The following is a 288,358-nucleotide window of genomic DNA, read 5'->3' on the forward strand; positions in this document are numbered from 1 at the left end:
TCAGTTAACAAACTTTTTAAAGAGCTTACTGTCCAAAAGCCAAGCACTGGCTAAATACAGGGGTTACAAAGAAAGGCAAAAACTTTCCCGAAAAGAACTTTTAAGACATGTCCTCAATGACAGCATGGAAACAAGGCCGTGGAAACAAGATATATGCAGGATAAAATGGAGATAATATCAGAGGGAGGACACTAGCATTAGGTGGGATCACAAAAGCCTTCTTGTAGAAGGTTGGATGGTTGGATTTTAGCTGCAGCTTGAAACAGGGAAGTTACTAGGCAGAGATGAGGAAGGAGGGAATTCCCAGCATGAATGACAGTCACTGAAAATGAATCAAGATAGAATATAGTGTCTTAAGTGAGGAATAACAACAGTCCAGTGTTACTGGAGTGAAGAAAGGATATAGTGTCTTAAGTGAGGAATAACAACAGTCCAGTGTTACTGAAGTGTTATTATTAACCCCATTTTACAGATGAAGAAACTGAGGCTGACAGAATTTAAATGGCTTGTCCATATTTCACATAGCTAAAAATGATAGGCAAACAATTATATAATGGTTACTATGTGCCAAGCCCTGTAGTAAATGCTTTATCATTATTTCATTTAATCTTCATCACAATCCTGGAAGATAGATTTCTTACTATCTCCATTTTACAGATAAGGAAACTGAGGTGGAGTTTAAGTGGCTTGCTCAGAGTTCACACAGCTAGTAAGGATCTGGGACAAGATTTGCATTCAGGTATTCTGGACTTTCAGCATAGTGCCTTGCACACAGTAAGTGCTTGGTAAATGCTTGTTGAATTGAATTGATTTAACTCCAGATCCATTCTACCCACTATGCCACCTGTCATGAAATTTAAAAAGCCAAACATATGTGTGTGTATGTCATAATATAATCAACATGGAAGGCCAAACTACATATATGTAAATATGTAATATATAGTGTATTAGTGAGGCAATTGGGGTTAAGTGACTTGCCCAGGGTCACACAGCCAGGAAGTGTTAAGTGTCTGAGGTCGGATTTGAGCTCAGGTCTTCCTGACTCCGGGGTCAGTGATACTCTGGCCACTGTGCCACCTAGCTGCTCCCAAGCTATATTTTTCCACCACTGATACATGAGAATATAGCAGCTTCACCCACATAAGAGTGTCGTTTTTCAATAGTGCCACAAGGGTGAAAAAAGAGGTCCTTAATGTATCTGTCTACACATACAGATATGACTCAGAGGTCACTAGATCCAGACAGGCAGGGGAGAGCGACATTGACAGGGACAATGGCCATCTCCATTCTCCACTGGGCTCCTTTCTCCTGCTCTGAACCATCATAGATCACTTAGGAAAAATGGAGGGTATCTATAGGGACTCTAACTTTCCTAAAGACTGGACTCCGGTAGGCAGGGCTTTCCCCCTGCATAATGACATCATTTGTTTGGGGCTGAGTCTTCCAGGAGCGCTTATATAAAAACAGCCCTAAGAGAGTTGAGAGCCTGAAGATCAATCCCGCTCGCCACAGTGCTCCTGCTGGGAGCACGTGGTATCTATCCCTCGGCTTGTTCCAGGAGAGGCTCTTCCACTGAGTGAGAAAAAAGGAAAATCCTGTGAACCCGGAGACAGAGCTTTCCCGATCATGCCAGCCCAGAGCTTTAGTGCAGCTGGGGCCACCGTGCTTATCCTTTTCTTAAAGGTGCAAACCTCTGTACCAGCACCACTTAATGGTAAAGTTTCTGCCTTTCTTTTTTTGTCTTTATTAACCTTCCTGAGCTCTTAGATTTTGTGCATAGAATCACCGATTAGATGAATTACTTGATGTCCTATTAAATAGTCCGGTGAGCTCTTAGTCTCACCTAATGCGGGTGGAGAATAGTAATGTATAACCTAGAACAGCAAATAATGAAGTTATTTTGAGTTTTCCTTAGAATGTACTACTTGGGATGGTCAGAAGAAGAGGTCAAGGCAGAAAGCAAATTTACTAATTATATTTTAATCATCCGTAATGTTAGTATTAGTAATCCTTCCCTGGATTGTACACTGAACAAAAAAGTAACTTGGGAATGTGCTGACTAGTAGGGAGAAATTGCTATGAGACTTAAAATAGGTTATTCACGATCCACCTGCAGACAATAAAGAATTGACTGATATTTTATGATGTTCTGAATACCAGAAGCAGGAAAATTGCATATTGGTTTGGGAGATCTCTGGGACGAGATTCATTCCCTTAGGGGAAGGATTTTCAAGCCACAAACTTCATTTAAAGATTGAGAGATGATGTATATTTGCCTCAATCGTTATCTTCTCTGAAAAGGGTCAACCCTCCCCAAACATGCACCGTGTTTTGTTTTGTTTTTTTCTCCTGAGTTTAATCAGTGTTATAAGTTTTAAAAGTTAAGACCTGAAGCTTAAGTCGTGAGCTCCAGGTATGGGTCAGTGCATTTTTGCTGAACTGCCACATTATGTGGGGGAGGAGAAGTGGGGGGTGGGGGGAGAGAGGAAGGGTGTTAGCGGTGGCGATGGCACAAGTTTTAAGTTATTTTTGGAAGAAGAGACAAAATGCCAAACTTTGCCTGCTGGAGAGTGTGCAAGGTGCGGTGGGAGGTGGGGGTTCTCTTAAATGCCTGGGATTAAGTGCCTTTCTGGAGGAGAAGACTGACACTTATGGATAGCTCATGGATAATTCATGGGTATTTCATGGATAATTCATGATGGTTCATACCCAGTGTGGGGTATACTCTGAGACCGTAAACCCGGGTCATTTGTGGGAGTTACAAATCCAGAGGATTTACGCCTGCTCCCGGTTAAGACATGCGGGATGTTTTGCTGGCTTGGCAGGGGAGCTAAAAATCACTTCAATTCCTGACCAGAAAGCATACCTCCTTTCCCTCCTATCCATAGTTAACTTTGAGATTGCCCTTGATGAAATTAAGGCATTGAATGCTTCATATTATCTTACGGTAAGAAAGAAACGGCAAGGAAGGAAAGAAATAATACAGAAGTTTAAATGAAAAGTGGCAGAAGTTTAAATATATTGTGAGCGTTGGAATCTTGTTAACCCTTTCCCTCCTGCCTCAAAAAAACAGGAATAAACTAGATCTATATTCAGTTTAGGGACCTCCCCCCCCTTCTCTAACCCACTCAGGACAAGAGAGACAACTAGCTATTCATCAGTTCTTTTTATTCTCCCAACACCCTTGAAAGAAGGACCTTTACTCCTACAGAGGCAGTTACCTCCCATTGCCCCTTTCAGCAACAAAAACCACTTTCCAAAGACTTTGAATGAGTGGGGGTCTGGGGGAGGAGGAAAAGTAGCCCAGGGGAAAGAGCTCTTCATCTCACACTCTAGTTAGCTGACTTTGATACTCATTCCCATTCATGAAACATATTTTTATATAGTTGCATCCTTCTCTCTCCCCCAGGCTTCTCAACTCTTTTAAAACTTCAGGGCGTAAGTTCCAACACACTGGCTTTTCCCTCCCTTTCTCCCAAATACCAATCCCACCTGTAGTATAAAACTAGACCATGGGGGTGGAGATGGGGAAATAGAGGTTAGTATAAACTATGGTTTGTTCTCTAGACTTCACAGTTTCTGATTTTTCCAACTGCTAGAATTGGTGAATGTCAAAGAAAAATGCGTGGGGGATGGTGTGAGTGAGAAAGCAGTGAATAAAAGGTGAAATGTGAAGTCCTGGGCAGAGAAAGCCTTGTATTATGGCTTTATATGGCTGGGGCAAGTTTTTAATGAATTCTGCAGAGCCAAATCTTGTCTAGCCTAAACCAGTTTGTACTGTGTTTCAATGTGAGGAATTGAGTTTGCAGCTGGGCTGCTCTGTCTCAGCATAGGGTTACATCGAGAAAGTTCCTACAGTGGGTACAAGGAGCTCCAAATGCTTTAAACCCTGTGACCTGGATCTTTACAAATCAGGTTTGTTTGTTTTTTTTGGTTGTTGTTTTTTTTTTTTTTCTCAAAACACACCCAGGACATTTTCCCTGCCCAGTCTGTATTGAGTTTGCAGGTTCAAACAAGCATTCAAGGTTGAGTTACTCAAGCCTTCCTAAATCACTCAGATGACCTTCTTTAAGATGGAAAAAATTCTTCCACACAGAAGTACCTACTAGTCTCAAGGAGCTAGCGTGCTACTGAGATGAGAAATTTACCTCACCTGTTTTGTGGAGCTTCAGCCCTGTCCTTAGGCATGAGTTTCCCTGACAATCCAGATTGATTCTTCCACATCTTATTTTCAGGGAGGAGGAGCAACAGCCCCTTTAAGGTTCTTTCAATAAGGACCTTAACAGTCTATTTCAACAGTACAGGTGTGTGTCAATTCTAGGACTGGTATATCACCTCAGAAAGCTAACTAGGTGCATATGGCATTGATTTGCATCTGTAAAAGTAGGCAAACCTAAACCCTGCTGACTCAGTCCTTATTAACTTTGATTTTTCATTAGGCTGACTGTGCTTCCTTTTCTGTACCCCACCCACTCCCAAATCTATCCAGGAACTGACAGTTATTCCTCCCCCACCACACCCTATTCACCCTCTTCCCCACCCCACACACCCCAAGAGGGTAAGAATCCCAAGGCTCAGAGAGAAGACAACTCAAGAGGGTTGAGGGAATAGTTCAAACGTTATCTTCTTTGTGAAGTTTTCTTTACCCTCACTTGATTGAAAGGGTATAAGGATGGATTTTTAGGAGAAGTGGTTGTGGAGGAAAGGGAGAAGGTGGTTGTTGGTTTATTATGCCGCTCTCTTCCAGTAGCCAATTCCCAGCTTATCTCAGTTAATAAGCTGATTCCTATCCCTGACTTAAGATGAGGTAAGAGCTCTCACTGAGGTGTTTTCAGACACTTTGCAGATGCTTTTATTTCTATTAAGAGCCATTAAAAAAAGACTCAGCCTGGGAAACTTCTACAGTTAGCTGCAAAGATGTTAAGTAACAATCTTCTTGTTGGCAGTTATTTAGTGTGGGGCAGGTGCAATTTAAATACCCAGCTGGACTAGTTGGGGAAAATTGGCTGTTTACTTGGTGGTCTAGGGCAGGTAACTGGCACTTACTGTCCAGGAGAGAAGTGGGACAGAAATACCTTGCCATTAGTGGAAACTTAGACTCGAGACTTCACTTGATAAGAATTTTGAATAGCTTTGTGGAAGTTGCTGCCATATATTTCTGCAAACTACCATTATATTTAGTAAGACAAGCGAACAAAGATTTAGGAAATAAGACAGGACGATAAAGGGGATCTCCTGTTGTTTATCCCTTGAAAGTCCTCTTCTCTTTTTCCTTCCACCCTATTTCTGCTGAGAGAACTTGTAGTTAGTAAACCACAGGAGCTCACTTGAAAAGTTTCGCTGCCCCAGAATTTCAACCACTTCTTTCATGACAGTGGGAAGCTAAAACAGTTAATCTGTCCGGAATAAAGTCAGTAGAATGAGGGAGCAGTAGATACAAAAAGACTTAGGTTCAAGATCTACCTCTGATACATATTACCTGTGTGATCCTAGAGGAAGTCTTTTTAACCTCTCAAAGTCCCCAGAAAACTCTCCATAACAAGCTGTAGAGAAAGTGCAGATCTTCATTGGTATAGGTAGTTTCTTACTTGGGATTTCTATTTGCTGATAATCACACATCCAATCTCATTCCATCATCCCCAAAGTCTGCAGAACCACTCTTAGAGAAATTCATTTTGATTCCTAATTCACATAGAAGATTCAGCCAAACACTGTTCATCTAAATTCACAGTAACACACAGGCCATTCCAAAATCTGTCCCAGAGAGGAAAAGAAACCTTGTTTTCCTGGTTGATGACTGCCTTTCCAGGAACACTATTTCAGGAAATCCCAGACCAAGCTACACTTTAATCTCCCTGTCTCTTACCACCTTCTCCCTTTCCTCTACAACCACTTCTCCTAAAATCCATCCTTATATCCTTTCAATCAAGTGAGGGTAAAGAAAGTTTCACAAAGAAGATAACATTTAAATTATTCCCTCAAGCATGACTAAGTTTTCAATAAATGGAGATGGAGTAGGCAGAGATAAAAGTAGTCTAGATATTGAGAAAGGTGTTGAGGTATTAAGAAAGTATATGCTGTGTTTGGGGTAATGCTAATTTAATTTTCTGGGATGCAATTGTATTATGGGACAATATTGGGAATTAGGGGTGGAAGAATAAGTTGGAACTAAATTATGGAAGGCCTTGAATGTTTTACTAAAGAGTATAGACTTTAATTGGTCAATCGTGGGGAGACAGGAAAGGTCTTTGAGCAAGACAGTCATGGGAACCTAAAATATGTCTCCAAGAAAAGCAACCGAGTAATTAAATAACATCCTAATCATGTAGAATGATTTGGAGGTGGGAGAAATTAGGACAGAGAGATGAGTTGGGAGGTTGTTTAAAACATCGAGGCAAGAAATGCAGAGGATTTAAAAAAAAAGATGGCAGTGAGAAAAAGGAAGAAGAAGAGGCTTTAGGGAATGTGATCAGGGACAACAGCATATTAATATAAAACAGAAAAAGGGCAAGATCCAAGGTAATCCCAAAAGGCTCAATAGAAAATGCCAACTGCATCCAGAAAAAAAAAAAAAAGGAAATTGAATGTAAATCAACACATGCTATGTTCACTTCTTTTTTCTTTTTTTTTCTTCCCTCCCATGATTTTTACCTTTTGTTTTGATTTTTCCCTCCCAACATGATTCATAAAGCAATAGATATTAAAAGTAAATAAATAAACAAAGAATAGTTGTGGGGAGGATCTTTGTTGTAGACTACAAATACTTTTTGGGACTGGATGTTGCATTTAGTTATATTCGTATAACAGAAAGGGAAGTTAGAGATCATCAAATCCAAAAGTCTCAAACATGTGACCCCAAAACACCCCTGAATGCAGCCAAAAACTATTTTAAAATATAATTGATAAATATTTAATAAAATAAAAAATTAAATGAAACATCGGAAACACTACTTTTTAAAACGAGGTCAATATGTGGCTCACAGGAATCCTTATATATAGATTAGAGGTCCCCTTAACTATTTGAGTTTGACACCACTGATCTTGCCCCATTTCATTTTATATCTGAGGAAATGGAGGCTCATAGGAGTAAATTGACTTTGCTAAGGTATATGTGATGGAACTAAAAGTCTACTATCCCTGGAAAATTCTTGAAGGGAAGGATAACCAGAAAGTGAAGACTTCCCACTTAAACAATTCTTTGAAATGGCTCTTGGGGCTGCTACTATTCACAAGTCAAGACAAAAACAACCAAACAGATGCAGGGTTCCTATTTAGGAGTCCAGGAAAAGCAGACCTTTTAATTCAAAATAGCTGATTTGCCAAAGAGGCCCACAAACTGTGCTACACCTGAGCATCATCCTTCATCTTAATTTAATGTATTTTAAAATTAAGTTGGTCCTGTTTAGTTTTCTCTCTTGATTATCTAATCAGCTCTCATAGGTTTAATGATCATCATTATGTAGATGACTCCCAAGGTCTCTTTATCCAGCTGTAAGCTCTGTCCTTGGCCACAAGCATTTATTAAGTATTTACTACGTATCAGGCCCATATCCAGCACTGGAGATTCAAAGAAAGGCCAAATCAGCTTCAGCCCTCAAGGAACTTACATGCCAATAAGGGAGACAATATGGAAATAAATTATCTGCATGCTAGAAATCTCCACCTGAATGCCTTAAAGACAACTAAACTTGCCAAGATTCAAGGTGGAATTGTGTTAGTGATTCGATATTTTTCCCAAATCCATTCTTCTTCCAAACTTCCGTTGATGATACCATCATCTTTTTAGGCTCCCAGTTTTACAGTCTTGGAGACATGCCCATCTCTTTCATCTCTTTCAGTCTTTATTTCCAAACAGTTACCAGATCTTGTTGATCTTACCTCTATACTATCTCTCCTCTTCATTCACCCAGGTCCTACTCTTATTCAAGCCCTCATCATGACTTGACTATTGCAATAATAGAATCCTGTTTGATCTCGGCCTCCAGTCCATCTCTTTCTTTCCCCAATCTATCCTCTCTTAGGATAGGGATTAGACCTGTGATTTCTTTAGAACTCCCAGATAAGAAACCTGCTTCTGCCAAGGCAAATTGATACCTTCTATATAATTTATAGACTCAAAGTGCTGCTCGAAATTAAATGACTTCCCTTATCATCAGTGAGATCTTCCTGGCTTAGAGGTCAGTTCTCAGTCAACTATACCATATTGCCAATCTCTTCCTTATAGCTGCCAAAGTGATATTCCTAAAACATGGATCTAAATCTGTATTCACTCTACTTCAGAATCATTAATGATTCACTCTTGCCTTGGTTCCTACATACTTTTCTGGTCTCATTCCATATTATTTCCCTTCATACACTTAATATTCTAGTCAAATTTTGCCTGACAGGTCTTCACATACTGTGTTCCATCTTCTTTTCAGAAATTGTCTTCCAAGTATGGAATATATTCTTTCCTCACCATGTCATAAAATCATTGGCTTTCTTCAAACTGTAGCTGAGGGGTCGTCTCCTAAATAAGGTCTTTTCTGATTCCTCCTCATTCCTCCTGATGTTAACATTCCCCACTCTCAAAATTATTGTGAATTATTCTGCATATACAGTTTTATTCATGTTGTATCACTCTGTCCTCCTCTCTTCCATTAAAATATAAGGTGAAGATAGACTTGTTATTTTTGTCTTCTATATTACTAGAGCCTTCAAAGCACTGGGATAGAATGGATAGAGAGTGTTGAAATCTGAATTTGAGTTTTGTTCCTGACACGTATCAGATTGTAATGAGAAAGGAATAAGACTAATTGTAAGGTGCTTTGCACAACTTTAAGGGATACATAAAAGTAAGTTGTTAGTAGTAGTAGCATTTCTTCCTAAACAAGTAGCCATTCTACTTTGTATCACTGTTTTTCCATTGTTAGGAAATTTTCCTTCACTTTGAGCCTAAAGCTATCTCTGCGAAACTTCCAATTGTTTTTAGTTCTGGGTGCCAAGTAGAACAAGTCTAAACCTCTTCCACAGGAGAGCCTTTTAGATACTTGAAAACAGCTATAATGCCCCCCAAGTCATATTTTCTCAATAGTAAAATTCCCTATTCTTTTAACTTGTACTTACATGTTTTAATTTTGTTTTGCAGGATCAAAGTGGACCTATGTTGGTAAGTAGTGACTTTTCATTCCTTTCATCAGGAGAGGGTTGACCTTAAGAGAGGATGTCAGAAAAGAAGAGTGATATTCTGAAGCGAGTAGGGAGATACAGTGAGGGTAAGGGCATGGGAGTGCTTATCATTGCAATCAGCAAGTATAATGAAACAATCCTGGAGCTGGTCTCTTGAGAACCCAAGGGCTTTCATTATTAAATGAAAATACAAAGACTTCTATGAAAGATTTGTTCCCTGCTTGGTTCCTATCACTCAGGAGGGTTGTGTTACATACTGTTCTCCAGAGGATTGAACAGCCTCGGTTATCAGCCTACCCAGTGCTCTGCATCACGTCATGACTTCCAGAGCCTCACAAGAATTCCTATGAGAAAGGAGGGTTCAGAGTTACAGATACTGGGCAAGTAGCCTCTAGAAGGGAATGTATGAAAGTGGTAGTCCTCTTTTCACCAGAGATAGGTTTACTTTCTACTTAATAATAAATAAATAAAGGGAGATTTTCTGAAAATTTGGCTGAAGGAGGCAGAGGACAAAAGATTTTTGCTGCCCTGTGAGAAGGAAGCTAGAAGTTCTAATGCTTAAGCCTCAGACACCTATCTGCCCAAGGTTAAGAATAAAGTTTTGGTGATGATATTTTATAGGAATCAGTCAATTATCCTGCCCTATTCCTTCAGCATCTCATATGTAGGCAGTAAAGTTGTCACTGGATCACTATTCAATATGAAAGTTTTTTCTTGCTCCTGATCTCCATTTTGATCAGAACTGCAAGAGTGCAATAAATTCAGCTTGCTTGGTGTGTGGAAATGAAAATAACATGTTATTTAATGATTAGAACAGAATTGGGAAGTAAAGAGACAGCATCACTAATTTTTCATATGACCACAGGCCTAGGAGACAGGTCTCTTCAAGCATAGTAGCTGTATCTATAGAACAAGGATCATTAATAATGACTACTTGGAAATAGTGAGAGAAGAAGAGATTGATACAGGTTATATTGTTAAAAAGAGCAGGAAGGCAGGACTGGGGACAGTGGCCCAGGGAATATCAAATCTGCTAACATCTAAGATCAAATAATTCATGAAAAAAAGCTCTTTCTTTTGATGTAGCAAAAGTTGAAGATATGGGTTGTCGGAGCTATATGCTAATGTCCTAGCAGGGTAGCCAACTATTGCAGTGGAAGCAGAGTCTGGGGAGAGAAATATTTGACCTGGATTTCTAAAACGAAATCTCAGCAGAGGCCGTTATATCAGACTGAAAATTGGAAGAATTATATTGTAACATTTCTTTACCTATTTTAATATAATAGAAACCATACTGATTCATGAATAAGAGTGGTTCAAATCTCATGTATGATATTTATTACCCATGTGATCTTGGACAAGCCACTCCTTGAATCATAGTACTTTCATTTGTAAAATGAAAGGGATGGACTAGATTAGGCTTCTGAGGTCCTTCTCAGACATGATCTTGTGATATTTATGTTGTACCTTGTATGTATGCACATGCACGTGTGCATGAGTATACACATACATGTACACCCATGCACATGGTATCTCAAAAGTCTTCGTGCACTTTTAAGCCATTGAAGATTTTGGGACATGGTGTATATATAAAATCTCATCTAAACTTCAAAATAACCCAGTGAAGTAGGCTGGACTGGTATTACCCCAATTTTATAGATGAAAAGCAACATGTAGTACTGGATAGAGAGCTGGTATTGAAGGCAAGAAGACCTGTGTCTAAGTCCCGTATCTGACACTGGTGGGATGACCCAGGGCACATCATGGAACCCTTAGTGATCTAGACCAGAGTTGTCAAACATGATTGCAGCCCATAAAACTCTTCTGAATGAAGCCTGATCCAGATTAAAATGGAATTGGGAAATATTTAACAAAGTAAAAAATATATAGGAGAGCACAGATAATGTTATTATGTGGTTTTCTAAGTCACAATGTGGCCCAAGGAGAGCCTTCGGTGTGGTTAAGTGGCCCCGATTCCATTTGAGTTTGACACCCCTGTTCCAGGCAAGTCGACTACAAACTGCAGAGAAGGGATGGGCTTGCGTGGGTAGAGGCTTTTTCCTCAGCTGAGAATTTCATATTCTGATGAAATCCTGGGCCCTGTCTTTGTCTTCATCTTACAAAATAAGAAGCTGAGAATCAGAGAAGAGGTTACTTGTCTATAGTTACACCACTGTAAGCGTTAGCTGGGGCTTCCTGCCTTCGAGGCCATTGCCATATACCCAGTCACGTGTCTGATACTCTGCACTTGTGGCTTATGCAGCACAACGACATTCATTAGTATACTTCTCTGTGCCTCTCAGCCCTCTGGGTTGTTCTAGTGTTCACCTGGGATAAACAGGGCATTAGACCAAGTGACTGCTGAACTGACAAAACCTCAACCTTTGATCATACATATATAAACAGAGTACAATGGACAGGATTGAAGAACCCAAGGAAGTAAAGTTAATTTCAAATGGGCATATAATAGATTCTTTCTTACACATTGCTTATTCCCCTAAAGGCTAGTTGCTCTTGGCTCAAACTAAAATGTCCATTATCCTGTATGTTTTTCTTTGAGGAGACACTCATTCATTAGAGGATAATAATTCTTCTTTGAAATAGAGCATATAAACCTAACATATTAATATTATTTAAGTTAACATGTGCATTTTCTTCCATGTGCCTTATAATGTTAGCATTTCCTCAACATGATTCTATTTAAAGTTTCATTCTCATGATTTCTCATAATAATGATGATGATAAATATAATGATAATAGCTAGGAATTTATGTAGCTCTTTAAGGTTTGAGAAGTATTTTACAAATACTACTTCATTTGATGTATATACCAACCCTGGGAGGTTGGTATCATTAATGTCCCCACTTTACAAATGAAGAAACTAAAACGGACAGAAATGAATGCACTGTGCTCAAGGTCACAGAATTATTAAGTGACTCAATCTGGATTTGAACTCAAGTCTTCTTTACTCTAGGTTTAGTGTTCTATCTTCTGTGCCACTTTGCTATCTCAAGAGCTAGAATTTACAGAGCACTGTACGGGGTACAACATATGTTACAAATATCTTTGTTCCCCCTGGAGGGTAGGTGTTATTTTTATCCCCATTTTATAGATGAGGAAACTAAGGCAGATAGAGATCAAGTGAAATGCAGTTAGTAATTGTCTGTGGTCAGATCTGAACTCAGCTATTCCTGACTCCAGGCTCAGTACTCTATCCACCCAGCTGCCTTTCATCCATATGGGAACGCTCTATATTCTGGAACACATTTTGAATAAGTGTAGCTTAACTTCCATTTCCTTCAAAACAACAGGAAAAGACAGGGGCCAGTGTGGGATAGTGTCAAAAATGTCAGCTGTGGAATCAGAGATCTTGGGGAAATAAAAATTGAAAATATGGGAAAGTCACTTCATTTTTCTCCACCTCGGCTTCCTCGTTTGTACAAGGAGAAGTTTGGTTGTGATGATTCCTAAGGCCTCTGCCAGCTCTAAATTTGATTATCTTATGTCTCAGTTCAGAGATAGTTCAGAGTCACATTTCTCTTATACTCTCCTCCCTGCCTGTCTACCCTTATTCATTCAGACAAGGATGATTAAATGCAGCAGCGATGTGTGCCATCATGATCCCTCTCCTGGCCTCCTGGTCATCGGTCAGTTGTTACAGTTGTGGCTGTGATCTGAAGCGGGTGATAACCTCTGTCCTTTGCAATCATTGTTAAATGAAAGTCATATTCTATTCCTCTTTGCTACATTCATTGGGATCATTTCTTGACTAAAACAGCCCAATAGGAGATAACATTTTAACTTAGCTTGAAAATTGCCTATCCAGTTCTCATTTTGCATCAAGCCCATTAGTCACAAAGCATAACTAAATCTTATGCAACCACAGGCCCAAAATGGATTTCTAAATGGCTTTTATTGGGTCACTTAAGTGGAAAATTATTACCTGTCTCTAATGATCCTATGGCCTACATAAGCATAGATTTCTGCAAGCACTAGCATTTTCTATGACCAAACCAACACCTTGGTGAGTTCTGGAGGAATTAGCTCATGGTTCTGAAGTAGGTCTTTAACCATAGTTAGATTAGTTAAGGTAAACTGGAGGAGACCATTCGGCATTTATACTACTCAGCTACTATCCAAAGGAATTGCCTTTCTCTTTTCTTGGATCAGGAAATCTTAACTTCTTTTATGTCATGGCCCAGTTCTCAGAATAATTTTGTAAATGCATAAAATAAAACAAATAGAATTACTTTTATTATTATTATTTTTGCCGAGGCAATTGGGGTTAAGTGTATTGCCCAGAATCACACAGCTAAGCAGTCTTAAATTTCTGAGGCTGGATTTGAACTCAGGTCCTCCTGACTTCAGGGCTAGTGCTCTAACCAGTGTACCAACTAGCTGCCACAACACAAAATTACAAATGAAATTAATTATATTGAAATAGTTATCTAATTTTTTTTTTAAATTCACAAACCCTGGGTGAAGAATCTTTGTCTTAGATGTATAATTGTAGGGAACACAGAAGCATTGACATAATGTTATATTTAGGAGTCTTTCTCTGGTAACTACTTAGCTTAAACGGCATTCTCTTTGTCTCTGTTTTTCTCTGTTTCTCTGTTTCTGTCTCTGACTCTCTCGCCTCCTCTTTCTCTGTCTCTCTCTTCTTCAGTAACAGAACCCACTTAAATGGGGACCCAAATTATAAATTTTCATCAAGGAAGTACTCAAGAGAAACCCTTGGGAAATTAATAAATCTTTCTTAAGCATTTTCCCTGTACCTACTAAGCTGCTGGAGATACAAAGAAAGACCAAAATAGTCCCTGCCTTCAAGAAGTTAATGTTTTAATGAGGAGACAACACATAAAGACATAACTACAGAAGAGACACATACAGAGCAGATGGAAGGTAACCTTAGAAGGGAAAATTCTCGAAGCCGAGAGACTGAGAAAGGAAGGTCTTTTACAGAAGGTAGTATTTGAGCTGGGTTTTGAAACTAGGGTTTCTAAAGTTAAAGGTGAACAGGAAGGCTCAACTTGAGGTGAAAGTCAATTGTAAAAGGCATTGCTTTTTGTTTCTTTTAATGATAATAATACACCTTAGAAAGTTTCTATGTTGCTGCTATTTGTTGTTAAAAAATAATTTAACAACGAGGATATGAGTGTGTTTCTTCCCTCTCCCCATTCCCCTTCTTGTTGCTAAGATATATTGTAATGATTAATAAAGCATCTGACTTAAAAGTAAAGCTATTATGTCCTGGGTCAGATTGTTACATAAAGAATGGAGTAATTTGCATGCTAGGCACTCTTTGTAGGAGGGGAGTGTGTGTGTGTGTGTGTGTGTGTGTGTGTGTGTGTGTGTGTGTGTGTGTGTGTGTGTGTGTAGGGTCTGTTGCTGCTTGAAGCTTGTTATGGTACTCCCTGAAGTAAAGGGCTTTCCTCAGACCACACTGACCATTTTGAGTTGATGTAATAAATGTTTAGTAAGTGTTTGCTATATGCCAAGTATTTCTAGGTCTTGGGACATAGCATTCAATAAATCATATTTGATTAATTGTAAGAGCTTGTTTTAGACATTGGGGATATGAAAACAGAGTAGTCCCTGACTTCAAGAAGTTTAATATAGTAGGAGAAATAGGACACAATATGTACTCAGAAAAGCAAATATAAAACTTAGAGACAATATATAGTCAGAAAAATAAATACAATTATATACTCAGAAAAGTAAATACAAAATTTTGAGGAGGAGGGGTGTAAGAGGCAATTTCTGAGGTGAGCATTGAATGGAGCTATAATAATGATAGTAATGGTAATAGCTATCAGTTATATAGCACTTTTATAAGATGCTTTAAAAAAATCTCCATTGATCCTCGACAACCCCTAGAAGGTGGGAGCTATTATCCCCATTTTATAGATGAGGAAACTGAATCAGAGGTTAAGTGACTTGCCTGGGGGATTAAAGCTGAGGCTGGATGTGAGCTCTTCCTGATTCCAGGTCTGGTGCTCTAATCATTGTGCCATCTTGATGCTTCTAAAGCTAGATAGGATGTTACAGTGGAACAGAGCCTTAAGAATATAGCCAGAGGACCTGGGTTTAAGTCTTAACTCTGAGGAACTTCAGGCAACTCACTCATCCTCCTTGGCCTTGGTCTCCTTGTTTGTAAAATGATATGTAAATATTATGAATTTTTAATTAATAAATAAAATAATAATGTAAAATAAATCTCTTTTCTTACCTCTTGGAGTCACAATTACATAAACCTCTGAGGTTTCTTCCAGTTCTAAATCTATGTAATTGTGACTCCAAGAGGAAACGGTAAGGAAAGAGCAGTCCAGGCATAGGGGACAGCTTCCAGAAACTTTTCCCTTAAACCATCAAAAAAAAAAAATCTATTTCCATTCTCCAATATCACCCTTCTGCTATGGAGGTTACATTACAACTAGAGTAGGTTTTTGCAGAGAAAGTCCAGAGCAGAGCTGGATACTACCAGGGCGTCTTGTAATGAAGACAAATAGTAAATTAGGTGAAGAGCTACCCTTTTACAGAGAAGGGTGGAGGAAAGGATTTGGGTTACCGAAAAGGCAATCAGCAAGTCTTAACTGGTGCCCAGAATTGCTTGGAGCTGGCAAAAGGTGCTGGAAACAATTTGTTTCTGAACATGTAGGGCTTCTAGTCAAAGCCCCATACATAGCCTGTTTCCCAATAGGCATGCATTGGTTCATTTAAAGAAAATCCTCATAAGGGCCTGGTATTCATGATGCACTGTGCTAAGTCGTGCTAGAGAAGATGGAAAGATAACAGACATGGTGCCTGTGGAACTCCACGTAAACGCTGCTGAGTCATCATCCTCTTCTTAGAGAGTTACAGCTTAGAGCATATAATAATGTCCTTCTAGAAGTGTGCAAGGGCCTATTATTGGATAGTACCTCACCAGACTGACCTCAGAAGGGGCTCCCCAGGACACAGATTTGTATGACTACTTTCCAGATCACAGCCTCAAGACAGCCAGGACTTTTTCCTTTCTGATGGTAGCTCCTCATTCATGGTGATAGAGGTGACAACCAGGCTTGTATTGTTCTCTGATTACTGGTGAGGCGTGAGAGAATGTGGATAGTGCTGCATAAGCCATCCCCACCAAAAAAAAAAAAAATCAAACATGAATTCTGCTGCAGCTGCTTGATTACAGCAATGTTGTGTGGGGTTAGTAGACAAGAGACCACCTGGGTACTAGTCCTAGCGCTGTTACTGACTTAGGTGATCGAGTTAACCTGCAAAACGATGGAGTCAAAGCTCCAAAGATCCCTTTTAATTCTAACAATGTATTACTGTAAAGGGAAAATACTTATAAGCTCCAAGAAAATATTTCCACTGCTGTGAGAGTTAGATATGAGTAGGTGATCTGACCTGTAGGAAGAACTATTTTATGCTAAGAAGTTTCCAAATTAGAAACCAATGTATTAAAGAGAACAACTTGAAAATATGTATTTATATTTTCATGTAATTTCATATTTATATTTAATATACAAGCTTATTGTGTTATAATAAATTAATATATAATAAAATATTTATATAGATATATAAATAATATATTATATAAAATAAAACATATTATTATATATCATATATAATAAAATAAAATATTTATATTGAAGAGCACATGATGCACATGATGAACCTTTGTATTTACATCGAGCATAAATTTGATTCTTGGTTTTTAGAAACTTGTATATTATGCATAGTGAAACAGGTAGAATGTTAGATGGGAGTTTAAAAGACCTGGATTCAAATCTTATCTCAGACACTAGCTGTCTGGCCTTGGGCAAATCACTCTTTCTGAGCTTCGGTTTTCTTCTTTGTGATTTTATTTTCCATCAGTAATAGACATGTTTGTAGGTGGAGGTTAAAGAAGGAGAAGAGAAGGAAAAAGATAAGATATTCAAGTCTCAGGTTATAATTCTTTGGAAGCCTTTAAGAGCTATCATTATGGTCGTTATCATTTTCATTATTGGGAAAACAGAGCTTAGGTTCCATTGATCCTAATCCCTATATTTTATAGTTAAGAAAACTGAAGGTAAGCATCTTGCCCAGGGCTATATAAGTCTATTGAAATAGATTATGAGTCCAGATCCTTCTGACTGCATATTTGTTTGCCAGATATTCTCTTTCCACTATGCCTTGTCCATATTAGAGCTGAAATGATACTCAGAAAGGAAGGATTATAATTTGATGTTACTTTACCTATTCCTATTCCTTACCCTTGTCCTTTCTTTCTCCCTCCCTAATACCCATTTATGAACATGTATGTTGCTGCTGGATTCAGTGTTGGAAGAATTCCCTATGGAGATACTAATTCACCATGAAACCAAACTACATTCTTGGTCTCCCAGGCTTCTCGTGCTTTCCAATTTGGCACCTCCTCTTCTCATACATGCACACAATTTTCTTGCATCTGCTAGATATTAAGCTATAATATTCACACTTCTGCCATATTCCTTTACCACTCCCAAAAGATTCTTACCAAGTACTATTATAGAAACATGTGAAATAAAATATCAGAAAACTGAGAAGAAAAAACCTCCACTTTCCTTATCCCTCCACTTTATTGGCTATCTTTTCTTCTGTGGTGGTAAAGCATAGATATCTTCAAACAGAAACCACAATATTAAAGAAAAGGTTTTGTTAGGAGTTAAAATGAGTTTAAAATGGCAGTTACCCCAAATCCCAGTTCCACATCAATTAGGGAGCTAGTACAATTACATAGAACTGATTTAATTAAGGATAACTTGTTTTCACAAAAGGTTTAAAGTTATAACTTAGCTGAAAAGAACACAGCAGCCTTTATGCTTGGCCCTGCTGTGTCCCAGAGGAGGAGGGTAGTCTGTGTAATCATTGACAGAAGTCAACAAAGATCTTTTAGGAAAGAGGGACCAAAATACTCATGGCATGCTTTCCCCCATGTAAACATAGCCCTATTCCTATGCTCTAGGGATTTCTGTTAAGGACAGTAATCTGACCCATTATCATTAATTGAATCTGCCCTATAATTTCAGTTACTCTCTAATTGAAGTTCTAGCCTGTTATACTGGGTTCTGTCACACCAGTTTTGTGTGAATACTCTGTGATATGCCCAATTATAATTACTTCTTAATTTTCCTGAATTGCAGCAATTGGATTATAGCATCTTTCAGAGAGACCTTCACTTATTACTGGGAAATCCCTGATGAGTTTATCTATACTGACCAAAAATCCATATTTGTAGCTCCAAAACCTCCAGGGTTCTGAATCTTGGGGTGTTATCTTTGCAATCAGCAGAGCATTGTGGGTATTGATCAGTCTCCCCCTTTCTCTCAGTTGAAAATCTCAGGGCACTTAGCTGTCATCTCTTTGTTAAACTGGACTAGGTTCTAACCTCAGTTTAAAGGGATGTAAGTATGTGTGTGTGTGTAAGTGTGTATAATCTTTGGGTTTATATCCTTACCTACCTATTAGTCCTCTTTTTCCCCATCTCTAGCATGTATTTCAACAGGTCACCTCTATGAAGGTCATAATCTGTTTAATTAAAGTGAGAAGAGAAAACATGAGCAGATTAGAATCAAATATATGCCCATATTAGACTACAATTTCCATTTAGTTCTGCAGCAACTAGGAAAGGAACTTTAAAATTAAAATTTAATTTAAATTAAAATTAATTACATTTAAGTAAATTAAAATTTTGGTGGCTCCCAACTCCTGGCCTATGCGGCAGAAAGTGCTCTGGATTTGAAATCTGAAGACTTTGATTCAAATACCTGTTTTTCTACTTAGTGCCTCTGTAGCAAGCCGCTTAATCCCTGTGGGCCTCAGTATCCTCATTTATGAAATGCAGGAATTGTACTAAAAGGCCTCTGTAAATTCCTTTCAGTTCTAGGCCTAGGAACTTGTTATCTTCATCTATGTTTATTCTCTGGAAACTGAACAAAAGCAATGAACTCATGAATATGCTCAGCTACACTGATAAAAATGGGAACCAGAGTAGGCCTGACAATTTCATGTTTGCTGGTAACCATCCAGGAGGATAAGTATCAGTGTCACAGTCTCCAGGATCCCTATCAATACAGTTCCTACAAATAAAATACATATATCTCTGTCCTTCAGCACAGGAACAAAAATTGTTTGGGTTAGTCAAAAGGAAATAACACCACCCAACTACTAAGGACTTGGCAAAGACAAATGCCTGGAGGAGAACAAGCTAGGCTGTTCAATCCTGATAACTTTTCTATCCCTCTCTCTTCTAGTTCATCCATATTTACATTAATCACTGGTCACCAGGATGAGTAGCAGTCCTTGCACTATTATTTTTTGTCTTTATTGAGAATTAACTAATTGGACTTGTGATGGAAAGAGCCATCTGCATCCAGAGAGAGAACTATGGAATCTGAATATGGATCAAAGCATAGTATTTTCATCTTTTTGCTGTTGTTTGCTTGTTTATTTGGGTTTTTTTCTCATGTTTTTTCCTGATTTCTCATGGTTTTAATCTGATTTTTCTTATGAAGCATGATGAATACAGAAATATGTTTAGAAGAACTGCACAATGTGTAATTTATTGTGGGGAGGAAGGAATGGAGGAGAAAGGGAGAAAAATTTAGGACCTAAGGTTTTGCAAAGGTGAATGTAGAAAGCTATCTTTGCATATATTTCTTTAGTTTTTAAAAAAATTATTAATTTAAACATTTTTTATTAAAGCTTTTTATTTTCAAAACATATGCATGGATAATTCTTCAACATTAAGCCTTGCAAAATCTTGTGTTTCAATTTCCCCTTTTCTTCCCCCTCCCCCTCACCTAGATGCAAATAATCCAATATATGTTAAACATGGTAGAAATATACATTAAATCCAATATATGTATACATATTTATACAATCATCTTGCTGTACAAGAAAAATCAAATCAAACTGGAAAAAATGAGAAAGAAAAATCTTTGCATGTATTTTGAGAAAGAAAATACTATTAGAGAAAAAAGGGAAGTAGCCATTTGAAAGAAAAAAATATGGCAAGGGACAAATGTGAGGATTAAAGTAGGATAGGAATGTGGTGAAGATGGGAAAGAAGAATGAGAGAATGTTAAGGCTTCAAAAACCAGATCCCAAAGGGCAGAAATTGCTCTTTTTGTCTTTCTTTTTAAACAGGGGTGAATATGGAATTCCACTTCTTAACAAAAACAATTGTGCTTTGACATCCATTTTCAGATAGCAGATTCCATGATTCCTCTCTTTTTTCCAGAGATAGCACATATGTTCATACCCAAGGCCTGCCTGTGATAATCACAAAGGGACTATGATTTCCAGTTTTAAAGATGAAGCATCAAAGGCACAAGGAAGTTGGGTACTTTCAGATGATGCAATCATTCATTGACTGACTCATGAAGCTCAGTGCTCTATTTCCTTATGATCATGTCCTATAATCACCCAATTTATTATTATTATTATTTTTAACAAAGATGATAAATCTTTATAAAATAGTTCAGGATAAATAGGGAAGTAATAAGAATGATATTTTCTTGTCAGTTATCTGCCTGTGCTAGTTAGTATTTATCTATTTTCTGCTTTCAGGAGGTGCAAGAAGTTGTGAAGGGCCAGATTTGGAGGCAAAGGCAGGATATTGCCCCTTCAGTAGAACATAGTAATGTAATCTCGGGTTCTAGACATGAATGTATCACAACCAGTCAAAGGGCACAAAGAACCCTCAAGACTTTCATGTGAAGAATTTCAGAAAAGAAATGGAGAAGTAAACATATTGAAATAAAAACATGTGACAGACAGGAAGGCCAAATTTTTGAGGGAATGGAAGGGTTAGTTTAATATGAGGAAACAAATGAAATTTTTAGATTGCTTCAGAGGAACCCCTTTGAAATCACTCAAGTGATATTTATGGAGTTGAGTTTCCAATTTAATGCCAGATATTCATTGTCTTTTCTCTGTACAACAAACTTTAGTTTTCTGATACAGTAACAGGTGCTAAGAAATGACATGATGGAGAAGAATAAAGGCACCATTATCACAATTACTTAAGCCAAAATGTATACATCTCTAAGAATTATGCCACACACAAAAAGAAAGTTCCAGATATGGAGCAACTAGACACAACAGTGACTTAATGGTAAATATAGATGCTGAAATTGTTAGCTATAAGACTGGCTTCTTTCTCCCACGCCATCCAGTAACTGCAGATATAAATGATCTTTTTAAAAAACATTTTTCAAAACTTTTTGTTTTCAAAACATATGCATAGTTTTCAACATTTACCCTCGCAAAACCTTATGCTCCACTTTTTTCCCCTCCTTTCATCCCACCTCCTCCCCTAGACAGCAAGCAATCCAATATATGATAAACACGTGCAATTCTTCTACACATAAGAAATGATATTTTAAAAAGTCATAACCACTGGTTATGAGAAAAAATTCTTGCTCTTTTCAATTTGGGGAAGGCTGACTTTTTTTTTCTAACTTTCATATGTAGTTTACATCTAGTTTTTTTTTGGTTTGCTTTAGGTTGAGGTTGCTTAGTGATGGAATGGAGAGAGTATTTAACTTTGAGTCAGGAAGATCTGAATTCAAATTTTGCCTCAGATAATAGCTTGTCACTCTGGCTATCTCATCTGTTCTTTCTTTTTCTCATTTGTTCTTTCTTTTTAAAAAAAAATCAAATTAACCAATGAGGTGTTGAGATTCCTCTCTCTTTCACCTTCCCCACCTTCAAGACTTGAAGTTGAATAGGTAGGCAGATTTGTGCCCATCCCATAGATTCCCTATCATCACCATCTCTGTGCCATTCCTGTGGGGAAGAACAAGTGGCAAACTGCATTTTGTTTTATTTGAGGGCTAACGGTTCATAACATTAGCTGCAAAATTCAAAAGGAGTCAGATTTACATTGGAGACCACTAAATTGTAAATTTTACTCATCTGTAAAATAAGGGGAATTACAAACACCTACCTCCTTGGGATTATTGTGCAGATCAACTGAGATAATATATGTAAAGTCCTTTACAAACCTCAAAGCATTACATAAATGCTTATTATTATTGTTCTTATAGCAGGATGAAGAGCAAAGAGAACAAACATTATGGGGTTGTCATTGTTACTTTGAAAGATAAATATGAGGATTATTGAAAAAAGTTTATATATATGTAATTTCCTGCTACAATTCCTTTATGTTGTTTATTCACCTGTTTCATTTAAAATATTCAACTTAGATAAATTTGCCATGTGCACAATTTTTCAGAATTAATTTTGTTGTGTAAAATGACATGCAGGTGTGCTAAAATTCCTTGTTTGCCAGTTCACTTCTGATTTACTAGAAAAGTTAGCTCAGTACAAATCCGGAGCTAAATAAAACTGACAAGACATCTTGATTTTTATAAGTTTTTCTTCAAGTTGATATGTGAGTTTTGTACCTTTTCAGGATATGGAACAGAAACAGTTACTTATCTATAATACAATACTCTATTAGTATTCTATTAATTATAGTTAAGTAGCTTGAAATGCTCTCTCCAGTGACTCAGGAAGCTCTTTTGTTTTTAACATACGTGCGGTTTGATTTTTACCTGCTATAAAAGGTCATAATGATGTTGGCAAAATATAGTTGCTGTCTGGGTAGGAGGCTGTTTTTTTTTTTTTTTTGGACACTCTTGGTTGTTAGCTCCTCAGAAAATATCCTAAGAAACTTGAGAGTTGTAGTTGGTTTTGTGAGAGTTATTGAATATGATATTATGAAAGCAACTCTTAAGCTGCTGGGTTTCTTTTTTTCCTGATCATTAGACTTACACAAACTCAGGTGTGCAGGAAAGGCAAAAAATATACTCACTATTGGGAGTAAGCAAGGGAGAAATCAATATCATAAGTTAAAGTGAAGAATTTTTAAGGTTGAACAGAATCTTAGAATCATTTAAGGATTTAGAGTTGGAAGGACAAGTCAAGTCAACAAACATTTAAGTACTTACTGTGTGCTGAAAGCTTAAAGGTCATCTGGGACAAAATCTTCACTTTACACAGGAGAAAACTGAGGCCAACAGAGATGACAAGAGTGACTCAGTAGAACAGTGGCTCTCACAAGTGGTCCACCATGAAATTTTGATCTTCATATATCCATTTAAAACCTCATAAATTATAAACCAACTACTTTAGTGGCCTCCAATGTAAATCTGACTCCTTTTGAATTTTGCAGCTAATGTTATGAACCGTTAGACCTCAAACAAAACAAAGTGCAGTTTGCCACTTGTTCTTCCTCACAGGAATGGCACAGAGATGGTGATGATAGGGAATCTATAGGAAGGGCACAAATCTGCCTACCTACTCAACTTCAAGTCTTGAAGGTGGGGAAGGAGAAAAAGAGAGGAATCTCAACACCTCATTGGTTAATTTGATTTTTTAAAAAAGAAATAACAAAGAAAAGCAAATTACTGGTATCAAAAATAAAAAGGGAGAATTTACCAACAAAGAAGGGGAAATTAAAGCAAATATTAGGAACTATTTTATCCAATTATATGCCAATAAATCTGACAACCTAAGCAAAATGGATGAATATTTATATATATATTCATCACATAGATTAACAGAAAAGGAAACAGAATACTTACATAGCCCCATCTTAGAAAAAAAGATTGAATAAGCCATCAATGAACTCACTAAGAAAAAATCCCCAAGGGCCATAGAGGTTCACAAGGGAATTCTACCAAATATTTAAAGAAAAATTAATTCCAATATTATATAAACTATTCAGGAATCCCAAGACTTGGGCAATGACTGGTTCTGGAGGCCCAGCTGCCCTAGAGTCCTTCTCTGATGACAGTTGAAATGTTTCATGTGCTATCATTCCTCATAAAAAATATTGCATCATGAACAAACAAACAAAAATTTAAGAAGTATTGTAGTAAAAGGCAAGCTCCTTGAGGGCAGAAATTGTTTCATTTTTGTCTTTGTAGCCCAGAATACACCATATTATCTTTCTTGCTCTAAAAATGTTTGTTGAGTTGAATTGCCTACAATCATACAAACCAGATAGTGACAGATGCAGGACAAGAACATGGTGTCTGCAGTCCTGGACTTGTGCTATTTCCACCAAACTACTTATATGACTTTTTTTTTTTTTTTGGCTGAGGCAATTGGGGTTAAGTGACTTGCCCAAGGTCATATAGCCAGGAAGTGTTAAGTGTCTGGAACCAGATTTGAATTCAGGTCCTCCTGACTTTAGGGCTGGTGCTCTATCCACTGTACCACCTACCTGCCTGACTAATTTTTAAAAATGTTTTTAGGGGAAAATAAGGTAATAAAAATTCAAGAGAAAATGTCATTTGATCAAAAATAAATCAGTCCAGGCAGTGTGAGGCACTACAGTGCATGGAGAATTGCCCTCAGAGGCAGTAGGAGCAGGGTTGAAGTTCAAGACACACACTGCCATGTGTGATTCTAAGCAAGTCACTTAGTATCTCAGTGCCCAGGACACTCCTCTGAGACTGGAAGTCTGAGAAGTGCCAATGTGCACTGGTAGTGGAAGTTCATCGCCACACACCAAAGCTATGAATTTATAGGTCTGGTTCCAAAACAAATCTAGGAAACAAACAAACAAAAAAAAACCCCACATCATACCAAGTTAGCTTGATTTTTCAAAATCAAGATAAAAAGCTCAAGGGATAAAGAAACATAATAGACTCAGAGTCTGTTGAGATAAAGCATTTGATATGGTTTATTGCAACATATTCCTGAGAAAATGTGGATTAAAAAAGATATGTGGCTGCTGAAAATGTCAATCAAATCACTCCATATTATTGACGTTGCGGTTGTTTAGTCATTTCAGTTGTGTTTGACTCTTTGAGACCTACTTGAGATTTTCTTGGCAAGGATACTGGATTGGTTCACCATTTCCTTTTCCAGTTCATTTACAGATGAGGAAAAGGAGGCAAAGTTAAGTGACTTGCCCAAGATCATACAGCTAATTTTGAATTCAGGAAGAGAAGTCTTTACTCCAGGTCCAGTACTCTGTCCACTATGGCACCTTCCTGCCTTGGTATTATTAATATCTGTCCCCCATTGGGAAGAGGTATCAAACAGCTTCCTATTAGAATAATACTGGGTCAGTTCTGTACTAGATAGAGTTGGGGAGTTGACCAAACCAATAATCTGATCCGTTCCAATAATATTAAGTCCCTAGTGCATGCCAAGCTCTGTGCTAAGCTAATGAGAGTTGGGGGCAAAAGATTTGGAATGGAGGACATGCAGAGAGGACTGCCCTGTGATCTGAGAGCTGAAGTGATAAAGTCTTGAATGAGGAATAGAAAGTTAATAACCAATGAACTGATACTGAGTGAAGTGAACAGAACCAAGAGAATTCAGTACACAGTGACAAGATTATGTGATAATCAACTGTGATAGACTTAGCTCTTCTCAGCAATGTGGTGATCTGCAAGACAATTCCAATAGACTTGGGAAGCAAAATATCATTCCATATCCAGAGAGAAAACGAGGGAGAATGAATGCAGATCAAAGCATAGTATTTTCATCTTTTATTGTTGTTCTTGTTTGCTTTTTCCTTCTCATGATTTTTTCCTCTTTTGATCTGATTTTTTCTTGCATGATATTACAAATATGGAAATATGTTTAAAAGGATTGTACATGCTTAACCATTGTCAGATTATTTGCTGTCTTGGGGAGGGGGAGATGGGGAGGAAGAAAATTTGGAACACAAAAACCTTATACAAATGAATATTGAAAACTATCTTTACATATATTTGGAAAAATAAAATACTATTGTGGGAGAAAAATGAAAATAATCAGTTGGATAGTCAGTAGTGAATAAATGAATGAATGAATGAATATTTATTAAACATTTACTATGTGTCAGGCATACAAATACAAATACCAAAAAAAAAGATATTTCTTGCCTCCAAAGACCTTATATATCAGTAAAAAATAACATATATAGAGGAGTAGTGGGCAAGAAGGAGTGTTTCAGTCCATAAAGTTAGAAGGAATAATAAGAGTCATAGGGCCACTGATTGCCATGTCCTTTTCTAGAATGTAAATGTATATTTGATGACTGTTCCCATAGTAAGAAGTAGAAATGTAAGGATTGGAAGAGCAGGAGAGGATATGGATACAGAGGTGGTGGGGACGAGTGGATTAATTACAAGAGAAATTAAGACATACATTAGGTTCTAAATTATGACATTGAGTCATGTGTGTATACACATATATCCAGGAGAAGGTAAGGAGAAGTTCATTTTGTCTTGCCTGGTCTCTGTCATATGGCTTTACATGGTATGGGTATTTAATAAATAATAATTATATTTGGATTGGATAGGCATGCATTCTTCATTTTCAAAAAGGAGACAGGCAGTCTTATGTAGTGGAGAGAATCAGAAAACCCTACATTTGAGTCCTGATGAGACATGTACTGATTGTGTGATTCTGGGTGAATCACTTAATTGCTCCAGGATACCCTTTGAGACTATAAATTTTAGAGAAGGCGCTGATCACTATCAATAAAGGAAATTCCTCACTGGAACTCCCAGCACTGAAAAAACTGCTGCATTTTCTAAGAGATTGCTGTTGGCATTTAGAATCTTTGAATGGAAGAAAATCTGAAAAGAAACAATATTGAGCCAATTCCCTTTCCACACCATATGCACTTCAAAACAAATTTCCTTTGAGGGTCTTTAGCTGCTTCCCAGAGTTGTATGTTGCCAACATACCTCTACTTGCATCAGAGAAGGCACTCTGCTCTATGAGCAAAGCAGAATAGTAGTATCTTGAAAGAAACATGAGATGTGCAAATTTAGAGCCATATCTACTCCAAATGTTCAAATGGATTATTTGTGCCTGGCATGTGGTAGAGCATTTGAAATTCACATTGGTCTGATCAGTCACAGTTGGACACACCGTACATTGACCCCAACATAGTGTTGTCATTTTGGTCTCCTTCCAGTATGAAGGACAACTTTAAAAACTATATCAATCTTTGCTCTGAAAGAATGCTATTTCTTCTTATTATTAAAACTTTTTATTTTCAAAACATATGTTTGGATAATTTTTCAACATTAATCCTTGCAAAACCTTGTGTTCTAATTTTCCTCCCTTTCTCCCCACTCCCTTTCCTAGACGGCAAGTAACCCAATATATGTTAAACATGATAAAAATATATGTTAAATCCAATATATGCATACATATATATACAATTATCTAGCTGTACAAGAAAAATCCAATCAAAAAGGGGAAAAAATGAGAAAGAAAATAAAATGCAAGCAAACAACAACAAAAAGAGAGAAAATGCTATGTTGTGATCCACACTTAGTTCCCACAGTCCTCTCCCTTGGTGCAGATGGCTCTCTTCATCACAAGATCATTAGAAATGGCCTGAATCATCTCTTGTTGAAAAGAGCCATGTTCATTAGAATTGATCGTTGTATAATCTTGTTATTGCTGTGTATAATGCTCTCCTGGTTCTGCTCATTTCACTTAGCATCAGTTCATGTAAGTCTCTCCAGACCTCTCTGAAATCATCCTGCTGATTATAAGAATGCTATTTCTGATATATGAAAGTCAGCTGATTCTCAGGCGTCTGAGTTTTTGTGCTATAAGAAATAACAACCAGTGTGCTTTAAGTAAAACCTGGACTTACTTAAACTGATGCATAGTGAAATGAACAGAACCAGGTGAACATGGAATAGCAATATTGTTTGATATAGAATTGTGAATGACTTAGCTATTCTCAGAAGTACAATGAGTTAAGAAAACCGCAAAGGACTAATGATGAAGCATAGTATCCACCTTTAGAGAAAGATTTTGTGTGATTTTGAATTGAAGAATGTAATTTTCCACTTTCTTTGCTTCATTTTTTCTTTTATTCAAGTCTTCTTATACAAAATGACTAATATTGAATTGTTTCATATAGTTGCAAAAAAAAAAAATCTAAGTTTGAATCCTGCCTCATATGTAATAACTTTGTGACACTAGGCAAGTCATTTAACCTGACTTTATCTCAGTTTCCTCTTTTGTAAAAGGGGGGTAAAAATAGTACCTCAATTTATTGTGAAAATAAAATCATATAATATTTGAAAAGCACTTTGCAAACCTTAAAGATATTATTATCAGTCTCTTAAAGGGAAAGACAGCTTTTCTATAATATCAATTAGCAGAGAAAGAAAATGGATGTTGAATCACTAATACTAAGATTGTACAGAAGGAATTCTTAACCTGAGATTTGTGAACTTGTTTATGTTTGATAACCATATTTCAATATAATTGTAATCTTATGTATTTATTATTTTTATACATGTATATTTATTTTACTAATTTAAAAACATTATTCTGAAGAATCCATAGGCTTCACCAGTCTGACATATACACAAAAAAGGCTAAGAATCTCTGCTAAAGTACTTTATGAGGAATATCCATTTGAAAAATCTTGGACCTAGCACAGAATGTAGATATATGTTGAATTAAAAAAAAAAAGCCTTGAAAACATTGTAGTATGGTAGAAAGAACACTAATCATAGAACTTGTATTACAGTTTCACTTTTGATACTTTTTGTGTGACCTTGAACAAGCTGCTTAACCTCAATGGGTTTCAGTTTCCTCCTTTGTATATTGAAGGGGTTAGTGAGTTGCAGTTTCCAGGAATAGAAAAGGGATAGATAGTTGCATTGTATTCTGTTTTCATCATATCTCATCTGGACTTTTACATTTGGTCCAGCATTCCATGGCTTAAGAACATCGATAGGCTGGTTTACATCTAGAAAAGAGCAGCTAGGATGCTGAAAGCTCTTAAGTCTATACCATATAAGGATCAACTGAAGGAACTGAGGATGTTTAATCTAGAAAAGATTTAGTGAAACAGAATAGCTGTGGGTCAAATAGGTGAAGGACTATCATTTAGAAGATGGATTGAGTTTGTTCTGTTTGGTCACTGAAGACAGAACCTGAAGCAATGGGGGGAAACAGAAAAAAGACAAATGTAGATACCATGTCAGGAAAAGTTTCCCTAGTGGATTGCCTCAAAAGATCATAGGCTCCCCCTTCTTGGAGGTCTTCTAGCAGAGACTGAACAATCACTAGTCAGCCATGTTAGAGTGCATAATCCTTTCATAGAAGAGTTGAACTAAAATAACTTTCAGATCCCATCCACTTCAAGAACTATGGTGCAATTTAAAATTGTGGAACAATATAGTGATCTTCAGAATACTACATAATGGTGTAAAGAATTATTCTAGGAAGTAAATTGCTTGAGAGAAGACACTATTTTTCATTTTTTGTGTGTGTTTAATCCATTGGAAGCATATTACAAAAAAAAAACACCAAAAAACTTTTTATATTCCCTACTGATATTAAGAAATAAGTATTTCTCTAGCTTAAAAACACTTTCCATTCTTTCCCTTTAGGAAAGTGGATAGAACAAAAGGTCTTTCTTAGGGAAATGGATTAAGGGTGGAAACCAAATCTTGTACAGAGTACCTCTGGCCATTTTCCCATCTCTAGAAGGGGTTGGGCTATGTATGAAACACCTAAGGGAAATATCATCATTTTTCACTCTGAGGGAAGTGCCCTTTTCAGTTATTCATAAGGCATTGCAATATAGATATTGATTTCAGGGAGGAGGCTCTTTTGATCCTTGAAGGAAAGGATCAAGGCAGAAATTGAGAAATTGAAGATTAAGTATTTGTTGTTCTGGAACGTTAACTCTAAACTGTATTTTACCATATTATAACTTTTTCTTTCTTCAAGATTCTTATAAGTATTTTGTCAAATTTGCTTTGTAAAAATTAGTAGAGTAGAGATATTAGTAGGGCTATATGTGAAAATGGTTGGGAATAGGATAGGGTAGGACAGAACTGTTCCAATATGGATATTTTTTTCCTCTAAAATAGAAATACTCAGCTATTAGATTAATGTTGAAATGATAAAAATTGTTTCTGCAGACTTGTACCTAAAACCAATACAATATTAATAATTTTTCCTTCACAATACCTCATACCTATCAAAATTCCTGGCATATACTGGGCATTTAATAAATCCTTAATAATGAATAAACAAATTACATCTCAGAGATTTCTTTTGTGTCCAGGATTATTTGTTAAATTTGAAGATATATATCTTTTATCTTCAGAAAAAAGCCTCCATTTATTCATTTAAAAATATTTATTGATTGCCTTCTTGTGTGAGGCACTGAGATTACAAAAATGTTCTCATTCTCAAACTTATGATTTACTTGTGAATTTAAAACACATGGATAAATAACTACAAAACCAAATAGAAAGTGATAAATCCTATTAAAAATGTGTGCAGTATACAGCTGAGTGCTGTAGTATGGTAGAGATATTCAACTTTTAAATAGGATGACTGAGAAAAGTTATAGAAAGAGAACTGCTGAACTAGATCTTAAATATGAATATGATCTTGATAAGCAAAAGCAGATTCAAGTTATAAATCAATATCTTTTCTACCTCTATTAGGAGCAAAAAAGATATGTATACAAAAGATACTAGAATTCATTTTCTAAGGAACTAATAAGGGAAATTTAACTAAAAGTTTGGTAAAGTATCTCTGAGAGAAGTTGAGAAATTGAAATTAACTTAAAAATTACTGGAAAATGACTTTAATAATAGTACTCTTACATAAGAATTATTAGGAATGAAATAATTATTGGATCTTTTCCCACAGTAGGAAAGACTGAGAAAATGGGCTGAAATGAAGGAAAGAGGAGTGTAGGATAGATATCAGAAGAATTTCCTATTAGGATTATTAATAATATAGTGTTTGCTAATTTTGTGCTTGCCATAACTCACAATAACTCATCATTCACACTAATCTTATTATATAAAAGCTTAAAAATAAAGATGTTTTGTTAAAGTGTTACTTCAATGCCTCCCTGGGATGTGTAGGTGACCCTCGAAGACTATGTAAGCCAGGGAACACAAGCCCTGGCAGGTAATGCTAAGCTGGCAAAGGTTCTTATACAGCCCTAGAGACAAACTGTTTGACAAGAAGCTGCTTACCTACGTTTAAAAAAGTTCATGCTGTATCTTCTTACCCCAGTAATTAACACAGACCATCTACTAAGTTATAAAGGAGTTGAATTCTTCTTTGGGGAGAGATACCCACACTGACAAAATCATTAACTCGTAAAGAGTTGAAGAAAAAGAAGACACACAACTAAATGTCTGAGTTGAATCTGTTATGGCCTGAAAGAAATAAAAGTTTTCTCCTGGCAATTAAATTGTAGTGACTCAGCTAGAGCTTCTCCTTCCTGAAGTTAGTGCTCTTGGGGTGGACAGGTAAAATGGAAGAAGCAAGCAATTTCTTGTCAGAAGAGATAGATGTACTATTCTAAGAATGTACCAATAATTAAAATCACCCTAACTCCTCTTAATAATAAAAGGAATAAGTCTTAAAGTTATCTTTTGGATGCTTGTTCTCATTTATTTTTGAATTTTTTTGCATTGCATCTCATTTGAAAGATGCCTCTGTTTTTTAGTTTTTTATTTTTATTATTTATAGGCTTCTCTTTTCATTTAGAAAGTAGATTCTTCCAATTCTTCCAATTCTCCCTATGCAACAAGAGAACTGTTCGGTTCTGCAAACATATATTGTATCTAGGATATACTGCAACATATCCAACATATAAAGGACTGCTTGCCATCTAGGGGAGGGGGTGGAGGGAGGGAGGAGAAAAAAAATCGGAAAAGAAACGAGTGCAAGGGATAATGTTGTTAATATAAAGTAATCATTAAATAAAAAATAAAAATTAAAAAAAAATTCAGTTCAAATTCTGCTTTCTGTATCAAGCCTTTCTTTACCCCACCTCTAGTTATTAGGACCTTTCTTCACCCCACCCCCACCCCATCACAGAATTAAAAGCTCTCAGAGGGTAGGGACAGTTTATTTTTGTCATTGTGTACATTGTATCTAGAAGATAAGATATTAGGATGTCTAGTAAATGTTTATTGCATAAAAGAGTTCCATAGAAGTATCCCAGTCAATCAATAAATACATTTTATTAAGGACCTACAATGTGCCAGGTCTTGGATTAACCACAAGGGATACAAAATGAGGCACAGATAGTTCCTGCCCTCAAGGAGCTTACTATCTAATGGAGGAGATAACAATTATGTATAAACAAGCTACATAAAGGATAAATAGGAAATAATTAAAAAAGGGAAAGCACTAGAATTAAGATAGTCTGGTAGAGACTGCAGAAGATGAGTTTTTTATGGAGAAGCCAAGGAAAAGATGAGGAGGGAGAACATTTTGGAGTAGAAATAGGAGTTGGAGGGAGGGAATAATGAGAGAAATGCCCATAACTGAATTGAAGAGTCCATGGCAAATATTAAGGCCATAAAAGCCTGCAAAGTTAGAAAAGGGTTAATTTATGCAAGTCTTTGAACACTAGATGATTTTTTGATTTGGTCATGTGGATGATAGGGAGCATGGTGTTTCTTAAGTAGCGGGAGTTGAGGGGTGTGTGTGTGTGTGTGTGTGTGTGTGTGTGTGTATGTGTATGTTGGTGTGTGCATGTATGTAAGAGAGAGACAGAGAGACAGAGAGAGACACATACACACACACACACAGAGTCTCAGACTAGTGCTTTAGGAAAGCCATTTAAGAATAATTTAGGAAAATTCAGTTAGAAGCTGAAGCTTTGAAAAACTCTCTCCTGGAAGAAGCAGAGAACTATGTACACAGTAATAACAGTATTGTTCAAAGAAGAATTGTGAATGATTTAGCTATTCTCAGAAGCAGAATGATCCAAGACAAACCTAAAAGACTAATGAGGAAGCATACTATCCACTTCCAGAGAGAGAACTGATATTGATTGAATACATACTGAAGCATACTATTTTTTGTTTTCTTTCATTTTTTTTTCTTTTGTTCGAGTCTTCTTGTACAAATATCTAATATGCAAGTATTTCACATAATTGCACATGTGTAATGTATATCTGATTGCTTACTGTCTCAGGGAGCGGTGAGAAGAGGGAGGGTTAGAATTTGAAATTTGATACTTTAATGAAGTTTAAAAAAAGAAGAAAGTTAGTGATTCCATGAAGTAGAGGTGGATAAGAGTGCATTCCAGACATGGGGGACCTCTTGTTTAAAGCAGCAATAAAGAATATCACGTAAAGAGAGCAGCCAGTAGAGCAGCATGATGGTCTGAGCATGGAGAGCATATGAAAAGAAGTAATATGAAGAAAGAAAGAGAAGAACTGGGAAACAGACTGTGGAACCCTTTAAAATCCAGACTAAGGATTTTGTATTTTATCTGAGAAACAATAGAAAATCATTGGAGATTGTGGACTGGAGGGTGAAGAGGTCAGTATGGGATATATGTGTAATATAGTTCTATGTTTTAAGAATATTACTTTGGCAGGTGATTAATATTATAGAAATCATCTTTGAAAGCTGATGTACCTTGGCTTTAGAACAGGTAGATTTTCATCAAAAAGAAACTCTATCCTATCTTAAACTTTGGTTTGCATTTCAGTTCCCATGAAGAGCCCAGTTTTGTCACATCTCAAGAATCTTGCTTCCCCAATATACTCTTCCAATACACATTGGCAAGGCAGGTGCCCTCTGGATGGTACAGAAACATCATCAGTAGCAGATTCAATGGATGGAAGTTAAAACAAAGTTAAGGGAGAATTGCTCTTGAGATTTTGCTAACAGTCATATAAAGTAAACACAATTCTTTCCAGAGCTGAAGTATACACAGGAAATAAGAAAGACATGTATTCCATTTTTCAGATGCTCATGAGGAGAAAGGACAGAACAGATTTATTTCCTTTTTTTAAAAAAGATATCAATTTTGTGATTTTAATTTACAGAAATATTTTTATTTATTGAAATAGTCTATAAAATTACAATTAAAATGAAAGCTATGAATAATACCATTCTATCAGTATATTTATTATTTGGAAACTTCATCCAATTTTTCCTCTTTGTGAAAAACATTGAAAGTAATTTCTTCATTCAAATTATGTATTATCACCTTATGTAATTTCTATCAACTATACATTCCATGGAAAGATCACTAATATGTTTAACATTTATTGAATTCCATGTTAACATTCAGAAGATGGGGGAGATGGGTCTGGGTGGAGTAGAGGTTTGGGATGGAGGAATAGATAGGGTTTTTTGGTATTTTTTTGGCCAAATAGAAATGCAATTTATTTATTTATTTGTTTGTTTTGCTGAGGCAATTGGGGCTAAGTGACAGGGTCACACAGTCAGGAAGTGTTAAATGACTGAGGCCAAATTTGAACTCAGGTCCTCCTGACTTCAGGGCTGGTGCTCTATTCATTATACTAACTAGCTGCCCTGGAATTTATTTATTTAAAAAAAATTTTTTTAAACATGGTAAAGTATATGTAAATCCAATATAGACATACATATTTATACAATTCTCTTGCTGCACAAAAAGAATCAGGCTAGATAAAGTTTGATAGTTGTTTGCAAAAGAGTAATTTATGGAGGGCTTTCAAAGGTATCATAAGTTTGAAATATATCTAAGAACAGAGGAGTCCCACCAAAAATTGCCTGACATGATGAAGGCAATGGCTCACAAAGTTCATTCTATTGATAACAGGCAGAGATTAGAGATGGAGGACTGATTAGAAGGATTGTTTTTAATCCTGCTCTGAAGTGATAAGTGTTTAAACTAGGGAAGTTGCAGTGGTAATGAGCAGGGAGGGAGAGAGAGATAGGAAAGAGATTTCAAAGGTGAAATCTAGAGTGCTCAATCTCAAAAGGTGGAGAAGGATATAAAAATAGACCCAGTGTTTGGAGAGCAGAAGAATGATAGGTCTGTTTTTTGAAGAGTATTGTATCGTCAAATTCAAGTTAAAAGCCTAGATCACTTTTCACTGAACCCCACAATACTTTTGACCAGAATATTAAAAGGGAAGAAAGGAAAAAATAGAATTAAATCATTTATTAAATGCCTATTTTATGAGAAATACTATAGTACATGCATGTTACAAACATATATATATATATATACACACATACATATATATTTTAATCTTTACAACAATCCTCCTAAGTAGGAGCTAATTTTTATACCCATTTTAGAGATGAAGAAACTGGTACAGAGTTTAAGTGACTTGCCCAGGGTCACATAGTGTCTGAGGCTAGATTTGAATTCAAGTTTTCAGGACTCCAGACCACTGCTCTTTCTACTGCACCACCTAGCTATCTTGTGCTAAAGAATTATTTTGTTTACTCAATAATATACCGTAGAACAATGAGCTCTCTCAGCTTTTAATAAAACCATTTAAAAACTCTAACTTTTGATTTTATCTGGAAAAAAGAACTGTGATTTCTTCAGTACCATGGAGGAGTTGATTTGTAGGGTGGGGGAGAAAAAGAGAAGGAATTATTTTAAATAATACTTGGAAATTGTCTACTTAACAGGCCAATTCCAACAAAGGTTTTCTGGCATGTATATGCTATGGAGGATAGAATTTAGAGAACCTGGAGTAGAGTTTAGGAAACTCTCAGCAAAGAGGTTAGAATTAATTTCTATTTACTGAGTGATGAATTTCTCAAGCCAAAGAAATGATAGAAAGATGTTACCAATTATCATTTACAAGTCTCTCTAGGGAAGTACACCATGTCTTTCCTATCATTCTTCCCTAATTCTTCCTATCATTATCTCATATTTTTCTCCAAAAAAAGAAAGATGGGTTTTATATATATATAGTATAATTTACTATGCAAAGATTTTTTACACACACACATACACACACACACACACACACACACACACAGGATCAGAGAATTAGAGCTGGAAGGGATCTTAGATATTACCAAGATCAATTCTCTCATATTTCTAGATGAAGAAACTAAGCCCCAGGTATATTTGACATACTAGTTCTAATACTGTATTAATGTTAGCGATCACTTTCTGAACTACCTTCTTTCTCTGCTGCAGAACTTTTTAATGTTTTATTAAAGAGTTAGCAAATCTTAAGATCAATGCCATTAGGATGCCCAGTTCTACTCTTATGTGGCACACTGATCATTTTACATGAACAAAACTGGAATCTCTCCTTATATTTCTTGAAATGCCTGACATAGCTTTTGGTGCTTTTGTTCCCTTTCATTTGCTTAACACCGTTCCAGAGTCTGGAATTCCTCTTCCTAAATACTCAAGTGCACTTCTGTGAATGTCCCCTTTAAACAATTCCAAAAAGAGGCAGCCAGAAAATTTCCTTGCCAGGAATTTCACTTTTTTGCCTATATCACATTGAAATAGTAAGAAAAGAAAAAAGTACAGTTTATTAACTTCAGGTCCAGGACAGAATTTCAGTTGTTGGTAGGAATAGTCTTCTCCTCAATAACGCCACGGTAAAGTCAACAAAAGGAGGTAGAGAATAAATTTTAACCTGAGTGAGTAGATTCTCTTCTTTCCACAAATGATTATTATCAGCATAATCATTATTTATGACTTTAAGATTGGCAATGTACTTTACACAGCATTTATTTTTCATAACAATCATTTGAGATAAGTTTTATGAGTATTGCCATCTTCATGGTACAGTAGAAGAGACAGGTTATAGTGGTAAGAGCAGCCAACATGCAACCAGACGAATCTTGATTAAAATCCCAGTTCTACTACTACTGTCAGTGTGACTTCAGGCATGAACCTCTTTGGTTTTCAGTTTTTAATCCATAAAATGAGAGACTGGGTTTTTGTTGAAATTGAGTCATTTTCCAATCATGTCTGACTCCTTGTGACCCCCTTTGGGTTTTTTTTGGCAAAGTTATTAAAGTGGATTGCCATTTCTTTCTCCTGTTCATTTTACTGATGAGGAAACTTAGGCAGAGTTAAGTGACTTGCCCAGGGTCATACAGCTAGTAAGTGTCTAAGGCTGGATTTGAACTCAGGAAGAGTAACCTTCCCCGATTCTAGGTCCAGCGTGCTATGCACTATGGTGCCATCTTGCTATCCCTAAGCATTAGAGATACAAAGAAAGCAAACAGTCTTTGTCTTCAAAGAGCTCATATTCTAATGGAGAAAACATTATATGAATAACCATGTACATATAGTATAAGTGGCAGGTAATCCCAGAGGAAGGGTCTCTTGCAAAAAGTGTAGTTTGAGCTGAGTCTTGAGGAAATTCAGGAAGCCAGGACAGGGAAGGGAAAGGAGGACATTCCAGATTTGCCAGACAGTAAGACTATCTTAAAGAATGGATCACAGATAAGGAGTAGGAAGAAATTTTAGAGCATCTCTCATCTAATCCCTTTCTTATATATGTGAGAAAACTGACATCTTGGGAAAACTGAATGATAAACATGATGTGTTTGATAAACACAATGATGTGTTGGTGGACACAGAAGCAGAAAATGTCAGAAGCAGAATTTCAGTCTAGTCCTTTATGGCCAGTCTTTTTTCTTTCTTTCTTTTTTTTAAAACCTTTTCACTTGCTTTAAAAAAAAATATTTATTTCATTTTTAATTTATGGAATAAAACAAGTATTTCTATAACATATCATTACAAAAAGATGTTTGCACATGAAATTACAAATTTGTTATGTACAACTTGCTATTCCTTTATTTTTGGTGAGGCAATTAGGGTTAAGGGACTTACTTGCCCTGGGTCATACAGCTAGGAAGTGTTAAGTGTCTGAGGCCAAATTTGAACTCAGGTCCTCCTGACTTTAGGGCTGGTGCTCTACCCACTGCATGACCCAGCTGCCCTCATTTGCCACCTAGTTTCTTCCTATTCCTTTTAAAAAATAAAGTTATCATGTAAATTTCTTCCCTCCTTCTTTCTACAATATCATATATTATATACTCTCTTCGTATAATATTTTTGTCCCCTTCAAATTATTTTTTCCATTTGAATCACCAAGATGCCTAAGATTGGTGTGACCTTTTAAAAAATTGGGGTAGGGGATAAAAATTAGACATAATGGAACAAATGAAATATTTTAAAACTCTTCCATACCCTTTACTACAAGCTAGCAATGGATGATTTGCTACAGTTTACTAAATGAGCCTTTCTTTCATGCTTAAGCTGCAGTCTCTGTCACCTTGGCTTTAGGCCAAATTTATCCTTTATGAATAATTGTCTTCTCTACTCTGATAAGATAAAGACACAGGTCTCAGCTCACAAGACCTATCAGTTTTGTTTGTGCCTCTGGTCTTCCTGGTATACCTGATGTTTGGTTTTTTTTTTTTTTTTTTTATTCTTTTGATTCCCAGTAATAAATTAGTCCCTCAAACAGTTTCCTTTTATTCCCAAATGCCGTTCCTTTGCACAAACACACAGCACTCCCTCCCCCATAACTTCATTGCTTCAAGCCACAAGAATATCATAGTTTTAATGTCTGAGAGCCGCCCACTCTCAGTATCTGTCAAGCCTGATACAAAGGATCTGCCCTGATCAGGGGCTTTGAGCACTTGGACCATACTCGGATAATGGAAAGGAGTTTTGGACTAAACTTATATCCAGCCCCCACTAACTAGATGTATAACCTTGGGCATATTTTATATTTTCTAACTGTTTCTTCATCTATGTATGAGGTGATTAACCTATCTACTTCTAAAATCCTGTGAACAATGACCACCTCTCTAGAGAATGTGAATTTGAATGAACACTGATATTTTTTGTATTAAATATGATGCCTATGTTCTATTTCATATCATCCCTTTTTCTGTAATGCTAAGTAGATCCCAGATTATAAAAGTCTGTTCCCAGATTTAATAAAGCCTACCATGCATCCATGTCTGTTACCCAACAAGCTATAACATGCCAATTACTTGATATTCTAGAAATGCCTCAAACCAAAAATCAGCCACAATTTAATTGCCATGGAAGATAATCTTTTAAACATATGCTTTAAATTCCTTAAAGATTTTTCCCTGCAGGAACAGGAAAGTTTATATGAACTCGGGGACAGTTTATTTTCATTTCCAGAGAATAGAATGTTATCTAATAAATAATATAAGAACTGAGGTCTTAAAGGATTGTTTTCCCCAAAGTTTCTTCATCCTCAAGTATTACTTGTCGCCTATCAACTACAGATATATTGTTCCAATGAGTTTTTAGTTCTCTTTCTCTTCTTATTCAAACAGAGCACTTAATCTTATAATACTAACATTATAATTTTATGTTCTTCAAACATTCCACATGGTGAGGGATGTTGTATGCAATCCAAAAGGCACATCTAAGGATTTCTATTAAATGAAATTAGATGACACAAGCAGCATAAAAATTTGTTAATCTATGACTTTGAGGTCAGAGTCAAAATTACTTAGATATCAAAATGCACAAGCCAGGCAGCTTAATCTGACCTAGAGAAACATTAACACAAGTCTTTAAGTGACAGCTATGCCAGGTTCTATGCTTGTTTCTATACTTTGAATGTGAAAATTCAAAAATGACGTAGATTGTCCTCAAGGAGCTTATCAAGGGAGACATATGAGTATACACAAAATATGGGGCATCATCAAATTCTAAAACTTTGAGGATACCTTGTCCAAACAAAGTATGGTAATTTGGGAGAAGCAGCAGCTGGGGAAAGGTATCAGGAAGGGCTTTAGGTAGAAGGTGGTCTTCAAAAGAAACTAAAAATTCTAAGGAGGCAGAATTCTAGGCATGGGGGAAACAGGCTGTACAAAGCAACAGAAATGGGAGATGGAGTGAGAAACAGAAAGTTTGGTTGAAACAAACTTTAGTTTTAGAAAGTTTCTATGGTTGAAACATAGAGTGCATATTAGAGAATAGAAATGTATAAAATATGTAGAGAGATGTATGGAATAGAAGAATAGAAATGTATAGGTTGAAAGATAGTTTGGATCCAAGTTGTGAAAGGCTGACACTGCCAAGCCCAGGAGTTTGCAATGGCTTACAGGGGTAGAAAGAAATGAGATGGTTAGACTTATGCCTTAGAAAGCATCTGTGTAGAGGATGGATGGGAGATGGGAGAGACTTGAGGCAAAAAGTTATTAGCAGCAGTCCAGAAGACAGTTGACTAGTGTCTGAACAAAAATGGTCATAATGTGAATAGAGAGAAGGGGCATATATGTGGAGTGTGACAAGGATTGGCAACAGATTAGATATATTTGGTGAGTGTGAGTGAAGAGCCAAGGAGCACTCAAATTGTGAGACTTCATGAATGATGATGGAAACAAAAGCTCATAGCTAATGTGAGCTCCTATGAAACCATTTCACTTTTGTCTCAAGATCCCTAACAAGGAGCAAAGTATCTAGCACATAGTAAGGGGAAGAAATAGGAATAAGTTTCTTTCTTCCTTCCTTCTGTCTTCCCTTCCTTCTTTCTTCTTCCCTCTCTTCCTTTTTTCTCTTTTTTTCTTTCATCCTTCTTTCTTTTTTTCTTCTCTTCCTTTCCTTCTTCCATCTTCTTTCCTTCTTTCTTTTCTTTCTTTCTTTCTTTTTTTCTTTTCTTTCTTTTCTTCTCTTCTCTTTTCTTTCTTTCTTTCTTTCTTTCTTTTTTCTTCTTTCTTTCTTTCTTTCTTTCTTTCTTTCTTTTCTTTATTTCTTTTTCTTTCTTTCTTTCTTTCTTTCTTTCTTTCTTTCCTTCTTTCTTTCTTTCTTTCTTTCTTTCTTTCTTTCTTTCTTTATTTCTTTTTCTTTTCTTTCTTTCTTTCTTTCTTTCTTTCTTTCTTTCTATTTTCTTTCTTTCTTTTTTTCTTTCTTTCTATTTTCTTTCTTTCTTTCTTTCTTCTTTCTTTTCTTTCTTTCTTTCTTTCTTTCTTTCTTTCTTTTTTCTTTCTTTCTTTCTTTCTTTCTTTCTTTCTTTCTTTCTTTCTTTCTTTCCCCACCCTTTTCTAATGGAATCTACCTCAAAAGGTTGTTATGAGGATCAAATGAAATCATAATTGTAAAGCATTTAGCATAAAATTAATGCCTGGCAAATAGTTAATGCTAAATAAATGTCATTTATTATCATCATCATCCTTATTAATATTACATAGCACTTACTATGTGCCATATAGCACCTATTATGTGCTAGACATTGTGGTAAAGACTATACAAATATCTCATTTGATTCTTATAACAATCCTTCAAGATAAGAGCTATTATTATTCCCATTTTATTCATAGGGAATACACACATTTTATACATGGAGAAAGAGAAATTAAGTGGCTTTCCAGGTCACATAATTATCAAATATCTGAGGCTGGTTTTGAATTCAAGTTTTCCTGACTTTGCTGCTCCTAGGAGACTAATTGTTGTAATAGACTGATTATTATGGAAGCAGCACACTCTCAGAAAGAGTACTAAACTTAGCATCAGATGACCTGGATTTGGTTCTTGACTGTGCCTTTCATCAGCTATGTGACTTTGGTAAATTAAATTAAATTTTATGAGCTTTAATTTCCCCATCTGTAAAATGGAGTTAACCCACAGGGTTATGATGAGAACTGAATTAAATAATATATGTGAAATACTTTATAATCATAAGGCACATGTAATGTCAACTTTTTTTTTTCTCTGAGGCAATTGAGGGTAAGTGATTTGCCCAGTGTCACACAGCCAGGAAGTGTTAAGTGTCCGAGATCATATTTGAATTCAGGTCCTCCTGACTTCAGGACTGGTGCTCTATCCATTGCACCACCTAGCTGCTTCAGTAATGTCAATTCTTAATAGTGGTTGGAAAAATTTCTCTTTATACTGTTCTTAAATTTAAAAAACATAAAAAGTCATCAGTTTTGGTTTTTGAACGAGTAGGTATCAGAATGTATGTGATCAAGCTTCTCTAGGTGTTTCTGGCTTCCTCTTATGCTCATCCTGCTAAATGCAAACGGTGAGTATTGGCTAATAGGAAGTTAATAGAGCGAGAGTTGTTGTCTTTGAAGAATTTGCTCATTGCTTTCTTATTGAAAACAAGAAAAAAGTAATCAAATTAAAAGAAAAACTAGAAAACAGTGATCAAATTATGTCTGCTTTAATTTTTCTTCCTAGGAGATAATGGAGAGAAAGCCTGGCCAAAGTCTTTCCCTTCCTGTGGAGGAATGTTCCAGTCTCCCATAGATTTTCACAGTGACATCCTTCACTATGATTCTACCCTCTCACCATTAGTGTTAGAAGGTTACAATGTATCTTCCAATGAGGAGTTTTCTCTGACTAATAACGGACATTCAGGTAAGTTGGAAACCTGAGAAGTCTGTTTTCCCACTGTTTCTCTCCCATCCCCTGCCTGATAACATAGTAAGCTCCAATAACACAGGCCCCAGTGTAGCAAAGACTATCTACCACCTGTGTGGGTTCTCTAAGGGAGAGTGACTTCTCATTATGGGTACTTCCCCAAGCACAAGACTGGCCTCTCCTTTACCAACACACACACACACACACACACACACACACACACACACACACACACACACGGCTCTTTGGGAAGCTAGGTGGTGCAGTGGATAGGGTGCCCAGCCTGGAGTCAGGAAGTCTCATCTTTCTGAGTTCAAACCTGACCTCAGACACTACTTACTGGTTGTGTGACCCTGACAAGTCACTTAAGCCTGTTTGCCTCTGTTTCCTGATCTGTAAAATGAGCTTCAGAAGGAAATGGCAAACTGCTCCAGTATCTTTGCCAGGAAAACCCCTGATCGCGTCAGTCAGAAGTGACTGAAAGGACCACACACCACCACCACTAGCCCCAGAGCTATAGATACTCTGCCTTACAATTCACCCAGGATATTCAAAGTCTGAAAACTGAGTCATGGCAAAGACATCTCAGACCACAGCTTCAGAATCTAATCTCAAAGTATTGTCAGCAAAGTACCATGGTTTCTCACTGATTTAAAAGATAAGATTAAAAAAAAAAAACCCTATCATTGATCAATGAAGTGAGCAGAACCAGGAGACCATTGTACACAGTAACAGCAACATTGTGCAATGATCAACTATGATAGATTTAGCTTTTCTCAGCAGTGCAATAAATCTAAGACAATTCCAAGGGAGTCATGTTGGAAAATGCTGTCTATATCCAGACAAAGAACTATAGAGTCTGAATGTAGATCAAAGCTATTATTTTCATATTTTTTTCTTTCTTTCTTGTGTCTTTTCCCTTTTGTTCTGAAATCTTTTTTCACAAAGTAACTAATGTGAAAATATGCTAAACATGATTGTACATGCATAATCTATATCAGATTGTTGTCTTGGGGGGAAGGAGAAAGGAAGAAAAATTTGGAATTCAAAATCTTACAAAGATGACTGTTGAAAACTACATGTAATTGGAAAAATACTATTAAATGAAAAAAATAACTATCAATGTGTCATTGAGTAGTGGGTAAAATAAGTCAGTGTTTTGTATGTAAGTAGTGGTTGCCATCTATAGGTTATAGGTGGCAGTTCTACATGCATTCAATCCTTTATCCTGATTTTATATGAAGAGTTGAAAATGTAACAAATAGCTGGGAGTAACACAGATGGCTCCCAATTAACTTAGCACCCCCCTTTCCCCATGGTTGGACTATATGGTTTCTCGGGATCCTTTCTGATTGTAGATCTATAGTCCTATGAAACTCCAGGAATACATTAAAACTCACCTAATATAATTAGGATGTAGGAATCCTACACAGTGTGCCATGTTATCGATCTAATCCTAGGACCACAACTCTTTTTTAGTACACAGAGCTCAAATGATGTGCTGTCTTCCATCTATCTCCCTAGAAACTCAGTCATCAGTCTAAATAACAAAAGGATGCTGGAATTTGCTGTATCTAACTTCCATGTAATTGCCACCATCCCTCCCCATTCTTCTCTCTTTCCCTCCTCCCTCAAGTGCTCTTCCCAGATGTCTGTTATTTCTGTCTGCAATGCCCCAGAAGTATGACCATTCCACATCTCTATCAGCTTTGTTGTTATCAACAAATGGTTTTCAAAAGATGGATATGGGTCTCTTACTGCTTTCAGTTGAAATTTCACCAAGAATTATATCAAGAATTGCGGAATCTGTGGGGAAAATGCCTAGTGCAGAGCATTTATCTCCCCTGGTTATATTCGCAATAGCAGCAGTAACAAGAGATGAGTTTCTACATCTCAGCCACCCAGCTTAGATGACTTACTGATACCTGGTCCTGGCTCCTATTTACAACCTAAGGTACTTAGTGATAGTAAAGGTTAATTAACCAAATGCCTAATTGAGAGTATATTATTATATGCTAAACACATAGATTAATAAACCCTTCTGAATTCTCCTGTGAAGTACTTCACACATCAAATGCATTTTACAAGTAGAAAAATTCCCTGAGGGTTTACAGAGTTGGATGATCCTACCAGGGTAAGAAGAAACCAAGGACTGTGATTCTCAAATCTCTTTTATCTCTACTTATCTGGGTCTTAAGAGTTTTGTTATCTCATTGCTTTTAAACCCTTGTTCCCACATTGATACTACTGCATCCATTGCTTTTTTTCTCACAGTGAAATTAGAACTGCCTGCAAATATGTACATTAAAGGCCTGGGTCCCAACTACAGAGCAACAGAACTTCACCTCCACTGGGGCAATCAAAATAACCCCCATGGCTCTGAGCACACAGTTGAGGGAAAGCATTTTGCAGCTGAGGTAAGTAGAGTGGGAGGGAAGATTGAGGCCAGCTTTCAGGTTGTCCCTAATGTTGGCCTGAAACTGTTTCTGGCCCCTATGGGCCCACGTTTAGGTGACTAATGGTTGTGTTTTTTGGAGGCATACAGTTCAAGTGTTAATGTTATTTACCTCTATACCACCTGGCTATGTGAATGATAAGGGAAGATCTTGAGCAGCAATCTAGCTATAGTTTATGGGCAGGAAGTATATGAAAATTTATTTTATTTCTTCCCCACCCCTTCCCACTTAAGGTGAAATGCCCTAATGAACGTAATGGGAGCCTGTCCTGATGCCTTCATGTGACTAATTAAAAATCAGATTAGGATAAAGGAGGATTACATCATCATACAAATAAAGTATTAGTTTTTCTTCATTTTAATTACTTTGAATTATATTTATAAATTCAGCAAATTTTTTACTCAGGGTGACTGCTTCACAGAGATTTGTGATTTGCCCATTTCCCAGCCAGACAATAGAGACATACTACAGTCTTTTAAAGGGCCCAGGTAGGGGAGGATTACTTCAGAGAATATGAAGACAGGTTGTCAATATTTTATTATCTCCTTCTCAAAGATGAGGGTGCAGAGGCACAGAAATTAAACAGCTAGGCCAAGAGTATCACATCTAGTAATTGTCAGATTCAGGTTTTCGACTCCCAAGCTAAGTCAGTCAATTAGCATTTATCAAATACCCACTAAGTGCATGGCACTGTGCTGAGCACTGGAGATACAAAGGAAGGCAAAAATCAGTCCTTGCCCTCAAGGAGCTTGCAGTCTAATGGGATACTTATCGTCTCTGCAAACTCAGAAGCCCCGAGTTCAAATCTCACCTTTGCCACTTACTACTTGTTTGGCCTTGAACAAGTTCCTCTGAGCCTCAGAAAAGGTTTATATAAAATAAAGGGCTTAGAAAAGATGACCTCTAAGGTCCTTCCAGCTCAAAGTCTATAATGAGCCATTGAAAATGGCCATGTACTCCTTCTAATATCATCACATTAGGTACTAATAGTCTCCATAACCTCTGCATTCCACACTTCTGTAGCATCATGACAATTAGCTTCCCTTGCCAGGAACGGTCCATTATTATTATTATGCCCGGCCTGTCCAGGAGTGTGCCATCAGCCCTGCTATGTATTGGAGCTTTAGTGATACAGAATCGGGGCACGGGGGCATGGGCTGGAGTGAGCCCCATATTCTCTAATCTTTACTTTATCCCAGCAGACTCTTAGGAGATAATAATGAATGGTATCTGAATATCAAAGCGAAAAGCACAAAAACTGCCTTAAACTCTGGGAGAGGAATGATGTTTTCTGCTTAAAGATCTGCTGAGAGGTAGCTTAGAGTTAGAATACATCACCCAGTGTTATGCTGCACTGTGTAACCCTGGTGTGCAAATCCACAATGTCAACAGAGAATGGGAGGAGGGGCAGAGCATTATTCCCTTAGTGACAACTGGGTAATTGTTGGCTTTTTACTCCACTTTTTAGTTCCTACAAGCCAGAACACAGGGGAGCAGTTGTGAATGTTTATAGTGCAATACAACGGATAAATAGCACAGATCAAGAAATGGATTCTACAGTGAATAATTACATGTCAATTCTCTACTGTTCATAACCACTAAATGGTTTCATGTCTCAGGCTAATTATAGGTCTACTTACAAGTAAGGTGGGGTATAATTCTGGACCTGATATATGATGGTACTATTAGAAGCTCACACATTTTCATGCCCCTTTCTGAACCTCATACACTGCAATTATTTCTGGCTAATTGTTGAGTGGAGACTTCCCTTCCTCAGGGGGATATACAGAAGCGAGGACACAGGTGGGAATCAGGATTTAGGTGGTTGTAGATCATTCTAGTTGCTTTTCTTTCTGCTATGAAGGCTCAGGTTATTATATCTATGTATGTATATGCATATATGTATATGTGTGTATATATAGATATATACTTCTATGTGTGTGTGTGTGTGAAGAAAAAAATCTGATAAAAGGAAACATTGTGTTGTATTAGGAACATTAATGTCTTTGAGGTCAGGAGACCTAAGTTCAAATATTGCACAGGACACTTGCAAGCCAAGTGCCAAGTGATCCTGTGTAAGTTATTTTCTCTATGTCCAAATTTCTTTATATGTAAAATGAAGGTAATGACTCTTATGCTGCTTTCCCTTACAAAGTTATGATAAGATAAAAAAAAATTTAAGTAAAAAATTTAATTGGGATAGACTGAGATATTATAACAGCTAAAGGTAACAAATATATAACTAATAGTAAAGAGATTTGATTCTTAATTAGCTTTCTGGATAGAAAACAAGAATCAAATACATTTAATTTGAATTAAACTAAATGTCAAGTTGTCTTTAATGACCAGAATTATCTTTTTTAAAGTACCTTTAAAAAGCCTCAACAATTGGATAAAATATGGCTAGAGGGCCTTAAGTGTCCTAGTAAATCTGACATCATAAGGAACAGAAACAGTTAAGTTAAACTCTATCTCATCTCTTTGCTTCTCAATTGTTATTTTAAGAAAGGTCATATTGATGATATGGGGTTAAAGAGTATATTTTATTCCTGAGATGATTTAGAAAACTACCTTGGTCCAGAAATTAGGTAGTTATTTGTGTGATCAAAAAATGACACATAAATCACCAATTTAGAATTGCAAGGTTTTGTTATATATTAACCTGAAAGACAGATTTATATCCAAAAAGGAACCTGTAGACTGTTTAGCCATTTAGCAAGCCCAATTCAAGATCTTATTTTTCAGGCAGCATATTATTAGGAAGATACCATAGACATTGGAAGATGGTTAAATGAGGTCAATTTTATATATATATATATGGAACATTTTATGGAAGTACCTCTCTTAATTATTAGATATAATCTGCATCGAACAGTGTCAAATGTGCTTCAATCCCAGTGCTTTTCCTCCAAGATTATCTTCCATTTACCCTTTGTGTATATGTGCATGTGTGTACACAAACATGTGTGTATATATATATATACATATATATATAGTATAAATATAATTATTTGTGTATTGTCTATCCCATTAGAGCTTCTTGAAGACAAAAACTGTTTTTGCCTTTCTTTGTATTTCTAGCATCTAGTACCGTACCTGGCACAGAGTAGTGTCTTAAACAATGTTTGTTGAGCTGACTAACCTTACAGAACTCTACAAATGTGAGCTATTCTTTATGGCAATTTCTTAAAAAGAAAACCTAATCTTCATGACTAAATTCAAATGAAGATTATTTCTGAAGGTTAAAAACTCTTGATGCTTGTAACAGATTCTCACATAAACTCCAGATCTTATTTAAATACCATTAATATTAAATACTACACTGGCAAAGTTGTGGGCTTACTAAGTCACCCATGGAAGGACACAGAACCTACTTTAACCAGAGCAGAATCTTTTAAAAAATCAAGAAGTAAGCACAATGAAGGAATCAAACCTATATAAATTTAATACTATTTGTTAACTCTTTTTTTTTCTTTTTAAAACAAGATTTCCTGTCTTTATTTGATTTTCTTGGACCTCTATTGTAGTATTCAACCCAGCATGTAATTGTTATAAACAGGAACTTGTGTTTCATAGCCAGTGAACCAAAGCAGTCAGAATTCTGTTTTTCCAAATCAAGAAGAAACAGGACTAAGCTAGTCTAGGGCTTTGCCCGAAGCTAGGTGAGATAGTTAGGGTGAAGAACTCCTAGGCTGAATGGAAAAGCACTTTCTCTTCGAGTAGTTGACCCATAGGAAAAAAATTAATTAGGGCCACATTTTTTTAAGTTTTATTTTTTTTTAATTTAGGGAAGATGAGGTCAAATGTCCTCAATGATTCATAGATTATTATAGATTTTTTAATCCAAATCTATTATAACAGTAATAACAACTAGCACTTAAATACCACCTTAAGGTTTGCAAAGCCCTTTATATATGTTATCTCATTTTGATCTCATCACAATCTTAAGGGATAGGTGCTATATTATTATAACTATTATTATATATTACACGAACTTTATTATAATATATTGTTTTAAAATATTGTTATGATATATTAATATAGCTAATACATATTACATAGATATATTATGACTATATTGTTACAGCCATTTAAGAGATGAGGAGACTGAAGTCAGTCTATTAACAAGCATTTATTAAGTGATCACATACTATAGGCCATGCATTGTGCTAAGTGCTTAAGATGTAAAGAAAGGCAAGACACTGATTGCTCTCAAGGAGCTCCCATCTAGTGGGAAAGATAAACATGAAAAAAACTAGGTACAAACAAGATACAAAAAGGATAGGCTGGGGGCAATCAGCAGAGGGAAAGCAAGAATTAAAGGGGATTATTAATGGAGAGTGTTACACAACTAATAAATGTGAGGTAAAATTCAAACTCAAGTCTTCTTGACTCCAAGAATGATATTCACTAAACCACCTACCTCTTTCGTGTTCTATTTATCTAGTTTTAAAATTAAAAACAAGAAATTTTGTACTTATTAAATAAAATCTCTATACACACATTAAATTTCTATATTAGAGTCAATTATGGTGAGAAACAGAAAGGAGAAAACAGGAATGGGAAAATAAAGACTCAGAGACACAGTCTCAATGGTTGCCAAAGCCTTAAGAGCCAAAGATTTAAATAATTTACTAATACTATTTTTTTGTGGAAAATAATAATGATAATTGTGAATAAAATTCAGCAACAAAGCGAGTAAAAGTCTCAGAATGTGTTATTAAAAATATATAATTTGCTCTTTTGATAGGGAAAATATTTTTCTTGTATGGAAATCAGAGAATATTGTCATTCATTTTAAAAAAGAAAATTATCTTTTTTTTCATGGAATAATATTCTGTTTCTATGGCATGTTAGAATATTGTTGATAAAGACAAATTAAATTACTTTAAAACCATGTTTTCACAGTTTACAGGCAAAATCCTGGCTTTTTAGGCTGAATGAAAATAAACTGATGGTGGTTGGAGAGTTCTCATCTCAGCTCTTGAATACTTCTAGATTAAGTGGTATTTAGGAGTGACTGAGTCTGAGGGGACTACATAATAAAAGGAGCCTTACCATAGGATCAAGAATACCTAGTCATAGCCTGAAAAAAGGAATACAATTTCTCTAAAATAGTTTAGCTTTTCTATGACTTCTTACAGGAACAAAAGTTGTATGTTCCTTTGACACTGACATTTTGGCCTTTTCTCTCTCTATTATAGTTACATATTGTCCATTATAACTCAGACAAATACCGTGATATATCCACAGCCAAGGACAAATCAGAAGGACTAGCTGTTCTGGCTGTTCTTATTGAGGTAAGAAGTTCACTGCTCTCCTCCCCCTCCATCTTTTGGTTTAAAGAGTTTCCAAATATGATTTCAAATATGAATCAGAGCAATTTTGTCCCTGAACTTCTATCTCAAAGATTCAGTTGGCTGTATTGTGTTTCTTTAGATTAAAAAAAAAGGCCTGTGTGACATAGTGCACTTCTTTTGAGAAGATTCTTTCTTTGTCTAGAAGTAATGTTTTCTTTTTCTTGGGCGGGGAGGGGGGGAGTGGGACTACAGTAATGATGACATCCTTTTAAACTGATGAGAGGTCTAGGTAAACGGAGCTTTACCTAGACCTCTCAAATAGTATATTATTAGATGAACTTTTATTCTTAGCACAGTTCTGTATTAGATTTCCCTTTTAGTTGCCATTTCTTCAGTATTATAGAAAAATAAAGAGCATAATTTAGTACTGAGTACAATGCTTTGGAAACTCAAGAGGTACCGAATTGTGAAGGGATGCAGAATGACAGGAACTCAGTGGCAATGCTCTAATAATAGAACAATATCATATGATCATCCTTGATAATTGTACTATCAAAGAAGATCTTTCAGGAGATCGAGGTTGCTAAGGAAAAGCTAAGTGAATATTGCCTGCTAAAGACAGATCTTCCTCTAATCCAGGAATAATTAGTTTATATTTCACACATATATTTATGTATAGATAGATAGCTATAGATATATGTATACAGGTATGTGTGTGTGTATTTATACACGTATATGCATGTGTATATGTATATATATACACTTGGATAACTATTTCAACATAATTTGTTTTATGTGTGATCTTATGTAATTTAATCAAACATTTGAAAATCTTATTGTAAGAAGAGAGCTTCAGGGGCTTCACTGGACTGCCAAAGAGGTCCAGATACAAAAAAAAGGTTAAGAAAGCTGCTTTAATCTGATAATTCAAACTACCTCAGTTAGAATCCTCCCTCAGTCCAAGCAGTTCAACCATGTCATTTGTATTGCAGATAGGTTCCTTCAATCCTTCCTTTGACAAGATCTTCAGCCACCTTCAGGATGTTAAGTACAAAGGTAAGTGGTCAAAGAGTCCCTTATTTGACTTCAGTCTTTTCTGGGGGTTGGATGCAACCACTTCAGTATGACAAACAAAAATACAGATAGTGGTATCCATGTTCAGAAGATTGTGGACAACAAGCAGTTGAAAACAATTTGAGAGATGAACAAAGCTGGTCCCTGCCTATCCTCAAGGGATCACATTCTGAGGAGAAAAGGCAACTCAGGAAAAGGGAGCTGGATATGCAGACAGAGTAGTAGTTTGGTGTAGCGATGGCAGGGGAGGGCATAGAGGCCTGGTTCCTGACAAGATAAGATAAAAGCTCACCTGTTAGAACGTGGCAAAAAAAAAAAAAAAAAAAGCTCACCTGGCAGAACCAGGGACAGAGTCCAACACAGTGGTGAGGAGGATAGGTGGGCAGCAAGGCATTGGAGAGTTTGTGAGATGTTGTGAAGGGAAGCAACTGTCTAGCCCAGGAGCCAGCACACTGGCTCTAATAGAAACTCTAATAGAAACAATATCCTTCAAGCCACTAATGACATCCTCTGTTTTGTTAAATATTTCCCAATTACATTTTAATCTGGGTCAAACTTGGGTGTGTTAAGGCTGCCTGTGGCCTGGTGGCTCTGGTCTGCAACACCTTTAGAGTGCTAGAATCAAAGTCAGGAACACCTGGGTTAAATCCTACCTTAGATAATTATTAATTGTATGACACTGGGCAAGTCAACAACCTCCATGAACCTCAGTTTCCCCATATGTAAGAAAGGAGATAATAATAGCACCCACTTCCCAGCACTATTGTAAGAATCAAATGATACAATTTGCAAGTGCTATATAAACGTCAGTTATTATTCAGTAAATTTATGGGATGGTCAGCAGTGATAAAGTAGATTTAGGGTGGTAGAGAAATATACTTCAAATTTTTATTAAAAGAATATTTCTATATGTTGCAAGCTGTTAACATTACTCTCTCCACTTACATTGTGCTTCTTTCAGATCAGAAAGTTAAAATTCCAAGTTTTAATATTCAAGACCTTCTTCCTCCGAATTTAGATGAATATTACCGCTACCAAGGATCTCTGACCACTCCTCCTTGTTTCCCCACTGTGCTCTGGACAGTCTTCCGAAACCCTGTCCAAATCTCCCAGGAGCAGGTAACTTAGGAGCTACTTGAAGTCTAAGTCACACTTCATTTTTTTAGCAAACTGAGATATTGCATCATTTGAGTAAGTTTGGGAAAATCATAGAAAAGTAAGAGGCAAAATGCCCAGGCCCTTTTATTTCCTATACCAAAAGGGTATTGGAAGTGGAAACTTCAAAAAAAAATATACATACCACCACAGGTCTTTAAAAAATGCTCAAAAGAAAGTGGAAAAGAATATAGAACAGAGAAGGCCCTGGCAATCCTTATCCTCCAAAGGTCCTACCTTGCTCTTTACCTAAATATTATTCAATACATAGCCCATACCCTGAAGTAGAGTCAGGGAGTATAGACATCTTATTCTTTGAGTTTGACTTTGAAAAGGACACAAAAAATTAGACTATATTTGGACAGGTTCACATGACTTTCAAGGATGAAAAACCTGGGCTTATCTGTAGGCAACGGAAAAGAAGGTAGTACATAAGGAGAATTATTTGGAGGTATGTGTAAATGATTTAAGGAATGTCATTCACATTCTAATGACTGATATATATGTGTGTACATATGCAGACAACGCAATATACATATATCTACATGTACCTATGTATACAATATATACACGCGTGTATTCACATATACACATGTATATATATGTTTGTATATTCACATGTAAATATACAACTGCAAAGCCACATATATACATAGGACAATGGAATCAAATGGTGACTTTTTATTGGAGAGTAAAAGTCTAGCCTTCCTGTACACAGGCTTTGGATTAAAGTTAAGAACAGGTTTTGGATTAAAGTTTAAATTAAACACTGCTTTCCTGAACAAAACAAAGGGACAATAGTTCAGGAAAATAAGTGGACCCCTCTTTATCAGGGAGTGGTATAGCGCAAAGCTTCTTAACCTGTGGATTATAACCCCATATGCAATCATATAGTTGAATATGGGGGGGGGGTCATGAAATTATGATTTATTATCAATAAATTTTTGATTTGTTATACCTATTTTATATGCTCAAGATTACATAAAAATTTCTTTGGCAAAAATTGGTCATGAGTGGGAAAAGTTTAAGAAGCCTTGGCCTAGAGGATAGAGGATAGCTTTAGCATCTAAAAACCCCACATTCAAATCCTGCTTCAGAAACTTACAGGTTCAGTGACTCCTGGGAAAATTATTTAACGTTTCTCAGCCTTTCTTTAACTATAAAATAGGGATAATGATATCATACCTCACAGGGTTGTTGTGACAGTCAAATAAGATGACTTATTAAGATTCTGTCTACCTGAAAGCACTATATCAATGTTAATTTTCACTATTTGCAAAGATATTACTAGGTTGGTTTTTCGTATTCTTACTTTTTCCTGGCTTACTGCTTCTCCTTCTCTTCTGTAGGTTTCTGGTATAAGTGGCCTATATCAATGGATAATAAATGTTCATTAAACTAATTTGGTTGGCAGAAAGGAACTAAGAGAAAAAGTGATTTCTACCGTGAAATAAATTTTTCAGCTCAAAAATTGTTTTGAAAGAGATTGCATAATTTTCATAGGTTCATGAAATCATATACAAATAATAGGCAAAATGCTTGTGCCCAATTGTATGCTAGTAAATGTTTAATTATTGGTTTTCTCTCTGTCTCTCTCTGTCCCTCTCTTTGTCTTCTCTCTCTCTCTCTCTCTCTCTCTCTCTCTATATATATATATATATATATATATATATATATATATATACACACACACACACATACACACACGCATGAGTAACATACTTTTAAATTTAATCTGCACTATTTAAATTTTTCCATCATCTTCTTTAGTCTAGACAGTTAACAAAACCTGTAAATTAATCCTTGATTTGTAATAGTTGCCAGTTTCCAAACTGTAAATGCTCACACCAAAAATTTAAACACTGATTCTCAGAGCTGGTTCCAGCATATACCTGCTTGCGTCCCTCATAAGTATTTAATATAATTCAATGTGGTATTGGGAACTTACTGGAAATTCTCATCTACAGTTTTTTGTCACAATTCTGGCTTTTCTGCCCTCTCAGTATAAAGTAGAAGACTTAAATTTGAATTGTGCCTTAGATATTTATCAACAGTATAAGCCTGGGAAAATCAATTTCTTTTGTCCTCAGTTTCATTATCTGTAAAATGAGAGGATTGGATTTGATGACCTCTAATGTCCTTGCTAAATCTAAATCTATAATACTCAATGACCTATGACCCCAACCAGAGTATACTCTTTCACAACTCCTAAAATGATCCATAAGTCAGATTTCAATCAAAATAATAGAGAACTATCTTAAAAAAAAAAGCAATTCTTCATGGGAAGTACAGTGGAGATGAGAAAAAAATAGAATAACAAACCAATAATTATTTTTGGTAAAATAAGGGGACAGCCAAATATAGAAGGACAGGAGCAGTCTTTGATTTTCTAAAGTGAAAATGCTTGCTCTTGAGTTGATCTTCCCAAATACAGTGTACCTTGGATAGCAACAATGATTTTCTGAGCCTTTCAGGAACTAAGAACTACATTTTTCAGAAAGAAACCCATGGTTCAAACCTGGTGCATTTGCCATAAGGCTTCACTCATGGGTAGCAGCAAGAATGATTACACTAAGTGCTCCACGTCCATGTAAAGGGCAGAGGTGGCAAGAGCTTGGGAGAGTGGATAGCCTCTGTGTTTCTGGTTTCCAGCTTTGAAAGCAGACACCCATATACAGATAAGTGCGGCTAGTATCACGCTTCACCCAACAGAAGAAAAATCTGAGCATTGTCCTTTTTCCTCGTAGTCTCCGTGTAATTTGAGAATGTGTGTCTCTGCCCCTTCACAGCTTCTGGCTCTGGAGACAGCTCTGTATTGCACCCATATAGATGATCCCTCACCTCTGGAAATGATCAACAATTTCCGAAGAGTGCAAAAGTTTGATGAAAGGCTTGTACGCGTCTCCTTCCACCAAGGTAAGGGGATGCAGTCCTTTCTCAGTGCGGGAGGAAAGAAAGGGAGAAGGATGGAGAGAGCTCTACCCACCCAGGAAACAAAGAACCTTTTATTTTCACAACTGTCTGACCTCATTAGAAGTTGAACTAAGAAAACTAGGGGTGACTTAGAAGACTTGGGTATACTAATAAACAATTTGGGAGGTACTCGAAAGCTTTCCCATCCATTTCTCTCAATTTCCCACCTTCCAGCTGGTGTTAATAGAGTAAAAAAAAAAATAGGAATTCCAAGAAAAGGACTCAGGATTCTAGGCCCTTATTAAATCAGAAAGACTTTCAAACTTAAATCAGAATGGAGTTCTTCTAGATTTGCCCCTCATGGCAAGAGCTAACCTTGAAGTTATAATTCTGCCCAAAGAATTCTTTTAATTCCCAAGATACTCAATGAAAAAGAAGCTGACTTTTGATTAGCGATTCCTGCTTTCAGCCCTATATGGCCTTTTGCTGCTGATACTACCAGCTAAGATTTACCACCATCTTCTCCACAATTTGTGTTCATGTGCTAAATTATTGACAGACCTTGAGTGCTTTCCCATAGTAAAGATGTTAATCCTATTTAGTATGGCCCTCCAAAACAACAAAGCCCATCATTTGCTTCTCTCTTGCCAAATTTTCTTGGCACTCCTTTCTATGTACATACACTACATATTTAAATTCAAAGAAGCTTAATAATTTTTACTTCTGATGGTATCATGAAGAGAAGTTGGTTTTTCCTTTTAGGCATCCAACCACGGTATCCAAGTTTGATGGAAAAGAAATTTAAAAAAAAAAAAAAAAAAACAAGAGTTCTTAACTTTTTTTTTTGATATCCTGGACAACTTTTGACAATCTGGTAAAACACTTTCCAGAATAATTTTTTTCAATGCATAATAAAAGAATCCGCAAAATCACAAAGGGAACCAATTATTTTGAAGTACAGTTAATAAAAATATTAGGAAAAATACAAGTCTATGGACCTCAGGTTAAAAATCCCCTGTCTTCTCTGGACCTACTCTCCCTGACTCACATCCTGCAGCTTCTGAGAGAATAATGATGGAATTAAATTCTTTTTCTGATAGTCAACAGCAGAGGACATATTTTTTGAAGGATGTTGTTTATGCTACCTCAGGTTTTAAAGTTAATTTTTGTCAGAATCTATTTTCCATTTTTCTGTTACAGACAAGGGCTCTATGTTACTGCTCCCAAAAATTACTACAAGTATTCTTTCTAGTTGAAGGTATCTCATGTAAAGTGATTCATCAACTGAAAATTACACATTGTCTCTTAAAAAGGAGTTTACTATCTATAACCATCCCCCCTGCCCTAGTGCTTAAAGCTATGAAAGTAAGGTCTTCCTGGGGCTCACATGTCTTTCTGCCATGTCCTCACTGACTGAAGATAATTAGGACTAATCTCCCTACTTCAGAATCATTAGCAGGACAATTTTCATGTTTAAGTCTCATTTTCTGTCCAACTTACCTTTCAACACTTTATGGAATACTGGAGTTTTCAAGAATACACAAAGGAGCCACTATTGATCCTTTGTCAGAAAACAGGCTTCAGATTTAATGTATTTCTCACTTGGCAGTGGTCTTTTCTTTGACTCTGAGATGATAATATTTACCCATTTGGGTTAAATTGAACAGATGAAGGTATTTATCAAAAAGTATTTTTTGGAAAATGTTCTAAAATAAGAGCTTTGGGATTTATCTAAATAAATTCTATTTAATCAATTATATTTTGTTCTGTTTAAGGTACATTGAGAAAACCTTTTTTTTGTTTTGTTTTGTTTTTGTTTCCTAAAGGCAGACAGAGTGCCTGTGTCCTGTTCTCCTAAGTTTTCATTTCTGTAACCTCAGGCAATTATAGTATCCTCTTTGTTCCTCCATTGGAAAACTCCATCTACCAACACTAATGGTTCCCTAAGAACTTGAATATGCATGACAACAACTGAGTTTGGAGTTCTTTTGGGAACTTGAAAGGACTTTATTTGCCTGGCATCAGCTCCTGCCAAGATATGATTTCTTTTCCAATTTTTTCAATTGAATAACACTTCATTAAATAACTTTAAGTGTTAGAACTTAAATTATTCACTTTTTAATTAATAAAAACTCAAAATTCTCCCTTGAGAGAGGAGAATTTACCAAGCTAGATGAAATAGTATTCTGGTAAGTTATTATGAACTAGCAGTAGATACTTCAATCAATATACTTTATCTTTCTTATCACCATTAGAAAACTTCTCTCTTTGAAATGTCTTCCTTGTTGAATTGCTTGTGAGTAGGCAAAGTGGATATTTATCAATCGAAACCTGATTTTACATTGCAGGGACATTCTATGGGGGCAAATACAGAGGATCGGAAGAAAGCTTGCAGGACTTTGGGTTTGCCATCTAAAATAACCATTGCTCTGTAATGCTGAATTGATGTATTGGGAAAAATTAGCCATCTTCTTAGACCAGACCCAGGTCTAAGGTCATCGCTTCAAATGTAGGCAGATTAGTGGGGCATGCTAGAGAGTGCTTTAGTATCCTATTCAGGTTCTGCTGGTGGCTTTATGGCAGAGGTGGAAGCCCTTGGGGCACCAGGCCCAAGGAGTCAGATTTGCTCTTCAGAACAGCAGCAAAATGAATGTCCCAATGAAGCTTTGTCAGTTTTGCTAGTGCATAGCTCAGCTGTGAATGCTGCTTCAGAAAACCAAGGCTGGGTTTTCTCTACCATCCTGGACCGGAAAAGATGGATTGTAGAAACTTGGTCAGATACTTCATTCTCTCAGTATTCCACTTCTTAAAGACAGAATTGGGGGAAGGGCTATTTTCCCAATATTTATCAAGAGGCAATATTAGAAATCTGAAATTCAAAATCTTTTGGAAGCTGCTAATATTCAGGAGTCTCCCTCTTATCCAATGCAGTTAAATCCAACACCAACAACGAGTTCCTACACAATTTTAGGTTTATGGTGTAAATCTTCTTATAGAAATGTATTTTAAATTATTAGAGTTCATCAGCAGCCTGGATCATTAAACCAAGAATTATTTTGAAGTTATAATTAGATTCATTTAAATTATTAAGAGTGAGCTATGAGCCCTAGAAACAGTTAGAATGAAAGTTATTAATCATTAAGGGCAGTCTCTAGAAGAGGGATAGTACATTTTTTTTTCTTAATTCTTAGTAGGAGAAACCCTGAAGTGCTAGTGTAGAAACTGATTACTCAACAAGGGTCCACAAGATACCCAGTTCTGTTCTTGATTCAATTTAGTATACAGAAGTAGAAGACATGATATGCTTGTCCTCCAGAAGTTTACAATCTAACTACAGTTTAATTGGCGAAGGAGGAGAGGGTTTGTTTCTAATTTGGCTCCCCAGGATGCATTAAAAAAATTTTCAGCTATAAGGAACCAACCAAATATTGCATAAAAAAATCTATAATTTTCTACAATATGCACAGAAACTTAACACTTCTGTGCCATGAAATTGAAAGTCTGGTAACATTTATGATTCAATCAATCAACAAGCATTTCTTAAATTTCTATTATGTACCAAACACTGTGCTAGGTATTCATAACAATAAAAAAGATTGAAGCAATTTTTAAAAATTTAACTGGACAGGACTATGGGGTCCAGAAAATCTTAAGACAGATGAGTAATACAGAAACAATATGGTGTACAGGATAGAGGGCTGATCTTGAGATCAAGGAGAATAGGGTTTGATTTCTATCTGACTCATACTGGTTATATGATTATAAGCAAATCACAACCTTACAGCAATCTAGGCAACCTCTAAGACTATAAATTATACACTAATCGATTATATCAGTGGAGGGAATTTCTGCACTAAATTCTTCATAATCAGGAATTACCTAGTCTAGATCAATAATAATAATAACAATAATAATGATAAAGATAATAATTCTAAAAGCACAAAGTCCAATTTCAGAGTATTTAAAATTTTCTCTTATTCTAACTAATTTTCCTTTCCCATTTTATTATTTATATCTTTTCTACCAAATCTTTTCCTGCTTATAGACAATATCTTTTTGAGATAAAAATCATATTAGGTGTTTTCTTTGCTCCCGAAAAGTGTTCTTTCCCTAAGGCATTAGTAAGATATAGGACTTGAAAAAAGGAAATAAGATTTGTGTTTGTCAAGGTAGGGTCTTTAGAAAGGTATATGCTTTGTCTTCTTTGGCTCTCATTTAGAATTAGATTTTTTAAGTTAAAAACCCTATTATTTACGGTATAGAAATGAGAAAAGTGACAGGAAATGAATATGCTATTTGCTTCTTAATGGGAGATTCAGTATTCAGTTCTTTGGCCAAATTCCATTGGAGACTCTTTAGACCAAAGACAACATTGGGTCTAAATAAAAAATGGTAAACAAAGCAAATAACTCTTAACTTTAAAAAGCAATAATGTCATGCTATGCTTTCATAGGTCAGGAGTAGGTAAAATGTTAAGTAGGTGTATACTTGACTGAGTAGGTCCAATAGTTTCTATAACCATAAGTTTGCTTTCTGGGTAAACAATCTATAGCTGAAGCTAGAGCCCAGTCAAATCACACTAATGCTTCAGAAATGTAGGGCATGAGAACCCATTCCTTCCCAAAGCCAAATCTGTGAAACAACAATTAGAACTTTAATGCCCAAATTATTCAATGGACTTTGGTGTTCTGGAGTTTATGATAGACACCATAAAACCTTGCTATAAAAGGAATTCATTCTCAACACAACTCTCAGGGATTAAATATTTGTGGAGAATGAGAATGAGGTGAGAGATGGTTTCGTGGTGTACTAGTTTTCAGCTTGACTTAGTAAAAATTAGTAAATCTTGCTTAGCCTTAACCAATCTTGCAATTCCTTAAAAACCTAATAGCATAAAACTCCCCAAAGAACCTAAAAAAGCTAAGATGGCTAATTTTGGAATTGTTGGGGAACTTAACCATCTTAATTGATGTTATTGTATTTTGCTTATGGTGTCTTGAGGCTTCATCATTTGAAAATAAAGAACACTTGATGGTAATTAGTGCATCAAAAATTTTTCTGAATTAGTTTAAATTGGAGAGTCAGTATGGTATGACAGATTAAAAACATATAACTTCTTGACTTTACCTGGAGTTAGAAATACCGGGCTCCAATCCCATCTCTGAAACTCATTAGCTGTGTAAGGCCATAGGCGGGACAATTAAGCCTCAGTTAACCCTCTAAGATTACAAATTAGACCGAGGTTGGGATCTGCTTCAAAGGCCTTGATGTTATCCACAAAGTTAAAATCATCACATTGCAAACACTTAGACCAGGAAATAGGGTGTCCAAAAACAGGGAATACTGGACAAAAACAAAGGAAAAATCACTTCATTTAAATGAATGCCACATTTATTGCCTGTGCACCTATTATGCATACCAGCACTGCCAGGAAAATGAAACACCTAAAGTGAAGACTTCCTGTGAAGGCTATTCACTTGCTAACAAGGCAATCCTGCACTGGATTGTCAAAGTGGGGCTTGAGTAGCACAGATAGGTGGGTAAACATTGCCGGGTAGAGTAAATTCCTAAATGTAACATTTTTCAGTGTTCAATATTCAAACTTTAGCCTTATGTAAGTGTTGATTTGTAAGAGTATTAATTCACTAATGGTGTTAAGAAGACCAATTCTTTTAGAAAAATTAAAGATCTAAATAGATGGAAACTCCATAAAACTCTCAAATTTACATAATCCTCTTTTACTGGATTTCCAGATTTGAGATTTTTTTTCCTACTTATCTTATAATGTTTTACTGTTGATTTGACTTGGAAAATGGAGGGGGGAAGACTAATGCTGCCATCCATCAATCTTCCCATCACAAACATCCTTGGTATTTATAGAGTTCACTGACCAGGGACCAAAGCTTGTAGTGAATTCTGAAGTACTCCTAGTTTGAACTAAATCCCACAGAATACCATAGCATTCACTCTTTAAAATAAGAATTTCTCATGGGGAGAATTTTTTAGAATCGCCCTAAAATCTGGAAGCAAATGAGTTAGTCTGGAACTGAGTTAGAAATCTTTTTGACAGAGAATGCTATAGAGTGGTTCACCTGAGAAGTAGCAAAATTTTCAATTTGTCACTGCTGATGCCCTTATCAATGGAAGTATACCTCCACTGATGCAATTTACAATTTATATATGTCTCATTCTTCCTGAATTCTTGCAGCTCAAGAAAATTTAACAAGTGGTCAGTATTATGTGATGAACCTCTCCAAACTTAGCAAACGTGGTCCTATAAATGACAGACATACAATCTATTATGATTCCATTTTCTAAGCTTTGCCAGTTTGGCCTTCACGTGGCCTTCAAGATGCCAGTATCAAATAGGGCATCACAGAAGAATTATGGTGAAGGAATTTTATATTATAAACTCTAGTTAGTTTTGTTCTGTGTGTTCCATATCCACTGAGTCTAATTTTCTTTAAGATGAATTTAGTTCTGGGGGCAGCTAGGTGGTACAGTGAAGTCAGGAGGACCTGAATTCAAATTTGATTTCATATACTTAACACTTCCTCCTGTGTGACCCTGGGCAAGTCACTTAACTCCCAATTTCCTCAGGAGGGGAAAATGAATTTAGTTCTTTGGCAAAAACTCATCCAAAAAGAGAATCAATATTTGTAGGCATTTGGTAGCTATGGCTTACATTTAGTGTATTTCTCCAAAGCTTTTGCAGACTCAATTGGCAAAAGGTATGTTTAAATCTTAAACTTCAGTTCATTCAATTCTGGATAGTCACTGAGAATTATGCTGTCTCTTTCATCATATCCTATCATCATTATGTCACATATTATCTGCAGAAGGTTCTTATGACATTTCTCTGAAAAGAAAAGAACATGTTTTGCCTTTAAATCAAATACCAGCTCTTCTTAGAGAATGCCAGATTGATCCAGGAACCACAAGCTGTATAAATGAGGTGCGTGTCCCTCCTTTTGGATTTTTCTGTGCTTGTACTTAGGAATTGCAGAAGATCCTTAAAAACCAATTAACCAGTTTCTCTTGGTCCAGCAAGATGCCACTGGAAGAACTCAGCTCTTGTAACCATGGAGACAGTTTTAAGAGCAGTGAGCAGTGTGCTCTTGTGAGAAGTGGTGGGCCCAGTCATACTCCTAAAAGTATTCTGCAGCTTTGCTTGAATTTGCAACTTTTCTGAAGTTGGTCATGTATTTTTCACTGTACAGCTTTCCTTTTTTGTGTATTATATGTTCCTGTCTTTGTTGTACCCTTTAAGATCACTCAGATTTAACTCTCCCACCTTACTGAAAGACATTGATCTTTGATGAAACAACTCTACCTTCTGTTGAGTTGAGAGCATTTTTTCCTTTTCCCCTAATTTCATAGATGATATAAGTGAACTAGCTCTTCTTTTTCCTCCAGTTATTCCCTCAAAAAAAACCTGCTTGTCTCCTCTCCTTGCTTTTTGGATTCTTAGAGGGGGCCAAAGCGTTAGAGTCACAGAGTTGTCTTCTAAGTTAAAGTTTTTGACAGGAAATGATTTTGTACCATTCCTTTATACAGATTCCTGCTAATATTGCTTAGTTTTGAGCTTGTGGTGGGAGAAAATATTACTACAATTTGAAAATCAATGTTTTTTAGCTCTGTCTCTCTATCAATATTGCTTATATTTTCTCTGGGACATATCATTCTGAATCCTTCCTGTAGACTAAGGTTGGGCAGCTTTGTTCAGCATTCAAACAAATACTGCATAGTAACAATAGTGGTAGTAGTAGTAGTAGTAGTAGTAGTAGTAGTAGTAGTAGTAGTAGTAGTAATAGTAGTAGTAGTAGTAATAGTATTAATACTATTAATAATAAAGTTTGCTTTTATAAAATGCTCTAAGGTCGCAAAATGCTTCATAAATATTATTTCATTTGATCCTCAAAATAATCCTGGGAAATAGATGTCATTACTATCCCTATTTTCCAAAGGGGAAAATGGAGACAGAGAAAAGTTAAGTAGTTTGCCCAAGGTTACATAGCTAAAAAGTATTTGGGGAAGGACTTGAACTCAAATTCTCTTTACTCCACCATCAGCATTCTATCTTTTGTGCCAACTGTTTGATTATATCTTTTGAAGGTAAAGATTCCTATATGGAGAATCAATAAAGCTGGATTTTTCTTCTTGATAAGCCATGAAGTTTGACTATGTGTTCTTAAAGAAAATTCCATCATCTTCCAGTAATTCAGTTTCAAAAAGGGATTAGCATAAGGAATAGCATCTCTTTTTTTTTTTTTTTTTTTGAAATAGCATCTCTTAAAGCCACAATGAGGTCCTTATGTCCGGGGATGGGAAGAACTTCTGGGAGCAGCCGATCTGAGCAAGGGAGCCAACTTTCTCTTGCCTGTTCACCGAAGTATTATCTGTGGCAGATGTAGACTGAATGGTAAATATAGGCAGATGGCCTCTTAGATTGATAAGTGACTTATTTCCAGGCCATTTCTCTCCAGCATCTCTGCTTATCATAATGAAAAGTCAAAAGCTGGGCTAGAGGAAGACAGACTGGGCAGGAGGTCAAATAGAATAACATAGAACAAGGGAGAATATATGGATTAAAGGAGATACAGCTTTATAGTAAAGATTCAATATAGTTGGACTCCAGCCTTGGCAAGAGAAAGGAGGAAGCTTCTTCTTGCAAAACCTTGCATATATTATCTGTTTGATAAATGTTTATTGACTTTCTTAAGTAGATGTGACGTTGTTTCAGAGCTTAATTGAGTATGATGGGAGGAATTAGGATTGCTTTAGGTCTTTTATGACCATGATCTAGCAATAGACAGAACTGCTTCCTACTTGGATTAATAATCATTCTACTTCAGGGATCCTCATTAATGGAATCCATGTCATTTTGAGTGTTCATTTTAATAACTTGGCTTCATTTTCAGAGAAATATGACCCCTTGGGATTTTTCAGCTCATAACAAAAAGTTTTCAGGGAAAAGTCACAATTTTCAGAGGTTTGATTAGGCCACGGGAAAGATGAAAGTAATTAATGTATATAATTGAATCCAAAGTCAATGAACACCTCTCAGATTTGTCTAGAAGCTTTAAAGAATATCTTCAGTTTGCCTAAGAATGAATATTGTTTCTTCTCAAGGTAGTATGGCACAGAGTACTGGCCCTTGAGACAAAAAGACCTGAATTCTAATTTCAGACACAAGTTGGATGACATTGAGGCAAATCACTTAACCTGTCTGCTATAGTTCCCTCAGCTGTAAAATGGAGAGAATAACAGTGCCTGTGTCCTAGGGTTGCTATAAGGATCAAATGAAATAATATTTGTAAAATACTTAGCATAATGCTAGGAATGCGGTAGACACTGAATAAATGCTTGTATCTTCTTTCTTTAATGGGTCAGGAGGTTTATGGTGGGCATAACTAGGCTGCAGCATATATTAACAATGACTTGCATGAAAGAAGTGGCATAAATATATATAATCTAGGAGTTGTATAAAAAGAAATGAGGTGGGTTGGCCATAGTGATGATAGATTATTCAGGCGCTATACTCTATCTATAAAATCTTTTAAAAAATTAAAAAAAAATAAAAGACTAGGAAAATCCGCCAAGTGTTAGGTAATTTTTATGGAGGATCGCAATTCTGGAGAGGCTGAAGGTAGGGAGACATGAAGATCATCGCAGTAACATAGGAGTAAGGTGATAAGGTCTCAACCAAGGGTAGTGATCAAGGAAGTGGAAAGAGTCCAGGGGGTTTATGGAAGAAATTTCAGAACCAAAATAAGCAGAATTTGTCAACTGTCTAGATGTGAAGGAAAGAAGAGTATGGAGAGAGCTAAAGTTTCAAAACTTTTGGTTTGAAGAGTAATAGTACCACCAAAAGAAAAAAGCAGCTATGAGAGAAAGGATGAAAGAATCATAGATGTAGAGATTTTATAAATGAGAAAAGAAGCTTGGAGAAGCTAAATGATTTGCCCAAGTTCCTTTGAAGGATAAGCATCTAAAGTAGGAACCAGGTCCTCTGCAGAGGCAATGTTCTTTCCATTGGTTTGGGGAAAGAGATGAGTTCCGTTGGGAAAAATTTTGAGTCTGAGGTATCAACAGAACATCAGTTAGAAATGTCATAGGATCGATTATTTAAAACTGGAAGGGACCTTGGGGATCATAGTTAGACCTCCTCAGTTAATGGATGAGGAAACAGCTCCCTAGAGGAAAAAATAGTTTGCTTAGGGTCACAGTCTGACCTTTCTGACTATTCACTTAACTTCCTAATTCAGGGTAAGAACTGAATAGAAGGGGAAGGGGTACAGACATTGTAGTCATCTATCTAAGTGATCAATGTGGCCCTAGGTGTAGATGAAATTGCCAAGGAATAAAGTGTAAAAATCTCTAGAGAGCAGAAAATAAAAGCCCTGGGGCTTAACTGACCTTCCCAAATTAGCCTGCTTCTAACTTAACCCTTCTTAGATCTCAAGCAAGCATCTATCTTTCCTTCTCTGGCAGCACTATTTATGACAGTAGCAGGGAAGTTCCTCTGAAGAATAGTTCTAACAAGGTAATATAGCAATTTCTCAATAGATAGGAATGCTTGTGGGGCCTTTAGAAAGAATACAACCTCTCTTCCTTTGCTGGAAGAGAATTTATCCCTACCAGTGGTAAACCTGTCTCTAAGTTTAAAACATTCCTAGGAAACCTGAATAACCTCAGGACCTCCACAAAATAAGATGGGATAGAGCCTGATTCAACACATGGAGTCCAATCAGAAAAGATTTGACTCTGGGTTAATTTCCACTTTTTTTCCCTCCTTTTTTAAGAGCAAGACTTTTCCTACGCAGGACTGAGTATGGGTATGTGGCTGGCTAGCCAGCTGTGCATGTTCCAGCAGAGTGATCTTTGTGATTCTGTTTGTGATTTGTGCTTGTGGTAACTGTGATTTTTCTCTACTTGCTTTTTTTGTGTTGTCGCTATGGGTACTTTCCATGTCTTTGCAATGGGTCTTATATGTGGAGTAATTCCTGCATTTTAAATTGAAATGAACTTAACAATCAGACATTCCCTAAATGAAAATTTTAATCAATAGTATATTTCCAAAAAGTCTCTCTCCTAGGCTCACTACTGGCCAGGATATGAAGCCATCTCCTAAAGATGTGCTGGTGAAGGTTGGGTGAGCCAAAGATAAGTTGTTGATTGGGTGTATAACCTTGGGAATGGGCTGCTTCTTGTTCTATGAATATCTAAAATTCTGCTTTGTAATTTTTATTAATAATCAGACATGAAAATTGAAGAATATTATCGAATCTGGCAAATAAATTTGCCAAAGTGAAAAAAAAAAGATATACATAATTCTGTAGTATCCTTATTTGTAGCTGTCTCCTTTCAAATGCCTCATTGGAGGATATCTAATTTTGTCCTGCCAAGATGAGGCACTGGAATCAGATATTATTTTCCCAATTTATTTCTCTAACAGGGAGTGATTTTACAATTGTGATTCACCTTCATATCTATTTACAATAAGATTAAGCGGAGGGGAAAGAAAGGTCAAGGTTTAAATGCTGTGTTGATTCTCTCATCACCAGGAGTCATCCTCTCTGTGGCAATAGCTGGTGTTTTAGGTGTTTCGGTCATCCTTGCATTATCAATTTGGCTTCTCCGACGGAAGAAGAGGTGAGTTAGTTTGGTGTCATCCTGCTCCAATACTGTGGAAAGGCTAAAAACAGATTCCATTTCTCTATGGATGCTACTTATACCACAAAGTCTAGCTAGAACATATGTCAGAAATCCTGTGAAGTCCAGTGAAGATTAGGTATAAAATGGGATGAAGGAACATCTTCATAAACAAATGCAGATTTTTAAAATAAGATTATAGGTTTAGGTCTGGAAAGAATCCCAGATTCATCCAGTCAAATCCCTCATTCTTCAGATGAGGAACCAACATCTAGAGGTTTGGTGATACATCCAATGTTACAGAAGTCAGGATTTGAACCCCCTTCCTAACTCGTGCTCTCTCAAGTGAAAATGACCTAGACTTCTGACTATAAATATGACACTTTATACTGAGCCATGCTGATTCTCTGACAGGAGAGAATGATAAGGCCTATAAGTAGTAAAGAGTGGGCTTGACCCTTTTAAGGCATCCTATCCCAAGCTTAGCCATCCCAGTCATGAATTGGAGAAAGCCCATAAGGGCTTTGCCTCCCCCAGGATGCTAGAGTAGTCCTGGCACTTGGTGCTCTTCCCTCAGCTGACTTGTATTTTTTCCTCATTCTAGCAGCAAGAAAGAAGAAAACAAAGGAGTGATTTACAAACCTGCTCTCAAGAAGGAGGCTGATATCAATCCCTGAGAACCTTAGACCTCCTTTGAGTCCCTCATCCAAGGAAAGATCCTTTGCCTGGGACAATCTGGGGCCACTAGGCGTTTTCCAGAGCACAAATTCCCATTGGTCTTGTTATTTTTATGTGACTTAAGTCATCCCCTTATGTTTTTCACTCTTTGTAGTTTCAATAGGAAGTGTTTTCCTATCAGGAAGAATGAATGCTGAGCCATTTGGTCACTTTAGGCAAGACACTGAAATGATCTGGATTCTGAAGCCACATTCCCAGGCACACATCTGTGCTCAGGAGCAGAGCTGTTTAGCTAGATTAGCCCAACCATGTTCTGCTAAGCAATCTCTCCAATACCTTAAAGATAACTGTACAGGGTCACCAGACCATGTATCAGGGGACTTACATATCATGCTATGCTCTTGCCATCTATTTTTAAAAATAGAGTAATAATAGAGTAATTAGATTCTCTCTCTCTCTCTTTTACTACTTTTCCTTTAATTATCTGCATAGAATTCAAGAGTATTAAAATTAAAGCGCTATAAAAGGCAGAAGATAGATCCAATCTTAATCATTAACAACTCTCATTTTCATAACCTTTAAATCTCACGACAAAGAATGTATTGTTAGGGAATGTATTTGTTCTTTAAACCTCACTTGGAAGGTCTACAAGCCTCTTAGTATCATAGATCTAGTCCCATATCATAGATCTAGACCATTTAGTCCCATCCCCTAATTTTACAGGTCAGGTAACTGAGGCCCAGGGAGATGAAGTGAATTGTACAAAGTTACCCAGGTAGTAATAGTTTTTGGTAGGATTGGAACTCAAGTCCTCTGACTTTAGAGCCAGTTCTCTTTCCCTTGTATTTCTGCTAAGCTAAAATGAATGTTCACTTTCAAAGTTTGGTTTGTAGAAATAATTTTTCCTCTGGTTAGGAGAGTTGTCTTCCAATCCACTCCTTTTGAACAACAGCAAAACATTCACACATATTATAGAAAAGAGAAGAACTGGAGCAAGAAAAGTTATGCTCTCTTTTGCGAAAGGCAAATCAGGGTTGATCTTGCATGTTAATGTCTGCATACTAATTAACTGGAGAATCTTGACTTTTCAGAATGAAGCACTGAGTCAGAGATGCTGATCTTGGGTTTTGACAATGATGGTCAAGATCTAAGTACTTTTGTATGTGGGAGGGGAGAAATGAACTTGGGATGGACAGTAGTATTCAACCTAGAGATTTTAGATTGCATGCATATTTTCATGTAAAGTTCTGAGTATTCAGTTACTTAAAGGCATTTTCTAAGCTCCTAAAAACTAAAGATGAGCTAAGTACAGCCCTACCCAGGATGCTTTCTAATAAGACAGTGATGTTTTATGTTTTTCAGACTTAAGAAATAGACATACTTGGATTCTAGAAAGAGAGATTAGGATAATAGATAGAAAGCTGGCCTCAGGTAGGATGATTGCTGTTCCAATTTTGCATCTGTTACAAATAAGTTGTTTGAGCCAAGGGAGTAAGTACCCCTCAGACAACGCTCTAGGACTTCAGAGTGCTTGCATTGGCAGAGAGAGGGTTTCCTCAACAGCAGTTTCTTACACCGAAATCAAATATTCTGAGCAAAAACAAAAACAAACAAAAATAATTGTTCAAACAGCAGAACAGGGTAGAGGGAGAGGCTGTAATGTACTATTGCTGTTTTCTACACCAGAGCAGAAATGATATCGGAGGATACTGAAATTATCTTTGGATCTCAAGGAAAAAGCAAAAGCAAAGAATTGGTAGATTTTTATGACCATAGCCAGATGTCATATGTCATTTTGCTTTAGGGAGAGGAAAATGTATCTACAACAAACACATCCATCAGAAATATGAATTTCCTTTGTGTTCGTGGACTCTAGTCAGTTAATACATCTGTGAGCATTTTCTTGAGTGCACCAACTAAATATAGTTATTGCACCTATCCACTTCACAAAGTTCTTTCTGAAGGGCTTGTCCCCTCATTTTTTTTCCATCACAGTAGTAACAGTAACAGAAATCTAGTTGCAGAAGCCTATATTTAGGCTAATTCCCCACTTGGGCCTCTCACATATTTGATTCCTAAGACTTCTCTTTTGCTGCTTCCTCCTCACTTGGCTGCCTGTACAAAGCTTAAGAGGTTCTTGCTGACCAGTAGGACTACTTGCTAGGAAGATTCAGGAGTAACTTCTCATTTTCCATAGGGCTTGGACATCTGATCACATTGGACACTAATGCATTCTTAATGAAGCCTGTTGTATGAGAACTACCCAGGAATTGAGGAAGATATAGGGATCTAAGGACTGTTGTTTAACAATTTAGTAGACTCTTAATCTTGTAATATGATCTTTTTTAACCCTATTCTGGAGGAACAGCAGGTACAGTCTTTTTTAATGAGTAGTATGAAACTAATGAGATTTCCTTGCTTTGTCCCACGGGCAGTCCATCAGAAATGAGTACAATTATTCCATAGCAGAGTGAGGGCCTTTTAAAATATTCTTTACACACTTTATAGATGGGTTTTATGCCAGCAACCAGAAAATCAATCATTGTACCTAGCACAAGGACTAGTCATAAAATAGAAAATTTAGTGTTTGATGGAGACATAGCAGTATTTTTCCTTTTCTTTCTACAAACTCTGAATGCATGGCCCCAAGAGAAAGCAAACCCCACAGCATATACCTAAGGAAATGAAAGTCAGGTTGCAAAAATTCAAAAGCTCCCTTCCAAACTTTCAAATCCCTTGTGCAGGTAGGCAACAAATTTAGGAATTTTTTTTCTTAAACTACCAATTGCTTTAGCTCCAAGAAAAAAAAATGATGATGAATGAAGATAATATATTTTATTTTTATCCTGAAACTATTGTGTGTCCAAAACAGATTCCAAAAATTTCAATTCTCTTATGCTTCCCACTGATTACAATAAGGATCTAGGTCTCTCTGCCCGGTTTCTCCAATAATATCTGGTTGAAATGATGAAAAACCCTATCATTTCCATTGTCAGATACTTACCATCTTTTGTGTTATGAATAATTTTAATGAAAATGTACATTGTAAATACAAAAGATTACAAATAAAATGTTTTCCATTTCAATATGTGGTGTCTGAAAATAAATATTAGATCAACATCTGCTAAGTGTGAGAGAAAATGCTATTTTCTGGTGATACTAACCCAAAACAGGGTCATTCTTGGAGGACATTGTGCTGAAGGATCATAAAGGATAGTAAGGATACTATATATATGTGTGTGTGTGTGCGCGTGTGTGTGTGTGCGTGTGTGTGTGAACATATACGTATAATCCTACATATATATATACACATACACACACACACACACACACAACCCTATACACACATACAATCACACATATATACTAGATAATTTGATTGAGGAGAGGAGACAACATTAACAACTAAGGGCAGTTTCAAAAAGGATGTGTTAAAACAGTTAAATAATCAGGATGGCCATAAACTATCAGGTCCACCTTGCTGCCTACTGTTATCAACACTAAAGTTCTGCATATTGGCTCAAAAGAGATAATTACAGATGTACTTTCCTTTGTCCAATCAGATAGCTCATATTTTTGGAGATCTCCTCTGTGCTCAGTGCTGTCATTTTACCCAATTCAAATTCAACATCTAATTACTGGTAAATTGACTGCCTTAGAGAATCACAGAATCTCAGAGTTGGAAAGAATTGTAGTGACTTTTGCACAAAGCTATAACGTTTGCATTGCAGTTTACATACTTGATTTCATTGACCCTACAATGTACTACATTGTACTACAACAGAATTGTCAAATACTGGTCTACAACACTCCTAGTTAGAACTGGATTAAAATATAATTGGGAAATATATAACTAATTAAATAAAAACACAATAGAACATGTATAATGGTAAATATAGTTTTCTAAGAGCAGCTAGGTGGCTCAGTGGATAGAGTGCTGGGTCTGAAGTCAGGAACACTCATCTTTCTGAGTTCAAATCCAGCCTCCAACACTTATCAGCTGTATGATCCTAAGCAAGTCATTTCACCCTATTTGTTTCAGTAAAAATGAGCTGAAGAAGGAAATAGCAAGCCACTCCAGAATCTCTCCCAAGAAAATCCTTTATCAAGAAAATTATTTGAAATGCATAAAATAAATTCACAGGATTACAAAGGAAACCAATTATCTTGAAGTATTGTTATTAAAATATCTTTTAAAAGTAAGTTCATAGATCTTTCTAGAGAATTTTCCTCTTTAATAAGAAATCCTTCCAACTGGAAAAGATGTGGTCCATGTTAGTACCCATAGATTGCCCTAGATTGTGTCTTCCTTGATGTTAATAATCATAGAATTCTTGAAAATGGTTTTGTCATTGATCAAGGACTCTTAAGATAAACATATGCATGAAACACTCCTTGAAGGAAAAAAAAATATAGGCCACCTTTTGTTCTAGAAAATCAAATGCTTTTGCAACAAGTAGAAAACACCAAGGGATCTTGCACTTTGGAACTTTTCAGTCAATAGTGTGATGAAAAAGATTTGATTCTTAGAAGAAAATTGTTCTGTTTGCACATTTTAATTAATGAAATCCTGAAGATGGTAAAGTTAGGCATAGAGTCAGGAAGATTCATATGCATATTCATATGCAAATATGGGCCCACTTACTAGCTGTGTGACCCCAGGCAAATCACTTAAGCCTATTTGTTTCTTCAGCTGTCAAATGAGCTAGAGAAGGAAATGGCAAACCACCCCAGTATCTTTGCCAAGAAAACTCCAAGTGGGGTCACAAAGAGTTATACATGACTGAAATGACTGAACAACAAATCCTGAAAAAGTGATGTAGATTTTTTTATAAAGATTTTATGTAGATTGAGAAAATAGGCTTATTAACTCATGAGTCAGGAGTGATTGTTGCCTCTATTGCTTTTGGGGGAAAATTACCGAGCAGATAGGAGAAAAAAAAAATACAAAAATGTGCCCCTAAGCAAGGGGCATAGTCTCCATTTTATTACCTCAGTTCCTAGGAATTGTCTGTTGGTCAGTCATTTTTTTGGTGTCCAACTCTTTGTGCACCCATATAGGGCTTTCTTAGCAAAGATACTGGAATAGTTTGTCACCTCCTTCTTAAGCTCATTTAAAAAAATCTTTTCCCTCAATTACATGTTAAAATAATTTGTAGCATATGCTTTGTTTTTAAATTTTAAATTCCAAATTCCAATTTTAAGTTTTAAATTCCTTTTGTCCCTTCTCTAGCCCCTCTTTGAGACAATAAGCAATTCAATAAGCAATTGAGACAAATAGGGTTAAAATTTATCTAAATTTGAACTTAAGTCTTCCTAATTCCAGGCCCAGTGACCTATCCCTTTGGGGATAGTGGATTCCAACTTAACACAGTTATTACAAAGCATCACCCCTTCAGGTCAACTGAATGTGGCATAGCTACTGGACAAGGTGTTTCCTTGCTGAAGGAATGGTGAACTAGCTATCAGAGTGATCCAATGATGGGATGCTACACTGGTGTACCAGGCTTAGCTGCCAACAAATTCTGGTATGATCTCCTATCAGTGGACCTTTATTCTCCAATCTTTTGAAGTTCACAAATCCCTATATAAAAAAAAAAGAGATACAAATATTAAGTGACTCTATTCCCAGCATAAATTTACCTGGGAGGCCATGGGCTGACCCAGTGTGAGTAAGGGACCTCCCTCACTCCTACCTCACCTGGCCCTCTGGAGGGACCAGAAAGAGCTGTCTTTCTACTTCAGAACCAGCAAGAAATGAGTGAGTTTTTCTAATTGAGACTTTTGGATGTGCTGTCAATTCTAGCTCAGATACTTTTTTGCCTTTCACTTATTACGTAAGCTACTGGAAACAGGCACAGAAGTCTGAGCATACTTTGAATTAAGAGAGCCAAACTCCACCAATCCACATTATTACAGATTTCTGAAAGCAGGTCCTCAAAGATACAAAGTCTTGGATCTTCATCAACAGGTATCCCTTTTATATTACTGTAAGATATAATGGCACTTTTGTCTACCTAGTTCATAACATAGTCTTGCACATCATAGGCAATTAGTAAATGTTTGCTGAATGAAGGGTTTGAATCATATGTATAGTTTTTCCAGTCCTAATATCCTAAAATCAGCACAAAAGTACTAGTTAGAGCCTTGTCACTGAAATTTCCAAGGGAAAATAAATAGAAAAAGGCAGTATAAGTTCTAAGAGTTGCTACCCAGTAGGCTATGCATCTAATATATGCCAGTGGTGACCTATGAAACTATACTCCCAAGAACAGCTTGCTTAAGTATGAAGAAGCTGTGCCATGTTGACCGCTGGCTAATTGATTATTCAGCCACACTGTAGAGCTTAGTTATGGAGAGACTGTGATTTGTGCCTACCCTCTGAAGTAGTATAGTTATTAAGTTTAAAATATCCTTTTAGTCGATTCTTTAAGCCTTTAAGTCTGTTTCTTCATCTATCAAATAAGCTAGAGAAGGAAATGGCAAACTATCCCAATATCTTTGCCAAGAAAACTCCACTAATATGAACTTCATTTGGATTAAGGAATTCATTTTTTTAGAATGCCTTTGTCATAACTCATCTGGAGTACTTAGCTTCTGGGAATGATGTTTAAGGAGTTGAATAAGCTGGAGAATGTCCAGAGGAAAGCAATTGGGATGGTGAAGAACTTTTGAGTTCATGTCCTATGATAATCAGTTGAAGAGCCTAGGTCAGTTTAGTCTGGAGAGAACTCAGGATATGAGTACTGTCTTGAAGCATTTGAAATGTCACTTTTAAGAGATTCTGGAATTAGGGGAAGCTAGGTGGCACAGTGGATGGAGTACCAGTCCTGAAGTCAGGAGGACCCGAGTTCAAATCTGACCTCAAACATTTAACACTTCCTAGCTGTGTGACCTTGGGCAAGTCACTTAATCCCAATTGCCTCAGGGAAAAAAATTTAAATAAACAATTATAACTGTCCCTGTCTTGAGTAGTAAAGTTCTCCCTTCTTGGATTGCTTCAGAGACTAGAAAGTCACTTATGGAGCACATTATAGGGATTTCTTTCATGCATGAATTGAATTAGATGGTCATTGAGGGTTCTCTCAGCTCCCAAATGTTATGGTTCTAGGAAGGCTAAGCTACTGGAACTCACACCTCCAACTAGATGAGAACAGCCTCAGTGAATGATAGGGTTGGGTTATTTTTTTTTCCTGTTTTTATTTTTGAATAGCAAGAGGAAGAAAGAAAAAAAAATGAGATATAGAAAGAATATAGTGTAGTGGATGGAATCAGAACTGAGTCAGTGTGGTTCACTCAATTCCCACAGTTCTCTTGTTAGCTTTTTCTTCTAAGGTGATACTTTTTTTGGTTCTGCCCCAACTACTTCTACCATTTTTATGAATTTTCAAGGATTCCTCCACTTTAGGACACTCATAATCATCTCTCTTCCTCCCTGATTTAAAATATCCCTGATACTTGTAGGCAGTTCAGTTTTCATAAAAAGGAAATGAACAACAGAATAATGACTTTGTTTCATGTAGAAAGGTCACTTTTGATTAAAAAGTCTTTATTAATAATTAGGAGAGGCCAATTAATCACATTGTTCTTCATTGCTTAGAAGGTACAAAGATGTCGATCCTTCTTATTTCACATCCCTTAAGATTTCCCATATAGGTTTGTTAATTCCACCTACATTTTTGCTGCTATAACAAGTAGGCCTTTTTCCCCATCCCCTACTGCTATAAATTATACAAGGACCTGCACGATTAATGACACCGTTTAGCTCTTCCTTTCATGCATGGCTACCAGGAATCATGAGTCATTGCTTAAAAGTCAGAGAACATGAACAAATGGAGCCATCTATAGGGAAGTCTGGTAGTCACAATTTTCAGGTTAGACTAGCTAGCTTTATTTTCTAAGGCAGAGCTGCTATGATTTTATTTCGACTTTTATTTGCTCCAAAACTGCCTGTGAATATATCACCCCTGACAGCTAAAAAGGATTAGTTTGAACCATTATAAGAAACAGAAACTTTGTAATTCATTCTTTGTTTGTCTCCACTAATTTCTGGTCTCTCCCTAGAAAGAATTAGAATAGGAACTCAAGTGAGAATTTGGAGAACTGGATTTGAATTCTAGTTTTGATACTGACTTGGTAAAGTCATTTAGGATAAGATTTTAGAGCTAGAAAGGCTTCTAGAGGCTAGAATCATTTCACAAATGATAAAACTGTGGCCCAAAGTTAACTGATTTATTTTAAGATTACACAGGTAATAGGGGCAGACAGATGGTACAATTGATAAAGAACTGAATTTGATATCAGGAAGACATCTTTCTGAGTTCAAATCAGACCTTGGACACTGAATAGTGTAACCTTGTTTGACTCAGTTTCCCCATCTATAACATGAGCTGGAAAAGGAAATGGCAAACCATTAAAGCATCTTTGTCAAGAAAATCCCAAATGGGGGTCACGGAGTCAGACATAACTGAAACTAAATAATAACAAAGGTGATATATCAGATTTGAACACAAATACTGGACTCCAAATTAATTTCTCTTTTTACTGTAGCATATCATCTCCCTTTCTTTGCCTTATCTATAAAAAAGAGATAACAAATTATTCAATTCACAGAATGACTGCGAGATAATGATGAAGTTTTTTTGCAGACTCTGAAGTGTTATGTGCAACTGATATTATTTGTCAAAGAGTATTCTATAGCAGCCTACCAAGTTCATTTATAGCGTATCTCTGCCACAGCCCATTTGGAAGAACTTTCTATTCGTAACTTGGGACTGGCATGATATTTCTCATCTGTATATTCTAAATATGAAAACACAGGGAAAAATGTGATCTCCATTCACATGGTAGAAAATGACCTCTCATCATTTTAAGTCAAAGTCATTACTTGTACTGTTGTTCATTCATTTCAAACATTAACTTTTTAATTACCTGCAGTGAAAGCCAAAACTTGCTGATTCCAAGGACAAAGATTTGTGGAGGAGTACAGTAGCATGACAATGTTCAGTCAACTAGTGCCTGCTGTTATAGAAGTTGAGTCTTTATGATAAAGCTAACATCACCAGTATAATCAATGAGCTCATCTGCAGAAACTAGCTTCCTAAGTCACCTATTTGAAGTTCATTATAAATCCAACCTGTGTTTAAGACACTTACCTGATCTCACTGAAGGTAAATGCTAAATATACTAAGATGAAATTCAATATGGTTAAAAATAAAGCTTTTCATTTGGGTTTGGGGAGCTTTTTAAGTATAGAATTGGGGAGCCATGGTTATTTGCCAGTTTATCAGAAAAAGATCTCAATAGCAATTAGTGACATGATTAACTTCAAAAAGCTAGTAAGATCTTTCCTGGAATAAGGAGAGCCCTCTGTGAGCAGCTAAGTGACTCAATAGAGTGCTGGACAGCTTTCTAAGTTCAAATTCGGCTTTAGACACTTACTGGTTGTGTAACTTTGGACAAGTCATTTAACTCATTTGCCTCAATTTCCTCATCTGTAAAATAAGCTGGAGAAGAAAATGGTTAACCACTTCAATATCTTTGCTAAGAAAATCCCAATGGGATCATGAAGAGTGGGACATGACTAAACAAGTACCTAATCATCAGTTTTAGACAGTCCACATCTCCAGAATTATGTTCAATTCTGCAAACCACAATTTAAGAGGGACACTGACAAGACAGATAGCTTTCAGAGAGATAGCTAGAATGATGAAGATACATGAGTCCATTTCATGAGGTTAGTTAAAAGAAGAAAGGATTTTTATTCTGGAGAAGAAAAGACATTATAGCTATCTTCCAGTATTTGAAATAACTAATATTTAAAACTCAGGAAGCAGGAAAAAAAAGCAAAAGGTAGAAGATACAAAAGATGAATTTGTGAGGGAATTAAGCAAACCACACTGACTCCATTTTGTGACTCAGTTGATTTCATCCACCACACTATGTTCCTACTATATCTCATTTTCTCTCTTCCCCATCCTACTCAAAAATAAAAAGACAAGGAAAAAATCCATCAAATTTGCATTCAGTAGGATCTCTCTTGACATCTATGAATATATGCCCGATACTGCAAAAGATGCTAAACATCCAAAGGCAAAATGCAACAGTCCCATCTTAAGGAATTTATGATTGAAATCTACCAGATAATTATTTTGACAATGTATACCCTTACCAGAGCCACTATGAGCTTCAAATTGCAATTTTCCAGAATATCATATAATGACATTTTCACCCTTCATTAAGAGGAGAAATAAACTGTTCAAGGTCATATAATAGTTGTCTCTTCATATCTTGAAGTCACAACTTTGCTGCAGAAGTATTTTCCATGAATTGATATCTCCCTATCTTGCCATGAAGTCAACCCACCTTTTTCAACAGATTTCACTTCCCTTTCCTTATATATAGTTCAAAATTTGATGTATTGCAATCTATACCTCTATTCCCCTTCCATTTGTCCATTGTATTCTGCTACTTCAAGGTAGTCCAACCCCCTCTCCTCCTGTTTAATTCTGGGCATGATCCATTATCCATTTGCACCAAACTCCACAGCAAAAATAACAAATAGGATCTATGCGATGTCAGAGACCCTACTGTATGCAAAGTCAAAATTCATAATGCAAAAAAAAATACACATGGAGAAAACACTTTCAGATACTGAATCCAGAGACAGAAGAAGCTGAAAAATAAAAACTGAAAGTGTCAAACTCAATATTCCTTTGAATTTTCAATGATAAATATTGATACTTGAAAGATGCTGCTACATTTACATAGTGAAACTAAAGTCTGATGTTGCAATTAAATATTAAATAATAGTATAACTTACACAGAAATTTATATATTTTTAATACCAACCCATCATTTTAGAGCATCATTTGCTCTAAAAGCCTAAAATGTATAATTCCTGTCTTTTAATTATGAAAAAATGGATTAGAATATCTCATTAAATAGAAAATATAGAAGTAATAGTTATGAATAAAATGTAGCACCAAAATTGTTAAGAAAAGCAAGTGTGACATATTCTATTTCGGGTTAGAAATGGAAAAAATAAACCAAAAAAAACATGTTTTGGAAGCAACTATGAGGAAAAATGATTATTTCCTGGATATTTATCTTAAATATAAGGAATACCAACTCCCAAGACAAAAATATGAGGTAGCTTTCCTCAGAAGGCAGAAACTACTATTGTATCCTAAAAACTGCCACTCATATTGACATATTCAGTGACAATAATGAAAAATCTGTTTAGAATGAAATAATTTCTTAACCTTTAATCTAGAATCTTCAAGTAAGAGCTCAGGCATGGTGGAGGGTCAGAAGGAATGCTTGTTTATGCTTATCACTTAAGTTGATAGTTAAAAAGATCTAAAAAGAATTTTAGAATGTGAATCTACCACTCAACAAGAACTTATATTTACTTTAAAAAATACCCAAAAAAAAGCCATTTCCTATAGTTTACAGACTTCATAATTTATTTCTTTTGGCAAATTTATAATTTTCAGTTTCCCAAAGAGACATTTACTGTATCTTTATCACCATGACCACAAATGGTCATCACAATCTCCCCATTTAAAACATGCTATAATTTCAAAGACTTTAAAAATAAATATAGATTCTTAAATAAATCTAATTTCTATCACATGCCAATATATCAGAGCACTGCAAGACAGTGTTCACAATTTCAAGGTCATGTTAACTTCATTTTTTTACATGCTACAAAGATCCTGCTTGGGGGACAAACTCTCCATAAGCACCATCTCTTCCCTCAAGCTCCTCAAGGGCTAATAAGGCTTATTATAAATAAACAAAGGCAAAAAAGCCTCTTAATACAAATTCAGCAAAAAGGGAGAACATAATCTCCCTTTTGTGTATTCTTTAGAATCAGGCTAAGTATTAAAACAATCAAATTAATAGATCCTAACTCTTCAGCATATTCTGGCAAAAATGAGAAGGAAAAAAGAACTTGAAAGGGCCCTTTACTAATAGCTATTTTAGAATCACTAGATAATGGAAAATTTTCTAAATGAAATGAACAATGTGTCAAAGTAAAGGATAATTTTCTTCTGCATCATGACTAAGTATTTTTTGCAATAGAGATTTTAAAAAATATTCTAATATTCTAGACTTCCTTACATATTAATAGAGTGCTATTGCTAGAGTATTTCTCATACTCCTGATTTATGCATAGATTTTATTTCTGTATATGTGGATTATGTTTTGAACTCTCCTGTCTAATGAGAATTTTTAAAGGCAAGAAAATGAGATATTCAAGTTGTCCTACTCTATACCCACGGTAAAAACCAGGATTGAAGTGAAGTAAAATAGATAATTCTAAGGGAAATGGCTATAGCTCCTTGCACATCTATCTGAGGTATATTAGGATTTCATTTTCCTCTTCATTCAAAAAAATGAAATGTGCAATTTAAAAAGGACAAAAAATTTACAAAAAAAGTCAAGTTCACACACAAGGCTTAAACCCTCTGGAACTTCGTGTATAATCAGCTCAGGACAATGGTTACAATCTTTTTAAAAGTCTTCATTGATACACTACTTCCCTAAAGTTTAACTAGATTCATCAGTCTGTTAAGTTAGCATTCAGTACTTCTCAGTATTTCACTCTTCTCTTTTGGCTAAAATTCTAGTGCACCCAAAGGATTTGTTGAGTTATCAGCTTAACATGTATATCTATCATGTCCATTGCACACCACACAATCTTCCCTAAAGCAACTGCTGGTTAATAACAGCATGATTTACTGGTTTTTTTTTTCCTGAACAAATGAAGGTAAAAGAAGATTTAAAAGTTGAATAACATTGAGAATATTGCATCTGCTACTCAAAACAAACAAAAACATTAATTTTGAAAAATATACATATCACATAATGCATAAATTTGTTAATTTCAGATATATTTCAATTTTATATTATTCCATGGTCAAAAGGATTATATACTATTTTGGGGAATAAAATACTATTCAGCATTTAATAACATATGAATAAAGTAAAACAGTCAATACTTAGCTGGTTTTCCTAATATTCTCTTTTAACCTTTTATCTACTTTGTTGAACTTTATTCAAGTACACACTATCTGGCTTCTTAAAAAGGACATTCAGAGATAAAATATAATCTGAGCACAGTGAAGCAATTTAAGCTGAAAGCCACAAGAACAACCCAGGAAGAACCTCAAAATAAAAAATGGCTGAAAAATGTTGATGAAATTAAAAAAAAAAATTCCCAATTTCAAATACCTTCCTAGGCAATCTGTTAACTATTAAGACAGATTCTGGTTATAAAAATGTTATCTCTGTTATTTTCTAAACCTATCTGGACTATGTTGAGCATGCTTTAAGTAAGCGAATCCATGGTAAAATTGCTAATATCCTTAAGGATTTTTATTCTAGATTGTACAATATACACAGTAACATCAATATTGTACAATGATCAACTGTGAATAATATCTATTCTCAGCAATAGAATGATCCAAAACAATTCCTTAAGATTTATGATGAAAAATGCTATTCATCTCCAGAGAAAGAACTAATGGGGCAGGTCAAAGGATGTGTTTTTGGTAACTTTCTTTATATCTCATTTTTCTTGTGGCTTAGGTTTCACAACAAGGACTAATATGGAAATATATTTCACAGGACCACGTATGTATAGCATATATCAAATTATTTGCCTTTGTAATTGGAAGAAAAGGAGATATTTCAAACTGAAAAACTTTTAAAAATATTAAAAATTGCTTTTACATGTGATTGGGACAAAATAAATCATTAACAATTTTTAAAAGGATTGGAGTTTTAATTACAAATACATGTGACTTCCCTATACTTCAAAAATAATTTTTAAATCCCCAAAGTCAATTCTGAATGGGAAAAAAACCCTTCAAAAATAGAACAATTAATAAATATCTTATTTTGAGTAAAGAACATTTGGAATTTTATGTCTCATAAGCCATTAACTAACTTAATTAACCTAACCCTAAAAGGGATATGCTTTAATAACACACACAAAAAAGACCACAGAAATTATAGCCCTTTAACTTTTTGTGGATCTATAACTTAAAAGATGCAGGTTCAGCAAGGAATATATTCTTGATGTATTAATTTAACCATACTGAATGTAGAAAGACACAGCTACATATTCCTTTCATATATTTTTGGACTTCTTCCAGGAAGTTATCATTCACATATGCATTTCAGACAGCTGCTGTATAGAAGCCTTATTAGATGAGAATCACGTATTTAGTTAGCATTTTCTTTTCTTCTAAATTCAACAAGAAAAAGAATTTTAGAAAAAGGCACACTTGTGCTTCCTCTAAAAACACAAAAATCTGTTCAGGGAGGTCCCAATTCTCAGATGTTATCTGGCACGCTGGTTAGAAAGAAGGAAGTCCTTGTCTCGGCACAATAGGCATCGTTTCAAATTTCTACAAGAGCCACCAGCAGTGAAGAACGCCCAGGTACCCATGAATAGCATGATAACATATGATGTTGCTAAACTTGCTTTATAATAGGGATTCAGGAAGGTCTGTAGGGAAAGAAAAGTAAATTAGCTGGGGTGATATAAAATTTTATAATAGATGAAAAGATTAAAGACAAACATAAATATATTCAATAGCTCAGCCTTATTTCATCAAATATTTAACTTATATGATGTACAATAAGTATTAAACCAAAAAAGTCTAAAATTAAAAAAGAAAAACAACTGAAAAGGCAAGAAATTGGTTTAACAAAGAGTGAGCTTTGTCTACTATAGAAAATTCAAATGGAGGAAAGTGAAGGAGAATCAATAAATATACATTCCCTAATATGAAAGCGAGAGTTGGAGAAGATACAAATATTGTGAGTCATGTGCCAAATTCATTGAGGAAAATAGGAGTGACTAAGTTTGCAGGCAACAGCTACCAAGATTTTGATTGGGTGGTAGATATTGATTTCATGAACTGTAAAGGAGGAGAAGTAATTGAATGATAAAGGTAGAAAGGAGAACCTAGAAGTGGCAATAAAGAGCAAGGACTATTCCAACTCTTATTCTTCAATAATAGTGAGCCAAGGAAAATGATTGAAGATATACTTAAGAACTGGAAAGGGTTTCTGAGGAAGCTGTGTTATCATGGGAGAGCCAGGTTCAGTAATTGTTAAAAGATGGAATTAGTGGGAGAAGAAAAATTTGGAAGAAGGGAAATGTGTTGCCAATGGAATAGGCATTCCAGCCTGTTGAGTAGAAAGGGGGGGTATTATCTAGTTAGGACTCTTAGAGTGAGAGGGTTGAAGTGGATGGGAAATGGAGTTTAAAATAAGTGGAATATGTTAGGTATAAGCCTCCCAGACAAGACTGGAGATCAGGTATGAAACAAGTAGAGCATAACATGGAATGCACTTGGTCAGATGAGAGGCTGCTTTTCACTTCTCCCCTTTTCTTTGAAGGTTGAAGACTAGGCAAGAGACAAGTACAAGAGAAGAAGAAAGTTGAAAGCAGGATAATAAAGTCTCACTTCCTATTAACTTTCTTCTTCCTTAAGGGGACAGATGTAGCAGAAGATGAATGACACAAGATTCATTTGGAGGTCAGCCTTGCTGCCTTCTCTCAGGAAAGTGTTGAAGGATGACAATGACATAGTAAACAGCCAGCACTGGAAAAAAAAGGCTTGTTTTTCCAGAAACTGAGATAAAGGGGATAGGGATATGCTAACCACTGAAGAGTAAGTTTAGACAGAGAATCAATAGGTAGGAAGAAATCCAACAATAAAGATATGTGATTAGAAAGTGTAAGGTCTCTATTCTCATCACAACCATCAACAGCCCTGTCTTGTTGAAGGAGATACCACTGAATCTTAATGAGGCAGCATCAGCAAATTCCCTCAGGGAAAGCCTGAGCAGGAGGTAATATGTCTTGAGTCTTATGGAAAGCACAAGCAGAGTCTGGCAATCTGTAGCCCAAGGTCTTCAGCAAGCCCAATACTGTTGCTTCCATAATTGTGAGTTCTTAAACAGGTTTCTGTCACTTGCTTTTCCACTTGGATGTAGAAACTTGTTTGGCCCTGGGTTGATTTTTGTTTATTTTCTGATTATTTTGAAGTTTATTTTATTGTTTTTTTTTTGTTATTGCTGTTTCTCAATATTTTGAAAGTTTAGGAAGGGAGATGAGTAAAGAATAAACTACTTAGGCTGTTATTCCATTATCTTCTCAGAGGTCTTTTGTTATTACTATTATTAATAATTGATAATAATAGAATAAAAGTACTTCAAAATCCCAAATTTTTTTGTTCCCTTGTAAAACAGGAATAAATGAATAATTTATATTTAAAGTTAAAATAGGACTCACAAGAAGTATATGATGTTTTTAAAAACTAATTTTTGAGAATAAAGTACGGACAAATGAGAGTCCTTTAATTCTAAGAGAAACCAACTAAATACAAATGAATAGAAAACTAAAGGTTCTAAAACAACCTGAAAAACTACAAAATAAAAAAAATTATGAAAATATATATATGTGTGTGTCTATATATACATATGTATATACATGTGTATGTGTATGTGTATATATATATATATAAATATTGGCTAAGGCAATTGAGGTTAAGTGACTTGCCTAGGTTCACATAAGCTAGGAAGTATTAAGTGTCAGAGGCCAAATTTGAACTCAGGTACTCCTGAGTTCAGGGTTGGTGCTCTATCCACTGTGCCACCTAGCTGCCCCCTTATATATTTTTTAAAGTCCTATTTCTAAATGTCATTTCCTTCTTTAAGCACATGAAGAAGTATGTAGTTCTAGAGAGTGGCTATAGTATGAACATATAAACTGGACTCACCAGACCTGACACCAGCAGATGACTCACAACGACCACGATCAGTGCCCACCAGTTTTTAGTCTCACATGCATCGAAAAACACAACTCCCCAGAAGACATGAAGCAAAACCATAACTAGAGTCATGAAAGCTGAAAGATAGTGAATATTAATGAACAGTCATATAAAGGATATTAAAATTAGGATATAAAAATTCTGAGTGAATTGCTCTTTCAATGTAGATGTTTTGGGGCTATCATTCTGCTTATTACTCACAACAGAAATATGTAGGCATTTATCTATCAGTAAATACCATAACATGCTATATAGACAATATGTAAGAAAGAAATGGATGTAATTTTTGCTTTATGATAATTATGTTTCAATAAATGGACTGAACAAAGTTGCAGCTTCACATCGTGTGTGTGTGTGTGTGTGTGTGTGTGTGTGTGTATTAAATAAATGACAAATCCAAGAGTTAAAAGCAATTTCCTTAAATGGTTCAAGAATACTGTTTGTCTTGAATCCAATTATATCCTTCTCTATTTGCTCTGTCTGCAAGAAATAAAAAGTTGTTTATACTTATAAACAACATCTTATACCCTATATATCCAATAGCCTCAAAATTGATACAAGGTCCAAAGTAATACCACAAAAAAATTTCATGAGAAAACAGATCAGATACCTTTACAGTTGTGGCTAAGGGATGAATTCTTAAACATATAGAATAGTGGTTTGAAAGCACAGAAGAGATAATTTTGATTGAAATTAAAAAGCATTAATAATAATGCATTAAACATATCTGATAAAAGTCTGATATTGAAGAGATCTAATATATAAAGCTAAATGCCATTCCCTAATAGATAAGTGGTCAAAGGATATGAATAATTTTTTAAAAATTGTAAATAATTAACCATATGAACATATTCTTTAAACCATTAATATTAGGAATGTAAGTCAAAACAAAACCTCCCATCCAACAAATTGTCAAAAATAACCAAAAAAATTGGGAAGAGTTAAATTTAGAGCGTATAAAAAAATAAGCACAAAAAATGTATAACTGACAGAGCTATGAGTTAGTACAAACATTCTGGAAAACAATCATATCCTATGATAAGCAACTATTCCCAAGGAAATCAATGATAAAGGTCTCATATATATCAAAATATTTTTAGGAGCAAAGAACTGCAAACAAAGTAGATATTTATCAAGTGGAACTAGACTCAACAAATTGTGGTACACAAAGGTAATGGAATATTCTTGTGCTTTAAGAAAAGATAAATATAGAGAATCATGGGATGACATATGTTTGGTGCAAAGTAAGCAGAAAGAGGAAAACAATATAGACATGACGACTATATTAATGTTTAAAAAAACAACAACAATATAAAATGGGTGCCATGGAATTATTATGGCCACTATTGGCCTCCAAAAAGAGATATAACTTCTTTCCTTCCCTATTTAAAAGAACTGGAAAACTTTGGATATAGAGCTATCCATATAATGTTAAAACTTGGCTGATGTTTGATTAGTCTTACTCATTTTTTCTTTTCTTTTATTCTTTGTTATAAAGAATGGACTTCTAGGGGAGAGTTAGTAAATTAATGCTAAATATGGGTTATATACATGTATGTGTGTGTATGTGTGTGTGTATATATATAATTAAAATACAAAAATAAAAAAAATATGATTTTTAATGAATCACACCACTAAACTGAAATTTCTCCATTAAGCTTTTGAACAAAGACAAATGAAAAAATACTAAAATAAGGAAAGATAACAATCATTGAGGAGGATATAGTAACTGTGATACTATGAATGCAACAGGTATGTGAAGGACATAGCAGCTAAGAAATAAGGTTAAATTGCTGTTGATGATGTGTCTGGTCCAGCAGCAAAACTACCTTATGCCATATCAAGCAGTCCAGGAGGGTGGAAGGCCTATTTCTATTCACAGAAAGGAATAGAAGGATGCCTCTACACATGATCCTTTTAGTTACCAATGGTGAAAGCCACATTTGTCACCATGTTCTACCACCACTGTCATGAAATAAAAACTGAACCTTCAGTTTTGTGTCACTGCAAATGGCAAAGGAAGGCAGATGGGGATTGTTACTGATAAGGAAGAAGAGACAGGACTATTACTCTGGCCAATACCAAAGCCCTAACTCCTCAATATGACTGTGATAAGGGAGTGGTAATGAAGTGGACATATGCTACCAAACACTACTACCAAAGACTACATGCCTCCCTCAATACATAGTCCTTAATGCCATCCTCTGTTCCATCTCCTCTCAAAGACTCTTACTGAGATAGGTCTAATTGCTTCCTTCTTACCCTCTGATTACTTTATCACTGAACTTCCTCTCTCTTTTTCAACTCTTTATTAATTTATCACATACTCAAGTGATCCTTTGCCTATGGATAACAAATTCTGACCTCCCACTTTCTTAATCCCTGTGATTCAGAGAATCATTATTTGCCAAAATGAAAACTTCTTTCCTCTGTATCTCTCCAAACTCATTCCTATCTTGATCCACCTTCAATCCTTTCCTGCCTTCCTTGCTTCCACTTGCCCTCTGACATTGTTAATCTATCTCTTTTCATCCTATATCTCCTTCCATTCACAGTCTTTCATTGTTCTTTTGATTGTGGAAACCTGGTTTTCCCTGGATTACACTTCATCACTGGACACGCTCATATTGTTTGTTATTCCTCATACAAGCCATAACAGACTGGGCTCTTCTGGATACTATCCCTTTTTTATTCAGAGTAATGACACATTAACTTTTTTGGAAGGAGGAAGGAAAAAGGAGCATATACTTATTTGCCAATGCCACATACATATTGTCCTCTTTGCAGACCTGACCCAGGAACCTCTTTTGAGGTACATTCATTCTCTATGATCCTTCCTAGATCATTGTTTCTTGTTACTTCTAAGTTTAGGTTATTATTCTTTCTTAAAGAGTTGAGTACTTGACTTTCAATCTTCTTCTCCTTTATAATCCAGAGGATTCTAAAATAATCTTTTTAATCTCACAATACTTATGTATAGATATTGTTACAATCTTATTCCATTTCTAAACAAAAATTTCTCAAATTGAAAATTTCCATTTGGAGGTATGGGCAGGGAATAAGAACATTATTTCTTCACATAAACATACAAAACAGAACAGGTGGCTTAAGGTAGCAGCTGATTATCTCTCTCTTGAATATCTTGCCTTCTTATTCTTTTGAAAATCTTGTCCTGCCAAGTCTCAGTCTGAAATTACTCCTACCATCTGCTGCCTTCATTTCTTCTCATGTGCTGCTGAATGAAACTGGAGAAAATCGTGTAATCTTGCTGACAATACAGAGTTATATGACATATTCTCAAACAGGCCCTCACCATGGAAAGACGACCTTTTCTCCCTAACCATCACAGTGCCTTTCCCAAATCTTTTCCTCTCCTCAAAACTTTCCTGGTTTATACCTGGCTCCTCATCTTCCATTTTCTTCTCCTTTACTTCCATTTCACATAAAAAAGTAGCCCTTATTTCTTGCCAAGGCCAACCATTCTATATGCCAAGTGATCCCATTTCATCTAGCATACAAGATATATATCCCTCTATCAACCCTACTCTCTCATCAATCTTCAGCCTCTCCCTCTGTACAATCTACTTTCTTATTACCTATAATAAAGCTCTGTTCCAAGTCATCTTCTCTCTACTATTTCAATTGGTGAACTAATTGGCTTCCATGGATTCAATTACCATTTTTATGCTGGTGATTCTCAAATTTACTTATCCAATTCTAAATTCCATTTTGACTTTCAGTCTCACATTCCAACTATCCATAAGATTTATCAAATTGGATATCCTGTAAAAATATTCAATTCAATTTGTCCAAAGTTGAATTAATGGGGCAGCTAGATGGTGCAGTGGATAGAGCTCTGGCCCTGAATTCAGGAGGACCTGAGTTCAAACCTGGTCACAAACACTAATGCTTCCAAGCTGTGTGACTCTTGGCAAGTCACTTAACCCTAACTGCCTCAAACAAACAAAAAAAGCTGAATTCAATATTTCTCCCCAAACTATCTCCTCTCCCTAATGTTCTTATTGCTATCCAGGGCTCACAACCTAGATGACATTCTTGACTTTTTTTTAAAACTTTTTTTTCTACTCACCTGCCCCCATGTTGATAAATACTGCAAAATCCTGTTCATCCTATCTTTCATGTGCTTCCCCTTTCTCATCTGATACTGCTACGACCATCTTAGTTCAGACCCTTCTTATTTTACTCCTGAATTACTACAACAGCCTGATGGTTGGTCTCCCTGGCTCTATTTGGTCCATCCTCCACTCAGCTATCAAATTGATTTTCCTAAAGCACAGGTTTGTTCATGTCACACACCTATTCAGTAAATTAGTGGTTCCCTATTCCCTCTAATATCAAATATAAAATTCTCTATTTGGCTTTTAAAGACATGCACAAGCGCAACCTTTTTATCTTTCTAGGTTTTTCCACTTGTGTCCCCTTCCATATCCTCCGTGATTCTATCCACAATGGTTTCCCTGCTGTTCCTTGTACCACCTTTGCTCAGAATTTTCTCTTTCCTCATCTCTGCCTCTTTTTGTTTGTTTGTTTCCTTCAAGGTTAAGCTAAAGATAAAAACAGAACAGTGCCCTCCCTTAGAGAGCTTATATTTTATTGGAAATATGTATGAGTGGATGAAAATATATACAAGATAATTTCAAAGAAGAGATACTTGCAGCTGGCGGGGAAGAAGGGTAAGGAATCAGACTTCCTAAGGAGTATTTAAACTGGGCTTTGAAAAGAACTAAGGATTCTAAAAGGCACAAATGAGAAGGAAGTTCATTCATAGAAGTCCACCTGTGCAAAAGTATGGAAGTGGGTCATGGAATATCAAGTGTGAGAGACAACAAGTAGGACATTTTGACTGGATTGTAATGTAATGAAAGGAAGCAATGTAAAATAAGTCTTTAAAGGCAGACTAGAGCCAGATTGTTCAGATTAAAATGCCAAAAAGAGGAGTTTGTATTTGTCCTAGAATCCTAGAATGTATTGATCCTAGGATCAATAGAAAGACAAGAGCGTATTAAGGAAGAGGACCAACAGGGTCAAAAATATGTTTAAAGATGGTAATCTGTTTAAACACTGTAAGTGGCAGGGAGTTAATTATTTGATGAGCTAGATATTGTTCACTGTCATACAGTTTTTAATTGTTATAAAATAATTTCTTACTTTAAATCAAACATTGCCTATTGTAGCTTTCATCAACAGTTTTGTTCCTATAAGCAACAATAAACAAATCTATTTTTTCTTCTACTTGGCAGTCTTTTAAACAAAGGATATTCCAAAAGTCTTGGGCAGTTTTTAGCTATTAAAGCAAGCAGCTTAACACTTCACCAAGACTTCTGGGATATGCTATAGATGAAGAGAGCCATCATGTTCCTGCTTCAGATTCACACATTAGAATGGATAATAATGAATTAGAACATGAAGCGGAGGGCAACCATTATGATGATGGTTTGGAAATTATTTCTTAGGAGAAAAGTTTGGAAGAAATGGAAATGCATAGTTTTGCAAAAGAGAAGCCTCAACAAAGATATAATAACTGTCCTTAACAACTCAGGGTTATATGATCATATTTACATTTTAAATCTGAAATGTGAAGCCTCTATGAGTGATTCCGAAGGTTGTACTTGTAGGATCATAGATTTACAGAAGAAAAAAATCTTAAAAGACAGCTAGTCTAAACCTCTGATATCAAATCCAGACCTCTTACTATTATTCTCTTCTGTCCATTCCCTCATAAAAATATTTCTCTGATTCTTCATCATGTTGTGGATATGATATTATGATGGGAAAGTTAAGGCTTTGGAAGATTCTGACAAACTGGATTGGCTTTGATGATCATCCCAAAGACATACTTTTGTCTTCTGAACAAGGATCAATCCAATTAAACAGAGGAGCTTATCACCAGTAGGTTGGCTTCTTGATAACATAACAAAAAACAAAATGGTCTCCAGACTTGTATAGCAACAGTGATGAGGTAGCAGGAAAGGATCATAAGATGATAGATTATAGGCATAAAACACCTTAGAGCTTATCTAATTTTTTAATTTTGGAAGTGAAGAATCTGAGTTTCAGTGAAATTAAAGCAAGTTACAAAACTAGTTAAATGGCAGAGATGGGATTTAAACTGAGTAGACTAGGAGTAGCTAAATGGCACAGTGGCTAGAACATCAGCCCTGAAGTCAAGAGGACCTGAATTCAAATCCAGCCTCAGACACTTAATACTGTCCTAGCCTAGACAAGTCACTTAACACCAATTGCCTCAGCAAAAAAATAAATATAAACTGAATAGACTAAGGGCAATAAATGATAATATATGTTGGACATACAGAGGCTGCAACATATTACTAATCATAACCTACATGTAAAAAGTAGTGTAAAAGTAAGAGACATTAAACAAAATAAATAATCAGAAAAAGATCATGTAAAAAGAGGAGAAAGAACTAAAAGCTAAAATATGAAATCGCTACACATATAACATTAAAAAAGACTTCCAGCACGTTGAGGAGATTTTTTTTCCATATAAAACCTTATTTAGAAGCACATGAACAAGAATTACATGGGATAAAAAGATATGAATGGACTGTAATCTGGGCCACTGAAGAAAGAATACAACATGTTCATGAGAACATGAACTGAAGTTTAAGGCTGAACTGATCTGGAGCATCTAGATAGCATAGTACATACAGCACTGCTCTGGTATAGGAGGACCTGAGTTCTAATCTGGTCTAAAATACTGATTAACTATATGACCATGAGCAAATCACTTAATCCTGACTACCTCTCCAAATAAAGAAAAAAAAGTTTCACTGATCCCTAATTTTCCCTGTATGATTTATTAATGTCAAATTTCACACTCTTGCTTTTTGTCTACCAGTTCTGTCTACCAAAATTATTCTAAATCTTTTTCCTGAAAAAATAATTAAAGAACAAAATTTGGGGGTAAGATGTATTATTTTCATTATAATCACAAGTGAGTTTTATGACTGGTGGGCAAGCAACTCCACATTAGTCAATATACGTGGTGCTTTATACTCACTATCAGATTCACACATTAGAATGGCTAATAATGAATTAGAACATGAAGTGGAGGGCAACCATTATGATGATGGTTTGGAAATTATTTCTTAGGAGATAAGTTTGGAGGAAATGGAAATGCATAGTTTTGCAAAAGAGAAGCCTCAACAAGGATATAATAACTGTCCTTAAATAGCTGGATGTCACGAGCATGACTTATTTTGAACTGCCCAACAAGGTAGAATTAGGTAAAAGGTAAAAGTTATAGAGGAATAGAGTTTGATTGAGTACTAAAAAAAAAAACTAACAATTAAAAATGTTTCAATAATGGAATGAGCTGCTTTACAGAACAGTAAGCTTCTCATTAGCAGACATTCAGAAGTTTAATCTAGATAAACATCTGCCAAGAAGTTTGTAGTCAGGATTCCTGGATAGGATTTATAAGGTTTATGGTTTTAACTTCAAGGTTGCAGAAGTACTAAGTAGCAGAAAAGCTGATATGTAAACCCAGACTCCAAATCTAATGGTTTTTTTTTTCCCCTCCCATTAAACTGTGTTACCCTTCATGCTAGAACAGAAGAATAAACTGACCTCAAAGGTTCATTTCAACTCTAAGATTGCAATACACATAGTGCTCATTATTGCTAAACACTGTACTAAACCCTGTAAATAAATACAAAAAAAAAAAAGAAAAGAAAAGAAAATTTATATCAGAAAATATAGTCGGACTAATATCCCACTACAGTTGTTGCATGGTTGCAAACAATAACACAATCAGGATCTCTGAAGAATTACAAATGAGTATCATCCAGAGAGCAATGGAGAGAGCAATAGGTATGAGCAAAATGCAACACCATCACAAAAAAAAAAAAAAAATAAGGCGGTAAACAGGAACAAAATATGGCACTTAAAAAATGTCTGGAACAAAAAAGATGATGGGCTAATGACACAGCTAGAATAAAGGATAACTAATGAATAGTCCATGAATTCCACTAATAGGCTTGTGATATCAGAATAAAGCAAGGAAAACATTTAGCATAATGGATGTAACTTAAGAGGAGGAGGATCTGGAACAGAATTAGTTGCAAAGAACAGGCAAACTTAAATGGGTTGAGACTTGCACTGATGAAGGAAATTTAAGTACTATAATAGTACTGGACATCCTTGACTAAAGAAGAGCCAAAACCTGGCTAAGAGATTTAATTAAGCAATTTCTTTGTAAAATATATTTATGTGTTATGTAGATATCTTTGCTGATGACAATTAGAATATTTATTCTATTAAAATTTACCACAAAATGTTAGCCAATATTATAACACATTTTCACTTGGGAGTGGCATAAAACTTCCAAAACCCAAAACACAGAACTATAAAGAAATGTGTAAAATCTAGAAGTCCAAACTCACATTTTGTATATGAAGAAACTAAGAATTTGAAGACATGCCATTTTAGTTCTGGTCAAGTTCTCTTTCTACTAATATAAGGTGTCCCTTATTGATTGTTGCAATATTTTAATCATTTTAAAATTTTGATTCTATCATGTTTTGCATTAACTTTCCCTCCCAGTTTGACAAAGTTCAAAACTGTCATAACTGAGAGTCATCAACAAATGCCAAAAATCTTATTCATGAAAACTACCTTTAAACCTACAGTACAATATATCATAGGAGTATTCTCTAGTGCATGCCCTCATTATTTCATGAATGGACTATTGCAATTCTCTAGTGCAACTCTTCTATTGACAAGTCTGTTTTTGCCTTAAGTCTTTATCTACTTAATCTGCCCTCCATTAGGTTATCAAAAGAACTTTCCTAAAATGAAGGTCAGACCATGTCTGTCTGCCTGTCACACATACACAGACACCACAGAGACACATACACACAAAATAAATTCTAGTGGTTCTCTATTGCTGCCAGGATCAAATACAAAATCCTGTTTTGTGGTGAAAGCCTTCTTAACCCAGCCCCCTCCTGCTTTTCCACTCTTCTTACTATTCACCACATACTCTTTAATCCAGTGAAATTGACCTTTTTTTGGTCAGTGAACAAGACATTCCATGTCTACACTGTAGGCATTTTTTTCTGGCTGTCTTCCAATGTGTGGAATGTTCAACTTCAACTATACCTCATAGCATCCCTGGCTTCCTTTAAATCCTGATTAAAATCCCATTTTTTTATGGGAAGCCTCTTCTAAACTCTCTTAATTTTAAATTATTTCTTAAATTAAATCTCTTAAATTATTTTCTAAGGGAAGCTAGGTGGTGCAGTGGATAGAGCACCAGCCCTGAAGTCAGGAGAACCCGAGTTCAAATCTGGCCTCAGACACTTAACACTTCCTAGCTGTGTGACCCTGGTAAAGTCACTTAACCCCAATTGCCTCAGGGGAAAAAAAAAGAAAAAAATCTCTATCCTGTATATAGCTTGCTTTGTATATATTTGCATCCTTTCTCTCTTGTGAATTTGTAAGCTCTTAGAGAGCAGAGGCTATCTTTTGTCTCTTCTAGAATTAATATTGTGTCTGGCACATTGTCAACACTTAATAAATGTTTACTTATTTATTATCCTAGACCAAAGGTTCTTCACCTGGAATCCATAATCCCAAGATGTTCATAAGCGTAGGTAGGAAAAATTACATCTTTATTTCAAAATAATTAGTTGATTTTATGCATTCAAAAACATTATATACTGTCAAGGTATCCAAAGGTTTCCCTAGACTGCCAAAGGGGTACATGATACAATACCCCCCTCCCCCAAAAAACAACAATAAAAACATTGTTCTAAACAGTCATTTTACAGAGAGCTTAAAAATGGCTAAAATTGATAGTATCTTTATAAAGAACAATTAAATGAAATTTAAAATTAATGAATCCTCTACACTGCATACAATAAAAATTTTAAAGTTTTACTCTAGGACTACTCACAATTAAAAATTAATATAAATTAAAAGGAGCTCTGTATTTAATTTGCAAAGTTCTAGCTACAATGTTTTGCCAAGGAATATGACTCAGACATATGACCAATAAAATGGGGAGGAAACGTGACACTCCTATCCTTTATAACTCTGAACAAACCTATTAGAAACATTTTTCTGACCTTAAAATCTAAAAACCATATTGCAGTGTATGTTTAGTCCATAGAACAATTCCAATAACTCTAACTGAAACTACTATATTACTTTACCAAGGCTTCAAGAAGAAATAATTTGAGTCAGTAGATGTGTTAAAAGTTAGTTATTTTTCAAAATTTAACATCCTCTACTTCCAGATGATAAAACATCATTTAGCTGGGATGTCCACCCTAAATCCTGCAAACTATCAAGAAACTGTTGTGGTACTTTCATTCTTTGTATATATATTTTTAATAACAGAAGAAGAAAATGAATTTAGGAATTTGCTATAACTCAGAGTTGGCCTTAAATATTAGGATGATTAAAATAAGTTCTAAAATCATCATGAGATGTATACTTTAAAAATATTTGTACTATCTTTCAAAAGCAAGATTTAAAATGATAAAAAAAAAAAAAAAACAAAACTGCTTGACTTTCTGAAATAAGTCAGCACCATCTAGTGAAAAAACCTGGCATTAGAAAAAATTAACATCTCATTAACAAAGCATCATTTGGCAGCAAAAATTAAAATAATTTTTAAATGATTAGAAAGCATAATCATTGATTATTACTACCAAGGCAACAAATTTGAAGAAACCATCAAAAGAGGATATTGAATTAGTTTATAAATTGGGACAATAAGCCAGACTCTAATTATTTATTATTACATGTAAATAAAATACAAGTAATATGTACTAATTAGTACTATATGTGAACCATGATTAAAAAAAGAAACAAAAAGTATCAACATCAAATTATAATTTTTTAAAGTCCCTAATTTTGTTAACAAATTTAATTGTGGATTGCTAACAAGATAATTTCTTGTATAGTACCACCAGAACTATCACAAAAATAAAGCATAACAGTATAGGTTATATTAGCTCAACTAATTTCTACAATAAAATTTTCTCTTAATAAAAATTACTAAATGGTTATCTATATATTTGCAACAGCAAACACAGCTATATCAAAAGTTAAATACATTAAAAACTAAAAGATAGGGACTAAACTAGTTCACAATTTCATGTTCTCTGGAGGAAAGAAGCTTATCAAGAGATTCTGCTTAATATTTTAATAGCACTTTCTACTTCTACACATTTGGTTTGTGACATTTGGCATGTGGAGGAGTAAGTAGGCCTTGGTATGAAGAAAGGTCACCTTCTTCCTGTGAGACATCAGTAAAAGAGAAAAAAGTGGGGGAAGGCACTTGAGTGATATGAGAGCAGAAGCTGGGCAAGAGAAAGCTTTCCCTGAATTGTCGGATTTTTTTTCAGGGTAATAAGAGGAACGTTCTTATCTGAGTACTCAATATGAGAAAAGATGCCACAGGAAGTTTAAATAGGAATGAAAAGTGTGTTAATTGGCTGAGTCAAAGTTTTTGAAAATAGTTACTCATAATTCCAAGAAAAAACAAAACAAAACACCTTTAATGGACTATGCTATGAGTTCTAGGAAACTGGCAGGCAACTGCAAGAAGAAAAACAATTTTTTCTTTTAATCTACCTGGCTATTAAAAAACAAGTGACCAAAAAGAACTATAAACATAATATGTAGCCAGGAGAAAATATCATATTTTTGAAAATACACATTATCATAACAGGAAGAAAGGATTCATTAATTAAATATACACTTTTAAAAATAGAATATTAACAAATAATGTAAAAATAAACACAAAAGAGGAAATCTTGTAAGTCAGAGAAGAAATATGTAAATGGGGGGGTGGGAACCTTACAGAACCTGGTTCTTGGAAAAGCAATAACTATTTAACTAATCTGCTCAAAAAGCAAGGAAGGAAAAGCAAATTGCCAAAATAAAAGAAGAATAAGTCGAAATCACAACAAATGAACTGCCAAAAGGGATAAAAATCTGGTCCTGATGGATACGAAGTGAACTCTAATATGTAAAAAGCAATGAATACTTATGCTATACAAATTATTCTGAAAAATTGATAAAACAAAATATTTTATCAAACTTTTTAAATGAGAATTCCAGTTCTAACACCTAAACCAAGAAAAGAAAGAGAACTATAGTCCAGTGTTAGTAATGCTATAGATACAAAAGAATAAAATTCTAACAAATTGATTGCAGGAATATACACAAAAACCCCTGTCCCTGAGATTTAGTTTGGTTTATATCAGGAATGAAAAGATGAATAATAAAGATGAACAGACCATATGAATGAAACAAATGAATTTAATAATCAGTGTTTAATAAACTTAAGAACAAATTATTTGAGGAAAAATTTGTTGGTTTTTTTTTGTCTTAATAGCTTACATTGCTGTATTAACTTAAGTTTATTGGGAATAAAATTTATAGTCCATCATATGTTTTTATATTACAGATTCAGTATCAGAATAGTAAACAAAATTCAGACAAAAATACAATGTGATAGAATAAGGTAATTTAAAACTGAAATGGCTTTTATGGATAAAGGGAATCTCCAAACAAAAAAATCTGATGTTTATAAAACTACCTATTCTCTCTAAGGGATGACAAAATTTTATTTTGAGAATAATTTGGTCAATAAAAGGGCAACAAGTTATTTGAGCTTAAGAAGAAAGTGAGGAAAAATTTGTTAATGGCCAAGAACTAAAAAGAAGTTTAGCAAGGTTTAGAGCAACAGCTATAATATCTGATGATAGATGCAATATTCCGTACCCCATGTTCTTCTCTGCAAAGAAGAAATAGAGATGCATTTTTCAACTCTTTTTTAGAACCAAGCTTACAAATCACAATAAGCTAAAATTATATATGTGCCCTGAATACTTAAGAGATATATCATTAAAAAAGATCAGATCAGCTACCTTTTATAGATATAGCTAAGGAAAAAATTCTTAACTAAAGAAGGGAATAACATAATAAAAAGGATAAATATAATTTGATTGGATAAAATTAAAAGGCTGACACAAACAAAATCAATAGATGATATCAAAAGGGAAAGTTTCAATCAGGGGAAAAAAACCCCTGCAATTTTTATCTTTGCTAAGGGTCTAATCAAAGATACAAGGCCACAAATCATTCTCTAATAGATAAATGATCAAAGGCCATGAATAAACCATTCCTAAGATATTTGCCAAATATTAACAATCATATGAAATAATGCTCCAGATAATGTAAGAAGAAAAATGCAAAAGAAAACAAAACTGAGATTTTACTTTTCATTCAATCATTTGTTAAAGATGAGACAAGATAGTTGAAGAGGCTGTAAAAATTAAGTATACTACTACTACTACGACTGAGGCTGGGAACTGCTCCAACCATTCTGGAAAGAAATTTTGAAAGTGGCTAAAATGTTCACATGCTTTAACACAGAGATCATACTATTAGGCACATAATTCAAGAAAAATAAATACAGAAGAAATTTTTTAAAACAGGTTCCATATTCTATATAATATTCACAAAAGTACTTTTTCTGATAGCAAAGAAATGTAAACAAAATTGGTGACCAGTAAATTGAGGAACAGCTTCAATGTGATCAATGAATGTAATCAACTATTATTATACAATGATAAATGATTCTGAATGATTTAGAAAAACATGTGACATTGAAAATGTAATTGCCAAACATAGATCTAAAAGAGTTGAAAGATGCATCTCTATTTCTTCTTTGTAGAGATGAGTACTAGGGGTACAGAATACTGAATCTATCATCAGATACAGTCAAAGTCCTGGTTAGTCTTGCTGATCTGCCTTTTTTTTTTTAAGCTTTCCTCTTAAATCTTTTTACAAGGAATGGATTGTTGGGTAAGATATGGGAGGGTGCTGGGGGAGGGAGGTTGTTTTATTCATAATGATGATGACATGAACTACATTAATAAAAACAGATGAAGAAAAATAAAGTATAACTTATTCTACAATCCTTCTCTACTTCATTTCAACACACAGAAACACAGGACAAAGAACAGGAAGATTCATCACAAGACCAATCCCTTTCCCTTTGTAGATGAGGAAAATGAGGCTCAGAAAGAGGAAACAATTTGTCCAAGGTCAAACATAGGTAGTAAATAACAGAGCTAGAATCTAACCATGTCTTCTACTATTTTGCACTGTTTTATGTCTGTAAATCTTTTGTCTCCCAATATTATAAGACTGGGAAAGAAGTCTGACCAGTACTCACCATTATAGTTGTCAGAAAGAAATCAAAAACAACAAACTAACTATAGCTCAAGAAATATTCTGAAGATCAATAAAAACTAAAGAAAACTTAGGAAGTGTGCTGCCCATTAATATTTACTCTCAAAATTAAAAACACAGCAAAGTTCCTAATTTGGCATAAAAGAAACAACTCTTATCTATATAGTTCTTTAAAATTTTATGCAAGTCTTGCTCAGTATATCCTTTGTGGGAGACAAAGAATACATTATTATCATCACCATTTTATAGGCAACTAAAGTTCAGAGTTTAAAATTATTTAACGAAGAACAGAAACCTAATAAGCACCTTTGCTGGTTCTAAACACTTGTTTCTCTCCAACTATAAGCTCTTGCTTGTTATTATTCCACAGCTACCTTTCCTACCTACATCAGACTAAGTCTATGTGAGCTATTTTGAAAACATTTTGGCATTTTCTCCTGTTAACCACTTTAGCTATCAAGCTAGTGAGGGAAAAATGTCTTTGGTTCTCATCCCAGAATAAGCACCAGCTCACTCTAAGAAAGTCACTAAACTGGCTTTTTTTGTGAGACTAAAATGTTTTAAAGAAAATATGTAGGATTTAAATAGCTAAAATCTATGAATTATGTTTGTAAGATAGACACAAAGTCTTCATTATCAATACCTTTACCAACTACATACCTGATGCAAGGAAGAACTGTGGAGGATCTCCATGTATGCCTACTATTCCTGGTCCCAAGGAATCAGACAGGATATTAACAAGGGAAAATACTCCACTCATAATTCCAAAACCTAAGCCAGACACTGAAAGAAAAAAACATATGATGTTAATTGGTGACCAAAGGTATCATGGTATAGAAGAAAGATTACTGTGTTTGGAATGTGGAAGACTTGAGTTCAAATTCTAGGATGAGATTTTGGGAAAGTCACTTACTCTCTGAGCGGTTTTCTCATGTAAAAATGAGGAGGTCGGGCTAAATCCAACATGTTATATATACACTATACTGAGGGCCACACATAATCTAAAATACTTCTGAATGCCGCAAAATGCACACATTTTAGTCTAGCCCAAATGTTCACATCAACAACTTGTACTCAGCCTGTGGCAGACATTATTCTAAGCCCACACTGGTCTGATCAGTCACAGTCAGACACACTGTAACTCAACTCTAACACAGTGATATCATTTTGGACCTCTTTGAGAATGAGGAACAATTGAGTACAGGCCAAACTAGATTAAAATGAAACTGGGAAACACCAAAATAAATGAAAATACAATACGTAGTTTGAGTCAAAATAAAACCCACAGGGATTCTTGGGTACGGTTTAGTGACCCTGTTTCTAATAAGAGTTTGATGCCACTGGTCTAGGTCCCAGCTTCTTAAACTGTGGTTCACAACCCCATATGAGATTTCATAGCTGAATGTGGAGGAAGGGGTGTCACAAATTTATTACATATCTATATAAATAGGTGTCAGGGAAAAATTTCTCAGATGAAAACAGTTACAAGTGGGTTTAAGAAGCCCTGGTGATCCTGTTTAGGTCCAAATCTATAACCTTCTATTCTCTGATGTGATATTATCCATATCTAAATTTCACTAGATACAACATAGACTGGGGAGCAAAGCTTAGTTATGAGGGAAAAGGGTAAAAAAGGAGAGGATAAGAAGATAGATTTTTTGAGAGGCACATGCTTGAACTAAATGATAAAATGGAGAGAAAAGAAAGAATAAAATTGACTAAAAAAAAATTTAAAGAGATGTCATAAAGGGAAAAGATAATAAAAATGGAACAGAAAAGGAGAAAAAAAAAAGGTTGGTTTTAATTTTTAAAAAATTAGGTTTCTATATACTTTGATAGTTTAGGGTTCCAACCCTAAATGACATATATGTCTAGATACTTTAAGGAATGGCTCCCAAAGTAATATTATAACTTAGTTATTTCTTCAAAGTGATTCAATTGGATTTTCTTCAGCATGAATCTCAGAAACCCACACCGATGTGAAACCAGATCAAAATTTTCAACAGAATTATAAAGGAACAATATGTCAAAGGGGAAAAGCATATTTAATATACATCTTCCTCAAGTACAGACCTGACCATGTCCCCTCCCTAATCCTACCCAATAAACTCTAGCAGCTCCTTATTAACTCCAGGGATAAATATCAAATCCTGTTTGGCTTTTAAAACCTTTTTAATCTAGTGCTTTCTTGCTTTCTAATCTTCTATTTTACTTCCCTCAATTTGATTCCTCTATTCTGTGATCTAGTAATATTGACTTTTTTGTTATTCCATAATTTCTTAATTTCTCAAGTATGCAATTTCATTGACTGTCTCAATGGCTCCAATACCCTTCTTCCTATCCCCGTTCTCCTAGTTTCAATTAAGTCCTTTAGTACCCAGCTAAAATAGCAAATGCAAAAAGCTTTTTCCAAATCTCCTTAATTCTAAGGCCTTCTTTATGACATTATCTCCAACTATCCTTTCTAGATCTTGTGAGTATATAGTTATCTACAAGTTGTCCTCCTCATTATATTAAGACCTGAGTGCAAGGATTGATTCCCTCCATTTCTTTGTATCCCCAGCATAGCTTGGCACATAGAAAGTGATTAATATATGCTTATTCATTTGACATATATATTCTTTCCTGTGGTGCTCCATTGTTAAAAACAGTAAATATCTCTTTCAATCCCAAGGATATTGAAAAAAAAGAAACAATCCCTAGGAATGTCTGTATTCTTACTGACCTTTGGAGATCATGAACTTCTGAAGGAACAAAAGATGTTTCTCTCTTTAAGGATCTATTTGATCATTGTTTAGACCTTTTATACTACTCAAAACTTAATTTACCTCAGATTCTCACCTACATTTTTGTTCAAAAGATTCAAACATCTTTCAATTATGTTAATTTTAATTTTCTTCTGATTAGTATTAAGTTCAACTTGGCACAATAATTTCCTTTGCCTTGAGATATTAATCTTGTAATCTTTTCTTATATTTGTTCAGTAATCCTATATAATTCCGACTAGGATTTCTTACTATACGATTTGTTGTTTCTTGGTTGCTTGAAGTATACTTTTTGACTGGATAATACTAGTGTTTGGAAATCACATTTATGGATGTATTAACGCTTTTTTTTTTTTTTTTGGTAGTTTCTCTTTTAAAGTTGCCCTTGGGTTCTAATATCCCTGGGCAATTTTATTTTGATTTCTTACTCAAGTTTTTGGTTTTGCAATGGCTTTAGAGAAGCCCAAATATGAAGTTCTCCTATTGCCTTCTTTTTTCCAACTTACTTCTCTATCATAATTCAGGTAAATATTGATAAGGATCTAAAACAGTAGTTAAGGGGTGGTGAAAAATACATAAAAGATATTTTGGATATAGAATAATAAAAATATTTGGGAGAATAAACCTAATGAGTAACACATTAGACTTAAGAACTAAAAAATTTTAATGGGAAAAATAAAGTGAGGTTTGATTAAAGTGAATGTACTCTGAATTTGAAAATTTGAGTTTCAGACCTAGCTTTGCCACTGTTTGTATGATCTTGGGCAAGTCACTTAACCTCTCTGAAATTGAGCTTCTTTATCTATAAACTGAAGAATTGCATTATCTAGTTTTTAGGAAAATGTTTTATACATCTTGAAACACTATACAAATATTAACAATCATCATAACTGTTATAATACACTCTCTTCTCAGAATAATTCAAGGCATCTTGAATTATTTGATTTTTTTCCCTCCTTTTTAATTCTTTGTTATAAGGGATTGCTATATAGGAAAGGGAGAATGAAGGGAGAAAGTTGAAAAATATAAATTATATAAAGCCAAAAGATATCAATAAGATTTTTGGAAAATAAAATTATACACATAAATATCTGATTGAATTCTAACTTACCATAGGCCAGCTGTCTTATAGAAATGGGTGATGTCTCCTCTTGGCTTATAGTCATCAAACCCTTATTTGCTTTTCTGAAATATATACATGTATAATTTTTTAAAAATGAAAACCTAACAGAAAAATCTGAAACATATTTCAAATTTAGATTTATAAATCTATGTGCTGAGTCATGAATTACAATATTTAAGTGAATATATGGTAAACACATCAATTAATTATAACTCAATTGGCTAGAATTATCAGTTCTTTTATGATTTACTTACACTGTGTTAAAGTACAAGAAAAGCTATTAATCAAGGATTAATTCAGAAAACGGATTTCAGTCTAACCTTGAATTCAAGCCCAATTCTCAGGCTATTTATATCCCATTGTCTCCCACACATACAATACTTTTTTCCATCCTTGTGACTTTAGGAGCTATAGTCTGTTGCTGGAATGTTCTCCCCTTTACATTTTGCCCATTCTAATTCTATATCCTTTAAGACCCATCATATTGAATTCTGCCTCTTCGAGCAAGTTTTTTCAGTCTCCTATAGTAAATACTGGTGTTTTCCTTTTCTGAATATTATCTAGTATCATTATGCAAAAGTATGTCTTATTTCCTCAACTGTTTTGTAAGACAGTGCAGAAATTCTTATGCTTCTTTTCTATTCAGCACAAAAAGATTTTTTGAACTTCAACTCAACAGAATATAAGTTTCCTTAAGGGCTGGGACCGTCACTTTTGTCTTTTAATCTTCAGCGCTTGAAGCACTAGCTTTAGTGCATGATACTTAATGCTTGTCAGACATCTGAATGAAAAAAAATTTTTTATAAGTACATGCATGACTATATTGGTTCATTTGAAAAAGGTCTGCATTTAGTGGACTCTGGAGGCTCAATGAATTCAGTGTGATCCAATAGCCAAAAAAGTTAATAAAAGTCGAGAGTACATTAAGAAAGGCCTGCTCTGGTCACATTACAGCTAGAATCTCATGTTCTACTCTGGCAATCACATTTTAGAAAGGACAATGACAACTTGAAGAGTTAAAGAAATAAAGTAGGATAATCAAAGCAGTGAGGTTTTGATTTCATACCATATGAAGATAGACTGAAGGAAGAAGATTTGTAAGGGATGGAAACATGATAGCATTTTACATTATTTAAAGGGTTTTTACATGGAAGGAGGATAATACTTTCTATTTGGCTCTAAGAGCAGTACCAAAAACCATGGGCAGAAATTACAAAGAGGCAAATTTAGAACTAAAATAAGGAAAAATCACTTAATAATCAAAGATATTAAAAGTAAAAGGCATTATCTCAGTAGGTATATATAATAGGATCACCCTCACTGGAAGTCTTCAAGCAGTCTAAAAGGGCATTTATTACACTATGCTATGGAAGGGATTTTGTTCAGGTATGGGTTGACTTGCTGTAATGATCTGCTCACAAAACATTCATTCATTAAGTTTAATTAAATGAGTACTCATAACAATGACCTTAATTTCAGCAGATTTTGAAACAAATAAGTTTCCATTGTAGTCACTATTTTTAAAAAACTTTATCCTTGTGAATTCATTGATATATGGGATTCCCAGTAAGTAAAATCTTTCTGCTAATGTAGATTAGTACCTACTGTGCAATTTATAGCCTTTTCAAAGAACTCTCAAAGGCTGTGCCAGAAGAGGGCAAACTCTGGATGGTCATACCAAATATAAAGGCTTCACTCAGAAGGTGATGATAAACTGATGCTAAATTCTGTCATTAATAGGCTCAATAAGAAAAAGAAGACTGAACACTAGATTTTAAACATTTTTGGCCACATTAATTCATGAAGGTTACCTACTAAAGAATGAAAAGGTTGAATCCCGAATTGGTGACAAAATTGTGGGGATGAAAAAATGAATTTTTTGAAGCTGAATATAAATCCATGTTAAATCCTAAAATTTGAGATTACTTGTTGCAAAAGAAATTCCTTCCTTAGATGTACTAAATTACTACATATAGAATGTTAATCCAGTTTAAATGCCGTCTCTTTTTATGACTTTTTTTTAAACCAGGATTTCATAGTATTTTTCATTTCTCTATATACTTATTATATGGTATTAACATTTCAGTTATTTGTGTTTTATTCTTCTAACTAAAATTTAAATTATAAGGACAAATAGAAAAGGGTAATAATTAATTTTCAGGATTAGTTAGGTCTGTACCATAGCTGTAGCTTCCTTTTGATGAATATCAGGAATTCCCAAGTTCCCAAGATTTTCATTCAGAATGGGACGGAAAAAAGAAAGAAAAGATTCAATTCTACAGCTAGGTGGTAGAGTAGGGAGCTGGCGCCAGAATCAGGAAGACCTAAGTTTAAATCTGATCTCAGATGCTTACTAACTATATGACTATACAAGTCATTTAACCCTTTTATCTTTTCCTTATCTGTAAAATGGGAATAATAGCATCTGTTTGCCAGAGTGAACTTTATCTGAAGTTAAACATGAGCTAATATTTGCAAAAGCACATTTTTCTTTCTTGCGGTTTTTCCCCCTTTTGGCCTAATTTTTCTTCTATAAAATGATAAATAGAAAAATATGTTTAAAAGGATCATACATATTTAATCTATATAAAATTGCTTGCTGTCTTGGGGAGCAAGGAAGTGAGAGGGAAAAAATTTGGAACACAAAAATATAATCAAAATGAATCTTGAAAACTATTTTTATATGTATTTGGAGAAATAAAATACTATTGGGGGAACAAAAGCATAGTATAGTGCACATTGTAAGTGCTATATAAATGTTAGCTATTATTATTAGTTCAACTATAATGTAATTTAAAAAAGGAAAAGAGTGATTTCCTATTATAATTAACTTGCTAGAAGGAATGCAAGAAACAACTAAAATTTTCCCAAAGGACTTCTCTGTGACCATAGATAACTTACACTGCAATATTCCTATCTAAGCATATTTATTTAGTCATCATAACAAGACCATTAAAGGCTCCTCAACTAATACAAAATATTTATTAAATGCTAAATGCTATGTGATCAATAAACTCTCCAGTACATTTTTGCATATATGTAATTAGTACTGTCTCTTTTATTATCTAAATTCTTAATGAATCTATCTGATATAGCAAAGTGTATGAGCAAAAAAAAAAATCGTATCATATGAATAACTATTATAGCCAGAAAATGCACACTTAAAAGTTTTCTTCTAGAGAAAAAATTCTTAAATCTATCAAGTCAAAAAGTATGTTGTTTTTTAATTTAGGTCTTGTGAATTGCTCACAGATGTTCTTATCATGTTAATAGTGCCTAATGGATAAATAAAAAAGTGAAAAAGGACATAGGAAGATTCATTTCTATGCTTCGGATGATACAAATAAAAGGATATTGAAAATTTTATATATATAGAAAGTTTTCTGTCCTTACAGTTCCAAGGACACTGAATTTTATTATTTCTAGGGCAACAAGATAAATAAACAAAACACTGTAGGAACTTGATTTTAAAGTATCAAAAAATCAGTCATATTCCTTTTTTGATTTTATACTTTTTGTTATAATCCTTGCTCTTTAAATTTAAGATTTCATACTATACTTAACATTTATGACAATTAACACTGCTGAGATTTACTGTTTCTGTCAATCCAAAAGGTAGATTGTCATATAATGTCATTTTTAAAAATAATAGCTTTTTATTTTCTAAATATATGTAAAGCTAGTTTTCAATATTCATCCTTGTAAAACCTTGTGTTCCATATTTTTTCTCATTCCATTTCCCCTCACTCCTCCTCTATAGACAGCAAGTAATGCAAGGTATGTCAAACGTGTAATTCTTCTATAAAAATTTCCACAATTATCATGCTGCACACACACACACAAAAGATCAAAAAAATGAAAAAGGAAAATAAAAAGTAAACAACAATTTAAAAAAAAGTGAAAATACTATGTTGTGATCTACATTCAGTCTCCATAATCCTTTTTCTGGATGCAGATGGCTATCTTCATCATAAGTCTACTGGAATTGGCCTGAATCACTTCAGTGTTGAAAAAACCATGTCTATCAGAATTGATCATTGAAAATTCTTGTCGCTGTGTACAACACTCTCTTGGTTATGCTCACTTCACTTAGCATCAGTTCATGTGACTCTTTTCAGGCTTCTCTGAAATCATCCTGCTGATCATTTCTTACAGAACAATACTATTCCATAATATTTATATAACTTATTCAGCCATTCTCTAACTGAAGGGCATCCACTCAGTTTCTAGTTCCTTGCCATTACAAAAATGGCTGCCACAAAAACCTATTTGCACAGGTAAGTCCCTTTCCCTTCTTTAAGCTCTCTTTGGGATAGTGGCCCAGTAGTAACACTGCTGAGTCAAAGGGTTTGCACAGTTTGATAACTTTTTGAGCATAGTTCCAAATTGGTCTCCAGAATGATTGAATCTGTTCACAGTTCCACCAACAATGTATTAGTGTCCCAATTTTCCCATTCCCTCCAACATTCATCATTACCTTTTCCTACCATTTAGCCAATCTGAGAAGTGCACAGTGGTACCTCAAGAGCTGTCTTAATTTGCATTTCTCTGATCAATAGATTTAGAATTATTTTTTCATATAACTGGAAATGGTCTCAATTTTTTAATCTAAAATTGTCTCTTCATATCCTTTGATCACTTATCAATCGGAAAATGGTTTATATTCTTACAAATTTGAGTCAATTCTCTATATATTTTAGAAATGAAGACTTTATCAAAACCCTTGAATGTAAATTTTTTTCCTGTTTTCTGCTTCCCTTCTAATCTTATCTGTATTGACTTTGTTTGTACAAAAACTTTAACTTAATATAATCAAAATTATTCATTTCGTATTTCATAAATGTACTCTAATTCTTCTTTGGCCATAAATTCCTTTCTTCTCCACAGATTTGAGAGGCAGACTATCCTTTGTTCTTCTAATTTGCTTACTGTATCACTCTTTATGTCTAAATAACAAATCCATTTTGATCTTATTTTGGTGGGTATTGGTCAATGCCTAGTTTGTCATACTATTTTCCAATTTTCCTAGCAATTTTTGTCAAATAGTGAGTTCTTATCCCAGAAGTTGGGGGTCTTTTGGTTTATTAAACACTAGATTACTATAGTCATTAACTATTATGTCTTGTAAATCTAACCCATTCCACTGATCAACTACTTTATTTCTTAGCCAGTACCAAATGGTTTTGATGACCGCTGCCTTAAATATAGTTTTAGATCTGATACAGCTAAGCCACCTTTATTTGCATTTTTCCCATTAATTCCCTTGAAATTCTTGAGTAATTTGTCTTATTGAAGGAATAAATATTTACTGTGTAAAGAAAAAAGAAATTAAAACTAAAGTCCTTATTTTTTATATAGTATAAACAGCAGAATTAAAATTGTTGTAAGCTACAGTAGTCTTAAAACAAAAATGACAAAAATGACTCATATTATGAACATTTCTACTGCAAAGGATTAGAAATCCATTATTCATTTTGGGGGGTCTCTATTGACATATTTAAAGATTACTAATCAGATACAAAGGACTATCAATCCAGGTCAAGTCAAATAAATTTTCATCACAAATATCCTAAATTTGCTAATTTTAAAAATAGAAAAAAAAAGCAGCTATTGTATCACACTTCCTCTCACATCTTCATAGTCCAATGAACATGCTTTAAAAAGTTTCTCCAATATTAAAAACTTTCTCTTAAAGTTTCTATTTCAACAGCTATTGTTTTATCTCCACTCTATGACCAAAAGTCTTGAAAAATGAAGATGATACTTTTACTTTCTCAACCCCCATCTCCCCAAACCTTTGTTTATGTCAATTAGGACCAAACACTGTATTGAGTTTGCTCTCTCAAAGGTCAATCAATTAGCAAGCATTCTTTAAGCACCTACAATGGACCAAGCATTCAGCTAAGATACAGGGATACAAATCGGTGGGATACAAATCGGCAGAAGACATTTCCCAGCCCTCAAGGAGCTCTCTAAAAATAGTCTTTCTCACTTCCATCCTCAGTCCCCATCTTCCTTGGTCCCTCTACATAACTGGATATTCCTCTTTTTGATAACATGTTCTTTTGAAGCCTTTTCTTTCTTGGCTTCTAAAATACTATCCTCAATCTTCTACCACTAGCACTTTTTTTCACTGGTTTCCCTGGCCTCCTTTCTCTACACTCTCCTATGGCAATCCATTTACTTCCATATTTTCAATAATCACCTCTATGCAGATGATCCCAATTTCTATTTGTAATCCTGACTTCTCTCCCAAGATCAATTTGTAGATTCCTTTTACTGTCAAAAGCAATGTTACTTTTTTTATTCATTAAATTTCACAATTTCAACTCTTCATTATCATCCAACACATACAATCAGTATACCAAATCTTTTCATAATTATTTCTACCATATACATTTTCATTTTATTCACATAACCACCACTGTCTCCAAAGTCCTTATCATCTCTTACCTGGAATATTACAATACCCTTTTATTTTGTTTCCCTTTCTCAAGCTTTTTGCCATACTAATCCACCCTCAACTCACCAAAGTGATTTTCCTAAAGCACTCATCTGACCTTGTAACTACACTACTTCAATGGCTCCTCCTTCACCTCAAGGGTTAAATATAAACTTCTTCATTTGATAATTAAAACTATTAAAAACCTGGCCCCTTCCTACTTTTTCAGTCATTCTACACCCTTCCATACATTATATAATCCAGCCAAATTGGTATAATCCAGTTTTCCATACATGATACTTCATTTTCCAATCTCATTTCAACTAGGTACTGACTGCCCAAAATGCCTGGTATGGATCCCTTCTATCTTTTAGTATCTCTGACTTCCTTAAAGATTCACTATAGACTTTGTCTTTTATATAAACCCTTTCCTCAACCCTTCTGCTCCTTTCTAATCACCTACATTCTTTCTCAAAACTATTTTGTAACACATCCACACACACACGCGCACACACACACATTCATATTTATATACTGTCTCTCTCAACTGACTGTAAACTCGCTGAGTGCAGGAGATGCTTTAATTCTGGTTTGTATTTGTGATTGGCATATAATGGAGATTTAATAAATACTTGACTGATTAACTGAATTATTTCTGTCAGTGGCACCATCTAATTTCCTATGTTCAAAACCCTGAAGCAAGTTTTGTATAAAAGAAACGGGCAAGAGGGAAAAGTCTATCAATCAGTTACTATCTGCCATTCTATTTCCAAAACAGTTTTGCCTTCAGTATCCTTGACATCCACCTAGTATAAACTTTTTACCACCGGGTTAAATTGCTGTGAAAATCTCCTAAAAAGATTTTCCTATCTCTACTCCATTTCCCTTCCAAAGAATCCATCACATAAGTAAACTACTGCTGAAAGTTTAAATTTAGCCAGCTCCCTGTTTCTGTATAGCCTACAAGCTAAGAATAATTTTTACATTTTTTTAATTCAATAAAGCTTTCCTTAAATATACAAAACCCATTTTTAGCATGTCTGTCATACAAAAATAGGTAGCTGTAGTTTCTTTGCTTTACTGTATTGCTGGATTAATCTTCCTTGTATTAAATCTAGTCACATCACAATTCTGCTCAAAACTCAACAGTGTTCTATTTCCCATCAAGTAAAACTGAAACTCCTCTATCTGGCATTCAAGGTCCTATGTCAACTGGCACTTCCTTTTTGGACATTACATATGGCTCATCTTCAAAGTATTATGCACTCTAGTCAAACTGCATTATTCATCTCCATTTCATGTCCTGTTCTTTCCCACTTCAATACATTTGCTCATACAAGTTTTCTACACTTGGAATACCTGAGTGGTCAACCCCAAAGTTGATTGAATTCTGAACCTTACTTTAAAATACAATTCACATGCCATTTTCTTTAGCAAGCTTTCTAGACATCTCCAATCATTAATTTCCCTTCTCATATTTGGCAAAATATTTCTTTGCACTTTTCATCAATTTCTTTTGCATTTTAGTTACCTCTTTATATGTAACATCCCCTAAATCATCCTGAACATTCAAGGAGGAAAGGGCTGAGACCTTGGCTAAAATTTGACACCAATCAGAAATGTTCTTACACTTAGCACAGTGCTCTAATAAATGTTTATGGAACTGAACTCTTAAAGAACAAATTCTATTTTTGGTGAAAATCAAGTCAGATTTAAGGTAAGGGAATCATTAAGACTGGAGAAACCCTGCTCAGTTACTCTGGAAAACTCATGTTTGGGGATCTTTTAGATGCAAATACTTTAAACGTGGTTTCTAATTTGTGAATTACAGTGGTGTAGTTTATGATAATGGTCCCACAAAAAGTCTCTATTTTTTAACCAAATAAGAATGACCTTTTAAATATCAAAAACAATTCCAATCAAATTCCTATTTGAGGAATATGTTCATTGTTCTAAGATATTATTAAGGATAAAAATATATACATAACTTTAAAATCTTTTTTCCAAGAGTTTTGCATATAAGTAAAGTGTTCCTAGTTCTTCATTGAAAAAACAAAATCTGAAACATGGAGCAACTATTGACCTTATATCTCAAAAGATCTAGTTAGGAATTGATCTGGTTAACTCTAAGATATTCATAAAAAAAGGTTCCTAAAATAAAAACTTACTTCATAAGAGTCAATTTCATACAATCTGATCCTTGACAGCAGGGATTGTTTCATTATATTTGTATCCTTTGTACCTAGCAAATGTCCTGGAACAAAGTAGGTTCTTGTTCATTGTTGTGTACATACATCAAAGCTCACCTCATATCACTCTAAGAACTTTTAGTTCTAAATTCAAGTTTTAAGTTCAACCAATAATTCTGAGTTTGTTTTCAAGACCACTAAGGTTTCCCCCAAGGGTCATCTAAATGATTCACTGTAGGGTCTAGGATGCAAACTATATTAGCACTATATTTTAAAAATTCTATTCTGTCATAGATGTACCTTCATTCATAAAATGTAGCCACAAAAATGGCTTAAGCTTTTGAATCTTTGTATAGGAGGATGGGTTTGGAAATGGAAATAAATAAAATAAATAAATAAACCACAGAAATGTCTCTCTGCTTTGTAGGTTCAGTAACAAAATAATTTATGGGTCACTGACTAAATATATTTTATATTTTTATATATTTATACATTATATATTATATTTTGATACTTAGAATTCTGACTCTATAGCAAGAATTTGGAGGAAGAAGGTATGAACAATATAGTGAAGATCTAATTTACCATATTATTCAAATTTATCTTTTAAAAAAGCAAATCAAAATATTAACTTACTTTAAAAGTCTATAATATGCAAACCGGAAGACCTCTTGGATTATGACTGAACACAATACTCCAAAGATAAGCAAACCTTTTTGCACTGATTCATCTTTGGTGCTACTAAGGGTTACTGCAACGAACCAAATGAGGGAGGAGAGCAGCAGAGACACCAACCAGAAGAATGCTCTGAAAATTTCAAAATTTACAAATGTAGTTTAAGTATTCAAATCAGTAAAATGCATCTTTAAAAAAAAAACCGCCTAACATGAGAAGTTCGGAATTAAAAAAAAAGAACTTTTTAAAGTACAATGATACTCTAGATTCTAGAGGATTTACTTCCACACCTTCATTTTAAAACACCTCAGAGTGTTTTCACTTACTTTAAGGAATATTGTAAAACTTTATTCCTTCAAAATTATTTTAAAATTTTAATTCACTTTAATTTGAAAATTAAAACGTAACAGCCGACATGTAAACCAACAAGTCAGGGCTAAAGGATGGTCTCTACCAGCCCTCCTCGTCTCGAAGTATATATGAAATATATGGGAAAGGGGGTTTTAAACATATTCCAGACTACAGGAGCCTGCAGAATCTTTTCTAGAGCTCGTCTGCAGAGTAGTTTCTACCCCTATCCGAACCCCGCCGCTTGGGGAACCACGATTTATGAACATCCCAAGAGAAGGGATAACGGGATGTTTACAGAAAGCATCCCGGACATGGGGGATGGGCTCTGACACCCGCAGCTCTCTTTGGACCAGATCCTCTTTTTAGGAGCAGGCCTCAGAGGAAGCAGAGAGCCCGGCGGCCCCTCAGGAGTGGCCCCACAATGGTTCTCGGTTCTTTCAACCCGCCTCCTCCCCACACCCTAAGGCCGCAGGGCCAGTCCGAGGAGGGAGCCCGGGCTCCTCGCGAGGCCCGGCAGCATTGCGCTGCGACGGAAAACACGGAGAACGCCACGGGGCCAGGCCCGGCTGGGCTCGGGTTGGGTTGGGTTGGGTCGGGTCGGGTCGGGCCCGCTAGGCCGCCTCAGCCTCGGCCTCACCCGGCGATGAGGAAGATGATGCGCAGCGGATCAGATGCGATGGTGAAGACATAGAGAGCGAGAGCCGGCCCGAAGGCGATGCAGGTGCAGCCGAAGAACACGGCAGCGGTCATGGCGGCCCGGGCTGCTAAGACGGAGGCGGAGGAGGTAGCGGCGCGCGGCTGCTTGAGGCGGCCCAGGCTGTGCTGTGCAGCGCCAAGCTGCCCAGCCCTCTACCGGCGCGGGACGGGGGCGGGGGCAGAGGAGGGGGCGGTGTCCGGCGAGGCCCAGGTGAGCGGGCGGCCAACCGCACCCCCCTCACCCCCACCTCCGGAGAGGCAGCGGGGTTTCCAGAGGCTGCCGGCTGCAATGCGCTTACCTCGCGCCACAGCCGGCATGTAACCCCGCCCCCAGCAGGCCCGACTCCGCCCTTCGCACCACGAAGGCACCTCCCCCGCCCCGCCCCGCCCTGCCCCGCCCCGCCCGATGTCCCAAGCTCCTAGCGGGAAATAGCCCCTAGTGCCTGCCCCGAGAAACGTCACGAGGGAAGGGGAAAGTCTGAATTTGATGGAGTCATTACCTTAATTGTAATCACTATGACCATCTCAACGCAGTAAAGGAGGGGAAGAAGCATAATATCTGAATTTGGTAGCCACTGCCTTTTATTCTTATATAAATTTTACTGAAAGTGGGAGAATTGGTCTAATTTGAGGGCGGGTGGGGTTGAAGAAGAGGTAATCACTACCTTTACTCGTAATCACCACGTACACAGTCTTTGTCTCTTTGGAGGAGGGTGGGAGGGGAAACGTCCCCATCAGTCAATCACGCAGCCTTTACCCTGGCGACTCACTCCGGAAACAGACGCATTGAAGATGGAGAGCGCGAGGGGTGCAGGAGCACGGTTTTCTATCCTAGGGTAGGCGTATCTAGTTAAAATTTTTTTTTTGATAATTATTTCAGTACAACTGCTTTTCTTTGTAATCCTGAGCTGCTTATTTGGTGTCTTTATTTATTTATTTATTTTTTGAGAATAGGACCCTAGGTTTCACCATATTACTAAAGGAAATCCATGATCACTGTCCTCATTTTTTCGCAAACAAAATGGGGAAACAGGTTTACGGATGAAATGACAGGTCAGGGTTACGTAGGTCTGAAGAAATAGCAAAGTTTGCAAAGTGCAGTGAGTCATTCTTTTTTTTTTTTTTTTTTTTTCCTTTTTTGCCTGATTCGAAGATTGTGGCATATGGGCACTTCACTAATGCTGTGCTTGGGGATCTATGCCCTCTTCTATCTAATTCTCTGTCTTAAACAATGATCTGAGCTCTGTGGGAGTTTTGAACTACTTAAGTAGAACAAAAAGGCCATTTTTGTGGAATATCTGTACTTCGTTTCTTTTCGCCAACATACACAAAATAGAAGTCCTGTACTTTAAACCCCATGCTCTTTCCAGTCTACAAAGCTGGCTGGAGAACTATTCTCTAAATTGTTAAATTCTATTATTATTAATTTTTATTATTTTATTATTAACGTTTGTTGAAAGGAAGTGAAGCAGGAAAACATAGTTTTTCCCAGTTTTACTGCCATAATGAAGATTTAATTCTAGAAAGGTCAAGATGGTAAGAAAACTAAATAAAATAAAACTTAGTAAATTGTTTTCCATTTTTTGGAAGATACAAGCTAGTACTGAATGGAAGACTTAAGGAGTGGGGGTAGGGAGGTGAAGTTAGGAGTAAATTTACAGCAGTGTAGAAAACTTAAACTTATTTCTGACGTCTAGTGGTCTTTATTGGGGATGGGGATGGGCAAAGAAGGGAACTAAAATTTACTAAGCATCTACTATATGCTGCTAACTGCTTTACAAATGTATTTTGTGTTCTAAAATTAAGCATCCTAAATATCTACATTTATAAAGTCTCTGAATCATCATCTATAAAATAATCATTCTCAGCTCACAGAAAGATATTAACTGCAGTTTGTAAATTCAAATTATTCTCTTCAAGTACTCAAAAGAGCTCGGAATTATAGTTACTTAACATGGCAATATATTTTTTTTTTAAAAAGAAAAAACAATTGTCATAATGAAAAAGTTATTTTTGCAAACTGAGAAGGTAGTTATTAAAAATAAATCATGGATCATTTCAAAAAAGTGTGCATCACTGAAAATGTACAATGAAGCATAAGAAATATGTTCAACTGACACCTAATGGAAATGTTTGTTCCCCTAAAAAGTTGTCAATTAAGACATTCTAAGCAAATAAGTTTTAAGGCTTGACTTTGTGACTCTACTGTTTTCTTAGCAAAGATACTGGAATAGTTTGTGATTTCTTTCTCCAGTGGATTAAGTGGGTAAGTGACTTGCTCAGAGTCACAGGCAAGTGAGTGAAGGCCACATTTAAACTTTCTCAACTCCAGGTCTAGTACTTTATATAGCCTCATAGCTGCCTCCCAGAATATATCAATGAGGTCTTTTAAAACATTGTTAGGAGAATTTCGTTTTCTTACCATCTTAACCTTCTTAGAATTAAATCTTCATCATGACAGTTATTAGGCAAAATTATGTGAGGTGTTCCTGCTTTACTTCCTTTCATTTTAACAATCATTAAATGCTAACTATGTTCACTGTGCTACATTCTGGGAATACAAATGATGTGATGCAGATATTCTCTAGAAAAGCTTACAACAGAATCACAAGAGATAAGAGGTAGTTAAATGAGTACAAGTTAGAAAGCAGTAAGTACATATTAACTTAAGGGTTTTTGCAAGCAAAGCACTTTATTTCTTATAAACTGCAAAATACTATACTGTATAAATATTTGCCATCATCATTTGAAAGTGATTTTACTGACCAAGGCATTACTCGTCGATCTTTTTATGAGAAGGTACTATTTATTACCATCAAGGGGTAAAGTTCATGATGACCGTAAAATCCTTCATGTAGAAGAAGTTTGCAGATGCCATTAGCCTCCACAGACTCAGTTGGGAATCTCATTTTCAGCAAAGTTGAGTGGAGTTAACAGAGTTGATGGGGTGACAATCATCTCAGAGGATTATCAAGGCTGCCAACTGATATTGGCTGGAGAACATTGCATTAAAAATGGGACTTCTCAATTCTTTTAACAGTGGTGCTAATATATTTGCATGGATTCATAGATTTTTATCATTTCCCTAATAAAAAGGAATGCATCTTAAAAACAGCTGTTATTTAGGGTAGAGTTTATAGCCATTGAACAGATTAAAGTTAACTGGATCATTTGGGAATAATTAACCTTATAGCCTTGATTTCATTAGTCACACTTGGTACTTTATTTTAATGGTAAAATAGAATCTTTTTGCTTTTTTTTTTAAATCAAATTAACACATAATAATGACAAATTGTCATTAAATACTCTTGGAATTAAACTTTATCTTTTACCCAAAGAGCAATATTGGATTACAGAAAAATACAATGCAAAAGAAGAAGGGAATATAATTGGTATAAAAGAGAGAAGTAGGTCATAAGGAAGGATAAGCTATTATTTCATTTCTTTGGAAAGTAGCCAAGTTAATTCCTTGTTTGTTCCATATATACATAGAACTGAAAACCAAAAAAATTACCACAAAGCTTAATTTACAATAAAAATATATAAATATATGTATTTTTAAAAAAACACCAAATGCAAAAATGATAGCAATTTTACTTTGCTATATGAGGAACAGTTTATGAACACAGGATATTAAAAGATCCATTAAGTAAATCAAAGTGCTATTTCATGTGATTGCAGAATATTGAAGAAATCAAGTTCATCTCTCCCAGTTAAAGGGGCTGAGACCCAAAGATGGCATGACTTGTTTTGCCTATAGATCTCACAAAAGACAAAAGCAGGTTTAGACATTGGTTGATTGCCAGTGGCTGGCTCAGAGATGACTTGAAACATTTTAGATGACTGGTAGGGCATCTATTTTAATTATCTTTTTTCTCTAAAATTCTACATCTATAAATAAATGCAGTAGTTATTTCTGCTTACCATATTTTAAATTCCTTATTAGTTTTTTTTTTTTTTCCGGTGACCATTATTCTATTTTACTTGACAATTAAAAAAAAAAAAGGAGAGCTAAATCAGCATAATTAAGAGGGTCTCTTATTGCTTGTATAATTTCTAAATTAGATCATTTTTTTTTTCATTCCACAATCAATTGTTTTGTGTACTTACTGTGTGCAAGGCAGTGGGAGTGATAGATGACTTAGCTGTCCTTACAAGGAATTTACAAGTTGCTAAGGAAGATATAAGTCAAAGGCAGACTGTTAAGTGCATAAAAGAAACTAAAGTGTTAATGAGAATTCAGAGGAAAGAGAAATTCCTTAGTGGAAGATCAGGAGAGGCTTCAAGGAAGGACTGGCATTTATGCTGGCAGGGGAAGGGGAAGGTGAGGGCACTGCCATGTTTATAGTGGTATGAGCAGATAGGATTTGAATACCAAGGCATCAAGTTTGGAATTAAATAAATAAAGGCAAGTAGGTTGGAATCAAGTTGTAAAATTGAATTGGGAACAGATTATGGAGAGCTCTGAAGGCCAGAATAGTTAAGGAATTGGAAGATTATTTAGTGTGAAACTATCTTGTTTTGGGTTTGTTGCTGTTAATGGAGTAGTGCTATGTTCAGACTCAAATCTTCTAGATTATAAGGAGTGTGGCGGTAGGAAGACCAAGAAGCAGTGCAATACAGTGAATAGAAAGAACAAGCTTTTGATGAGGTTTGTATCCCCTCAATTCCTTGTGGTGATGAAATTAGTGGCAATAAGAGAGTTGTTAAAAATCCCCTTTTTAATCAGCCGCAGGTTTAAAGTGAAAGAATTCACTTATTCCCGAATTATTAATTGCAAAATTTAAGTTTATTGTTGGATAGAAACTAGTTTGCTAAGAGACAGACTTCTATAGTATCAGAGCCCTATTGGGAAATGGAATTAGGCACTGAGAATCCCTTCTCAGCAAGCAGGGTCCTAGCAAATTGCTTGGCCCTATGCAAAGAATGAACCCAGATACTCCCCTTTTTAAGGAGTCTTAGGACTTCAGGAGCCACGGTTCCAAGGGTTAGATGCTTATCAGTTTCCAGCCCAGATCTCCTATTGGAATTAACAACACTTCAAAGGAGTGCTTTTTGACCAGGATTTCTAATTGAATCAAAGGCTCTGGCATCCCGAAAAGATAATTTATCTCAAGGGGGGGGGGGGGGGGGGGGGAGATGTACCTTTCCCAAGAGGGGCTGAGACTCCAAAAGGAATCAAAAGGAAATCGTTTCTTAAAGGGAAAAACTTCAGTAACTAATACTTCAGTAAAGGGAACAGTAGGGTGATGGTAGATATAAGAGATCAGAGAGTTGAAATTACATTTTAGTGATTGGTTACAGGCGGCAGAGCAAAGATATTGAGTAACAGGAAGAATTACAACAAATTTCCTTCCTCCCCAAAACTCTAAATCCATCCAAAAAAGCAGATCAAATCTTGTCAGAGAAATTTAAGAAAAAGTCAGTGATTCATTTTTCCAGTTCAAATTGGCCTAGGGAGACAAAGAGATTTGTGAACACTGGGGACTGGATCTGGCCAAGAGCTCACTCAGTAGATTTGTCCAGCTCCCAGTGATTAAAAAAAGACTAAGGTTGTACACAAGCACAAGATCCACCTGGGGTTCCATAACCTCATACATGGTGTGGGAACAGGTGCCAACTGGCCAAATTTATCACTCACTACCCAGTTCTGGGTCATAGGTCTAGGACAGACTAATTAAGGGCCTTGCTTCTATGGTTGGAATTTCAGGGTGAAGAGTAGTCATCAGTCATAGCATTATATGCTGCAGAAAGCCCGAGGGAGGAGCAAGACTTTAAAAAGACTACTGAATTCGGTAACCAGAAAACCTACTTCATTTTGATTGGTGTGAAGAGAAGGCAGGTTGAAAAGGATTAAGGAATGAGTGATGAAGAAGTGGAGGCAATGAATACAAGACACTTTTTAAAAGTTTGGGTAGGTGATTCTTCACAGAAGAAGGGCTAAGGGTAGATTCTTCAAACAGGGAAGACCTTAGTTTATTAAACAATGGAGATGGAATCAGTAGAAACAGAGAGATTGGATAAAGGGACAAGACTGAGGAGGAAGCAGAGTCAGAAAAGGGTAAGGGGGGGAATGAAGCAAACCCATTTTGCTCTGGATCAGACCACTTGAGAGCCCTGAAAGCTTGCCAAGTACCCAGCCTTACCCTGACATCCTAGATACCTTCACAATACTCGATCAAAAGTCTTCAAAAAAATCAGCTACAAGACTCCAACCCAGAACTTTTCTCCAAAAGTGTACCGTTAGGCCATAATTATAAGTCTTAAGTCAAGAAATAGCCTGAAAATATGAGCAAATAAAAAGAAGAATCCCACCATATTAAGTTAATATGGTAGTAGGAAATCTAAAAGACACAAATGCAGGAAGAAAATGACTACCAACTATTTACAAGTAAAGCCTTAGAGAAATAAACAACTTGAGAAAATTTCCTTTAGAATTCCTGAAAGAGATGATATGAGAGTTTAAAAAGGAAGGTTTTTAATTAAAAAAAAAAAAAAAAGGAAAGCATTTGAAGAAAAAAAATGAAAAAGAAATGTTAGGAAATAAGAAACTGGAAAAAAGAATTAGTAGTTTAGCACAAGAAGTACAACCCTTGCCCAAGCAACTATAATGGGTCAAATAGAAGCCAGTGATTCCATGAAACAGCAAGAAATATTAACAAAGTCAAAAGACTGAAAATACAGGGAAAAAATTAAGTTTTCTCATAGCAAAAATAACTGATCTGTAAAACAAATCCAGAAGAAAAAAAATCTGAGAATCACAAGACACCTTGAACATCATGACCAAACACAGAAATAAAAAATCTAATAGAAAATCACTCAGATATCTTAGAATCAGAGAGCAAAGTAGAGATAGACAGAACCTACTAATCACTGTCTAAAAGAAATTCCAAAATGAAAACACTTAGAGGCATCATTAATCAAATACCAGAATTTCCAAGTCAAAGAAAAAACACTATCTTAGAAGCTAAAGGATATGCACTTATAGCCAAGACTAACTTACTCAGCAGAACTGAGTGTAATGATAGAGTCAGAAATGGATCTTTAATTACAAGGTCTCCAAACATTTCTGATTTAAAGACCAAAACTAAATATAAACATTGAAGTTCAAACACAGGAATAAAAAAAAAAATAGAAAAAGGTAAATATGAACAATAATAAAGAACTAAACTAAGATAAACTCGTTACATACAAATAATGATATATAAACATGTTCCTTCTGAGCAATATCACCATCAGGAGATCAAAAAAAGATGTCTAATTAGACAGAAATCCTTGAAATGATTCTATTATGGCTTGATAAGTTTAAAAGAAGGATGGAAGGTGAAGGGAAAAGAAATACATTGATTGAGAAAAGGGAGAGGAAAGCCAGGGAAAATTATCTTATAATCAGCAAAAGCAAATTGACATCTATACAAATCTGGAGAAAGAAATCAAAGAGAGTAGCTAACATTTGAACTACCTACTCTTCTGAACTGGTCGAAAGAATATAAACACACAGAGAATGAACTCAACTGAAAAAGGGAAGGAGAGAAGTAAAAGGAGAGGAATAAATAGGAGGGAAGCAGATTAAATGAGGGATTAATCCTAAATAGAATAGACTTTAAAGATATGTAAAAATATTTGTAGCTCTTTTTTGAGATGGCAAAGAATGAGAATCTAAGGGAGTCTTCATAAATTGGAGAATATATGAAGTGATTTATCTAAATGTGATGGAATAATGTTGTACTCAATTCTCAGCAGTAACCATTAATTATGAGTCCAGAGGACTAATGACAAAACATGCTACCCATTTCCTAATAGAAAGGTGAAGGACACAAAATGAAGAATGAAATAAATTTTTTTCTGGACATGACCGATGTGGAAACTTGTTTGGGTTGACTATATACGATTGTAATGGGTTTTGCTTTTCTTGTGTTCTCCATATGGATGGATCTTAGCTGATTGAAATAAATATTAATTTTAAAAAACAAGACAGAAATAGCCATGAAAGTACTACAATTTAGAATTGTGTTGCAAATGAAGAATACTAAAGTTCATAAATGAATTCTCAGTGTGATATCAATTCAGAATTTTGTTCCTTATGTAAGAGGCAGCTAGGTGATACAGTAGATGGAGAGCCTGGGCTGCAGTCAGAATAGACTCTTCTTCCTTACTTCAAATCTGATTTCAAATCATTTACTGCCTGTGTGATCCTGGTCAAGTCATTCAACTTAACTGTTTGCCTCAGTTTCCTTTCTGTAAAATGACCTGGAGAAGGAAATGTGAAACCACTACAATTATCTTTGCTAAGAAAATCTCAAATGGGGTCATAAAGAATTGGACGACTAAAAAAATTACTTAACAACAACCTCTATGTAGCTCAGAATTACTTTCTAATCAGCACACATTAGAGAACTAATCTTTTTCTGCCTTTCAACTTTTCAGAAATATTTAAATGAAAATGACACTGAATAATCCAAGTTTGGAGGTAAGTTTCATGAATTAGTAATATAAAAGAAATAACCTCTTCTCTCTCATGTGTTTTTAATTTTAATTACTTTTTTTGCTTGTTTTCGAAACTTTATTCCTGCCATCTTTATCCTTTTCCCATGTAATATAATACTTGCAAATTCAAGTGTTTGTTTTTTATTTCACTCATATACCTACCAATAATAAAGTGTTCTTTAGATAATCATCCCATTACTTAAACCTTGTCCTACAAAGAAAAAAAAGTTATAAATCATATTTAAGAACATTTTTTGTACTTTATTCTGTCCATCTGACTAAAAATAAAATCCACTTCCTTTACTGCTTCCCTATTTATCTTCACAAGTTTCAAGTATTTGGTTCTCCTTGCAGTTACATTAAGTATTTACCTCTGCTAAAACAGAAATCTGGTTAGTAATCAAGTCCATTTAAATGATCAGCTTCTGTATTGTGTTGCTTCCATTTTTGTTGAGAATACTGAGTCAAATGTCAGTTAAGATTTGTTTCTATTCTTGGTAGACTGAAGGAAATTTCAAACAACATTATGAAATGGAATGTATTTCATAATTATGTAGTCTTTATTTTAGACACATTGTTATAATAAAAAAATGTGACATGGAATAAAATCCATTTTTTTCCTTTTGAACACAGCATCAATATCAGTACACAGTTAGTTAATGATTATATTTAAACAAACTTAACCACATAACAAGTCCATTTATCTGCAGGAGTTTTTCACATTAAGCTTTTGGAACAGAGATAAAATGTACTTAAACACACAAAGGGTAGGGCAAATCTATTGAAAAATTAAGCTTTTTCTGTTAGATTTTTATTTTTTAGTCAAATACTTAAACTACATATTGCATTAAAGAAGTTGGAGATCTATTTCAGCAGTGTCAGTTGAAAATAAACAAAAAATACCCATTTATAAGGCCATAGGAATGCACTGCAATAATTAAATTCAGTAGAAACTAAGAAAATGAAATGGAAATTATATTTTTCTTGGCATAATTAAATCTAATCAAATGTGGCACAAGCACAAGAGATGAAGTGATCTGAAAGTAATTACAAATAATTATTTAAGCTTCATATCTGCACATTTCACTAAATAAAAGTCAGATTAAGATAAATTTCCATATTGAACAAGAAACATCAATTTTATTAGCCTAAAAAACATTTTAACTCTACTGTAAAATTGCTAGTCAAATAATATTTTTTACTAACATCCTGTTTCTGTAGGTCACATGTTGAGGCATCCCTTTTCTTTCAGATGGTGCAAAAAAAGAAGAGGAAACGCTCTTTCTAAAAAGAGACATTTGCAAAGTCAACTACAAATAAATGCCCTACATTTTACATAAGGAAACCAAACATGGTTTTAACTTAAGGAAAAATCAAATATCATTTTCAAAGGTGAAGTACTAAATTTATATAAAACAGTCTTGCTCATGGAAAAAGACAATCTAAAGAACAAGAAAAAAAATCCAATAAATGTGTTACTTGTTGATCATAAGTTCAAAACTTTATTAGCCAAAATAGAGATTATTACCATTGAGGACCTAAAAGTAAATTGTAATCTAAGAGGAACTTTTGCAGAAGTTTACCTATATTGCACAGCTACACTTTTTTAAAAAAAACTGGATTTTTTTTTTTTTTTTGCATTATTGGATATAACATAACTAATTCTAGTCTAAACCTTGAAAGGTCCTCTTTTAACCTAAAGACTAATGGTGCCTTAATTCAAGGCAAAACAAATAAATCTATTCTGTAAAATGTATTAACAGCTGGCTCACCTTTGTTCTACTAGATATTAGAATACTAGTTTTCAAACTGAGGTATAGTTTTAAAAAGTCCTTCAAAGTAAAGATAATAGTCTTCTGAAAGCTTACAAAGACTGCACAAAATATTCATATGGATAGTAAGAAAACCTGCAGCACCCAGGAATTGATGCACAGGCAAAACATAGAATTTATTGTTATCTGTTTTTCTAAAGTAAAACATAGCTAAAATAGGTTCCCAGCAAAATGGTACAATCAATGACTTACATGCTACTTAGATACAGCACATTTTTCATTGTCTGACACTCTCAGACTATAATTGAAAAGGTCTACACCAACCATTATAAAAAAATTAGTACATTGATAATAAAGTGCAGCCACTGAACCACTTAATACTGCTGCAAATATCTGCATTTTACTTTATAAGACCAAAAAATATTCATGTGAAACTAGAATTTAGTTTCATCAGGGAACAGCCAAAATTGCCTGTTATTAAATCCTTCTACAAATAGAAAAAAATAATGTATTATATGAACATTATTAAGCAAAATGAAATATTTACTGGATCATTTTACCATGCATAAAGTGAAATTTCCTATGGTCTCACCTCAAATTTATATACAATTTAGCATGGCTAGATGTAAGAAAATAGCAAAGACATCTTGTTTTTATACAACAGAGCAAATACCCCAAATGGCTGCTACTTCAAAAAGCTAAAATTTTAGACTTATAACTTTTACAGGCTCTTTCAGAGGGAAATTCATGGAGACTAGGTATTTACAAATACAGGACAAAACCAGAGAGAAAATGGAACAAAGGCAAAGCATTCTATTAAAAACAAACCAACAAATTGCTATCCACAGATTATGTCAGTTTTGGTTTGCAGACAACCCCTGAGATAAAAATCAGTATTAAGACACCAGATAGTCAGAGGTAAATCACTGAAAGATAATTACATTCATAAATGGTGTCATAATACTTGCCTTTATAGAAAGCACTTTTACTACCTTACAGAAAACTTAACTACTTGACCCTTTTCTGGAAAACAGTAAGTACACACAATGATTAGAGATGTTTTTGAACATTTTTTTTCCTCTTAAAAAAAATCCATCTGAGTAACACATAGTGATTTGTAGTCAGGTTATAAGGAAACATTATATGTGAAATAGCAACAGGGAGCATTGTTTCATCTATAAACACCTTAGCAAATCAAATCTATAAAGGTGACTACAAAGTCTTAGGAGATTGATGATTTTTTGTAGTAAGATCTTAACACCAATCAGAAATACCTTTTTGCATATTTACTGCTGATTAATGTATATAAGTTTTGAAATTTGAATTTAGATAAACCAGTCAAAGCATCCTAATGACAAAATCTTGTTTCAAACAAAATTCTCTGTAGTTACAGCCAATTCATTTTCTTCCTATTACCCCTTAATCATGGTGGTGACTACAGTAAAGCAGAACAAGTATACAAAGAAAAAAATTCCTAACAAGGATACATTTCATTTATTCATCCTTTTAATCATTCCTTTCTATATTACCACTTGTGCTAAATACATTGCTGGGTTTGCCCTGACCTGATTTGGCACCTTAATAAACACTAATTTCTCTTATTTCTGCTCCATGAACTTTACCTTTTCTTTTAAAAGAATATCTGCAGAGTATAACAGGACCAGTGTTCAGTGAGATAAAGACTGGTAAGTTTCTGGTTGGCTTTGCCCTAAATAACACCATCAACTTTTTTACTCATTAACTTAGAATGTGAACTTAGAATTAGGTTTTACAAATTCATTAATAGCTATTTTGAAACTAAAAACAGTGTTCATGTTTCCTTTTTCAAAGGGTATTATTTACTAGAGGCTTCACTAAGTCCCATAAAGTATATACATGTTTTTAAAACCCGACTCCCTAAAATTTCCCTGTTATGCTATCTACTCAGGTTGCTCTCTTTAGACAGGTAAGCTTTCTGCAAGCTAACAGATTATCCTGCTAACCCTGATCAGAGTTTATGTTATAAATGGCTGGTATAAAGGAGATATCCAAAAGCAAAGGGGCTGTAAATCCAAGAAGAAAATTTTGAGCATTGGCTTGTGGAGGAGCTACCATAAGCCACTAAAAAAGAATGAAGAAAAAACCCAAACATTTCCAGCCACACGTGTGTGTGTGTGTGTGTGTGTGTGTGTGTGTGTGTGTGTGTAAATAAAAGTATACTGGGGTAAAGTTGGGTGTGATCACCTGTAGAAAGCTCCTTCAGAGAAACTCCCCCCAGGAATAAGAATTAGCAACTTGTCTGTAACCTGGGGCACTAACTAGGAGATAAAATGATTGCTTGTAAGTCTTCCTGACTCTGAGGCCAAACCTTCATCCATTATATCACCTTGCATCAAAAGTTTTTAGAATAGGCAAGTAAAAATGATTTAGCAGTTTTTATAAACCAGGAAGAAAGGATATAAGTTTAGAAAATTACAGTCTTGGGTATTCCTAATATCTGTGTGGTCAAATAGGTAAGAATGAAGCAAAGCCCTATATTTGGAAGAAAGGAAGAAGGTGTAGCCTCAGTACAGACTGGTGCATTTTCTTGAATTTAAAAAATTCTCATTAGCGGTTAACTTTTCTTTTTAAGAAATTCACATATGAGAGCTCTTCAAAGCATATGCTACAAATTACATTCCTCCTGATGAACCAGATCAAGTCTCTAAATTTGTGTAAATTTAAAAATTACTCTTTTGTAAACTTCCCTGAAAATGCACAAATCTGTTAAGAACTTCACAAGACAAAACTGTGCAAATACAAGTACAGATTGTGCTGTGATAGGCAGGGACTAACACTGATGTGCAAAGTTAAAAGAAAGATAGCAGCTTTTGCAACAGGCAAGAAAACAAACAAAAAGTTAACTCCTGCGTGTGTCTCCACTTCACTGCTTCCATGTTTGAGGAAAGGAGCCTGACCTGCTGAAAGACCAAATGGCCAAAATCCATACTGTATTTTGTTTAAAGAAGTCTGAGTTCCATGGAGCTCTCAGTGGCAGCTTGGTGGTATTGTGTCTCTGGGGCTACATGACCCTGTGCTTTCAGAAAAGCAGGAAAGGTTCTTCTAGGTGTGCTGCTTTGAGTCCATTATTAAGAGTTTATCAAAGGAGTGTACAGCGGAAGAAACTGCTCTTCTTTGATCTATTTTCTGTTATTTTCACTGGTCCTCCTGGCCCTGGTGAATTGCTATCATTCTAAAGAGAAGAAAATAGAATAAAATTAATAATTGATGTCATAGTTTACTTCACAATCCAACAGAAAATTAAGCTATCATAATATAAAGGTATTTGGCAAAAGCTATTTAAGAAGGTAACTTTCAAAATCTTACAGACTTTTTTTTAAGACTTTGCTATAGAACGTTTAGATTATATTACACAGGAAGCTCTTATTCCCATACTTAAATAGGCAAAGGAATACAGAGCTTATGCCTAATTATAATAGCACTGCTAGCATATTTTGGCACTCTAAGATAAGTATCAGTAGCATTATTTTGTTCAGTCATCAAATTAAAATGTGCTACCAGAATTGTCTGTTGTATATCACTGAGATACTTTTATGATTAAGCACATTTTAAGATCACAATTTTATGTTTACATAAATGTCTACCATTTAATAAAGCATTTCACGTATTCAGCTAAAATTCAGTTGAATTTTTATCAGTGAATCTCTTTGTATTACCAAAGACCATTTAATGATGTTGTCAAGAGAAGGAATCATAAAAGCTTCCAGAAAAAGATAAGGATCAATATTCATAGAGACCATTTTCATCTCTATCACTTATATTTACCTGGATGCACACATCCTTAAAACATCTTTTCTGTTTTTGCTTTTCTATCTCTAGATCTTGGCACACTGCTGGCACATAGTAGTGAATTCTTAATAAATGCTTGTTAACTAATTAATAAAATAAAAGACCCATAATAAAATAAAAATTGTAAAAGGCACAAACCATTTTTCTGTTGAGTTTTGTCATTATATCCCGTGCAAGTGTAAAAAATGCCTGAAAATTAAAAAAAATCATTATTACACACTCATTTTTACACTAATAAAGACATTTTTATTAAAGTTTTTATTAAAACAGGCTCTTGTTCTTTAACCATCTATTTTTGCCAATGAGAAGCCAAGAAAATAAGTAGATAAGGTATAATTTCAGGAATAAAAAAAAAAGCTCAGATTTTTTTCAGTTAAAAAAAAGTTTCTAAAAGGTAAAATGATCTTGAAAACGACAGGGGTTAGTTTCAATGGTCTTATGATGGAGAGAGCTAGCTGCACCCATAGAGAGGACAGTGGGGATTGGGTGTGGATCATAACAAACTTTTCAGTTTTTTTATTTTTTTGCTTGCATTTTGTTTTCTTACTCATTTTTTTCTCTTTTTGATCTGATTTTTCTTGTGCAGCAAGATAATTGTGGAAATATGTGTAGAAGAATTGCACATGTTTAACATATATTGGATTACTTGCTGTCTAGGAGAGGAGTAAGGGGAAGGGAAGTAGAAAAAATTTGAAACACAAAGTTTTGCAAGGGTGAATGTTGAAAACTGACTTCACATATATTTTGAAAATAAAAAGCTATTATTAGAAAAAATGAGATACATGATAGTCCACCTTTTGGATTGACAGCAGTGCTGTCAAAAATGTTTTGAAAATAAAAAGTTTTAAACAAAACAATAGGACAAACTTTTTCATTCAAAATTTCACTTCTTGTCTTTATATTCAATTTTAATTTTCCCTATTAAATATTTAGTGTATGTTTTTATCATTAATTTTTTATTATTATTTGTTTATTAATTACTTGTATTACTATTGATATTTAAATGTTATTAATAATAATTTGTAATATTCCTTTCTCAGAAAGCTAGCTTGAAGAGAAGTCCTATCCACTAAAGCGTGTTAGAAACATTCTAGTTCTTTTGAAGTACTTGGCTAGGCGTCAGTCAAGTGGGAATTTACTGTCCTTTTTATGGTGAAGGGAAAGGGAACCACTGTCCTTGCTCCCCCTTCATTAGAATTTGGGGCTACCCAGCTCATGAAGGAGAAACCAAACTAGAGAGAATTTGATTAGATGCCCAGATTGCTGAAGGGAGCTCTTAACTCATGCCCAAAACACATTCTCAGTTGAACCTCCTATAATTAATTAAGTGATTGGGAGGAGCTGAGGGCTCGTAGCCTCATTAAATGTCAACATCTGGGAAGTTTCCTGGCAGAAGGAACATACCTGATTTAAGATCTTTCAGAGTAAAAATTTTTCCAAATATGGTTAGGAGAAAAAGAAAAGAACCTATATGTTCTAAAATATTTATAGCAGCTCTCTTTTGTGGTGGCAAGAACTGGAAATCGTAGGAATTCCATGTTAATTGGGGAATAGCTGTACAAGTTGTGGCATATATCATGATGGAAGACTACTCTATTATAAGAGATGATGAGTTTGATGATCTTAGTAAAACATAGATAGATTTATACAAAGTAATGAAAATCTAAATGAGCACAACAAAAAGAATATTCTATACAGTAATGGGAACAGTTTTAAGAACAACTTTGAGCAGCTAAATAATTTTGATTATTATAGATACCCAAATTAACTACAAAGGACCTATGAAGAAAAATGCTACCTACATCCAGAGAAAAAACTGATAAATAGAAGTATGTGGAGAATGATTTTACACACACACACATACATATATATAGCCCCCCCCTTAATTTTATATATATATATATATATATATATATATATATATATATATATATATACACACACACACACACATATACACTCACACACATATTTATGTCTAATGGTAGCCATCTCTAGAGTGGGGAAGGGGAAAAAAAAGGAAAGGTACATGATAATTTTAATATATATTTAAAAAGAATAGCAGTTATTACACATAATGGATTTGCAGTTTCATGTGCAATTAACTTTCCCCCCCTATTCTATTATATAAGAGACATGGCTGTATTTCTTAAATTCAGAATAAAAAAAAAAATCTTTGTGTCTGCTTTCTTTCATTACAGTGAATCACAATTGTTCCAAACTCTGTAGCTAGAATTCTGTGATTCTCACCATCAAAAGTCATTGCCTTCCTCCTTCATAATCTCACCATTAATTGTTCATTTTTATTTCAAACTATTATCCAACACCTGAAAATCTAAAGAAGAGGAAGTATACAGGAAGAGAATATTATCAATAGTGTCAAGTGTAGCACAAATCAAGCAGGATGAAGATTGAGAAAAGGCCATTCGATCTGGCAAGTAAAAGATAATTAGTAACTTTGGAGAGAACAATTTCAGTTGAAAAGTGAGAACATATGGCAGAAAATTTAGAAGCGAATAAGAAGTTAGGAAGAGTAGATGGCTTTCTCAAGGAATTTAGCCATGAAGGGGAGAGGATAATATAGAAAAATAAGTATCAGAATTGTAGAATCAAAAAAGGATTATTTTATGGATATCAGAGATAGGTGGTATGTTTGTAGCCAGCAGAGGAGCCAAGAGAGATTATTTTATGGATATCAGAGATAGGTAGTACGTTTTTAGCCAGCAGAGGAGCCAAGAGATAGGGAGAAACTGAAGATGAGAATGGGGAGGATAGTAGAGGAAATCTGCTGGAAAATACAGGAGGGGATGGGACTAAGGCTATATGTTAGAGATGTTGCTTTGGCAAAGAGAAAAGCTATCTCTTCATCTGGATGATTTTAATAACATTATCAATAAGGACCACAATTTTTTTCTTTTCCTACTTCCTTATCCAGAAATCAATCACTGTGGAATTTCTTGTTCAAAGATTTAATTAGCCATGAAAGCTAAGATCTAATCAAAGACATCAAAGAAAATGTAAGTTTAGGTGAATGGGTGGATTCCAGATCATTCTGTTTATCTGAGAAAATATAGATTATTCCTTTTGTCAGATGGGTAAGTTTTTTGACTAAGATATAGGTTCTCATTGTCATGTACCCTAAGACCCTGTCTTTGGCCTCATGGAATAGGCCTCTTCTTATTATAATATTAATTTTCTCATTGCTTATTAGCAACCCAAGTTGACTGCTACCCTCAGGAACACCCATTCTTCCAAGGGCATATATGCATTAAGTGGATTCCATGAGGGGTCTTTGGCATTGAGTGTCACTGATCCTTTTATTAATAAAATGATTAATTATCCAGAAACTGCTTTTTCAACCCTTATAAGGATGATGTCTGAGTGGTTCAAGGAGAAGGAGGGGAAGAGCAAAATTTAGGCCTTCACATTTTCAGTGAAGTTTTGAGGCCTCAAATGAATAAAGAACACACAAATCAATTTTCCTTAGTCTGGAAACTGCTGGAGAAAGTACACAGAAGGCTGGAGGAGAGACACTGTTTTGCTGCATTAAGGGCCCAGTTGAGATTTAATAACATCAAATTATATGAATAATGTTAGCAACATTTCATGATTTCCTCCAGCTCTACTTACTAACATGTGAATAGAAGTAAAGGAAATGGGTTTTAAAGAGTAATTCATTTTCTGTTACTTCCTCATTTCCCTCCTTTTATTTCACTATGAAGCTCCTTCAGAAAGGGTTTTTTCTGATCCCCATCTGAACTTCCTGTCAGATACCTTGTTCCTAGACCTCTTGATTTCAAAAATCTACACTTAACATAATTTGAATTTACTATAATTACTAACTTCCCTCTTGTTGCCAAATGAAAAAAAAAAAACTTGGTCTCCTTTTGCAATTGTGGACTAGGATTTACTCTTAAATATAGTCTCTGATCTGAGCTTCTAAGAAGCAATCCTTAGCTAGTTTAGCTCTAGTATCTCTCTGGCCACATATTTTTGCATGAAATTAACAATTTAATAGCATTTTTACTCTGGGCAGAGGTATGCTTTCCTAAATGAATAAAGAACACACAAATCAATTTTTCTATCCCTAAATTCTCCTTTCGTCTTCTTTCATACTTGCCTGTGTAGTACTGTCTATAAAATACCTGAGATACTCTCACTGACTCAAGTTGAAAATGGTCAAGATTAATTTCTTGACCCTATCCTATTCCCAATTCCCACATGTCCATAGTGAACAATACAGTCATCTCTAACAATATGCCATGTAAAGAATCAGACACATCTTTGGTTCAACCATATGACAATTTTTTTCTTTATACCTCATATCCATATAGCGTGTTTTCATAAAGTTGTTTTATGCAACCTGTTTTCAACATCAATGTATTTTCCTTGTATAGAAATCATGTGCATTTTTAGTGTTCAAGGATTTAATTTTTTCTTCTTCTTCTTCTAGATTGTCCTTTATTTCATTCATTCCAAATAAGTTATTTTTTCTTTCACTTCTTTGGAGAGATTCACCACTATGAATTCAAGTTTTTCTATTTTAATGATTATTTCAATTGCACAGGCCAAACTCTTGACATTTGTTCTCCTTTAACTGATTTTTAAGATGCTAATTTCTCTTTTGAACCATTCAGGAATATCTTATTGCAATTCTCCCTCTCCCTTGAAAATCCAAAGAACTGTGTTTCATTAGATATTAATTTTTTTTGTCTTGTGACTTTTTTTTGGAGAGACTAGCAATCTTTTAAGTGTCTTGGTAACCAACTTCCTTTTTGATTTTAGGATTTTCCCTGGTAACTTACCAGCTTATGTTCTTGGTATTTGTCTTCCTCTGTTTATCCTAAGCCCTTTGCCCCTTTATTTTTCCCTTATGCCCCTGATCACTCACTTTCTTATCCTTTCTCTTTTGATTTTGGGTTTACTTCTGGATGGACCTCAAAACTGTCTCAGCTTCCTCTTACTTCAGGGAATTGACTTTCTAATGGCCTCGATCCCTGCCTTAAGTGATTTCTGCGAGGACAGAATCAGCAACAATTGCATGTCAATCCCAGTTTCTTCAGGCCTAGTTAAGACCTAGTATAGCTTCACATGCTGTCATGCTGCTGTTATTCCTGCTGGCATTCTTTAGTTCTCTGACTAAATGAATTCATCCTAGGCAGAGAAAGATGACTTCTGGACCTCATTTACCTCTTCTTTTACCACACATGTGGGCAGAGTTGAGTCTGATATCTGAAGAACAGTGGGATGAGGAAAGGGGAAAATAGTCCAGAAAAGACTACAGTAGTAGCAGGAAAGTTGCTAAGTGGGTCCTGGGACACAGGTTAGTGGGTCTGGTTTTGTACCCTGCATGGAACATGTTTATTAAACTCCAATCATGAAATTCTCCTATCATTTCTTGCAGGAGTCATTACTCTACTGAATGAAGCTGGAGAAAACAGAGAAAAAATTTGCTACATAATCTTAACTGGGCCCTCACTGCAGCATTCCTATTTACACATTCCTATTTAATTCACTCTCACTCATCACCATACTTTCATTCTTCCCCAGCTCTTTCAGGCAATCCCTTTCCCCCTTTTTCCACTGTCAAGATTGAGGACTCAGGGTCCTCACAAAAAATAAACAAACAAAAAATCTGAGGCACATTGTCTTACATGAAGATATGGTTCCTCTACTTACTAAAACAAAGCCTTCTACATATATTCTGGGTCCCATTCCATTTTCTCCAACAGCTTTCTTTCTCTAACATGTCTACTCTTCCCATTATTTTTACTCTCTATTTCCTAGTAGTTTCCACACTGCCTATAAAAACACTTATATCTCTTCCATCTTTAAAAAATCCTCACTATTCTATAAACCACACATTAGCCAATACCTAGGTATTTCCAATACCTCTCCTCTTTGTGGCTAAACTCCTAGTTGACTAAACCACACTTGCTAACTTGACTTGCTTACTTAAGAAAAGTGCCTTACACTGGCACCTCTATTCTTCTCCTCTGACTCAAACTATAGTCTAACTTCCAACCTTTCCAAAGTTATCAGTGACCTCTTATTTGCCAAATCTAATGGATCTTTTTGATCCTCGTCATTCTTAGCCTCTCTGCAATCTCTGACACTGCTGATTGTTCTCTTCTGGTTACTGAAGAACATGATATTACATCTCTGCATTTTCATTGTCTGTGCTTCATGTCTGTAATTCTCTCCTTCCTCACCTTTTCCTCTTGGCTTCTCTAAGCTTCTTTCTTTCTTTAAATTTAGTATTTTATTTCCACCCCCCCCGCCAGTTATATATAAAAACAATATTTAACATTCATTTTGAGTTCCAGATCCTCTCTTCCTCCCTTCCCAGCCTCACCTTGTTGAGAATGCAATTACATAGAGGTTATATATGTGTAATCATGCAAATAATTTCCATAATAGTCATATCATGAAAGAAAACAAACTAAAGAAAAAACCCTCAAGAAAAATAAAATTTTAAAGTATGCTTCAATCTGTATTCAGACACCACCAGTTTTTTTCCTCTGAGAATGAACAGCATTTTTTATCATAAATCATTTAGAACTATCTTGGATCATTGCATTGCTGAAAATAGTTATATCATTCACAACTATCATCCTACATTGCTGTTACTTTGTACACAGTACATTTTACTTTGTGTCAGCTAAAGGAAGTTTTTCCGTGCTTATCATTTTTTATAGCACAATAGCTTTCCATCACAATTACATAATACCATTTTATTCAGCCAATCACCAACTGATAAGAGCCCCTCAATTTTTTGACTCTGGAAAAGAACTGCTATAAATATTTTCTGTATATATAGTTCTTTCCCTTTTTGTTTTTATTTCTACTACTGCTAACCTAGTAATGGTATTGCCAAGTAGGAGGATATGCTTGATTTTATAGTTCTTTGGGCATATTTTCAAATTGCTCTTTAGAATAGTTGAATCAGTTCACAATTCCACCAACAGTTAATGTTTCATTTTCCCCACATTTTATCATTTCCCTTTTCTGTCCTATTAGCCAATCTAAAGGGTATGTGGTAGTACTTCAGAATTGTTATAATTTGCATTTCTCTAATCCATAGTGAATTAGAGCATTTTTTTCATATAGCTATAGATAGTTGTGATTACTTCATCTGAAAATTCTTCTTATCTTTTGATCATTTATCAATTGGGGAATGGTTCTTATTTTTATAAATTTGACTCAATTTTGAGAAAGGAGGCCTTTATCAGAGAAACTTGCTTCAAATTTTTTTTCACAATTACTCTAATAAATGTATTTCCCCCTAATTATTCTCTTTTCTCTCTCCTTTTACCTTGTTCCTCTTCAAACATTTTGCTTCTGATGACTATCCTTTACCCAATCTATCCTTTCTTTTATCAATGCTTCCCCTCTTCTCTTATACTCTTCTCCTACTTTCTCTGTAGGGTAAGATAAATTTCCATATCAAACTGAATATGTTATTCTCTCTTTGAACCGATTCTAATGAGAATAAACTTCACTCACTCTCCCTTATCTCCCCCTCTTCCCCTCACTGTAAAAAGTTCTTCTTTGCTTCTTTTATGTGTGATAATTTATCCCATTCTCCCTCTCCCTTTCTCTGTTTACATTCTTCTCTAATACCTTCATTTAATTTTTTAAGATTTCATTACTGCACATTCAACTAACACCTATGCCTTCCTTCTTAGTGCCCTAATAATGAGAAAGTTATTATTAATTATAAGTATCATCTTCCCATGTAGGAATGTAAACTATTTAATCTTATTAAGTCTTCCCTGATTTCTTTTTCCTGTTTACTTTCTTATGCTTCTGGAGTCTTGTATTTAAAAAGTCAAATTTTCTACTCAGCTCTGGTCTTTTCATCAAGAATGCTTGAAAGTCCTTTTCTTCATTGAATGTCCATTTTTATCCTGAAGGATTGTACTCAGTTTTGCTGGATTATTCTTAGTTGTAATTCTAGCTCTTTTGCCCTCCAAAATATTATATCCCAGGCTCTTACATCCTTTAGCATAGAAGCTGCTAAAACTTGTGTTATCCTGACATGGCTCCACCATACTTCAACTGTTTCTTCCTAGTTGCTTGCAATATTTTCTCCTTACCTGAGAGCTCTGAAATTTGGCTACCATATTCTTGAGAGTTTTCACTTTGAGATCTCTATCAGGAAGTGATAGTGGATTCTTTTAATTTCTATTTTACCCTCTGGTTCTAGAATATCAGAGGAGTTTTCTTTGATAATTTCATGAATGATGATATCTACACCTTTTTTTTTTTTGGATCATGGCTTTCAGGTAGTCAAATAATTTTAAAATTATCTCTCCTGGATCTATTTGCCAGGCCAGTTGTTTTTCCAATAAGATATTTCACAATGTCTTCTATTTTTTCATTCTTTTGATTTTGTTTTATTGTTTCTTGACTTTTCATAACGTCATTAGCTTCCATTTGCTCAATTCTAGTTTTTAAGGAATTATTTTCTTCAGTGAGCTTTTGTACCTCCTTTTCCATTTGTCCAATTCTATTTATAAAAGAGTTACTTTTTAGTGGATTTTTTTGCCCATTTGGCTAATTCTACTCTGTAAGGAATTTTTCTTCATTAAATTTTTGTGCTTCTCTTTCCAATTGGCCAATTCTGCTTTTTAAATCCTTCTACTCCTTACTGGCTTTTTGTACTTCCTTTATCATTTGGCCCAGTCTGGTTTTTGAGCTGTATTTTCTTCAGGATTTTTTTGTCTTCTTTACTGATGACTTGTTTTTTATGATTTTCTTGCATCACTCTCATTTCTCTTCCCAATTTTTCCTCTACCTCTCTTACTGGATTTTCAAAATCCTTTTTGAGCTCTTCTATGGCCTGAGACCAAATCATATTTTTCTTGGAGGCTTTGGGTGTAGGAGTTTTAACTTTATTATCTTCTGAATGTGTGTTTTGATCTTTTTTGTCACTATAGCAACTTTCTACGGTTAGAATTTTTTTCCTTCATTTCCTCAGCCTATTACTTGACTTTTAACCCTCTGTTAAAATAGGGTTCTGTTTCTAGGATGAAAAATGTATTGTCCTGGGTTTTGTGCAGCTGTTTTCAGAGATACTTCTAGCAGCCTGTAAGTTTTCAGTTTTTCCAAGGTGGCAGATCTAAGGAGAGGTATGTTTATTATTCTCCTGACTTGCACTCAGGCCTGTGAGTGATCAAAAGCACTCTTTTCTACCCTGGAACTGAAGAGGGTTCCCAGTGCCCTGTAGCTGCAAGCTCTGGTGTGGTAGTATTCTTCATCCTGAGACTGCCATCTAGCACTGTGACCCAGATTCAGGTATGGGCAAAGAAATAGAGTCCTACCCTCAGTGCTAGCAAAAAGATCCCTGTAAAATCCTTCTGCTTTGTTGTCTTTGGGCTGACAGCTCTGGAAGCTGCTGTGGCTGTGCCTGTCAGCCATCCCAAACCTGTTCCTAGTTTGCTGGTGCTAGGGCTATGTTGGTGTGGCCCATGTTGGACTGCATATCACTCACCCTGGTGTGACAGACCTTTATGACAATTTTTCAAGCTGTCCTGGACTAGAAAGTTGTTTGATTCTATTTTTTGTGGGTTCCGCTACTCTAAAATGTGTTTAGAGTGATTATTTAAAGGGATTTGGAGGGGCTTAGGGAAGAGCTTAGGCAAGACCTTGTCCTTACTCTGACACTGTGGCTCTGTCCTTGATCCCTGGCTTTTTTTCAAGATTCAACTCAAATTACGTCTTCTCTATGAGGCCTTCCTCATTACTTTCTCCTCCACTGCTAATGTTTCCTCTGTTACTTTAAGATTTCTAACTTCTTAGATGAATGAAAAAATGAAATTATCTTCCCACCTTTAATTCAATAGAATTTAATTATCTATTGAGCAATGGCAATCTATGTGAAGGGTGAATAGTAGAAATCCCACAACAAGAGTCAATGTAAAAGTCAGTTAAAAAAAAATATGAATAATGGATTGTCAATAAAAGTCATTAACTAGGTTAAGAGGCAAAATGGTTAAGGAATTTGTTCTGTCACGTGCTTCTAAGTACTAAAAAAATTAATTAACCAAGAATCTCTTACCTCTTCTACATTTATACTGGATTTTGCGCTTGTCTCAAGGAATTTAATTCCATAATCGATTGCTAACTGTAAAACAAATTGAAAATATTTTTATTTTATAAAAAGCTATTTACATACTCAAAGCAGGTGTGTGTGTGTGTGTATTGCAACCTGATATAAGTTTCTATTTTCTCCTAGTCCTTCTCCACAGTGGATCAGACAAAGGATGTTCCTAAGATTTACATTTAAAGAACAAGAAATAAGCCATCTAACTTAGAAGTCTAGAGTTATGCTAACTTCTTATTCAGACTATATTATAATCATAAACATAATAATTTGACTTAGGTATAAAAGGTAGGTAATAAAGTTATAACTTTTAGTTTGAGAATACCTATGCTATCCTCTGTTTAGCTATAAATTAGAAACTCTTGCCATTAACTTGGAGTATGCATAAGTTAGCTCATTTGTCTAAGGACCTAAACTGGCCCTTTTGGTACAGTTTTTGAAGAGACATTATAATAGATTAATTGATGTAACAGAATCCTGCAGTATAAAAACAAGTTTAAGTACCTAAAGATGCATGCCTTAAATCTTTTCTAGATTAATGAAATATTTACATGAACTATATCTTATATATGCCTTTTAAGTCAAGCATAAAACTAAATTATTAGAGTTAAAAATTATACCCTACTAATATTTGAAACCAACTTAAAAGATATGTAAAAAAAATGCTATTCTTTAAAAATGAATTCCCAAGTACTTAAGTTAAGCAAACATGAAATTATGAAAATTCTAACAAACAGCATGAAAAGTTACTAAACTTTTGAGTCATAGCTTGAAGAAAAGGTTGACTTTATGTAGTGATATGTGACTACTGCGCAGTTAAAACTTTCTTATAAAAATTATGTATAGAGAGTTAGCTGTTATTAAAACTTTACTGATACTGATTACCCCACCCTATCTCTTCCTCAAAGTTTCGGGGTATGTTTACATAACAAACTTAGAGACAAGACTTTTAATGCTGTAAAAAGTTTAAAAAGCCTTTCTTTTTCATAGACAATAATGTAACACATTTTTCAGGAATGATTTATTCTCAGTAGCCTTAGATGCTTACCACTAATTTATATCTTTTTGATTTGTAATATTTCTTAGGTGAATATCCTTTAAAGAACTATAAAACAGATAAATATTCAAGATTATGACTGAAAACTGATTTTTTTTTTAAATACTACAGATGATGATTGCTTATTTCAGAGAAAATTTCAATTATTTTGATAATCAATCAAAATTTACCTTCTCTCCTCTTTCTTTTGATACTTGTCGTTTGTCATTCATATCACTTTTGTTGCCCAGGATCATTCTTTCAACATCTGAAGAGGCATGCTACAGAGGAAAATGAAAACCTCGTAAAGATATATTTAGGAAAGTAACAATTATTTAACAAATTCTACATTTTGTCAGAAATATGTACACATTTTATAACAAATAAAACTAAATATTTATTTGATGTAAAGCCTAATACTTAAAAAGAAAAAAGTAAACGAGATAGAGAAAGCCACAAGACTTTAGAAAGCCTGACCAAAGATTTACTTTCTTTCATCCTGGGATCTGGCACGAAAAAGTTGAAATTAAACTTATCTAATAACAAAAGGTAATTTTTTGAATTATTATTATCAATAATAAAAAGTGGAACAAAATAGTAGGAAAAGATAGCTTGGATCCAGAAATATTTTAGGACTTAAATTCTTTGAAGATTGATATGAATATGGCTAAAAATTACAAAATATAGTGTCTTTTTATAAAAGTCAAAGAGAAAAAGAATCATCAAATTTTTAAAAATATCAAATGAACCCTAAAGTAAACTACAACTCCTATACTTTCAAATATAAGGATTCCTAAGAAGGGAAAAAAAAAAGTGATAAGAATAATGTAACCTAGTGAGAAGAATATTGTATTAAGAGTTAACTTGGATTCTTAAGTCTTTCCAAGTTGATTGTCTTTACAATATTATCATTATATAACTTGTTCTCTTGCCTCTTTTACTCTTTTTCAGTTCATGCAAGTGTTTCTCTGAAACCAGCTCCATTATTTCTTAAAACACAATAGTTTTGTATAATATTTATATATCATAACTTGTTCAGCCATTCTACAATTGTTAGAACTCTCCAATTTCTAAGTTTTTGCTACCACAAAAGAGTTAGAAATATTATTTGTACATTCTCAGTTTGTTTTGCTTAAGACTAAGCCCTTTCTAAATCTACCTACCTTCTAATTTCTCCTTATCTGTTCTCCCACTTCCCAACTATTTCTGTGTTAAGTAAAATGTATTTCTGTACCCAATTCTGTGCGTGTGTGTGTGTGTGTGTGTGTGTGTGTGTGTATGAACTTTGATCAGTTTAGTTGAGAGTGAAGTGCAAGTGCCAGATATTTTCCCATCTTTTTTTCTTTGTTTGTATGTTGGATTTGGGTCATGTGGCCTTGATGCAAAGCCTTCTCCTAGCTGGAATGCTTCATATATGTGTTCCTTGCCAGACTTCTCTACTTTTCTTCCTTTGCTGACTTGTGCTGGAAAAAATGACTCATTCACTCATTTTTTTTCTTGAATCTACTAATCAGAATTGAGTTGGGCACATGTTCTAGATCTGTTTGGAAGGGATTTTAGGGAGAGAGGGAAATGGTGCTGAAGGGAATGGGAAGGGAAAATCACTGTACTTCATGTTATTCCTTGGATTAGACCTTTTAAGATTGATTTCAACTCTAAAATTTCATGGAATCCTCTCTTTCAATTTTTTGTTGTAAAAATGTAAATGACTTGCATTTATACATAGTGTCCCAGAAATCTTCTTCCAGTGTTGATTTATTAAAGCTTTAACAATTAATATTAATAATTTAATAATGAAAGCTTTATTAACAGCGCAACATGGCATTAAGATTTCCTGGACATGCTGGGTAGTACCTCCTCCCCACCAGCCCAGTAAGATATGTACTACAGATAACAACCTTACCATTGAAATTCAGAGGAGTAGACCAATTTTCTTAAGGTTACCCAACCAGTAAACAACCTAATCCTCCTTTTCAGTCCAGTGTTCTTACTCTATTATACTGAGCAATTTTGTATGGAATTCCAAATAAAATCAAATCTCCATAGTTCAGTGCCATTTTTGAGAATTCAGTTTCAGTCAAGATTAAGTTTACTGTTAATGAAAAAAGCCAGATTGATTATACACTAGAAATTCTAATCTTCCAAAATTTTATAGTCATGGAAGTAGTATCTGTATCCTACCAAATCAAGCTTCACATATCTCAGCAAACTGATCTAGCTTTTATATAGACAAAAACAAGCTTCAGCCCACCAGGAAAAGTTATTTCAAAGACCATTATTCATTTTGCCCCTCCCCTGTATTCCCATTAAACAAAAATTTTTCCCAAATACCTCTTCAATGTTTCTTATCCAGTTTTTAATATTTTCAAAAGATTTTTCATTAGTGATATCATATACCAACATAATTCCCTAAGAAAGAAAAAAAATTGATTATTTTTTACATTATATAGCATTATTACTTATGAGTCTTTCCTAAAAGCACTCTATAAAGATACTATGAAAAGCTTTAATTAGTAATTATAAGGAGTCACATTAGTTTTAAGTAGAAATAACCATTTCATTTTGTCTCCTATGATACAAATCAGAATTAAGTATCACTGAAGGAATATTTTTTAAAATTCTATTTATTTTAGGTCCTAATTTTTCCCTTCTGCTTCACATTCTACTCTTTCTCCACTGAGAAACCACAATACAACCTATAACAAACCTGTATAATCAAGCAAAATAAATTCCTATATTGGCTATATAAAAAATAAAACAAAATAATCCCTTAAACACAGTTGTGAATTCTAAATCCTTCACCATTCTATCTGGAAATGGGTAAAATTTTTATTATGAGTCCTCTGGAACTGTGGTTGTTCATAATGCTAAAAACAGCTCAAAAGTCTTTGAAAAAGATGTTACAATGTTTTTACAATATTATGGTTATTGTATAAACTGTTTTCTTGGTTCTGTTCACTTCATTCTGTACCAGTTCATTTAAGTTTTTCCAGATTTCTCTGAAACCATCTCTTTAATAATTTCTTACAGCACAATTGTATTACACACATTCATATACCATAACTTGTTCAGCCATTCCCCCAAATAAGGAACATTGCTTCAATTTCCAATTCTTAATCACTAAAAATAGAACTGTCGCAAATACTTTAAATATATGGATCCTTTTCTACTAATGATATGATTGCATAAAAGTTTAACAGCTTTAGGGACACAGTTCCAAACTATTTTTCAGAAGGCTGTATTCAGAAGAACACTTGAAAAAAGTATTAGAATTAAAAGCATCCTTAATTGATAGTAAAGGATATAAACAGGCAATTTTCAGATGAAAAACTTAAAGCCATCCAAAGTCACATGAAAAAATGCTCTAAATCACTGTGATTAGAGAAATGTAAATTAAAACAACTCTAAGGTACCAGCTCACACCTCTCAGATTGGCTAAGATGACAGGAAAAGATAATGATAAATGTTGAAGGGAACGTGGAAAAACTGAAACGTTGATGAATGTTGGTAGAATAGTAAAATGAGCCAATCATTTTTGAAAGCAGTTTGGAACTATGCCCAAAGGGCTTATAAAACTGTGAACCTCTGAATCAGCAATGCCACTACTGGAGTTATATCCCAAAGAACTCATAAAGGAGGGAAAATCATAAACCCACATGTACAAAAATATTTGTAGCAGCTCTTTTTGTGATGGCAAAGAATTGGAAAATAAGTAGATGCTCATCAATTGGGGAATGGCTGAATAAATTATGGTATATAAAAGTAATGGAATATTATTATTCTATAAAAAATGATGAACAAGCTGTTTTAGAAAGGCCTAGAAAGATCTACATGAAAGATTACATAGTAACAGCAAGATTGTGGGAAGATCAACTATGACAAATATGGTTCTTCTTAGCGGTTCAGTGACCCAAGGCAATCTCAATAAAATTGGGATGGAGAACAGCATTTGTATACAGAAAGAAAACTATGGAAACAATGTAAATCAACACTTGCTATATTCACTTTTCCCCCCCTTTTCTTCTGTTTTCTTTTTCTCACGTGGTTTTTCCCTTTTGTTCTGATTTTTTCCCCAACATGATTCATAAGGAAATATGCAAAAATAAAAAATTAATGCACATGCATAAGCAAATAAATAAATAATTTTTAAATGTTAAAAGTAGCAACATAGTGGATACAGTACCAGCCCTGAAGTCAGGAGGACCTCAGTTCAAATCTGCTCTCAGACACTTAACACTTCCTAGCTGTATGATCCTGGGCAAGTCACTTAACCCCAATTGCCTCAGCAAAAAATAAATAAAAAATAGGAAGAATGAGAAATATATCTTCTACCCGGAAATAATTTATATTCTAGACTGTATACTTCAATAGAATTATACAACAAATATACTGTATTTTAAATATGTATGATTTACCTAGATTATTCTTGAAATTTTGACCAGCCGACTTTAGAAGAAATCATTTAAGTAACCTGGTTTCACTCTTTACTCAGGAGCAGAATACAAGGCAATTTCTTTTTGCTTTCTATAATCTAGACTTTCTTCTAACACATTAAGACTTCAATTTAACAAAAAATGAATCAAAAGCATGGAAACTCAAGCAATTTGTCTAAAGCTGAAGGGTTGTGATAACAATTGGATATTCCTATTTCACACCTTACCAACAAGCCATTTAAACTTTGATTTCTCTTTATAGGGATGTACCTTAAAACATTCAAGGTCTAGTTGATATTAAAGCCCAAAAGTACATTTGAACATATTTAAATTTGTATTACAATTCAAGATTTAAATGTGAGACTTCCTGATTGTAGGTCTGAAAACCAGAAATAAGCCATGGTGACCAAAATTGAACTCATACTTCAGACTGGCCTTTCTCCCAAGCTACCAGAGAAAACAATAGCTTAAAGGTAAGGGATCATAGAGGGACTATGTCAAGAAGTAACAAAAAAGGATGTGGTGGGCAAGATGTATATGGACAATATCTCCACTGGATTCCAAGCTTCATAGAGTTACAAACCTTCCAATCACTTATTTCCTCACTAGTTAAAAGGCTACCAAAGAAATCCAGCAGAAGTGAGCCACAGGAAAGGGATGATAGAGTAATTATAGAAAAAGATGAAAGGTGACTTAGTGACAGAAGCATATGAATAAAGGAGGCACAAGAAAAAGGTGAGCATAGTGGATAGTTATAAGGCCAGTGATATGTTATAAGATCTCAGAACCTGTAAGCATGTGATTATCACTAAAAGGTGACAATAGCAAAGAGAATGGAAAAAAAAAAAGCAATTTTAGTTCTAGTTTTTCTCCATTAAGAAAGATGACAACTTTAATTTAGACTCTTAACTTGAATCATATAATCTTAAAAAAGGAATAACTAATGTTTTATTTTCACCTGAATAGTCAGAAAACCTTACTTATTTACTCACCATGGCTCCTCTATAATATGCTGTTGTAATTGTTCGGAATCTTTCCTGTCCAGCTGTGTCCCTAAAATTTAAAACAATATTAAAATGTCATAATTATTGAAGAAGAACTATAAATTATGAGTGACATTATGCTGGGTAGTAAATGCAATATTTTCTTAAGGAAGTAGAAAAGGAAAGCCTAAAATTAGGAGGTAGTAGCAGTTACAGAACCTGACAGGAGATCACAAAGACATCTATAAAAACCATGGATTTCAGGCATCCATAGAGCAAGAGAAAAATAGGTGAACTCTCTTAGAAACTGGATTATAATGCCATTCCAAACTTGTGGGAGGATATAATAGTTTCAAATTTTCTGATTCCAAGAGAGGTTATTAAAATCTTTTTTAACAAAGATTTTAAAAAAGTAATTTTATTTTAATATAGATTTCTTCACAAAATAATCAAGTGAGCTGAAATAATGCAGAAACTACTCAGTAAAATGTACTATATAGGGTTTGTTGTCTAATTTTGTAAGTAATAGACTATTATTAAACTGACATCAGTCTAACATATATCCTTTAGTAATCCTTCTAAAAATCCTTCTAAAAAGTATTCCTTCTTTAAAAAAAGTCCTTCTAAAATCAAACAAAAACTCTAAACTATTTAAACTTATTTATTTTTATGTAGGTGTCATATCATAAGCACTAACTCCGTGTAATGAATAAGCTCTAAATTTATTACATTTACCAGGAAACATACATACAGTGAGAAGTCAGATTTTCTTGATGTTTGGGAAAGTCAGTGTCCTAAGATTTGCGTCTTACATCTAGAAATAACTTATTTCCTGGATTCAGAGAAACTAAGTAGCATTAAAATTAGTAGACAAGATACATGCATAAACCCAACCCAAAACAAAATGAAAACCCCAAAGCAAAACTAAATAAGGTCTATACATCTCAGGGAAAATTGGATAAATCTATTAGAAAACTGAAACATTTGTTTTGATCCATGAAAAGGAAAAGACAAATTAGAATAGTTTCTTCAGATTCATTGTCCATAAGAAATGAGAGGCTGGAGGTTTAAATGTAAAACTAGTTGCCACTAGAAGCCATAAATGAACAAAATCACAACATTTTGCTCATTCTAAGAATATCAGCAGAGAGCAATCTTGGAAATGTAATCCAACTCTCTAATTTGTGATTATCTTCTCATCAACAAGTTCTTAAAGATTATTGCACTCATGTTTCCTTGTTCCCAAACCCAAAATTATAAGTATGTGGGATCAAGAATCTTCTCTTTTAAAACATATAGGAAATAGCATTCGGATAGAGCATAAAGGTAAGAGAACTCATCATGTTAAAATCAAGAATTAAATGTTTAAAGGTTCAAAGAATGATGAATGATGTGCTTAATACTTTTTATGGCTGAGTAAGAATGTACCAAGAACACTGGGTATTAAAGGAAAAACCTGTGTTGTTAATGCTATGTTCCAATGAAGACAGCATGATCTGATGGAAAAAACCTTGGTTTGAAAGTCAGGAAACCTGACTGTCACTAGCTTGTATATGACCTTAAGCAATATATTCTTCTGGAATCAATTTTCTTTATGTACAAATTAAACTAGCTGTCTCTAAGTTCTCGTTCAGCTCTAATATTTGTGATTCAATGAAAATAGGGACAATTGGTTTCTGCCCTCAAGAGAAAACCATTTAATTTGTTAATTTATAAGAACTATCTTGGTTAATTGTTTGGATGAATCCATGGCTGTCAGTGCAACAGTGTAGACTGCAATCCAGCTGTGCTTTCTCATCCTTCAAGATTCTCAGCCATATTTTCTTACAAATACTCCACAAAAGGTCCATCTAAAATATTAGGATTCTTTCTCTAGATTTATTTACATTGCATGGATACCAATATAGCACTTAGATTATCCCTCTATTGGCTTTCTTTTTGTTACATTACTGGTCCATTTCCCTAAATATTTTACTTTTTTTTTTTACTCAGTCTACTTTTGTAAAATCTTTTTCATTACTAATTTTACACAGACCTAACCATGCATCTTTACACAGACCCAACCATGCATCTTTACATTTGCCTTTTGGATCTGAAACTTTAATTCTTTCAAGAAAGTATTATTCCATGTTTTAAAGTCTTATAGAACTATTAAGTCACCAATAGAATGTTGGTGTTCCAAGGAGAAGTCTGGGGTCATTAAAAATGAAGAGTGATATTTCCATCATAAAATTATCTAGTTTCATTGCTGCAGTTTATTACCACTTGCTATGTGGGTGGGATGTGTAGATATCCCTAAAGGTTAAAAAAAAAAAAAAAAGAAGAAGAAGAAGAAAAAAAGAAATCTTTTCCATATTTGAAAGCCTTTGTTTTAATTGAACTCACAATACAGAGTTCAGTACTTTCTTAGTTTTCTCTAATACTGACAAAATTAAGATGCTTTTGACATTATTACATTGTTCATAATCTTAATGAAAGGAGGGTGCATTTGTATTTGACTCACCATATTTGCAGTTTGATTTTCTTTCCATCGAGCTCTATTGTTCTTATTTTAAAGTCAATTCCTGTTAAAAAAAAATATGTATACATATATTTATATATATGTATGTGTATGTGTGTGTGTATGTATATATTTGTGGTTAAGTTTCAAGAGAAAACAAAGATTTCAACTGAATTAGTATTCTCCAACGCACTAGAAAATGTGCACACAAAGAGGGTGTGAATGGTATGTTTTCTTTGAAAGATATAACTCATCTAAAGAAAGGAATGTCAAACACTTTGTTGCAAAGAATTCCAGCACATATAAAATTTGGTATATTAGAAACTTTAGTATATCTAGATAAATGCAATACATATAAAAAATCCCATAATTTGAGATTACATAACATATTCTGTTTCTAAAATAGATGCTAATGTGAGCTTAAATTCTTAATTTTTTTCCTCATAAAAAGAGTAGAACTCCGAAAGAAGTTCCCTTTCTCTTCTCCAATCTGACAACTTAAGCTCTATAACTAGATCATAAGTTCCCTAAAGGCAAAAGCCATGTCTTTAAAAAAAAATTTTGTTTCTTTCATCCCCTAGCACTAATGTACTGCACATAACTTAAAAAAAAAAAAAAAATGAATGAATGAATGGATAAGTCCAGAAAGCTATTTAAAAAATTCAAGTCCATATTGAAATAGAGCTAGCACATATTGTACCAACCAATTTCTACAGTACCACCACAAATAGCCTTCATGCTAGAATCTTAACTACCTAGACTAATTTACCTGCATTAGGCCCAAAGACAATAAGACAATGTGGGAAAGCTATCAAGGACTCAAGCATCTTAATCTCCCTATTTTGACTACTAATGCTTAACATTTTATTTCAGTAATAAATGCAAATACTTTACAGTGTCAGCTTATTTTCTTAAAGTACTGTTTATTTATTATAAGTAAATTAAGCTTTAAGGCACCAGTTAATAAATGATTGAGTAGTGATTTATTAAATCCTTGCCATTTTGCTATGCAATGTTATTGTGATAATTGTACACTGCTATATCATACTCTTTAAACTGGTTCTAGAGGCGATTTCACTTTTATATTTGGCCTCCCCATAAGACTATATTAATAATTTGAAAAAATGAAAGAATGGGAACTCTGATCAATATAGTAACCAATCACAATTCCAGAGGACTCACAATAATGCATGCTATTCACCTCCTGACTCAGAAAAGAAACAGCAGCTTATTTTTTTCTTATTCTTTTTCAGTGTGGTAATATGGGAATTTATTTTGTATGACTGTGTGTGTATGTGAGAGAGAGATAGGTTTTGTTTTCCTTGCCTTCTTAATTGGTGAGGGGAGGAAGGAAATTTAAGGAGGAGAGAATTCAGAACAGAAAATAAATTGAACTTAAAGAAAAAAACCAAAATTGAGATTAAAAATATTAAAAGCTCAAAAAGAAAGAATTATAAGGAGAATATCTTAGAACTGAAAGTGGCAAATCATTTAAATAGCAGCCTCCAACAAAAATAGAATGTATCAAATAGAAATAAATGATTCCATTAGAAAGCAAGAGATATTGAAACAAAGTCAAATAACTGATAAATGGAAGAATATGTAAAATACATTAAAAAAAAAAGTGACTGGGGAGAAAAAAAGCTCCAAATGAAACTAAAAATCAACAGACTCCCTGAAAACTACAAATCAATAAATATTTATTAAGTGTTGTTTGTGAGGTTGTTCTAGTATCTTTGCCAAGAAAACCCCATAGACAAGCATGGTCCACAAGGTCCTGAAAATTCAGAAATGACAGAATAACAACAATGAGGTTGATAAGTGGCACATTGGATATAGTTCTGCACTTGGAATAAGGAAGATCTGTGTTCAAATCTGACCTCAGATATTTACTAGGTGTAGGATCTATAGGCAAGTCACTTAACCTTTGACTGTCTCAGTTTCCTTATCTATAAAAATAGGGATAATAATAGCATCTACTATACAGGGTGAGAATCAACTCTGATATTTGTAAAATACTTAGCACAGTATAGGTGCTTAATAACTCTACCCTTTTCCTCTATATGCCAGACACAGTTAAACAAGACTTATGCTCTTCAGGAACTCAGTTTAATGGAGGAAACAGCATGGAAAGACCTTGTGGAAACAAGATACATGCAAAATAAACTGGAGATAATATGAGAAAAGGCTCTATCATTTAGGGGATAAGAAAAGGCTTTTTATAAAGGCTTTTTATAGAAAATAGGATTTAGTTGGGACTTGAGGGAAGCCAGAGAGACAGAGAAAGAAGAGGAAAGTATTACAGGTATGGAGGACAGTCCGTGAAAATGCAAGGAGTTTTGCAAGTCAGTGTCACTGATTCTTGGAGTACTAGAAAATAAAACTGGAAAGAAGGAAGAGATGAGAATGCGAAGGGCTTTAAAAGCAATCCTGAAAGTAATAGATAGCCTTTAGAGTTTATTAAAGAGGAATTAGGAGTGAGGACATAGTCAGATTGTCCTTTAGGAAGATTAGTTTGACAGATGAGGATGATGGCAGTGTGAAACTGTTCCCTTTTGATCTGTAAAATGAACACTCTAAAATTGTGTACCCTTTTATCTGAAGAGAAGGGATCTTCTTAGCCTCTCCTGGGAAGTATATCTCTCCAGACAAGTTAAGTGGCATCATCCAACTGGGCCATTTCTAAGGCAAATCACCTCCACTGATAGCCAATCTTTATTCAAATTCAGGCTGAAAAAGCCTTTAAAGCAATTTCATTTGGAAGATCCTGGTCTGATCAGCTCAAACTGCCCCCCCCCCCCTCCCAGCCAAGATCTGCTCATATAATAGGTTTTTGTTTACTCATTTCTTTGCAGAATGTCCAAAGCAGGACTATGTTTTGTCCTTTGGTGTAGTTGCCAGGACCTTGTCTGCTAAGAAAACATTATCTTCTCAATGCCAGCCTCCATTTCCCTAATATGACTTTGCCACTATGAAGTCAGTCTTCTAGCAAAGCTGACTTCTCATCCAATAATAAACTTCCATTTTGCCACCTAAAACTCTTCAGGTTCGTGAATTCTTTCAGGAAGAACCCGGCCTCTGACGAAAAGGGGATTTCCAAAATTCTCTGACTGCACTAGAACCCCATCAAGAGGAAGATGGATTGGAAGAGGAAAAGAGGCAGGGAGATTAACCAGCAAGTAAGGAGTTGAAGGTGTTGTCAAAGTTGCAAGCCTAAGTGACTGGGAAGATTGTGGTATCCCTGAAAATAATAGAAAAATTAGGAAGAGGGGAGGGCTTTGTAGAAAAAGATAAATTTCAGACATATTGAGTTTAATATATCTCCAGACATCCAGTTGGAGATATCTGCTAGAAAGTAGATGAAAAACTTAAAGTCAGGAGAGAGATGAGAGCTGAACAAACAAATCTGAGAATCATCTGCATAAAGATAATTGAGATAGCAGAAAAGAATACATCATTAAGGAAAAATCCTATGGAGGGATAAAAGGGTTCATAAAGAATCAGCAAAGGAGACTAAGATATGACAGATAGTAGAACCAGGAGAGAACTATATCATGAAAACCTAGACAAAATTCAGTTTAAAAAAAAAAAAAAGGCTGGAACAATGTCAAAAATAATAAGAATTGAGAAAAGAACATTAGATATGAAGAGGGGACCCAGAAATCCTAAAAATCCTTGAAAGGAGAAAATCTCCTTCAACTCTCCCTCAATGAGGGACTCTGCCCTGAGGAACAAACAGTTTCATCCCTGTTATCTAGGTGAGATCAGCTCAGTTCTGAAAGTCACTGAATTCAATTCAAATTCCAGCTCAAGATGAAATCCAGCTATGAGCCAACTTGGCATTCCACCCACAAGTTCCCTTTAGCTAAAGCTCCCATTATAAAAGAGCCAAACTAAAACCCTGTCTTTGCAGAGGTTCCAAACATGCCATGCTATACCATGCTATACCATGCTTGGGATGCCAAGGGCTTCTGTCCACTGGAATATTCTTTCCAGTACCATCCTCTCTTTATCCTCACCTATTTCCTAACTAGACTTTATGCCTCTCTGTCAGGATTTCTAATCTTACTTCCAATCCCCATAATAAACCTCTTATCAATCTAGGTTTTCTGGTCTATAATTCTTTTACCACAGAACATCCATACCACCAGAAGGGAGTCCCCAAAACTCCTTACCCTTGTGCCAAATCCCAAGGGATTGCAGAAGAGCCAAACCTCTCCATTTAGTTCCCTGAATCCCGAACCTGCCACTAGACCTTATCATTTAACTCCCTGTTCACCAGAAACATCTTGGTTCCCTAAATCTAAACCTTATCAGATGCAGTAATTAAGAGGTAGATCTGAGTTCATCTGTATGTTTTATTGAAAATTGAATGCAAGTGAGCTAATGAGAAACCAAACAAGATAAGAAAGGACAGAATTTGGAGTCACCCATGAATAGCTGGTAAAACATGAATGTGCCCAGGTATTCAGCAAAGTAGATTAGTTACTGGCAGAGCAAGAACTAAATCCCAGGACAAAGAGGGCTCCTGACTCAGCTTCCTTTTTATGTGTAATGCCGGAGAAACTGAGCAAGATAAAGATTAGAGAACAATTTAATAATTCACTTAATGCAGAGATTTACTGGGACCAAATGGATCCATGTTTGATCCCAGGGCTGAATGACACTATTGTCTCAAAGAATCCAGCAGTGAATGACAGATACAAGATTCTTTTATAGGGTAACAAGAACAATGACATAATGGGTGAGGTGCCTGGATGGGAATGGCCTAATACGAGGAGGCACCTAGGATGACATAATAGGAGGTCCTGGAGAGGCTCCTGATAGTCTAATGATGTCTAAAATGGATAAAGATCTTTATCCCATCAAACATTAAGAGGGAATAAGTATAGCCTAAAGTCCAAGATATAAGATCTTTAATCCTATCAAACATTCAGAGGAAAAGGTTATAACCTGAGGCAGAGTAACTGAATAGGACAATTAGGGAAACTGGGTCAATCATTAAAAGGGAACTGTGGCACAACAGTATGATGTTGGGCAAGTCACTTAGCTTCTCAGAGTCTTAATCTCCTCATCTATAAATTAAGGGAAATGAATTAGATCAGTAGTATAAAACTCAAATAGAAATGGATCCTGGCAGCTATATACCCACTTAGAATGTCACAAATTACCATTATCTCTATTGTACTATATTTGAATTCATTTGGTTAAATATTTCCCAATTACATTTAAATTTGATCCTGGCCACACAGATTTTTGGTCTGCTTCACCACTGGACTAGATTATCTCTGAGGTGCTTTCAAGTTCTAAGTTTATGCGTGAATGCATTAAATATTCTTCATAAACCAAAAACTATTAGTTTTAGGGTAATGCTACATCAAAATGTAAGTAAATATAATTTTGTCTATTTAGATTTCAGAGTGAATGAGACCAGCTGAAGTTTTCTCAAAAAGTCTATGAGATAAAGTAAGTCGAACTTTACGCCTAAGTTATATGATCCCTCTTCCCAGAAGTCTGTGGAGCTGGAAAATCTGGTTTTAGACCCAAATAACAGGAAGTCACATGATTTTAAGGCCTAGAGTTCTCTAAAAGTCAGACTCTATGTCAGCTACAGGAAGTGATGACATTGGTGATCATTGGTCAATAATGGTTACTTCCTTTTAGTCTATCCAATGAAAAAACTTGGGTCTTTTGCTATTTAACCAGCTTTATTGTTTCTAGCTCGTTGGGTCCAGCACATGTTGGAAACTGAGATGCCTTCCAGCATGTGCTTAAGCCTTTCCTCTGCAGAGACTAAATAAATGCTTTCTCTTTGTAACTGAAAATGTCTCTAATGATTAGTTAATTTGGGGAAGAGGGTCTAGCCCCCGTCTCAGACAAGTGTCCCCCCAAAACAAAAAAAAAAAAGTTTACACCATTCAGCATATACTTTGAAGGGCTAAAATATTACACTTCCTTACTAAAGATTTTTATTAAAGTTGGTGAAATTTCACAGCAGCCTTTGTTAATCTTTAGCTTATAGATCTCAAATTTTAATAATTTTGTCAATTTATTTTATTTTATCCTTATAAAGGAATTTTAAAATATTTTAAATATCTCAATTTTTTATTTGAAGCAAATGTAAAGTGAAATGTATGAAATGAATTAGACTGAAATTTTAATTTGTCTCAAGAAAAAGCATTTTAATCTTTTGCATAGAAAAAATAAGATTTCAAAATTTTATTTGTACTTAATTATTAATGCAACCATTCTTTGTAAAAAATATAGTCTATTAATTCACAACAGTCTATTTTCACAATGTATCTATTTGTCCTGTTTTTTAATTCACTCTATTTTTTTGAGGGAAATCACTTGGGATTCCCAGGTTTCTAGTAAAATTCTCCCCAAAATAAAATCAGCCTAATTTTTAGAATATATTTTAGTATTAACTTAGAATAAACATGAATGACCAATCATTTCCAACTGAGTCTAACCTGACCAAAATAAAGATTTTTTTATAAATAAACTAACAATTATCTAGCAAACATTTTGAACTTGAAAAAAAATACTGAATACCAACCACATAATCAGAAAACTAAATAAAATAAAATGAAATAGAAAATTTAAGATATGTCTATTCATTTTAATAGAGGCTTTCTATTTAATACAAAAATTAAATGTGATACTAAACATTGAGGATGGGCCAGCTACAACAGCAAATTGAAAGCAAGAGGCAAAAATTAATATATGAATTATAAATATGAAAGATTTCCTTATTTTTGTTTTGAACAATAACAATATAAAAGCTAAAGGCTAAAACATTGAAGTTAGTAATATAGCTAGGCATACTTACATTAAAAGGTAAATTATCTACTTAACTCTCAAATTTTCTATTAGGAGATATATTACATGACAACTAAAAATAAAAACATAAACATATACCCAGTTGTAGATAAAGGATCTTTTAAAATACTAAAAGTATCAATATCAAAGGGAAAAAATGTGACTAGAAAATAAAATGCAATCATATTGTGAAAAATTCTGATAAGAATGCTGAAAAATCTAAAAAAGGTTGATTTTTTAAAAACTTGTACATCCGGTCAATAAAATGTATTTGGCATTCTTATTATCATTTGAGAATGACAAAATTGATGCACGACAAGTCTCTCACAAATTTCATACATTCAAAATCAGATGAAGTGGTAATATGTGTAAATGCCCCTGTCAAAATATTAGCTTTATTTTACCTTTAATTTTACCTAAAATTTCTGGAAAAGTACTTTAATTTTGTCAGATTCCCAGATTCTGATTTAAAACTTTTTTTTTAATAGAAAAAAGGCTTTAAATATTCCTAAGACTTCTATTTCTTTACAACATGTAACAAAGAAAGTCCAAAACAAGACTACTGAAGTTCAGCTATTTTTTTCAATTCATAAATGTTTATTAGACAATTTACCTTAAAAACTAGAAAACTACTTGAGTCTATTAATCTTCTAAACAGAGGATTTCCTTGTTTATACATTCTGCATAAGGACTAGATACAACTTTCATCTAAGCTGAGAATCTCCAGAACTAATAAATGAAGTAAAATCTGTCTTTATGATCCATTGCCATAAGAAAATCCAACTAGTTAAGTCACAGAAATTATCATTGGAAAAAATAACACATCAATGACATTTTCTCCAAAATATACTGAAACTGATTCTTTGGATCCAAGCATTGAATGTGTTTCACATTTTCCATTAATTCTGAAACAAGTAAAAAAAATTTTTAATTGAAAAAATATTCCATATAAAGAATAACAAAGCTAAACAGAACTATTGATTTAGATTTTACCAAAAAGGAAAATAATTATTACTTGTTTCACTGTTTTACAAAAAGAGTTCCTCATCTTATCCCTATAAATATTATTTTTATACCTTTCCAAAAGCTATAAAATCAAATAATTTGCTTTGCCTAGTCAGTATGATTCAGCTATTGAGAAAAGGAACATTCTTTTAAGAATGCATAAACTAATGTCTGGAGTAGGGAAAAAAAAATGAAGTCATTCTACCATCCAATCCAAAAAGAAAGCAGTGCCAGATGTGCAACTTACAATACTAAGGATCCCATAAGCCTCTTGAAACAAACCAGTATCACTGTCAGTAAACTGCTGCAGAATTAAGCAGCATTTACAATCTACCATATCTAGTATAACAGATGGGTAATTTTAACAATGTATTGCTGACTAACAAGGTTAAAATAAACAGATGGAATATAGGCAAGTAAAAGGATAAGAGAAAAATCAACATAAGTAAGTGGCATAAAAGAAAGATATTTTCCAATTAAGCAATAAAAACAACTCCCCTTTCTGTCTTTTCTTTACTTCCTCCTTCCTTTCGGTTTTCCTAATATTAACATTTGCATAACACTAATTTAATAGTGGTAAAACATTTTACATATATTAGCTCATTTTACATTCAAATTTCTACTACTATAAAAAACCCCTAATTATTCAGATAAAAATAAAATAACTCATAAAACAGAATTTCAAAATGTATAATATATATCCTAAAATACATGCATAGTTTTAATAAACTTATAAAAGCTAATTGGAAATAAACAGAATTATGTACCAAAATAATTTGAAAAATATTGTTTTCTGATTCTCAGAATGATAAAGAATTATTCAGAACAATAGGATCATAGGAACTGTACAAGTCTATTTGGCTCTGTGAAACAAACAAGATTATGTGACTGGACATATGCAAAGGAAAAATCTTTTACTTCAATCTGAAACATTATTATTAGCTATTACTGATTATACCACTGAAGTCTGGAGCAAATGGTAAAAAGCTTCAGCTATTTTCTTCCATATCCCATAGCTAATTTAAAACTATGTATTCCTATGAACACAAGTGATAACTATATGAAATATAAAAATAAATGCAGTGCCAAAATATTTTAAAGAGCTTTTATATTCCTTACTGACATCCATACAATACCAAACCAAACTACATTCTCAGGAGCCTATTTTAATAAAAAAATATCCCATAGAATCATCCAATATTGCACTGACAAACACTTTTCATCCAATTGAGAGCATTATATATAGAAGTCAATTATTTCTATAGAGGTGAGAAAAGAAAGTCTGCTTTTGTAAAAAATCAAATGGCAACAAAGCAGTTCCTTCAGAGTTTTTCTTTGCTTAAAATACTGAGGTATTGTCAGCATTTATAAGAGAAGTTATGTTTCCTGTTTCTTCCAACTATCCCTAAAGTTTCAGTTAAGAAAATCCTCACACTTACTTCCTTTTACCATATATTTCAAAATGTGCTATTTCCAAATAACTAGAAAGTAGTACTAGGATCACTGATTATGATTTAAACACTTTGAGCCTCTTGGGCAAAAAGAAAAAAAATTTAAAGACGTATAATATGTGACTTTAAAAAAAGCCTCAAAGGAGTCCTCAACTTAAAATTATTTATGAATCGTGTCTATATATAAACAAGTTTTTCCATATCCTCTGATTATGCTTTTTATTTCCTAATTCAGAATATCTGAGTAATAATTGAACTATAAAGATGCCATCCCTCATCCAAACCCAGAAAGTTGACTTTCTCTCATGCAAATACAGGCCAGAAATTTGTTAATGGTGCCCAGGGCTATCTCTAACCTCTGTCTAACAGAGCCAATGTACCTAGATGCCTAGAAGTGGAACTTGGAATACATATTTTGTTTTGTTTATAGAAATGAAGTTATACACAGTGATTAAGTATAGAATTAGTATTATTGTTACTATTATTATTATATTTCCTGTATATTATTAAATAGGCTTTTGAAGACTGGCCTAATACCCTATTGTGTAACATACTATACCTATTAGAAAATGTGTTTTGAGTGCCAAACCACTAACTTACAACAGAACTTGAGGAAGAACATAACTTTACCCTCAGGTGGAGAGCTGATCATCCACTAACCTGATAATTTATAATATTTTGTTCTTCTGAGTCCATTTGTCTTACTTCACTGTTTCAATTTATGTTAGTACTAGGCAAAGAGCCTCTGAATTTATAAAGGTAATTAAAATTCAGTTAATGAAGTGCTATGTATTCATAGCTCAACTAAAGCAGGGAAGGATTTATTAAGCTCTTAATATGTGCCAGGCAGTAATAGAGGAAGATTCATCTCATAAGTTCAAATGTGGCCTCAGATACTTTCTAGCTGTGTGAGCTGAGCAAGTCATTAAATTCTGTTTGCCTCAGTTCCTCAGATCTGTAAAATGAGCTAGAGAAAGAAATGGCAAACTAGTACAGTATCTTTTTACAAGAACACTCCCAAAGAGGATCAACAGAGTCAGAAACAATTGAAAACATACACATACACACAGCACTGGTTAAAGCATCAGTGATGTAAAAAAAAGGCCAAAACATAAGTCCTATCCTCGAGGAACTAACATGGAGAACAATGTACAAGCAAATATATACAGATTATACACAGAACAAATTGGATATAACCTTAGAGGAAAGACTTTAGTATTAAGAAAGACTGGGAAATTCTTTTTGAAAAAAGGGAAATTTTAGAAGAGACTTTAGGGAAGCCACACTAATGACGAGAGAGAGAAGTACAATTTCAGTTTAAAATGTGGAAGGAAGAGGATTGAAAATAAAGATTTCTGTAATTAATGTATTATAATCATCTGCAACTAATATTATTATTATAAGAAGAAAAAGGGTAATTTGAGTCCTCCTTACTGAACTGAATCCAGAATTTAAACAACTCAATACTATGTTGGATTTCCTATCACACCTGATAGGTCCTGAAAGATGTTGCTTTGCAGATTTTCCATTTCCTCTTCATTCTGTAAGAAAAGACCCTATTCTTAGGACTCATTATAATCATGTTGTGGGAGTTTTTGTTGTTGTTATTTTAAAAAATCGAATGCAATGGGGAAAAAATAAATCTAATTTCTTCCGTAGAGGTGAGAGGGAGTTGTCTGAGCTCATTCAAAGGGCAATATGTATCTAAAAACATATACACACATACAAGCAAGCACACATGAATGAAAAAAATATATCATGTTATAACATCATATACTTATATATACGTATTTACACAGATCTTTACTTAATAAGAATTTCCTTGAACTAACTTAGCAATACTCTAATTGCTAAGATAAACTGGAGGATAAAAACATGAAGAAAAACAATAAACCACGCATTCACATGATTACTATATTAGAAAACAAGTAATTTTAACAATGTAGTGAGAATCAAGCCTAGGGTACGATTTTCACAACGAATAGTTACAATTTTGGGGTGCTGAGGTTGGGCAGAAGACAGTCATTCTACCAGGAAGCATATCTCTCAGTGATGCAAAGTAGTTAAGAAATATGACAATGACTATGTATTTTTCACCCTGGATAGTATCTAGGTATATTCAGCAGGATGGAATTTACAGAAGGAAACATCATAATGAGCCTCAGGATACTGGAAAAAAACAATCCATAATCATCGAGTTTTACTTCTTTAGAACAGTATCTATGCTGATGAGAGGAAAGAAATATAAGTTCAAGATATCAGAAAACCATCTGAAGTAGCCCAAATTTTAATAAGTAAAAAAGCTTTTGCAATACACAGGATAGAAAACTATGTTAGTCTTTAAAATACAGAATGTTTCCCACATAGATTATACAACAGAAAAACTTTTGATTTTAGTTGCATAATAGAATTGTTTTTGTTTGTTTTTTAGAGACAGTAAAAATTGATACAAGTTGTTCAAAGAGGATAAACTAAATGAAAGTTATTCTATTTTAGTTAACAGTCCAAAGGGGACGCTTAAAGAAAATCAAGTTGACTAATGAAAAAATTTTAAAATGACATACTGTGTTTCACTGTTTTAAGTAAGTCTTGATAATGAATGACATACTGGGGAATCATTTCTAAATGATTTTCTATGATACAAAACTCCTTGAAGTAATTTTGCCGTATCAACAAGTAAGCATATAATTATCTCTCCCAACATTTAGGGTAAACAAGTAGCTTTTGTCTGTCACAAACAAAAATGGTGGCTGTGATTTTTTTCACTGTTTAGAAAGCCTGATTTAGCTCTTTGAAATTGAAATGCCATATTAAAAACCAAGCACAGGAACAAATAACAAAACATCCTCCTCCACTCCTGCCATATATGCCTTTCTAAGCTCTCAATAAATAAATTACAATCTTGGCAAATTTGAAATTACGTCTGAATCCCATATAATTAGAATATTGCATTATAAGATAGATAAAATTAATTTTCAAAAATTGAGCTAGTGAATCTAAAGTTATGAAATCCACTGGAGATAAATGAAAAATCTCACATTTAGTGAAATCAACTTCACAAAGGGGAAGGCACAGAGAAGGCATTGTTAGGAAGAAGTTTGTCTGAAAAAAGGAAGGGGAGTTTTAGTGGACTACAAGCTCAACATAAATCAGCAATGTGTTGTGGCAGCCCAAAAGACCTAATATGATTTTGGTCTGCATTAAGGAGAGGCATTAACTCATAGGAATCATAAGTTGAGAGTTACCCCTTCCTCTTGAGTCAGACCACATTGGGAATTCTGTGTTTAGGTTTGGACTACATTAGTTTAAAAAGGATATAAATTAAAGGCCATTCAGAAGAGCAATTCAATGATAAAGGTCTTGAGACCATATGTTATAAAGATATGATAAAAAAAAAAGTGGTATGTTTAACCTAGGGAAAGCAAGACAATTGTCATGTGAAAAATGTCATGGAGGCAGCATGGGGTAGTGAACAGGATACTAGATTTAAGAATATGAATGATGTGGGCTCAAACAAAACTCCTATACTTAGGAATTGTGGAACCTTGAACAAAACACTTATCCTTTTTGTGCTGCACTTTGTTCAACTGTAGAATGAAGGAGGTAGAATCAATGGCCTCTGGGATTCCCTCCAATTCTGATCCTATTTTAGTAGCATCCCTCTTAATGGATTACATGTGTTCCATTTGGCTCTAGGGGCAGAACCAGGACAGTGGGTAGAATTTGGAAAGCAGCAAAGTTAGGCTTAATGTCAAGAGCTTCCTAATAATTAAAGATATCCAAAAACTGAATAGGCTGCTTCATGATGTATTGTATCTCCTCTCATGGGAAATCTTCAAGGAGGGGCTGGATAAGTACTTATTGCAAATGTTGTAATAGGGATCTTTTAAGGTACTAGTTGATCTAGATGGTTGCTACTATATTCTTTACAAGTCTAAAATTCTGTTATATATACACATATATGTGTAATATACGTTGTCATATATACACATATATTTTGTTACATATATACAAGAGATATATATGTTATATGTATAACAAATATGTTATATATATTACATATATGTAATATGCTTTCTTTTTTGTTCAAAGAAAGAAGCTATGGCTAGATAAGAAGCACATTACAGTTTAAGATGTCTAGTATAGTTATCCATATTCTTTGACCTACTGGATAATGTGAATGAAACATCATGAAAGAGACCTGAAAAAACTAAAGTGGCAGTCATTGGTAAATTTCTCAAAAGCTATTTTAGTTTCCAAAACAAAACTAGAATTAGGAATGCAGATCACAAAGCCCTTGCTGAAAAATGGAAAAGGTCTGTTTCCTCATGAAGGGTTTCAGAATAACATGTCTAGCTCCAGGTGATCTATGATTAGATTGTTTAAAGGCTCAATCAACCAGATATTAGGGTCTACTCTAAGTCATACCTAGAGATGTAGTTTGGTTCTTAATCCATGAGGTTTCCTTAGGTCCAACAAAAAGTAAATTTAAATCTCTAGATTAGCTCTAGAGTTGATCTGGTTTCCCTGGAGGGTACTGTGGAGCAGAAATAACTTTAAAACACTGGGGCTGTTCTCAAAGTCATTTGTCCTTCTTAAGACTTGATATTCCATGATATCAGATGTATTATTTTTAGATCTTGGTAAACATAGAAGAGATAGTTGAGATTTTGTAAGACAACAGAATGAAATTCTGCTACAAATTCCAATACTCTGTTGTAAAATAGATAACAGAATTTTGAAATAAATAGAAAAATGATATTTACTGTTTGTAATTGTTTCTTATGTTAAATATATTTTCCCTTTATTTAATTTGCAAGCCTGTCACAGTATAGTCTAGTACATACATATGTGTGTGCCTGCCATTGGGGGCAGAATCACAGACTCTTTCACTACCAACTTGTAACTTTTTGATCAACTATAAATTTCAGGGCAGTATGACCTAATGAACTGTAAGAGGTACATACCGACCCACTAATTAGCCAGACCTTCCGAATCAGAAGTTGGGCCCTGCGCCAGCAACATTTTCAAACTCTGAGCCAGAACAGAGCCACTACATTATAGCCCATGAACTGAATCTGAGCCTATTGGCACTCCTCCCTAATCCAGATTGCCAACTCTATAGTAAATAGTGTCATAGTAACCTGAATTTATGTCCTGTCATAATAACTTATTTTAAACACCAAAATGTCCCACTCTACCTCTTAGTCCCTAACATAATCAAGGAATATCCACTTATTAAGCTCTTTCTATGTTTCATGTTCTGTACTAAGCACAAGGATACAAAGGCAGAAACACTTCCTGTTCTTGAGAACCCATATTAATGAGGAATGCCACATGTTAAGTAACTAGGTACATTTAAAAGCTAGTTTTTGATGGGATTGGGGAAAAGCTCCTGCAGAGAGTAGCCTCTAAGCAGAATTCTGAAAGCTTCTAAGAGACAGCAGGGAGGAGGGAAACCATTCTAGATCTGCGAGGGAGATCCAAATGTAAAATGTGAGGAAAAGCAAGTAAAGAAGTATGGCTGTATTATAGAGTGCAGGAAGCTGAGTAAAGTACAAAACTGGAAAAGGAGGAAGGGGCTAGTTCGTGCAGAGCTTTAAATGTCAGTAAATCAGTAAAAATATATTAAGTGCTATACATTAGGGATCCAAAGGAAGCTAAATCACTACCTTGGAAGCCTCACAATCTAGGGGGGTACTCCCTCCACTTTAAATGCTAAACAAACCTTTGAGCCTAGAGGTTTTAAGCTTTGGGAAATTGCTATTGGCAGTTGTGTGCAGAATGAATAGGAAGTCATTTAGAAAGCTACAATAGGAATCCAAGCAGGAGGCAATAAGGATTTGAACTAGGGCAGTTGCTATGTAAGTGAAAAGAGGAAGAGAAGGAGAAATAGTGTAAAAATAAAAAATGCCAAAATTTAGCAAATGATTAAGTGTCCTGAGTGTGAATTAGCAATAGAGTAGAACTTAGGTTTGAAAACTGGGTGACTTATGAAAGGGGACTTTTAGGGAAAAGATGAATTCTCTTTTGGGTCTTCTGAATTTGAGATGCTTCCAGAAACCCAAATTCAACATGTTTTAATAGGAGCTTTATGATGCAGGACTGGAGCTAAGATGAGAGATTAGGACTGGATATACAGACATGAAAATCAGCTGTACAGAAATACCCATGGAAGCTGATGAGATCATAAAGGAGACAGCAAAGAAAGAAAAGAGAAGAGGGTCCAAAGAAGAGCCTTAAAAGATACCCAAAGTTAGTGTGAGTGACATGGATAAAGACTCATGAAAAGATCTTTTCATCTAAAATGAGAAAAAGCAGATAATAGGAAGAGAATTAAGAGAAAGCAGTGATCAAGAGGAGAGGCTGATCAATTCTCAAATGTTGCAAAAAGCTCAAGAAAGATGAGGACAAAAAAAGAACATTAGATTTGTCAATTAAAGAGACCAATTGTAATTTTAGATAGAGCAGTTTTAACTGAATGCTCCTATGTTACAGAGGGTTTAAGGAAAGGAAGAAAAGGAACTAAGTATACATGGCTACTTCAAGTAATTTAGCTGAGAAGGGAAGTAAATACAGGATGACAATTAGCCAGGATGATAGGATTAGATATATTTCTAGGCAGCCAAGAAGAATCAGTAGAGAGGAAAAGGCTGAAGATTATAGACAGAAGGGGAAGACTGAGCAAAATCTATGAGAAAAGGCAGAACAGGATCTCACAGAATAGGGGCACTCAGCTTGGCAAGAAGGGCCACCTCTTCAACAGTTGCAAATTCTCAGTTCTAATCAGGCAGGTTTGCTTCAATATCTATTTCTTCACATATCCCTCCCCCAATATACACCTATCATACTTGTTTCCATCTCAGTACTTTATTTACACAGTTCTCTCTATGAGGATAATAATACTCTGTCTGACTCTCTATTAAAATTCTATTTAGGGGCAGTTAGGTGGCACAGTGGATTGTTGTTTGTCCTTCACTCTGACATGCAAGTGAATTGGACTGAAGTGAGGGAGAGCTGGGGATGTTCACCTGCCTCACTTTCCCCTCTAGAGCCATCTGGATCCAGTAATCAGATATAGATCAAAATGACAGAAGGCCTTGGATGCAATGGAGCTGTTTTCAACAGGTTTCAGTTTGACTGAGGCTGCACCTATTAAGACTGGGTAGCAATGGATATAGTATTGGCCCTGGAATTCAACCTAAATTCAAATATGGCTTGGACACTTATTTGCAGTGCAAACCTGGGCAAATCACTTAACTCCACTGCTCTCTCTCTCCTTCCCCACCTCCCTGCAAATTCAATCTATTCTTCATAGCCTAAGAACCATTCCTCCTAGCTTCTACTGATCTCTCAATTTTTTGAACTCCAGATCACTTAAAGAATCACATAATTGGATAACGGCCTCATTTCCAAAATATATAGAGAACTGACTCAAATTTATAAGAAATCAAACCATTCTCCAATTGATAAATGGTCAAAGGATATGAACAGACAATTTTCAGATGATGAAATTAAAACTATTACCACTCATATGAAAGTGTTCCAAATCACTATTGATCAGAGAAATGCAAATTAAGACAACTCTGAGATACCACTACACACCTGTCAGATTGGCTAAGATGACAGGAAAAAATAATGATGAATGTTGGAGGGGATGCGGGAAAACGGGAACACTGATGCATTGTTGGTGGAACTGTGAACGAATCCAACCATCCTGGAGAGCAATCTGGAATTATGCCCAAAAAGTTATCAAACTGTGCATACCCTTTGATCCAGCAGTGCTACTACTGGGCTTATGCCCCAAAAAAATACTAAAGAAGGGAAAGGGACCTATATGTGCCAAAATGTTTGTGGCAGCCCTGTTTGTAGTGGCTAGAAACTGGAAATTGAATGGATGCCCATCAATTGGAGAATGGCTGGGTAAATTGTGGTATATGAATGTTATGGAATATTATTGTTCTGTAAGAAATGACCAGCGGGATGAATACAGAGAGGCTTGGAGAGCTTACATGAAGTGATGCTAAGTGAAATGAGCAGAACCAGGAGATCACTTTACACTTTGACATCGATATTGTAAGAGGATGTATTCTGATGGAAGTGGATTTCTTTGACAAAGAGACCTAACTGAGTTTCAATTGATAAATGATGGACAGAAACAGCTACACCCAAAGAAAGAACACTGAGAAACAAATGTGAACTATTTGCATTTTTGTTTTTCTTCCCGGGTTATTTTTACCTTCTGAATCCAATTCTCCCTGTGCAACAAGAGAACTGTTCGGTTCTGCAAACATATATTGTATCTAGGATATACTGCAACATATCTAACATATATAGGACTGCTTGCCATCTAGGGGTGGGGTGGAGGGAGGGAGGGGAAAAATCGGAACAGAAGCGAGTGCAAGGGATAATGTTGTAAAAAAAAATTACCCTGGCATGGATTCTGTCAATGTACAGTTATTATTTAAAAAAAAAAAAAAATCACACATAATTGGAAACTGGGAAAACATTTTTACAGTCAAAGGTTCTGATAAAGGCCTCATTTCCAAAATGTATAGAGAATTGACTCTAATTTATAAGAAATCAAGCCATTCTCCAATTGATAAATGGTCAAAGGATATAGACAATTCTCAGACAAAGAAATTGAAATTATTTATAGACATATGAAAATATGCTCCAAAGCATTATTAATCAGAGAAATGCAAATTAAGACAACTCTGAGATACCACTACACACTGTCAGATTGGCTAGAATGACAGGGAAAGATAATGCGGAATGTTGGAGGGGATGTGGGAAAAGAGGGACACTGATACATTGTTGGTGGAATTGTGAACACATCCAGCCATTCTGGAGAGCAATTTGGAACTATGCTCAAAAAGTTATCAAACTGTGCATATCCTTTGATCCAGCAGTGTTGCTACTGGGCTTATATCCCAAAGAGATACTAAAGAAGAGAAAGGGACCTGTATGTGCCAAAATGTTTATGGCAGCCCTGTTTGTAGTGGCTAGAAGCTGGAAAATGAATGGATGCTCATCAATTGGAGAATGGTTGAGTAAATTGTGGTAAATGAATGTTGTGGAATATTATTGTTCTGTAAGGAATGACCAGCAGGATGAATACAGAGAGGACTGGCGAGACTTACATGAACTGATGCTAAGTGAAATGAGCAGAACCAGGAGATCATTATATACCTCAACAATGATACTGTATGAGGATGTATTCTGATGGAAGTGGATTTCTTCGATAAAGAGAGCTAATTCCGTTTCAATTGATCAAGGATGGACAGAAGCAGCTACACCCAAAGAAAGAACACTGGGAAATGAATATAAACTGCTTGCATTTTTGTTTTTCTTCCCAGGTTATTTATACCTTCTAAATCCAATTCTCCCTGTGCAGCAAGAGAACTGTTTGGTTCTGCACACATATATTGTATCTAGGATATACTGTAACCTATTTAACATGTAAAGGACTGCTTGTCATCTGGGGGAGGGGGGTGGAAAGAGGGAGGGGAAAAATCGGAACAGAAATGAGTGGAAGGGATAATGCTGTAAAAAATTACCCTGGCATGGGTTGTCAATAAAAAAATTATTAATAAATAAATAAATAAAAACAATTACAAGGAGAAGCTAGGTGCAGTGGATAGAGCATCAGCCCTGAAGTCAGGAGGACCTGAGTTCAAGTCTAGCCTCAGACACTTAACACTTCCTAGCTGTGTGACCCTGGGCAAGTCACTTAACTCCAATTGCCTCAGCAAAAAAATAAATGCAATTGTAAAATATTCAATAGAAATAAAAGAAGGCTTAAAAAAAAAAAAAGAATCACATAATTGGTTTTCCTACTGCTTCAATTGTTAATTTTTTTTCCTCTTTCTAACTAAATTATAGCATAATGTATTATCTAAAAGAAAAGATGCTCAGTAAGAATAATTATGGAGAAAGAACAGGTCAATCAACTTTAAGTTCCTTGAAGGTATCTACCAATAAGTACTTATTCATTTAATCAATAATTCATTTTCTAACTCAGATAATTTACATAAAAACATTACTAAATTGTATTTTAGTGACTGATAAAATCAAACATGTGAATCTCTTTATGATTTCAAACTCTAAGTTAAAGATTATATTTAAAAATTAAATACTACAAAAATCAAATTTTTAGGACAAACCAAAGTTACAACAACAACCAAAAAAAAAAAAAAAAAAACCTAAGCACAGAAATTGTCTTGATCATCCAAAATGGATACCTCAAATGGTCAGAAGACCTTGGTTCAAATTAGCTGATTACTCATAAGCAAATCATTTCATCTTTTTTGATGTTTTCTCATCTGAAAAATGTGAATAATAACGCTTTCCACCACTTACATGGTATTTTTGTGGAGAAAGTGCTTTGTAAGTGTGGAGAAAGTGCCTTATTGTGATACAGAAATGGAAACTGATTTCTTAGGGAAATGAAATTGAATTTAAAATTTGGCTATTATTGTTTCTTCTCGGTTCCTCAACATTTTTTGAGTTATTTTAGCAAGACTAGGTATAAGAAAAGGAGGAAGACACTAAATATGACAGTGACATAAAAAAAAAAAAAACCCACTGTAACTAGACTCAAACATTATGTGTGTTTATTAGTTCAAAGAATAGAGCATTTTTGTGTAATGCATATGTTTGAGAAAAATAAAAACTTAGTTTAATCAGAAGGATAAAGTATCTGTAATGAGAAACTATCAGACTTGTAAACTTCATAAAGGCAGAAATCATGATTTATCTAAACCAGAAGTTCTTAAAACTTTTTGTGTATGACTTGAACTTCCTAAGTGAAGCCTATGGATTCAGTCAAATATCAGTTAATAGTGATTAAGTGAACATTTATTATGTGCCTCAGCACTGTGCTAAACACTGGGAATACAAATACAAAGAGAAAGAAAAATAGCCACTACCTTTAAGGATTTTACATTCTAATGAAAAAGGTAACACATAAAAGAAAGATCAAAATGGAGTGGATAAAAGAACCCCACATATGGCAGAAAAAGTCTAGAGTGCATCCTGGAGAACAAAGAGATATGGCTAGCTTGAGTGCCCTCCTAAAATGGAGATTCTAGAAAGCGTTATCTAATGAGAAAACGACAAAAAAAAGGTGTAGAGGGTACTCACAATGTATAAATTCTAGGACTGGAATGAGTTTCTTTATCAGAATAATGTTTTTTCAAATGCACAAATTTAAACATAGAAATTTATTAAAGCAACTAATTATATTGCCAAAACATTTTTTAAAAACAAGTACATGACCCCTAGCTTAAGATCCTATGAAAAAACTTTGTCTCTTCCAATCCTAAACAGATTGATATATATAATAAAGATTCTGGCATATAATAAAGGTTCAAATGTTAAATGGAACTTAATCTTCTGAACATAAACTAAAGATAGGTCACTGTATTTCAGCATTCAACTATGAAAAAATGCTGAATATTTGTATGTTTGGTGATTCTTTTTCATATGAAAAAAATTTTTTTTACTGGGATAGAGAATGAGATCTAAGATACAAACAATATATTTTTCTATTTGAAAAAATTGAGATATTAAATTGGGAACCTTGATTTCTGTATCTAAACAACTACATGGTTTGTGGTTACTTTTAGGGGTGCAATAGAAACTCATTTATTATTGAAACCACTGAATAGCTTCTGTGGATCAAAATGGAATTAAAAGCAGGCCATCAAAAAGTAGCTAGTAGATTCAAGAAACTCTCTTGGTTTTAATCAAAACAGATAATTAAGCCTGTAAACAAGTCTTAGGTCCCTAAAGGCTAATCTGTTATGCTAAAAAGTCAAATCATTTTTAGGCAAAGTATAGGTTTTTCCTTACAAATGTGATTAGTTTGTAAAGAACAAGCCTTCTCCCCCCCCCCAAAAAAAAAATTAAAGAACCAGCCTTCATTTGGCAATCCACTACACAGAGTATATTCAAGAAATCAACCAAAGGTCACAGGTTTTGGGGTTTTTTTTTCTTAAAGCAAGTAAAAATAACACCTTCTAGTTTCTCTTGAGATGGGTAAAAAGAACAGTAAGCAATTTCATCTTATCTAACATGTTATTTAAAGAAGTATAATACTAAGATATTAGGATTTGTAGGGTTTGGGTTTTTTGAGGGGATTTTGGCAAGAAGGAAAGAAAGGTGGTTAGAAAGGTGGAAGAAAGAAAAAAGAAGAAAACCCTCACTCTTTTCAAGTTGCCCCTAGATCCATGAAGTAGTTAGTCATCTAGCATGTACAACAGAGTGAAAGTATAGAAAATCATCCAGAAGTATTATACCAGAAAACAAAACAAAAACAAAAACAAAATATGACATTAAAGGAAATTAGAAATAAAGAAACCAAACTTATTCCACACAAGCTAATTCTAAGAGATAAATCTCAGAGAAGTTATATGACTAAGGAAGGATGGAATCAATATGGCAGAGTAAGGCAGGAACTTGCCTGGGCACTGCAAATTTCCTTCCAAACAACTTTAACACTTCATATTCTGGAATGGCAGAACTAACAAAAGGATGGAGTGAAACAAATTTTCAGTCCAAGACAACTTAGGAAGTCAAGAGGAAAAGTCTGTTTCATTGAGGTAAGAATTCAGCATAGTCTGGTGTAGGTAGCCCAAGCAAGCTAACACAATATTCTGCCTTGGGCTGTCCTGGGGGAAACTCACTGAAGAAAATAAGTCCTTAAAAATTAAAATTGGACAAGTGGAAACTAATGACACCCTGAGTCAACAAAAGACAATAAAACAAAATCAAAAGAAGGAAAATAGAAGAAAATGTGAAATATCTCATTGGAAAAATAACTGAACTAGAAAACAGATCTAGAAGACACAATTTAAGAATTATTGGACTATCTGAATACTACGATCAAAAAATGAGCCTATATAAGACTGTGCATACTCTTTCTAGCTCTACTTGGTCTAAATTCCAAAGAGATCATAAAAGAGAAAAAAGGATCCACATGTGCAAAAATGTTTGTAGCAACCCTTTTTGCAGTGGCAAAAACTGGAAATTGAGTGAATGCCCAGATGGGGCATGGGATATGAATAAGTCATAGTATATGAATGTAATGGAGTAGTATTGTTTTATAAGAAATGATGAGCAGGCTGATTTCAGAAAACTTGATGCTAAATGAAGTGAGTAGAACTAACAGAACATTGTTTACAGAAACAACAAAATTATGTGATCATCAATTATGTATGCGGATTGAAACATGACATTTTTCACTTTTCAATTTTTTTTCATTTTTTGGTCTGTTTTCTTTCACAACATTACTAACATGGAAATGTGTTTTGCATGATTATCCACGTGTAACTTATATCAAATTGTTTATCACCTCAAAAGGGGGGGAAGTGGGGGTGGTGGTGGAAGGATAAGCGAGAAAGGAAAGGAGAGAATTTAGAATTCATATTTTTAAAAAAATAAATGTTAAAAAATCATTTCTATATATAATTGGCAAAACCAATTTTTTAAACATATAGTTACACTATATTCACTATAACTCAGTAATACGTCCAATTTTGGGGAATGTGACATTTATATCAATTATACTGCTGAAAAATTTCAAAGCTGACTTACATGAGAACCTTAGTTTAAACCTAGCATAAGAGGGTATTTCACACAACCTCAATTAAGATAACTAAAAAAATGACATGCCCTGATATTTATCTAATGAGAATGCCTGTTTAATTGAATCACAGAATCACTGAAGGTATAAACTAGGCTCAAGGAAAGGCAGCTTCAGAACACTACATGGACTTGAATGTGGGCATCCAACAAAAGGTTTTAAACAACTTCTGAGGACTTCCGGGGGGGAAGGAAGGGGAGATCCACTCAAACAAGAACTATTAGTTACCCCTTTGCCATACTCTACACTATTTTTCTTTGGACTACGTATGTACTTGGAGAGGATATCCTAGATTTCTGGAAGACGTTTTCTGTATGACTGTTTTTGCTTTACATACTTAGAAATATTCATTTCTAAAAACTAAATGAAGTTTAGGTTACTAATTGTTAATGTAGAACGCACTGGATGGGGGCTCATAAGCCTCTGGCTAAACGACCTTGAAGAAGAGAAGTCAGCTGTCCCATGAATCCAATGGAAGTATAAATAAAGGAAGTCAGTTTAGAGGAGGCATATCATTGGAAAGCATAAAAAGACACAGCATTAAAAAGAAATATTTAATAGGAACAGAAATTAATTCCACACAAACTAAATTCTTTAAAATAAAAGAACTTCAGAAAATAACAGGGATATGCAAGATAGCTTTGAAAGTTACATGATCAATTTATAATATTCTTAAAAATGGAAAGACAAGCTATTTATAGATTCTATTTCATGTAAAAGTCTCTTTTTCTATCCAACTTTACATACTGAAATGTTCATTTTAAGTTCATTTTTTTTTTAAAGAAGCCTTCACCCCCTACCCAGTAAATTGCCAAAGCAAATTGGCAGACAATAAAAGTGAGAATAGTCAATGTGGAAGTCTCTATCATGGAAAATAAGGGAATATTGGTAGAGCTATTAATGGATCTGACCATTTGGAAAAGAAATTTGAAATTATAGTATGCTAAAAAAAAATAAAATGTCTAAAAGGTCTACATGCAAATATCTCACTATTAGGTACATACTTGAAGGCTAGCAAAAGCAGAAAGGACACTTATACATTAAAATATTAATTACAACTTTTTTGGGGGGAAGCGGAAGTTGTAGTAGTAGAACTAGTAAATATAGTAATAGAAGTGATAAACTGGAAATGAAATAGGATTGTCATTGACTCTGAAATGGCTAAATAGTGAAATGGCTAAGTGGTAAATGAAGGTAAAGAGGTTAATACATTTTAAAATATGATTAACTAATGCAGAGCAGTCATCAGACCCAGTAAAACAATCTATATAATTAAACAACATAAATGGAAAAACAACAAAAACATATAAACATTTTGAAATTAAAATGACCGAGATTGACTGAAGAAATGACTAAAACAATGCATATTTTGTCAATATTGCCTAGTTTTGTTGAACTGCTTCTCTAACCCTCTCATTCTCTAACCACCTCATGTCCCCTTTCTACTCTATTTTTTGTTGCAAGATACTCTGGCCAAATCTCACTCAGGTGAGTCTGTAGATTTAAACTTGGGATGAGAATGTATGAGATAAATGAAGTCCATAAAATCTTTAACAAAATTTAATCAATGATAGTATGGGGAAGTATTCAAAAAAGATACAACATTGGTTTGATTACAACTCTTCTCACACTACCACACTTGATGGTTTGTGTTAATTTACAAAAAGTGGATTTTTTTTTATGCTTTTGGTGATTGGGAAGATACATGAATGGTTCAAATCTTAGTCCTCTAGATTAAGTCTCAAGAAGAATTTTACTAATTTTTAAGGGAAAACTAGTCTGGATGACAGGGAATTTACAGTCTTAGGGTACACATGGTCAATTTCTAGCTGTGTAATAGAACCGATTACCAGAAGTTTTAACCAGAGATATTGCTCCTCTCACAATAGGTGTAGCTCAATGGTTAAGAAAGTGAGCACAAATATGTTCAGAAATGAAGATGACCTAAAAACTGGAAGTATCAATAACAATTTTTTTAAATGACAAGTGACTTTAATTAAAAAAAAAAAACATAGAATGGATCCAACAAAATCTGCTTGAAAGAGTAAAAAATAGTCTGGCAAATAAAATATTAGTTTATCCTGTGTAATGGAACAGAAAATTAGAATATCTACCATATCTTTTTTTAAACTTCTCTGATTTAATATATATACATACAAATGAAATGAAATGAATTGGACCAGTCTTATAAATGCTTGATTTTATAACATTCTAATTCCACAAAAGAGTCTTTGCTAGCAAAATGAATGTGAATAAAGTAGATAATATTCAAATTATTTAAAAGAATTATTTTTAACATGCTATACTTGAGTCTTATCATAAATTGGATAGCCATTTAAAAAAAGTTTTCCCTTATATTGAGGTACATATTTTATTTTATTTATTTATTATTTATTTTTATTTTTTTAGGTTTTCTGAGGTACATATTTTAATCTAGTATCTTATTTTTTTTAATTTTAATGATCTTTTGTTTTAATATTACCTTCATTTCCTAATATATGCTAATTACTTTCCCAAACAGAGTAATTCCTTCCAACAATGATTTTTTTTTTTTAAAGAAGAAAAAGTAGTTCAGCAAAACTAACCAATGTATAAATCCAGGCATCAATTTGGATTCAATTTTTTTTGCTATTACAAAATGTGATGCTATAAATATTGAGTATCTATTGAATCTTTCTTTGTATGTTTAATCTCCTTGGAAAATATGCCCAGCACTTTTACCTCTGAGGCAAAGAATACAGACATTTTATTCATATACTAAGCATAATTTCATATTTCTTTCCAGAAGAGTCAGACCAATTCAATGCTAACAATAATAAATATAGTATGCTTGTATTTCTACAATCTCTCTAATAGAAGCTTTTCCCTTTTTTTTTGGTCAACCTTGGTTAATTTTCTAAGGGGTAAGGGCTCTCAGAGTTGTACTTATTTGTATTAATGAATTGGAACAATTTTTCAAATGGCTATTTGTCCTGAACTTCTAGTAATATATTAAAATTAGGAACTATAAGAGCTCTATACTGTAGCATTAGGGAGCCTAGACTTTGGGAAAAAAAAGGAAGACTAATTTCAAACTGCGTGTTTTTGCTTCTAATTCAAAGACTAAACAAAAGCAATAATGCATCTTCTTTTTCCTCTGTGTATTAAGTAGCTTTATTTTAAAATGATGCCTAACTTCTGATTCTCCAAAACCTTACATGGTAAATTAGAATAGAAATAGTATTAAAATTCTTGCTTTAAGAAAGGCAGCTTAGTATAATGGGTAGAAAACAAGCTTCTGAGTCAGAAGATTGATTTCAATTCCAGCTTCAGTCATAAGCAAGCTAAGAGACCTTAGGTAAGTCACTTAATTTTTCAATGTCCCCACGTTAAAGTTCTCCCAAGACTAAAACTTCCAGGGAATATGTTGATCTGCAGGAAATTCCTGATTAAATTACAAGTCCCATCAAACAAAATTCTTACTTTAGCTACTCCTATGAGAAAATTTACCTATATACAGGCCGAGTATCCAACTGGCCAAACAAAGCCTGAAAGAACAATTTTAGGATCCTTCAAAACTACTAATCATGAGCTCTGACTGTAGCAGAGCAGAAAAAACAATAGTACAAATGGGATTTTAATACCAAACAATTTTAATTAGCATAGTCTTCTTAATGTAAGATTATGGTGTTGCATATGCATCAATTTATACTCTCAAACATGAAGGATTTGTCAAGTGTTATGAACTAAGAATACCCACTGCCAAAGAAATTGGCACCCTAGCAAAAATAATTTTATTTATAATAATATTCAGTTCCATGATCAATGTTATTCTATTTTGCAACTGGGGAATATGCTGAAAGGAGAGGGGAAAAGGTTTAAAATCATAAATGCCTGAAATCCTGTTTTGGCAAAATTGGTGGAAAGAAGGGTATATATGCTAGCATACCTTATACAGTACAATCTATGAGGATTTTATTTTGTTCTTAAGAATAAGGAATAAATAAAAATGTATGTTGTGGTAAGGAGATTAGAACTACTCCATTCCAATGTTATATTCAGGAGAAAAAGCTGAAAGAACTTCTCTAAAAATCTGCCATCATCAAACCTCCTTATAAAGTAGTTTATTGGCAGCCTTATAGCTTTTAAATTTATAACAAGTTTTTATGCACTTTAAAATTAATGATGCTAGAATACAATCTACAATATGAATAGCCATAGCTACAAAATTGGTACATACATAATTTAAATGAATGATAGATTATAATAGTCTTGAACAAAGACTTACTATAGTAACTCTATTAAAACTGAGTAAGGCAGACATCTTAAGAGGGTATGATAACTTTTTAGGATATTTGAGTACAATTTAGCACACTAGAGAGATTTACGGACAAGCCAGTGACCTAAGGGTTGCTCACTCAATAGCACTACACTTCCAAGTAAATCTTGGAAGAATCTGACCAAACTTAAATAAAAACAAACTAGAATTTCTCCATTTATATATACATATTAAAACAAAAATGATCAACTTTGATATTAGCAAAAAAAAAAAAAATACAAATGTAAGAAAACACAAATTCCAGTTGGACATATCACAAGTTCTGATTAGTGAAAATAATGAATTTCATGAAGTGGTCACATGCATTCAAAATTATGTAAAATATGGCAATTGGTTTCAGCTCAATGGAAGTATGCAGTATAAATTCAAATAACGCAACTACTTTATGAAGAGAATTTTGTGTTGCTGTTTGCACTAATGGGTACTTGGCTGAAGGTAAAACATGATAACATAAATTCAGCAGTGAAACTGGAACTGGAGCATTTTTATTCACTGCAGATTTTATTTTTAAAGAGAGCTATAGTAAGGAATTATGCATTACCATAGTTATAATTGAAAATCTCCACTAATGAAGCAAAATCTACCAGTAGGCTGAATCTACTCATGGCTATACAAATAGAATAATTGCAAGACAGAATAATCACAATATAGTAAGATCAGTTTTGCAGATTCTAAAAAATCTTTTCTTAAATAAACAAAAAAATTTAGATGAATTAGACCCTATGACATGTTTCAGGTTCCTGCCAAATAATGTAATAAAAAAAATGTAAGTGAACATCACAGCAAACTATTGCCAATGACATGTGCTTTTAATTACATCCTGAAAATGTGCAAGCAAGCAAAGCTAAATTATATCATGCTTCATCCAGCATCCTTCACCATGGGAGTATATAACAATATGAACACATCTGGGGATAATTACATATGAGGAAAGGCCTTTTGGGATCTAGTTTAAAAGTTCTAATATTTTCTGATCATGTTCCAAGTACTGGACAATTGACCAAAAGGATTCCATAAGTCACTAAACAGTTAGGGAACTACAATAGCTGGCAATTTTTCCATTAAACATAAATGTATTTTATATTACTTATTCTGATTCATTCTACCTGAAGCTCATCCAATTATAAAAAGCATTTTGTATCTTAGAATGTTTTTCATTTAAAACTATTTTTTTACTAGAAAAAAATTGCCTCAAATTACAACTATTAATTTTGAAGTTTGTTGAATCCAAACCGGACCATTTTCTTTTCCTTCAATAGAAAGGAATATTTTCCAATTTTCTAATAATTTTCTAATCATAATTGGGTTGAATCAATGCCAAATTTAATTCAGAGCTGAACATGAACTGAAACAGAATGTATACCAATTATATTCCTGCTTTAAATGGATTATATTATTTTATACTGCCTTGAAAGTTTATAAGATGGGTCTGTATTTTCTGCTTCTAGATCAAGTAAGACTGGAAAAAGTATTTGCTAAATTAGTAGCAAATTAAAAGCATTCATACTTTCAAGAAATTACAATAAAGGATGAATAATATTTCATTTTTATCTAATATTTATATTAAATGTTTAATCAGTCAAATCATGGTAACAGAAGGAAAGTTTAATATATATCCAATACACATCAACAACAACAACAAACTGCAGTGTTAAGATTTCAGTTGAGGCAGGCTTTTGGAAAACTACATTATTTCACATTAGTTTGTGTTTTCTCTCTGTAATGACTTGTTTTAAGAAAACTCAACTTTGTTAAATTCTTATAAAATCTAGAAAGCACAATAATTTTCAAATTAAAGCCTTTCCTTAAATTTTCTTTTACATTTTCTCATCAGACTCAGCACCAGAAATAAGCAGATAGGATTATTAAGTAAGCCTGTTAAGTGATAAGTCTGGGGAGTATGTGTAGATTAATATGGAGAAAAATTTGTGCCACGTTGAACTACTTTCCCAAACACCCAACAAGTAAAGAGCAAAGAATTCACTCAATTTGACTTTAGTTTTAAGAACATCTATAAGATATTTTCTGATAATATTATTTCATTTCCTGTGATCTACAAAATGTATCCTTTTAGCATTTTTCTCCTCACCAAAAAAAAAAATTAGTAATTAACAGGTAAAATTAAAATCCAGAAATTTTAATATCAAGAAAATATATAACCCTATGGAAGAAGAGTTAGTCCTTCATTCTTCTCTCCTCCCCTCAACCATGACACATATCTTAAATAAAACAAAGAAACCTAATTTATGACCATGATCTTTCTTCTACTATCTTATAAAAAGAGGTTCCATAAAATACAGCTCTAAAAATCATTTAAGAGACAAAAGCTTAATTTAAGATAAGGCAATGTTCTTCACAAATACATACTTTAAAGTAAAGGTATCAAATTAAAAGTTACATGAGGCCCCTAAAACTCCTGAATGCTTCCAGAGTCAGATTAAAGCAATTGTGGTAGATATTTAACAAAATAAAAACATAATGCAATACAGATAATGTTCACTTGTGATCTTATTAATCTGCAAGGATCATTTTTCTATTTGAGTTTGACACAACTGCCTTAAAGTAATGATTACCACCTGATTTAAAAACAATTACTTTGGTACAACTCTAAATATTAGACTTTTAAAGAAATCATTCAATTTCTGACCTTTTATTTTTATGTAAGACAAGACACTAATTATATGGAAGGAAAAAGTCAAGTGTCTATAATGTGAAAATTAGGCTCTAAAAGTCCTACCTATAATATCTCCAATTGTCATTACCATATGTCCTTCTTTCTCTACTACATGTCCCAGCCAAAAAAAAGATCAGAGACCCCTGAAGTAGTGATTACTCAACATTGTTATTAAGAGTCTCAAAGGGGAAACAGACACTTTAACAGATTTATCTAAGTTACCACCTACCTAAGTTTGCACTTCTAACAAACAAAAGGCTGAGAAATTGGGTCAGGCAAAGCAAGATGAGTAACTGATAACTAAAACTAAATGTTTAAGTAAAAGTAAAAAAAAAAAAGTGACAGCGCTGGAAAAGGAGCAGATTGCTTTCTCTTAAGTATACTTAGAGTTGTAGCAGATGAACTTGTTCTAATTGCCTTAAGATATTTGTTATATACACCAGGCTAATGTTTACATGGCCCTTTCTATTCCAGACAAAGTCAGAGACAGCACTTTAATAGCATTTGGTAACTAATTTGCAGTCTGAAGGAAGAAAAGAATTTTAATAAGCTTTTTGGTAAAATTTAAATAAAAATAAAAATTTAAATTAATTTTAAATACAAATTTCATATGAAAGTGTGAGATGATGTATAAAAAACTTCTTACTAAACCATATTTTCATAGCAGAACTGAAAGTACTTAATATGTCTATAATAATATTCTAGAATAAATTAGGAAAGGTAATATGGTAGCATAGAAATCTCCCTACATAAGATCAACATTCTTATATTGGCTTTGAAATTTAACTAGTATTATTACTTTAAAAATCATAAATCCATCTGTCAAATAAGATAATTAGACTAGATAGATCCAATCATTTCAAAATAGTTTTTGTTAGACATAGTTTTAGAAATATAAAGGAAAATGCTGAAACTAAAAAACAATTCTCCACTCCACAAGACTAAAGAATTATTTAAGTCAAATTGCTTTAAATAGATTGTCCTAAAATTTTTCCTAAGACAGATTAATAGGTCTACAAGGCACAGAAAAAATTTCCCCACTATTTATAATTTACCACACACATTAATAGATGAAAACTCATGATACAGTAAAAGCACATACAACCTATTCCTCAAAACTGATAGTTCTATTATATCCTGAATGGGCTAGGTCACTATGTCTTAGTCCTTTACAATTATAAAATCTCAGAGTTGGAAGAAGCCTTATTATTGTTATTTAGTCATTTTAGTCCTTTCTGACTCTTTGTGACATCATTTGGAGTTGTCTAGGCAAAAATACTGGAATGGTCTATCACTTTCTTCTCCAGCTTATTTTACAAATGAGGAAACTGAAGTAAACAGGGTTAAGTCACTTGCTCAGAGTTACACAGTTAGGAAGTGTTCCTCTACTGGAAGGATACCTGTTCATAGATAAGCAAATACTGGATATATATAAAACCCATAAAAAGAAATTGCTGTGGTAAAACAATTGCAGGAACCAGAAGTCTTCTGAAAAGTAACACCTAAGTTAAGCCTTGAAAGAAACAAGAGCTTACAAAAGGCAGAAGTAAAAAGGAAAAACATTCTGATCATGAAGGACAATGTATACTAGGAATTGGAAACCTTTTTTTCTGCCAAGGGCCCTTTGGATATTTATAACATCATTCGTGGACCATACAAAATTATCAACTTATAGAACTCAAGCAATGAAATTGTTGTACCTAGCTTTCAGTTCATCAGCTGTGGTTGCAAATGATTTTGTGAACCCTGCAGGTCACATATTCTCCACATCTGTGACAGGAAGTGATATTTAATAAACCTTGAATGACAAGTTACCACCAGATGGGAAAAGTCTAAAATGCCAGAGGAGTTTGTATTTTTTTTTGCTAGAGGCAATGAAAAACCTCTGAAGGGAAGTGACATGGTCAGATTTGTTTGGTAACTATGAGAAAGAAGAGACTGGGGGCAAGGAGACCAATTGATAGGCTATTACAATAGTCTAGAAGAGAGATGATGAAGCTCTACCCTAGGATAATACACTATGACTAGAGAGAAGAGTTGCATAGAAATGATCTTAAGGAGGTAGAAATGAAGATGTAGCAACCAACTAAATGTGAGTGGAGTAGATAGAAGCAAAAAGCCAAGGCAAACTCCTAAGTTGTTCATTTGGGTGATAGAAGGAAAAGTGGTATTCCAGTTGTTAGTACAGTGCTTGGAACTAGTCGGTGTTTAATAAATATTTACTGATTGATTAGAACCTTGTCAGAAATAGGGAAATTAGAAGAAATAGTGAGTTTAGGGGAAAAGATATGAATTGAGATTTGGACCTGTAAGTGTGAGATGCCTATGTCCAACAGGCAGTGTGTTAAAAGTATTTTTTATTGTATGTATGGCTCCTCATCAAGCAACTTCTGAAAAATGAGCTTCTCTGTTTTTAGCAGATTAATCTTAGAGATATTTAGATAGCTGTGAGATCCTATGGTGATTATATAATGTCTGTATACCAGGCTTATGATTTTACCACTTTCTTGAAGAAATTTTTCCAACTTTCCCTTGAAACTAGTGCCTTTTCTCTGTGTTATCCTGTATATACCTTGTTTGTACAGAGTTTTTTGCATGTCATAGTTCCCATTCAATTGGAAGCTCTTTGTAGGCATGATGTATGTTTTTGCTGGATTTTGCATCCCCAATGTACAGTGCCTGGCACACAGTAGGAATTTAATAAATGCTTGCAGACTCTACTTGTTTTCTGAAATCATAACACATTTCTGTTTTTTGGAACAGGATTTTTGTTTGTCTGTTTTGTTTTATTTTTTTAAACACTATCCACTCACCATAACCTTCTTCTATTTCTCCCTCCATTATTCTTCCATCAAAAGGTCTCTACCCTTGTTTTACTATTAGTTCATGGATTTCTTCTCAGGAATATAAAGTCATAATATACAAGGTTACTACTCTACTGTTTCATTTATCTAAATCTATTCTTTTCTAAATAAAGTTTACCCTCTAGTGCCATATTTCAGTCATCAGACATGCTACAAAGTCTCAGTGATGTCAAATTTACTTTCTTGCATTAAGATCTCTAGTTCATTTTATTACCATTAGACATTACCAAAAATGACTTATGAGCAAGTAGCGGCATAAAAACCATCAAGGAAAAGTATGATCAAAAAAGAAGCTTGGTGGACATGAAATAAAAGTGTATGTATATATGTATGTATGCACATTCACCCAAATGTATACATGGACATGCAATGAACAGCTCAATTACTATGCCAGCAGCCATAAAAGACCTCCTTCAGATTGGTTAGATGCTTTATAGAGGATGTATGGAAATTCAGATATGAATAGCATAAGAATATAAAGAAGTAAATAGATTACAATCTGTACCAGTGAAGGGAATACACTACAACAAAGGGAATATTAAGATCTCTTAACTCATTCTGTTTAAATAGCTATACTCTGGATATTTGTATATGGATATCTAATGATAATAATAGTTAAAATTTACATAGCAATTACTCCGTGCCTGCACTAATTACCTCACAAATCTTATCACATTTAATCCTCACAACAACCCTATAAGATAGTTTTCTATTATTTTCCTCATTTTACAATTGTGGAAAACATGTTAAGTGACTTGCCTAGATTCACACAGCTAGTAAATATCAGAAGTGAAATTCAAACTCAGGTCTTCTTGACCCCCAGGTCCAGTACTCTATGCACTATATTAACAACTACCTAAAAGTCATATGTTTGATTACTGCCCCCATTTAGTGGACATTACCTTCTGTGAATTCCTGGATCTCTTAAATGATTTTCTTCTTCCTATTTGTACCTGATACTCTCTGGTATCTGAGTTAGTGGATATAAAAAGGCAATTTTCTCTCTAGTTCTTGATTTGATTTTAAAGACTTCTTTATTTGATCAACAAGCTTGTAGAGAAATATAATCTAATGAGATAATTTTCATTAAATTTATTTCCATCACTAACCAAGAGTCTATCGATAATTTCTATACTTTAAGCCCTCATCCAGAAATCCAAATCCCATTTTCAGACAAAAGAAACATAACATTATTTCTTTCTTTTATTTTTTTTCCCCAAATTTACCTTTCTCTCCTAAAGCCTCTACATTTAATTGGTAGAAGTAAGGAAAATTCATCTAGGCCTCTGAGGTGTTTAGTTTGCATGCCTAAAACTTCCTAATCCTTGGCAATGATTATGAGATTCATTTGTCCCCATATGAATCACCAAAAATAGGTGGTGTTGGGAGTTCAAATGTTGGGTTCTTGTTCTTCTTTAAAATATTATAAAAGTTCTCTCTGGGTGCCTTCCCTGGAATCAGGATTTTGTCTGTCTCTGTTCGGGCGCCAAAATGTGGTGAGCTTTTTCTTCTCAAAACACAGCCAGGTGATAAAAGTTCAGATCTTTTATTATCTCCAATAAAGCCCAGTTAGCTTAGAGGTCTATCTCTCTGCTTGGTTCCAAGAGCTCCCTCCGAATGTCACCAAATCCAAAGGTTTTGTCCTTCAGCCTCTGCCTCTGCTTTCTTCAGCCTCCAGCCAGCTCCACTCTTCATGTCATTCTGGTGAAATCTGATCGAGAGCCTCTGTCTGTTTCTTTTATACAAGAGGGAGGAATTGTGGGATACGAGAGAGAGGGATTATGGGTTTTCTCCCATAGTGCTCTCTGGTCCAAAGAGCTTCAAGGGAGGTGTGAACTCACAAAGTTACAAAGTTTACTTTGTGAAGCTGGCATACTTGTGAACTCCAATGAGTAAAGGTGCAAACACAAGCATTGTACTAATTAGTTCTACTTAGTACCTTGTTTCAGGTTCTGCCCAAAACATCTTCTTGTAAGATTAGATCAACTCTAATTAGTTAGCAGTTTGTAAAGATTCCAACATCTCCCCCTTTCTTTTGTTTTAGAACATAGGGTGGTCATGACCTCCCTGATTTCTCAAGGAGGTGAGAACCCCCAAAAAAGGTGATCACGCCTTCCCTGACACCTCAGGAAGGGAGATGAAAACACCAAAGGAAATAGGAAATCAAATCAGATTAGTGGGTTTCTGAAGGGGTTTACTTGAAATAGGTATACATAAATCCATCAATATGGGAGGCATTACACATAATTTACATAAGCACATAGCACTATAATACAGGCTAGTAGTAATGTAACAAATAACATGAATCAACTGAAAATTTACACATGTCCATAAGTCCTAGAAATAGTCCATAAGGAATCCATTGTCCATTAGTTCATGTGCCAGGAATCTAATAATTCCTGTAAGCTCTGAAGTACTGCAAAAGTCTCATCAACAATTTTTCATCTTAAGGAATCCAATGACTCTTGAAGATTTTCTATTTACCAAATATGGGATTTCTCCTCATCATCTGGTAATTACATTGGAGCTGTTTGCATTGGATACTGCCTTGTTGTCTTAAAAGGCTTGTATTCTTCCCAACTGTAATCCTGATTGCTTCTCTGTTGATTGATGACATCAGAGTTCTGAATTTCTAAAGTCTCTCTGGGTGATACTGATACTTTGGAGCCGGGCCCTGCCTCTCATTCCTCTGGGTCAATATACATTCTGAGGCCCAGTGAAAGCCTCGGTTACATTTTGGACATGGGGTTTTGGGTTTTATTCTCTCACCCTGTCTTCTCATTGTATCTCTGTATCTACACTGGGCTCTTAGATGTCCAACTTTTCCACAATGAAAACATCGACGAGTTTCTCTAGAATTCCTCTGCCAAGAAGGACCTTGTCTTTCCATGTTCATCATAGTCTGGGCATAATAAGCATTTGTGCCCGCTGTGGCACAGCATCTAATGATCTTCTCTAAAGAAGCATTTTTGTCTAGCCCCCATATAATTCTCTTGCAAACCTCATTGGCATTTTCCTTAGCCAAATGTCTAGTCATTATTTCTGTGGCAGCATTATCTCCAATGGTTCTTATTACAGATGTTTGCAGATGTCCCACAAAATCTGTAAAAGGTTATTGGGACCTTGCTCTATTTTTGTGAAAGCATTATTTTCATCTTTCTGTCCAGGGAGAGAATTCCAAGCTTTTATTGCAGCCTTAGAAATTTGCTCATACACTGTTATGGGATAATAAATCTATTCTGAACTCTCTGCATACTGACCTTGACCAGCTAGTTGGTCAAAAGTGATTTGTCCAATAGTTCCTGTTTGTCTGTTGTGTTGGGCTTGAATCCTACATAATTCATGAAACTCCGAAAGCCACAATAAATTTTGTCCCGGTCCAAGACATGTTTTAGCGATGGATTTCCAGTCATTCGGGGTTAAGATTTCATAAGACAAATTATCCAGTAACATCTTCACATAAGATGATGTAGCCCCATAAAGAGTGCAAGCCTTTTTCAAATCTTTAATTTTTCCCAAATTAAAAGGAGTGTATTTTCTTTCTTTTTGACCTGAAGAGTCAATCTTTTCAATCACAGGATATGCATTTATAAAATCAGATATATCTTCTCCTTCATTTTTTGCTTTAATTAATGCTTTTTCTAATCTTGTCAAATTCTGCTTTACAGGAGAAGCTGACTGTGTTTCTGCCTCTCTTCCTCCCCCTTCTTCTTCTACCCATGAAGGGTTAATTGAGGGGAGAGGGTCATGAGATGTGGAATCACCCAATTCCTTCTGTTGTGAAGTATCACACTCAGAATTGTAATTAACTCCATTCTCATCTGATTCATCCTCCTTTTCATCTAGTAAAGTTGGCACTTCTCCCTTCTGCACTTTCTTTTTCTTCATTCTAACACTTAAATAACTTCTTATAGCCAATTGTATTAAATTATATGTATTAAGTATGTCTTTGAAAATTGCATTTTTATTGCAGAATTGACAAAGATCCTCTCCTTCTAATTTCCACTCTATTGAATTTAGATTGGATCTGTAATATTCACCTAGTTTTTCTCCTATTAATTTCCACTCATCTAAATCTAATTCCTTTTCTGTAGAAAACCTTGGGTGGAACAAGGAGGAGGGAGAGAGGGATTATGGGTTTTCTCCCATAGTGTTCTCTGGCCCTAAGAGCTTTAAGGGAGGTGTGAACTCACAAAGTTACAAAGTTTACTTTGTGAAGCTGGCATACTTGTGAACTCCAATGAGTAAAGGTGCAAACACAAGCATTGTACTAATTAGTTCTACTTAGTACCTTGTTTCAGGTTCTGCCCAAAACATCTTCTTGTAAGATTAGATCAACTCTAATTAGTTAGCAGTTTGTAAAGATTCCAACAAGGTGGGATTCTCAGGTCTAACAGGCCTAGAAGGGACTCTATCACATTTCGGAAACACACCCTAGAAAGAATGTCAATTCTCAAATATTAATTTCATGCTGATATATGACCCCCTCAGTATTTCTTACAACATGATGCTGCAAAGCACTATTATACCTTAGTTCTTCCTCTGACCACAGAATCATGGATGTTCAAAGATGGAAAAGAACTCAAAGATGACCTAGTCCAATTTATGGACTCAACTCATAAAAATATCAAATGAATTTTCTTCTGTAATATTCCTTAGAAGTCCTTTTTGGATAGCTCTAATTGTTAAGAACTTTTTTCCTTTTCTAGACTTAAATTTCCCTGCTTCCAACTTCACCTAGTTTGAAACATGTTCCATTTTTTCAAGGAACCTCTTTTTGTATCCCCAATGCCTAGTACATTATTGTTATTGTTCAGTCATGTTCAATTCCTCATGACCCTATTTGGAATTTTGTTGTCTGTGATTTTCTTCTCTAGCTCATTTTATAGGTGAGGAAACTGAGGCAAACAACTTTAAGTAACTTGCTTACAGAACTAGTAAGCATCTGTCAAATTTGAAGTAAAAAAGATGAGTCTTTTTAACTCCAGGCCTGCCACTCTATCCACTGAGCCATCTTGGTGTCGTTGGCATATAGTGAATACTTAATTAATGTTTGCTGATTGATTGATTCTTATGGTAAACCAAAAAGTAGAGTCATTCTTTCAGATCTTTCACTGCACATAATACTTGTTATTTTGTATTAGCATTAGTGGAAACAAAAAACAGTGGAATTCCTGTAGTTAAATGAAATCTTTTACTTTGGAATGGATGAACAAGTTATGATATATGTTTGTAACAGAATACTATTGTGTATAAGAAATGATGACCAGGATGCTTTCAGAAAAATCTGATATGAATCTTTATAAAAATCTTTATATGAATTGATGCATAATGAAGCAAGTAAAACCAGCGAAACATTACAACATTGTAACAGCAATGTCGTAATGATGTTCAAATGTGAACGAATTCTCAGCAATGTAAAGATCCAAGACAATTCCAAAAGACTAATGATCAATAATACTTCCATCCCTACAGAAAGAACTGATGGAGTGTGATGGAAGATTGAAGCATACTATTTTTTACTTTTTTGTTTGATTTTTTTTAGTCTTTTTTTTTACAATATGATTTACTGGAAATATGTTTTACATGATTGTACATGTATAGCCTATATCAAACTGCTTGCTGTCTTGGGGAAAGGAGAACAGGAAAAGGAGGGGAAAAGTTTGGAACTCAAATTTTTAAAAATGTTAAAAAATTGTTATTACATGTAACTGGGAAAAATAAAATATCATCTGATTAAATAAATATGATGGGGGAAGAAAAATATTTTCCTTGATCTCCAAATTTGTTGTCCTGAACTTTGTGTCTACTCACTGCTCTAAGAAATTTGTTGCCAGATGTTCTTGAATAAGGATATCTGACAACATTTGCATAGATGTACGTAACCTAAAATTAGCACATTTCTGCCAATGCCCTATAAGCAGCAAGTGAATCTTAGGGTTGGCTTTTAAGCATTTCTTTTCTTATTCTCTCTCCTACTATCACCAGGAGACCTCCTAGGTCCTTCTATATCATACTGCCTCTTTGATATTGTCTCTACTGCTTTTCAGATACCAACCAGTAACACTGAGGATTACCTGAAAGTTCCTTAATATTTACACTGGTCTAAAGACTATGATTCTTGCAATATGATCATTTCCCCACCTAAGTGAGATTCACTGTAAAATATTTAGTTCATTCAATTCAAATATTTATTAAACACAAAGTACTAATCAGAGACTAAGGCAGTGATCCGAAACTTTTTTGTTTTTTTTCTGATGGATAGTATGGTAGAATGTTGGCACACTGAATATGTAAGAAGGCAACATCATGAGAAAGATAGAAGAAACACTAGGCTAAGAAATACAAGGATGATCAAAACTGCAAGCTCTTGTATAGCTTTTACAAGTCTTTAGATATCAGACATTTTCAAGGCATCATAGGACTTGAGGTCATGTCATATCTTTTCAGGTTATCATAGTTGGCCCCAAGTACCCTCTTTTAAAGATGTCATATCAATACCATACTGATGTTTCAAAGATTTAAAATATGTTCCTATTCATGAATGAAAATAAACTCATTAAAATTCATAAGGCTTCTATAAAGAATGCTATTACATCAGCACTTAAAATTCACCAGCTTAACATAGAAAACTGAGCTAGAATTTTCAAATTAAAATATTTCCCTCCTCCAGAAGAAAGCATTGTCTAGAGTTTCCCCCAGCCCTTTCACAAAAGATTCCAGGACACCCTAAATGCCTGCCAACTCTTGTGGACCATCAAAATCTAACTTCTTGGATTTATCATGATATTTTGTACCTTATTCTCACACTCTTTTCTCAAACTAACTAGAGATGGCAACAATCTCCACCCCAAGAACAGGCCTAAGGATTTTCCCTCCTAAATTCATATTTTTTATTACTAGCTGAAAGGGCCATTTCACAGGATAATACTCTCAAAAACATTTAAGAATCTTGTGCAAAATACAGTGCTAGATGCCCCCTCATGAATTTATTTATGAATTTAGACAATGAAGAAATTAGTTTTGCTTAATTATGCATATTGTTTACTTTTTTTTTTCAATGGGGGGGTGGGAGGGAGGAAAAATAGATTTCTGTTAACTGAAAAAAAATTTTAAATGAGAGTGTTAGAAAAAAAAAAAGCTTTGGAAGTAGAATAAACAGATTACTATATGAGGGGAAAAAAACCAAGAATATGCTCTTTACGATTCTTATTTAATTTCTGCTCTTAATTTGAGGTCCAAGACAAATGCTCTGTCTTCCAGGGGCCTTCCCCCTTTCATTTCAGCACTTTGTTTTTTCTGGGTTTTTTGCTGAGGCAATTGGGATTAAATGACTTGCCCAGGGTCTCACAGCCAGAAAAGTGTTAAGCTTCCGAGACCAGAATTGAACTCAGGTTGTTCTGACTTTAGGGCTGGTGCTCTATCCACTGCACCATCTAGCTGCCCTTCAGCACTTTGTTTATCAACTCTCAAATGCACTTATTTGCTATACGTCATAACGTAATATGGTGATCTATGTTTGTGATTTTCCTTTTCATTAGACTGAGCTTCATGAAAAGCTTCCCTTTAATCTGTCACCTCTCTGTCACGAGATGGATAGCAAGTTTTTATCATGGGTACTTTTTTTAATTTATTTTTTTATGAAAGCTTTTTGTTTTTAAAACATATGCATGGATAGTTTTTCAACACTGATGTAACGATCATGCTAGGACCCAGGACACCCCAGAATCAGTCAGGGTCAGGATAAGCAAAAGTCCTCAGTCTTACTTGGTCTTAGATGCAGGATGGAAGAGTATGGAAGCAGAATCTCTGCAACTGCCTTCTTCCTCGTCTACTGCCAAGTGAGTGACTCTGACTAGTCTTACTCCACCCTCTAGTCTCTTCTACAATTCTCTATACACCAATCATTGAGCCAGTACGGATAGTGGAAAGGACCATTTTCTAAGCATATGCCCATAGAGTATTGTCCAATCAGTAGTTAACCTCAAGTGCTCAGCAGTCCCGACTTCAGTGCATTAACCCAATAGTTTCAGCCCTCTATACACTGACTCTTGCAAAATCTTGAGCTCCAAATTTTCCCTTCCTTTCCCCCACCCTTTCCCCTAGATGGCAAGTAATTCAATATATGTTATACATGTTAAAAAATATATGTTAAATCTAATATATGTAAACATATTTATACAATTATCTTGCACAAGAAAAATCAGATTAAATAGGAAAAAAATGGGAAAGAAAATAAAATGCAATCAAACAACAACAAAAAAAGAGTAAAAATGCTATATTGTAATCCACACTCAGTTCCCACAATCCTTTCTTTGGGTGTAGATGGCTCTTTTCATCACAAGATCATTGGAATTGGCTTCAATCATGTCATTGTTGGAAAGAGTCACATTTCTCAGAATTGATCATTGTATAATGTTGTTGTTGTCGTGTACAATGATTTCCTGGTTCTGCTCATTTCATTTAGCATCAGTTCATGTAAGTCTCTCCAGGCCTCTCTAAAATCATCCTCCTGATCATTTTTTATAGAACAATAATATTCCATAACATTCATATATCATAACTTGTTCAGCCATTCTCCAATTGATGGGTATCCACTCAGTTTCCGGTTTCCAAGCATTACAAAAAGGGCTGCCACAAACATTTTTGCACATATGGGTCCCTTTCTCTCCTTTAAGATCTAAAAAGAGCATATTCTAAACATAGATAACAACATGCATAAAAGTCCAGAGAAAGGAGAACTTAGTGTACTTTGAAAAGGCATTTTAATTGGATCATACAGTATATAGGAAGAAAAATAAAATAAGATTGAAAAAGTGGAATTATAGCAGACTATGGAGCATTTAAATGCTAGGTAAAGGAATTCGAACATTGAGATGTTCTGCTTTACCTCCAAGATATATGCCCAGGGAGAGCACCATAGCTCTTCACTATTTCTCTTCAGCAGGAAGTTACAAACCACAATCACTCATTTCTTCCTCTGACCAGTACTGAATGATCTATCACACAACTAAAACTATTCTTTCATCTCACTAAATAAACCCTATAATCCATCCTTCCAATTTTGATCAGTAAATTGATTGGGCAATTTTATAATCTAAAATCATAACCCTAAATAAAACTAATCTCTGCTGACCAGCTATACTATCTGCATTCTAACCATCAATCTCATTCTCCCTCTTCCCCAACCATTTCCATTGGAACTATGGATTCTGTCCTTGGAATGCTAAGCTGTGAAAGGTGAGTTCTCACTTTGGCTTATTCAAAAGCAATTCACTTCCAGCTCACAATTTTCAAACTATGCTGCCTTCCCCCCACTACCTCTGCTACCTTTAGTTGTGGTCTTCCTCTATTAGACTGAAAGTTCCTTGAGTGTAGAGGCTGTGCTGTTAGATTGTATTTATAACCTTTGCATTAAAGGACAGTGCCTGGCACACTGTAAGAACTTGATATATGCTTTAATTATTTTTTTTATGGTATCATTAGGGAATTAGCTGCTTCACAAAAGTAAAGCTTCCAGCTAGAATTTAATTCAAATATTTACTATGTTTGTCATGAGAAAGGCTTGTGTCAGGTCTAGAGGACACAAAAATGACATAAGTAGTTTAAAATAGAGGATTTAAGACAATGTAGGATATCTTTAAGGCAGAATGAAAGAAAAACAAAGGTAAAATCTAAAATTAAAAAATATAATAAGGGAAACATTGGTTTTAACTGGAAGAATTAAGAAAGGCTTAATAGAAGTGGTGGTCTCTAGATTATCTTAAAGGGAGAGATTCCAATAGGCAAAAGATGAGATTTAAAGAGCCCATTCAAGGGATGAAACAAAAATATGAAGCTGGAAAGGGGTAGGATGAGAAGAATATGACTGAATATAAGAGTACAATGAAATAAGTATAAGAAAAACAGGAGGAAATGAAACTAGTGAATCAGAATGCTAGAATCTAGATTTGATAGTTTGGTAAGCAATGGGAGTTACTTTGGGTTTCTGAGAAGAATGACATGATCAGATCACTTGAGCAACAGTCTAACAGATGAGAAAGCAGACAAAGTAGAGGCAAGAAGACAATTTAGGAGACCCTTAGAACATTCAAGAGACCAGATAGGATATGTTGGTAAATGCTTAACAACTGGTTTTCTGGAAAAGAAACTTTTAAATTAAATCTGCATGGTTAACATTTTCTCATCACTTTCTTAAATTTAGACATTCAACAAAATAATAGACCAAGGCTTGATTAGTAGAATTGCCAGTTTCTCAGGTATAAATAGGCACATTGAAAATTCAAGCAGTATGAGCAGGCTCTAACACATTCCTGACAACATAAGATAGAGACTTCAATTGAGATGTTCCCAATGAGGATGTAAAGCAGAGAACAAATGGGAGAGATACTGTGAAGATTACTCCATTAAAGTACTAATTCAATGTGACATCAAGAGTGACTCAGAGTTGATCCTAGACCAGTAAAACAAAAGTTTCTGGCAAATCCTGATAAGCTGAAGATGTTTGAGTATGTACAGTTTGTTTTCTGAGTACCAGTCTAAGAAAAATAGAAAAAAAAAAAAAAAAAGGCTTATCACCAGGTTAGTGAATCATCTACAAAGTCATTGTGATCTGAGTTAGTGGAAGGAGTACCCAAATTGATGAAATCACAGAGCTCTTAAACTATATGGAAGCAGAATTTATAGGATCTGACAGATTATCATTGGGAGATAAAGAACCAAGAAGAATCAAATATAATTTAAAAATTTCAAGCCTGAGTGACTTGGGATGGAAAATGGTGGTGACATAAACAGAAACTGAAGTTGGGAGAAGGACAAAGCTTGTTGGGGGGTGAGCATGGAAAAGATTAACATGGTAAATATCTAACTTTGCAATATTGGTAATACTAAGTAGCATTTACATAATGTTTTAAGATTTACCAAGCTTACATATGCTAATAACCTTCAAGTTAATTTCCTTTATTTGCTTCAGGTATCACCTCTTCAGGGAAACAAACCTTCTCTGATCCCCACAAACAGAATGTAAACTTACAAATGTTCTTTTTTTATCTTTGTATCCACAATATCTAGCAAAGTGCTTTATACTCAGCAAGAATTTAATAAATATTTAATTGTATTAACTCATCCTTTCCTCATACTATACCTATAAAATAAATAGAAACATTTGTGGGTATTATCTTCATATTACAGGAGGAAACTGAGCATCAGAAAGTTTTAAAAATTGAAACAAGATCACACAGTATCACAATCAGAAGATGATTTCAGGTCTTACCTGACTTCCAATTCAGTATACTTTCCATTAAAACAAGATTTCCTCTCAAAAGCCATAAAAGTGAAAATATTCAACAGGTAATGGAAATAAGAGGTTAGAACAATAAAAGATGTTCAACCTGAAGATATGCATTATGAAGTTTTTTGCATGGGAATAATAACAGAAATCACAGGGGCAAATGAGAAAAAAAAAAGTCTATGGCTAATGCCTTGATGGATATCTACATGTAGGAAAAAGAAAGATGATGAGGAATAAGGAAAATATAAGAAGTTGTCAGAGAAGCAGAACCATAAGAATGCAGCACTAGAAAATCCAAGGGACAAAAGTATGCCAAGAATAATTGGAAGCTTGTGCCTTTATATAACTTAAAACCTGTGTAAGTACAATCCTTTTTCATGTTATCATTTCTGAAATTTACTACATACTTTGCTGCCTTCATAAGTATTAAAATAAACACAAACCGACCTTTTTCCCCCAACAATTCAAGTTCATTATGAACAGTATTGCATTATGCTGTAAAAGAGTAATAACTGCAAGGGTCTACTAAGGTATGTGGGGTCTCAAACTAAAAGTTATCTGCTTATAATTAGGTTATTTGATATTTAGTTGTCAAAGTACCTGTCTTTCCTATGTATCCATTTTCTTAAATCAGCTAATTCTAATATTCAATAGGCTACTAAATTTGGCAAATTTAGAACTTTATAATATGAGACAGTTACTCAGAGATTTCATACTCTTATGAATAAAGTATATTCACTTCAGTTAAGTCATAGACTTTATGACATCAATTTTAGGTACTCTTGAGAACTTTTTTCTTCCTTGCTGTCAACTGTGTTCTAGAAAATTGAGACTGCTAGAGAAATTAGATGTTACTATATATTAAAACTTCACCTCATGAGAAAATTGGTAAATAAAAGGTTGCATAAACTAAAACATGCTTTTTTATCCTTAAAAGAAAGATCACACTAACATAAAAGCTCTTAAGTGAGTATACCAAAGGAAGGAAGTTCACAGTTAGTGTTCCAACCACATTCTATCTAGGCCCCACAACTACTAAAATATATTTCAGGTCCAATGTGAAGAAACAGCGATAAGGTTTAAACTACAATTATGTTTCTTTCTATTTTTGAGTTCAAGTTTTATCCTGAATTTGCCCCAATTCAAACATGTGCAATACTTTGCCTTGAGCATAGAGCACTACTTCTCAAAAGGCAGTGTCAAACCTGAAAGTTATGGCCACTGGAAGGATGTCCTCAAAGTACAAATTTTTCAACCCTCTCTCCTATACAGTGTTTTTACATAATCTATTATGTTGGTTTGTAGAAAAGGTGTAGCTTTGTTATGATTTTTAAAAATTATTCTTTCTTAACATGTTTCTTGAAAGCTTGGTATCCATGAGTCACTGAAAGCTTCCCCCTCCCCCACCTTTTTTTTTTTTTTTTCCCAAATAAGACTCTAAAACATGACTTCTCCCAGAGAAAGGGATATAGATTCATTCTCTAAAGAGAGAAACTACAAGTTCAAAAACAAGATTCTGTGATTCCTTTAGTATAACATTCTCATTTAATGAAAATTACAATTTTTTAGTAGTCATAATTACTTAATCATGGCCATATATACTGAGCACTGCAGCCTTTTTAAGGATAATTCTATGAACTCTATTATAGACTCTACTCATTTATAGTCTCTGATAACTTTTTGAAAGACTTTTCATATAGTGTGGAAAACAATTTAAATCTGGAGTCAACCAGCCATGGATCAGAAACATGTCTGTAACATGTACCAGTCATGTGAATATGGACAAGTTACTTTTACCCATTTGTCTTAGCCCACTTATATTTAAGTGATAATGATACCTATATGGCCTACTCTGTGAGGTTGTGAAGATCAAATGAGATGCCTACAAATGATACTTTGCATATCTTCAAAAACTAAATAAGTGTTTGCACTAATTATTACCATATATGTGAACTGCAAGTTCACAATCATCTTCTTTTGAAGAGTAAGAAACTACTTCTATTAAATATATTTTTACATTCCTTCTTCCGTTCTTACCACAACAATCACAGGACTTAAACATTTAAGTTGAATATAACTAGAAGAAATTTCTAGTTGTTTGAATTAATTTGTGTTAAATAGGCTGCAGAGTGGTAATACATTTTCTTAGAAATATTATCTTTTGGTATGTGTATATAGACGTGTATATGTATGTTCTAACATTTTTCCTAGAATTTTGGTGGCAAAACTGGAATTCAAACCTGGTAAATCCAAGAGCCATAAAGACAGATGCTGATACTTTGATATAGTTAGTGCTACCATATTTGCTTCCCACAAAGGAGCATGATGGTAAAAGAGGAGCAGACTCAGAGATAGAAAACCTAGATTTGGTTCCTAGGCTGACTACTTATTTGTGGGACCTCAAGGAAGTTATACCATCTTCTTAGGTCCTCAGTGTCTGGGTCTGTAAAATAAACAGGCTGTTGTAACTCAGAGACAGTATGTCAAACAGGACAAAGTGCTGGACTAGTTTTAATCTTGTCTCTGATATCCAAGCTGAGCGACTAGTGCCACAATGCCTCCTTTCTATTTTTCGTATTACTAGGGATTAAAACAATATGACCATTTCTATATAAAACAAGAATACTTAACCAAAGATACTAATTCCTATTACAACTTTTAATAAATCAATAACTCCTAGAAGCAATATTTATTATACTTTAAGACAGGGACTTAATTTTTTTTTGGATATTCTTCGAGTATACTGATAGTCTTTTCTCATAGTTTGCTTTTTTTCAGAGGATGGATGTTAATTTGCATACCTAACTAAAGAACCACAATCAACTTTTAAAGATCTTTGGTAAAAGGGGACCAAAGCAACTGAGTGAAAATCATTAGTAATGCTCAAACTCCATTTTAGGCAAGGGTTTTCCATTCTCTCTCATTAATTAACCTACCTTTCACCTAATAACAAAGTAGACTGCAAGTAAGAGGAACAATAAAGTTTGAGTGAGCTTCAGGAGATTTTCTAATTTTCTCCCTCTCAACTATGGTACAGGAAGTGCTATCAAATAGTAGAATGAGCAAACGGCAGTCAGTAAGTGGCACCAATCATCTCCAAATTGAGACAATTAACTCTTTATAAAGACTCATGGTCTAATTCAATAGTTCTCTGCAAAGATAAAAGTTAAACTGTAGTAAACTACTTTGCCTTTCCAAAATTCTTAGATTTGTTTTGGAAGGATTACTTAAAAATACTTTTTAAGTCATATCTACAAAGAAAAACAAAATATGTTTTATGCATTCAACTTCAATATTAAATAAACAAATGCAGTATAGAACAACAAAAAAAGATCATACTTCAACTTTTAGACTGGTCATGGTATTAGAATGGTTTCCCCAAAAATTTTATTCTAATTCATCAGAGATCGGCTTCCTTCATCTTTGCCTTTTAAAATTTTTTAATAAGTGGAATGATTGAGAAAAAATAAATACAGGTTTTTCAGTTTTTGCAAAGCACTTTGCAAAAATATGTAGTTATCTCAGTAGGACTAAGGCAACATTTCTAGCTATAGATTCTTATGCCCCTAAACAACTTTGTGATAGGGGAAACTTTGTAACCTGGGCCACTCCCTGCAGTGGAGAAATTAATGAAGTAGAAATCAATGTTACCCAGACTTTTTAAAAGTGCTTTGAAATTCTCAATGATACTATAAGACTACAAAAGGGACTATTTTAAGTAAATTAAATGTTTATTGACTGACAGATGACAATGTGTTTGAGATTAACAATACCTGTATGTATAACTTCAGTTAACACACAAAAATGAAGAACTTTAAAACTTTAACTAAAGAACTAAGAATTAAGATACTGAGCCCCAGGAGAAAAAGAGCTACCTGGAAAATCTCCAAAAGTTCAGGAATGGGTAAACTCCAAGGAACAAAATAATTTTTGCTGAATGCTACAGGTATTAAGGAAAGGAAAACACTCAAGGAAAAACAATAGTCAGCATACTATAAATTTCTAAAATGTCCGATTTTAATCGTATCATACAAAGTAACCCTATGAGTTTAGCTACATAAAGTATGGTTAGAGTGTTTTTTCTCTTTCACTATTAACAATGTTACAATGTACTAGAGGAAAGACAGAAAAAGAGGAGAGAGAGAGAGAGAGAGAGAGAGAGAGAGAGAGAGAGAGAGAGAGAGAGAGAGAGAGAGAACACCGTGAGCTAGCTGAAGTTAGAACCTGAGTTCAAATTCTACCCCTGACACTTTCTACTACTGTGACCTTTGGCTAGTCAATTAGGTACTTCAGCTTTTCAGTTTTCTCACCTGCACAATAAGAGATCTTTGAGATCTCTTCCAACTCTAAATTTATTGTCCTAAGAATCATGAAGACAGCTCTGCAAATAATTCTAGACATATTAAGCAAACCTGTGTGCAGCAAAGTCCTTAAGTCTTTGTGCACCTGTCCTCATGGAGCTTCCTTACAGTTTACAGGGGTCCTCAAACTTTTAAGTAGGGGGCCAATTCACTGCCCCTTAGACTGTTGGAGGGCCTGGCTATAGTAAAAACAAAATCTTTGTTTTGTAGGCCTTTAAATAAAGAAACTTCATAGCCCTGGGTGAGGGGGATAAACATCCTCAGCTGCTGCATCTAGCCCGCGGGCTATAGTTTGAGGACCCCAGTAGGAGTGTAAGTACACAGATAATAATGATACCTCATAATGCATTATTCATTCATTACAGAGGTTCAAAATAAAATAATTACCTGAAATCCCAAGGTGAAAAAAATTCTCACAAAGACAGCATCAGAGTAGGTTTTGTGGGGGAATTAGCATTTAAGCTGGATGTTAAGGGTAAAGTTTGATAAGGTTAAATTTTTTTTTTTAATTTAAAAGATGAGTAGGAAATTCAAAGGTGAAAATGAAAGAAAATATCCTTTGCAAAGTGAATGGTGTAAAGAAAAAGAAAAAAAAAGCACAAAGTAATTCAAGGAGCAGAAAATATTACAATTTAACTCTACCATGGTGCTAGTTTATGCTAGACTTCCACAAGTTTTGAAAGCTAAATCAAGTTTCATTTTTATTTGATAAGCAAGTACTGATCAATAGAGTGATTGGGTTAGAAACAGACTTATGCAATAAGATTAATCTAGATATGACATGATGGACAAAGCAACAATGAAATATCTCATATGATGCAGGAGAGGTATGGCAGAAAGGGTAGGGGTTATAAAGTCAGAAGAACTCTTTCTTCAGGTAAAAAAAGAGAAAGATTTTAGCTCGGTAGTTAAACTCAGTTTGTAATTTCCAAGTTTTGCAACTTCTATGGCAGAGGAGGCTCAGCACTTCTGGGCCCAGCTCTATATCAACCAGACTAGGTGGGGACTGAGCTGCTTCATGCTGCACTAGGTTGGACCCAGCACAGGCAGTGGGGGAGGCAGGAGTGTTAGTATTCTCAGGGATCACCTATCAGAATTTGAGGGCACATAGTGCCTCTCAATTTTTTTTCCTCTACTGCACATAGTCACAAATATGCATGAAAGTGAAAATGAAGTTATTAATAAAATCACATGAATGCTTGAATTCACAAAAGTTAAACATGCAAATGCTGATAGTTGACTATAATTATGAAGTGCTTGGCACAGTATTTGACACACAGTAGGTGTTATATAAATGTTAGCTATTATCACTCTAGCACCAATGAAAGATACATCATCTTACTGCTTTTTACCTGCAGCCTATCTTCAGGGGAGAAAAAAAAAACCCAGCAACTATATTTCAAATTTCAATCTACTTATAATTGCCTAGTAAATAACATCCCAGGAACCAAAATCTATAGGCAACTTTAAAAGGCAGATATTTGATAGTGTACTGGATGGTGTTCTGTGCTTAATTAAGTAGAAGACCTGTGTTCAAAAGTCCAACTTCTGACATTTACCATGGGCATATCACATCCAAGTCTATTTCCTCATCTGTAAAATGAGGATAACACCTGAAGTATCTACTACTTCATGGGTTTGTGGTAAAGAACAAGTAAGGTAATTTATGTAAATTGTTTTGAAAACTTTTTAAGGGACTATGTAAGCATCAGTTATTATGAAGACTTATTATGAAATACCTTTTGTTAAAATTCTAATTAATGCAAAACAATGAGAAAAAAAAAACAACCAAAAAAAGTCATAAGACAAGTTCAAAGAGCTAGAGCTGGAGTTCAAAAACAATTTTAAAAGTATCACTTGATCACATCCAATAGTTTCATATCAGTTTCATATCATGATAAATAGATTATTAACATGTAATACAAAACAATGTTATGTTAAGAGTATTCTGTATCTGTTCTTTAATATAATGGCAATAGGCCAGAATTTTTTAAAATAGTGATAGCTTGATATTCCAAAATAGGTTTTACTTTAGTCTTAAATTTTGTTGCTGCTTTGCAAGCAGATATATTAATAATTAAACATCAGTATGACTCTAGACTTATGTAAACGATATATAACTAAATCTATATAATAAGTATAAATGCACATATTCTCTTTTACAAAGGAATTTGATTTAGTCAGCTTAAATTCCTAACAACTCTAACTTACTTCCCTATATGGGACAGAGAACAGCAACAAACAGCCCCATCTGCCAATTAGAAATAAGGAAGAAACTATTAATGGGCATCTGTTGCACTGTTTCAATCTAATGAGCAAAGACCAAAAAAAAAAAAAAATTGGCTCTTCTAATGTAAACCAAGTGATCTCACCCATTTTTGATTTGATATTATTTAGTACTTTGATTTATTAAAGGAAAGAAAATTCTAAATGTATTCCAGTTCAACAATTTGGAGAGGTCAATAGGTAAATAAAATGACTTCATCCTAAAATATCATTTTAAAATTAAGGCTTTGTTGTACATATTCTTTGACTCAGCATTACCACTACTAACTCTGTATCTCAAAGAGATTAAAAAAAAAGAAAAGAAAAAAGTATATTTACAAAAATATTTACAGCAGATTTTTTAATGGATCCAAAGAATTAGAATTGTGAAGAGTTACTCATCAATTGGGGAATAGCTAAATAAATTGTGGTATATGATTATGATGGAATACTATTGTGCTACAAGAAATGACAAGCAGAGTTTCAGAAAAATCTGGAAAGACTTACATGAACTAATGCAAAGTGAAATGAGCAAAGCCAGGAGATCTTTGTACATAGTAAGAAGCAACAGTGTACAATGATCAATTGTGAATAATTTAGCTATTTTCAGCAATACAATGATCCAAGACAATTCCAAAGAACCTGTGATGAAAAATGCTATCCACCTCCAGAGAAAGAACTGATTTAATCTGTTTTCTTTCACAATACAACTAATATGTAAGTGTTTTGCCTGACTACATGAATAACCTTCATTAAATTGCTTCCTTAATGAGGGAAAAGGGAAGGAAAGTGGAAGGAAATTTGTACTCAAAATTATAAAAAAAGGTTAAAACAGTGTTTACATGTAATTAAAAAAAAACATTTTTTAAATTGAGGTTTTAAAAAATATATCTAGTAAATTCAGGGAAGGATGCCACAAGGGTACAGGAATAGATATTTGTTCCTTTTTAAGTATTGTTATTAAGTATAATTACTCCCATTCAATCTTCATTTTTATTCACATCTAATACAGTAACCATAAGGTCTAACTTACTCAAAGTAATTTTTTGTGGGAGAGTGTCAAGAAAGACCTTGCATAGTAGTTAAAATCTTATCATTCCTAGAAGGAAGGGATTCCAAAAGCTCCATATTCTTTATAGTTCTAATTGGGCAGTTAGACAGATGGTACATAGTGCACTGGCTCTGTAATCAAGACAACCTGAGTTCAAATACAGTCTCAAACATTATAATAGCTGTGTGACTAGATAAATCACTTAACCCTTTGCCTCCATTTTCCCTCATCTATAAAAATGAGCTAGAGAAGAAAATGGAGAACCACTCCAGCATCTTTACAAAGACACAACTGAAAATGACTGAACAACATATGGCTTTTGTCAGATTTAATTTAATATCTAATTCAAAACCAACTTCTAATTTTCACTTATATTGATCTCACTATCCTTTCACCCATCAAAATGATACATATTTAGTTATTTTGACTTTTCTGGGTTAATCTCTTCAGACAAGAACCTTCTTAAAATGTTATTATGTGTCAAACTTAAATAGTAATGAATCTCTGCAGGCCACAAATTGTTTTAGAAAACCCCAAATTAATTTTAACCATATTGTATTATATCTTCATGTATTTTATTAAACATTTCTCAATGACATTTAATCTAGTTCATGTTGTTAAGTCACTCAATAATGGACTGACCCCTGCAGTGAGTTATACCTCTGATGTAACACACTTTCAGTAACTCTTTTTGTGTTCATTTATTCTAAAATGATAGGTATAGGTTTTATATAAAACTCTCAAATTCCCTATCGTGTACTTTCTAGAGCCGCAGATTGGGGTGCCAAAATGTACTATGCTTTCTAGAGCCCTAACACTGGGGTGCCAAAATACACCATCCAGACTAGCTCTCTGGAGGATCTTGCGACCAGCCAGAGTCCTTGGTCTTAATGGAGGAGTGATGAGGCAGGGACCCACGTGAATGGTCAAACATGGAGTCCCTTTATTTCAAATTCTCTCAGCCCTAAATACTTTAGTATAATACATCACTACAGTACACTCAGTTATATGCTAACTATAAGCACCCTGCTATTAATATGTAAATGCCTCTTTTCTGTAAGTATTTCTGTTTCAAGTAGAACACAGGTTGTCACACACCCCTTGACTTCTCAGGAAGGCTGAGATGCCCCAATGGGAGATGAGAGCCGAACCAGACATGGGTAAATTTTTTCCAGATTCAACTTTTTCCAGATGTAATGAAGAATACAATATTACCGGGGTAATATGTTGTTCATCTTTGATATAAAATATAAAAATGACACTTTTTAGATCAGTGTCTTAGTATGAGTACTGAATCATTATCAACCAAATTAAAATTTTAGTCTGAAAGAAATTTAACTTGAGAAAAAAAAATGACCAAAAATAATTTGTCAAAATCATTTCATTTTTTAAAAAAGTTTAAAAAATCTTTGTTCATATGTTCTTGCAATTTGGAGATATACTGCCCTCCCCCTCCACTAAGCTTCAATCCAGCACAAAGAAAAAAAAAGTTAAGTAAAGCCAACTGATATAGGAATTATGTCTGATAGTACATGCAATATACCATATCCATAAGTCAATCAATGAAAAGGTATTTATTAAGTACCATATATTTGCACAAGTAGTAAGCCACACAGCTGAGATTGGAACCCAGTTCCTCAGACTCCAAATCCAGTGCCTTTCACTACCCCACAATGTCCTAAAGTTCAATCATTTTAATGCACTTTGATTTTCTAATCTGAAACAATGGAGCACAAGGAATATGCAAGGAAAAAAGCACAGGTATGAATTCAGCTAACCCTTTAAAATAGTAACTATTTCCTTGAACAAACTAAGTCAATTGAAGCAAACAAGAATATTTTAACTTTTAAAATTTTAAATTTATCTAAATTCTATCTAACTTCCTAACTGGAAAAAGTAGCAGCCTGACCCACAGAGTTATTTTCCCTGTCCTAGTGAGAAAAGTCCTAAATGACTATGATCATTCAGAAAAAAGTTCTGGACAGTAAACCAAGAAACCTAGGTTCCTGATTTCTAGCTGGGCCAGCCAGGTTACTCAAACAAGGCACTTTACTCTCATTCTGTGTTTCCTCATTTATAAAATGAAGAGATTGCATTGATATCTCAGGCTCCTTCCAACTGGAAAAAAAAAATCTATATTATGATTCTAAGTTGAGGTAGATTTCAATTACTTAATAAATATAAAAACACAAATGAATAGCATGAGTGAGAAGTTCAACAAAGAGAAACTACACTGATATGGATTGTCTTCAAAACTATATGTTGACTACAAAAGGGTGGGAATAATTTTTCTTTTTACTTTTTTCTTTTTAATCTCCCCCATGATTTCTGGATACACAGCATTTAATAAGAGCTTGTTGTTTGACGCATATACTAAAAAATAAGTCACTCCCTGGTGTAAAAAAGCATAATGGGAGAAATCAAACACAAAAATAAACCCAAAGTTCTCAAGTAATTTAAAAATAAAAAGATAATTGGGGGTGGGGGGAGGAGAAACACTGGCAACTACTGGGGGAGAGGGGGCCATAGTGTGAGAAAAAATATCACATAGAAGATAATACCTGAGCCAAGTCTTCAAGGAAGTTAGGGATTCAAAGAGGGAGAAGTAGTCAAAAGATGTATTTTAGGTATGGGGGCCATCTGTGAGAAAACGTATAGTATGTATAAAAAGGAATAATGTGTATGATGAATGGTAGCATGGAGCCAAGATGTGAAGGGTTTTAAATGTCACAGACAAGTTTATGGTGTATATCATAAGAGTCTGAGGGGAAGAGATGATTCTTTCCAAGGAATGATAGTTGTTTGGATCTCAATTTTATCAGGAAACCTGTGGCAGTCCTCCTTAGAAGTCTGACCAAAAACTTCCACAAAGTGCATAAGTTTTTAGGAAATAGCAATAACTCAAGCAGTAGGAGGTGATCTTCTTTATCTGTTCTAACATAAACCTCTTGTCCACCATTAGTGACAGTACTGTTAATAGAAACTCCATCAACTGCATTTACTTATATATCTGTAGATGGTATGGTACTTTCTACTTGAAGGTTGCTAGTCTTACCATTCCCATTCCCATACCCACACTACCCTCTATCCATAGCCTGATTTCATAAAATTTTCATGAAATTTAAATTTTTCTGCTGTTTCAAAAGAACGTTGTTACTTTCTGCCAGGTTATCCCTTCTTTCCTATATATCCCAAGAACTGCATAAGATCTAATATAACCACATGAGATCAATGAGAACAGACTCAATTTTATTCCTGCTTCTATCCTAAACTGTTACATAGAACTACTAGAAAGACTGAATAAATGTTATCCTCCACAAAAGTTGTATTTCAATCATTTAGAAATAGATTTCTTTCGGAAACAAATATTAAAATTCTTCACAATGAAAAAGTATTTTATGAAAATACTATTTTAAAGAGAGAAAATAAAAAGCAACTCATATATAACATAATAACTATATGTAACATAATGAAAATAAAAATAACATAATAAAAAAGAACAAGAAAAAAAACAAAGACATTTAGTCTGAGGATGTGTCTAAAGCAGTACATACGGATTCTGTTTCCCTCAACCCTAAAGCAGCTGAGGAAGCAATATGTTACTCAACTTATTTGTAAATTCCTTATTATCTATAGTCAAAAGCATATTTTCAACAAATTTTAAAAAGTGTTTTGCAATTTTGAAATTGGTAACATTTTAAGACATTCATTCCTTTTAGTTTCAGTTTTAGATCAGTTCCTACAAAACCCCTTATGGAAAACACTTAAAGGATGGCATTTAAAATCTGCTTCCTCGGAAAAAAAAAAAAAAAAAAAACCACTAAAAACTGTACCTTTGTGACACATATGTCAAGAACCAGCAGCCCAAACTTCCCTAAACTCTAAGAAGTCCATATGAAAATTAAAAGGCTAATAAGCTAATTTTAAAAAATAATATTTGACTTAATAAAGTATGACAAAATAGTTATTTTTAAACATACATGTAAGAGAGAAAAACCATAAAGGTGGATGACTCAAATACATTCTCCCCAAAAGTACCTCTTTTGGTGGTTCCCAATTCAGCAACTCATAATGAAACAAGTTATAACTACTGTGCTCATATATGCAAGAATGATATACCAAGGTTTTGAAGCTCACAGGTTAATTTGCTAGGAAAATCATGACAGTTTCTTATGCAGATACTTTTTTAATAAGAAAAATGAATACCAACTCTATACCCAGCATAAAATCAGCTTTGATTCTAATATGAAGTTTGCAATATGATTGCTACTTATCTTGTTAACCTGAAAATATAATGGTTACCAGTAGCAAAATTACAAGGTCAGTTCCAGCAAAACCAAAAAATAAATAAATAAAAACCCTTGTCAAATCAATTAGAAGTCACCAACTGAAGTAAATAACATGTTGTAATACATTTAGCAAATAATTATGAAAACCACAAAAAGATATACAGCAGAGCTCAGGAAGAAAGAGCAAGAGATAACATTCTTTAGCTAGGAAGTTAACAAACATTAAAATTTTAAAAGCAAACAAAAATAAAAACCTAAAAGTATAGCATCAGAAAAGTAAACCTTCAGTTACAATTTAATACTGTATCATTTAAAAATTAAATCATTCCACTATCACTCACTTATGTCTTTGTTTCTTACATTTGATCCCAAAGAAGTAAAGGCAGAGGAAAGTGCAAGCTACTATGGAAAGAGTCCAGCACTCCTACTCATTTCCATTTCTTCAACTCTCTTGTATTTTCTCCCCCAATTTCTTCCACCATTCATATCATATTATTTGTATCCTACACTTTCCCTTTTTGTTTTTACTTTTACAGTCACTTTTTCCTACTAGCCCACTGCTTCTCTTCATTTCTTTCCTTCACCATTTGTTCTCTAACTTTCTATTCCCTTCCTAATTTTGTTTACTCCAATGATCCTTCTTTCCAGGACTCCCATAACCCCATTCTTCTTTTTTACTCCATTTACCCTATTTTAATCTCTTTCATTCCACTGCCCACACTTATTTAGATTGAGACTTCTCTTGTTCCTAAGATCCTTCAATATGTCACTTTCCCAATTTCTTTCTTTTTCCTACCATTATTACTTTCTTCTTTTTTAACTTGGTTCTCTCAATTATCTCCATTAAGTCCTATCTTCTCCAGTCTCCTATTTCTGTCCTCTACTGTTCTTTTCCTATCCCCCAGTTTTTTTCCTTTCTCTTCCTCTTCCTACAACCTCTAGTTTTCTCCTTTCCTCTGGTATCTTCTCTCCCTAACCTCTTACCCCCTTTTTGCCTTCTCTTTTCCCCTGTCCTTAACATTCTTCCCAAACCGACAAAGTTCCCTTCTTCCTTATTCTGTTTTCTTCTTTAAACCATGTTTCTTTTCCTTCCATTTTCCCCTCTTCGAGGTCTAGTGTTCTAATATTTTTGGTTTTCTTTTGCCCTCTTTCCTCTACCCTGCAATCCCCTCCTCATGTTTTCTTCCTGTCCTCTCAAATTCCTCTTACAACCTCCTCTCATTGCCTCTATTCTCCATGGTCTTCTGTCTCCTGGTCTCCCATGATATTTCCATGCTCTTCTTCCTCTGGTTTACAGCATTCATTACCTATTCTTTCATGCCTCATTTTTTATTTCCTCTCTTGTTCCCCAATTTCCTCTTGTTCACCCTACATTCCTTCCTCTTCCATCATATGTCCTTCCCCATGCCCTAATTTCTTTTGTTCCCCTCATTCCATTTTGTTCCTCTTTTATTTCCTTCTTTCTCTAATCATATCCCCCTCCTTCCCACCCTTCCATGCTTCATTCCTTCTTATCCCACCAACACTCCCTTTTGTCTTTTTTGTATCTTATTCTTTCCTTCTTCAATTCTCTTTTCTGTCATTATTCCCTCTCACTCCCCTTATTTCACATTACCTTTCTTTTTACCTCCTCTCTTCTCACTCCATTTTCCCTTCCTTCCTGTACTCCTTCATGCGCCTCTTGGTCCTATCACCTGTGTTCTTTTCTGTTCCTTCATGTCCCTCCCCTTTTCTTCCCTCCTGTTCCAAACTTTCTTCTCTTTTATCTCTCTGGATTCCATGCCCCTTCTTTCCTCCCTCCTATTCCCACAAGCTTTCTTCTCTTTCCTCTTGCCTCTCCCCTTCATGCTGTCTCTCTTTCCTTCCTCCTTTGCTACTGTATTCTCTCCCTCATAGTCTTCTCTTTTCTCCCTGCCTGGATTCTTCCCTCCTGTCCACCTGTAGTGCCCCCCATATCCTTTTCTCTCTCTCCTGTCTTATGCTTTCCTCCCTTGAACTATGAACCTTGAAATGTCTCTCCTCTTTCCTGTCCCACCAAAGTTTCCCCTTGTCTCACTTCCTACTTTTCTTTTATCCCCAGTGGGTTCCTCACTTGTACCCCTTGTAGTGCCCCCCATAGCCCTTTCTGCTCCCTCCAGTCTTCGCACTCCTACATGATCTCCTCCCTTGTTTCCATCTGTCTCCTCACCTCTGCCCCATTATGGTCTCCCTTGTCTCCTTATCCCCTCTCTCTTCCCTCCATAGTCCATAGTCTTCCTTCTTGACTTCTCTTCTCCCTTGTATCCCAATGGTCTCCTCTCTTGTTACCCTATGCTCTCCACTGTCCCCATGCTCTCCCTTTTGCCCCTTCTTCTCACACCAGTACCCCAGGGTTTCCCTACCCCTTTCTTTCCTCCTGTCCCCTCTCTCTCCTCCTCCCTGTCCTCCTGTCCCCCAGGCCCTCCCCGCCTTATCACCTCTCTCTCCTCCCTGCAGTCCCCTACGGTCTAATGGTCCCCGCTCTATTCTCTCCCTGTCCCTCAGGGGTCTCCCTCTTATCCCCCCTCTTTTTCCCTTCTCCTTTGTATCTCCTCCCCCATGCCACCGAATCTTCCTACTTTTCCCCCCTCTCTCCTCCCTTACCCTCTCTCTGCTCGCCGCTCCGTCCCCTCTTTCCTTTCCGCTGTCCCCTCTCTCTCCTCACCCCTGCCCCTCTTTCTCCTTCCCCATCCCTTTTCTCCTCTCCCCCGTCCCCTCTTTCTCTTCTCCCCCAGTCCCCAGGGGTGTCTTCCTGTCCCTTTCCCCCCCGTCCCCTGTCTCTCAGAAGCTCCCCCCATTTCTAGTTGTTGTCCCCCCTTCCCTCCCTCCCAAGCAGCCCTCTCCCAGCCCCTGCGGCCCCTCACCGATGGTGGAGATGAAGGTGGTGTTGAAAGCGTCCTCGGAGAAGCGGAACAGGAGGCAGGTCTTGCCCACCCCCGAGTCTCCGATCAGCAACAGCTTGAAGAGATAATCGTACGTCTTCGCCATCTTCTCGCTCTGTCCCTCTGACCGGGGAGGGAGCCGAGGGGATGGGGGGCGGAGGGCGGGGGTGTGGCCTCATGGGGCCGCTCGTCCCGCCCCAGCCCCTCCTCCGCCAGCTTGCGCGCCCCGCCCCCCTCGGCCAATCCTGGGGATCTTCGTCATCATTACTCGCGCCCCAGGAGCCCATGGGACTTGTAGTCCACTCCGAGGTCTACGGGCGTTCCCCGGCTGAGAGATGCGCAACCTTTTGAAGTGGATGCATTAAACCGAGTAGGATTCGAAAGACCAACTGCAGACCCAGCGACTCGGAGATTTTTCTTTATCCCGGAGGGGACCGAAGGGAAGGGGTTAAAATATTGTTAACCTTGCCACCCGAGAACATCAACTGAATCCTTCTGTTTCTTTGTGTATAAGGCATCTTTCATATCGACCACCTCCAATTCTGAAGACCCCTTCTCATAGAGTTTACCCCAGAAATTCTTGGGCCAAAAATGAACCTGGCCCTGCGGAGCCGATGTTGGGAAGAGTGGAGTCCTGCCCGTTCTGCTGCCTGCAGATTATCCGCTCCGTGCGTTATCTGCGGACGATCCCAGAATACCCTCCCCGTAGCTGTCTAACACCACTTCTAGGCCCTTCCCGCCAGCTGTTAGTCAAGAATCAACAAGTCTGTATTAAGTACCCGCCGTACGTTGGGTTCTGTACCAGGTGCTAGAAATATACAAATACAAAAATGAAAACAGTTTCCATCTTCGAGAAGTTTACATTCTGTAAATGGAGGCAACATGTAGATAGAGAGATAAATGCAAAATACTTTTTCCCCTTCAGGGATTGGAAAGCAGTATCAATGGAGGAAATAAGGTAAGGGTCAGGAAAGCCTTCAGTAGGAAGAGGCCCTTTACCTGAGTTTTCAATGAAACTGGGGTTGTGAGAAGCAGTATCGCATTCCAGCCATAAAGAGGTAGATGGAATGTTGAGTGTGAGGAAGAAGTAAGATCAGTTTGCTGGACATTTCTTGAAGGGGAATATCTTATAAGAAGTTTGAAAAAATAGGTTGTGAACAGGCTAAGAAGGGATTTAAATGCTAGAGAAGTTTGCACTTGATCCTAGAAGTAATAAGGAACCACTAGAGTTTATTGAGCAGGATAGTGACATTATCAAACTGATACTTTAGGAAAATTACTTAGGATTTAACTGGGGAAAGGCGAGGAAGAGATATCTGTTAGGAGGCTATTGCAAAAAATAAGCTAGAGATGAAGTTGGCTTGAATTGGAATGATGGCCATATAAGTGATAGTCTGATAGGTGTGATCCCCAATAATGAAGATGATGACATTAGTCTAAGCAAAACATTTAGGCAAGTCATTCTGTGGTCTTCTTCCTTTATCTTCTCCATCCCTTATCCCTCATCCCTGTCTCTTTGTCTCATTTTCCCTACCACTCTTATCCCCATCGTGCATTGCAAAGAATGAGTTTTACATTACCTACTATTGTAGATTGTGTATTATTATTCTCTTTCATTCACATGAATATCATAGAATAATAGTTTCTATTAAGTGGATGCCATATATTTTGGCATTTCATTAGATTTAGTTGAATATTGTGTCACTGTCTTTATATTGCTCTCTGTTTCAGGTTTCAGGACTGCTTCCAACTAGATCATAGTTCTCTACTGGATATTATTATATATTAAGACTAGAGTCCTCATGCTGAATTTTGAAACAAGAAAAATCTTAAATAGTTATAATGGCTCCTATTTATTGAGTTTCCAGAAACCTTTACATACATATTCTCATTTGATCTTCACAGTAACACAACAATATTGTCCCCATTTTACATATAAAGAAAGTAAGGCTGAAAAAGGGTAAATGATTTGCTTAAAATCACACAGTTAATAAAAGGTTTGAAACAGAATCTAAATCCAGATCTTTCTAACTCTAAGTAAAGTGCTCTACTGACTTGTGTGATCTTGGCTAAGACACGTTGCCTCTCTGGATCTGTTTCTTCGTTTGTAAAATGATAAAGTTGGACTAGCTAATTCTTAAGATGCTTTCCAGCTCTTAGATTGGATCGTTCTATGAGGGATATCATGTCCTATTTCTTCACTCCCTCATCCCTGGTAACAATTATAGTATCATAGATAAAGCTGGCAAAGACTTTAGACATTATCTCATCCAATCTCCTCATTTTATAGATGAAACCCAGAGGTTAAATAACCTCTAATTTTGATTATTCTGATGATCTTTTAATTTTTTTTCAAAACTCCCACAGCCTCATTTTCTTGCTTTTATTCTGTTTCTCCCATGTTGACCTCCCTCATGTTTTCCACTTATTTAGATTAACACTCCTCCTGTTCTTCTGATTCCCCATGGTCACACAAGTAAGAAGTATAATATAGATACAGGAGTCAGAAGTCCTCTAACTCCAAATCCATTGCACCTTCTACATTACCACACTACCTTTGTAGATACTGGATAAATACCTTTTGATTTGAAAAATACCTTTTTGATTTGATTTGAAGTGTCCTACAGATCAAAGCATTTGATCATTTGCTGATATTTGATTATTAAGGTTGAGTGGTGAAAAGTACTGTTATTTCCTTGATCACACAGTAAAATTCATTAAAAAGAGGATGAGAAGAGCAGCCTGGAAAGCTGTCCCATATCAGCCCAGGATCTTGTCACATGTAAGTCTCTGTCCAACCCTAACAAAACTCTTTTAGGGGGCTAAAGTTCAATTTTTCCAAGGTTCCACAAGTAATCAGTGTCTGATCTTTAATTGACCACAGTTGCTACATTCACATAGAAGTTCAAGAAGATGAATGTTGATAACATCACAAGAAAGAATGAGCTGGTTCTGGCAGTCACCCAGCAGCAGCACATAAATACATGATGGTAGGAAGTACCAACATTAGATTTGACAGAAGGAAAAAAATCCAAGAAATGAAAATAAATGCTGAATTCTTTAAAAAAAAAAAAAAAACTCCCACTATATAGCAGAATTCCCCCAAGGAAATTTAGGGGATTTAAATTTTCTGATTCCTCTCCCTTTTATTATTATTATTTTTTACCTCAACTCATTTCGCAACACACAAATGTTTTCTTTCATCTAGAAAGAGGATGCTACTGACCTTTAAACTGTTTTTCCTGTAATGATGAAGTTTGCTTTCTACTGCCTTACTCAAGTCCTGATTATTATTACAGATATTTACAAGGATGCTAGATGGGTTTAGTAAATTCAGCTTGTGACTATGAGCCCCGGTTTTTGCTCACATTTGAATCCCAAAATAGAATTGAACCTGTGACCTTGACCTTATTAGGACTATAACCTAACCAAAGTGCACTAACTGAATCAGACACTAGAATCAGTAGCAGCCTCTGGGCACTGTACGAATCAATAAATGTTAATTAATGATGCAAATGCAGATTTCTTATCTACATAATTTGTTAAGGAATAACTACTAGAATCAACAGAGCTCACATTTATAAGGTTAAAAATGAAATACTGCTCTATATTTTCTATAAAGAAAAAAGCAGTATAAGAAAGGTGTTCAAAAGATCTTTAGGATTTTTAATAAAAAAATTAATATTCAAACATTTTTCTTCCTCTTATTTCCCCCATCCCACTGAAAAAGGAAAAGAAAAAAAATCACAACAAATAAGCATAGATAAGCAAAATAAATTCTCATATTGTCCAAGTCCAAAACTGTGTCTCAAGAGGTTTTTTGGGAGGACTCTGATGCTTTAATCAGACAATTATCCCATTTTTTCCTAAATCTCCACTGAACTCGCTTTCACTCCTGCTTTAACTATTTATAGTTAGAACTATAGATAGTTCTTTCTATCTTCTTTTGAACTTTTCTTGCTGTAATATAAATCAGCTTTGGGTCTCCTAATCAATAGCAAACACTTTCTGAATGTTTCCTAACTTCCTAGACTAGATGGAAATTAAATAGTTTTGAAGAGTATGCTTTCTTTTCTCCAATGGTATATCATTATATCTATCCATCTAAGTGTTGTAACCCTCAGTAGAAGTTTGGCACTTTTTTTTAGTTTGTTGTTCTATTCCCAGTGTTTACCATCATGAACTGCCCATAGTAGGCCCCTATTAAATGCTTGTGGAACTGAATTTCTCATAAAGATTTCACAAACTTAAAGACAATAGATCAATGACAGCTTTTTTCTTTGTAGGACAAATCATAGCATAGTATTACAATTTAATTTGTTGTTTTACCTAATTAAAGTCCCACTTACAATATGCATAACAAAACTGGATGCTGGATAAGAGTCTAACAGCATTGTGGGAAGGTAGCTTTATAATTCATACATGTTCTATCTCTAATAATAGATTTGAATATAATGCTAACTATTAAGATACCATAAAAGATTTACCTTTACTTATTGTGTTTCCAAAAGATAACAGTAATATCTTCAAAAACCTAGGGGAAGGGGAAAGATGATTACAAGTAAATTTTATGTATGTAGCTATCATCTATATCTATCTCTTATCTATTTTTGTTATATGTGTGTGTGTGTATTCTTAACTAGTCTCATTGTCTCTAATCTTTCCCTTCTCTAGTCCATCTTTCACACAGTTACAAAACAATCTTGCTAAATACTTTGCAGCTCGAGAATTTTCAGATTCCCTCTAGAATAGAATGCAGACTTCTCTGTGTAACTCCTACACAATGGGGAGTTAGTCTTCCTTTTCAGCTTATTTCATATTGCTCACCTTCACATAGTCTATGGTTCAGCTAACTTGACCTATTTGCCTTTTTCTGTGGATAATATTCCATCTTCCTTTTCAAATACTTCCCAAAATCTGTCTTCCATTCCTAAAATGAATACTCTCCCACTTTTGATTCTTAGAATCTCTAACTTCTTTCAAACTTAGCTCAAGTGCTAACAATTATATTAAGCCTTTCTTGATCCTCTCAGCTGTTAGTGCTTTTCCCATCCTGAAATTACTTTATATTTATTTTTTTAAATATTTACCAGTTAGAGGCAGCTAGTTGGTACAGTGGGTAAAAAGCTCAGCCTGAAGTCAAGAAAATGTGATGTAAAATGTGGTTTCAGACACTACCCATGTGACCCTGGGCAAGTCACTTATGTCTGTCTCAGATTCCTCATTAAAATGGACGTTTAAGTATCATCTACCTCCAAAGATTATTTTGAGAATCAAATGAGATAATATTTGTAAAGTACCTAGCACATTATAGGTTCCTAATAAATGCTTGCTCCTTCTTCTACCCTCATTATTTAGTATATACATTTTATCACCTTCATCTTGTGCCCTGAGTAGAATGACTTTCATTCTTATCTTTGTAGTCACAACCTGGTACAATATTTTGAACTATGTGTTTATTAATATTTGTTGAATTATTCCCAGTCACTGCTCCAAGTTGTTAAAATCACTTTGAGTGCCAAATCTTTTAAAACACTAGTTATTTTTAAGGATTTTATCCCCATAAACATGCTATGAGCTTATGATCCTTCACAATTTAATATTCTAATGATCTTCTAATAATCAAGAAGGAACAAATGCTCATCAACAAAATTTATCATTTATTCATTAAACAAATATTTATTGAAATTTGACAGTGTGAATAGCACTGTAAAAAGAGCAAGTCACAAGGAAATATATGACATTGTTGGTTTCCTAAGAATTAACAACTTGTAAGAAAGAAAAGAAATATATAGCTGTACAGTTAAATACTAGGTGGCACAGTGGATAGAGCATCAGTCTTGGAGTCAGGAAGATCTGGATTCAAATCTAGCCTCAGATATTTACTTATTGTGTGATCCTGGGCAAGTCACTTCACCCTGTTTGCCTCAGTTCCCCATCTGTAAAAATGTGCTGGAGATGGAAATGGCAAAGCATTCTAATATAATCTTTGCCAAGAAAACCCTAAATGGAGTCTTAAAGAGTTAAACACAACTGAATAGCAAATAACAAAACAGTTAAATTACAAGGCAATAGTACAAGATGATATATGACAAAATAGCATCCCCTAAAATAACAAAACATCTGAGATCAAAGCTTTAAAAATTTAAAGGGCAGAGTGATATGGGTTAGATGGTAAATGAGTTGTATAGTGTTACATATGAAACTAGTTGAATGAAAGACCCAAAAAAAAAATCATTTTTGTGACTGTTTAGTTGTTTTCAGTCACATCTGACTTCTTCATGACCCCATTTGGAATATTCTTGGTAAAGATACTAAAGTGATTTGTCATTTCTTTCTCCAGCTCATTTTACAGATGAGGAAACTGAGGCAAATAGCATTAAGTGACTTGTTCAGGATCAACACAGCTACTAAATGTCTGAGGCCAGATTTGAACTCATGAAGAGGAGTTTTCCTTATTTCAGGCCCAGCACTTTATCCATTGGACTAGATAGCTGTTAAGAATAATCATAGATTAATTAATTCAATTATCAATTGAAAAGAAAGCCAATAGTAGAATTCCTCAAGGATCTATATTCTTGGCCCTGCAGGAGGTAACATTTTTACAAATAATATGTCTAAAAGCACAAATAGAATACTTCTTCAAACTTGAAGATGACATAAAGCTAGGAGGGATACTTAATACAGTGGATAACAATTAGAATACAGAAAAATCCTATCTCACTAGAACAGTGAGAAAGATCTAATAAAGGGAAAAATCAGTAGGAATAAATGTAAAGACTAATACTTGTATTCAAAATAGCAACATTATAAATATAAGATGGGGAAATCATGTTTCAGAAGTTGTTCATGTAAAAATGTTTTGAGGTAAAACATTATAAACTATAATCTCCAGATGAGCCAACAGTGTGAGATGGCAGTCCCCCAGAAATGTAACCTTAAATTATTTTAGGAAAGGCAGATTATTAAAAAAGATGGAGGCTGCACTGGTCAGTCTATTAAAACATTGTGTTCAATTTGGAGTACTTCATTTTAAGGATATTAATCAGCTGGTGAACATCCAGATAAGGGCTACTGGGATGATGAAGAGACTTAATATCATGTCATAAAATGATGAACTGAAGCAAAAGAGAATATTTAGTCTAGGTAAGAAAAAACTAAAGGAAAACAAGAGAGACATATTCAAAAATTTGAAGAGCTGCCACAATGTAAGAGAAATTAGACTTGTGCTACTTGAACCCAGAAGGCAGACATGTAATAAGTAGAAGTTACAAAAAGAAAATTTAGGTTTGCTGTAAGGAAAAACTTTCTAACAAATAGGACTATTTGTTAGAATGGCCACTTTGGGAAAAAGTAGGCTCTTCCTTAATAAATGTCTTTATGCAAAAGTCACACACACACACACACACACACACACACACACACATATACACACATACATATATATAAAACTTGTTAGGGATATTGTAGCAGGAATTCTTGTGCGAATTAGACTATATTAGGTGGTCCTTTCTCATTCTGAGATTTTGTGATTCTGAGAGCAGAATCAGGAATTTCCAGTTTTACTTGTCCTCCCTTAGAGCTGAGGGAGCTGGGAAAAAAGAGGCTGTCTTCATTACTAGTTTTTCAAGGATTGACACAAAATTAGGCTCATTAAGAGGAAGGGATTGGAAGCTGCTATGTTTCAAATTCCTCATCTATAAAATGAGGATAATAATATTTTCCTTATTTCACATACTTGTGAGGAAATTATTCTATAAACATTAAATTATTATACAATATATGAGTTGTTATTGCCACTCAGTCCATGGAATTAGGGGGCTATATAGTCCCTGGAATTAGGGAGCTACAAATTGTCTCAACAGAATATCAAGGAAAAGGAGAGGATTATACCTGGAGGAGGGGGAAATTCCAAATGAGTGGCACAGAGAATCCACACTATGAATTCTGCTTTAAGGACTAGGAGGAAGAAGGTCTTGTGTTGATTCTTTAATCCATGGCCAAGATAACACAAAATTCTATAAAGATTTTAAGAGTATGTATGAGATAGACTATCTATTTTTATTTATTTATTTTTTGCTGAGGCAATTGGGGGTAAGTGACTTGCCCAGGATCACACAGCTAGGAAGTGTTAAGTGTCAGAGGTCATATTTGAACTCAGGTCCTCCTGATTTCAGAAGTGGTGTTCTATCCACTACACCACCTTGCTGCCCCAGACTACCTACTTTTAAATAGATTATAATCCAGAGGGAAAATTTAGTTGTCACCTAGATCACAATATGCACAAACCTGAAATCATCTTCCCTCAAATCTAATCTTCCTAAATTCTTGATTTTTGTTGAAGATACACTATCCTCCTAGTCACTTTTAAGCATCAAACAGTAGAGTCATTTCTTACTCTTTTCTCTTCTTCACCCTTCATATCTCATCTTTTTTTGTTTGTTTGTTTGTTTGTTTGTTTGTTTGTTTTTACTGAGGCAATTAGGGTTAAGTGACTTGGCTAGGGTCACACAGTCAGGAAATATTAAATGTCTGAGTCCAAATTTCAACTCAGGTCCTCCTGACTTCAGGGATGGTTCTCTATTCACTGTGCCATCTAGCTGCCTAGGTACCCATCCTCCCCCCATTCATTTTCAAAGGCAGTTGATTCTATCTCTAGAATTTCTCTTAAATCTGTCTCTTTTTTTTCATTTTCGGTTGACACCTCACTTCAGACATTTATAACTTCTTACCCTAAAATACTATAGTAGCCTCCTAACCAATCTCCCTGGCTCCTACTCTTCCTCTCTCCAAGCAATCCTCTGTATCATTATCAAAATATTTTTTTCAATGCAAAAGGAATGTGCGTTTTAGTCTCCTGTTCAAAATCTTGTGCAGTTGCCTATTGTCCATAAGGTAAAAATAGATCCTCCTGAAAATGACATGCCCATTTTTATGCATTATTTCATATTATACCCCTATCACAAGTCATAGGAAGCAGTGATGATAGGGCTTAAAGGAGGGTGCTATGTGTATGAATACAGAGAAAAGGATGAGAGATGTTGTGAAAGTAAAAATAACAAGACTTAACAATAGATTGGATATATAAAGGACACAGAAGTTGCAGACCTGCCCTTTCTTTACTTCATTGTTTTTGATAGGCTGGCTCCCCATGATTGGAACTTACACTTTTCTGTCTGCTGAAATCTCTCCCTTTAAGTCCACTTTAAGTGTGATTTCTGCCCATGAAGCCTTCTCTGATCATCCTGTCTTCCCTTTACCACTTCAACTTACTCAGCAAAACATTAAATCTTCATTGTCAAATTTTTGTAGAGCAATTTATCTTCTATTTCCTTATCACATTCTACCTAGATTATACTTATCTGAATAAATATAATGTGTAAATATCATTTTCCCATCTCTCTCTAAGTAGCCTGTCAATCAACAATAACATTTTAAATTTTATTATTTTTAAATTTCTTTTAAAAAAATTTTTGTGTTCCAAATTCTCTTCCTCCCTCCAGCCTCCCCCACTTACCCATTGAGAATCGATTACACATGTGAAATCATGTTATATTAGCCATACAATGAATATTAAGTACCAAGTCCTGTACTAATCATTGGACTTATAAAGGAATGAAAAAAAAATAGCCCCTGCCCTCAAGCATCATATATTCTAATGATGGAGACAACATTAAAATAATAAAGTACATATAAAATATATGCAGAAGAGATAAAGATAATCTGAAAGCAGAAGGTTTTGGTAGCCCTAGGAATCAATTAAAGTTTATTGCAGCATATAGGAGTTGACCTTGATAAGCCATAGAAACTAAGAAACAGATATGAGGGGGGCAGAGTATTCCAAACAATGGGGACAAACAATACTAAGGCATATAGAGCAGAGATTTCTTGTCTGAGAAAGTGATGGTAGTCTAGTGAGCTGAATTATAGAATGTGGGTAGTGAATGGGAGTGGAGGGTAGAGTTAGATATAAGGAGACTGGAAAGTCAAGAAAGGGCCAGAATATAAAGAACTTTAAATGCTCATCAGAGGACTGTATCTATAATTAAATAGGTAACTGTGACATGATCAGATCTATGCTTTAGGAGAATTCCTTTGGTAGTTATATGGAGGAGGAATCAGACTGGGAAGACAATTTAAGTTCGGAGACAATTAGAGGGTATTGCAATAGTTCTGGCAAGAAATGATGACTACTTAAAAGAAGATGGGTGTATGTGAGTAGAGAGAAGAGGATGTGTATGAATGAGAGATGCCGTAAAAATAAAATAAATTGAATATATGGAGAACACTGAGGTTAAATATCTGGATGATTTTTGAGGATCCTAGACAGTGATAGAGAAATTCAGAAGGGAGAGTTTTAAGAAAGGGGAATATGAGTTCTGTTTTTAGTATGTTGAGTTTGAAGTGCCTATGACTAAGATGTCCAAAAGGGAGTTGATGATGAAATGGAGTTCAGGAAAGAGATTAAGGCTGAATATAAAGATCTGGAACCATCTGCCTAAAGATGATCATTAGATTCATGAGTTGATGGGCTCAATAAATGAGATTATGTGGAGCAGAAAATCCAAAACAGAGACTTGGAGACAATTCATGGTGATAGGCTTTGACATGAATAAAGACTAAACAAATTATTAAGATTTGCTCAGTAAAGTAAGCAGAACTAGGAGATTATTGTACATAGCAACAACAAGATTATCATGATCAGTTCTAATGGACCTGGCTCTTTTCAATAGCAAGGTGATGGAGGCCATTTCCAATGGTCTTATGATGAAGAGAGCCATCTGTACCCAGAGAGAGGACCGTGGGAACTTTGTGTGGATCCCAACATAGTATTTTCACTCTTTTTGTTGTTGTCTGCTTGCATTTTGTTTTCTTTCTCATTTTTTTTCCTTTTTGAGCTGATTTTTCTTGTGCAGTATGAAAATTGCGGAAATATGAATAGAAGAATTGCACATGTTTAACATATATTGGGATATTTGCCTTCTAGGGGTGGGAGTGAAGAGAAGGAAGGGGAAAAAATTGAAACACAAGATTTTGCAGGTGAATATTGAAAAATTATCTATGTTTTGAAAATAAAAAGCTTTAATAATAATAAAAAAAGAAGAAAGCAGTATCACAGAAACACAGAAAGGATAGTACCCAGAAAAAGGGGTTCAACTACATCACATGGGACAGAGAGATCAAGAAAAATCAGAATTAAGAAAAGACCATTAAATTTGACAATTAAAAGATCATTGATAACTTTAGAAAAGATAGTATCATTTGGATGATGAGGCTACAATTCAGAATGCAGAAGAAAGTACAGAAATGGAAGCACTGATTGTAGATGGCTTTCTTAAAGAATTTAGCTAACGAGGGGAAGAGAAATATGGCTATCATAGATGATTAGATCAAAGGAGATTGAGTTGTTTTTGTTTGATGTTTGCTTTTTATAGATAGGGGAGATAAGGAGATATTTATAGGCAGCAAACAAATAGGGAACCAGTAGATGGAGGGTAGAAATTGTGTCATTTTTCATCTTTAAATACTAGCTACTAACATAAGTATTTCTCCCATCTCTAATTCATCCTTTACACAAATGCAAAAATTATCAGTAAAGTAAGCAGAACCAGGAGATCATTGTACATGGCAACAACAAGATTATATCATGACCAGTTCTGACTGAATGCAGGTCTGACCAAATCACTTCTCTATTCCCTACTTCCTCGGAGATAACATGCACATTCCCTAGCTTAGACTCTCAGCTCCAGAACATTTTGAGCCTTATTTCACATTAGTCTCTTTTGTTCCATTTAGCCAAACTAGACTACTAGTTGATTCCCTAACTCAATTTCTCTTTCCCACCTTCTGTAATGTCAGGGAAACTGCACAAGATAGAGATTAGAGAGTATTTAATAATTTATTAAGTGAGAGAGATATACTGGGACCAAACAGATCCATGGTTTGGTCCCAGGGCTGAATGAGACTATCGTCTCCAAGAATCCAGCCAACAATGTGAATTCTCAATGACATATATACACATGGCTCAGACTCAGGGGGTAGACTGAGGCAAGAGTGGAGTCAGGGTGCTGAGAGGAGGAACAGGACTCTGACAGGGTCGGGGAAGCCACCAGAGAGGGAATGACATAATAGAGGAAGACACCCCAGACATGGGGAGAGGCATCTTGATAAGACGGTATCTGACATTCAGATAGTTTGGGATGGGTAGAGGCATTCTGATATTCTATAACATAAGATCTTTTATCTTTATCAAGTATTCTGATAAAGAGGGAAGGGAGGTTTTGCAAGACTAAGCTTTGAGAAGCAGGGAGACTGAGTCAGGACAATAAAAGAGAACTATGGCATAACATTTCATGCATTATCACAAGTTATAGAGAGAGATAGGGAGCCAATTTTGGGGGGCACCTATTTTATTTAATCAAGTTGTACTAATATTACACTCATTATAAAATAGTCTTAAAATAAAGCATTTTTTTTTAGCAGTTATCAAGGAAATCTTCATGGAAGAAATAGTCGTTGTTAGGGTATGATGATATCTGAGGGATATCATCCAACAGGGTAGTTGGAGGAACTAGACTCCATTTGAACACTTTCCTAACCAAAAATTCTGTGCTCAGTTCATTGAGAGATTTACTTTATTTCTAAATGTGTCTTCATTGAAAAAAATAAAATTCATTTCACAGACTGTTGTTTTGCCACCAATTGTTGCTGGAATATAGGTATCTCTTACTATAAGTTTTTAAAGTTTATTTGGAAATCAATCATTTGAAACTAAGAATGGGTTTTCCAATGGAAATTATGTTATACATGGTGGTTAGGTTTTTAGTCAGTGTTGTTGATTTGGGCTTTAGCTTCTTCCACTATAAAATGGGGGAATCATATGATGGTAGATTTAGAAGTGAAAGGGAAAGATCACCCTGTTCAACAGCCTCATTTTACAAAAGAGGAAAGTAAGACCCAGAGAGTCAAATGACTTGTGCAACAGAAAGGGAGGGGAAGGAAAGTGAATAAAGCACCTAATGTGTGCCAGACACTGCTTCTTTTAAAGTATTACCTCATTTAATCCTGATGATAACGCTTCATGAAAGGTGCTATTGTTATTCTCATTTTACAGATGAGGAAAATGGGGCAGACAAAGGTAAAGTGGCTTGTCTGAGGTCATGCAGCTAGCTAGTAAGTATCTGAGGCCAAATTTCAATGCAGAGCTTTCTGACTTATTCCACCTATTTCATAGAAGTAGCAGAATTAAGATTTGAACCTAGTTCCTCTGATTCTAAATTTAGGATTGTAGGACCAACTTCACAAGTCTTCTGTGAGGATCAAATAAGATGATGTATATAAAATACTTTGAAAACTTTTATGTTCTTTATTATCATTTTAGCATTGGAGTCATACACTTCTTTCCTTCCTTCCAACTCACAGAAAATTTCCTCCAAAAAAGGTTTTTGTTGTTGCTGTTGTTATTGAGTTACATCTGACTCTTTATGATTCCATTTGGGGTTTTCTTGGCAATGATATTGGAGTATTTTGCCATTTCCTTCTCCAGCTTATTTTTATAGAAGAAGAAACTGGGGCAAACAGGATTAAGTGACTTACCCAGAGTCATATAGCTAGTAAATGTGTGAGTCTTCCTGATTCCAAACCTGGCACTCTATTCATTGTACCACCTAGCTGATCCAAAGATGGTTACTCTAGAATTAATTTCAAGGTACTCCGTTGGGTCTGCATTAATTTATAACAATAAGTCAATAATCCCGCCTGATGTGTTTAGCTTCATTCTGCTTTAGCCAGAAGATTACAAATAGTTCAAAGCAAAAACATTTAATAAAATAGCATAACAAAAGTAGGGATAAAACATTCTCCATTTTCTTTGTTTTGAGATTGTCTCCTTATTTCACCCAAGTTAGAAAGGCAGCAGCCATTGACAATTGATCCCAATAATGATCAACATTGAACCTCTAATCTATCTGGGTTTTTTTTTTTCCAACCTGGGTTAGTTTGTCCCTCCTTAGGCAGTCTGGTAGTCCCTATTCTTGGGGCTCATCATATTGGTGCTAGATTTAGTGTGAACACCTGATTGACTTTAGCTCAACTCAGGGTACTACCACCATACCTAGAAGTACAATAAAACATTTTCATTATAAATTTTGGTAATTCATTCACACACACTTCAATGAGACAAAAGGCACATGTAAGGACTATGCTATACATAGTATACATATAAAGGACACGTGAGCAGAGTGGATATGTAGAAGATAACTCATACTGGCAAAGCTGTAGGGCCACTGAGTTCTGATGATGGCATCACACTGAACTTGTCTCATTGTTTCTGCCAGATAACACTCTTCTGGACACATAATTTCCACTATATTCTGGGCTTGTGTCAGTGAAGCTTTTCCTTGCTCCCAGCTTTTGGCTTCAGTTGAAGTTCTTGGTCATACTGTTATTTATTCCTCATAAGAAGAACTGGTTCTGCCATGTTCTTTCAATTTAAATCCCTGAGCCTTATTTATAATTCTTGTAAAACAAAACAAAACAGTCTAACAAAAACAAACTAACAGACTAACAAAAATCTCCCTTAAAAAAATAAACTGAGCTATTCTTTCCTTTCTTACTTTCCTTTTTTCACTTCTTCCCTCACTTCCTTCTTTCCTTTCTTTGTGATCCTTTCATCTTACCTTCTTTTTTTCCTTCCTTCTTTCCCTTCTTCCTTTCTTCACCCTTATTCCCTCAATGCCTTTCTTTTCTTTCTTTCCCTTCCTCTCTCCTTTCCTTCTTCTTTCCCTCTTTTCTTCCTTTCCTTTTTCTTTCCTTCCCTCCTCTTTTTTCTTTCCTTTCTTCTTTACTCCTATTCCTTCATTTGTTCATTCCCTTCTTCCTTTTTTCCCTTTTAGCAATAGTAATAGTAGTAGTAGTAGTAGTAGTGCCAGTAGTGTTGCTGCTGCTGATGATGATAGAGTTATTTTTCTCTCTTCTTTCTCTATTCTCAAGGTAAGGATAAGTAAGGAGTAAAAAGACTTTCCTGGTTTAGTCTTCTTGGACAAGGCAAGGAAGCATCCCCTAGTAACTTGAATAACTCCTCCAATTTACACTTAGGAAGGCTTGAAAGAATTTCAAAGATAGTTTAAAAGAAATTGGGATGCTTTGTTAGGCTTCTCACTGTGTGTCAACCTATTTTCAGTGACCAATACCAATTCAAAGATAAGAGTAAAAAGTTTTCTGAACTCTTAGGTGATCTAGACATCAGCAAGAACCACAGTGCAATCAAGAGCTTCCACAGTCAAGGTTCTCCTGTCTAGCACTATATCTGAAATATAAATGAGGTAGAGCATAAAAAAAGATAACTCTTGTGCTTTTCTCCCCGCAGTACCAGAAGGGATTTATAAAAGAGAAGAGTTTTTCACTAGGAAAAAAAAAAAGCTAGTAACAACAGAGCTACTACACAACTCCTTTGTAGGTCACACTATTGAAAGTTTTACTTTATTTCTTGGACTTAGAGAAGACTCTGAGACATAGAACAAAGATGGGGAACAACACTGACATCATCTTCTGAGAGTATTAGAAAAATACAGGAGGCTCATAGGAAGTGGCACTAACACTACTTAATGGGAGCTATGGAGAGTGTCAGGAGGAGCTACTCCCTGAGAATCTAAGACAAAAACATTTGCTTAGAATAATACCATAAATGACTGAGATCATATGCATCCCTAGCGATAGATGCCCTACCTTTACATTCCTTAGGTATTCTTACTCTGAAGGTATCATTATTTTCCACAAGTTCTATTTGCTTTCTCTATTCCACAAATAAAACTTTTCTAGAGTTTTATAAACTATATACTTACAAGGGGAGCTGTGATAACACACTGAGGAGTAACAGTGAGTTTCCCACATTTTCTGGGTCAGAGTAATCTACTAGAGAAGTGAGAAATCCTCCAAAGTACACCTATAACTTTTGAGTTATATGAGAGCCACAGTAGTTACATTATATGTCTGAGAGTAGTCTATTGGCAAATAAAATATTGAAAAAAATCATCTTAAAAATGTTTGTTGAAACAGAAACCTGCAGGTTATTAAGTATCATTCTAAACAGCTAGAAGATAATGTTTGTTGATAACTGATAAAGATAACAAACAGGAAAGTATTATCCCGTACTGGCAATATGAGGGTGGTAGTAGTAGAATGTCTATATGATGCAACTTTTCAGTTTAATCTGCATTCTTAACATTTTTCCTATCACTTTCTTAAGTCTATACAATCAACAAAACAGAAAATCAAGCACAGATTTGTAGCATTTGCCACTGATCAAGGTGTAGAGGCTCACAATGAAAATTCAATAATTCTAAAGAGCCAGTCCAAAATGGCTCCAGCACACCCCTGGGTGCACTTAGACTACTTACTTATATTCCATAAAGCAAAAGATGCCTGCTCTTATGACAATCATATTTCTAATTAGCTAAAGCAATGCACAAGGGAAAAGGTAGAAAGAAAATTAGATGCATAGTATTAAGAATTATTATATCATTAGTTTATATGTAAAACAATAAAATGTTATGTGTGTTGTGTGGGATGGGTGCTAGACCCCCTTTCCCAAACTAACTAATCAGAGTCATCTTCAGGTACAAAGAGAAAGCATTTATTTAGTCCCTGCAAGGGGAGACGCAGCTCACCTGGGAGACATCTCAGCTCCCAACCTGTGCTCATTGATCTGAACAGCTGGAAATTGGAATGGGATTAAACAGCAAAAGACCCAAGAGAGACTAAAAGGAAGTAACCATGCTTGACCAATGGTCATCAATGCTGTCTGCTTCCTGTGGGTCATGTCACTTCTTGTACCTGACTTAGGGCCTGACCTTTAGAGACCTCTAGGCCTAGGGATCATGTAACTTCATGCAACCTGGGGCCCAAGACCTGATCTTCTGGCTCTGGAGATAGGAATCACATGACTTAGGCTTAGTCTTATAGACTTCTTGAGAAAGCTTTACCTGTCTATCTCACTCAGTGTATATGTACACATGTATGTATGTGTGTGTGTGTGTGTGTGTGTGTGTGTATATGTATAATGGCACCAGAAAGTATTAGACCAGAAAGGAACCTGTAAAGTCATTTTCCCAATTCCTACATTTTACATAGGAGAAATCTATGACCTTTACAGGATCATTAGCATAGCTCAGGTCTAATGGCAGATTCAAGGCCAGAATCAAGATATTTTGACTTCTAATCCAGTGTAACTTTCTCACTGAATATATTCCAGTATTACTTATGGTTCTAGTATGGATAACTCTTTCATGATAGGATTCTTCATGTTATCCTCCAAGGAAGTCCCAATGTGCTGTCCACTGATCCAGGAATTCTGGGCTCCATTTATCCCTTAATCTATATTCTCTCCTGGCCATTCAAATCATTGCTCCTTTGGGTATTAGTAGAACTAGGCTTAAAGTTGACTCTCAGCTCTAAAAAATGAGGTGCCAGTCTAGTATTTCCTCTTAAATATCACTTAGGTTCATGAATTACCATTCCTACTCCTACTCCTATTCTTATTGCACATACAGAAGGAGTCGGCACCTTATCTCAAACCTTTACAATAATATTCATAAGTTTCTCAGGTTCTCTATGTATCTTCTCCCAACTCTCTCTCTACCCACAAGTATCAAGGAGAGCAGTGGTAATTCAATTTATTTCAGGTAAGTGACTGTATCCTTATTGCAACTTTGTTAAATTTCAGACTTCTTGATATTAGGGTTCTGTAACCCTTCCTCCAAAAAACTACTCCCTACTGACTGACTGACTAAGACACTCTTATTTTCCCCAATTCAATTCCCTTAGGTACTGAGTGATATTGTTCTGTGCATAGTATTTAACCATTTGTCTGTGATCATTGAACTGATATGATATTTTCTAAGATATCTGTCCATTCAAGGATTATCAGAAACCAGTGGTATACCAGACAGCCCTCCTAAATATCTGTTCCCTTGCTGATCTTGTTAGTCCTTCAATAACTTAAAAAGTTTAAAAGGAGCTGGTAAAAATTTTGACAGAATCCCGAACTATATAACCATTTTAACCAAGTTCTGCCATGAAGATGACAAAGTCATTTTGAGTCTCAAACTCAATTCTGCTACTTGGAATCCATCTTTCGTTTTCTGGGTTCCAAATTATTTTGAGATGTTCTCAGAATAGGTAGGAGGAGAGGGACAGTTGGTAAAAGCATGCTGATTTCTGACCTATCTCCTCCAGCCTCCCGACACTCTTGCAAGGCAGGACAACTTATCAGACTTTCTCAGAGACATGCATCACTCACTCAAGGCTATGCTGGGAAAGGAGCCCAGGACACCTAGTTCCTTATTCTAAATAGCATTTCAGACTCCTGTATGACTCAAACTGTACTTCTTCCTTTCCACAAAGTGTAAAGTTTCAATCTTCTTGGAGAAGCATGATTTGTACCTAGTAGGCTACAAGGAAAATAATTGTGTCTCATATTTGAATCTGAGTACAATCAGATTCATAACTAGTGAAGAACAACAACTACTATTTGTATAAGAGCATACGCGTTGAGCTGGGAGGGAACTTTGAGATAATCTGTCTTTTACAAATGAAAAAACTAAGTTTCAGAGAAGTAAAATGACTTCCCAGAGGACATAGATCTAGAAAATGTTGATCAGGGTTCAAAACCCTTGTCTTTCTTGATTCCCAAATTCAGCAGTCTTTTTACCATATTACTATCTCTTTGTGCATAAATATGAAAATGATAAAGTATCATCTTAGATCATGCATTTTCTTACAAACATGGAAAATATTCCCATAATATATTAAAAAAGACCTTAAGCAGGGTGGATAAGAGTGACAAGTCTAGAATAAGAAGACTCATCAAATCTGAACTCAGACATATATTAGCTATGTGACTGTAGGGAAGTCATTTAATCCCAATTTGCCTCAGTTTTCTCTTCTGTAAAAATTAGTTTGAGAAGGAAATAGTAAACCTCTCCAATGTCTTTACCAAGAAAATCCCAAATGAGGTGGCAGAGTCAGATACAGCTGAAATGATTAAATAAGAAGATAGAGTTAAATGGAAAATATGGCTTATTTTTCCTCAACCTTTGTCAAAACAAGCCTGTCTGTACAACTCTATTCTTACTTCTGTTGTTCCAGCTGAATTGAAGGAGTGTTGAATAATTACAAGGTGTGTAATTAAGAAGTTGTATTGGTTTATTCACTTTAAGAACTAAAATTATAAATGATAGTGACAATTTAATCAAAAGCTGAAGCTTAGTGGCTAAATAGGTTAATTATTTTAAACTAGTGTGAATAATCTGATTAAGAGAAACTGTTAATGAGATATCAGCCATAATTATTTTTGAATATCATTTTACTCAGGCTTCAGCAGTAGCCTAAATTAGGGCCACTTTAGAGATGACCATACCACTGTACTTTTTGCAATGAAGGGCACAGATTGGGAAGTTAATATTCATTGAGGCTGTTTTAGAACTAAGAGGTTTCCATATGTCTCTAGAGCAAAACATTTGGGCTTGCCATCTGCTACTTAAGAATAGTTTTATAAGAAAATAATGCAAATCACTTCTTTCTTTAATTACTTTGGTGTTGTGCGATCCTGTTCTTGGAATTGGGAAATGGCCAATTCACTGTCATCAAAAGACAGTTGTTTATTTAGCCACTAACAAATATTTCTTTATGAAACAAAAAGTCATGAAAACAAATTCAAGCCTAAAGTTGTTTTTTCTTTTGAATATGTGGCAGCTTTTATTGTAAAATGAAATGCTTTGTAGCATCTTTTAAGAACCTGCAAATTAAAGACACATGGGCAGAAGGGAGTGACACAGGAGATATATAAGGTGATTTCAGGGAACTAAGTCCTAGTAAGGAAGCTCTCTCTACCAAAATAGATCATCAACTGTGCTGCAATTGTGGTCTTAAAAAGTTACTAGAGGTCACTGACTGGTTAAGTGATTTATTTGCCTAGAATCAGGCAGCCAGTATATATCAGAAGTAAAATTTGAATCCAGAGCTTCTTGGCTTTAAGGACAATCAACTTTTTTCCTCTCCTCTCTTTCTCTTCCCCTGCCCCCCACTCCAACTCAATCCATGTCAAAATTCAATTAAATTCAAGCAAATATTTACCTTGCACCTACTACATGTGTGTGATGATATAAAAATAAATAAGATGAAAAATGATACAGCCTCTGAATTTCCAGCCAAGATAGAGAGAGGTGATACATACACAAATAGGTATAACATAAGATAGAATATGATGAGAAAAAAGTGAGGTATGCACAAAATGCTCTAGGAAAATTTGAGGGAGAAAGCATTTTCAGCTTTGGGGTGAGGTGGGAGGGGAGTTGCATCTAGAAAACCTTCATGGAAGTAACAGTAACTGAGCTGAGTTTAAATAAAGAAAATTTCAATATTCAGAGATGAGGTGGGAGTGCTTTCCAAGCAAGAAAAATGGCCTGTTCAAAAAAATGTGAGCAGTGCATTATAATCTTCACAGTCACCTACATTAATAACTTGAGTATCATTCTCAACTCTTCATTTGTGCATATCCCATACACAAAATCTGCTGTTGTCTTGTTATTTCTACCTTCAGAACATTTTTTCTCTATGTTCCCTATTCTACCTCTATCTCTAAGGAAGTAGATTAGAAACTTACCTTCTGCTCCAAATCACTATTGATCAGAGAAATGCAAATTAAGACAACTCTGAGATACCACTGCATACCTCTCAGATTGGCTAAGATGACAGGAAAAAATAATGATGAATGTTGGAAAGGACATAGGAAAACTGGGACACTGATACATTGTTGGTGGAATTGTGAATGAATCCAGCCATTCTGGAGAGCAATTTGGAACTATGCTCAAAAAGTTATCAAACTGTGCATACCCTTTGATCCAGCAGTGTTTCTATTGGGCTTATGCCCCAAAGAGATCTTAAAGAAGGGAAAGGGACTTGTATGTGCAAGAATATTTGTGGCAGCCCTGTTTGTAGTGTCTAGAAGCTGGAAACTGAATGGATGCCCATCAATTGGAGAATGGCTGAATAAGTTGTGGTATATGAATGTTATGGAATATTATTGTTCTATAAGAAATGACCAGCAGGATGATTTCAGAGAGACCTGGAAAGACTTACATGGACTGATGTTGAATGAAATGAGCAGGACCAGGAGATCATCATACACAGCAACAACAAGACTATGTGATGATCAATTATGATGGACATGGCTCTCTTCAACAATGAGATGATTCAGACCAGTTCCAGTGGTCTTGTGATAAGCATTTGTACCCAGAGAGAGGACTGTGGGAACTGAGTGTGGACCACAACATAGCATTTTTGCTCTTTCTGTTATTGTTTGCTTGCATTTTTGTTTTCCTTCTCAGGTTTTTTTCTTTCTTTCTAGATCCAATTTTTCTTGTACAGCAAAATAACTGTATAAATATGTATACATATGTTGTATTTAAAAATATTGTAACATATTTAACATGTATTGGACTACCTGCCATCTAGAGGAGGAAGTGGGGGGAAAGAGAGGAAAATTTGAAACAAGATTTTGCAAGGGTCAATGTTGAAAAATTACCCATGCATATATTTTGTAAATAAAAAGCTATAATAATAATAAAATTTTTTTAAAAAAACTTACCTTTGTTCTTTTGTAATATTGGTCCCATTAGGTTCATGTCCAAATAAAGAATGAGTGTTAGCTGAGCCTACATCTCAGCTACTACCATGTTTCCCCGATAATAAGACACTGTCTTATTATTTTTTTGGACAGAAAAAACACCAGAAGGCTTATTTTCAGGGAAGGGCTTATTTTAATGAACATTGACAGCAATTTTAATAAACAGGTAAATGTGAACCAAAAAAAGTACCTTTATTCAATAATAATCATGTCATCTTCTTCAACAACATCGTCATAAGTGTCCATACTCTGAATTCCGTCCTGTATGTCTTACGCCTCTATTTCCTTCAGAAGAAGTGGACCCAATCTGTCATGTCCAGCAATATAGCTCTCTTTAAATGAACATGTCTTGTCCAGGTAACCTGCTCATAGTGCCTTGGCGACATGGCTGTCACTAATTTTATCCCATGACTTCTTCACCCAAGTCACGACTTCTTGCAGACAGGGCTTCACAAAGTTTCCACGCTGATTTCTTTCCATTCTATTTTCAGTGTAGTCATTGACTTCCATGCGCAAATGGTCCTTGAGGGTACCGTAATATAGTGTGTAGCGCAGGGGATCACCTTCGCTACAGTAGCAATCTCAATAGGGCTTATTTTCGGGGGAGGGCTTATTTTAGAGGAATCTCACACAATAAGGGGAGGGCTTATTTTCAGGATAGGTCTTATTATCGGGGAAACACGGTATATGGGATCCCATTAGACTAGGATTCTAAAGGTCACTTCCAATAGTTGCTCTTGGGGCATTGATATTGTCCTGGCTGAAACTGATGATGTCTAGATATGGGGTACCTAAATGAAATTAGGGTTTAATTGAGGTCTAGTGGCAGGTTCGGGGTGCAGGGAGTCAAATATAATTCCCCTGCAACCCCTTTGGATTTGGCGCAAGGATATGGAGTTAAATAAGGTCTAGAAGCAGCATGAGTTCCCAATAAAGGAATTTATTGGCCTGAAAAGCTAGATTGATAAAAGAGGTTCATTATGGGGTTTGGAAGTAAGGTTAAAGTATAGTTAAGGAAATAGATGAAGGTAGAGATAAGAAGGGCACCAGAAACAGGATTCCAGTAGACAGAGGGTCCTGGCATGCCAGACGTAATGTTAGCATGTTTGGGACTTCTGCAAAGAGAGGGTCCCAACTTGGCTCTTTTATAATGGGAGATTTAGCTAATGGGGCCTGTGGGTGGAGTCCCAAGTTGGCTCAGATCCAGGTGGAGCTGGGAGAGGCCCAGATCTTCATTGGAATTTAAAGGGACCAGGATTTGTGAATCAAAAGGTTCTGGATTGATCAACTAGGAGGGGCTGGGAATCAGAAAGAAAGGAATAAATTCTTAAAGGGACCACACCCACATCAAAACCTATCTTGCCTCTTCAGCTAAAAAGCTCCATTTTCACCATGTGGTTAACTGACTGGAATGTCTCTATATTCTCTCCAAGGTACATTCCTTACATGTCATCATGATTCTCATGGAAATACAACTTTCCAAGTTCTCCATGTGGAAATATATTATCCAGGTACTCAGGGTATGCCTCAGACCTTCGTTACATGTGAATTAGAACACTGAAGCCCAAAGTTGTTGAGGTTTTGATTTTTTAACTCAAAGTCACACAGTAGTAGGACCAAAATTCTTTGATTTTAAATCTTGCACTTCAGTAATTATATCATGTTGCCTCAAAACAATTAATGTTCTATGTTTTTTCACTATGTAGAACTATACTAAATAGGTTACATAGTAAAAGCTTTCTGCAAGTCCCCTACTTAGGAAGATTTTCAATTTAATTTTTAGGTTGTATTGAAGATTTTATTTCCCTTACTGTTGTGGCACAGTTCTCTTTTAATGTCCTGACCCAGTTTCCCTAATTGTCCTATTTAGTTACTCTGCCTCAGGTTATAACCGTTCCCTCTTAATATTTGATAGGATAAAGGTCTTATATCTTGGACTTTAGGCTATACTTATTCCCTCTTAATGTTTGATGGGATAAAGGTCTTTATCCATTTTAGACATCATTAGAATATCAGGAGCCTCTCCAGGACCTCCTATTATGTCATCCTAGGTGCCTCCCTGTATTAGGCCATTCCCATCCAGGCACCTCACCCATTATGTCATTGTGCTTGTTACCCTATAAAAGAATCTTGTATCTGACATTCACTGCTGGATTCTTTGAGACAATAGTCTCATTCAGCCCTGGGACAAAACCATGGATCCATTTGGTCCCAGTAAATCTCTCTATTAAGTAAATTATTAAATTGTTCTCTGATCTCTATCTTACTCAATTTCTCCGGCATTACACTATGATATTTACCCACTAACTTCTTCAAGAACTTTTTAGTATCTAATCTTTTGGAATATGTCATTGAAGGATTATTCTGTTCCCAGTCAGTTTAATCCGATTGAATTCAATTCAACAAGCATTTTTTTTTCTTATTTTAAAATTTATTGATGTCTTTTGCTTTTAAATCATAGTCACATGCCTCTAATTTCCTCTGGGTCTATCTTTTATCTTCTCCAAGGTGAGTCTTCTCCAGTAACAATTAATAACAACTGAATAAAACATCAACCCTGGCTGACTATGAATGTAACATTCTACACCCAGAATACTCCACCTCCCCAAAGAAAAACATGCACTTATTTACTCCACTGCTTATATAATGGGCTATACTAGCTTCTGGGGAAAGAGACATGATGAAAAATAGTTCCTGTCCTTGAAGAATTTATTTTCTACAGGATACAAACAGCTGTAACAGACTCACTGGCCCAGGAGACAAGGAAAGGGAGATAGTTTCCTCCTCTATACTAAAAGTAAAGCTAAAAGGTTCCCACTCTGGGTTCATTTGACCTAAGTTCAGTCTGGGAATATTTGGCCTCTGGGAGTTAGACTTTTTCACAAGGCCTTTGGCTTTCCTCACTCTAGAATAGAATTCTGAGGACAATCACTTAAACAAAGTTAGGATTTGATTAATGTATTACTCCCTTACACATGTTGGATCTCTGCAAAAGGGATTAATAGGGTCACTTTTAGAAAAAAAAAAAAAAACCTCAATGTATAAAGTAGGTCAGGGACAGAAAATATATCCTCCACCCCCTTCAAACATCCCACCTCAAACATCCTGTTATATAGAAAGAGAATACCTATTGGCTTATCTTTTGCCAGATAATGTGAGCAAAGGAGGAACATGTTAGCCCTTTCTCTCCATGCTCATAGAATTGATTTGCTATTAAAATCTAATCATCAATAGAATAATGATGGATCATATCATAAATCTTAGAATCACATCAGATCATCAAAATTTGGCAGTGAGGAGTCAAACTAGATAGAATCCTGGGCTTTAGAAGTCCAGCAAAAGCAAGACAAGTTCAAATCCTGTCTCAGATACTTACTAGCTGGGAAAGTCACTTAATCTCTGCATCTCAGGTTGCTCATCTGTAAAATAAGATAGTTGGACATAATGACAGTAGGGGTCCTTTCCAGATCTAAATGTATGGCCTATGAAATTTTATTTAAACATGAAAATGTAGACTTAAAGTAAATAGTTTCCTTATCTGTTCAATAAAGCTGCTAGAGTAGATGATCAGCAAGATCCTTCCCAAATCTAAAATCCAGTACACCAGTCCCAAAAAGGGATCCAAGCAAGACCTAGGTCAATAATAAAAAACATATCTTTTAAATATTCTTGTGGTTGATTGGTATTTTGCAATTACTGGGGATTGAGAGATGAGAATGAGATATCACTTAATCTCCATATAGTTTTCATTTCATAAAAGCTTCCAGTCTTCAGGCTTCACCTGCAGGGAGCAAAACTTAAGTCCAACTAAGATGAGAAGCTGGTTCAATCTTTTAGCTGAAAAAGCCAACTGAAAAAGGATTGACTGTCAGTTTAGTTCAGCCCTTGAATAGAAAATTCAATTCAATGTTAGAAAACATTTCAAGGAGTAACAGAGTAAGGGGCAGCTAGATAGCACAGTGGACAGAGTGCCAGACTGGGAGTCAGGAAGACCTGAATTTAAATGTGGCTTTAGACACTTACTAGCTGTATGACCTGGGAAAATCACTTAACTCTTTTTACCTCAGTTTCCTCATCTGTTAAATGAGCTGGAGAAGTGTTATGAGCCAGAACTCTATACTTGAAACAAGGATTCTTAGAACAAGGTGTTAACTCAGTGGAATTGATAAGACAAAGGTTATCTAGTTTAGCATGGGATTAATAGTTCTCTAGTTCAGTACCTGAACTTAGTACTTTATATAGTTCTACAAGATTGACACCTATTCTACAAGATTCACACCTATGATAATGTAATTATAATAGAGCATATAAGCAGGGACAAACTCAGCCAGATTAATTCATTCCATCTCACACCACCGAGGTGGCAGGCCTGTCCTCCTTCATTTCTCCACTAAGACCGAGGCCCCGTCTGAGCCAGAGACAGATTCAGAGGACTCAGAGACAGACTCCAGGGTCAGACTCAGAGGGACTGAGAGACAGAAAGAAGGCTGGAGGCTGGAGTACAAGCTCTCGGACTGAGACAGACTTCAAGACAGAGACTGTTGTGATGGTCCTCCTGCCTCCCCCACAGAAACCAAGATACATTCAAGAGGACCTCAAGAAATAAGCCCGGGCCCCAGGCAAGGAAACTAGACTTAGAAGGAGATAATAAAGAATTTGGATTTTATCCCTGGCTATTCTTGTGGTGATTACTCTGTGGAAACAAGGCTGGTCCAAAGACCTACAGAAAACTAAGAGAGAAGGAAACAGCAAACTAGGCTAGTATCTCTACCAAGAAAACCCAAATGGGATCATGAAAAGCTGGACGTGACTAAAACATCTGAACCGAGCTAGATAGCCAGCTGGACTCTGAGAAGCCTGAGAATCCAGGTCCAAGGAACCTACTGACCTGGGCCATAGGTCCCAAGACTAGGGGAAGTCATGACTAAAAGAGAGAACTTTATCATTAAGATCCAAACTGGCTGAAATAATCTGACCATCAGAATGTTCTTCAGGTTCACCAGTGGGGAATGGGAGGACCAGGAAAGATGAGAGAAAGAACAGTTTCTAGGAACCAAAGCGTCAAAATCTCTAGAGAGGAAGTGTGGAAGGCACCAGGGCCTGAGACCTGAGGGGAAATTGCTTTGGGGCAGATTTAGGGAAGAGTCTTTCTTGCTAGGAGTTTTGAGGTGGGGCTGAGTCTTGTGACTACCAGTTGCTGATCCAACGTGCTCTGACCTCTGACATAGGCAGGCCTCCGAAAATAGGGAAGTGTTGAGAAGGTGTAGTCAGGATCTTAGCGTCACTGAGGGGGTGACTCAGAGTCACCAGTGCCCAGCCGGAGAGTGTACTCCGTGCTCGGGACCTCAGGAAGTTAAGTGCCCTGCCCGATGCACAGAATTTTCCCGTATTCACATAAAACACAGGGGATTACAGCACAGTCTTAAGGGTAAAGTAAACATTACGGGCCTGACGGGAGCATAACAAAGGTTATCAGACTCCCCAGAACCACCATATCATTGTGGGAGCCCACACTTGGGTTTCACTTAGCCCTCCTCTTCTTCCTGTCAACATACTCACCTTTATGGACACACATAGTAAAAAGACCAGCTCAGGAACACTAGGTCAGAGTTCTGGGCTTTACACCTTCCTCTACCCCTTTTTGGAATACTTTGCATAAGCAACCTCAGAGAGTAAGAAGGGCTCCTCACACGAGAGCCTCTTAGAAGTAGCTTTTCTCTCTTTCTGCTTTCCCAGCTCAGTCACCCTGCCTTTCCCATGTTACATCAGGCAGAAAAGACTTGGTCTGGCTGTGACCAGTCAGGGTGAGGCAACTGGAAAATGACTAAACTGGGTAACTGTAGGAGAAACAAAACCGACTAAATTCTAGACTCTTCTGGTTAGAGTGTCCACCCAGGGCAGGGCTGACATATGGCTTAACGCTGGCCGGGGGAGGGGCGATCCCTTCCTAGCAGATGCTAAGGGGAATGGGATCCAAATCAGAAACAGAGCAGTGGGGGCTAAAAGGCCAGAGAGGGTCATGACCAAGGTTCCTCCAGAGAGCTGAAATCCAAGGGGTCCGGATGAGCAAGGAAAGCAGGTTCAAAAAACAATCCTGAATCAGAAAGGCAAATTCAGAAGGTGGCTTTGGTCTAACGCAAGCTATCTCTAAAACTTTAGTCCATTACTACATGCATTTGAATTCCAAATCTTAGCCCCTTCACTGACACTTGGAGGCCTTTGTATTCCCTCCCAATTCATCCACACCAGTATAGCTATGGCTTAGGACAATTCCTATAATTGGACAAAAGCAAATTTGGAAGATTTGAGATATAGTTTAGTTCATAGCAAAAGAAATAGAGCTGAATCAGAATCAAGGCCAAGATTGGGTAGGAGTTTAAGAGCGAGTCTTACTGGCTTTGTAGTTGGTCAGTATAAAAGAATAATAATAATAATAATAGCATTATTATAGCACTCTAATGTTTACAAAGCATTTTGCATGTCTAACCATTTGATCCTCATAATAACTCTGTAAGGTAGATTTTTGTCTGCAAAAGCTCAATTTTACCTACGAGAAAACTGAGGCTGAGAGGTTAAGCAAATTACACAGGGTCAGACAGCAGATAAATGTCTAAGGGAGGATTTGACTCCAACTTCAGCACTCTGTCTACAGTGACAACCACCTGTCCCTAGATAAAACTATTAACTTTTTCATCAGTCATGACATCCCCTTATCTTGTACACTTCTCTTATATTATAATGAATTTCCCTTACTGGGAGCAAGGAAAATGTATGTATGTAGGAGGAAGAAAACCATAAGCCTTCCTCAAGATTCAGGAAAACGGTTACAGTTGATCATCTCAAGAGGAGGCAGGTTTCATGGGGAAAATCACAGCATTTTAAGAAAGATGAAGCACTCCCATAACTCCTATAACTCTCTTGATGCTAGTGATTCATGTTTGATGTGTCAGCCCTGGAACTTCTCCTACTCCCTGCTTGGGGAAAAGGATGATAGATAGCATTAAGGTTGAAAATCCCAAAGAAAAGTTACTATTCTGTCCACAATTTTTAATTATTTCTTCCCTGTAAAAGTGTCAGTGGATCTTGGATTTGGAAGGAAGCTTAGAGGACATCTCGTCTAATCCTTTTAGTTGACTGATGAAGAAACTTCATGCTCAGAGAAAATGACCTGCCTAAGACAACTGTAGCTAGCAGAGTAGGCTTCTCAAGTCACCAGACTCCAACTCTAGCATTCTTTCCAAGAAATTCTTCTAGAGACAGAAAGATCTGAATTCAAATCCTGCCTTGGACACTAACTAGCTATGTGATGCTGAGCAAGCCATTCAATATCTCTGAGCCTCAGTTTCTTACAGGGGTCCTCAAACTACAGCCTGCCGGCCAGATGCACCAGCTGAGGATGTTTATCCCCCTCACCCAGGGCTATGAAATTTCTTTATTTAAAGGCCCACAAAACAAAGTTTTTGTTTTTACTATAGTCCGGCCCTCCAACAGTCTGAGGGACAGTGAACTGCCCCCTATTTAAAAAGTTTGAGGACCCCTGAATTAGGGAAGATAATAATACCTCCCCCACAAATGAGACAAAATATAAAGTACTCTGCAAAGCTTAAAGTGTTATCTAAAAGCATCATTCTCTTTCTTGATGATCCAGCTTTGAGTATATTTGTAGTGGAATGGTTTATTAAATGCAGAAAGTAGAACGAGGATATGAAGAATTCTAAAGAGTGAGTATGAAGATGGACTTTTGGGTTCAAACCTTTCATGCCAATTTTGTGTTCAGAGTGAATGAAAGACAGATTTCTGGGGCATGTTCAGAGAGGAGAATGAGTTCAGAGAGGAGCAAGTGTTGGTGCCAAGAAAGATTATATGTCTGTAAATTCTACTGCTGATTCCCATAGGTTATTTTATTATTTAGGGACAGCACAAATAATGTGTGTGTGTGTGTTATGTAACAGGGTACTAGCCAGGTAGATACTGGGTTGGCAGTTATTGGGAGGAATCAATGATGGCTTCCAGCCAAGACCCAAGAACACCATAATCTGTTTTTGTCAAAATATTTTGGAGATACCCTATTGCCCAGAGCTAAGGAAATAACAATAGCTAGAAGGCATAACAATAATCCCTTGAACTCAGAAAGACATCACCCTCTGGCAAAGTGTGTTACTTGGTACCAGGTGTTCACTGAGGGACTTAGTTCCCCTTATGTCCGAGGGTCATCCTTCATATATTCATAGTTCCTCTTCCTTGTCACTGACAGGTACTGCTGTCCCCCTCACAGAACGCTGGTCCTGTGCCCTGCAGGATGGACAGACCCCCAAGACTAGAGACAATACTGTTCTTTCAAGGCCCATGGGAACTCAAGATCTCAAAATGATTATGTCATAATCCATCCCATTTGTGGTATATAAGACCTGCCTTTGATCCAGCATTTTGAGCCTCCCCGGTCTCTAGACTGCTTTGTGTGGCTCTGGTCCACTGAAGATTAGAGGATGGTTCCAGTACAGTTGACAATTGCAAATATTTATCTTTTAAGGATAGACTGGACTTTTGGAAACAGCCAAAAGTCATTCAAAGCTAAGTCTGGTAAATTCATATGAACGATTAATCTCGGGAATATCATTTTGGGTCAAAAATGATGAAAAAGCCCCCAACAAGGCATTTTGTTTATTCCTTTTGGTCTTTTTTTCTAAACTGGTATTTCTGTTTAAAGAACTATGAAAACATTCAAAATAGTAACAAAACTATTACAATGAGTTGTACAGTCTCACAGAAAACACTCAAGTTGTTCTAGCTTAGCATAGTAACTGGCATATAATAAGCATTTAAATGCTTTTACATTCATTCATATTTAGAAAAGGGAAAGCCCTGATATATTAGAAAGAACACTGGGATTTGGAATCAGGATAAGTGGGTTTATGTTGCAACTAGTGCTTCAATCGATCAACAAACATTTATTAATTGCCTACTATTTTCCAGGCATCATACTGGAGATAAAATTATAAAGAATGAAATAATCTCTTAGTACAAAGAAATCTCTTAGGGCATTAGGAAGGACAAATAAGCAAAAGAAAGTGATTTGCGAGAATATTTCCAACCTAGTTTGTAAAAAGTTAGAACTGGTTTTGGGGGTCCTAATCAACATTGATGTTTTATTTTTCAAATCTCTGTTCTGAAATTATGCTGAAATAAAATTTTAAAATATTTTATAAAGCTAGAGACTCATTTATATTAAGATATCTCATGAATTATCTGACCACAAGTTGAATACACATTCCATCTCAAGTCAGAATTTAGACAATCATTCAGTGCTAATTTTGCACTATAAAATTCCTCACTTTTAGTGGTTTGGATTCTATGATGACTAAGTTTTTATTTATTTGTTTTCAATAAAGTTTTTTATTTTAATATTTTATATTTTCCAATTAAATGTTAAAAAAAAACCAATTTTTAACATTCTTTAAAAAAAATTTTTGAGTTCCAAATTCTCTCTCACTCTCCCTTCCTGAGAGCAAGCAATATGACATAGGTTACATATGCACAGTAATGCAAAACATATTTCCATATTAGGATGACTAAGTTTTTAAGTGAAACTTATGGAATGCATTTCTACTTGCTTTTCCATTAAAAGAATACTCCTACTTTGCATGTCATTATCTTTTTCTAAAATAAGTAATCAATTCCCAGAGAATATTAGGCAATATGGGCGTTAGGACCATGATAGTTTCTAGAGTTCTCTGCTTTCTATAGCAATGATCAGTACTTTCAGAGTTGTGTTTTCAGTTAGTAAGGTACCCCTAATATTTTCACTCTGCATATATGGAATTAAAATTAGAATAGAGGACAAAGATGTCTGGACAGTCTCTGTCTTTGCCCTATAGATCTTACCTCCCAAGATCCAAGATCTCCCTTCCATCCTCAACTGAATCTGACTTTAAAAATTGATTTGAGAGTTCAGTTACTGCATGACTCAGGGCAAATTTTCTGATGCTTTCCCCAGAGACCAAAATTGTTAATTAATGTTCTGCTGATAAGTGATATACAGAGTGAGATGGAATGGGTCAGATTTTGAAAGTCTGACCATTAGATAATAGCAGAGTTGGGAATCTGCCTGACTTACTTTTTAATTTGTGTCCAACAATATCAATATAATACCTAATTTAGGAGTTTATTAATTATAGCAATACACAAGAAGTTCTGAGACATTATAACTCTCATAAAAGAACATAGATCAAGGGCCAACTAGGTGGTGAAATGAATAAAACATTGGTCCTGCAATGAAAATGAGAGGGGTTAAAATCTACCTCAGATACTGCTTTATCATCCTGAGCAAGTTATTTAACCCCAATTGCCTCTAAAATAAAAAAAGGCATAAATAAGAACCAAATCAAAAAATTGTAGACAAAAGATAAAGCATAAGATTTTCAGCTCCAATAGAACAGTAATGAATTGAACTAGTTGCACCCAGCGGAAGAACTCTGGGAAATGAGTGTGAACCATTACATAGAATTCCCAATCCCTCTATTTTTGCCTGCCTGCATTTTTTATTTCCTTCACAGGCTAACTGTACAATATTTCAAAGTCTAATTCTTCTTGTACAGCAAAATAACTATATGGACATGTATACACATATTGTATTTAACTTATACTTTAACATATTTAACATGTATTGGTTAACCTGCCATCTGGGGGAAGAGGTGGGGGGCGGGGAAGGGAAAAAAATTGGAACAAAAGGTTTTGCAACTGTCAATGCTGAAAAGTTACCCATGTATATATCTTGTAAATAAAAAGCTATTTAAAAAAAGAAGAACAAGTAAGGAATAAAGATGATAAACTTTGAAAAAAAAACCATAAGATTTTGACATGTATGACATTTTGATTGGGGTTGGTGGCTCATGCTCAAAGCTGTATTTAGGACTATGCAACTGGCACTTTGACACAGATCTCCTGTTGCTATAACCGGACTTAACACCAAAACCAAGAGTTCTGTTTTTGGCTTAAACCTCTGGTTTCATTTGTGTAGATAACTCCCATGAAGGGATTCTCTACAACACAAATTGACAAATAACAGAAGTCTAGAGCATTGAGAGATTAAGTGATTTTCCTAGGGTCACACAGCTAATAGTATCAGAAACGGAACTTGAATCCAGTTCTTGTTGACTCTGAATCAGGCTTTTATTTAGTAAGCTATGGTGTCTCTTGTGCCTAGTTAGCAAGAATGAGTTTAAAAAGGAAGCTACCAGATTGTTTCCTCCCACTAGTAACTGTCCCCCAAATAACCTCTCTCCAGGCGGGCCCCAACCTATTTCCTCCTCCACATCTGTTTTCCTAGTGTTGCTCTTTCAGTGTTTAGGTTTCTGCCATGGGAACTTGTATACCAAATTCTGAGGCATTTTTTATCTTCAAGGGAAATTGTCTTAAAAAGTTGATTCAACAGGGTCTTTAGTGTATACCTGGCCCTAAGCACATTTAAAGCCTTAGTTACTGTTCTGTGGGTGAGTATTGCAGAGGAAATTTTAGTTAGATAGGCCAGGGCCTTGAGAGTCAGACTGGCCAGGTATTTCATAATAACAGGTAAGGAGATCCAGGTGAGAAATACAAAGGAAGGATTAAACCAAGGGAGCTTACCAAATCCAAGTCAGGAATAAGGAATCAGTTTGTGCAGTGTAGGCTGAGAGATCCACAGGTGCAAGAAAAGACCCGAAATGTCAGCCAATGTAGGAAGTAGGACTGAAGAAATAGGAAACACTGAGAGCTCCTGACATCAATTCCATAAAGTAAACTTGCAGATGAGTTAAACTCTGTTTCTTCAAAGACGATGAAAAGTCTTCTGCTTTTTAAGCCCACTTCTTCAACTCAAATCCAATGAAGCTCAGCTGGCCTTGACATAGACAAAAATTATGCATTTAAACATTTAAATACAGAGTTTTACAAAACTGAGCAATCAGCTCCTACTCTTGGTTCATAACAGGCTAATCTCTATACCTATCAAATAATTAGACAGTTTCTGGCAAATCTTCAATTTTGGTTTCTCCCTCTCCTTTTCTCTTTTTCCTTCTTCCAACCTACCCCTTTCTCCTCTCTCCCCTCCCATCTCCCCCCTCCTCTCTCTCTCTCTCTCTCTCTCTCTCTCTCTCTCTCTCTCTCTCTCTCTCTCTCTCTCTCTCTCTCTCTCTCTCTCTCTCTCTCTCTCTTCTCTCTCTCTCTCTCTCTCTCCCCCTCTCCCTCTCCCTCTCCCTCTTTCCCTCTCCCTCTCCCTCTCTCTCTCCTCCCTCCCCCTCTCATTTAAGTGATTTGAGTTTGCCAATATTGGATTACAGCTGGCCCATGAAGGGTAATAAATACCTAATAAATACCTTCTAGTTGGCTCCATTACTTGCCAATGTATACCCAAGAGGACAACTAGGGTTCACTGACAATCAGATCAACTGCCCATCCTTACAACCCAACTTAATGCTGCTTCTGCCTTCTGAAAGGTATGATTCTCAATAAGGCAAGTCAAAAACTTAACAGAGTTCTGTTTTTAGCAGAAATGAGATCACCAACAGGAATCTAAATAGTTGGAGTCCTTAATTATGACTTCAGAGCCCAATTGTAAAGTATTTCTCCCCATTTAGAATAGAGAGGTGGTGGACACAGGTACAGAGAAAGTATATGTTACCTCTTTTAAACATTGAATTGATTTCTCTAGCTTAATTAATCATTTTTGCTACAAAGGAAGATTATACTGGTGGGGATAAGGAGGAAAGTAATCATCAGATAGTAGCTTTAGTGTTTTTTTTTTAAAGCATTAATAAGCACTCGGCTTAAAGAGCAATTAATTCTATACAATGTAATTCTATACAATAATTGAGTTGTTCCATCATTATAAAATCTTACCTATGAGACAAACTTGTAATCTGTAGATCAGCATGTGTCTGGGAAAATGGTAAGGAAAGGACAATTAAGAAAAACTGGATTGGGGCAGCTAAGGGGTGCAGTGGATAGAGCATGAGTCTTGAAGTGAGGAGGACATGAGTTCAAATGTGGCCTCAGACACTTAACACTACCTGGCTATGTGACCCTGGGCAAGTCATTTAATCCCAATTGCCTCGGGGAAAAAAAAGGATTATGGTAGGTCTTAGTAATTAGATAAAGGAGGGGTAGAGATGGATAAATAAAATATGAGCTAATTTAAAAAACTTTTATATAGTATTTTATTTTTTCAATTATAAGATAATTTTTACTATTTATTTTAAAAACTTTTAGTTCCATGTTTCAACTTCTCCTTCCCCAAAACAGTAAGTAATTTGATATAGATTATATGTGTGAAATCTTGTAAAATTAGTTATGTTGTGAAAGAAAAAACAGATTAAAAGGAGGGGAAATGAAAAAAATAAAGTGAAAGTCTTCTGCTTTTTAAGCCCACTTCTCCAACTTGGTCCAATGAAACTCAGCTGGCCTTGACATAGATAAAAATTATGCATTTAAATACAGAGTTTTACAAAATTGAGCATTAATCTATATTTAGACTCCATCAATTCTTTCTCTGAATGTGGATAACATTTTCCATCATTAATCCTTGGAAAATCTCTTGGATCACTATTGCTGATAATAGCTAAGTCGTGCATAGTTGATCATTGCACAATATTTCTGTTACTGGGTACAATATTCTCCTGATTCTGCTCACTTCACATCGGTTCATGTAAATTTTTCCAGGTTTTTTTGAAATTTGTTTATGAACCAATTTTTTAAACCAGTATGACTGAGCTAATAATAATGCCACTGAGAGAAATGAAAAACAAGGTTAGGAAAATGAGATGATTTGGGAAGATAAAGGGGAAGACAAAATAAACAAGATAGTCCATCATTCAGCTTTGAGCTTTTGCTCTCTTTCCCTCATACCTAGAATGTTCTCCCTCCTTATCTTCGCTGACTGATTTCTCTGACTTTCCATAAGACCTAACAAAAATCAGATCTGTTACTAGAAGTCTTTTCTGCTCCTTCTTAATTGTGGTGCCCCCTTCCCCAATTTATTTTTATTTTAAATGACTGTTTGTAGATATATGTTTGCTTGTTCTCTTCTCCATTAAATTGTGAGATTGTTGAGGGCCGTAACTGTCTTGTACTCTTTTTTGTATCTTCAGCACTTAATACAGTTCCTCACACACAGAAGGGGCTTACTAAATGCTTAGTGATTGATTGAAAAAAAGCTTAGTTTTAGATGTCAACTTTCAGGTGACTTACAGAATATCATGATAGAAATATCCACCAGGCATTTAGAAATTTGAGAATGAAGCTTTCAAGAAAGGATAAGTCTTGAGGTAGAAATATGAGAATCTTGGCACAGAGATGATTGTTTAGCTCTCTGGAAGTTAGGGAAAACTCTGAATGTAGAGAGAATGTAGAGAGAGAATGAAAACTGAACCTTTGAGAATGCCCAGAGTTAAGGTACTACAGAAAAAAGAAAATGAGAAAATGGAAGAAAAAACAACTAAAATGATATTGAATCAATGAGATAGGAGCAACTTCATTGACATGTAGGCCAGACTAATTTTTCTCTAAACTGTCAATGAAACTCATTCTCACAACTTAATTGGTCCTGGGAGGTAAGCTCATAGCTTTCTACTCACATCTGGCATAAAAATCCCAGCCCATAATAAGTAGAGACCCTCCTTGGAGTTGTTGACATCCTTACTATGATGTAAACATAGATAGAGAGGCTAAGATCTCACCTGATAAGTATGTCTAATTTAAATAAGGTGGGATTATTTCAACTTCACTATTATACTTGAAGAAAATAAGTTGTACCTAATAGTGAGTCAAACTTTCATATGTAATCTTCTCTTACTTTTTCTTTGAATATAGGGAAATGTTGGTGGTTATATTTTTCAAGTTCATTTTTAAAAAGTAATTTAATTTTAAAAATAATAAAGCAAATATGACTGGTGGCATTTTAAGTGGACTTCTGTGGCAAGCTTATCGATGAATGCAGATAGAATCACAGAACATGAGCAATAATTCTGTGTCACTGAGGACAAATGAGCAATTTGTATTGAATTCATCCAACTAAGTATTCAATTTAACTAAGTCAAGCACCACACCATTCCTTTTTATTATACCTTCTTTTCCTCTATTCCAGTCTCTGTTATGCTATTCCTTTTCCAGATGCCATACTTTAAATACTCAGTTAAGAGCTATGTACTTAAAGGAAATTTTTAAGGGCTTACAGGAATGAGAGAGATATGGAATTGGATCATGTTTACCTAAAAGAACAGGTCTGCATTTTAGCAAAGTACTGTTTTTCTAATTCCTTACTGCAAAATTAGGGAAATAATTCAGAAGTATCTCACAAGGACAACGAGAGATTTGACAAATAACAACTGTAAAGTACTCTGCAGTGTGAAACTCTATGAAAATGAGAATAAACAATAGAATTTTAATCTAATATCCAAGTTTATGCACCCTTCTCATTTCTCTACCAGAACAAAAACCTTTATCTTTTCTCATATAGAAATGAAACCATTTAGCTCAAGAATTATTTATTAAGCATTTACTATGTGCAAGATGTTGGGTATACAGCAATGTAAAGTGATAGTCATTGCCCTCAAGGATTTTATGTTCTAATAAGGGATGAGAAATGTACAAAAACAATAGCATGTTAGAAAGTGGTTAACTTCATATTTCAATACTTTGAAGGGCCAGTGATCTTGTCAATGGATTTCCTTCAATAGGCAAGATTGTGATCCCTCCATGCTATCTTATCCTGTGTTATTCTTATCACTAATTCAATTAATCAAATCAACTAAATGAACTAAATCAACAAATATTTATGAGACATTTGCCATGTGTCAGGTATTGTGCTAGGTACTGAATAATGGTGTTAATCGTTGTGTAATAGTTTATTTAGAATTAAGAAAGAGAAGCACAGGTTATGTTCGCAGAAAACTTACCTGATTGCAATTTATTAAAGTTAAAACAAATGATACATGGGAGACATGTCCCAATCTGTGACATAGCTACTTAGAACTTTATTATTATAATCTAAGGCATGCCCTAGTATACATAAATCATGTCCAGGAACTTGTCAGTTCTGAAAAGAAGCAAGTTTTTCAAAGTAGCTCCTGAACACTATGGTTTACATTATTTTATATTCAAGAATAAATTAAGAGAGCTAATATCTTTTATTAATTCACCATTTTAGGATAAGCCAATTCTAAACACTTCTGAATGGGCTAATTATGAGTAGACTACAAAAGGATGCACAGAGAAGCTGGTAAAATTACTTTGGCCCACAGAAGTTATACTTAGAACTCATCAATCACTCTAATTGTTTCTGAGTGTCTCTACTCCTCCTTCTGGTATAAGGAGGTCAGATTTGCAAGGCAGCTTCACCACATTTTTAAAGTCCTTTATTCCAGAAGTTCCCTCTTTATACAAAGGACTAAATGCATTGGTCAATGTTTTTATTTCTGTGGTTCATTGTCTGCACTCAGATAATATAGAAACTTGAGTGTTTGACACTGGCATGAGAGGCAATCACTGACTCCCTTATAAGCACTTATCTCCATAAGGCTCAAAATATGAGGAGCTTTATTTGTAGGTAGGTATTATTTTCTATGGATAGAATCTGATCCCTATGGCTTTTAAAATCATCATCATTATCATCTCACTTATAATATTGTCCTGGGTATCCAGGCATCTAATAAGCAGTACATGAGTATCATTTATCCATATCAGTACTTCCCTTCTTGCCTCCAGTGAGTGGATGAAACCCATTGCTACTTTCTTCCTAAACTCTTTTTGCTATCCTGGCTACTTTAGCTTAACTTTTAACAGATGACTATCATTAACTGTTCTCTGTCCCATCATCATTTTGACATCTGGGATTGCTCCATATCAAACTTTCAATGGTGATACAAGATATCTTAGGTAAAGGCAAGAATAGTCCTGTGTAGGACTCCTATTTAATCTATCTCTCCTTCTGCAATTCTTTTCAGTTACCAATAAGCGACAATTATTTCAGTTTCAAGGAATAGTATTGTTTCAGTACCTATAGAGGGATAATGCTTAAGAATCTCAGGGTGGTAGAGAGAAGGCAGGGTTTTGCCTGAACTCCTCCTGGCTTCTCAGAATGAACACTAGATCAAACCTCTGAATGGATTTTTGGATTGGCAGAGCCCACGAATATTTGGAGTAGAACAAATTTCCAGCAGAAAATCTTGGAAGGATTTCAGGAAAGGTTTGTCTTGATTGGACAGGAGTGGATGTGGCTCACTGCAGGCACAGTATAAAAAGGCAAGGGTAGAGAGGCCCCCCACGCAAATCTAGTGGGAGGTTCTTAGCCAGAAAACAGCGGTGTTGGCTATTCTGACCTGGTTCAGAAGTCTGCCTGGATTAGCAGACTAGCTGTGAGACCTCCAACACAACCACAGAAGGCAAATAGTAAGTCCTTGAACCCCAGCATAGCAGGCGGGTCTTGGCCGGACCCATCCAGTGTAGTGGGAAAGCCTGCAGCACTAGCACCAGTAAAGCGAGAAGCCCCTATTGCTCTGCAGAGGAAGCTTAGGAATCTCCTCTGTGTCCTAGGAGCAGACTCAACCTTTAAAAATGAGCAAAAAAGGGGCAGCTAGGTGGCACAATAGATAGAGCACCAGCTCTGAAGTTAGGAGGAATTAGAATTCCTTAAAACACAGAATTGGCCAAATGGAAAAAGAAGTACAAAAAGTAATAATTAAAAAAAAAACCTCATTAAAAAGTAGAATTGGGAAAGAAAAAAGGTATAATTGGCCAAATAGAAAAGGAAGTACAATAACTCACTGAAGCACACATTCCTTAAAAACTAAACGTAAGCAAGTGAAAGTTATGACTTTATGAGACATTAAGAAACAGCAAAATAAAAGCAAAAGAATGAAAAAATAGAAGACAATGTGAACTATCTCAGAAAAAGTGACCTACAAAATAGGAGAAATCATTTAAAGATTACTTGACTACCTGAAAGTCATGATTAAAAAAACAAACAAATCCACCTAGACATCGTCTTCCAAGAAATTGTCAAGGAAAACTTCCATGATAATCTGGAACCAAAGGGTAAAATAGAAATGCAAAGCCTCTGCAAATCATCTCCTGAAAGAGATCCCAAAATGAAAACTTCCAGGAATATTATTGTTAAATTCCAGAGCTCCCTATCAAAGCAGAAATATTACAAGCAGCCAGAAAGAAACAATTCGAGAATTGTGGAGCCACAATCAGGATAACATAAGATTTAGCAGCTCCTATACTAAAGGATTGGAGGGTTTTGGAATATTATATTCCAGAGGACAAAGAAGCTAGGATTACAACTAATAATTACCCACCCAGCAAAACTGAGTATAATCCATCAGGTAGGGAAATAGATATTCAATTAAATAGGAGAGTCTCAAGCTTCCTGATGAAAAGACCAGTGATGAATAGAAATTTTGATTTTCAAATACAAAAATCAAGAAAAGCATAAAAAGTAAACAAGAAAGAGAAATCATAAGGGATTCAATAAGATTAATTGTTTACATTCCTACATAGGAAGAGGTAACTCTTAAGAACTTTCTCATTATAAGGGCAGTTAGGAAGAGTACATACAGAGAATATAGGTGTGAGTTGAATTTGATGGAATGATAGCTAAAAAATATAAAAATAAATTGTGAAAAAGAATACAGTGGGAAAAATTATAAAAGAGGCACAAAAGAGGTTTTACAGTAGAAGAGAAGATGAGGGAGTCAGGAGAAGGAGTACTTGAACCTTTCTTTCATCAGAATTGGCTCAAATAGGAAATAACATACTCACTCAGTTGGGTATAGAAATCTATCCTACCTTACAGGAAAGTAGAAGAGGCAGATAAGGTGCCTCTGATGGAAAGGAGAGTAGATTGGAGAAGCCAACAGTCAGAAGAAAAATACTTATGAGGATGGATAGAATGAAAGGAAAAAGACAGAGACAGAGAGAAACAGAAACAAAGAGACAGACAAAAAGATAGAGACAGAGACAGAGAAAGGGAGGGGAGAAGGAGAGGATGAGGAAGAAGGAGAAGGAGAGGAAGAAGAATAAAAAGAGGAAATATAATGGAAAAATACATATTAATCATAACTGTGAAAAAAATTTTATAAGCAAATTTCTCTGATAAAGACCTCATTCCAAAAATATAGAGATAATTGAGTCAAATTTACAAAAATGAGAGCCATTCACCAATTGATAAATGGTCAAAGGATAAGAACAGACAGTTTTCAGATAGAATAATCAAAGCTATCTATAGTCAGTCATATGAAAAAAATGCTCTAAAACACTATTGATCAGAAAAATGTAAATTAAAACAACTCTGAGGTATTATCCATAACTATCAGATTGGTTAATGTGACAGAAAAGGAAAATGACAAATGATGGAGGAGATGTGGGAAAATTGAGATACTAATACCCTGTTGGTGAAGTTGTATACTGATTCAACTCTTCTGGAGAGTAATTTGGAACTATATCAAAACAAAAAACAAAAAGGACAGGGACCTATATGTACACAGATATTTATAGCAGCTCTTTTAATGTTCTCATAGAGTTGGAAATTGAGGGAATCCCCATTAATTAGGGAATGATTGAACAAGCTGTGGTAAATAGATATGATGGGATACTATTGTGCTATAAGAAATGATGCTTTCAGACAAACCTTGAAAGACATATAAACTGATGCAAAGTAAAATGAACAGAACCAGGAAAATATTATATATAGGAACAACAATATTATATTATAATTATGTATAAAGTAATTGGCTATCCTGATTAATATAATGATCTCAAAGACTCAGTATAAAATTCCAGTTTTTAAAAATCAATTTGTTAGTCTTCTCTTGCTCACACCCAGCCCCCATATTTTCAATATTTTTTCAAAGAAAAACTCTTACAACAAACATTCCTAGTTAAACAATGTAGTTCTTTTACCATTGTGGATACCAATGTAACACTTGATATATTCATCTGTCATTGCACAGTCATACTACATGTTTAATCCACTTCCTTTTCTGTTCAATCTATCCTTGATGATATCTTCAATACCATTACTGGGAATATACTCTATTCTATTCATACCCAGTGTATATCCTTCTATTTGAACCACCTACAATATTGATGCTCCTGAAATTGTGATTTTCCATCATTTGTAGCTGTTTAGTATCATTAGTAAAGCAATGATATTTTAAAGACAGGCTTTTATAGCAGGAGAAACTTGGAATTCTGAAAGTGTTATGTAATTTCACAAGTGAAATTCAGGTAATTTCCTTATACTATTTTTCAGATCTGGGACATTTATCTGCAATATATCTATATATTTAAATTCAGTTCTATCTAATTCCTAGTCCAGTATCCTCTCCACTAATTCAAGCTGAAACTTTTCTGTAGGGAATGCATGCCATATTATATAGAAATAGAGATAGATAGATAGATAGATAGACAGAGACAACTATTAAATCAATATGTTACTTAATTACAGGTTAAAATTTGTCCAAAACATATATATGTGATAGATGAAATCAATGCATGACCATTTTAATTATATATCAAAATTTAGACAGTACACATTTTTAATCCACTTTGTTTTTCATTTGTGGATGGTTATACCAATCTTTTATTATTATTATTATTATTATTAACTGTGGGCATCATTAAGGAAGTCCTGCAGTATTATGGGTATTCAACACAACAAAAATACTATGATCTAAGAAAAGGAGCACTTAGACTAATTATTGATAAGGCATTCCTTAAATTTTGCAAGGATATCCTTCAAAAACTTATAGAAAGAATATTTCTCCTTATTGATTAAGTACATAGCGGATATCAAACAGAGCATCCTGGTATATCAAAAAAAAAAAAAGGGGAGGGACTCAAAGGTGAATAAAAATACTTTTTTCTTAGACTGACACTGATAAAACTGAGCAAACAATTTGGTGATGTAAATGGATATCAAAATGAACAAGTACTCTGTAATAATAATGGCTTGCATTTATGTACGGTACAGTTTGCAGTGTCTTACATACATGATTCATTCAATACTAGCAACAACTCTATGCTATTATTATTACTTTCATTTTACAAATGGAGGAAATAATCTCAGAAAGGATAAGAATTTAACTAAGAAAAGTTAAGGATAAAAAAAGCTCATAATTGTTTATCCAGGGTCACACAATAGTTATGTTTTTGGCAGGATTCAAATTTAGATCTTCCCAATTCCAGGATCTTCTCTTATAATCCCATGCTGCCTTTCTATAGTCGCTGACTATAACACTGAATTGTTAACACTGCTGGTTGTAAGCTGCTTACAGCAGACTTGTTTTTGTAACTGATCTATACAGAAAATAGCATCTCCTTGGATTTGTTCTTAAATGGGCTTTGAGATTCTGAAAAGCTTTGTTAGTTGGGAAAATGGTAAGCTATATCATTCCATTCTCACTGTGATTCCCATCCTTTTGGCTGTCCTACAGTTCATTTTCTGTAGCATTTTTCTTAGTGACAGTGTTTACTGACGCGTGGCGACTCAGATCAGAGAGTTGTCTGGCATCCATTCCTTCCTCAAAAAAGTCTTACAAGTTGCATATTATTCAGAAAGGTCACATTCCAGAGTTCAGTTAAAATGAAGAGTTATAAGATTTACCAGAAACCATTCTAGTCTCCTTGAGAATCAGCATCTGGGAAGCTTCTAGTTGTTTTCATCATCATAGTGTTATTAGATCTCTTATGCAGTTTATCTCTCACAGTGTTCATATGTAACAAATCACAACATTTACATTCTAATACTAACATAGATTATAAGAAAGCCAATAAAATCTAACCCAGATTGGAGATAATCTGATAGTCTTAACATTTATTACTGATTTTTTTTCTAAAAAGTATGTTTTCCTTGGCCAGTTTGGAAAAAGGAGTCTCTGTGCTTTAGCTTTCAGAGTTGTAAGATTCTATTTGTCTACTTAATTTGAACTCTAATGCCATAGAGAGTAAACTAGAATCTGGGAATTTACCCCAACCGTAATCTTTCTGCTTTTCTGTTCTTACTGTAGGAATCTTAGGAGATTCATTCTTTCTCCGTTGGTTTTCAGAAACCCTTGAAGCAATATAAAATACCTTTCTTATGAACTAAATATAGGAGAATGGTTTCAAGAAAAAAAGTTTACAAAGATAGTTATCCATGCACGATATACACAGGATAACAATTCTGAATTTTGTATTTGAACAGATGCCACAAGAGGATTTAAGACATATATAACTGCCAAGTAAAATTCACTGGTTTCTCTTTAATTAAAATTGGCTGCTTTCTGTCTGACATGATATTTCTAGGTAAAGTTTGAGCTGTGATTTGATTTTTAATTTTGAAAAGTGCTTCCACTTTAGAAATTGATCAAAAATTGATAGAGATTTAAATAACTATTAGGTGCTTGATAGCACTGAAAAAAATCTAAAGACCAAGATGAACTTGTCCCAGACCTCAAGGAGCTCGACATTTTATTGTAGGTAGGATATATACATTAAACAAGTATTTTATATAATATAGAGAGTAAAGGGGGAAAAAGAGAGATTTAAATGTTCTAAGAAAATTTGAGCAAACACTAACAAAAAGAAGAATCATGAAGGCATGGGGGTGGCTTATTAAAACAAAGCATGAAGATAAGAGATGGAGTTTCAAAGTTAAAAAAAAAAAGAGCTAAAAGACCTTAGCAGGAATAATTTTTCTCTTTCTCTTGAACGGAGGTTAGAAGGCAGAAAAAAAGCATTGTCTTTTTTCAGCCTCTGTCTGAAATTTTGTTAGCAGTATAGACTTAGCTGGAAAGGGGAGAACATGAAGAACAGATAATGATGAATGAATGGAAAAATAGGAGCCAGAGTGTGTGGAACCTAAAATGTCAGTATTAGGAATAAGTATTTTATTCTAGAGGCAACAAGAAGACACTGGAGGTTTTTTGTAGGCTAGTAGTACAGTCAGAGCAATTCAAGATTATTTTGATAGCTGTTTGAAATATGTTTGCAAAGTAGGGAGAGGAGTGGAGATAGAGAGACTAATTTGGAGGTGATTTTAGTATTGCAGGTAAGAGGATGAAAGACTGAAGAGGGGTGACCATAGGAATAGATAGAAAATTTAAATTGGACCAAGAATATCAAAGTGGTTTACTTTGTTTTGAGAAGGAAGACAGAAACAAAAATGCTGCCCAAAGTGAAAAGATAGAAAATACAAACTCTCAGCCAAGATATAAGACCTAATGGGTCAGAACAAATCCGGAGGGAGCAAACTAGAGTTTCTAAGGCCCACAGGGAATAGTTACTAACAAAAATGGCTAGACAATCTGCTCTTAGGGTAGAAGTGTTCTGCACAAATCAGCATCCCATCCGGGGATGTCAACTATTCAAAGTTATTACATCAAAACTTCAAGTAATGTAGGGTACAGAACTTCAAGACAATGACAAGGTATCAATCAGCCTCAGCACCAGAGTAGCAACCAAGAGAGTGTTTGTGTGTGTGGGGTGTCAATACCCAATATGAATGATAACTTCCACATAGACTTTGTATCCAGAACATGTTGGATGGGGACTACCTCTGGAATAGAGCCTAGGGAAGGGAGCAGACAGGGTGGGCAGGTGCAATGACATCATCAGAAGATACCCATGGTCTTGTAGTTATAGACTTAAATCTCTATGTATATGGCCTATCCTCACATAAGCTTATGCATGTATTTTTGTGGGAGAGCAGGACAGACGGGAAAATATTTGAGGTTTTTTCTTAACTTGATGGTTCTTTAAATGCCTTTGCTTTGAACTTGTGTCTTCTGGATGAGAAAGGTAAACATATTAGAACACTAGAGGAATGCAAGCTGAAATTTTTAGTCAATGTGGATACAAGGAGAACTTTGAACATGGGATTGCCTTGTCTGGATGAATCATATGTGAATGGGGTGAGGAAGAAAGTACTTCCAAGAGCAATTTGGAACTAGCTCAAAAAGTTATCAAACTGTGCACACCCTTTGATCCAGCAGTGTCTCTACTGGGCTTATACCCCAAAGAGATACTAAAGAAGGGGAAGAGACCTTTATGTGCCAAAATGTTTGTGGCAGCCCTGTTTGTAGTGGTTAGAAGCTGGAAAATGAGTGGATGCCCCTCAATTGGAGAGTGGTTGAGTAAACTGTGGTATATGAATGTTATGGAATATTATTGTTCTGTAAGGAATGACCAGCAGGATGAATACAGAGAGGACTGGCGAGACTTACATGAACTGATGCTGAGTGAAATGTGCAGAACCAGGAGATCATTATATACCTCAACAATGATACTGTTTGAGGATGTATTCTGATGGAAGTGGATCTCTTCGATAAAGAGAGCTAATTCAGTTTCAATTGATCAAAGATGGGCAGAAGCAGCTATACCCAAAGAAAGAACACTGGGAGATGAATATAAACTGCTTGCATTTTTGTTTTTCTTCCCGGATTATTTATACCTTCTGAATTCAATTCTCCCTGTGCACACGTATATTGTATCCAGGATATACTGTAACCTATTCAACATGTAAAGGATTGCTTGCCATCTGGGGGAGGGGGTGGAGATAGGGAGGGGAAAAATCTGAACAGAAGTGAATGCAAGGGATAATGTTGTAAAAAAATTACCCTGGCATGAGTTCTATCAATACAAAGTTATTAAAAAAAAAAAAAAAAAGAAAGTACCTCCAAGTCCTACAACAGAAAAGTAGAAATAAATTGTCCTAATGATTACTTATCTTTTTTTTTAAGGTAGTATCTATAAATATTTGTTATTAAGTCTTGTCTGACTCTTTGTGACCCCATTTGGGATTTTCTCAGCAAAGATTCTGAAGTAGTTTGCCCTTTTCTTCTCCGATTCATTTTATAGATGAGGAAACTAAAGGAAACAAAGTTAAATGACTTTCCCAGCATCGTGTAGTTAATAAACCAGATTTGAATTTGGAAAGAGGAGTCTTTCTTACTCTAGTTCCAGCACTCTATGCACTACCTACTTAACTGCCCACTTTTAAGTATAAATACAAGCAAACAATTGAGGGTTGTGAAGAAAATTTATCAGAAATAGTTCATTCTTTCAGTATTATTTTCACATTTAAGACAAATTGTACTGTAAGATGAGGCATGTATGTTTCAACCAGTTGAGACAGACATTTGCTTTCTCATGACTTTTACAAAACATCTTCATTGTAAGATCTCTATCCTTATACCCATCATTACACTCAGCAATGAGCAGGCAAAAGGTAATCAAGTTTAGCATTATGAGGGTGAATCAATTGTTGCATGTTTAATGCTTTGTGTTTTCAAGTTTTACTCACTATTAGGATAAATTATAGGTAATTAGTATGAGCCATAAAAATACATCCTTGATTTTTTAAGGCAATTTGAAAAATTTCAAAATGTTGATTTCGCTTTTGAAAATTAGCACACAGATATATTTTGAGATGGATGGTGATGCTTGTAACAATCACTTTCTTAATTTTTTTTTATTAAAGTATTTTATTTACAAAACATAGGTATGGGTAGTTTTTCAACAATGATCCTTGCAAACTTTGTGTTCCAAAGTTTCCCCTCCTTTCCCCCACCCCCTTCCCTAGATGTCAGGTAATCCAATACATGTTACATATGTTAAAATATATGTTAAATCCAATATATGGATACATATTTATGTAGTTATCTTGCTGCACAAGAAAAATCGGATTAAGAAGGAAAAAAAAACTGAGAAAGAAAACAAAATGCAAGCAAACAACAACAAAAAGATTGAAAAGTCTATGTTGTGATCCATACTCAGTTCCCACAGTCCTCTCTCTGGATGTAGATAGCTTTCTTCATCACAAGATCATTGGAATTGGCTTCAATCATCTCATAATTGGAAAGAGTCATGTCCATCAAAATTGATCATCATATAATCTTGTTGTTGCTGTGTACAATAATCTTCTGGTTCTGCTCATTTCACTTAGTATCATTTCATACAAGTCTCCTCAGACCTCTCTAAAATCACTCTGTTGATTGTTTCTTATAGAACAATAATATTCCATAACATTCATATGTCATAACTTTTTCAGCCATTCTCCAACTGATGAGCATCCACTCAGTTTCCAGTTTCTTGCCACTACAAAAAGGGCTGCCACAAACATTTTTGCCCATGAATCACTTTCTTTAAAATGTTTGATAAATTTGCTTTCTGAAAAACCCTCATAGATTCTTGGCAGTTGAACACCTTAAGAACAAACATAATAGGATTAGATGGAAATTTTGAAAAAAAAAAAGAAAGAAAAGAAAAGAAACTCTCTTAGCCCAGTATAAGTGCTTAGTGAATATTAAGTAGGTCAACTATCCAGTATTTAAGAACTGGTTATTCAGTGATCTCTTGTTATTTGTCTTTTCCCCTATCAATGTCTTTTGACCATTTTCCTACATTTATTAAATCTTTCCCGTAGAGAATGGGCAGAAGAATTACCAACCAATTAATTTAGCTCTTTGTGAATAGCTGAGACAATTTTGAGAAGAAAACTGGCAAATTCTTTCTAAAACCAAGCTTTGTTACTTTTGAGGATTGAGGTTATTTCCATTGTCTAACTACCATGGATAAAAGAACACTTGTATTAGAGCAAGGATGACAATAGGTTTATAACAAGTTTTTTTTTTTCTTCTTCCGATTTTACAGCTTAGAAAGAGTAGTATGCAATACTGAGGGAAGGACAAACTAGCCTATGCACATTAAATTTCATACCAATAGAAGAATAGGTGCAAATATTTGGGTGGATTTATTTCACTTCCAATTCAGCTTCTAGTCTTAGTCTCTATTCTCTACAGTAAACTCATTACTGTTCTTAGATTTTAAAAGTCTCAATTACTTGTTATGAAAGGGAAACTGATATCCTGAAAGGCCAAATGGAAAATTTATTTCTAGAAATTGCATTAGGTTATATATAAAGAGTCTCCATTGTTATCAAGGAGAGTGCTAACCTTCTCTCCATTTATATAACACAGGAAAAGCTAGGTGCCCTGGTGGTTAGAGCACCAGGCCTGGAACACATCTTCCTGGGTTCAAATCTGTCCTCAGACACTTACTATGTAACCAGGGGCAAAGCTCTCAGCCCCATTTGTTTCAGTTTCCTCATCTGTAAAATGAGCTGGAGAAGGAAATGCAAACCAGCTCAGTCTCTAAGCCAAGAAAACCCTAAATGAGGTCACCACCAGTCTGAAGCTTCTGAACAACCACAAATAAAAAGGGCTCCTCATGCCATCTATTGGATTTTACATGAACTTCATGTCTTTGTTAGATTTACTCAGTACTTATTTCTCAGATCTAGGATCATAGGATTATAGATTTAAATCTGGAAAGGACCTTAGAAGTAACTTAATCCGGTCTCCTCATTTTAGATACCAGGAGACTAAATCCCAAAGACGCTGGGTATTGCTGGCAGATCAAGGTCTGAACTTGGCTTGTTGGGCTCCAAAGGCAGCACCCATTCTCCTGGACCTTCCCTGTCTTCATGTAGAGGCAACATGGACAGAAGGCCGGCCTTACCGTCCTAAAGCTGAGCCTTCCTCTGACATATATTAGCTGTGTGGCCACAAGCGAGTCGCTTCACATCTTCAAGCTACAGATGGGATAGAGTTTCTATATCAGGGGCTCCAGCCCTGAAGTCTGGAGGACCTGACTCAGACATTTCCTAGCTGTGTGGCCCTGGACAAGTCACTTAACTCCAATTGCCTTGCAAAAATAAATAAAAATATTCATGGAAGCTTCCTTGCTTACAGAAGTTATAGTACTTTGGCTGATGGGCATAATGCTAGGTTGGTTCACTGCTGATCAAGGCCACACAAGATGCTCAGTCTTTGCCATGGATTCCTGCCACTGAACTTGATGTCTCTTTTGAGCTCTCAGAGCTTATAAGGTCATCCTGGTACCAGTACTGCTTCACCTAAGCTTGCAAAAGACTAAACAAAATAGGAGTGGAAAAATGAACAAGTCCATGCATTCATAAGTCAGGTAATAGCTCCCCTCTCCTTCACCTGGAAATTTAGATTAGTTCTTCCTCACCTGAAAGTGAGAACTTATGTTCCCCTTTTTGAGGCCTCTGAGTGCACTCTGGGTCCACAACTAATTGAAAAGTTTTGCCTTCCTTTTCCCTAACCCCTAAATTTGAAGAAAGTAGACAGGAAACAATCATATAATGTATTCTGAAGAGGGAAGCAGGGCTCATTCATTATAAACCAGTGTGCATTTTCAGAACTAAACTCCCCAAGGCTCTTTGTGAATATTTAGCAGACTGACAATATTGCTAATATGTCAAGGACCACACCACTATTGGCTTATTCTCCATTACAGTCCTCCTCCACTCAAAAATTTTCTATCCTCAGCAAATCAGTCAATATATTTTGGACAAATTGTATATATCCTCAATTCAGAATTACTTTTTAGATCCCTACGTGGCATAAGTATTATCTTTTTACTTTCTTTCCCAGGGTCAAACAAAAAAGAGTTTCAAAACAGTCAATGTGGCATAGGTCTTACCATCCTATATATACAGGTGAATATTATAACTGTTCCAAAATAGTGAGTTATGCAGATTCAACAACAAAAAATGTTTTTTTTAACAAAACTTATCAGAAATTACCCCTTTCCTTATTTAAGAAAGACTTGGCTAGGGGCAGCTAGTTGGTACAGTGGATAGAGCACTAGTTCTAAAGTCAGGAGGACCTGAGTTCAACTTTGACCTCAGACACTCAACACTTCCTAGCTGTGTGACCCTGGGCAAGTCACTTAACCTCATTACCTCATCCAAAAAAAAAAAAAAAGGAAGCAACAGGTCCCCCCTTTTCTGCCCCCAGTTACCAAATTTAGCAAATCTGCCAGAGTACATTTATATCCTCAATCTAGAACGGTTTTTTTGAGATACCTAGAAAGAATAAGCATTGTTGCTTCCTTAGAGTCATGTAGAAAAGAGTCTGTTTAAGAAGGACATGGATAAATTGTTTAAAGGGCAACCAGGAAAGGGCAACAAGGATGATAAAGGCCCTCAAGTGCAGTCATATGAGGTTGAAGGATCTTTAGTCTAAAGAATACTCAGGTGTAACATCATCATTATAATCAAATTTGGATTTCAATTCAAATTAAGTTCAAACTTTGAGGTATGAAGTAATGAAGGAAATTAGAACAGCAAGTGATAGTGGGAATTGAGTGAATCACATAGACTCCATCTTGTGACTTAATTATGGATCTAGCTCAGTTCCTTTTCTATTCAATTATGGGTCTAGTTCAATTTCTATCTTGTTAGGAAATTATTCAATTGTGTGAAATAAAACAACAATGACAACATTATGGCATTGTCTAAACCTAGCCCTATGTTGGGCTGAGGATTTGGATAATGTCTACCTGCTGCTTAGAGAACCTAAGGATCTAGGTTTTTCTGTTTAGAAATTGAGTCACATCTGAAGACTGATGCATGGAATTTCCTCACAATTACATATCTCAAAACCTATTTGTCTTCTCTGAAATCTGGTCCCATACTGTTACTCAGTTATCGTTTCCCTATTCCTTTGGTTGAATACAGACACTTGGCAAGAGCAGTACATTTCTTTTTCTGACTTTAGGGAATTGCATATATTCACTTTCCTCATCCCAACTTGAAAAGTCTTTAATCTTTCCTCAATTAGAAATCAAATTACCTAATTTTATTATGGGAAAGTTAAGTGATTCAGGTACTGTACTAGATAATACAGTACAATAGATGGAGTGCTGAGCCTGAGGCAGAAAGCCTCCTTTTCCTGAGTTCAAATCAGCTTCAGATACTTATTAGCTATGTAACCTTGGGCAGGATGGAAGAAGTATGATTAATCAACAAAAGGACAAGAAACCAAAGTTTGCAAACCATTCCAGTATCTTTGCCAAGAAACCCCAAATGGAGTCAAAAAGAATAGGACCTGAATGAACAAAAAGTACAATTTTGTGACATGGTTAATTGTTTTCTTTTAATTAATTGGTTTTATCTGATTAATATTTATCATGCATAAAAGCCTGTATCCTTCTATATTCAGGATCAAGCACTAAAGCTGAAAAATGACTGAAGCTAACTTGTTATACTATTGGCATGTATTGCTTAATAACTCAATATGCTTGGAAGGTCAAACCTTTTTCTTCTCAGTCATTTTATCTTTGACCCATCACTCATCTCATACCCATAAGATTGACTAATTTGACAGAAAAGGAAAATGCTGAATCTTGGAGAAGATATGGGAAAATAGATACACTGATGCTTTGGTGGTGGAGTTGTGAACTAATCTGACTATTTGGGAGAACAGTCCCAAAGTTATCTGTGCATATCCTTTGACCTAGCAATACTTACTACTAGGTCTTTACCTCAAAGAGATCAAATCAAAAAGAAAAGGTCCTTGGACTTTGAGAGAATGCTCATCAATTGTGGAATGTCTGAACAATTTATGATCTACAAATGTGATGGAATGGGTGGTTTGAGAAAAATCTGTGAAGACTTGTATGAGCTGATATAAAATGAGATAAGCAGAACTAGGAGAACATTTTATATAGTAATAGCAATATTATAAAGATAATCAATTATAAAGGATTTAGTAACTCTGATCAACATAATGACCCACAACAATTCCAAAGAACTCATGATAAAACATGCTATCCACTTTCAGATAGAGAACCAATAGATTCAGAATGCTGATTGAAGCATTTTTCTTTCCTGTGTTTTTGGAATGGCTAACAAGGAAATTTATTTTGCATGACATTGTGGAAAGTGAGCTATTATGCTGAGTCAGTCTAGGTCATTCCTTTTTAAAATCTTGTTGAAAACTTTGAATACATGGTAGCTAGCCTGCATAGGATGGTGGTAGCACATACTTATTAATTCTATTTCTACATAATATTTGTATTGAGGGAGGAACTGAGGTGACTTTAAACTCATCTTTTCATAAATTACATGGACCAATCAAAAGCCAAGGTAGAGGGATAGAGGCAAGATGGTGGAGTAAAGACAGGGACTCTTCTGAGTTCTTCCAAATTCCTCTCCAAACAACTTTAAAATAACACTCAAAATGAATTCAGAGTCAACAAAAGGACATGAAACCAAAAGTTTAAAATAATTTTTCAGCCTAAGGTAACTTATGATTGATAGAAAAGGTCTGATTCACTGGACTAAGAGAGAAGTGCAGTCCAACACATCTATGCCTTGCTGGCCAGCAGTAGGCCTTGGGGATGACTGACTTGTTAACAGTGACTTCTGGAGCTCTCAACCCACAGACAATAAAGGGATGGGACAATTGGTTAGAAAATTACAAGGGACCCTTTGATAACACTGGATACAAGACTCTGTTACATTAACCATACAGGGATCCAAGGCCAGTTCACAGCCCAAGGGTGAGTCCCAGAGACTGTAATCACAGTTCAAAGAAGAAAAGAGTCCTTGAGATTGTTCACAGACCAAAGCATAGGCTAGGAGAGCAATGACTATATCTCTCTTTAGATCATGCTACTTTGGAAGAACCAAAAACTTACAGACTCCCCAGAACTAGCTCCGAAGCACAAAAAATCTGAAACTTTTGATAGAGCCCCCTCCACCCTAGAAGCAGAGCCCAACTTTAACATGAAGTTAAAAGTCAAAAAATAGGTTGTAAAAAAATAAAGAGCAAACAATAAAAAAGATCCTAATCATAGAACATCATAGCAACAGTGAAAATCAACACACAAATTCAAAAGAGGACAACAATATCAAAGCAGCTATGTGAAAAGCTTCACAGAAAAATGTAAATTGGTCTCAGGACCAAAAAGATTTACTGGAATAGCTCAAAAAAGTTTTTTAAAAATCAAGTAAGAAGGGGCAGCTACATGGCACAGTGGATAGAGTACAGGACCTGAATTCAAATGTGGCCTCAGACAATTAACACTTAGTAACTATGTGACTTTGGGCATATCATTTAACTCCAATTGTCTCAACACCCCTCTTCCCCACAAAAAAAAAAAAAAAAAAAAAAAAAATCAAGAGAAGCAGAAGAAAAATTGGAAAAAGAAATGAGAGTGATACAAGAATATAATGAAAAAAAGTCAACAATTTGGAAAAAGGAAGCCCCCAAATAGAAAAGGACGTACAAAAATTCACATCTGCTCTATGATCCTGTTCCAACAATCTCTTGTCTTTTATGTGTCTTTTAAGGAGTTAAGTGAACTTCTTAAATTCACTTTAAGGAGTTGTTAAGAAAACAACTCCTTAAAAAGTAGAATTGGCCAAATGGAAAAGCCCAACAAAGAAAATAATTCCTTAAAAATTAGGATTAGACAAGTGGAAGCCAAAATTTCATGAGGCATCAAGAAACAATATAACAAAATAAAGAGTTGAGATGACACTAAATCCATTTCCTTGCATGAAACTTGGATCAATTTAAATCAAGATTGTCTTTCTGTTATATAAAAATTGCTTATACCCATCTATGAAAAGCAGAACACAGATTGAATCAAGGCCAGTCCCTCTTACTGCCTTGGAATACTGAGAAATTCCTTTTAACTTATTCTCTGAATTTGCCTTAATTAATCAGGATGAGGCTCTAACATAGACTTCTTTCAATAACTTCATAATTGTAATGATTCTTTTTTTTTTCATTTCTTGTCTTCTTAGTAGTAGGAAGGAGGGGAAGGAAAGAAAAAAAAATCTGCAACTGAAAATTAAATAAAATTGAATGGGAAAAAGAGAAAGAAAAAAGTCGTTTAATTTGAAGAACTGTCATATGAAAAAGGGATTAAATTTGTTCTGCTTGGCTTTTAAGGGGAAGGAAAGGAATAAGGAAGAAAAGAGAGGAAAAAGAAGGAAGAAGAAAAGAAAGAAGGAAAAGAAGAAAAACCTTTTCTTGTAATAAATATAATTGAGCAAAACAAATCTATATTATGTCCCATTCTGAAAACTTTCAGTCCTGTAGTTCTCAAATTTATGGGTCTTAGGATATTTTATAATTATTAAGGCTCCCTTCCCAAAAGCTTTTATGTATATCATCAATATTTACTATATTAGAAATGAAAAGTCTTAGCAGAATTATGAAAATAGTTTTGACCTCATAAATGCTGTGAAAAGGTCTTGGGGGCTTCCAGGGGTTGTAGGACCATACAATTTGAGAACAATCTCTTTAGTCCATCATCTTTATGCCAAGAGATCAGTATCAAATACTTTCGATGATTACTTCTTTATGATATAATTCGAAGTCTGGAAGTGCTCATTTCTAGCCCCCACTTTGGGATTCTATACACTTCTTTTAAGCTTTTCTTAACTCAGTATTGGCTTTCTTTCACATTCCCCACACTAGCCATTCTAAACTTCCCTCCTCTCTTGAAACCTCCAAGTCCACACCCTGTCCTCTCACTCTCAGAGGGTCATACTTATTACTTTATAAATATATTTAAGACCATTCAATATGAATTCCCTTAACTTCCTTCCTCCATTCTTTACAGCTTTCAGAGTCCTCACTTATCTTCCTTCCATTCTCTGCATTCTTTACCAAGGTTTACTCTTCCTCCTGTACCTTAGGCTCCATTTCCTTCTATCTGCTCTGTGATCCTGTTCCAACAATCTGTTGCCTTTCATGTGTCTCCAGTCTTTCCCTCTCTGCTTGGCTCTTTCCTCTCAATTTACAAATATATTGAGATCTCTCCAAGCCTAAAAGAGATTATCTAAATCCAATTATCCTTTTACTGTTCCTTTGACCACACCAATCCTTTCAGTTTTCTTCCTTGTAACTTTGCTATACTTTACTGCCAAGTTTTTTAGAAAAAGACATTCACAATTGCCTCTTAATGCCCTTACCACCTATTCAATCCTCAGTCCTATATAACAAGGTTTTTATTCCTCTAATGTCAAATTATCCCTTTCTTCCCCAACTGCTCAGTTTATTTTGATGACAGCATGGCATCATAAATAGATTGCTGTACTTGAAGTCAAAGTACCTGAGTCTTCAATACTATTTTATTTTTCCAAATACATGTAAAAATAGTTTCCAGCATTCACTGTAGACTGAAGATGGAAAATACCAATCACATCCAGAAAGAGAATTATAGAGACTGAATATGAACTGATGCATAGTTTATTTTGGGTTTTTTTGCACCTTTTTTAGTTTGTTTGTTTCTTTGCTTTTTCTTTCTCTTGATTATTATCCCTTTTGGTCTGATTTTTCTTGTGTTTAAAAGTATTGTACATGTTTAACCTATATCAGATTGCTTGCTGTCTTGGGAAGGGGAGAGGCAAAGGGTGGAGGATTAAAAATTTAGATCACAGAGTTATACAAAAGTGAAAGCTGAAAACTCTCTTTATATGTATTTGGAAAAATAAAATACTATTGGGGGAAAAAAAACGAAAAAAAAAAAAAAAACAATCCCTCAGTGACTTAATAGGCACCTTCCTTTTTGTTAGTATTTGTATTACCAGCACAAGGCTAAAAATTTGTATTCCCTAACCCATGGACCCAATACTGGCAACACAGGACTTAAAAGACAACTGAGTTCCATGATGAAGAAAATGATCTATAAAGGAATAAAGCTAGAGCCCAGTGTCAGAGGTCTAATTTTGTAGGCAATTGTTCTGTGATATCAGTGGCATAGCATATTTGCCATTTTATTATTTAGCTGAAGAGAATATTCTCTTAATTTGGGGGATGCTGAAGGAGATGAATGAACTTCTGAGTGGATGTGGCAGTTTAAAAATAAATATAATTCATATTTTGGAACTGTATATTTAGCAGTTTTGCACCACAATTACTTCTCCTTGAATTTCTAATATAAGACTGCTGCAGTCCCATTACAATATTCAGTGATGAATCTTATTTGTTACTGTTTTTGTTACTGTCATTCCCTGCTATCTTTTTTTGCTTAGATCACAATAAACTTGTATTTCAGTAATCTATAAATAAATAAATGCTTGTTAATTTGACTTGTAGACCAAGCTATCTAAAGCATTACCAGGGTGAATAATTTGCCCAGGATCATAAAGCTATTGTCCTCCCTCTTTCATTTTCAAGGACCCTAAATTTAATCTAGTTCTCAACCCTCACTTTATTTTGAAAATGAGAAAAAAATTCAAAGGACAGTGGCCTATTTGTACAAAACCTAAAACTGTGTCATAAAGCAATCATCAGTCATCATCAATCCATTTGATAGTAGCTAAGAATAGATTGGTGAATCAATGGAATAGGTTAGGCACATAAAACATAGTTTTCAATGACTGGTAATCTACGATTTTAGAAACTCAGAGAGTAGCTTCTGGGATAAGAACTCCCTATTTTGACAAAAACTTCTGGGAAAACTAGAAAACAGTATGACAGAAACTATGCATAGACCAACATCTTGCCCCCTTCACATTGATAATAAGAATGACACATATATTGCCAGAGATAGGTCAGTATTTGGGAGTGTTTGGGAGGTGAAGGGAAATGTGGGAGAGGAAAGATATTAGATTGACTACCAAACTGAAGGTCTATAGAGCCATTGTACTGACCTCATTGTTGTGTGTCTGTGAAACAATATACCAATGCCATGCCAGGAACCTGAATCACTTCCATTTGAATTGTTTTAGGAATATTCTGAAGATCACCTGTCAGGGTAAGACACCAGACACTGAGGTCCTTTCTCTAACTAAACTGCCAAGCATTCCAATCTACTACAGAGAGTACAACTTTGTTGGGCTGGCCACATGGTTCAAATGCCAAATGTACATTTGCCAAAAAATTATTTTGTGGAGAACTCACACAGGGAAAGTGCTCACAAAGTGGTCAGAAAAAACTTTACAAGGACACTATCAAGGTCTCTCTTAAGAATTTTAGAATTAAGAATTTAAGAAAATTGAAGAAAAGGAGAAAGAAGCCCATGAACATTCAATGTCACATTAAAAAAATAAAAAAAAATCTTCAAAAAAATTTTTAAAAAGAATTTTAGAATTGATTTATGACATGGGACACACTGGCCCAGCATGATGTGCCCTCATTAAAGAAGGTGCTGTGCTGTATGAGCAAAGCAAAACTGAATTAGCCCAAGGAAATGTGAAATATGCAAAATTAGAGAAGCTATCCTAAATGTTCATATGGACTATTTGTGTCTGACCTGTGGCAGAGCATTCCAAGCTCCCATTGGTCTGAGCAGCCTCAGTTGGATACACTATAATTTTATTCTAATATAGTGAGGTCATTCTATTTCTTTTCAAAAACAAAGGACAACAACAACCATCACCAAGATAAGGTTGAAATCAATTCATGATTTAGACATAAAAGATGATACTATAAGCAAATTAGAAGAGCAAGGAATAGTTTGCCTGTCAGATCTTTGGAGAAGAGAGAAATTTATAATGAAACAAGAAATAAAAAACATGCAATGAAAAATAAATAATTTTGATCACATTAAATTAAAAAGGTTTTGCACAAGCAAAACCAATGCAGCCAAGATTAGAAGGGAAGCAGAAAGCTGGGAAATAATTTTTACAGACAGTGTTTGTGACAAAGGCTCTATTTCTAAAATATCTAGAGAACTGACTCAAATTTATAAGAACACAGGTCAGTCCCAACTGATAATTTTCAGATGAAGAAATTAAAACCATCTATAGTCATATAGTCATATAGTCTAAATCACTATTGATTGGAGAAATGAGAATTAAAACAACTCTGAGGTACCGCCTCCTACCTATCAGATTGGCTAAGATGACAGGAAAAGATAATGATAAATTTTGGAGGAAATGTGGGAAAATTGGGACACTAATGCATTGTTGGAAGAATTGTAAACTGATTCTTTCATTCTGGAGAGCAGGTTGGAATTATGCCCAAAGAGCTATAAAATTGTTCACATCCTTTGATCTAGCAGTATCACTACTGGGTCTGTATCCCAAAGAGATCATAAAAGAGGGAAAAGATAATTGAAACATAACTTTATTATGATCTAAGCAAAAAAAAGAATGGGAATGACAGTAACAAATAAAATTCATCACTGAATTTTGCAGCAGTCTTATATTTGATATATAATTGGGATGTAACTGTGGGGCAAAACAGTTAAATATGCAAAATGTTTCTAGCAGCTCTTTTGGTGGTAACAAGGAACTGGAAATTGAGTGGATGCTCACCAACTGGAAATGGCTGAATAAGTTATGGTATATGAATGTATTGGAATACTACTGTTCTGTAAGAAATGATGAGCAGAAAAACCTGGAAAAACAAACTAATGATGAGTGAAGTAAGCAGAACCAGGAGAACACTGTATACAGAAATAGCAGGATTGTGTGATGATCAACTATGATAGACTTAGTTCTTCTCAACAATATAGTGATCCAAGATAATTCTAATAGACTTGTGATGGAAAATGACCCACATCCGAAGAAATATGGAAATTGAATGCAGATCAAAGCATTTTATTTTTATTTTTGTTTTTTTTTCTTTTTCATGGGTTTTCCCTTTCCTAATTTTTCTTTCACAATATGACTAATATGGAAATATGTTTAAAATGATTATACATATGTATAACCCATATAAGATTGCATGCTGTCTTAATGAAGAAAAAAATTGGAACTCAAAAGCTTACAAAAATGAATATTAAAAACTATCTTTAATTATCATTGGAAAAATACTATTAAGTTGGGGGAAAGTTCCTCCCTCCTTTTTTTCAGAGTCCAACTCCAGTACCAGCTTTTTGCAAAAAGCGGCACTGTCTTCTTAAAGGATAATAATATCTCCTTCTCAGATACCTAATAGCACTTTTTCGATACCCCTTCTTTGCATTCATCTCATTTTCACTTGTATTATTTTGTGAATGTTTGTTCTTCCGTCTCCCTAATTTCCTTGACAACAAAAGGTCTAAATGTGTATTTCCGGCACCTTGCACAGTGCTTTGCATGTAACTATTATGCTTTCTTTGTGTTGTGGATGTATCTATGAAATTTTAAAAGATTTAGAAGGCCTCGAGCATATTATGTGCATATGATTTATGAGAACGCAAGAATAAGAAATGCATCGTTTGAAAAAATGTAGATTATAATCTGCAAAAGTAAGGAGTGTCTACACTGAGGAGCTCAATGGATTAAGTATGTGACTTGATGGCTGAAATACTAAAATTAATAATAAACGTTTTTGCAGCATTATATAGTGGAAAGAGTGATAGATTTGGAATCAGGAGACATCAGTTCCAATTTTGGCATAAATATGGACAAATCATAATTAGAAAAAAGACTTAGAAATCTATGGGTCTGATCAAATAGCTATTGTTTGTGCATCTGGAATTCTTCTGGAGAAAGGATCAATAGTTTTGCATTCTTATTTCCAAACTCTTCTTGTGTATGGATTCCTCTTTCTGTGTCAAAGGAATCAAGGACACACAGAGTGGGTTCAAATCGTTAACTCGAGAAGCATCTTTGTTGACTTATTCAAATCTGCCCACTGAGCCACTGGCATTGACATTATTTTCCCCAAGTTCTTTAAAATCTAATAGTGTAAATTGCTGTCACCCGAACTGAAACAGAAGCTTCCAAGCTGGTCCCATTTTGGAGCTGGCCACGGAAGGGCAATGTTTTTTATACAATTTCATCGTTTAACTGGTGTCTTGAAGCTCTTTAAAAGAATTGTTATTTATATTCACTATTAACTAAGAGGTACCACTGTCATTTCATTGGAAATTATAGTAAATAAAACTGAGGTTTTAAAAATTAATAAGCCCCGTGGCCAAGTCATTGAATATTGTGTAGGAAATAAGGCGGAGATTTTAAAATGCGGTTTCCTCGTCTATTAAAAAAAATAAATGAAGGGGTTGGGCTAAACAGGTGCGGTCCTATAGACTTTGAGGTCCGGCACCACGTAGCCTTTACACGGTTCTGGTTATCGGCGCCACATCTCGCTCTGGGATCGGACAGCGGATCCCTCCGAGGCCACCTCGCTTGCCAACGCTTTCGTTTTTTTATCTGAGGCCCGCAGAGCCAGGAAGGGGGTGGGCAGTATCCCAGCGGCCCGAGGGGTGAGGCTCGGACCCGTGTCGGTGGCAGTTGCGCTTGCCTGCAGGGCCTCGCACCTGGGACGAGCTGCATCGTGCAAAAAGCAGGGGTAGAAGCCGGCTCCCGGGAGGGGCTCGAGAGCCTCGGTTTGCGCCGGAGGTCACCATCGAGAGAAGGGGCCAGAGTAGCCGCGGGCCGCTCCTTCCCGCCATCCTCCGTTCTCTATCCCGGAAGTTGACGCAGCGCGACAGAGCTGGGACTGTTTGGCTGCGGAGCATCCTTTCAGGTGGTTCGCGCTGGGCCTCCTGGAACGCCAAGATGCCTGTGAGTTACTGACTTGGGCCCGGCTCGGCCTGCGGCTTCTGGCCGCCCGCGGGGGGGGGGGGGGGGGGGGCGGGGGGGGAGGGGAGATACGCCCAGACATGCCCCGGGCTGAAGCTGCTGTACCTCAGCCTGGCTTGGGGTCACCCATCCCACCCCCTTTATGTATTGGAGGGACTAATGGAGGGCGGTAGAGATAGCACTGATTCTTTTCGGGCAGTAAACTGAGGCCCGGGGAGGCGTTGGGATGCTGACTCGAGTCCTCGGATCCCCTACGAGCTTCTCGTGTTTTCTCCCCCGCTTCTCAAGAGCCCTTCCCCCTTTCCCCCAAAAAAGCCACAAAAAAGACTCTTAAGTCTTAGTCCTTTCTCCTTTTCCCCGACCTTTGTTCACTCGGGACTTGAAGCCCTTCAGGGGTACTTTCTCCTTTCTCCCCCACTAATGAGTTTTGCTGGAGGGCGAGGGGCTTGCCTCTCATACCTAAAGCTTTGATTCGCTGCTGCTGTTTTGACTTTTGTCTGTAGGCTAGTTAAGGGGAAGCTTCAATAAGCTTTGGTGCGATGTATTCAAGACTTCCCATATGGTAGGGGTTCTGGAAGCATTACGTAATGCAAACTGATGACACATGCCTTTTGTTTTATTCAACAGCTGGCTAGAGATTTAGTGCATCCATCCCTAGAGGATGAAAAGAAGAAACATAAAAAAAAACGCCTGGTTCAGAGTCCAAATTCTTACTTTATGGATGTCAAGTGTCCAGGTAAAATGGGATGTCAGTCTCAAATCTTGACGTTCTTCTAATAAAGTGAAACATTTATGGAAAATGATAGTGCGGCATATGTGAAAACTCCCTAAAACCACCTTCAAGGTGGAACCCATATTGGAAATTTAATAACCCCCATAGGGGAATTTTTACCCAAAAATGTCCCAAAAGGCCTCATTGCCAGTCAGGTCATTGTGCCTATTTTAGAGAATTTGAATTTATATATTTATATGTTTTTGGACTTTTATTGAATCTTTTTAAGTTTTTCTTCACATGGAGAAATTGCTTTGTTATGACGAGACCCATATTAATTTTTCAATTTATAATGATAGTTCTTTTCCTGAGTTTAGTGAATATTATTTTGCTTCCCTGTTTCATTTTTGAGCAATGTTGCCTTTTTCTTTTTTCTTTTTTCTTTTTTTTTCTTTTTTTTTTAAAGGCTGCTACAAGATCACCACAGTCTTCAGTCATGCTCAGACAGTGGTTCTTTGTGTAGGCTGCTCAACTGTGTTGTGCCAGCCTACAGGAGGAAAGGCCAGACTCACAGAAGGTATGGTTTGGCATTCTCTAATCCAGATATAAAACTGTCTGATTATAAGTGTTCCTGCTTTTCACATTTTCAGCATAGAAAATCTCATAAAACATAACCATTATAAAGAGTTTGTCCTTTTAAGTATCTGGATTTTAAGCTAACATTTGTAACCTACTATCCTCAACCCAGAAAGTCTTCTTTTGGACTTATCCCACATAGTTGTGTAAATGTTTTGCAGATACATATTGTTAATTACCTGACTCAGGCAGAGAAACTTAGGCTAAGTGTTAGTTCTGCCAATTGAAGATCAATCAGAAAGAAGCTAAAGAAATTATAATGTAAGTCAGTGGGAAAAAGATTTATTTTATCAACATTTTTTTCAGGAACACCAATGCATAAAGTAAGATATTCTTGTATTTCTTTTTAAAGCCACATTTTAAAAAAGTAGTCCATATGTTTGGAATTCAGAAATTTATATCTTCTACTTTAAATGTCTCAAACATTTTCATTAAAGTTGCTTTTGTAGGTTACTGTCTGAAATGGAACAAAAACAGTTAAGTATCTCTATAGATCTTAATCCAAAGTATAAAAGATTCATTTGTCAAGCAATGGAACATTCAATATATAATACAGCAAAAATTAAGTTATTTCCCAAAAAAATCTTGAGTTTCTTTAAGGCTGATATGGAGATCTGATTATATTTCTATCTTTCCATAGTATGATGACAATAAATCACATTCAAGAGTAGTGTTTGTAAAATGTAGGTAGTGCTTCAGAAGTACAAGTAGCATTTTGGAAATTGAGCTCTAATCTTAGTATTGATGTAACTGAAGGAGATCTGCATGTCTAAGGCTTAAGTGTATTATGAGCCTACTTTCTCATTCTTTTGGGAATCTGCATATAAATATTTGAGTTCTTCAGGAAAAGAGCTTTTACTAAATGAAAAGCAATATTATTGATATGTTCTCAAAGAAAGGCAGTATAGCACAGTGAAAAAAACTGAACTTAAAGCTAGAAAGGTCTGAGTTCCAGTTCTGCCTCTTGGTACTTACCTTTAAAATTTTGCTACTACTCACCCTACTAACTCACCCTATCCCTGGAGATAAAAATTTATCTTCTTTCAGATTGCAAAAAGCAGATTCAGCCCCATAATTCATGACAATGGTGTTATATAGTTCTAAGTATTGGAAGCAGAAATGGTAATTATGTAAGCAAAAAATTATTAAGAATTTTGGGCTAAAATGTAAATTTTACTTCTTTTTAAAAATGTTTTATTTTTAAGTATAGACAATATCTGCATCTAAAAAAGAGCTTATCTATATCTAGAACTATATTGTACAAGGACAGCCTATCCTGTTACTCTTTCATATGCTTTTTTACAGGTTGCTCATTTAGAAGAAAGCAACATTAATGACATTCAGCTTCATGAACTGGACATAATGTATATCTCAGAAAGCCTTATCTGTTCGGCAATCCAAGCAAATAATTAAATTTGACTTCGTAAGGTATATAACAATGGTCTCCTGTTTTGGAGTCTGTTTTACATTAAAATTTTAATTACATGCAAAATTTTCCTGGTATTTTTGTGTGTGTGTATGATTATTTTCTCTGTATGTATGTATACTCACAAACACAGTTGCTTGATCCCAACAAGTGTTACGCTTCCATGATCAAGAATTCTGAAATACTTTTAGCAACCATGACCTCCACTTAGCATTCTTTCCCTGTTTCAGGCCTCTGAATCTATTCTTCATCCTTAATATCTAGCACTTCCACTTTCTCTGACTTTATTTCCTTTCCTTCCCTCAGTTGATCCTATAATTAACCAGTTCATTGTTTCTCTTTAATCCTTTCTCCCACCCCACACTTTGTCCTATTTCCACAAGTACTTTGCCAAAGTCTAATGCTGGACCCAATATCTTACTTCTGTTTCACATCTTGCAAATGGTGCTGACTGTAGTGTGTGCCTAATCTCAACTAGCCCCTCACTGCAGTAAGACAATTGTAAGGCATTATCTTAAGTGCTAGAAGGTACAAAGTAAAAGATAGTCCTTGCTCTTAACTTACAGTTTAATGAAAGAGAAAATATGCAGACAAGTGTATACAAACAAGCTGTATACGGGATAAATTGGAAATAATTAAGAGGAAAGGCATTAGAATTAAGAGGGATCCAGAAAAAGTGCTAGAAGGGATTGTGTCTTTAGGAGGGAGTCATTTTTCAGTGAGCATCAGAATGTAGTAGTAGTAGAAAAGGAAATGCTGAAAGATGAAAGCAAATTTATTGCCTATGGAGCACACATCCCAGGGACCATAGTGGAAAGGGTGTTAAGTTTTAGATTGAGACAATTGGGAAAGTTTACTGAGGGAATGAGAAAAAGGAATGGGGTGGGGGTAGAAGAGAGGAAAGACAGGAATAGGGTTTGAAAGATCATTTCTGGGACTTCAGAATCACTAGAATGGGAAAGAAATGGGGTGGGGAAGTTTTGTTAATCATCAAGGAATAGGTTTAGATAGATTTTCATTGTCCATAAGGCTTTGGCCTCAGAGTAAAGTCCTTTCAAGGTCTTAGGCAGTTCAGAGGGAGTAAGTAGTTGGAGGGGAAGGAATGATACTCATCACTTTATCCCAAGATAGATCACCAGGCTAGGATTAGATGACATGGCCTTTCTCCTCTTTTCTGAAAGGAGGAATCTGGTGCTTTACGTAATAGTGTTTCATATCTTTTATCAGGAGGCCAGAGACCAGTCAGGAAAACCTAGTGACAGAATAGGGGTTTCCCCTCTTAACCTCAGAAAACAGGAGACCAGCACTTGATGGAATGGTGTCTTTTCCCCAGTGATAGTGGAAATGAGGCAGGAGACCTGGAGAGGCTGGAGACAAAGTAAGAAACAAGGAACAACTGGAAAGGTGGCCTCCCCTCACTATAAGGCTGAAGACTGGTATGATGGTATAACATTTTCTCCCCTTCAAAGGCAAGAGTCTAGTTTGGGAAAACTAGATAGGAGGACTCAATAGAATGGTGCCCTCTCCTCTCAATATAAAGGTATTCCCCATTGAAGCTGTTTCAAACCTCAACATACACATATCAATTCCACATTTTCAACAGAAGACCTCACATATTTTAAGGGGAAAATGGAATCCACCTATCTGGAGCTCCTCTCCTACTAGACTTCTCAAAATCTCTTCCTTAACAACTCTTATTTTATATTAGTCTCTCATGAGGAGATGGCCCTTCTGGCCAAGGATAATCTTTGATTCTGTGTCGTCCTCATCTCTAATAGATTATTGCATATTCACAATCATCCTCTCGCTCTGATCTTCAGTTTCTTTGTATTTACTGGCTGCCTCCATTCTTTAAAAAAAAAAAAAAAAAAAAAAGATTTCATCCACTATCATTTCAGTCAACCCCTAAAAATGATAGTGGATGAAATCTTTTTCTCCCTCTTTCTTCCTTTTGATAAACTATAAGAAAAAGCTGATATTTCCACTTCTCTTACATCTTAACCTCTTGCAATTTGGTTTCTAACCTAATCACAATAAACTTCTCCAAACTTGCCAACAATCTCTTAATTGCCAAATCTGAAGGTCTTTTCTTGACCTTCATCCTTTTTCATTTCAGTGTAACATTTGACATTGTTGGTCTCTATCTCCTGGATACTTCTCCCTAAGTTTCTCCTTGGGCTTTTGTGATACATTTCTCTTGATTCTCTTCTTACTGGTGTATCTACTTTTCAGTCTTCTTTGCGAGATTGTATCCAATTACATTTCACATTATCCCATTACATGTGGGTGTACACTAAGGCTTTAGTTATTGTCTCTTCACTTTTAGTGATGTCATCAACTAAGATACGTTCAATTATCTCTGTGCAGATAATTCTTACATAGAGATATCTACTTGAGATATAATAGTCCTGCATCACCAACTTCCTCCTATATATTTTAACCTGGACATCTCAGACATCTCAAACTGAATATGTTCAAAACAGAACTCATGTCCCCTTCAACAATGAGATGAACCAAATCAGTTTCAATAGAGCAGTAATGACTTGAACCAGCTACATCCAGTGAAAAAACTCTTGAGAGATGAGTATGAACCACTATCTAGAATCCCCAATCCCTCTATTTTTGTCTGCCTGCATTTTTGATTTCCTTCACAGATTAATTGTACATTATTTCAAAGTCTGATTCTTCTTGTGCAGCAAAATAACTGATGAATATGTATACATATATTGTATTTAACTTATACTTTAACATATTTAACATGTATTAGTCAACCTACCACCTGGAGGAGGGGGTAGGAGAAAGAAGGAAAAATTGGAACAAAAAGTTTTGCAATCATCAATGCTGAAAAATTAACCATGCACATATATTGTAAATAAAAAGCTATAATAATAAAAGGAAAAAAAAAACTCACGTCCCTGTACCCCTCAATCTACCCTCTTCTGAACTTTGCTGTTTTCACTCCTTCCTTCCACTTACCCAGGTCTGCAATGTCAATGTCAGTCCTTGCCTGTTCCCTACCCATATCTAATCAGTTTCTCAAGTCTTACCAATTCTGCTCCAAAGATGTTTCCCGCATTCATACCTTTCTCTTCAATCACTTGGCACTACCATCCTGTTCAGGTTCTTATCACCTCTTACCTGATCTATAATAGCTTCTTAACTGATTACCCTGCTTTAATCCATTCTTTACATGGCCATCAAAGTGATATTCCTAAGGTAGAGGTCTGATCATGTCATATACCTACCTGCTCAATAAACTCCAATGGCTCCCTATAACCACTATGGGCTAACCACTAATTCTTCTTTATGTACTGGCTCCAAAATCCTTTCCCCCAAATTAGAAACTAATATGGCAGAAACTAGACATTGACCCACACCTAACACTGTATATACCAAGATGAGATTGAAATGGGTTCATGATCTAAATATAAAGAATATTATAAACAAATTAGAAGAACATAGGATAGTTTACTTCTCAGATCTGTGGAGGAAGAAGGAATTTGTGACTAAATAAGAACCAGAGATCATTATTTATTACAAAATAGATAGTTTTGATTATATTAAGTTAAAAAGGTCTTGTACAAACAAAACTAATGCAGACAAGATTAGAAGGGAAGCAATAGACTGGGAAAACATTTTTACATTCATAGGTTCTGATAAAGGCCTCTAAAATATATAGAGAATTGACTCAAATTTATAACAATTCAAGCCATTCTCCAATTATAAATGGCCAAAGGATATGAACAGACAATTTTCAGATGAAGAAATGAAGAAATATTTCTAGTCATATGAAAGGTGTTCCAAATCACTATTGATCAGAGAATTGCAAATTAAGACAACTCTGAAATACCACTACACACCTGTCAGATTGGCTAAGATGACAAGAAAAGATAATGATGAATGTTGGAGGAAAATTGGGACACTAATTGTTGGTAGAATTGTGAACAGATCCAACCATTCTGGAGAGTAATTTGGAACTATACTCAAAAAGTTACTAAACTGTGCATATCCTTTGATCCAGCAGTGTTACGACTGGGCGTGTATCCCAAAGAGAAATTAAAGAAGGGAAAAGGACCCGCATGTGCAAAAAATGTGGCAGCCCTTTTTGTAGTGGCAAGAAACTGGAAACTGAATGGATGCCCATCCAACTGGAAAATGGCTAAATAAGTTATGGTATATGAATGTTATGGAATATTATTGTTTTAAAATTTAAAAAAATAAAATAAAATAAAATAAAAAAAAGGAATATTATTGTTTTATAAGAAATTATCAGGAAGATGATTTTAGAGAGGCCTGGACTCATACGAACTGTTGCTAAGTGAAATAAGCATAACTAGGAGATCATTATACACAGCAACAAGATGATTATACAATGATCAATGGCTCTCTTCAACAATGAGATGATTCAAACTAGTTCTAATTGTTCAGTGATGAAAAGAGCCATCTACACCCAGAAAGAGGATTGTGGGAACTGAGTGTGGTTCACAACATAGCATTTTCACACTTTTTGTTGTCATTTGCTTACATTATATTTTGCTTCTCTCTCTCTCTCTCTCTCTCTCTCTCTCTCTCTCTCTCTCTCTCTCTCTCCTCATTCTCTCTCTCTTTTTACTGGCTTGATTTGATTTTTCTTGTGCAGCACAATAATTGTATAAATACATATATTGGATTTAACATAGATTTTTTTTATTATAGCTTTTTATTTACAAGATATATGCATGGGTAATTTTTCAGCATTGACAATTGCAAAATCTTTTATTCCAATTTTTCCCTTCCTTCTCCTTCCGCCCTCCCCCAGATGGCAGGTAGATCAATACATGTTAAGTATTTAACATAGATTTCTACCATGTTTAACATATATTGGACTATTTGCCATCTGTGGGAGGGCGTGGGGGAAGCAGGGAGAATTGGAACACAAGGTTTTGCAAGGGCTAATATTGAAGAATTGTTCGTGTATATGTTTTGAAAAATAAAAAGCTTTTAACAAAAAACCTCTTTTCCCAAGTGTTTTACATTTAACTTCCTTTTGTGAACACGATGTTCTAGCTAAACTGTCTCTACTTTTGGTCACAAAAACATTACATCTCCTATCTCTGTCCCTCATGCCTACATGTTCCATATCTCTGTACTTCCTTCCATACCCCTCCACCCCCAAACTCTCTCAGCTTCAGTTCCATCTTCCACATGGAACATTTCCTAAGCTACTAAATGTTCTTCCCACCAAATTACCCTGTATGTATTTTGTAAATTCCTTAAGAGCTGGGATGTTTTTTTTCTTTGTATCTCTCACAAGTTAGTATTAGGGATATCTGACAGATAGAAGACACTTAATAGATTGGTTTACACACATACACACATACATTATATATGTGAATGTATGCATGTACATATATTTTAAATAATTTAATTAGAATGGATAGAGTTCAGGAGTAGAATCCCAAAATAATGACTTTTATCAGTCTTTCCAGAAATTGTTGTCAGGTGCTGATTCCTTGAGAAATAAAAGTGATCTAGAGATTAATGTATTATAGTAACAAAAGAACTAGATGGGGTGGTACAAAAGTAGGAAATGAATTTCAAAAGAGAAGTGGTAGCATAGAAACAATCAATCAACAAGCATTTATAATAAACAAGGGGTTTGTTTGTTTTTTGCATAAGTATTGGAACCAGAAACAGGCTGACTTTCTGGTCCAACATGAAAGTGCATGGCCTAATATTAGGAAATTCTGCCAGACATACGTGCAAATTTTAGGACAATTAGGGAGGAGGCATGCCACATTTTTCCCTACTAAGAGTTACTGTGACAGAAAAAATGCATCAATCTAGAATCAAGTAAGTTAAAAGTAACTGAATTTCTTTGAGAAGAAAATGCAGAAGACTTCTACATTTCTTTCTAAGAAAGGGGGATAAAACAGAAGGAATATTCTTGTAGGATAGTCTCTAGATTACATATATGAATAAATATTGCTTGAATATTATATAAGGCACACTTTAAATTCCTACTTAAAGTTTAGAAATATTTTCTCAAAATCCTTTCATACTTTTTTTATTCTCATATTATAAAGAGGAATGATATAATCTACTCTATAGAAAAAAAATTCTATTTTCATGAAATAACATCCTCATCTTGTGGTCTTTTGGAATTTTACAGAAGATGCCTACTTGAGTTGGTTTTACAAATGTAAGCACTTATGTCATGAAAATGGCCTAGGTTTTTCTTAAGATTATATATAGTATGTGCAAAAATGTTTGTGGCAGCCCTTTTTGTAGTGACAAGAAACTGAAAACTGAGTGGATGCCCATCAGTTGGAAAATGGCTGAATAAATTATGGTATATGAATGTTATGGAATATTATTATTCTATAAGAAATGATCAGGAAGATCAGAGAGGCCTGGAGAGGCTGAAGCTGAGTGAAATGAGCAGAACCAGGAGATCATTGTACACAACAAGAAGATTATACAACAATCAATTCTGATAGGTGTGATTCTTTCCAACAATGAGATGATTGAGGCCAGTTCTAATGATCTTGTGAAGAAGAGAGCCATCTATAACTAAAGAAAGGACTATGGGAACTGAGTGTGGATTACAACCTAGCATTTTCATTCTTTTTGTCATTGTTTGCTTGCATTTTATTTTCTTTTTCATGTTTTTTTTAAATCTGATTTTTCTTGTGCAGCAAGACAATTATATAAATACGTATGCATTTATTGGATTTAAAACACATATTTTTGCCATGTTTAACATATATTGGATTACTTTCCATCTAGGGGAAGGGATGAGAAAAGAGGAGAAAAATTGGAACACAAGATTTTGCAAGGATTAATGTTGAAAAATTATCCATGAATTACCCTGGCATGGATTCTGTCAATACAAAGTTATTATTAAATAAAATAAAATTTAAATAAAAAAAAGAAAAATTATCCATGCATATGTTTTGAAAATAAAAAAGGTTTAAAGTAAAATAAAAGATTATATGGTAGGATACAAATAATGGCAAATTCTTCTTATACTGAAAAGGCTTTGACTATGGTCCCAGTGATAGAATGCCTGAGATCAACTATCTGAGGCTGTTTTACCTAAGTATAAAGAGCCTCATCTTTTATAAGTTGGCCTCTAGACAAATTCTTTGCCCATAACAACTTATGAAATAAAAGAAAATATAAAATAGCCCATGGTTTTGTGTAGCCCCCTTTAATTTTTGCAGTGACAGATTAGCAGAGTGAACTAAAAATCACACATTATCCAGATTACTTATAAATATTAATTTAATTTTATCTATGGATGCCTATGAAGAACCTTGTCCAATGACCCATGAGTGGATATACTACTGGAAGAACTGAATTCTATCAGTTGATATTTTCACTATAAATGAAACCAGAAGACAATAGGAAGTCATAAATTGTAAGCTGGGTTACACATTCTGCTTGGACAGGCCAGTAAAGGAGCTGGTATAGTTTAGAAAACATGGATCAGAGCAAGAAATAACAGGGATCAAAGGATAGAAGTCTATATATAGAATTCCAGGGGAAATAAGAAACATCTCTTCAAAAAGCAATAAAGTGTAGTGGATAGAAAGCTAATTTTGGAATCAGGAAGATTTGGGTTAAGTCCAATCTTAGACTATATGATTGATGGGTAAGCTATTTAACTTCTCTACTCCTCTACTCCTGATCCCTACGACTATAAATTGTAAACAAGGTACAAAGCTTCATTAACAGAAATTTCTCATTGGGAAATTCTCACCCCTATGAAAGCACAATCATGATCCCGTTATCTTTCCTAGTAAACAAACAAACAAAATGACATAATTTCCTGGGATATGTGGGTACATTGCATTATTGGGCGCATGATAAATCCTTGCAAAATAGCTTTCCTCAAACCTCTCATTGTTCTCCCTCCCTCAACACTCTCAGTTGGCAATCTTGCTTCATATTTTACAGAAAAAAATGAGGTCATTCACCTTGAGCCCTCTCTTCTTCATCCCCTAACATTCATGTGTTTTTGGTCACTATCTCTTTCTTCAACCCAATCACATGATAAAGTGACTTTACTTCTACCAAAACAAACCCCAACACCTGTTCAAACTATCCCATTTTATCCTATGTCCTTCAATAGATTACCCCCTCTATCATTCTCATCCTATCACTTAATTTTTCTCTACTAGCTGCCTCCCCATTGCCTACAGACTTATCTATGTTTCCCTTATCCTTAAAAAACAAAGAAACTAAACATCCTCACTTGATCCTTTTTAACCTTGACTAGAATTCTTCTGCCTTTTGTGGCTAAATTCCTTGAAAAGTCTATCTTTTTCTCTATTCTCTTCTTAACCCCTTACAATCTGACTTCCTACTTCATCATTCCACCAAAACTTCCCTCTCCCAAGTTACTAGTCATCTAATTGCCAGACCTAATGGCCTTTTTTCAATCTTCCTTCTCTTTAACCTTTCTGCAGTCTTTGACATTGTTGATCACCTCCTCCTTGATACTCTCTTCTCTGTAGGTCTTGGGATGCCAATCTCTTCTGCTTCTCCTATTTAAATACTCTTCAATTTCTTCTGTTGGATCATCATTTACATATGCCCTATAAGTTATAGGGGTTCTGCCCTGGATGCTCTTCTTTTGCCTTTCTACATTAATTAGTGATTTCATCATCTTCAATGGATTTAATTATCATCTCTGTGCTGATGATTCTCAAATCTACAGATACTACTCTAAACTCTCTGCAGACCTTTAGTCTCAGACTTCCATCTGCCTTTGAGACATCTTGAACTAGATGTCCAGTTAAACTCCAATGTTTAAAAATGTTTGGATGTCCAAAACCAAATTCATTATCTTTCTCCTTAAACTTTCTCCTCTTCTTCCTCCAATTTTCTTTTCCTTTGCCATTATTGAAAAGGGCAACATCATCTTCCCAGTACCTTAGGCTCAAACTCTACCTTTTACCATTTCTCATCCCCCATATCTAAATCTGTTGCTACTGGGAAACTTATTGCTCAATTTCACCTTTGACTTCGTCTTTTGAATATCCCCCACTCCTTTTTAACATTTTAACATTACCACCAGTGTGACTCAGGCTCTCATTACCTCCAGCTTAGGCTATTTTAATAGCTCACTGGTAGGTCTATGGGTCTCCCCATTCCAATCCACATTCCATCATTTGGTCACTAAAGTGATTTTCCTAAAGTTCAGGTCAAACCATGTCATCTTCTCCTCCTCCCTACTAGATAAAACTCTAGTGACTCCCTATAATCTCCAGAATTAAAGACAAAAACCTATTTGGTGTTCAAAGCTCTTCGTAATCCAGTCCTCTCCTTTCCAGTCTTTACTCTCTGGACTATACTCTTGAGTGACACTGGTCTTTCACTTGTCCTTTGAGGACAGAGACTGTCTTGTCTCTTTCTGTATTGCAGCATTTAGCACAGTGGGTTAGCATGTACATAGCAGGATTACTGACTGACTGATGGAAATCAATCACAACAACAGAAAGAGACCAAAGAGGTCTATAACGTAACTCAGTCAGCAAACCCTTGGTTTTCTTGCCAATGAAAGATTAGAATCCTAAGATCAACACTTTTAGAAGGTACACAGAAGTTCACTGAAGAAAAGAATTCCTTTAAGTAGAACTGGCAAAATGACAAAGGAAGTACAAAAGCTCATTAAAGAAAATAATTCCTTAAAAAACTGTAAGTGGGAAGCTAATGTCTTTATGAGGCATCAGGGAACAATAAAACAAAATCAAAGAAATGAAAAAATAGAAGACAATGTGAAATCTCATTGGAAAAACTGATCTAGAAAGGAGATTCAGGAGAGATAATTTAAATATTATTGAACTATCTGAAAGCCATGATCAAAATGGAGCCTAGACATCATTTTTCAAGAAATTATTAAAGGAAAGCCATGACATTCTAGAAGTAGAGGATAAAATAGAGATTGAAAGAATCCACCAACCACCTCCTGAAAAAGATCACAAAATGAAAGCTTCCAAGATTATAGCCAAATTCTAGAACTTCTATCAATGAGAAAATAATACAAGCAGCCAGAAATAATTTGAAAATTGTGGAGCCACATTCAGGATAACACAAGATTTAGCAGCTTCTATATTAAAGAAATGGAGGTCTTGCAATATGTTATTCTGAAGAGCAAATGAGCTAGAATTAGAATCAAGAACCACTTACCCAACAAAACTGAGCATAATCCTTCGGGGGAAAATGAATATTTGATGAAATAGCAGACTTTCAACCATTCCTGATGAAAAGACCTGTGCTGAATAGAAAAATCTGAATTTCAAATACAAGTATCAAGAGAAACATAGAAAGGTAGGCAACGAAGAGAAATCCATAAGAGACTTAATATGGTTAAAGTTTTTACATTCCTACATGGAAATATAACTCATAAGAACTTTTCCATTATTTGGGTAGAGAAGTATATGTAGCTGGGGGCACATACATGTGATAAATACAATGAAATGATTATCTTAAAAAAATTAAAGGGTAAGAAATAAGAATATAATGGAAGAAGCAAAAAGGAAGAGAGAATGGTGTGAATTGTCTCATATTAAAAAGGCAAGTAAAAGTTTTTACAATGGAGAGGAAGGTAGAGCGGGTGGTGGGGCAACTTGAACCTTATTTTCATCATAATTGGTTCAAAAAGAGAATAACACACTAAATTGGGCATAGAAATTTATCCTACTTTACAGGATAGTAGAAGAGAAAGAGGATAAGAGAGCAGGGGCTGATAAAAGGAAGGGCAGATTGAGGGAGGTAGTAGTTAGAAACAAAATACTTTTGAGGAATGAGAGAGAGAAAGGAGAGAGAGAATAGAATTAACCAGGAATGGAAAGAAAATAGGATGGAGGGAAATAGCAACCATAATTGTTAAAAAAAAATTTTTTTTGAAGGATGTTCACTGATAAAAACCTGATTTCTCAAATATTTAGAGAACTAAGTAAAATTTTATGAGACACTCCCCAATTAATGATCAAAATATGTGAAGTTTTTAGATGAAGCAAAATTATTAATAGGTACATGAAAAAAATGCTTCAAATCATAGTTGATTGTAGAAATGCAAATTAAAACAATTGAAACACTAATGCACTGTTGTGAACTGGTTCAACCATGTTGAAGAGCAATTTAGAACTATGACCAAAGTGGTATAAACCATGCATATCCTTTGATTCAGCAATACCACTACAAGGTCTGTAACCCAAAAAAGAGATTAAAAAAAAAAGAAAAAGGATCTAATATGTAACAAAATATTTATAGTAATTCTTTTCTGTAGCAAAGAATTGGAAATAGAGGAGATGCCCATCAGTTGGAGAATGGCTAAATAAGTTGTAGAATATTATTTTGATGGAATACTATTGTGCTACAACCAAATGATAAGCAGGATGCTCTCAGAAAAATCTATAAAGATTTAAATGAACTGTGCAAAGTGAAATGAATAGAGCCAAGAAAACCGTACACAGTAACAGAAATATTGTAAGATGATCAACTCCGAATGACTTCTGCTATTCTCAGCGATGCAATAGTCCAAGAAAACTCTTAAGAACTTATGAAAAATGCTATTATCCATCCTAGAAGAAAGAACTGATGGAAAAAATTTTTTAAACTTTATTTTCCTTGGGATTTTAAAAATATTTTCTTTTACAATATAACTCATATGGGAATGTTTTGCATGATTATACATCTATCACCTACATCAAATTTCTTGCCTTCTCAATGAGAGGGGTAAAAAGAGTGGAAGAGAATTTGGAACGCAAAACATTTTTAAATATTAAAAACTGTTTTTACATGGAATTGGAGGAAAACAAAATACTAAATAAATCACTGAGGAAAAAAAAAAAGAAAAGATATTGGTCAACAGGCCTTTAAGAGCACCATAAGAACAAAGCAAAACACACCTTTAATTATATTATAAGCTTCTGGCTTAATCAGCCATTCCTTATAGTAGGGGTGAGGAACTTCCCACCTGTGGGAGTATAAGGCTAGGGAAATAATTTGCTTAGGCAACTGCAGGTGAAGAAGAGCTAAAAGCTAGGTACAACAACTTCCCACAGTTTGAGTTCTTTCAACTGGTAATTTTATATGGCCTGTGAATGATGTTATAAATATCCAAATGGCCCTTCACAGAAATAAAGTAAATTTATTATCCTTGACTTAAAGATTTCTTATTGAGAAGACCAGTTTTGGGACTTGGCTTTTTCAGAACCTGCAAAAAAGCAAGGAAATGATTATAGCTAAGTAGGGTCATGTAGAAGGAAAATGGGGCAGAAATGAAGTCCAATCAATATTCTAAGCCCCTAGGAAATCAAAGGAGCAGACATATTCCAGAGAAAAATCTATTGATAGAGAACTGACATTTCTTCAGTCTATCTTCACTTCTTAAAAACTATTATTTCCTTAAAGAGAAAAGCAGTTTCCTTATCGAAATGCCTAATATCAATAAATCACAGTTTCCTGGCAAAACTGCATTATAATGAATCATTCTTCCTATCTTTGCTGTTACCTTAAAAAAACTAAATCTGAAGCTGCTTCTTCCCCATTAGGACATTTAAAAAAACAATTCATTAACAAAGACAACACATTTTTACTAGAATACTTTATTTCAATGAATTAACACTTTTTGAAAAAAGTAAAAACCATTAAGTTACTTCCCTGAGCATAAAGAACTAATTCCACAAAAAGCTAAATATGTTTATAAAAAGTTAAAACAATTAATAGGTACATAATTCTCTGCATTGTTTATTTCCTATTACAAATTCATTCTTAAAAGTTTTATGTCTTTTGGTACTTTTGTTAAGTGTAATGTTATTTAAATTTCCCACATTTGGTGCTTAATGAATCAGTCTGATTTGTCTTTATCAAATTCTAGTGCAATTTTTAAGGCAGTGCTATTGAGGCCAACAGACTGCATGTTACATATGATGGTAACAATCACTCCCCTTGGGGGAATGGCTATCCTGTTATCTGTAGGTTCTACCTCCAAGTCTTCAGGAAGAATCAGGAGGACACTACTAGCACCCACTGCACCTCCAGTGTGAGAAGCATAATGTCGTTGTTGCCTACATGAACCATATATTTGCTTTTTTTCCACAACACCCCATGCCATTGCATATTTCCCCTCTCTGTCCCAAGACATCTCTGTGTTTGGCACGGAGTCCACATCATTACCATGGTTTCTGGCTTGAGGTACCCTGGCAAAAGTTTCTCATTTGAGTTTTTAACCATTCCAATTTGATACCCATAGAGCATTGCATTCCCAAATTTAAGAAGGTCACCAACTGTAGAAAGAAATCCACCACCAGCCCATTTATAGGAGTTGTCCACATAAGGGGTGTTGACAAGACGTCCCTTTTTGTTGTAAACATAAAACCTAAGTGAAATGAAATAAGAATGGTTACTGGTCACTATTAAGAATTCAGTAATCTACTTTTGACTGTCTAAATGTCTACCTGTGAGCTTGTACTTAAGAATTTATACAAAATAGCAGCAATATAACAAACACTAGATTTATTTAATAGGACATTACTTTGGTACTTAGAAAAAGTAATAATACTTGTTCTTTATCCCCACACTTATTATTACTCCCCCAAACTATTATCCATATCATTAGCAAGTTTAGAACATGACTATCAACCAACAAACAAAAAGTAAGCACTTACTATGTGCCAAGTACTGGGGAAAAAAAGACATGTTTAAAAATCTAATCATCTGTTCTGAAAAACACTAGCTGGGTTGTACAAAGTCAGAAAAATAGTAAAGCAGAGAGAACAATTCAGTTCAACAAAGATGATTTTCTTACAGAATTTTGTTGGAATTAAAAAAAACTAATTCTAAGTGTAAAGAACAAAATTAGATAATTTAAGTACAAACAATGATAGGCAAGGGAGCTGAACCTTGTTTTAAGAAAATAATAAATTTAAATATAAATATATAATTAGGCATCTACATATATTTAATTATATACATATACCAAAATATATACCTGTAATTATAAACAATTGGCAGCTAAGAGGTGTAGTGGACAGAATGCCAAGCCTGGAGTCAGGAAGACTTATCTATATGAGTTCAAGTCTGGTCTCAGACACTTACTAATTGTGTGACCCTGGTAACTCACTTAACTTTATTTGCTTCAGTTTCTCCATTTGTAAAATAAGCTGGAGAAGGAAATAGCAAACACTTCAGTATTTTTGACAAGAAAACCTCAAATGGAATCACAAGGAATCAGACACAACTGAAAAATAACTGAACAACAATTGTAAAAAAGTAGAGTAATTGTAATTGACTAGAAGGTTCATAAAAAGTTTATAATTACCTAAAAAGTTGCTTTTTTTTTCAATTCTAATTCTTCCTTTCCCATATAGTTTATTTATCAAATTTTTTTGTGCAATGGTAATTTAAGTATGGATTAGCAAAGTATTCATTCACAAGGCTTTATGACAGGTGACAAGAAAAGTGATTCAGTATTTTGGGCCTAAAGTATTAAAATTTAAACATATGTTGAAATACATCCACTAAGTAGACTATTTTTTACCTCCTAGGTACTAAAAAGACTTTTTTTTCCCCAAGGGTCTCTTATTAATTTCCCCTTACTAGCATGAGTCACTTTAAGGCATAGAATACAATCAAATATTGTTAGACTCTGGTAAAGTTAGATTATTATATGTTTTTAGACTGATTCTAAGCATTATGTATCATACTAATGCTCATATTTACAATGTAAATTTTCTTAAGGTTTAATTTTAAGGTTTAAATTTTCTTTATCATTACCTTATGAGGTAAATCCTACTTATAGCATTACCTTCATTTTACAGATGAAGAAACTTGAATAGGGTCACAATGTTATAGCCAGGATTTAACCCAGTCCTCTTTGTATTATATATGTATGAAATACCACATATGCTACTCCTTCAAATCAGAGTGTTACCCTGAAAATAGTTTCATGTATAATGTAATACATGACCAGAACAAAGAAGACAGACAAGAAAGACAAATCTTAACAGCTTAAATGTCTTTAAATAGCCTAGTTCAATTTCATTTTTAGGTTTCCATTTAGTTGCATAATCTTAGGAATATTCATACTTAGAGGAAAAACTCCAAAACAATACAAAACTAGAATAACAAGTAACCATCTGAGATTAATTTTTCAACATTTATTAAGCATCTATGTTAAAAGAACATAGTTAGACATGGAAGGTAATAAAAAAATAAATAAGATATGTGAGTTTATAATCTGATAAAAGTACAAAATTGAGTTAACTGCAAACTAGTATTTAAATACTGTGTTAAAATACATGCTACAAATGTAATTGGAACTAATATTTAACTACTGTGCATTGTATATGTAATAGCCCCAAACAGATTTTGGGGTACCTACCTATTGAGGAATGGCTAAACAAATTATGGTGTATGAATGTAATGTAGTATTATTATGCCATAAGAACTGCTTCAAAAAAGAATTTTTTGAAATAGAAATTGGAAAGACCCGAAGGAGAAAAGGGATTTTGCTCACTGAAAGTAAAAAGAGCAATGGTAGGCAAAGTCAATATAATCCAAATGACACTTTTATCTAAATTAATTTGCTTATTCAGTGTCATACCAAACTACCAAAGACTTATTTTGCAGAGCTAGGAAAAAATAACAAAATTAATCTGGAGGAAAAACAGATTAAGAATATAAAGAAAACCATGAAAAAAATCGGGAAGAAAGGGGAGCTAATAGTGAGAAACTTTAAATTACTCTATAAAGCTACAATCATCAAAACCCCAATTTGGTTTTTGAAATAGAAATGTGGAGGTTCATCAGGGGAATAGAAATAAATATATTTTGGAAAAAATATGTATTAGTAAGGAACATAACCATCACCTGAAAGACAATGTATCATGCAAACTCCAAAAGACAGTATGATTTTTGTAAAATAGTAACAATATGTTACATGCAAAAAGTCCAAACACTTCAGACTTAATTAGTTTAGACACCATTATTAAGGAAAAAAATGTTTCTTAATTTCTATAAAAATATAAGTCACTCCTATCACTTTGTGTATTATTGTGTTACATCAGAAAGTTTAAGTACATAAAATCAATAGCATATATTAAAGAGTTTAACTTGCCAAGGAGAATTTTCCATTAAATCTCACAAAAATCTTCAGTACTACAGCTTGTCAAATAAAGGGCAAAGGGTAAATAACTTAAATGAGTGCACAACAGTAATTCTCAAAAAAGTCAGAAATAAAATGTTTGTAAGAAGTAAAGTAGCAAGTATTTTTATACTAAGTGAAAAGGTACTAGGATCAAATTTCACCTCGGCTCTTTAATCCTTATGTAACTGCTTTATCAGGAAAATTAAGGAATTGTGCTGGATTGCTTTTGAAGGCTCTTTTCAAATTCTGTGCTGTACTACTACATCTATACACACACACACACACACACACACACACACACACACACACAATTTTTTTGTGTGTACAAATATCTATTTGATTTAGTTTGTTCCAAGGAGATTTTTTTTCTTTTGCTACATATGTTATGCCAAATGTATAAAAATATAGTCTGAACTGTCTGAAGGGTATTTGTGAGGAAAAAATCTACTAAATTTTCATTTCAGGGACAGATGAATTTTTTTAATAATTGCTTTCATAGGTCAGCTGCTATTTTCCAATTCTCTTCTCCTTATAAGTAAACAAAATAATTGCCTAGGAATCCCACAATAAACAAAAAGAGTCAATCACAAATTCATATATTCTCTGACTTCCTGATAGACTGATTACAAAAGTATTTATGTAACTGAAACATTAAGATTTGGCAGCAGCATGGATATATCTGTTCAAATTTTAGTGAATACGTAAATAAGAACAAGAAGCCTAATGATACCATAATGATATAAAAAAAGCAGGAACTTGGAGTCTGATAAGACTTGGCTTAAATTTTAACACTGGCATGTGTTAATTGTATGATCCTGGACAAGTCACTTCACCACCATGAGCCTAAGCAAGAATAAAACCAAAAAATCTAGGTGCCAAAATATAATGTAATTTTATTTATGTATAAGTATTCATATATATGCATATAATACTTACAAATCTTAAAGATCTATATAAATTTCAGTTGTTATTTATGGAATCTAATCTCTCTTCCACATGAAAGTCCTTCAAATACTGCTATCATGTTGCCCATAAATCTTCTCTTCTCAAAACATCCCAGTTTTTCAACAAATAATTATCATAGGACATGAACTCTAAGCCCTTCTCTGGACTTATATCAATTATCAATGCCCCTTCTAAAATCTAAAACCTGGACCGAAAGTACTACTTTAGAAATCTAAAGTTTGATCAGGGCAAAGTACTATCACCAGGACATGATAGTACTATCATATGAGGTATTAGTGTTTTTTCCCAGAAAGGAAAAAATTTGGAGGTGGAAGGAGCCAGGGAAAATGATAGTTTTAAGTACCTGAAGGAATGTCTTGTAGAGGAAGGAAGAGAAATTTTCCTTAGTCCCAAAGAGCAAAAGTAATAAATTTAAGCTTCACCTAAAAATTACAACTATCCAAAAGCTCTGCCTTGGGAAAAAGGGGTTCTCCCTGTCTAGAAATATCCAAAGACTAAACAGTCACTTCTGAGACTTGTAATAAGTAGAAAGCAAGCTCATAGAGAGATAGACTTAACCACTATTTACAACATTTTCCTGTTGGAATCTTTTCTATGTTATTTCACTATCAATTGGATCAAGTCCAAACACCTCAGCTTTTACCATTCAAAGTCTTCCACAATCTGGCATCAACCTACTTTCCTAGCCTTTTATCTTTGCTATTCCTCTACTGTATATTTATATGCCAACTAATTGGGACTATTCATTGTTACCTAAATGCACAATGAGATATTAAAACAATACACAATTTATTAAATGTCCAAGATGTGAGGCTCTTGAGAAAAAAAAAAGATAATTTTCTTGCAATGTCCTTTTTTTGTAAGATAATACTATAAAGCATACATTTTAAACAAAGATTTTGGTTATAAAATAATAAAAATACCTTCAGATACCTTTAATCTCTTTAAAATTAATAAATAGGGACTTCTAAGGTCAATTTTCCTCTCATGATGATCAAAAAAGCATTATTACTGGACTTTAGGGGGGCCAAAAAAGAAATTAAAAATTTTCTCTAGATATATTTGAGGTCCGATAAAAAGCAAAACCAGGCTGAATTACATGAGAAAATTCATTTAACATTTCTTTCTCTCAGAATAGTACACTATTTTAAAAGCATTACTCTATTGTATCTAGGATATACTGCAACATATTTAACATATATAGGACTGCTTGCCATCTTGGTGGGGGGGGGTGGAGGGAGGGAGGGGAAAAAACGAAACATAAGCAAGGGATAATGTTGTTAAAAATTACCCTGGCATGGATTCTGTCAATACAAAGTTATTATTAAATAAAATAAAATTTAAATTAAAAAAAAAGCATTACTCTAAGTAGCCTAAAATTAATTACTTCTCCCTAAGAAGATTAGATATTATAAATTAAAAATCTGGGAGGAAAAAGTAGAGGACTGATAATATCTTTAACATAAAAACAGAAACTTTTTGGCACAGAGTAGAAACTATTTAAAAGCAGGTTAAGATAATACTATATTCCTTATTTCTATAATTATGTATTTGAGACTTATCAGCAACAAATTCATATTGTTCTTGCAAATAACCAGTTCTAACAATATAGCTTTTTTTCTCTCCTAGATTAAAGAAATTAAATTCAATGGGTACAAATGGACCTTTTGCTCTTATATATAGTACTAAATATTAAATATTCATTTACAAGCATTTATTAAATGCTGCCATGTATCAGGCATTATGCTAGTCCTGGGAATATAAACATAAATAATGAAACAATGTCTACCTTGTAGGAGCTTATTATATTCTAACAAAGGATACAGCTGCAGATCAGTATATAAAATATAAACAAAATGAATACAAAATAGTTAAAAATATAAAATAGTTCCAGAGAGAAGGCACTAGGGAGGGAAAGGGGAAAAAATGTAACTGTCTTCATGAAGAAGATGGTTCTTGAGTCATTGTTTTTGTTTTTAATTTTATTTATTTTAAAAAATATTCTGAAGTGAGTATAGGTCACTTTTTTTTTTTTTTTGGTGAGGCCGTTGGAGTTAAGTGACTTGTTAGGGCCCCAAAGCTAGTTCATTGTCTAGAGTCACATATGAACTCAGGTCTTTCTGACTGTAGGGTCAGTGCTACATCCACTATACCATCTAGTTGCCCCTTGAGCCATGTTTTAAAGGAACAGAAAAATTCTGAGAACTTTAGCTAGAGAGGGAGTATATTCAAGGGTGGAGGGATATAAGATGGAATGTTGTGTGTAAGGAAAACAGTTAGGCTGAATGTGAGAGGGGGGAGTAAAGCAGAAGAATAAAATATGGGTTGGGGCTAGATAGTGAAAGGCTTAAAAGATAAACAGAAAAGCTCAGATTTTATATTTGAGACAATGGGGAGCCACTGCCATTTACTCAGACTTAAGTAAAACTTAAGAAGTTTTAAAGTCACGTCTAGATCTAAGAAAAACACTTTGGCAGCAATGTGTAGAAAGTCCAGAAGACCAATT

The 288,358-nt window shown here is 35.0% G+C and overlaps 5 protein-coding genes, 1 long non-coding RNA gene and 1 pseudogene across 9 annotated transcripts in view; 3 read left to right on the top strand and 4 right to left on the bottom strand.

Moving 5' to 3' along the window:
- Positions 1–1,459: 1,459 nt before the first annotated feature.
- On the top strand, positions 1,460–70,627 carry CA12 (carbonic anhydrase 12). Of its 4 annotated transcripts, none has more exons than XM_051980901.1 (11): positions 1,460–1,714; positions 9,128–9,148; positions 42,128–42,307; positions 44,585–44,727; positions 49,971–50,066; positions 51,059–51,122; positions 52,102–52,259; positions 55,085–55,211; positions 66,014–66,046; positions 66,776–66,863; positions 67,471–70,627. In XM_051980901.1, the coding sequence occupies exons 1-11, from the start codon at positions 1,627–1,629 to the stop codon at positions 67,538–67,540; spliced, it is 1,068 nt and encodes a 355-aa protein (XP_051836861.1). In that variant the 5' UTR covers positions 1,460–1,626; the 3' UTR covers positions 67,541–70,627. The 4 variants fall into 4 exon arrangements, with proteins under 4 accessions (XP_051836861.1, XP_051836863.1, XP_051836860.1 ...); XM_051980900.1 differs by having other exon boundaries at positions 1,463–1,714; positions 67,468–70,627; XM_051980903.1 differs by lacking the exon at positions 66,014–66,046 and having other exon boundaries at positions 1,461–1,714.
- Positions 70,628–78,981: 8,354 nt separating this feature from the next.
- On the bottom strand, positions 78,982–113,464 carry APH1B (aph-1 homolog B, gamma-secretase subunit). The gene is made up of 6 exons (XM_051980904.1): positions 112,842–113,464; positions 111,815–111,985; positions 102,536–102,609; positions 99,320–99,442; positions 84,350–84,477; positions 78,982–82,065 (listed from the first exon to the last, which is right to left on the bottom strand). The coding sequence occupies exons 1-6, from the start codon at positions 112,952–112,954 to the stop codon at positions 81,898–81,900; spliced, it is 777 nt and encodes a 258-aa protein (XP_051836864.1). The 5' UTR covers positions 112,955–113,464; the 3' UTR covers positions 78,982–81,897.
- A 17-nt stretch (positions 113,465–113,481) lies between these two features.
- LOC127551292 (uncharacterized) lies at positions 113,482–136,976 on the top strand. Its single transcript, XR_007951048.1, has 4 exons — positions 113,482–113,736; positions 121,328–121,370; positions 122,640–124,844; positions 132,392–136,976. It is a non-coding gene; the product is annotated as an uncharacterized LOC127551292 (long non-coding RNA).
- Positions 121,925–205,805, bottom strand: RAB8B (RAB8B, member RAS oncogene family). Its single transcript, XM_051980905.1, has 8 exons — positions 204,968–205,805; positions 146,051–146,111; positions 143,557–143,617; positions 140,463–140,540; positions 138,323–138,412; positions 137,051–137,116; positions 127,126–127,176; positions 121,925–126,370 (listed from the first exon to the last, which is right to left on the bottom strand). Exons 1-8 carry the CDS (start codon positions 205,089–205,091, stop codon positions 126,278–126,280), a joined length of 624 nt encoding a protein of 207 aa, XP_051836865.1. The 5' UTR covers positions 205,092–205,805; the 3' UTR covers positions 121,925–126,277.
- A 47,760-nt stretch (positions 205,806–253,565) lies between these two features.
- Positions 253,566–253,658, bottom strand: LOC127552696 (uncharacterized; annotated as a pseudogene).
- Positions 253,659–265,840: 12,182 nt separating this feature from the next.
- RPS27L (ribosomal protein S27 like) lies at positions 265,841–268,811 on the top strand. The gene is made up of 4 exons (XM_051980906.1): positions 265,841–265,953; positions 266,599–266,707; positions 267,150–267,260; positions 268,625–268,811. The coding sequence occupies exons 1-4, from the start codon at positions 265,948–265,950 to the stop codon at positions 268,651–268,653; spliced, it is 255 nt and encodes an 84-aa protein (XP_051836866.1). The 5' UTR covers positions 265,841–265,947; the 3' UTR covers positions 268,654–268,811.
- Positions 268,812–281,328: 12,517 nt separating this feature from the next.
- The window catches only part of LACTB (lactamase beta), a 17,998-nt gene continuing 10,968 nt past the window's right edge, over positions 281,329–288,358 (bottom strand). Inside the window, 2 exon segments of the mRNA XM_051980907.1 lie at positions 281,329–281,897; positions 281,900–282,117. Of these exon segments, the coding sequence (XP_051836867.1) occupies positions 281,587–281,897; positions 281,900–282,117 (529 nt within the window). The 3' untranslated portion in view covers positions 281,329–281,586.

Source organism: Antechinus flavipes, chromosome 2, assembly GCF_016432865.1.
Source record: "Antechinus flavipes isolate AdamAnt ecotype Samford, QLD, Australia chromosome 2, AdamAnt_v2, whole genome shotgun sequence".
In the NCBI taxonomy this organism is placed as follows: Eukaryota; Metazoa; Chordata; class Mammalia; order Dasyuromorphia; family Dasyuridae; genus Antechinus; species Antechinus flavipes.

Excerpts from the sequence above, each read along its gene's own strand:
- CA12 (XM_051980900.1), top strand. The coding sequence starts at position 1,627 with ATGCCAGCCCAGAGCTTTAGTGCAGCTGGGGCCACCGTGCTTATCCTT. Across the intron at positions 42,308-44,584 it reads GACTAATAACGGACATTCAG|TGAAATTAGAACTGCCTGCA; the intron begins GTAAGTTGGAAA and ends TTTTTCTCACAG. Across the intron at positions 52,260-55,084 it reads TCCAAATCTCCCAGGAGCAG|CTTCTGGCTCTGGAGACAGC; the intron begins GTAACTTAGGAG and ends GCCCCTTCACAG.
- APH1B (XM_051980904.1), bottom strand. The coding sequence starts at position 112,954 with ATGACCGCTGCCGTGTTCTTCGGCTGCACCTGCATCGCCTTCGGGCCG. Across the intron at positions 99,443-102,535 it reads TATAAGACAGCTGGCCTATG|TGTCTGGCTTAGGTTTTGGA; the intron begins GTAAGTTAGAAT and ends TTTTTCTTTCAG. Across the intron at positions 84,478-99,319 it reads ACAGTTCTTCCTTGCATCAG|CTTTCATGACTCTAGTTATG; the intron begins GTATGTAGTTGG and ends ACTATCTTTCAG.
- RAB8B (XM_051980905.1), bottom strand. The coding sequence starts at position 205,091 with ATGGCGAAGACGTACGATTATCTCTTCAAGCTGTTGCTGATCGGAGAC. Across the intron at positions 143,618-146,050 it reads AAAATCAAACTGCAAATATG|GGACACAGCTGGACAGGAAA; the intron begins GTGAGTCAAATA and ends TTTAAATTTTAG. Across the intron at positions 140,541-143,556 it reads CATATTATAGAGGAGCCATG|GGAATTATGTTGGTATATGA; the intron begins GTGAGTAAATAA and ends TTTCTTTCTTAG.
- RPS27L (XM_051980906.1), top strand. Across the intron at positions 266,708-267,149 it reads TATGGATGTCAAGTGTCCAG|GCTGCTACAAGATCACCACA; the intron begins GTAAAATGGGAT and ends TTTTTTTTAAAG. Across the intron at positions 267,261-268,624 it reads AAAGGCCAGACTCACAGAAG|GTTGCTCATTTAGAAGAAAG; the intron begins GTATGGTTTGGC and ends GCTTTTTTACAG.